Source organism: Delphinapterus leucas, chromosome 13 (assembly GCF_059928025.1).
Source record: "Delphinapterus leucas isolate spDelLeu-1000000601 "Yukka" chromosome 13, BTC_Dleu_Yukka2, whole genome shotgun sequence".
NCBI lineage: Eukaryota > Metazoa > Chordata > Mammalia > Artiodactyla > Monodontidae > Delphinapterus > Delphinapterus leucas.
The window spans coordinates 49,069,395-49,357,752 of NC_143141.1; the positions used below are offsets into that span (position 1 = coordinate 49,069,395).

Consider the following 288,358-nt stretch of genomic DNA (forward strand, 5'->3'; position numbering starts at 1 on the left):
CCTCATTATAAAGTTACTGCTTCCCCCCTTCATAATTAATAAACAATATCCAGGAAGACATTGTGAGCCTACATAAATATATGGTTCATCATGAAACTCACCCACTATTTTGGGCAACATTGGTGAGTTTCTAATTCCATTGTTTCTTTTATTTTTATTGTTGAATTTCTATTATAAGAAAGAATATTTATTTATTTATTTATTTCAGTATGAATTCACAGGATGTTATTCAATGGGTGGTTATCCATTATCACTAAAATTTTAAACCCTGTTTAGGTAAGAGTGTGAATGTCTGTAATTTCCAACCGACATCTTGTATACCTCTCATTTTACTGATGACATCCATTTGTCTAATTAACAGAGCCTCTATTGCTAGTCCAAGATAAAGATAGCTGAAGCATTTTTAGCAGCTTAATGATCCTTGCAGTATATATTCCTGAATTAGGAAAACTGAATACAGAGTATAGATTAAAGCAAACATGCATACTTAGACCACAGTGCCTATGCTGAAGAATTTAAAGTAAATTATAGAATACATAACAGTGATTAAACCTGAGAGGTCAACAGAATGAAAAGCTGGGTAATGCTAAGAGGAAACGCACCCACCTCCTCCTGGAGCTAAATGAGTATGGTTTTTTGCTCTCTGTCTGAATTCAAGCTCAGCTCAGCTCAGCTCAGCCCTTCCATCTTTTGCTCTTGGAAATCTTCCTTGCCTGCTTGGAGCTCAGACTTTCTGCTCCTGACCAAGCTGTAGGCTTAACAGCAAATGTCCTGCCCTCACTGGAGGAGGCCTGAGATGGTCCAGCACTGGACCATCTGTAACTGGGCAGGTATGTCTGTCTAATGCTCAGATTCAATTCAAAAAAGCTCATTTGCCCTATGAAAGTCACTTCCTCCAACCTAGACTTGACCCAGTAATAAAGTTGATATTTTGGCCTTTCTCCAAAGAATACCTCGTCTTATTTCTCAGTTGGCTTGGACCATGGCTGGGAAGAGGCAAAATTTATCAGAGCCCTCAACCTTCCAAGGTCCGCCCCTTCCATTTCTACTTCAAGGCAGTTAAGCAGTCTCCCCTCACTGACAACTCTCTCAGCCTTCAACACACTGAAATGTCTTCAGATGAAGAGAAACACCTCAAAGCCCACCTCATCCTCCTCACTAAATGCCAGTGCTCTGCAGGATCCACGTCTGTGCCTCATTTCTCATTCTCACCTCCTCCCAAGTTGATTTTCCATCCAGTAGCCAGAATTATGCTGCGAAATGAAACCAAATCTCTTCTCTGCTCAGAACCCTCCACGACTCCCCATCACTCTCAGAGTAAAAGCCAAAGTCCTTACCATGGCCTACTGAAATACAAACATGGTTTAGATTACAAAATGGGTGGGTTAGACTAATTGCATCTTGCCTATGGTCTAGCCCCTTGCTACCTCTCTAACCTCTTCCTCCTACCCTTCCCTTGCTCACTTCTCTCCAGCCATTCTGGCCTTGTTTTGTTGCTCTAACAAACCAGGCACATTTTGTCCTCAAAACCTCTGCCCTGGCTGTTCCCTCTTTCTAGAACAATTTTTCCTCATTTAGCTGTATGACTCATTTCCTTACCTTCTCTGATATTTACCCAAATGTCATCTTCTCAGTAAGACCATCGCTGGACTCCCTACCTAAACTGCAACCCACCCCACGCCTCCACCAAATACATACGCCTCTTTAATCTCTCTTCAGCACTTAAGAGCACCTAATATTATACATTGTATTGTTAATTGTCTGGGTGTCACCATTAAAATGTAAGATCTCTTGGGACAGGGCATACAACAGAAGAAAGAATTTGAAAGCTGGAATATAGAGAGATTATGTAGAATGCCACTGTTACGGACTAAATGTGTCCCCCTGCCCCCGCCAATTCATATGTTGAAGCCCTAGCCCCCAATATGGCTGTATTTGGAGATGAGGCCTCTAAGTAAGTATTAAAGGTGGGATCCTGATCCAACGGGATTAGTGTCCTTATAAGAAGAGACACGGGAGAGTTCCCCTCCCAACTGCTTCTCTCTGTGTACACTGACAGGTCACACGAACACACAGCGAGATGGCGGCTATCTACAGCCTAGGAAGAGAGTCCTCACCAGAAACTGAATCTGCCAGCACCTTGATCTGACTTCTAGCCTCCAAAACTATGAGAAATATACTTCTATTGTTTACTCCACCAAGTCTGCGGTATTTTGTTATGGCAGCCTGAGCAGACTAATATAGCCACATAGAGAGGTTTTGTTTTCAAGGCACACAATAAGATGGTAGAAATAAATCTAATATGTGAGTAGTTACATAAATATAAAGAGATTAAAAAACAGAGATCACCTGACTAAATTTTTAAGAATCCAGGTAAATGTTACAGGAGACATGCCTAAAACATAAAATAATAGAAAGACTAGGTGGGGGAGAGGGTCAGGGAAGAATGGAAAAATAAACATTAGCCAAATGAAATTTCTTTACTAGCCAAATGAAATAATATCAGACAAAATAAAGTTTAAGGCAAAATCATTACTAGACAGAAAGATAGTAACTACATAAAATTTCTAAACTTCGATTCATCAGGAAGATAATAAAAATTCTAATCTTGTATAGACTTAATAATGAAGCTTGAAACAACATCCCAACTCAATTTATGAAGCTCTCATAACCCTGACACCACAAACATGAAGCGACAGTATAAGAAAGGAAAATGATGCCAGGCTCACTCATGAACATGACTGTAAAAATCCTAAAGCTAATTTAGTAACCAAATATAGCTACGTAAAAACAAACAAAATAATACATCATGACTAGTTTATCTTAGGAATGCAAGTTGGGCTAGATAATATCACTGCTGTAATTCATTTTCCAACAAATTAAAGGAGAAAAAACACACATGATTATATCAATAGACAGTTCTGCCACTAACACCTGCAGGGCTTGGGGCACAAGTACAGATGGAAGTCACATATCATGAAAATGATTTTTTAAAGTTTTAAATCAGTCTAGGAAACTGATAGATAAAATATGCTTTATCCTCCTATCTTGATAAATATACCTCCATAAGGACAAAATTTTTAAATACACACAAAGCCTTGGTTTTTTATAATATCAAGAACATGCAAAAACATCCAAGATGACTAAATTTAAGTATTATTCTGTATCTGGATAGTCTTTTAATGGACTGGCTATGTTTAGATGAATAATAAAGTGAAAACATATAATTCATAAGGTATACATTTGTTCCATAAAATATATTTTTCTCATTTCTGTTTTAGTAAAATTACTAATTTTGATGTTATAATCAAGATTTTCATATAATTTGTTGATAGTAATGATCTAAGTGATTGAAAATAAAATATAATTTTATTGAAAGGATATAAAATTTGAACATATTTTCATCAAAAATATAAACTGAGATAAATGTGTAAAAATTGAAAAAGTAAAATTATTTTTATTATATTTTCTAAGAGAGCTATTTTATTTATACCCAGGACAAAAGTGTAATGTATGCTTGTGAAGACAAATTTGCAAATAAGTTTAACAGGCCTCAGGTTCTACCCCCAAATTTCCACCATACTGTAGACTATCTGTGGGTTAGATGTCATTGATTAAATATGAAATTAAGGACTAATCAAACAGTCTTTGAGGTTCCACATGCGTGCTGACCTAGCAGACACTCTTTTTCATTGTTCTGCTGAATAATGCCCCCAACAAAGATATCCACATCCTAATCCCAGAACCTAGGAATATGTTACATTCATTACACGACAGAGAGGAATTAAGGTTGCTAATGAACTGACCTTAAAACAGCGAGATTATCCTGGATTATGCAGGTGGGTGCAATGTCATCACAGGGGTCCTTAAAAATGGAAGAGAGATGTAGATGTTCATACTGTGTCGTGAGAAGGATTTGCGTCCACTGTTGCTGGCTTTGAAGATGGAGGAAGGGGCCACAAGTCAAGGAGTTCAGCTCCCCTAAAAGCTGGAAAAGGCAAGGAAACAAATTCTTCTCTAGAGCCTCCAGAAAGGCAGCCCTGCTGACACCTTGATCTCAGCCCACTGACCCTCGTGTCCAACTTCTAACTTACAGAACTCTAAGAGAATAAGATTGTACTGTTTTCAGTCTCAAGTTTATGGTAACTTGTTAAGGCATCAAAGAGAAACTCACACCGCCACTCAGTTTTTTTGTTTGTTTGTTTGTTTGTTTTTGCGGTACGCGGGCCTCTCACTGCTGTGGCCTCTCCCACTGCGGAGCACAGGCTCCAGACGCGCAGGCCCAGCGGCCATGGCTCACGGGCCCAGCCGCTCCGCGGCATGTGGGATCCTCCCGGACCGGGGCACGAACCCGTGTTCCCTCCATCGGCAGGCGGGCTCTCAACCGCTGCGCCCCCAGGGAAGCCCCTGCCACTCAGTTTTTTAAACCCATTCCTACATTGTTGGAATCCATCGCCTCTTGAGGCAGAACCCTCCCTAATAGAAAATTAGAATGCCTTTTCCTGACCTCCCTTGCAGTGAGTGAGGGCACAGAGCCATAGCCTCATGTCTACCAATTATATGCACCCGCATGGCTGCAAAAACTGTAAGCCTGGGGCCCTGGCCCTCCTGGAGATGCTGGGAGCCTTAATAAGTTCCGTTTCTTCCTAATCAGCCAGAGTTGGTATCTGTGGATTGTGACTCAGAAGCCTCAGTGAACCAGGTATGCACAGATAATTTATTCAAAAGGAAAAAGAAATTGTCGAATTCAGGAGAGGAAGTTTACCCTAGCTGGTAGTCAAAGAAACTCAAAGCAAGCTCGAGATGCTGTATTATACCTACTAAAAATAAAAACAATCGTTTTTGTGGCAAGAAGGTTACTTTTGTTTACAGCTAGTAAATAAACGGATGCATTGTTTGGAAAGCAGTAATGGGAAAATGAAGTAAAATCTGTAAACATGTTCTTAGCTTTTGACCTACCAATTCCCAATAAAATGTGGCAAAGTGTGTGGTAAGATGAAACAACTATTTGTGTATTTGTGAGAGAGATTACTGATGCAGGCTTAAAATGTGTTGGGCTGGGAATGATAAAATTTGCATTAGGACCCCAGAAGATTTTAGGGAGCAAGGGATAAAGACCCAATCTCAGTTTCCCAAAATGTAAAGTTCCTGAAGCTGTCAGGTGACCAAGGTCAAGACCCAGAGCTGGAAAGGGCAATGAATCCCCAGAGAGAACATCTCCACAAAGGTGGAGCTGACCAAGCTCTGACTTCGTTCTTCCCAACGGCAGTTCTCTGGGGCCATGAACTCCCTCCATGTAGGGCCATTTCACAGGCCATACTCCCCTTTAATCACCTGCCTGGGTACACACCTCGTAAGCCTGTCTCTAGACCCTGCCCAGCTGTCATCACTGAGGGAGCCAGGCACCCAGCACCCAGCCGGCACTCAGGCTTTTTCATTTAAACTGGAGAGAATCATTTGTATGGGATCAATAGGAATACATGTTGTAGCAAATAGCAAACAGGTGAATTTCCAGCTCACAACAATTGCCCCTATTTGAGAAGAGCCGCACCACAGAGGTGGACCTGAAGTAATGACGTGCAATGTCCTTGCAACTTAACCCTGACCTCTGGCCACCTCCAAGGGGTAAACAACTGACCTAAGCTGTATCAACTTTTTTTTTTTTATTGCGGTACGCGGGCCTCTCACCGCCGCGGCCTCTCCCGCTGCAGCGCACAGGCTCCGGACGCGCAGGCTCAGCGGCCATGGCTCACGGGCCCAGCCGCTCCCCGGCATGTGGGATCCTCCCGGACCGGGGCACGAACCCACGTCCCCTGAATTGGCAGGCGGACTCCCAACCACTGCGCCACCAGGGAAGCCCAGCTATATCAACTTTTGACACTTGAAGGGAGAGACTGAAGTTGGTTGAAGCTGTTACCTTAATGCCAGTGTCCATATACTCCCGCTGCTGAGGCCTCCGCGGACCGCGACCCATGGAGACCGCTGCCGCCATTAGGCCTCGGACTTCACGTCCTGAGTCCGGCCAGTGTGCAGCCGTGGCGAAGGGTCTGGAGCTCTGCAGGACACAGCCCTCGGCCTCTCCCTGGGCCCCCCCGGCTCACCTTCCAGCCTCGAGGCCGGAGGGCCCGGAGGGCCCCAGGGAGAAGGCCGAGACCCGCTTCCACCCGCGCTCTCTGCCGTGAGGACCGCACTGTTTGCTGAGCGTGGGCGGAGCCGCAGCCCTCAGGGTCCCGCGATAATGGCTGTGCGCCTGCGCCACCCCTGTTACACAACCAGTGGTTCTGGCACATTCAGATCCAGCTTGTGCTCCTCATTTCTCAGCAGAGACCCTCTCCCTTTCCTCTGGGGTACGTTCACACTCACACACCCACTTCCACAGAGCCCGGGCTGGCCATGCAGGATGCCAGCGAGATCCGGACCAACACCCTTTCTAGAAGCTGAAGGTAACACAGCTGAATGGGGGTGAGGCAGGGGGGCCGGGACCGTGACGGCGTCAGCTAGAACTTGTCAAAGCTTCAGGACACTCGGAGACGCTGCGGGCTTGCTTCTCCTAGCTCGGGCGGGGCTCACTGTCTTCTGTTCCCTACAGTGACAGTTCTGGTCTCAGCTATAACAACACCCCGGTGGCAAGTGTCTACTTCACAGGGTCACTGTGAGGTTAGCCGAATTAGCACGTGTGAAATGATGTGGTGGCACCCGATGCATACAGTAAGAGCTCAGCAAACTGGCCACCGGTCACAGCTGGGGCAGAAATAGCACTCCTCTTGGTTGGGCCCCAAGAGCTATGACGACAGCCCTGGGGTGGAACGCGGGCCCTCCACTTCTCCCAGCTCACATCCCAAAGATCTGAGACACGAGGGGAGGCATGTGGTGACGTTCCCACAGCCAGGCTGCTCCCCTGAGAAGCAGCTGTGGTAGAGAAATGACGGAAATGCCAAGTGTCACAATTAAAAAGATAATGTGCCGACAGGTTCATCTTTGCAAACTGTTCTGCTATGGAATTTAAATCCTCCCCCTCCTAACTGAGGAATGCCAAGGATTTCTGCCTCCCCTTCTTTTCCAAAGACCAGTGCAGCCTCTTCCACCCAGACCACTGACCCAAGCGAATGGCTTCCCCTGAACCCTGCCTCAGCATCCCAGCCTGGTCACATGGGACACCCTTGGCCTTTTGAGTCATTCATATTCTGGGTACTTCTACCTCCTGTCAGTGACGAGAGATTTTGTAAGAAATACGGTGCTGAGTGGCAAGGGAGCAGCTCCCTCATGGTGTAGGGCCCCCAGGGACAGCGTGCAGACCCTCACAGATTGTCTTTCGACCAAATGAGGTTCCAACCACCAACTCAGGCACTCGGCACTCCCCAGAGAAACAGATAATTATCACCTTCAAAGGTGAGGGCTTTACTTCAAAAGAAAAATAAATCCAGTTATTTAGCCAAGCATTTGGTTAATGCATAAATTTACAGCATCCCAACATCAGCTCCTTTCCCTGCTGAGCTGTACCAATGTCTGAAGTAACCCCCCACTGACTGCTGGAGAAGGGAACCCTGCAGATGCGAGCAAGCAGGACTAGACCCTTAGTGCCTCTTCGGACTCATTAACCGGCATCTGTTCTCTGAAGCCAGGTGCATCCCAAACAAGCACCTTGGAGGGAAAGCCCAGGGCCCTCCGTGCAGTCAGGGGGCAAGCTTGGATACATTAGCATGTGCTTTAAATGCCGGGAGCTTCAGGCCTCATTCCAAGAGGTTTTTTCTAGAACTGTTGTTCCTCCTTTTTTTTTTTTTTTTTACATATTTATTGGAGTATAATTGCTTTACAGTGGTGTGCTAGTTTCTGCTTTATAACAAACTGAATCAGTTATACATATACATATGTTCCCATATCTCTTCCCTCTTGCGTCTCCCTCCCTCCCACCCTCCCTATCCCACCCCTCCAGGCGGTCACAAAACACCGAGCTGATCTCCCTGTGCTATGCGGCTGCTTCCCACACTAGCTATCTACCTTACGTTTGGTAGTGTATATATGTCCATGCCACTCTCTCGCTTTGTCACAGCTTACCCTTCCCCCTCCCCACATCCTCAAGTCCATTCTCTAGTAGGTCTGTGTCTTTATTCCCATCTTACCCCTAGGTTCTTCATGACATTCTTTTTTATATATACAATGGAATATTACTCAGCCATAAAAAGAAACAAAATTGAGTTATTTGTAGTGAGGTGGATGGACTTAGAGTCTGTCATACAGAGTGAAGTAAGTCAGAAAGAGAAAGACAAATACCGTATGCTAACACATATATATGGAATCTAAGAAAAAAAAAAATGTTCCTCCTTTTTTAAAAGAAAAAGTAGCTTTCAGAGAAGCTCCCCCTTTTCCCAAACCCCACCCCTCTTTGGGGGCCAGCACTCTCATGGTGAGATATGCAACATTTGAGGAACCAGGAAGAAAGTGGGGGCTTTAGCACCCCGACACTCACACATAATCTCCATCAACCTCCTCCACCCCCCTCACCCAAGCCACCCCTTGAGGTTGTTATTCATTGATGTGGCTTTCTCAATCTTACGTCGTAATGGACAATGGGGGCCCATCCCACCCATGTCCACTGTAATGGCCGGTGGTTTGGATACCAGGAAGGCACCCTGGTTGCCTGAGTGATGTCTCTTGCAGTAGGTGTGGTTCAGGGATGGTGCAAAACCTAAATGAATCCTTCCAGAGTGAAACTCAGGGCTTTGTTCTATGTTTGGGGGAAGAGGAGCCCTCTCCCTCCTCCTAGACGTGAACAAGGACATGGCCTTGGAGGTGCTGGCAGTCCCCATCCCCAGGAGGGAAGCCAGGCTGAGGCCAAAACTGACCCATGGAAGAGGGTGGGGTTGACAGAATACAGAGATATCACCTGCAGTCCTGAGAAGATGGGAGAATTTCTGGAGCAGATCAACCCATGGACTGGTTCTACCCCAGGACGTTTTAGTTGTATGAGCTGACAAAGTCTGTTATTCACTGCACTGGGAAGTGGAGTTTTTGTTATTGAATTGGGAAGCACTCTAATAAGATCATCTTTGGAAAAAAAAAAACCACAGAGAGCCTCCACCTGGCAGTGGGAGCAGACTCATTCCTTCAAACCCCTTGTAAAGAAAAGATGACTCAGCCTCTGATAAAGCCCATGGTATGGAGTATAGCATACTGAAGCTCCACTAGAGCCGGCACTTAGTAGGTGCTTTGCCAAGGTGATGAGGGAATATTCGTCACTTGGCTGCACAGTAACCAGTCTGGGCTCAGAGCCCACGCTCTTCCCCAGAAGAGCAAAGGCCAGGCAAGCCAGATACAGCACTCAGATCAGGTACCCAGGAAAGCCCAGGGGAGAGATGTGACAGACGCATGGAACAGATGGCAGCAGGAAAGGGCCCGCCAGCACACCTGCAAACACAGGGGCAGACACACACTCTTCAAGGCCTTTTTAGCTGCGGCCCTGGCACCCATCCCTAGGATGGCGGCCCTGGGTGGGAGATTAAAACTTTGAGAGATTGTCTCCCTCACAAAACCAAAGCTGGAGGAACAGCAACACTGGAAATCATCCTCCGTGACAGGGAAACTCAAATGGTGACCGAATGGAGCAGATCCTGCAGGGAGAGGGCTGTAAGCCAAGGCTTCCTCAGCTCCCTGGAGAAAGGCCCAGGCTCCGGAAGGCAGGATGCCCCACCCCTGGAGAAAGGCCCTGTGGGCTTAGGGAAGAGAAAATTCCCTTTCCCTTTAAAGCAGCAGTTCCAGGAAACTCCACTAATGTTCCGCCTCCTCCATTCCCACTCCCAGACACAGTGGGTCCCCAGAGTGTGATAAACATTGGAAGGCACGAGTGGAAACTTGTGCTGGGGCCCAGATGTGGAGCCCTGCGGGATAGCTGTGTGTGGGGAGCAGGGCAGGGGGCAAAGCGGAGGGAGCCCTGCTGTGTCCCTGCCCCTCCAGCAATTAACGTGAGTTTGAAGCGAACACTGACAACCAGGGCAGCTCAGGCGACAAACCCCACGTTTGGGGATTAGAAAACTGGGGTGTTTCTGAGGATGCTGGTCTTCCAAGCTCCTCTGCAGAGCAAAGAGACAAATGAGGTGCTACCTCAGAAAAATCTGAATTCTACAAATAATTCTACCCACTGTCACCAACCCCCTAAATCACCCCAGTTCATGTGAGTCTTGTGTCGGTGGCACACCCTCAGCTTGAGTGAAAATTCCCTGAACAGCATAGGAGAGAAGCATCAGTTTCTCACGTCTTGACTCCTAATTTAAAGTAATGGGAGAGAGTAGGTCCCTCCAATTCCACTTCCTGAATCCCTCCTTTTAGAAGGAGAGCCTTTTACAAAAACATACAGAGCTCCAAACAGGATATGACATTCTTTCTCAAAGTCAGGCCAATTGGGAATTTTTTTTTTTAACGAGTTGAAAAACTTATTTTTCTAGGGTGGCCTGCATTCTTTAACCTTTGAAAAACTTTGAAGTTCACATTTATTTCTCCCTTGGGAAGTCTTTACTCAGTTATGAAAGTAACAGAAGAGCACTTCACATTAAGCGCTTGACCTAGCAAACTGGCCCAAAATAAGGAAGGTTGCTGGGGGGAGGGGGGTCGTGGAAAGATAGAGAAACTAATTAAAAAACGTATATATACACGTAAACCACACAAATGGAACGAGCTTCAGACAGCCAAAATGACTAGGGAACACCCACATATGGATCGGGGGTGAGCATTAAATATAACAATTATTTGTAGAACTAGGACTACACGAGGGTTCAGAGGGAGAGAGCAGAACTACTTGCTCAGACATTTTAGATACAATAAAACGACCTATACGTGGGGTAAAGGGGAGAACGGAGAAACCACATACAAAATGTTTTAAAAAAATTGTTCTCAGCACTCCTGGGCAAAAATTTTTATCCCAGAGAAATGAAGGTGTATGCTCACACAAAAAACCACACATAGGGCTTCCCCGGTGGCGCAGTGGTTGAGAGTCCGCCTGCCGATGCAGGGGACACGGGTTCGTGCCCCGGTCCGGGAAGATCCCACATGCCGCGGAGCGGCTGGGCCTGTGAGCCATGGCCGCTGAGCCTGCGCGTCCGGAGCCTGTGCTCTGCAACGGGAGAGGCCACAACAGTGACAGGCCCGCGTACCGCAAAAAAAAAACAAAAAAAAGCCACACATAAATGTTTACAGCAGCTCTATTTGTAACAGCCCCAAAAACTAGAAATTATCCAGATGTCCTTCAGTAAGTGAATGATTAAGCAAATGGTGGTATATCCACCCCATTTAATAGCACTCAGCAATAAAAAAAAGGTATGGATACATACAATACACACAATAACCTGGATAAATCTCCAGAGAAGTATGCCGAGTGAAAAAACGGCCAATCCTAAAAGATTACATCCTGGGTGATTCCATTTATACATCATTCTTGAAATGACAAATTTATAGCGATGGAAAACAGACTGGGGGTTGGAAGAGATTGAAGGCGGTGGGGCTGGCTACATAAAAGGGCAGCAGGAAGGATCTTTGTGGTGATGGACATGTTCTGTATCTTGAGTGTATCAAATATTCTGGATGTGACACTGTGCTATAGTTTTGCAAGATGACACCACTGGGGGAAACTGGGTAAAGGGTACCGAATTACTTCTTACAACCCCGAGTGAATCTACAATGGTCACAAAATTTAAAAGTTTAATTAAAAAAATAAAAACTGTTCTCAGCAATTATATTGGTGGTGGTATTATTGGTATTCTGAGTTGATGCATGTAATTTGGGATAAAGCACATGAGTAATTATAGGATATTCTAATTCTATGGCTCCTGTACCCTTGAAAGCCATGATCCTGAGTGAAAATGATTAGGACGTAATACAGGAAAAACCTCTACAATCCTGAATTCGAGTTATTTTTTTCTTAGCTCTATCTACTGATAGGCCTAGAAAACGCGGACCAACCCAGTAGCAACGAGCATTGCTAGCACACAAATTATCGTTTTCAAAATACCATTTTACACTAAAAGAAACCAGGTTTTCTTAGAGGAATCTCTGACTGCAGGTCCGGGGGCAAGACATGTACTGGATGAGCCTGGGACAGTGCGTCATGCCAGGTAAGGAGGAAGGGGATATCAAAAGGACTCAGAAGCCAACTTGAAGGGACGTCCACCAGCCAAAGACGGGACATCTTTAAATTTCAAAAAGGGTAATTTCATCAGTGGTCAGTGTTGGGAAGTGGGAAGTGAATGATTTCACCATGACTCTCAATGGTGAGAAAAAGTCCTGAGCTTCGGTGGATCGTTTTACCTTTTTTCTTCAATTTATGCTTTTTTGGGTTATGGATCATGCTTAGAAGGACCAGCTTAAATCATGGTGAAGACTCAGGCATTTACCCTGTCTGTCCTATATGAATTCTACCACTAGAGGGAATATTCAAATATTCCAACTAATAAATGAAGAGAATGTATCCAGAGGGAAATATCATAGCTGCCCCCCCCCATACACCACCAATCCTAAAAGTGCCAAAACGTTGGTGAGAAGATAGCCATGTGTCCACCGCTCAGCCTGATATACTCTATTTCATTGACTGAAGACCTGTAGGTTGTACAAAGAATCATCACTCTTAAGTACCGCCAAGGAAACACAACGCTGAGGCTTGGGAATTGCAGATGCATTCCAACTTGAGAGACGTTCAAATGTGACCAAAGCGGCCTTTAATCAAGAATGCCTCCTGAAAGACTTAATTTACTGCTTCTCACTTCTCAGATGCATACACAGAAAGACCAGTTTTATTACCCATCCTGTACCACTAAAAATTCAGGTAAAATAGTACACTATAGCAACAAAAATAAATGTGCACAATTCTCAAAATGTTAAGCAGTGCATGATTTTTACAGAATTCCATTATTTACCCTGACAGGACTGAAGATCACGATCTTATATGGCCTGTAACTTCCCCCTGTGAACATGTCTTCATTCGGATTTTCTAATCACATGTGCTGACATCAGCTCCTGATGACCCACCGAAGCCATTCTTCTGCGGCTGCTTCTCCTGCTGCCCATCGTCTTCCACTTTCAGGCCTCAGGCATCCTCAGCAAGGGCAGTGAAGAGAGCATGTACCACCAAAACCAGGTATCGGGGGTCTGCAAGCCTCTGGAATTACGTGCAAAATGTTCCATCCACATCTACTTTCTATGGGAATCTGGGGTTGCTGGTTAGTTTCCTTTTGAGTGTGGCCTGCCTGCCACCTGCCTGGCTTTGTCAGGTGGGCTGTAATCAATCATCATGACGATGATTATTTTTTAACATCTTTATTGGGAGTATAATTGCTTTACAATGGTGTGCTAGTTTCTGCTTTATAACAAACTGAATCAGCTATACATATACATATATCCCTATGTCTCCTCCCTCTTGCGTCTCCCTCCCACCCTCCCTATCCCACCCCTCTAGGTGGTCACAAAGCACCGAGCTGATCTCCCTGTGCTATGCGGCTGCTTCCCACTAGCTATCTATTTTACATTTGGTAGTGTATATATGTCCATGCCACTCTCTCACTTCGTCCCAGCTTACCCTTCCCCCTCCCCGTGTCCTCAAGTCCATTCTCTACGTCTGGGTCTTTACCCCTGTCCTGCCCCTAGGTTCTTCATGACCTTTTCTTTAAATTTTTTTGGTTCCATATATATGTGTTAGCATATGGTATTTGTTTTTCTCTTTCTGACTTACTACACCTCACTACAAATAACTCAATTTTGTTTCTTTTGATGGCTGAGTGATATTCCATTGTATATATGTGCCACATCTTCTTGATCCATTCATCTGTCGACGGACACTCAGGTTGCTTCCATGTCCTGGCTATTGTAAGTAAATAGAGCTGCAATGAACTTTGTGGTACATGACTCTTTTTGAATTACGGTTTTCTCAGGATATATGCCCAGTAGTGGGATTGCTGGGTCATATGTTATTTCTATTTGTAGTTTTCTAAGGAACCTCCATACTGTTCTCCATAGTGGCGGCATCAATTTACATTCCCACCAACAGTGCAAGAGGGTTCCCTTTTCTCCACACCCTCTCCAGCATTTACTGCTTGTAGATTTTTGGGTGACGGCCATTCTGACTGGTGTGAGGTGATACCTCATTGTAGTTTAATCATGATTATTTTCTAAGATGCTTTTTCTTAAGTAAACATTTTGGTCAGAGGTTCACCTGTTGAGAATTGAACAACTTGATTCCAATCCTGAGTAAGGCGAGGGCAAGGGAGCGTCATGGTGAGATAAATGGCCTTGGGTGCTTGGGGGGGTGCAGGTGGGGGTAGGGGGAATAAACAGTGAGGTCTCAGTTCACCTGAGGGCAACAGAAAGCCCTGATGCTAGTCAGCTGTGAGGCCCAGGACTGATGTCATGGTAGGCATGTCCTCTGCGGAATAAACTGCTGAAAAGTCTATAATACTGACACGCATTGCTACTTTATGTAAGAAAACGTGCAAGTGGTACGGAGCCGATACACACAGATAAACTAGGAGGAGTACAACACACGTATCTAACCCACGATCCTACGCTGGCATCAGCAAACTGGCCCACGGGCCACACCTGGCCTGTCATCTGTTTTTGTACAATCTGTGTAAAACTGATTTTTACATTTTAAATGTTTTTAAAAAATCAAAAAAGAATATGGTGTGGCACATGAAAATTATACGAAATTCAAATCTGTGTCCACACATAAGGTTTTACCGGAACACAGCCGCGCCCACTGGTTACACATCATCGATGGGTGCCTCTGTATTACACAATGGCAGAGTTTCAACAGACAGAGTACGGCCTACAGAGCCTAAAACATTTACTTATCTCTGGCCATTTACTGAAAACGTTGTCTAACCCTTGCCTCAGAGCTCAGGTTTAGCGAGCTCTCTGGTAACTTTTTTATACATGGAAGATAAAATCTGGATGTAGAGCTGCAAAACATTCCATATTTATTACTCCGTTTATTGTAACTTTCAAAGCTGGGGTACCAGACACGCACAAGAATGCAAAATAGGAACCCAGATGGACGGTCTAATGTTTCCCGTTTGCTATTTCTCACTTTGCAAATTCCCTACATGGCGTGCACGCAAGGAGAGAAAAAACAATTACCCACCGTGCTAGATTTAAAAGCATTTAATGACATAGCATATATTTAACAGATAGGGCAAAAGTCGAGAGGTACAGGTCATAACAACTGAGCACTGGGCCTGAGTGACCACCTCCCTGCTCAGGCCCAGCCTCTGGAGTTCATTCCTATCAATGCCATTTTGATTGTGCAGTAAGATGAAAATTTGTCATTACAATCGTTACAGTGACAGAGAAATGCGCACTATGTATCAAATAGCAAGGTAATGAAGCAAATTATAACACAGTGTGGCAACGCACAAGCAAGTAACCATTAGGGTAACAGGACTTTGTCCAGTAAATGCTTCAGTTCCACTTGTACACTTACCAATGATTTAAAGGGTTTATTATACATCTAGTTTTATTATACTTTGTACTAGAATTATCTCAAACATACAATATAATGTATTTCAGCAAAAAAAAAAAAAATTGAAATTGAAATTACAGATTATTTAAAACAGTATCAGTTTTCTATTCCTTCTTGGATCCCGACATTCTTAACCGTCGTCCAGGCTGATGCAGAAGAGCCGCATGTCGTGTGTTAGTAAGTGATGCCAGATACAAACGGTTTGGTCTGTAGAGTTAACAATGGAGCTGCACTGTGGCTGCAGCGAGATCATAATACACAATCTGTTTATTCCAGGTTAGACCCAGCACTTCTAATAGTCAAGACTCACGGTAACCACTGGAAGTAAATGGAAGAGAATGGTGTTGGGAAGTTGGTACATTTTGTCTGTGGTGAGCACAGGAAGTACTGTTTAAGCACCGCTGCCTTGCATACCAACAGCACTAGAGGCGGGTTATTTCCAACACAGCCTCACAAAATTGAGGAACCGTTTAAATATTGAGATCTAATCTATATAATTTCGTTAAAAAAAATCTGGTCTTCCCTCTGCACCTCAAACTTTTTTGTAACTTGGAGATAAAGTGTTTAGGTGTATTTTCCCCTTCCCACCCCCCCACCCCGAGAAATGCTCTATAAATTAAAAGAAAAAAATCAACCACATTGAGGAACATTTAGGCACAGAGAGTAATGTGTTGGTTCTGAGCTTGCATGCTGGAATTTCACTGAAAAGGTTAAGAGAAGGGCAGGAGGTGACGGAAAGGAGTTCACTTCTTTTTGCCAAAAAGGCTGAACCTCTTTTCTTTGTCTTTCTCTTTGTCCTTCTCCCGTTTGCCGGGACTGGACTCGCTGGTGATGGTGACAACGCTGGTGGGCAAGGTCTGAGCCCGGCTGGATGCTGGCGTGCTCTGGGTGCTGGCGGACACCTCGTGTTTATCGGAGGAGATGGCAGAGGAGATGGCCTGGATCCATGTGTTCATTTCCTCCTGGATGAAGGAGGGGACACAGGTGAGACTCAACTAGGAGGGACGGGCATGAGATGCTCTCGGTCCACCTGGGTGACCGTGTGAGCCTCTGTGGGCTGGAAGGCTTGGGAACGGTGTGTCTGCCTGAGAGGGGAAAGCGGTTCCCAAACGAACCTCTGCTTTGTCAGGACAGTAGTGAACATGATTGAACGCTCACCAGGAATTCGGTTTACGGTACCTGAAGGTCCTCACTCTAGTATGTGGCCCTACAAACGTGGACGAGCTGGAAAGACTGGTCTACAGTAGGGTGTCAGGTCCCACCCTAGAAGATGCTTTTTCTTTTCCTTTTTTAAACTGAAATATATTTGACGCATAACATTGTATAAATTTAACAGAAGTTGCCTTTTTCGAATTTAAAGCCCTGCATACGTGTTGTTTTCCCATCGGCTGACCCTCTCTCCTCTCAAGGAGGAGCACAGCCATGCAATGGTTGGTTAAAGGCAGTGGGGCGCAGTGGGTGCAACGGGGAGGCTCCTGATTGGGCTGCAGGATCCACACCCAGTCCTGGGACCTGCTCCCTGTGTTTCACCCACAGTTCTCCTCCGCGGACTTCAAGGGACCCTGCACTAGGTCTCCTGCCGCGGCGGGAGGGCAGTGAGATGACATTCACCGCCTCTGAGAGATACAGGAGAACTGAACACCTGCCAGCGTTCATGACCGTGGAGGCCAGAGGACAGAAGCCACCACTGGATCATTACTTATGTGAAGAACATCATAAATAAAGCTCATCGGGCCACCAACACTTGCAAACTTCTAAGTATCTGAAAAAATGAAACTTAGAAACTTACATCGTCTTTGGCTTGGAAGAGGTACTCATTGCCGTCATTTAGTCTGTAATTCGAAGGAAGAAACTCAGTCACAATATAACTTAAGGAAGAAAAAAAAAAAAATCCCCCAACTCTCATGTGGGATACAAGCAGGCCGCAGGAATCACACCAGAAATGCCCGTGGGAACTCTGCACACGTCGCCCACTGTGCCGGGGGCCTGCACAGGCCCAGCAGCCGCGCCCCGGGGCATCAAGAAGTCATACAATTGGGCCAATATGCACAGGTAACATGGGTGTTTCAATCACTGGAAGGATTCAAAAAGCTCCGAGCATGTCAACACCTGGATCTGTTGTGGCAAAGACCACTGGGGATGGCTGATCACTGCTCTAAACTGAACGCAGAAGAAAGCTCTTTAAAACCCACGGGCCCTCCTGAAATTCTGCCACTGGACTTACATCCCCCACATTAACGAACGCCAGGCTTTCTGAACTGACACCCAGAAAAGTTCTCCTAGACTTCTCTTCTTATACACCTCTCAGAACAAAAGAATCTGCCCTGGCCGGCCTATCGCTGTGACACGGAGAGGACGCTGGCTGGGAGGGCCCCTCCTTCTCTGCTGCATCGAGAGGAAGCTGGTGTTGCCGATGCAGAGGAGGTAAATGCCCTCTGCCGATATCCCGACGCTCTGAAGCTGCATCAAGGAAGTACAAAGTGGGCGTGCAGCCAGGGTGGGTGCCAGGCTGGCCGCGCCTGGTCTTACAGCGTGTAAAGCGTCCCAGGTCCCTGGGGCCTGCCTCCAGTGCCCGTCCAGGGCTCAAGGAATCACCCCATTTGAACTGCTCTCGTTTGTGGTCCTTGGCCTCGTCCAGCTGGCATGAGGCTCACGTGTAACTGAGGACCAAAGTTTGCTTTTCAAATCCCAAAGCAACAGATCAAGTTAGTATCAGACTAAGTATCGTCCTAACCACTAACATGTTTACTTTTCATGCTTTTAAAAGAAAAACGGGTTTTTCCTGCCCATTTCCAAGTACAAGCCGAACTTCAGAGCTTGGATCCACTCTGTTGGGAGTCGTATGTGTTGTACAGGGTAGAGACATTTGGAACTGAATGGTTCCAGAGGCATCTGGAACATCCGCCGGGTGAGTCAGGGGAGCACAGGGCCCCTCCCGCCCCTTCCTGTTTGTCTCCACCTGGCTCCGGGATGACTCACTTGACCCATCTCCAGATAAGTCACGAGCTAAGAACAGCATCTCCTGGGTCTGGATTAGCTGCAAAGACGGGGAAACTATTTTTCTAAGCTTCCCTTAAACTGTGAAATGTGACTAGCTCACCTTGTCTCAGGAAACACTAAGTTCCAGCTTATAAAAAGGAAAGTTCCTTTTCTTCCATGTTCAGTTGTGCCGTTAACCGGCCACAGAGCCCAGCGATCCTAACCAAGACGTGTGCCTATCCAGTTTGTCACTTTGTTGGTGATTTTTTAAACAGCAGAGGAGAGGAATCAACCGATCACAGCATCTATCTAAGAGAACCAACCCCCAGAGTGAAAATAAACACACACCCACTCTCTGGCAACGCTCACCTTAGCTTGAACACGTGTTTCTTCTTTTTGTAATCAAGGGCCACTTCACAGATGGCTTCTTTCAAACTCACAGGGACCTCGCTGTGGTAGGGAATTCCGGAAGCAGCTGTCTTTGCATCTTTGTAGAAACCCATTTCTTGGTTATTTATGACACAGTAAACATTGTGCCAGGACCTGAGTAGCAAAGAAAGGAGCTTCAAGTTTCTGCTCCACGCTCCCTTCAAGAACTAAGGGTCTGATTAACACGAAAATGATCCTCACACAACACGGCATGATCCCCTGTTAAAAAAGCCCTTCCTAAATCCTGCTAAAAATACGCAATGGGACAAAATTCCTCTGTGGACTCCCAAGACAAGACACGTACTGCTAGTGGCAGGTTTTTTGTTTTGTTTTGTTTTGGTTTTGCGGTACGCGGGCCTCTCACTGTTGTGGCCTCTCCCGTTGTGGAGCACAGGCTCCGGACGCACAGGCTCAGCGGCCACGGCTCACGGGCCCAGCCGGTCCGCGGCATGTGGGATCTTCCCGGACCGGGGCACGAACCCGTGTCCCCTGCATCGGCAGGCGGACTCTCAACCACTGCGCCACCAGGGAAGCCCTAGTGGCAGGTTTTTGAGGGCCACTTCTCACTCTGAGTTTGAAGAAAACCACAGTGCCCTCTTTCATTACATAAAGGTACTCTTGGCTCTGACGGGAAAGACTTTTTTGCTGGTGTTTGGTACACTCTTGTGGTAACAGGGTACAGGCCAAGCTCCTTACTGGAAACACGCCTGTCCTTAGGCAGCTCTTCCACCGCAGCTTCATTCTGTAATGAAGTGGCCTGGCAACGTGACAGGGAGGGGGAGACAGACCCAGGGCCACTAGCACTTACGGTACACTGGCTGAATTAGAATAAGGTAGCCTTTCCCCCCAGGGTACAGCAAACTGTCCTAATATACCGCTTTTATTAGAACAAGACACTTTACTGCCACCTGCCTGTATTAACAAATAAATCTATAATGTCCCCAATGTGGATGGCAGCTCTTAGATGGGATTCCCTTGTACAGTGTACAACCTGGACAACCGTACATGGTGGTCCCAGGCAGTTTAGTTTACTGGTTAAAGCACACAGGCTGTGGAATCAGATGAGTTTTACCCTAGCTGTGCCATTTACTAGGAAGCTACACTGAGTGAGCTTTCTTAACCTCCCAGAGCCTCAGTTTCTTCATTTGTAAAATGGAGATAATACAAGTAGGGCTACTGAGAGATAATGAATATAAAGACTGATATGGAGATAAGGTAGGGGAAATGGTGAATGTCTTAAAACATCCCACAGGAGGGAAACCACAGTGAAATCATTTCACTCTAGGGAAGACTCCCCCGCCTCAATCTAGCGATATTCCTTCTCAGGAGGAACTACTAAGGCCTCTTCTTGCTGTTCCCACACACACACGTAACTCTTCCTTCTCTCGGTGAATAAAAAAGCACTCTACTGCCACTTCCCAACGTCAGTCCCGAGAAGGATGTAACGCCCGGGAAGCTACAGAACAAATCAACCACATAAACACACACTCCCCTTTCGATCAAGAGTGGCCCACCCCCAGCTCCTAATGGGCCGACTCCCCCCCGGACCGCCTCAGCCTCTGTGCTGTTACCTGCTTGAGGCCTTCTTATTGTGGGCCTCCCACTCGTGCTTCCGATTCAGGAAGCCTTCCATCTGGGCCAAAGGCGTCTCCTGGGTCCTGGCCGGCAAGGTGGCAGCACTTTGGGCCGGGAGGGCAGTCTTGGCTTTGCGCTCGGAGGTGGGAGAGGGGATGGGGCTGGACTCTTTCGAGCTTGTCCTCTGTTCTGCAGCGCCATTGACCATTTCGCTCGTGTCCACCGTTTCTGCCATCTAGGGACAGCGGAGAGGCCATTCAGCTAACCCCGTGAGCCCCCGGGGTGACCACATACGCTCTGACTCGCACACGTGGCTGTGTATAAATGCCTGGCACAGATCGAGGCAGTACAGTAAAACCATTGCACATCCCACAAAGCCAGCTGGACACCAAGGACATTAGAAGGTGGGAATGGATTAATACCCGCCCGTTTACGGGGAAATGAGAAAAGCGAAATGCCAGGATGAGTTTTACTGCACTCTGTTCCTCTGATCAATCCATTTTCTCTAATAGAACTCAGATCATTTCCTCTTATGGTTACTTTAAAACAAAAGGACAACAGTTAACAATCACACATATTAAATATGAGAGAGTGGACGTTATACAGCAGCCACCTTACAACCAAGGACGCCACCAGAAGGGCTGGAAGTTGAAGCGAAAGGGCATTCACAAACAGATGGATAGACAACTCTATCAGAACTACACGGCATTCCCCCAAAGTCAGACAAGAAAGACCTTTGGTTTCTGAAAATGCTCTCCGGCTCTCCTCCCACCACCCCTCGACACATCGTCATAAACACATGCAGAAATTAGGACGGCAATCATGCATTTCACATCTACCATCCCCGTTAGACTTTGGAACTTAAGAGCTGGAAGGAAATGAGGCAAGTCAACGAACATCAATTTAACCACATCTGCCGAAGTTGTATCGTGAGTGGGTTGTAGTTTGTGTTAAAGGAGCTGGAAAAGCCAATCACAGTCACTCAACACCACACGGCTATTTACCCCCAAACAAAGACAGAACCAGGGCCTTCCCCATCACGTGTTGGTTGATCACGGTGCCTTGCTGCACTGAGACGAGAAAGCCCAGACAGCCAGGCTTCCAGCGGCTCTGACCCTTCAGGCTGGAGACGTCTTCGGGAGCTGTTCCTTCCCAAGCTCACTTATATTGTAACCCTCATGGCTTTTCGGCTTGGGAAATGCAGTAGGGTCTCCATTCATTATCGCTTTCAGCCTGTGTGCCATCAACTGTGTACCATGAACTGAAGCGGCCCCTGGCTGGATACACCCAGGGTGTGGGATTAGCGAGTTACTAAAGCTGGGTGTGGCTGACGCTTTAGTGGATTACAGACAACCTGCACCCTTCGTACACGGACAAACATGGAGGTGTCAACGGCACGCTCATTAGATACGTCCCCCACCTCTGCTGCCCAGAACCACGTGACAGCAAAATTAGCAGCGACAACCTCAACAGGATCAATGGGAGACTGGCCACCGCCACTTGAACATCCGATATGTCAACTCTCAGGAACTGGGATGTCTCCATTGGGCCTTATCTAAGTGGTGGGCTGGGAATCAAGTTTATACTCTGTCTATACAACCTATTACTGTCAGCAGCGGGGTTTAAGGTCAGACTAGAGGCTATGCACTTGAAGGGTGTTTGTGATTAGAACCCTTTATCCACACAGCAACGTGGAAAAAGGATTCTTAGGGTAGAATGGCATAGGGAGGAGATGCATGGTGATTATCCTGGCCTTGCAAGTGACGGCCTGTCGACCAGTGCTTATAAGGAATAGGCCACTTAAATATCTCTCTTGCCTTTCCCTTTTAAAGGAGAGACAAAGGGGAAATAGTAACCAAAAAAACAAAGCCCCCGGGTCAAAAGTAAGTGAGTGGATTTTAAGGCTGACACATCTGTTCTAGTGTGAGATTTCAGGAAACTTCTGGTTGGAAGTATGAGATCGGTCTGGAAGGCCTGTGCCAGGCATGAGTCCAGGGAGACATGGGGTTAGTGTCTATAGAAACCAGGTTAAACAAAAAAAAATTAGTGCTGCAGGTGTGACTCAAAAACTGCTAGTGACAGCAGTGACCTGGATAGAGGAACGTTTACTGGAAAAAGGCTAAAATTTATCATACTTGGTCCAACTTCAAGGTAGGTGACAGCCAGGGGAAGCCCCTTCTGGGGGAAATTCTGCAGCAAAAATTTTTTTCTTTAGAGTTAGAAGGAAAGAGAAAACCCCAAACCAGTAGGCAGAGATAATTAATGTTTATGCAAATGAATCACTAACCAAGAAAACAAGGAAAATAAAAGGAACAAAATGAATTTTAATGGACATGTGCTTAAGCATGCCAACAGACAACACGCCACTAGAGACAAACATCAAAAGCAAATCGTAGTGCTGTGACCAAACAGTGGGTACATGTGGATACACCCCTACCCCCCACCCCACGTTGCTTCTCTTTAGCGATTAGTGGCTGCGTACACCTGAGATACTTCAGTCAGGAGGTGAACGTAAATGCAACGTGACAACTAGTAGCACAAGGAACACCTGACTGGTTTTCTAAGTGCAAGAAGCAACACTATCTTCAAGTTCATTAACTTGAGTCTCTGCACCGTAACTCAGAAGAACGAAAAGAGCTTTTCTTCTTCTGATACAATCCAATTTCAATTAAAACTCTGTCTGGCAAGCTACAATTAAAAAATCTAGATAAAAATAGGCATGAGAACAAATGCCAAAAGCATCACAGCACTCCTTTCTTTCCTGTGTGCTTATGTGGCTTTGTTTTGTTTTGTTTTGTTTTTGGTCTTCTGAATACGAAAGGCATAAAATTGGGTATTAGCCCTCATGATACAAAATTTAAACATATATATATGGACACATCACATATATACATATAGATCAATGACACGTATCATTTGGAGCCAGTTAACACATGTCAGGGCTCCCTAATCACCAAAGATGAAGCAGTAGTTTCTTTTCTAAAATGAATTTTGGTGTGTTTTAAGGCAGAGACCCAATAATGGTGCATACTACTCCCAGAACGTAAGAAGCTTGGCATCTATCTATATACCCATCTACGGTCGCAAGTAGATAGATATGTACATAGAAATGAGGAAAAAACAAACAAGATGCTATATGATGTTATCCTGACAAAAGAAAAAAAAAAAGACATGCATCATGAAAAGACAAATTAGACTTAACTCATGGAGAACACATATCAAAACAGGTTTTCTGATTCCACTAACATCTAAATATGGCAAATGAGCAAGTCAATGTCTCACAAGGCTTTGATGTAATATGGACTTGGTTTGGTGAATAGAATTTCTGTTAAAACATTTTCAAATCCCTGCTGGTGGTCTGATAAATGTCATCCTAAACGACTCTTTATTAGAGAGCTTCACAAAAGGTCATAGGAAAATGAAAAATGAATCAGAAGATCCATACGAGACATACTACAGAGACGCTGAAGGACTTCTGGAGCCTGGAGGCAGGCAACAGCTCCTGGGGTGGTTCCCCCAAGTGCGTCGTTCAAGTAATCAGGGTGAACCAGAATGGCTTTTGTTCCATTTGTTTGCAAAATTTAAACAGTTTGACACCCTGAAGTCATCAACTGAACGGAGAGACGTGGAGAAGTCTGGTAGGCAGGCTTCCCCAACGGGCCGAGAAGCGCTGCCACACCTGCCACATCCCATGTTCCGGCGGTGCCGACAGTGACCCAGACAGAGGTGGTGGCGGCAGTCAGGGGGCCCCTGACTCCTGAGGCCGGCTGCGTTATCTGCTGGAAGCGAGCCTACAGTTCTCGGTTCAGGACTTGGCAGAAAAAAATACAGAGAGGACCTGGTTTGTAAAAAAGTAATCAATGATCCGAGGGTCTCAAAACTGTTCAGATTCTGCGCCTAAAGTTTAAAAAAAAAAACCTTCCCAAGTAGATTCAACCTTTTTTTTTTTTTTTTTTTATCATTTTCAATAAATGAATGTATCCTTCATGGAATGTTACACAGCTGACTCTAGGTTTTCATCTTAGTGCTGGAAGTCTCCCTCCTCAATTCCTAGTAAACTACTGCAGGTTAATAACTCTGTAAAGGGGGCTACGTATAGTGCAGGACTGCACCCTGTTAGTATAGCTGGATGTGTCATACCTGTCAGATTCTAGTTTTCTTCTTCATTTTGCTGTAATTTCATTTAATTTCAATTACTCACGTAAGGCTTTCGCTGCAAAATCTTAATAAAGTAAAAAGCTCACGATAAATAAACAAAAAATACGTATGTTGCTTTCAGGCAACTGAGCATCCATCAGTTAAAAAACTCAAAGAAACATGAATTAAACGCAAACAAATATGAAACCAAGGAAGGCTATGAAATAAGTAAAATTTTTAACACTGTGGGTGAAGTGGAAGCCAAAATGTCAAACCAACAGGATTTGGAAAGAGTGGTTCTTGACAAATGGTAGCGAACTTCACAGTCCAGACCACGGCTGGTCACTGGCTGTCCGTCTGCTATTAAAGTTTTTGTAGTTTTGGTAGGTTTGAGAGCGGTAACTAACCCGTGGAGATCCCTGTTCAGCCGGCAAACCATTCTGGGAAACTTGCTCTCCTTTTGAAGCATCCCTGTTGGGGAAGGGGGAGAAAGAAGACAGAGGAGAGAACAGGAGGAAAACGGGGAAGGAGGGAGGGGAGAGGGGAAGAAAAGAGGAGGAGAGAGAGAAGAAGACGGGGGAGAACACAAGTCAACTTCATTAGAGCCCTTCTCTCAGGAAAACATATGCAGCCCTCTTTCACATGACGTGATTTCTTTCTAAAAACTCTTTAAGTGTTTCAAATTGACTCTAGATAGAAAGAGTAAGACCACAGGCATCCCTGCCCATAAAGGTGGCATTCAGGGTTGTCATGGAGCTTGGACCCCAGCAAAATAATCAGCCTTTCAGAAATACAGAGTAATTTCTGCCCTTCGTGTCAAAGTCACCCAGAACTTTCAGAAAGCACCACCACACAGTCACTGGCCTGAAATCTGGGTAGTTCACTCCATCCATTTACTCATGTGGAAATTCTAAGTGTGTGTGTGTGTGTGTGTGTGTACACACACGTGTGCACAGCAGAGATGGTTCCTGTCGACATTCTACTCCCGCTGCCAACATTGCAGTGTGACTGTGGACAAGTCACTCTCCTCAGATGTTACCCAGGGGTGACCGTACGGAGTCTCAGTAGTCTTCAGAAGTGACTAACAGGAAGGGCACATCAGCACGGGCTTAGAAAGTGTGCTCCCTAAACCCCTCTTGTCACTGAAGCTGAGACTGAAGTGGGCGGGCTGCCCGTGACTCACCACTGCTGCTGGGACTCGGTCTCCTCGGAAACCTTCGAGCTCGGCTCAGGAGAAGGCGGCCGCCTCTTCCTCTCCTCTTCCTCTTGCTGTCTGCGCACTTCCAGTAGCTCCAGCTGAGGGAGAACACGCTGATGTGTGGCAGAACCCCAAACTCTGCCTCTTTTAAGGAGAGAGCTCCAGGCAAACCCTCCCGTCTGAGCGGTCTACGCTGGATCACGTGGGACAACCAGAAGCTCTGACATCCTAAGCAAAATCTCGTTAAGGTGACAGGAACTGCAGCTACAACCCAGAACCACAGGAAACAGAGGTCTGAGTGATGAAACAGATCCATTCTACAGGATGGCAGAAGCCCTGCGAGTTGCGTGTGCCCCTGGGATATCGGGTTTCGTTTCTAAATGAACTCTGCAGCTCTCAACTTTGCTGAGGAAGAAAGCACCTGAGCATGAGGGTCCGTGCTGGACTTCTCTTCAGAGGTCAGACCAACACCACTGAGTCAGAGCTGCAATAATTCCCACAGAGGCTTCTTGTGCTGCGGTAGGGATTCAGGTTCAGCCAAGCCTCAATAACACGTTAATAAAAGCCAGGAAATAGACTAACTGGAACTAAGCCATTTCATGAGCAATGTATGCGTGTACCCAAAGTATTCCGTTTTAACACACATGTGTACAGGTACATTTTAGATGCCCACGACTGTAGAAATCGGGAAGCACACCATAAAGAATCAGCTTTCCACCGGGAGTGCAAGTGTCTTGGGAGAGAAAACACCAGTTGAGCAAGGCCTGTTCTGAGGCCTTTACTTTGGCAGAAGAGATTATCAGGACTGGGGAGAGTTTTCAGTGGGCTAAGATCGAGCTACTAGTGCTTGACGGGAATTCTAATCCTGAAATCGGAAGAAAACTGTAAGGCTATGCTCCCTAGAAACCATGGCTTCTACGAGGTACAGGAAGAAAAGCAGATCAAAAGAGAAAAGCAAATCCCAATCGATCAATTCCCAGACAGGAAGTGACCACAGACCTAGGTGCCCAGGAAGTGGTTGAGGGGGCAGGAGCCCCGGACCATCTCCCCACGTTCTGTACCAAGAGAAACACCAACTCCAGGAAGATCCTTACTGCTTTTAAAATCAGAGCGATGACCTGAGCTCCCTAGCCTAGGAGGTGAGCAGGAAGGAGAGGCTGCCCACGGGAACCATGGCAGAGCACCCCGGCTCCCAGGGCCCACTTACTGTCGTCAGCCTTTCCAGGGCGGAGAACCTCTCGTCCCAGGTCGCTGCAGACTTTTCAAAAGCCTCGTGGCGCTTGATGAGCTTCTCCACCTCGTCCACGCTCTGGCCTATTTCTCGGCTGGACAGGTAGGGCTCCTGTCCGAGCAGCCAGGCCTCGGCCACACTGGCGTCCCTTGAGAACTGATGGACCTCCAAGACTGCACAGGGAGCCAAGAGTGAGTGTGGGGGCAGGGTGACTCGGGAGCTCAGGGAGGTGCTGCCCTCTGCTGGCAGCTGCCGGCACAACCAGCTTACAGTCTAGTCTAGATCTGCGCTGTGCCCATAAACGTCATGGGAGCCGCACGTGTACAGCTGTAACCTTCCCAGCAGCCACATTCAAAACAGGTGAAGTTGATTTCAAATGCATAATTTAGACAACCTGATATAGCTGTTATTTCAACACGTAATCAGTATAAAAATTAACTGAGTTGTGTTACATCTTTTTTTTCTTCTGTCTTTGAAACCCGACACGTATTTTATACCTGGAGCACATCTTAATTTCGACCAGCCATGTTGCAAGTTCCGAAGAGCCTCATGTGGGCCGTGGCTACTATACGGCCATGCAGGGCCAGGAGGTATGCTCTGCTCACTCAGCCCTACTTCAGTGAGGTAAGCCCCAGAGCCCTGAAGAATTCACAATTTACATATAACCAGATTACTCTGAGGGGACAGCCATTCACCAATCACCCTTTCTGGCGTGGAAGTGCCATGTTTTACTTTGGGGGGTTGAGAGGCAGGGAAGGATCTGGAAGCAGTCGGGAAAGTAGGGACAGTATGGGCTAAGGCTTCTGCTTTATTCATTCTGTTCCTCCACACGTGAGGAAACGCAGCATGACCTCCACCCACTGCAGCCGTGAGAAGGCAGGCCAGACCTCAGCTCTGCCCGCGCTGTGGCTGGCATTTTCATTATACCTTAAGCAGCAGAGGTTGGGGTCATTCAGGTAAGAAGACGACTGCGGGCAGCACTGGTGTCACCCTGGTGGCCTCCAACACGGCACAAGGAGATGCCCCCACTGCCCGAGAAACTTGTCACCTCATCAGGAATGCCCAGCATGCAACCTGGTGCCTAGCTCACAGTGGAGTGTAATCTGGGTTTTGCTGAACTGAACTGAACTGAACCTGCCCTGGGGGCTGGCAAAATTTACAGACCAAACCCTCATCCAAAGAATGATCAAATGTGGGATTTCTTTTTCAAAAGAATTGAGATGCCTCCACTAGGTCTCTTATACACCGTTCAGAAAAGGCCCCTTGGATTCTGCTTCTAGGAAGCACTCCTGGTGCCTGAGAATAAGGTTATAATATAATATAAGGACAGAGCCCGGAGCCCCGAACACAGAATGGCAAAGTACGGTAAATAATGCTTCAGTTGGGCTACCCCTGCAGTTCATACCAATCATAAATGCTCTTCCTGATACTGTATATTATGGACCCTGTGTTAGCTCACATATTCCTTTATAAAATGAGATTAAAAATAGGATCTACCTCAGAGGGTTATTGTGGGAAGTCAATAAAGAAAAACATATAAAACACTTAGAATAATGCCCGGTTCACTGCAAAATCTTTATCGTTGTAAGCTTTCGTAAGACCTAACAAGCCAACTTTCCACCTTCTTGACTCCACAGTAACAATTCTCCTTAAAGATAACTGGCGGAGAAGGGGCCCCTGTCTGCACTCTCCCAGAGGAATGCCACATCCTGTCGTCCCCATACTGTTCCTACACACTCAGACCCCACTCACAACACTGAGGCCAATCATGAGATGAAAGACAATGAATATGTCACAGGGAACTACTTAAAAATACTCATTAGCATGAAATGGTGAAACAGGATATTAAAAAAGCAGCATTCAGAAAGACTCCAAAAATCATTAAGAGATAACATCATATCAAGTCAATTAAAGCAGGTAAATAAACTGGCTTGCTTTCAGTGGGGACCCAAAAAGAACAGAGATTAGGTACATCCTTACTCAGTCTTAACCATTCCCATCGGTCTTCCCACTTGTCAATCATTTCTTTCCTCTTTTCCGTCAACTGCAGTAACTTCTCCTTGATCTGTGAGAAAAGAGGACCCCAAGGACATCTTAATAGAGTAGATCACATCCTCCTAGTCTGACCCTTGATGGGCCGCATTGCGGTACGTGGGCCTCTCACTGTTGTGGCCTCTCCCGCCGCAGAGCACAGGCTGTGGACGTGCAGGCCCCAGCGCCCACGGCCCACGGGCCCAGCCGCTCCGCAGCATGTGGGACCCTCCCGGACCGGGGCACGAACCCATGTCCGCTGCATCGGCAGGCGGACTCTCAACCGCTGCGCCACCAGGGAAGCCCAAGAAAAACACTTTTTATGTAGAGACCACCACTAAGGCAGGAAAGATCTAAGGACTGCTCAGTTTATCCGCGTACTGGGAGAAGAGAGAAGAGCATGGCGACGTTCCTTCCAGAAGGGGCTGGGAGGAAGGCCGGGCTCCACCCAAAGCTGCTCTGTCGTGAGGAGGCCAACAATGCACTGAGCCCCCTCCAGACTCCGGGGCTCCCTGTGGCGAACACACTCAAGTTAAGAGCGGGGGCCGGCGAGAGGGGCAAAGCCCTGAGCCCTCGGAGGCCTCACACTGATAACCACTCCCCCTCTGTGTCACCAGCATCCCAACTCGACTTAGCAACCATCCACTAAAGAGCAAACAGGTCTAGGGCACAGGTGACAGAGAAGGGGTGACACCTTCTAGAACTGATGGAGGAGGTGAGAAAGGACGAACCCTTGACCAGAGGCCCTCAAAAATTGTCTTCGGTGCCATGGATTGATTGGCTCTATACCTAGAGACTTGCCTGTCTTATTCCACACATACAGGGAAGAAGCAAGGAGTTCTGAAACCCAGGTAAGTGTGTGCGTACGTGTGTGTGAATGTAAGCATAGATTTCTCTGTGTGTGTGTCTATATATGCCCCCCCACACACACACACACACGCTCACAAGAGTGAGTCACTTTACATCTGAACACCAGCTGCACTCACCACAGGGGCCCCAAAGCGTAAGCGGCATCCTACCTCCTCTGATGCGTAGTGCTTCCTCGCCAGCAGCGATTTCCCAAGTTCAATGCAGGTCGTGAAACTGTCATTACGAGCATCGATTTCTGCTTTGATACCTTGATGATTATTCATTAATAGTTCAACAGAGGACACATCCCTAAAATTACACAAATAATACTTCCTTTAGGAGACCAAGCTTTTCAAACAAATGTGTAGGTTTCGAAACACGTAATTAATTTGAAGGAAACTGGCGGCACAGTATCTGGTTCACAGTCTGAGCGCAGGCTGGGTCACTGAGCTGCAGCGCAACGATGATGTAACTCAGGCACAGCTTCACAACCTAACACTGAGAATAAGGCTACTTTTATTTTTGTGTGTGCGCTGAAACAATTTTTCTAGGTGGAGACCAGAAAAACCGCTGGATCTCTGTTCAACCTTTTACTCTGAAATGCACCTCAGACTCTTCAAGAAGGTACAGAGGCAGTCACAGGTGTCCCCAGTTGTACCCCAGTGAGTTAGCTGCTGAAGGTTCAGGACATGTGTGTTTTAAAGAGCAGCAAATACTGTCTCCTTATTTAGACATGAAGACACACAGAGCAGGAACCAGCCAAGCAATCAGCGACTGGCAGAGCCGTGAGAACGTCTCATCCATCAAAACCGACTGACTGGAGAGTCCTGACCTAAGGAAACACAACTGCTTCATGTATGTAACAACCGTATTTCTTCTTTTGGAGCACAGCCCATCTCTCAGGTACGGTGAGGGCTGGAGCCGGCAGGGGTGAACAGGAGGCTGTCTATGCGCCTGCTTGTACACCCACGAGCTCCTCTTCACCGCTCTGCATGAAACGTGGCCAAAGAGAAGACACAGAACAAATGCTAAATACGAATCCCGAGACACCATTAGAGCAGACGCTGAGCGTAAGAGGCACCTTTGGTAGTATGTCTGAAAAGGGATAGAGTGGGTTTTGATCTGACAGACATAGAAAAAGAACTCAGAAAAGCCATCTCATTCCAGCAGTGAGGTAGAGCTAGTCCGGTCCCAGGTATGCGGCTGCTTTGAGGCACGAGGCCCACAGATGAGAGCACGAGGGCCTGGGTGAGCGTGGACCCAGGGGGACAGGGTCGGGGAGAAATGGGGAGGGCTCCACAGGGCTCGACTACACCGGGCCCCTCGTTCCCTGACAACCGTGTGCAGGAGACAAGTGGCTCCCCCCAAAACCCCTCCCCGCCCCCGCTCCGGCCTCGAAGCTCTGGGGTAGGGCCCAGCCGGGAGGCCGGCAGCATTACCGTGGCTTCTCCTGGGCTTCGATCTGCCGGATGACATCCTCCATCCACAGCATGAGGTCGCGCACCATGCTGAAGAAGCGGAACTTGTCCCCCGTGTCCACCAGCCGCACCCTGCGGCCCTCGCAGGCGTCCAGCAGGGCCTTCCAGGCTTCCAGGACCTCGTTCTCCCGCTTCTGGATGTCCTCGGCCTTGTCGCCCGCATAGGCGGCCTGGAGGCGGGCTGCATCCTCCTGCAGCTGTCTCACCTGTGCAGCCGCCAGGAGACGAGACGGGTCGGAGCTGGGCCTCTGCGCCACCACCCGGCCTCCCACTCCCCCTCTGCGCACCATTCTGCCTTCGCGCTGATGGGAGCCCTGGTCGGGAAAGGTCCCCGGAGGTGGCCCAGGACGTGAAGACGGCACAGAAACACACGGTGTGCACCCAGATACAGTAAAGGATAAACACCTAATCTGCTCCTGCATGGTACCGACGGTGTTTTTTTAAAATCAGGAATGAGAAACTGCCATCAAGAACTCATTTGGAAACACCTTTTCCATTAGCTATGTGAGGTTGCTGCTGAAAACAATGTACGCATCACCTGTAAGAGCTCCCACAACGGCACATTCCAACGTGAAAAACAAAAAAGCAGCATTTAACGCAGCTGAAAACGCTGATGCCAAAGAAGGGAAAACCTTAAGCAGCCAAAAACTTCAATAAAAACTCTGGAGAGCAAGAAATGCCAGTGAGCCTTATGAAAATATGCTACATGGAGATACTGTAATTTGTCATCTCCTAGTTGGCAAAAATTCAAGCTTGATGATGTATATATGCCAGTGAGCTGATTCACTGCTGATGGGACACAAGGTTACAGCTCCTGCAGAAGGCGCAGGCAGTACCCACCAAACTTATAAATGCGTGTGCCTTTTGATTTCATGATTCCACTTTGGGGAATTTATCCTACATATACGCTTGCACTTTTAGGAAATGAAATACACGTAAGGTTATTTATTGCACCAATGTCTGTAAATGCAAAAGACTGAAAATAAAGTATCTGTTCGTCCATGAGGGACTGGTTAAATTACAATGGCACATTCATACAGGAGGCTCCCATGCAGTCATGAAAAAGAATGCGGAAGGGCTCTATGTACTCATATGAGAAGTACTCCAAGAAGACGGCTATGTAGAAAAGGCAAAGCACAGAGAGTGTACATAATGTCAATACTTTCTGTGTAAAAAGGGGGAAAAAAACCAAGAAAAGGCTTTCACCCTTTTGTTGGCGGCGAGGGTGGTGGTGGAGGGCAGATACACCTTTACAAGAGAAACTAATAACCGTGGCTTATTTTGTATTCAAAAATTTCCATCTCTTATGTTTTATATAAAGTACGTACTAGTAATGCCATACTCGTGCACAACATCTAATTTAAAATATACGTGTATGGGGAGTACACACTCAATCTTCATTTACTGATCAAAGTCTGAAGACAACAGACATCCTGAATGATAGCAGCCTTCAGATGTCCGTGAGGCGAGTTATATGGAGAAACATCACGGGGGCGGGGGGGGGATGGACACTGGGGCTTGTGGGGAGGTGTACCGACCCCGATCACTCAAAAGGCTCTAGGTGGTGGTAGGTAAGGAAAACAGATTTCTGCAAGAGATGTAAAGAAGAATCAATGGGGTTTGGTTTCCCTGGTGATTTGATTTCCGTATCCTAAGAGACTTTTGGAAACATTCTTTAAATACGGCTCAGGTATTAACTCAAATCACAATAAGCAAGTTCCTAGGAAATGATTTGAAAAGCTTATCTCCTATATGACTAACCAAATCTTTCCAAACAAAAAAAGTTTCCTGGATCTCTAGCTGTTTTTAATTTGTTCTCACAACAACAAACAAGGTAGACGAGGAGAGCGAAAGCAGAAATTCCCGCTAGAATTAACTACTGCTTTGAGGAGTCACTGCAGACCATCATCAGGTTCCCTCCTGTCCACTGTTCCCGCACAGAATGGAGGATGGTGGCGGGTCAGGCTGGCATTAAGAGTAAAGCAGCCAAGGAGGAAACGCCATCGGCTTCTGGAGCCTGCACCGAGAGCCCTCCCTTCTGCTCTAACTGCAGGAGGGGCATGCATACTTTTGTGGCTGAAATGGCCTGGCCCAGCGGGTATGGTGAGGTGCAGACTATCAGGCTTGACGGAACAGATTCCTGCCCAGGATGTTCCTGGACTCTCAGTGGGCTCTCCTGCATCTCTCTGAGCCTCACAAAGTGAAGGGATTTAATGAAAAAAAAAAAAACTGAAGGAGCAACTCTACCATCTCTGCAGTCTCCTGAAGTTCTAAAAGTAAATGATTTTACAGGTGTAGAGGAAAGACCTGCTGCTAATAAGGTTTCCAGGCATTCCAGAAGTTCTCTTAAGCTTTTTAAAAACTGTAACAATACACACCGCAATCCTTAAAGCATCAGGGAACCGAAGCTTAGGAAGGAAATTAAAACTTGCAGCGATACAGCATGACAGGCTCAATTCAAGCCAGGGTCGGCCCTTCTCTGGTGGCCGTGCTCTAACTGCACGTGCATGTCAGATTGCATGGTTCAGGATCCTTACACGCTCACCTGGTGCTCCAGGACCTTACACGCAGTGAGAGCCACTGAACAGGAAGCTGACGAGCTTTGGAATGGAGAATCCGCCAGCCATGGAGGAAAGGCTGGAAACCCGCACAATGCATGGGGGGCGCTTTTAAATTCTGCCTGATGCAGACCCTCAGCCACTCCACCAATCTCTTACATATTCCCTCCACACCTTCTACCTCCAAGGATGGAAAAGGGGAAGCCACTTAACGTGAATGGAGCCCCAGCTGTGACCTACCTACCTTTGCTTTTAGAAGGGGCAAATTAAGGGGAAAACAACAGCAGTAAAGGTGGTCCTTCCTCAGAACAAACCCCAAAGCACACCAAAGAAGGCTGGCACACTAGATCAGGGGCGGGTCCACGGCAAATCTGGGCTCCCTGTTTTTATAAAGCTTTGCTGGCACACAGCCACGCCCTTCGCTTTCGGATTGTCCGTGGCTGCTTTATGCTACGATGGCGGAGATGAGTAGTTGTAACGGACTGTATGTCCCACAAAACCAAAACTCTGTACTGTCTGGGCTTCTACAGAAGAAGTCTGCCAACCCCTGCAGTAGATCACTGACGAGCTTCTAAAAGGTAAGAACAAACCTCCTGATATCCTGAAGGCTGATATGTTGAAGAAAACAGACTTCTTCTCTAAGATCTTGAAATGTAAGGGAAAAGACAGATACAATTTGTTTTTCATCGGACAGGCATAAGACTAAGCAGGAAGCTGTGCAGGAATGAGAGTGTGAATTAGTGATTACACTACAGGTCATTACTGTTACATTGTCATCACTTTGCCAGGCAGCTCTTAAACAAAGCCTTCGTGTTAACCGCTTCATAGCGGGGAGGGGAAGAGCGGGCACAGTAAAACGTTAGAGTCTCGTCTTCTCTCTTCTCCGATACATAACTCAGACTCTGGTTGATGGAAAATAATGAGGTATCATTTTGGAAATTATTCCGGAGGGATATGCCAACGTAATTCAAATTCTTGTTGAGAAGGCCTAAAACTTGTAAATGTCTGTGTATGTGTCTGGGTTGTTTATTTTAATCATAAGTACTGTTCCTCCAACAGTGTCTGCAAAATGTGGCACACTGAGAATGTTACGGACTGGTAAGCTCTCCCAGATGGAGTGTTACAACAGTGTGTGTGATACATGTGTGTGCACACGCATGTCCGTTTGATTTGGGCAGTTCTCTGAGGCATGTTTTGCGGAGCCAAGGAATGGAGAGAGATGCTCCGAGAGGCACAGAGACACTACGGAAAGAAGCCCTCCCACCACCGCTGGGCAGCGCCTCACCCACCTGAGTGCCCAGAGCCTGGATGTCGTGCTCAAACGTGGTGTGCATTCTCTGTAAGGTCTCCACTGTGTTCTGATCTCTCCCGAGCTCCTCGGGGAGTTTCTTGTGCTTGTCCTGGATGCGCCCAAAGATCTCCTTGGCATCATGGTAAAACTTGTGCAGTTCATAGGAGGCGGCGAGGATCTGCGTCCTCGTGTCGATGAGCTCCAGGAGGTCAGCCCAGGCTTCGTTGAGCCCGTCCTTCCACTCGGCGATGGTGGCGGCATCCGAGTGTCCAGAGTTGATGAGTTCATCTGCCATGTGATTGACCGTGTCCACGCGCTCCTGCCCAATGTTCCCTGTGTCCCGGGCGAATTCCCGGAATCGTTCTTGTAGCATCTGAAACAGGGGTGCGCACCAAAAAATCAGTGAGACTACTGTGAACACTTTATTTCTTGATCACACGAATGTCCTTTGGAGAGAAATGCCTGACTTAACAGATCTCAGCTCCAAAGCCTCTTTATCAATCAGGCTTCCTCCTTGCTCACTGCCGCCGAGTAAGGCCCGGGCTCCATCTCCTCTGACCGGAGGAGGACAGGGCGCAGCAGAGAAGTTCAACAACCCCCAAGTCGCCCGGTGACCAAAGTGTCAAGTTGAAACGAAACCCCGCCATCTTTGGCTCGAGTCTGGGGCGCGTTCTCTGCTCGCAGACAAGGCGCGCAAGGGGCCTTCCGCAGCCCGCGTGCGCCGCGCGGCCGCCCGGGCCCTGCCCGCGGTACTTGCCGTGACGTGCTCGTAGTCCTGCCCCAGCTCGTGCGACCCTGCGACCACCTCCCTCTCGGCGATCCACTGCTCCAGGTCGTCGACCTCCCGGTTGAGCTGGAACAGCCGGTGCCTCTCGTCCAGCTTGCCCCTCCTCTCCTCGGCCAGGTCCTTGAGGCCCGCATACAGCTTGTCCACCTTGGACTGCCGCATGCTGATGCGCTCACTGTGGGGGGGCGAGACGAGGGGGACATGTTCTTCAGGGAGCCAGTAAATGAGGGGAAATGCCAAGAGATCACGTTTTACAACATTTCTCAAAGGAAACCTCAAGTTAGCCTATTTAGCCTAAAAAATAAAACTCTGAACTTTGACCTCAAGTAATGAAGAGCCAACGTGTAACAAAACACAGTGATTGAGGACAAAGGCCATCCTGGCCGTGACGACGGAGGGAGGGGAGAGAAATCGAAAACACTGCACTGCTGGCTCCATATGTCAGGACTTCCTCTGACATTAGAAGTTAACCCAGGATCCGTTCTCAGGTGCCATGCTGTCGAAGGGACAGATAACATCCCCGTCTGCACACACCTTGACCTTCTCTGGGCTGCATGCTCTTCTCTGCCAGGAGGGCGGGCCCTGCTGCTCCCATTTCCTGGGTCCTGGGGGTGCAGCATCCATCCCCCTCCCTCCAACTTCTCCCAGAATGACAGTCTTCCAGCATGAAAGCAGTCAGACAAGGACTTCTTGATGCCTGTCCTTGGGAGATGAGGAAGGCCACTTTCCTGGGAGTCCTGATCACGAACCCCTGAAGGACACCCTGTACCAACCCAGCCACTGACCTCATCTTCAACTTGCCTCGGTTAATGCACAAAGCCGATTCTTGTCTGTCTGAGCTGTAACAGGCAGTTCCAGAGAAAGCCTAAAATGACTGCCACTGAAGTGAGCGTGTAAGCCTGGTATGTAACATTGCAGGAGTACCACACACTCCTTTTTCTTATTCCCGAGACATTCTCAAGACTCAATGTATAAGAGTTCAGAGGCGGCATCATTTTCTTCTCGGTAGCCCTTTTAATTTACAGGCCCAAGTATCCTTATCTATTGCTCTATTAAAACTAGTAATTACTTTCCTAAACTGGGTGACTTTTTAAACCCAAGGGTAGGTGCTTTTATCACCTGTATATCCATGCAAGTCAATCAGTACTTCTGACGCATGAAACCAATAATCTTCTCTCAATAGGGCTTGGCCAGCAGGAGATAATCAGCCCGCAAGAGTGAGCTCCTGTAATGCAACCGTTCACCCTTCCTGTTCAGCACAGGCCTACTGGGTCTGTTTTAAAAATGCTTCCCAAAGATCTACATTACCAGTTACTCGAACAAGAGGCCCCGACTGGGGAGGAACTGACAAGCCAGTCTCATCTTCACGGAACGGCACTCACCTTTCTGGATGGTTGTCGGCCACCAGGGCCCGGCTGGTCTTGGAGAGCTGATGCACCGTCTCCGCGTAGTCCTCCACGGCTTGTTCCAGAATCTGGTGCTTCTTCAACATGGAGACGGCGCTCTGCTCATCCTGCTTAGAGAGGGGGCCGTCACAACCACAGCCGTCCCCCAGCCCCTTGACCCAAAACCCCCCGGAAGAGGGGCCGGCTGACTGCGTGGTGTGGCAGGAGGAAGACTTGGCAGAAAGAAAAAAAGCCACAGGTGTGATATGGGCGCTGGAATATGGAGCGCTCCACGAGCTTCAATGTGGACTGGACTGTGGGAGCCTCTGAAAGACGGACATGAGGATGACGCAGGGTGACGAGGACCTGCTGAAGTATGAGGTAAAGCCCAGGCAAACCAAGTGTATCCTGGCTGGCTGAAAACCTCTCCACGGTCTAACAGATGTAGATAACAGCATCCTGGTGAGAATACTTTCAAATGCTGCTAGACTGTCTCAAGAAAAAAGCATCTAGTATATACTGTAAAAGGCAGACTTCGGCAAATTTCTATTTAAAAAAGCGGAGGGCATGACGAATCCGGTCTTAACGACAATACCGGGATTCAGACGAGAAAACTCTGCGTCGAGGGGCAAAGAGCCAGGTTCCAGCCACCGGTACGCACCACGCTGCCCCCACGACCAAGGCGACAACGAAACGTTTCACAAGGACGTCGCCCCCAGCGGTGCACAAGCTCAGGCTCTGCGTCTGAGGCTCTCCGGCGGCAGGGCTTGGGGGAGGGGGCTCGGCCTCCCTGCCTCACCTTGGCCTTCTCCTCGGACATCATGTACAGCTCCTGCTCGCTCATCCACGCCTCGGCCTCGGCCGCGTCGAAGTAGTACTGCTGGGCCTTGTGCGCCTCCTCCAGCCGCCGGTGCCGCTTCTCCGTCTCCTCGATGAGGAGGCCCCACAGCTGCTTCAGGTCGGCCAGCCTCTGCCGGATGGCCTCGGCGTTGAGGCTGCTGTCCGTGACGATGTTCTGGCTCCTCTCAAAGATGTCGTCGATGCGGGGCTGGTGGCCCTGGATCTCCTTCTGCAGGGTCTGTGGGAGCAGGGCATACACGCCGGAGGCTCGCTAAGCCGCGGCAGCTCGCTGCGTGCGCCGCGCCTCGGGGGCCGAGGAGAAGCCGCCAGCCCTCAGAGCTCCCCCGCTCACCGCCCTGCCGCGTGGCGCCGACTTACCGGGAGGAGCCAGCCCCCAGCAGACACGCTTACCTGATTTTTCTTTATTAACAGCTGCACGGTCTGGAGGTTGTGGCCGTGATCCGTGGAAGTTGCCAAAGGCATCCTCTCTCCAACCCACAACTGGAAGGAATTGTAAATAGGTGGTCAGGGGCCACTCAAAGAGAACAAATATTTGATGCAAACGAGGGCAGGAGGGGAGAGCAGGGAGGCCAGCGTGAGAGAGGACGTGTGTTCAACCCCACTGGGGGATAAACGACAAGGTCCTGCTGTGCAGCACAGTGAACCATATCCAATATCCTGTGATACAGTGTAATGGAAAAGAATACGGAAAAGGACACAGACACGTATAACTGAGTCACTCTGCCGTACAGCGGAAATCAACACACCGTTATAAACCAACTATACTTTAATGCAATTTAGAAAAAGAAAAAGAATCCCACTGGGAAGGGCGGCCTGGGGAGTCTGCCCTTCTTCTCCGATACGGGGCACGGGCCAGTCTTCCAGACCTTACTTCAGGCTCAATACTGGACTCCCCGTGAGTCCTCATTACTTGTTTTTAAAACTACGGTTCGAGGGGCATTAAACCCTTGAGTTATGTTTAGAAAACCCGACAGAAAAACAGAGTTACATTTTGTGTGGATACACAGAGCAGGGCTGGGATGGCTCAGCCCACTGACATGACCAAGGTGGGTCGGGCCCAGCAGTGAGAACACGGGCACCAGGCTGGCCAGGCAGGGAGGTACTCACGATCTCGTCCTCCACGTCCCTGTTGAACTGATGGATCTCCCTGGAGGCCAGCAGGTTCTGCTTCCTCTCGTTCAGGGGCTCCAGCAGCGCCATGAACTTGGTCTGCACGGTGAGGCGCTTGCTGTCCACCTCGTCCGTGCTCTTCCCCTCCTGGCTCAGGGCCTGCGCCTGGCTCTGGAGCTCTTCGATCTCCTTCTTCCGCACCTCCATCTGATTCTCCAGCATCTGAGGGCGAAGACAGACCCACCTTCACACCCGAGACGAGGGACACACGGAGGGTGTTGTAAAATGTTCCCTTGTGGCACTGGCCAAAATGGAAGACCCAAGAATATTCACTGATACAGTGGAGAGCCCAAGAAATGGTTCCGCATGGCCAGCGAACCAGCAATTAGCGCTCCACTTTGTCAGCTGATCTTTCCAAAAAAAATGCCTAGAAAGATTTTTTTCAACTTGGGCGCAACTGTCAAGTTTACCCAGGAACTTAGGAGGCAAATGACAGGGGAAACAAGAATTAATTATGGGGAAAGGAAAGGACAGCCTTCATCTGCCTGTTCAGAAGCCATAACGACGTTGGAAACCAGCTGAACCCCCAGGAAGGAGTCAGGTCTTCTGCTTCCAGTTCTTTTAGGCCAGAAGGACGGCCAATGTTACCATCTCCTCTTGATTTCTTCAGTCCGAAAGCTGATTATTCTTTTTTAAAACACTGGATAATGGCTAAAAACACCCTAACGGTGTATTTACATGAGGAAAACGAGCAAAAGCAGAAGCAGAGGTCTCTCACTCAGGAAAGACCACCCTGGGAAGCCCACACACTGCCGGCTTAGAGACAAGGGGCTGGCGTCTGAGAATAAACCGACTCTTTTCTCAGGTAGGGGAGGACTCGGCCACACACTACAAACCTGGCCCAGGGAGCTCCTGCCAGGTCCTGCCACCAACCTGCTTGCTCAACCTCACCAGAGCTGCTTCCTCCTCAATTCAGAGTAAATTCATTGGCCCTTAGATGGGCTTTACTGTGATGCAAAAAAAAACCCAAATTTCTTTTATTATTTATCAAGTGCCCTGAACAACTCAGGTAAACTATCACACATCTAGACGTTATACAGTCAAGTATGCAAACACAGTAACTTTCCTTCATGTAAATTGCAGACTAAATGAAATGAATATTTACTCAACTGTTAAGTGGTGATACTATCCATCAACCAAGATGATAATGAAAGAATATTTCCATGCATGGACACCCAACACTGCTACTGTGTCTTTCCAGTTGATTCTGGAAATGTCCCACGATGCTGTCAGAGCCCGCTGTGCTGGGTTAAAATCCCTTCACACACCAAGGGGATGTCTGAGAACACGGTGGGCGAGTTAAGACTATCAGGACCACGGCAGGGAAACAGCCACTTGCCTGTTGCTTTTTCAGCAGGATGTTGACACTGGTGAGGTCTTTGCCATAGTCGTCAGATTGAATCTGACTCTCCAGGCCGTGCAGCCATTTGTCCAGATCTGCACAGCTCTGGGTGAAGAGTTCAGCTCTGTTTGCGTCGAAGAGCCGCTGGGCCTTGGTCTGTGTGGTAGACTCAAGGACTTCCCACATTTTATGTAAACCTGTGAGTTTCTCCTTCACCACGGCTTCCGTCTCTGGCTTTTCTGAAATGAGCTGCATTCCTTCCTGGAAAACACACATACATGCAGTTTGCAGGAGAATAGGTGCCACTGTGAAAAACAAACCTGAGATATTTGATCTGTGAGTTTCTTATTCATTCAACACACACACACGTACGCACGCACGCACGCACAGCCTTTCCACATAGAGTTAACTGCTCAACAAAATTGACAATGGCCTGGCCTACTGTGGTTTTCACAGGCGTGGAGCACCAAGTGATTGCTGGGGCTTAGGGACACTTGATGCCAATAACCTAAAACTCCATCCCCTCCACATCACCCCCAAGAGACCGTAATACATTATTTTAACCGTTAAGAGTTTGAAACAATATAGAGTGTGAAGGAAGAGAAGGGTGGGTGGGGAATGTCACATTCATGTTCTGTTGTGCTGCACAGAACCTCCCTGTGCCAAAGCAGCACATTTTAGATTACTTAAAATACATAATATCTCTAAGTTCCATGGATCCGCTCAGTCTCTGTCACAGTCCAGCACACATAACATGATCAACAGAGTGAGGACGCCGTCCCCAGGGGCTTGCGGTCCATCAGGGGCAGCAGATGAGACACAGGACTGCTCCCGGCCGTGTCACTTCTGTATGTGGTCAGATATGACTCAAATATGCTGGAAAACGTGCTAAATACAAAGGAGCTCACTTCCACCCAGTTCGTTTACTCACCACGGCCACACCGACGGAGCCCCATCAAACACCTTTTAACTCACCTTCTCAATTTTGTCAAGCCATTCTTTGTTGGATGCGAGTTCTGCCATAAAGGCTTGATGTTTTAACCATTTACTGTGCAGATTTCTGGCTTCATCATAAGACATGTCCTGGGCTGTAAGCATCTTTTCATTGATCCAGAGAGACAGCTAGGAAAGAAAAAAGAAATCAGGAAGGTTTCAGAGACTGTAATCACAGTGACATCAGCCTTTCTTCTGCCCGGAAAGAGCCATCATGTCGTACTACACACACTCCACGTTTCCATGTCAACAGACAACCAAACGTTCACTTTACAACTCTGACCCGTCACAGCAGGTATCTCCACCGTACGGACACTGTGCCGGAGCCTTGCTCCCGACTATGTATCTAACATTAAATCCAGGAGTACAAAAGTGCTCCGAGCCAGCTTTCAAACTGCTTGGCACCCTTAACCAGCTTTTTCCCCAAAGGCCTGTGTTTAAAATTCTGCCCTAACCAGGCTAAGTCACAACCTTCTTTCTCCTTCAAAGAGCCGTGCCAGCTATACCGTGTTAAGCATGATTAAGTGTCTTCTACTCTGTTCGGTAATCCTTTTACTTTTAGTTCTTTTATTTAAAAAAACCAAAGCCCCTACTCTTTTATCCCTCCCTTTTCCTTCACAGGCCTATCTATGGGGATGCCAAAAAGCGTAAGTAACTTGCTCACTATAGGCGTAAGGCAGAAACGATGGCCTCTCAATGCTCCCTTCAGGTCTGAGTCACCTGCGCCTTTTCCTCCTCTGTCTGTAAAGAACCTTCCATTCAGACCAAGAAACACTTCACAGGACTTGATTTTGAGGCCCAACATGTCTTGCTTGGATCTGAACTCTAGGAAGCCTCTTCACAGAGCCTGCCAGCCACTGACAGACAGATCTGAGAAGCCTGGGGCAGGAGTCAGCCCAGTCTGGCTCCTGGACACACTTCTCCTGCTGGCTCTCATCCTGATTTGCCTGGCTCCTCAACTGCCTGCCTGTAGTTGGCCACACCAGGGTCCTAATTCCTACCCCATCACAGCACTAACCAGGAAGAGCTTTTGTTTGCCCAGGCGAAAGATAGGCAAACAAACGCAGGATCAGCCTGGAACCAGAAGCAAACGTCTTCAGGGGCTGTGCCCTTCCTCCTAATGTGACCACAAGGAGCCACGCTTACACCAGCTGCTGCCACAACGAATTTGCACCCAAACTGCTTCATGGTCCCATCACCAAAGGTTTAGAAATGGTGCGTAAAACCAACAGAAACGCTTACAGAATCAACAATTCCGAGGCCATTCACTTGCACCCTGGGCTGCTGCTAGGAAAGGCTTCCCCATAAAGTTGCTTCAACAATACAAAGTCTGTTCTTTGAAAACAATGTCAAGGAGGGTGATGCGGGTCATGGGAACACCCCGGCTCTGCACATGGGTGAACCCCCAGGCACCATCCCTACTTTCCTCAGGATACTCACCCACCACACAGGAGGGAGTGGGGTTGAAAGCAAAAGGTCGTGAGATCTTTGATGTCATGCTTTATTAAGGGAAAAAACCCCAGTAAATCTCATAACGCCCCTTGTAAGCAAGGAGCATAGATTTGTTACACAGCAACCGAGACACTAAATTTCCTACTTTAAAAGCATTACCTATTTTCCTTCCAGTTACCTGAGTAACTGGTAAGATCTGAAATGCTATGGCCGTTCAATCTAAGGAGAAAAGAGGTTAAAAGGAAACCAAATGGTAAAACTTCCCCCTGTACTCTGTACACACACACTAAACACAATAAAAGGCATTTATCCGACGTGCAAAGGACATTCACATATTTGCGCTATTCATAAACACCTACCCAAGAGAGATTTTTTAAAAAAGAGCTACATAAAAATCAGAGGCTTATAAACAAATCTGCTCTTTGCTGAACACATCATCCTACAGATAAAGCAGCGTGCAATGCAGCACAATGAAATGGAGCTATGGAACTTGCTAGTTTATCAGCCCTCCATCAGCATTCTGGAATCAGAACCACAGTTATTATTTGTGGGCATTTGCAAAGGTCATTTAAGAATATACTCATTCTCTGCAGAACACAGCACTGTGCAGGTTGGAAAAGGATAGGAAAAAATGCTTCGATCACTGGATTAAGCTCAAAGCAAAGCACTGAACTCGCTATCCCTGTGCCACCACGTCTAGTTATACTGTCCTCCTGGGGAAAAAAAAAAAATCAATCTCAGAAAACAGGAGGTATGGTGGGAGGGAACACAACAGAAAAGCAGTACCTTTTAAATCATTCCTTTTTCAGGATATCACATTAAAATAACGGTACAAAAATTATGATGCTCTTTGTGTCGCTATCTATAACTGGGACTAGGTGGGCCCTGCTCATTCCCACGGCACTGCTGCGATAAATTTCCCCATGCAGGAAGTGTTTCTCGGCGGGTAGCAATGATGGCAGAATTCACAACCCAGCCCCCTCTAGCCTCTAACCCACGAGGAAGGGAGCGTGACAGCGAGACAACCTGGATTCTCCAGACCTTGAACAATACCAACAGCCAGCAATGGTATTAAATCTGACCTCCGGGTGCTCTGTAAAACTCCACCAGCACAATAATAGATAGGTTTTCAAAGGCTGGGCTGGTGCACACACAAGCTCCATTCTCAGAGGTTCTGGCTTAAAAGGGGGTGTATTTTAATGAGGCTGAATGATGGAAAGTTTATAGTCAAAGAATAGTATCTCTTAATAATAATATCACCCCTTTGCTTGTACTGCTACACTGAGGGTTTTGGAGCCCCCAAACCTGACCTAAATTCCGTCACTATGCGGAAACTATATACGCCGATGTGGTACCCCCAGCAGATCCTATGGCTGTACTAACTCTTAATGAGGTTCAAGGAGAGAAAGATAAACAAGGGAGACTTGGCCGAGCAGTCACAAAGAGACCTGCGAATCATCTCTGGGACAACAAAGCCCAGTCAAAACCTTTGTGCATACTTTGAGGGGAAATCGTGCAGGGCTGAGCCCTCTGGGCGTGCCTAACAGTCACTGGTGTGGTTAAGGAGGGAACTCCTTGTAACTAAGGATGCTCATTTGGAACAAGCGTTAACAAAGATCTAAAACTCTACTATTTCCTGTGATTCAACTTGGAAGGACTATCGTTTTATCTGCTTAGTTTTCCCACACATTTCTATTTTCGAATCCACACGTATGTAAATGGAAAATGGGGGCTGGAAATTTCAACTGAGCTTCTCTCAAAGGTTCCTCCGTCCTCTCACTTCCTGCTCACTTCCTGGCATTCTTTTCCCCAAATTTAGTCCAGGTTTCACCACGCTCAGGTCAATGAATTTCATCTCAGTAACTTGTCCTTTAAGCAAGGGTATGGAATCCCACTGATTTCCCCAGCACAACACTTCCAATATGTCTTGAGGTTAAAACAAGTCACTGGTGGTGCTTCAAGGGAAACATCAAGGTACTTCAGGGACCTTCGAGCTGGGGAAGGCACAGCCCAGGCTGCAAACGTCTCCTGACAACTTTCACTCCCTCCAGTGCTGAAGGGCCACTTGGTATTCACTGCAGCACATCATGCAACTCTACGCAGCTAACCTTGGAGCCCATCACTCTTCCCTATGCCTTGTCTGGGGACGCGGATGCCTCTTTAAATGAGCCTCCTATTCAAATAGGTTATTAATGCTCAGGTGTCACCTGGAGAGGCACTCCTGTCCTCGGCCTGTCTGGCTCTAGGCAAACCCCGAGAGACCTAGGTCCATCAGTGTGGCCCTGAAAGGCAACAGACCCTAAGCCACATAGTTGAGGGGCTTTCTTCCCTTCTCAGGGTTTAGCTACTAGAGCATATTTTAAGATTCACAGTAAGACAGCAGTTCAATGGACATGAAGGATCGCTTCTGTCACCGACTCTCTGACTCAGCTGTTATTAGAGCCACATTTCTTTTAACACACAGCTATAAGTTTGCATGTGAGGGATTCGTGATGAGTCCAGTCACATTTTTAGCACATGACCTCGATCCTCTCCCCACCCCTCGAACTCCCCGTCCCCAAGGTCCCTGCAGCTTCATTTGGATATTCTTCATCCCATTTCTGCCTCCAATGGGATTTAAAGTCTAATAAACCAGAGAGGACCGGGTCTCACTGTGGTTCTCTGGCAGACAGTGAAATACGACGATGTGCTCGTAATCTCACCCATGTGAAGTCAGCTAGATGCTCTTTTCCAACTAGCTTGCAGAGAGAGTGCATCTTTCTGGCGAACTTTAGTTTCCCCAGTTTGTTTACGCATGTATCAGGGGAGCATGAAATAGTTTGAGAATCCTCAGATTAATACCACATGCTAAAACTCAAGAGTTTGAAATCAGGATTACTGCTGCTCTTGGCATATCAGACAGACACCTGAGGAGCCTGAAAGATGGATATGTCAAGGTCTTCAGTGAATAAGAAAGTCAGTTTCTATGTTCTTAAATCTTTCTTCTTACCTGGGTAGCCAACTGCAGTTCCTTTTACTTCTTTCCTTCTGTACTATTAAATGTGCGTCATTGTAAATAGTTTAAAATATAATATTAGACGCTTTTAGGTTACAGAATACTTGAGAACATCAGTGTCTTTGACGATGGAAATGTTCTAACATCTGCATTGTTCGTGTGATACGGCAGCCACGAATCACAGGTGGTTGGCTTCTGAGCACTTAAAATACAGCGAGTATGATGGAGGAACTACACTCTTAATTTCATTTGATTTAAAATGAGACAGCCGCATGTAGCTAGTGTCTACTGCACTGGACAGCACAGTTCTAGCCTACAATTTTCTAGATCGTAATAATCTGGTTACTCTAAGTGGTAGCTTGTAGGCTGGAGAACTGACACTGCCCCACCTGCAAATTATATACGCGATAAGGATTTCTGGCCTCAGTTAGTTTTATAATTCCAAGGGCTCTTATGCCAAATGCTCGGCTGCTCTCGCGAGAAGAGAGGAAAGGAGGAGTTAAAAGGAGACGCACCTCTTGACAATCTTGCAGGAATTTCTGAAGATCCCTGTTGTCCTTCAGTCTCATGAGAAGCTCACTGGCTGCCTCACGATTCTTCCTGTGTCTGTTACAAAGAAAACAAAAATAATTTTAAAAAGAGGAGGTAGGGAATCTGGAAATGCAGAATTTACAACCCAGCTTCTTTCCTGGGTCTCAATATACGCTGAAAACAGTTCACTAACAGTTCTCAATCATGTCAAGGAGACAAGATAACCCGACCCAGAGAGTTTAGCACCCTCCAAATGAGTAAGTCATGGTAAAAGAGACCATCACACCTGTCCCAGCCACACAACAGGCCAGGATGCAGGCAAAAGAGCTTCATAAATCTGGGGTTAGGGGAGAAAAACCCTGAGCATGTGCTGAGTGAGGGCCTCCATTTTAGGAACTATGTGAGAATATGAAATTGATCTTTAAGAAACTCATACCTGGGTGACAGGCCATGTACATGGCTAAGAAAATGCATAAAACCATGTAACTGGCTTAAAGGAACCTTCCCTGATGACGAGATTCTCGTCAGGAGAAAAACTCACCCAAATCAACAATAAACCAAGAATGAGAATTTTCAGACCTGTGACATCACACATCTAACTCAATCCCACTCTTCATTAACAGATAAGGCTCACCAAGGTTTTAAAGAAGTTAAAGCACAAAACCGTAACCGAAAAACTTAAAAGAACTGGAAGGAGCTGCTGAGCTTGGGGAATGACAAGGCACGTGGATGCTGGGCACAGGGCTTTCTGGCACACGCCGTGGAGGTGCCAGAGCTCCCCTGCGTGCCTCCTTTACGCGCCCAGGGGCTTCTCCACCAGACTGTGAAGAAGAGCCATGTGAATGCCGTGAGTGCCACGGAAAGGGCTACCTCCACGTGGTCCTACTGCCATGGGGCAGAGCCGTACCACACTGAGCATCGAGAAGCATCGCCATAACACAGCTCCCCCATCTTCCCAAGGAACCCAAGCGCCAGCCAGCCAAAGCGAAGGGTGCGAAGAAGGGCAAAGGAAGAGTGCAAATGGGGAGGTTTGGTTTTTCATTCCAATTCCCAAAGCGATTTCTTGCTGCAGTGCCTGGGCAAGGTCTCTCGACCAGCCCTCCCTGCCCCCATGGCAGGGAGGGAGAACACGACCTCTGATTCTCTACAACACCAAGAAAGGGCAGCTCAGGGAGCACCTCATGCCAACTGGCTTTTAAAGAACCTTCTTCAAGAGCAAGAAAGACCTTACAGTGAAGCATGTGTCACACGGGCCTGCAGTGGCTGCTGGCAACAAGGGACAGTGACAGCACTGTAGCTACCATCTTGCCTGGGGACCAAAGGGAAATGCCCTCTGTTCCTACGGGTACTGGCGACTACAGAACACAGCAATAGCATGAATGGAAATAATACCGTCAGGTATCATTGTTTATTATAATAGGTTTATACCACTTAGGCAAGATACAAGAATAGAAAAGTACTTCTCATATAATGCTAAATGAAGAGAGTTTATGCACAGCCAATGATACAAAACTCCAAGGCACAAACTGGAAAAGCAAAAACTAAAATGGCATGTGCTGAGGGTGAGATTAAAAAGTAGTAGTTTCCACCTCCCCTCCGAATTTTTAACATTGTGGCTTTTATAATAAAAAATAAAAGGCCAAAGCCCCTTCACTTCATTGCTATCCTTTCTCAAAGATCAAAAATTTAAAAAAAAATGTTTTTTAAAGATTCTTAGTGATCTCGGACTAAAGGAATTAGTCATCTAAAAATGTGGGTGGGGAAGGAATGTCAAGAAAAGTTCTTCAAGTTCCCAACCCTCAAATTCCAGTCACTATTTGTAGGGGGGGGGGTTTAAGAGAAAGACAGCAAATAAAGCAAACCTTCAGGAGGAAGGTAATTTGAGTTGGAGTTAAGTCACAAAATGCAAGAGTCCTGCCTTTAGCCAAAGGCCTTGAATATAAGTTCCTGTTCCCTTCCCCGGCGTCACACAAAAATGCTACGATGGCAAGGAGTAAACAGAGACACGGACAGTTAAACCAGGACATGCGACTTTGAAGCTCGTAGAAATAATAGGAGTAAAAATAACTTCAAACACTGGGAAAATTTACTAAGAGAGAAATACCACCGGACGGAATCTTGAATGTCTCTCTTACATAACCAAGACTCACACGTGCCCAGTGGACTTCTGCCTGGACAATTGTCCTCTTTTGGCGGGTGCATGAAGGAGGGAAAGGCCAAATGGCGATTTAAGGCCTCAGGTCCAAACAACACATGAGGACGGCCTCTGAGTGATGTGCTCTGCGGGACGAAAAACAGCTACACGGGCAGCTGAGGTGGTTGCTGCTTCAGAAGGCCCTCGAGAGAAGTGAGCACGGCTTAACTGTGCACTAGTGGTCACCAATGGTATTCACGGGAAGCGAAACTTGGGAAGGTCTTTCAAGGGGTGATCGTGGATTTAATTATAGGGAAGGACCTTCTTAAACTTGGCCGTAGCTTCCCACACTCCTAAGAGCGCTCTTTGGGGCAAGGTTAAATGTCTTGCTTTCTTTCCATCTCTCACCACCTACCCCTATAATGAGACTCAAAAGCTCCTCACCACATGAGGCAGATACTGGGCTTAACTGTGGTTCTTACGGAAAATAAAGAACCACAGGTACCTAAGTAAAGTGGGTTGGTGATTTTTAAGCTTTTTTTCCCACGTGAGATCAGGTCCGGCTTTATGAAACTGGACACTTTTCCTTTTCTCCCAGGACTGCACTGGGGCTGGAATTTCCCTCTGAGCCAGGAAGCTCACCCGTTCACACCCCCCTGAGCAGGCTTGGACAGCAGGCTCCTTTCCACCCAGTCACAAGCCCTTTAAAGGCCACTCATGCCCCACCCACATCTGTTAAAGAGTCAGCGTCTCTGTTCTGGTACTTCTTCCTCTCAACAAACTCCAGTGGTAATCAACGAGATTTCCAGAACATAAGCAGGTTATGATGATTTTGCTTTCCACAAAAATAGCTTCACGGGAGCGTCAGAATGTTTCTGGACGGGGATCAGATCCGAAGAGTTAGATATTTACTTAGCATGTGCCCTGACACCACCTGGAACTCAGATTTGTCTATTTTTTTAATAACAGACCAGTGTCCTCTAGGGTCAAGTTTCAGATCTTGAGGCCTCTGGGGATATTAAAGTGAAACCAGAATTCGGTTAACACGTGCTGAGGAAAACAAGAAAATGTAGTCCTCCTGAGGGCAGATCACCGGAAAGCCCCATCCCCCTTCCATCTCTCTTACGCTTAGAGGATAGCAGGGAATCTTCTTACCAATGCTTTTTTAACAACAGAAATCCCCAGGAGGCCTTGGAACCCCACGGGCCCAGGCTCTCAGTCAAGGACAAAAGGAAGGTTAAGCCGCACTTGAGAGCTGCTGAAGCATTCCCTCACATCCAGGAGCCTCCGGTCTTGACAGAGTCACCTGCTTCCAACAAGCCCTTGCAGCTGCAGCATCAGGGGACGGATAAACACACTGAGGAAGCTGCCAGGCAGCTGCACGCCTGCCTGAACACAAGTGTCCCCAGTGGCCCGGCCTGCCTTCAGGAAACCAGCTGTGTGCACCTAACATGGAAGAACATGGTGTATCATGTTTACAAAACAACATGAGATTTAGCATTAAGAGAAAAGAAATTCCTTCTCCTCCAGCTTAAGCCTGTCTTGCCCAATCCTTGTTTCTCACACTCATTGAAGAAGGGCTTGGTGGAGGGATTTTTTTCTTTTTCTTTTTTGTAGCTGTTTTAAAAGCAACAGATACAAAATTATAATTAATATACCTTACATCCTATTCCATAGTGCCACCCTGAGAGCATACGGTTTAGGATCCGAATCAGTGCAAAGCACAGACTGGTTAAAGGCAGGAGCCCAATCTTTACAGGGCAAGAGCAATTCCCCTCTCCACTGCACACTGTAAAACGTTCATCTGGCCCAGGGTCCCAGGAGACCCTCTCAGACATGGTAAGAAGGTAAGTAAGGAAACGCTCTCAGCAAGAAGTTCTTCCTCTTCACTGCACCTGAAGGCCGGAGAACCCTGGAGGAAGAGGCTGTTTCTCGGTGACATCAGTCTCACAACGAGCCCTTAGATCTGGCCCAGGGCTCCCTGGCACCGGGGAAGATCAGCTGCAGCAGAGGCTCGTGACTGACCCAGGTGGGCCACACCCAGAGAGAAGCAGCCAGTCCAGAACCAAGCCAGATCTGCCCAGACCTCCTACTTCAGTAATAACCAAGGCAGGGTTAAGAGGCAGGCGTGAGGGTCTAACAGAGAACACTGGGCAGGGAGAAAAATCTTTTGCAACGGCAAATAAATAAATAAATAAATATACAACAAGAGCATCTCATCTTGGAGAGGCCCTGGCAGAAAAGGAGGAAAAGCCTTTTTTCTTATTATGAAAAAGATCCTATTACAGCATCACCCAAGCCAATTTTCTAAGAAAGGCCTGATGGTGTTCACTTTTGCCTCTGCCAGGTACTCAGGACAAGCCAACTTTGCCCTTCCTCCCTGTCCCCTCCTGAAAGGCCTCAGAGGAGTCTTGTGTGGATGAAGGTGAATGTGGGCTTGGCTGGGGAAGCGTCTGGCTTTCGGGGTCCCACTGGGTGACACGCTACGTGTCACCCCTCACAGGGCAAGGCTCACACCCCACCGCTACTCAGCACTCTGGCTCTCCTAAGTCTTTGGTTAAGAATTAGTCTGGCGTCTCAGGCTTTCTTTCTTTTGTAGGTTAAATTTTGCTAGGTGCCCACGTCCTGCCCACTGGGGGAATTTATACCCACAGCCCCAAAGACGTTGGCCAGTGACTCAGATGCTTGACAGCCCCAGGGTGTATGACTCCCTTGAGAACCTCAGGACGCCTCACCTGTCATCGATAGAGTCCACCTTCTCCTGGATGCGGTCCGAACTGATGTTCCCATCGCTCACCAGCCTCCGGCCCGTCTCCACGACCGCATTGATCTTCTCCTCGTTGGCGTCCATGGTGGTCATGAAGTCCTCTTGTTTTTTAATAGCTGCTTCAGCTCCTTCCAAGGTGGTGGGCATTTCAGTATGGGCCAAAACATACTCCTTATTTAAAAAGGGAAAAACAAAATTAGAGCAGGATGAGAAATCATGAAATACAACTTGCTTTCAGAACAACAACAAAAAAGCACTCTTTCCTACATTCTGCATTTCCACGCAACATACTTTGCAACAATTGCTTCGTCACACTTATATGAAATTATCTATGGAGTCAGTTAACACAAAAAGTTGGGCGGAGGAAAAAAATCCCAGTGGAACACCGCAAGTGACTAAATTTCCCTAAGTGGTTAAATGCTCTTATTTTTTTCCCGAAGAGTGAGGGAAGTGAACAAAGGTCTGTGCATCAGCCACAAGGGTCCACTCATGTGCCCATAAGGTGAGAGCAGCAGACCGTTCAAACCCAATCTTTTGAGAAGGATTATCAACCACAATGTTGGCGACCATCCTTAGCTCTTTCTCTTTCTCTAATCACTGCCCTTGGGTCATTGGGTCAAGTCCCTGACCTTTCTAGAGCAACGAAGACAGAACCATTCAGAAAAAAAAAAGAAAGAAAGAAAGAAAGAAAGAAAAGAAAAAATCCCCTAAAATACTGGGTTGGCCAAAAAGTTCGTTTGGATTTTTCCGTAATCTTACGGAAAAACCCGAACGAACTTTTTGGCCAACCCAATACTTTTTAGATTGAATTAACACCTCTCAGAATGTCGCTAATTTAATGAACTACTATGAGGACATACGTACTATGAACACACTAAGAGGTCATCGACCGTCACTGCAGTGGAACTGTACCTGCAAGGCAAGATAGCCCCTGTGGAAATCTTCAGCTCTATCCCCTACTAGGCTGTGATGGGTTTCAGTGCCTTAGATGTCAGGAAAAAACAAATGTCTTTCCATTATTCTTCTCACTTCCCACAGGTGAGGTTTAAACCAGCAGCCCTGGCAGAAGTGCCTCCAAAGGCAGCCAGGGCCTGCTCCGACAGGAAGGAAGCCAAGGCAAGGAGGGACGTTACCTGGTTGTTCAGGAAGGCTTCGGCCTGCTTCGTGTCCCGCAGGAACTGCTGGTAGGCGTGGGACTGGGAGAGAAGGTTCTGCCTGTTCTCCCACATCTTGTGGAGCTCATTCCACCCAGTGTCCAGGGCCTGCAGCCGCTGCCGCAAGAACATGTACTGGGCGTCGGTCTGGCCCTGGGTGACCATCTCGCCCATGTCCCTCATCTTCTGGTAGTCCTCCTCATAGTTGTCGATCTCGTTTTTGATGTTCTCGTGCTGCGTGAGGAGCTTCTCAGCCTCGGTCAGGGTGTTGGGCATGTCCTCCGAGGCGATGGCCGTCTGGGTCCTGGAGAGCCAGGACTGGAAGTCGTCCAGGTCCCGCAGGAACTGCTGCAGCTTGCTGGCCTCTCCCAAGGAGGCCTCGCGGTTCTTCAGCGTGGTCTTCATCTCCTCCCACACGTCGCTGATCTCGGCCAGCCGAGACAGGATGGCCTGGGCCTGGTCGGGGTGCTCGGACTCCAGCTTCTCGGCCTCCTTCTGCAGGTCGCTCAGCTTTGCCTCGATGGCCACCAGGTCCCGCTCCATGCCGGTCAGCTTGCGCTGCAGGGCCATGACTCCTGCCAGGTCGTTGCCCAGGTCCTGGGTGGATTCAATGACCTTGGTCTTTTCCCGAATCCAGGACTTGGTTTCGTTGCACTCGAGGTGGTAGTTCTGGATGCTCAGGGCGGAGAGGAGAGCGTCCTTCTTCCGGTCCACCAGCTCCCTGAACTGACTCCACCTGTGGGTGCAGGGGCGGAGGAGAGAGCAGAGTGGGAGAGAGGCCGGAAGCTCACGGCTGGACAAGGAAATTAACAGTGACGGTCGAAGCTGCGACTCCCCCTCCAACTTTGCTTTGACTACATGCGTTTTGGAAAATCATCTCCCTCAGTATGTGGACACCTAATATCACCATTGAAACAGGTCAGAGACGCACTATAATCGGGAAAGAGCCTGACAAGAGGGGGGACTTGTCAAAGGAGCTGCAAAGTCAGCAGTGACAACACACCCGTCCCCCAAAGAGTCACTTAATTCATGTCTGCGATGCACATTTTACTCATCTCAGAGCAGCACCTAATGAACGTTTCCCACACCCAAAGGCCTCAGAACCAAGGCCAGCTTGCCACCAGGACCTACTCAAATGTATTTATCCAACAGAAAGATAAGACCAGGACAAAGGTCCACCTTGATAATCAGGACTTTCGTCCACCAATTACGTCTCAAACATGCTAAAACCCTGTTCCAGAAATCATCTTAAAGACGCAGGAAAGGTGCCGCCTTACGCCGTGATCCACCAGGCTGGGCACAGGTCTCACACCCAGGCCCTCGCTTCCCACATCAGGAGGGGCTGCCCCAAATGATGTCGCTCTCTCCGCCGCACCCCCCCCCCCCCGCCCGCCTCTTTCTCAGCGACACTTCTTGAAAAACCAGGGTGTGTCGAAAGGCAGATGCCGACGTCAGCGCCACGATGTCAGTGACCCTGTGCAGGAAATTCCTGACCGCAAGGCTCAGCAGGCGACCTCGCCATCCCGGCCTGGCTCACAGGGAGCTGGCCCGCCCCTGTCTCACGCTTACCTCGTGTTGAGCTTGTCCTGCTGGGCCTTGATCTCCTTCTCACTCGGGTGGCCGCTGTGCATCAGCTGCCGAGCGATCTGGTTCACCACCGCCACCCGGGAAGCCTGGTTGTTCATCTCTGGCTCTAGGCTCTCGAATCTGCAAAGGCAATTCAACAGGGAGGTCACCTGCTCGGTCACCTCGGCTGCGAGGGGCGGGAGGGCCAGTGTCCCCGCGGCACCCACTCACCTGTGCTGGATGACCTCCAGGTCCTCCAGCTTCTCTGGGATCTGCATGTTGTCGAGCCACTGCTCCTTCTCGTCGATCCAGAGCTCGCAGGCGCCGGCCTCGCTGAACATCTTGTACAGGGCCAGGGTGTCCTGCAGCGCCTGCTTCCGCAGCCGCGTCAGCTCGGCCACCTCCTTGTAGCGCTCCTCGATGCCCGCCAGTCGGCCCTGCACGTCGGGAGACTCGGCATGCTCCTGGGGGAGGGCGCCGGCCTGCTCGTGCAGCGAGTCGATGGTGGGCCGGTAGTTGGCGATCTCCTCTGCCACGTCCTTGTGCTTCTTGACCAGGGACTGGGTGGAGTACTCGTCGTGGCCCACGTCGTTGCTGGAGACGATCTTGAGGATGTCCAGCATCCAGGCGTCGATGTCATCGGCGTCCGCCTGGAACTGATGCAGCAGCGAGGCCTCCTCCAGGCGCTTCTTGCGGATGGCCGAGAGCTGCTCCAGGTGGGCCCACTGCTCACGAATGTAGGCGATCCGCTCCCGGATCTTCTCCGACCCGAAGTGCTCCTCGGCGATCATGTCTTCGCCCTCCTTGATGGCCTGCTCGAAGTGGCCACTGCGGCCGCTCATCTCGTCCTCGAACGCCCGGTGCTTGCTGAGCAGCCGCACGACGCTGGTGAGGTCCTTTCCATAGTCGTCGGAGGACAGGATCTTCTCCTTCTCCCGGATCCAGCCTTCCTCCTCGGCCATCTCCCAGAAGAACTTCCAGAGGCGACGGGACTCTTCCAGGCGGGCCCGGCGCTCGGCCGCCAGCTGGCAAAGCTCTTGATAACAGAACTCCATGTGGGCCACGCGGTCTCGGATCACCTGCGGGTCGCAGGGCTTGTAACCTGTTTAACGCCAAGGCGGGCACGTGGGTGTGAGAGCGGCAGCACAGGCTCCTGCGCGTTTGCAGGCAGTCGGCTACACCCCCGTTCTCCCTCCTAGATCACCAGTTTACGCTAAGTGCAGGGCCCCGTTATGGGGCTACAGAGCACCTTCTAGGACCTTGACTGGATGAGGAGGGAGAGGCAAGGATAACTGGTACCTTTTTTTTTTTTTTTTTTTTTGCCCCAAGCATTATTTTTTTTGATCACTTGGGAACGAAAAATAGCAGGTAAATTGTAAGAAAGAAGGCAGCTGCATTTAATTGTTTCTAAAACAGAACAAAACCAAATCCTTCCAAACATCCTTTAAACAAAGATATGCACAGCCAGGTGTGAAAGCCATGAGGTGTCTGAGAGACACACCAGGCTATCGGTGTGCAGAGTGTGGTCTGGCAGATTTCAGTGGCCAACATCAAGCCACTAAAAACCAAGCAGCACTCAAGTACAGAAGGAAAAGACAGGTCCATTTCAGAACGGCAAGACAGAGTTAAAAAGTAATGGAAGGCCACCCTACTGCATCTCATTATACCCACGACACGGCCCACTGGGAACCCACAATAGCAAAGTAACTTTAAAGGTCCCACTGCCACACATAACCCATCTACGTCTCTGGAGATGGACTTCTGGTGACGAGGGGGTAACGTCTGGAACGGTCTGTCTTTACCTTCCCCGTCTGTTGCAAACTTCTGGGCGGAGGCATTGACACCTCTCACCCGCTCTGCCTGGATGCCAATGTCCGCTTCAACCAGGGCGTGCTTCTGTAACAGGTCTTCCACGCCGAGCAAGTGTTTGCCATAGTCTTGAGACAATAATAGCACCTGCGCGCAAGAGGCAACAAAAAAGACATCCATGAATACAACCTTGATGTCAGCGTCTCATAATCTTTGGACGGCATGGGAGCCACCAACCAAGCTGCACCCTCCCTCCAGCCGGCCATCCTCCCCATACCTTTAGGGGAAGATGATGGCATGCAAACCAGAGCAAAACAAACCCAAAAGACTGTAGCAGGAGAGACGTTATAAACTAATGACTATCTACCTTGGAATAAGAAGTCAAACCTATACTAAAAAGTAAAGAACAGAAAAAAGAAAAAAAAAAAAAAGGAAGAGAGGAGAAACCAGTATGAAATATAAACTGAGTCTCCAAGAAGGAAGTGCCTACAATAACAACCATTCAAGAAGATAAGATAAAGGTAACAGAGCTGTTTCATGTCAAAGTTTAAAGAAGTCTCCTAGAAGTTGCTGACCCCTTAATTGGATGCTCTCCTCACCTGCGAGCTCATTGGTACACCTCTGCAATACTTACACAATTCACGGGAGAAACACCTAGTTGAAAAGCTTACAAACTACATCTCTAACCAAATAAGAACAGGGTCAGGTGACTGTCATGCTTAGGAGGTCCCGAGCAACATCTCTGGTTTAAGTTTGGACCCACTAATATTTTCTTTCATTTTTTCCATCAGCCCAATTTGGGGCTCTCATCACACATCCTCTCCAGATGGAATTTCTACTTCATTCTTACTTATGAGGAAGTCTCTGGCCCAATCGGAATTATAAAGTGCATGACGAATTCTAAAATGAAAAGCACATCTCTGCTAGATTTTATGAACATTTCTATTTTAAGAGCTCAAGGCAGACCATACGTGAGAACATCATAAACCTGGGACAATAAGAGGGGAAACTCATGGTATGAAGTGACCTTGCTCCCCCTGCCAGGAACAGCTCAAGGGGTAAGCAAAAGACAAGGGCTTACATCCCAGGAAGGAAATCCCTCGCATGAGGTCAAGGTGGAGAACACAGCATGTTGAGATAAAGGAGGCTTCACGGTACGGCCTGAAATCGGCCCTGTTCTGTCCTAGCTATGTGGCTAAAGGCCTGCCAGCTGGAGAACTGCTTGACACAGATGAGCTGTCATCAGAGGCTTGCATCAGAGGACACGGACAGGCACAGGACTACGGCACAACGGCAGGTCTCTTCCTGGGTTGGGGGGAAGCTGGGAACACCATGCCCAGAGCTGTCAGTAAAGGAAGGGGAGGCACAAATCGGCACTGGCAGCCCTCTCCAACCAGCACGCCGTCCTGTGATACACACACATATCTTGCACTTAATTCTCGCTATAACCGGACGAGGTAGATGAGGCAGGTGGTAAGTAAGCTCTCCGCTTACAGGTGAAGGAAGGAGGCTCAAGGAGATCGGGAAGCTCCGGCGCTCACCATCTGAACGCTGGCTGCCTGGTTCCCGGGATGCGCTCTGTTCACACTGCCTACTACTCTTCCGTACCACCCGCCTGGCCTCTCCCCAAAGCAGAGCCACTCACACATAGACCAACGAGGTAGCCCCAACTCTAAAAAGTTAAAACCACAGAAGACCACAACTGGATTGACCCCCTACCATGGGATATACCTAAATTAGACCTGAGTCACAGCAGCAGCAGCCCTCCAGCTATGGCATTGACCTTTGTCACAACTTCTTCTCACTTCACGTCTCATTTAACTTGTGAGCTAACAACCTTCCCGTGGGTGACATGGCCCTTCTCTGGCTATAAGTGGGCGAATCAGACCAGGGGCATGGCTGTGTGTTGGGGGGTTAGTGGGCGGGTCCCAGACGAGAGAGGCCTGACTGGATGGGCTCGGGCCTCCATGCAGGCACGTTTTACCTTCATTTCATCCATCCAGTCCATAATGTAGAGCATTTCCTGGAATATCTTCTGCAGCCCCAGGTTCATCTCGAGGCGCTGCCGCCGGGCCCTGAGCAGCTCCAGCAGGTACTCCCAGAGCCGGATGACGTTGTCCTTCCTCGCCGCGATGCGCTTGATGTCGTGGTAGTTCTCCGCTTCCAGCTCCCTGGCCACGGCCACCACGGCCTGCACGCGCTCCTCGTACGCGGCAATGTCCGTCTCAATGGCCTCATGCTTTTTCGTGGCAGCCTCGACCGCGGGAAGGTCAAATCCAAAGTTGTCCTAAGAGAAAAGGGAACGAAAAGAAAAGAAGCACAAAATTCAAAAGCCATCCAATTTGGAACAAAGAAACAGAAAACGGAGGTGGATTCCTGGGCACACCCCTTAATCTTTGAGCGGGGGGTCCCAAAGCCAAACGCCGACTCCCGAGTCCCGACCCCCGCTGGTCTCCGCCTTCCTGAGGGCCCTTAGAACTGTGCTTGGGCTCAAATGCTGTCCCCAAAGCAAACCAGCAACTTCTCACTTTACAGAGGGGTGCAGCACATAGGTAGCACCCGACTTACGAGACTGGAGCAGGAGATGGCTTTGGTTAAGCCAAGTAGAAAAGAAGCCACTTACTTATTTCACGGCCAGTCTAGCTGCCTTGAAGGCCAAAGACTGGGAGAAAGAGAGAAATTTTTAAATATGAACGGTTCACACACACTCACTGGCTCTAAACAAACTCTGTTTGAGCTACTTCCAGATCTATAAAAAGTTAGGTAAATAGAAGAGAAAATATATTAGAAATTATAAACATCCTCTTCATGGGAAGTGGGTGAGATGACTTGACAGCTGCTTCAGGATACTGGATGTTGACCAACAGCTGTCCTAGGGCCCCTGAGTATGGTCTAGGTTCTAGCGGACCCTGGGAGCAGTTTTCTTGAACACTGTTCTAGAGCAGTACCTGGGACACCAGACGCTGGTTCTCGCTCAGCCAGGTCTCCCTCATAGCTGCCTTGCGGTCAAATCTGCGGGCGAGCTGTTCCAGTTTCTCCTGTCTTATGAGCTCGTTCCGCAGGGCCAGTTCTCGCTCATGTTCCGCTTTTTCCAGTCTTTCCCAGGCCTACAGAAATGAAAGAGAACAGTTTCCTGCTACGTTCAAGGAACAATCCTAGGCTGCAGTTAACAGCCAGTGCTTCTCAAAAAGACGTGAGAACTTAAAAGGGAAATCCCATTCCCAACCTCACGGACTCTTAAGCCTTGGGGAAAAAATCATTTTCTCTCAGTTGAGCCCCATGGGAACACTCTCCCCTATTTAAATCTAAAGATCCTATGTCACATCTGGGAAACAAAAGAGTGTAGATATGGAGCAATGTAACTAAGTTACAAAGCCCTTAACTTTAACTGAGAGGAAGCAAAGTATCTTCAACTGCTCTGATGTAAAAAAGATAAATGACATCTTCTAAGAAATCCTATTATGAATCTCTCATTCACCCCACTCTGAAGTAACTTTTTTTTTTTTTTTTTGCGGTACGCGGGCCTCTCACTATTGTGGCCTCTCCCGTTGCGGAGCACAGGCTCCAGACGCACAGGCTCAGCGGCCATGGCTCACGGGCCCAGCCGCTCCGCGGCATGTGGGATCCTCCCGGATTGGGGCACGATCCCGTGTCCCCTGCATCGGCAGGTGGACTCTCAACCACTGCGCCACCAGGGAAGCCCTGAAGTCACTTATTTTTAATTCACATATCGGAGTATTTTTTTCCAAAATACTCACCAATTAATAAATTCATTCCTATGAAATACATCTTACTTCACATTAAAAAAAAATTCCACTTAAAAGAATCTAAATGTGTACAACTGACCACAGTTCTAGATTTTTCAGATGTCTGCTTGGAAATAATGCCCACCATGAAATTCTGTAATTGCAGATGTAACAGGCATGGAAACAAATTTTTTGACAGCTTCTTGACGGAAGGAGTCAAAATCCTAAGCCCTAACCTCTAGGGATTCCAGATACAGGAAATAAGGTTTTGAATTCTCCCTTCTGCAATTTAAAGATGTTTGAGCCAATTGCCTGGGACAAATGACAGGTAAACTTATTATGTATCTGAGTGACAAGGTAAACAGGCTGAACCTGGTTTGATAAAATCTAACACACACACACACACACACACACACACACACACACACACACACGCCCCCAAACCACCACAAGCAGTCCCTTGACCCTCAACACTATGTGAGCAATGACTGCCCGGTTATCAACTCAGCAGGCCAGGATCTCTTAGCAATCAAGACCCACTGATAGAACCTGAAAACCTACAGGAGGCTGGCGCCCACACAGGAGGGCAGGGACCATGAAGGAGTCCAGGTGGATCGGTTTTACCTTGTTAATGTCAGAGATGAGCTTCCCCTCCCGGGGCATGTAGACCTTCTGGTTATTGGCCCTCATCTTGCTCTGAATAGTGAAAAGCAGGACTTCCAAGTTCCCCTTCTCAGTAAATCTAAGCAGAGAAAACCAGCCATAAACATTATACTATATTCCGTTCTTTCAAAAGGAAAAATGCATCTACTTCTAGAGAAAAAAATAAAATAAAATAAAATAAAACACACTTCGTGCAGCCTCACAATTTTAAAAGGCATTTATCTCCGGTCTGACTTTCATGTGAAACGCGTGTGTGTCAGAGAAACAGCAGTGGGTTAGTTTTGGGGTACTGAAGACCTCAGTATGTGCCAAACTGTGGGGTTTTTCTTGTGGTTTGTTGTTGTTGCTGAGATTCACAGTCAGGGGCACAGAATGCTACTCTTTTGTTAATCAGCTCGAACAAGATTTAGACCCCAAGCCACGGATGATGAACTTGCTTCATTTGGGGAGCACAGCTGAATGCATTCAACAAGGATCATTTCAAACAACCACCTAGGGTCACTGTCAATGGGCTGTGGAGACCTCAGCCAGGAATTCACAACTGAGTGGAGTTTTCAGAAAAAGGAGGGATGACTCTTGTCATAATAAGCAAGAGATAAGGGCCACAATCTTTACTGGATAACTACGTATCTTTAAAATATGTGAAAAATCAGACTTCTGGGGGCAGCAAAACCTGATCTGAATGGATATGAAACTACTGTTTTCTTTAATTCACACAGTGTGAATAATTACATGTTTTGCTACAGATATGTGAGGAGGCTTGATATGAGTTAACTGCCTCAGAGCCACCTGGCATGTACCCTGTTACTTCTCTAAAATCCAGAAACGATGGAATTCTGAAATACATTAAGGCGCAAGAGCTTTGGATAAGGAACTGGGGACCTGCACCGTTTCTTGGGATTCTCACGTATCACACATACCAGTGGCACATTTCTGCTAGAAAGGGCTCACAGAGAGTATAGTTTGGAATACATCTCGGCAATACAGGCTCAGATTAAAAGGAGTAGGACAGGCCGCTGGCGAGAGGCATTCATTGAGAGATGAGACCATGCAAGTCAGAAAACAGGGGTCTGCGGCTGCATTCACCTCTCTCCCCATAAGAAGGGCAAGGCATTACACTCTGCATCTTACTTGGGCGGCTTCTCCACAGTGCGGTAGGTGTTGAAGGCCTGAAGCTGTTGTTGAACCCCAACCAGCGAGTTGGCAAATTTGCGGTTGTTCAAAATAATGATGGTTTGTTCAATCCACTCCAGAAGGTCAGAGGCAAGGGATTCATACTTTTCAATCATTTTTTCTGTTTCAATAGCATTGTCGAGCACCTGTAAACAAGAGTCAGAAAAATGGAAAAACAAGATCGTGTCCCTACGTAAGGGAGACATGGCTGCAGCCCTATGGGAGCCCGCACACACTTCAGCGCTGGCTCTGAAAACGGTTCTATGAGACTTTGGCACAAGAGTTTTTAAAACTCCAAGAACCATGTGCTAATAAGCACTCAGACCGTGGCTATCATTTGTGAGCAATGACAGCTTAACTCAACTGTAGTTGGTTCTGTAACCTCCCAACCCCCAGGCAAGGGTTTCAGATCCTGTATGACTCCTGATGCCTCAGCTCCGAAATTCCTAGAGGAACAAAAAGGGCTCTATTTTGCTTGGTCCTGTCCCATGAACGCCCACGGATTTTCTATTCCATTGCACTGCACTGAGAAGACAATGTCATCTGATCTGCGGTGTTCTGAAACATATGGCAGGGGAACGTCAGCCAAACAAAAAAATTTAAAAAGCGTGACACTGATGAGGCCTTTCCAAGCGTGGTAAGTAGGACTTCCACGTCCATGACATCAGGCAACTCAATCAGATTTTCAATACCCAATTTTCTGGCAAGGTTGAGGGGAGGGGTGTTTCCGGGTCTGAGATCCCCCTGAAATCCCTTCCTGAGTATTTTAGCCACCCACCACTCCTGCCTCCTGTTACTCTTTGGGATCGAGAGGCTGCTGCCCACTTCCCCGCCGTGTGGAGAACCTGCCACGAACTCCCAGTAGCTAAACGTCTGAGTGCATGGTGGCGGCACATCAAGATGTGAACCTTAATTATGTCTCACAACTTACAAAAGTGGTGTGAGCTCACCTTTCCAATTCGTTTTCCTTCAACAGCCAAGGCCTTCATCTTTGAGAAGTAGTGGTAATAAGTCACCACATAAGTGATAATGGACTTCTCATCGGGGTGGTCCACACTGATATCTGCAACCCAGAGAAGATTCTGTTCAGTACTCTGCTCACGGCACCGCCAACCAGGCAGCAGGAACAACCTGGAACAGCTGCTCAGCACTGCACAGGCCCGTATCTTCATTTTTTGGGCTTGAGAGTTCTGCCATCGATGTGTTAATTATAAAGTTAACTAACAGGGATGAAATCACCTCCCTGGCTCTTTTATTATATGAACATTCATAAGTGCCTTCTACTGCAATAAGAACATAAAAGTCTTTTTTTCTTTTAACATCTTTATTGAAGTATAATTGCTTTACAGTGGTGTGTTACTTGCTGCTGTATAACAAAGTGAATCAGCTATACATATACATATATCCCCATATCTCCTCCCTCTTGCGTCTCCCTCCCACCCTCCCTATCCCACCCCTCTAGGTGGACACAAAGCACCGAGCTGATCTCCCTGTGCTATGTGGCTGCTTCCCACTAGCTATCTATTCTACATTGGGTAGTGTATATATGTCCATGCCACTCTCTCACTTCATCCCAGCTTGCCCTTCCCCCTCCCCATGTCCTCAAGTCCATTCTCTACATCTGCGTCTTTATTCCTGTCCTGCCCCTAGGTTCATCAGAACCACTTTTTTTTTTTTTTAGATTCCATATATATGTGTTAGCATACGGTATCTGTTTTTCTCTTTCGGACTTACTTCACTCTGTATGACAGAAGGACATAAAAGTCTTAATAGACATGATCCTTTCTCTAGAGGACCCCAGGCCACCGAGATGACAAAATATATACAAAACTACTAAGCAGAAATGAAGAACATAGTAAGAATTGAGTCAGATATCTCACTGATGTGGCTACCACCCAGACACACCACATCCACCTCCCTGCCTCCCCGACCCCTAAGCTGGTCTGTGTTTCTCTGTGGTCCTTATTTCTGCCAGTGGCACCAGAATCTTTCCCGGCCACTAAGTCCATGGACATCTTTATCTCCTTGTTACCCATATATCCGGTTAGTCACCGGGTCTGAGACCTGATGATTCTATTTATGGAATCCTTATTGTCACTCTCGGGTCCAGCTCTCACGGTCACATAACCAGACCTGAAGCAATGGCTTCCTCACTGGGTCTCCCTGCTACTCGATTCACTTTACACACCTTGCCTAGCTGATCTTCCAGAAGCACAGCTGTGAAGCACAGCTTCCTCCCAAGCCCAAATTACTCAGAAGTGCCCTGCAGTCTGAAAAATAAAGTATAGACCCCAAAGGCCTCTACAATTTGCCCTAACTTTCTTTCCCTCCCTCCCTTCCTTCCATCTATCCATCGAATATTTATCACACTTCCTCTAAGTGCCAAGTGCCACTCTAGACATTTCTCATTCTATAGCCTACTGGTTCTTCTAAGGCACTATAGATCTAAACCAAACTGGACTATTTACCACCCCTCAATTCCCAATATTCCTTCCAGTTACAGCCTCCCTTTGTCTGAAAGGGCCTTCCCCAGCACATCACCTGCTCCTTACCCTTCCAGGTCCAGCTCAGAAGCCACCACTCCAACACAGCCATTTCCGATCCCTACAGCTGGAATGACTGTCTCCTCTGTTCCCTAAAGGGCTTTGTTTATCGTTTGCTTTCTGCCAGGTCCTATGATTTACTCATGCACATTTCATTAGTCTTACAAGACTGAGTTTCCAAGGCAGGAACCCAGCCTTGGGAAGCCCTGTGCCACCGTGCCTCCCCACCTCCTAACGCGCTGTCTATATACAGGGTGGGTGGTCAATAAATATTTATCGAGGGAGGGAGCAAATGAATGAAGGTGGTCAGTCTTCAGGGTATGGCAATGTTGAGGGAAGTACTCAACTCGGGATAGACGGAGGAGAGAGCACACAGATGGCTCTTTGTTGACGTATGGGGCTCTTTTCTCAATGTGCCTCTGCACGCGCGCCTTCACTTCTATCCTTCCTGGCAGCCCTGTGTGAGGCAGGTTGTTTCTCTTGTTTGAAAGACTTGACTACCAGGGCACAGGGCGGGAAAGCTCCCCGCCCAGAGTCACTGAGGCAGCTGATGGCAGAGGGGGCCGCAGCTACTGTTCCCACCCCAGGGCCCCTGTGGCCAACTCCTGTGTCTGTTTGGCCCCATCAAAGTGGGCCCCGTGGATACAGAATTGCAGGAAGGCCAGGAAGAAAATGCCATCCCTGTATGCAATTTCATAAACATAAAATGTCGACATAACTGGGAAGGAGTGAGCAAGCAAAACCTTTTCTAACTTGCTTACAATTTTATTGTAACTGATGCTCTCTGGGGCACCGGACAACTAATGGCAGCTAAGGACAACTAATTATCAAGATCAAACCCACAGAATAAGTGACACCGACTGCTTCTTTTAGCTCCTTGTCTTCGAATGATCTGGGGAACATCTATCCCCTTTTCGTAGTGGGTGGTGATTAGAAAGATTAACTAATGAGCAACTTATTAAATTTCTTTTTGTCATAGTGGTTAAAAAAAAAAAAGAAGATTCTTTATCTAAGCACAAAGAGCTCGGGCTCAGGGAGGATGCCTTTCCAGAGTAAGGCAGGGGTTAAGCACAAAGATTTATCACAGTCCAAGGAATTTTAGTTTCGTGTTTATACTGAGAAATCGTTGAATGGGCTAGCACAAAGATAACTTTATCTCGGCTTCCTGTAGTGAAACTATCAGTGCCCCTGATGCACTGGAAAATAGCAAGACGCCTGCCTGGTAGCCTCCTGACCTCGATCTGCCCTTGGGGAGTTCAACTTCCTGTTCTATATTTATAAGAACTTTAAACTTTCACTCACATACAGTTTTTTCTCTCTACTATCTGCTAACAGCTGAGAGGGTCTAAAAAGCTCCAGCCCTACAAACAAATCCTCTTAGGTCTTCAATGCTTTCTCGACATCAGAAAACGTTCCTGTGATAGCTCATGCTAAGATGAAGCCTACAGTTAGGATTTTGGTAAGCAAGGGATTTACAACCTATGGGACTGTCCCACACAGGTCTGCTCCACGTCACCTGCAGTCAGTCTGCAAGGTCCTGCTGCAGGGATCCGCAGAGCAGAGAGGTTGGTTCCGTGCAGCGACTGGGCCGCCAAGCAGCCAGCCACGAGGAGGGACTGCGCGTGCTACTCCTTCTGCCACCCACACGTTCCGGGTGCACCTTCCTCATTGAAGCTCTTCGTGCTCAGGAACAAACACCGCACAGTCTCCTGAGGAGGCCCCTGCCCCTATCTCTACCCAGGCCAGACCACGCTCTTGCCACCGTGGGATGAACGTCAGTCAACAAGCATGTATGGAGAGCCTAAGGCAGGTTCGCTTCCTTGAGCACAGAGGCTAAGAGGCTTCAATGACTCCCCAGTGCCTGCTGAATAACCTCTAAAGACCGTAACCTGTTGGGCCCCCACCCACCTTTCCAGTTGTATGTTTCCCAACAACACGCTAACACCACTCCCAATAAACTGTTAGTCCCCAGTCACACCTTCCTCTTTCGCAGTTCCTTTGCTCACACGGATCCCTCTGCCTGCCACGCCCTCTCCTCTGGCACGTGTTTAAATCATACTCATCTCTCAAGGCCTTTTCAGATGTAATCCTTTACACAAATCCTCAAGTAACTCCCACACCAAAATTAAACTCCTCTTCCTTAGATAATTCCCAAAGCACACTGTACAAATTAAACAAACTGACACAAAGCAGATTTTATATTTACTCCTCAGTGCTAGAGATGCCGAAGGTCCCACCTTTGACCCCTGGAGTCCTTACCTTCGGGGTCCAACAGTTTAGTGAGGCCGAGGTGCTGCTCTGCAAGGTTAAATGCATTCTGCAGATTGTAGTGTGCATTGGATTTCTTTAGCTTGTCAAAATCTATCAGGTCAGGCCTGTGTAGAACAACAGTGGAACAAAGATTTATCACAGTGGCTTGAAACCGTGGCTTGAAAACACACCGTGTGACCAGTGGGACTCGATTACTACTCCAAAAGTGTCCACTTGGCAGAGTAAAAGCCTACAATATTAGTTAATCATCAAACAATGAAAGCCGATTTTTTAATAAACAACCTCAAAGTTTATGAAGAAAATGGGTTAAGTTGTTTCTCTGGTTTGGGAGGATTTACACATTCTCTCTCACCTTCCTCACGGGGAAGGCAGGAATTTCCACCGTGATGCAACAGCGAGGGCAACGGACATGAGGACTGAAAGTCACCCAGATCTGCTACACAAGGATGTCAACATTCCACCCCCAAATTGTTAGCATGACCTCTAAGGACTCACCGGTGTTTGTGTATCAGTGCATTGAAGGCCATGCCGTCCCTCCAGCTAGTGGTGAAATTGTGAATGTTGACGTTGGGGTACCTAACAAACACGAGGCACAAGACAAGAGCGACACAATCATCAAACAAAGGTCTGTGCTTTTGCTAAACACAGTGTTTAAAAAAAAAAAAAAGTCTGTAGGCACTGCGAAAATTTCGGGCGGTGAGTATCAAATAAGGACAATCAAATCGAAGCTAAGATCCGCCTCAACTTCTCCATGTTGGAAAATAAGAATAAAACACATGCCCACATGGCTTTTCTTTCTCGGTAATCCGATCTGTGATCTGCGTCCTCGACTGAAAACACCAGGCTTACTGAGAAAAAAGTGACCACAACTAGATGCCTCTGAGGCCTCCTTGCTTCACTGGCTTTCCACGCCCCCAGCACAGCTATCAGAACCCTGCAGACACCAAGACCCGAGTTCACACGGCACTCCAGGCGAGGAAGTACCTGGGATTACCTGTTCAAACACTCAGCTCTCCTTCTTCCTTATCCCTCGGAACTGGATGAAGCTTTGTAAATCTAGTACCTCCCTGAAACACTTCCCTATGTTTGAAACTTACCCGCAGTCAATCAGCTACTCTACACCACATTGATTATTAATAACTTTCTACCTGTGGTTGATTAAAAGTTCATTCCTAACCTGATCCCCTTACTAAGCCTTACACTCTTCATGGTTTCCATAGTTACCACTGACTGATCACGTCCATTACAGTTACAGCTGTCCTCCAAGTAGTCCTGACTTGGTGCAAAATTAACCTGGTACAAAACCAATTCTCAGTACCTAGGAGCTCCGACAGTTTCAGTGAGCAATAAGCCAGATGCAATTCTCTAAAAAATATCTTGACTGAAATTTCAATGAAAGAATAAAAGAGAGGGAAACTGAGATAATGTACAAAGACCACCCACCCTTAAGTTTACTGCACAGAGCTTCCCAAAGCAACAGAAATTGAAGAGAGGAGAAAACCCACAACTTTTTACAAGTATCATGGATGAGATTCTTAAACATGGTTTCAGGGTTTTCAAATTCAAGATTAACTTCTCTCTGGAACTTCCTTCATAAGCAGAGGGAAACTGACTGTGCAAATGACAGGTCCAGGATAGAAATCAACTCCTGTTCTGAGAGCTAGCTGAATCGCCAGTGCATCAACTGCTTGCGAGTCAACAAGACGTCTCAGTGAAGTGGTGGAAAAGATACTCGTCAACACCTTGTAAGTGATGACTCTGGTAGAACGTAGTCCTGGGAGAAGCAGCCCCTAACCCCCTGAGCCTGTGCTCACCCAGCTGTCTTCATCTGGCACCACAACAGCAATGCATCCTTGGCAGATTTCTTCTCTTTGTTGTCTTCAGTTTCCACGCTGATATCCTGGATCTAAGATTTACAAAGGAATATTAGACCAATAGGTGCGTTAGCTTCCTAATGAGAGCCACAGAAGAACAGGTCTGCATATACATAAAGAGTAAACTTTAGACCAACACCTAGCCCTGCTGACTGCCTACTCCAAGGGTCAATGAGAACTGCTTTCTGAAGCCAGGGTTCACTTCTTAGAAACACCAACCAGAACTAGGTTCTCTACTTTGCACAAAGATAAGACTGAAGTGAAGACTAGTTACCTGCCTGACTTCCAAGAACCGATTAGGGGTCATTTCTACCCCCAACATAGCCCGTCCTCTCCAACTACAAGCTAGAACGGGGGTTCATACGGTACGCCTTGAACCTCAGCAGACTCTAGAAAAATGCCGTTTGTTTTCTCACAACCAAAGATTTTTTTTACACCAGGGTGAGTGAGTCCTTCGTTGATGAGGACAGTGCGTGCACCATTTCCTGAAAACGGACCCAAACCCTCAGAGAAAGAGTGCCCTTAAACGCTGTGCTTCCATGGTCTGAATGCTTGTCTCCCACACCCGCACCAATTCTTATGCTGAAATCCTAAGCCCCACAGGTGATGGTGTTAAGAGGTAGGGCCTTTGGGAGATGCTTAAGTTATGAGGGTAGAGCCCTCATAAATGGGATTTGTGCCTTATAAAAAGAGGCTCCAGAGAGATCCCTAGCGCCTTCTACCATGTGAGGACTCAATGAGAAGTATGCAACCCGGAAGAGGGCCCTCACCTGACCATGCTAGCACCCTGATCTCAGACTTACAGCCTCCAGAACCGTAAGCAATAAATTTCTACTGTATGGAAGCCACCCAATCCGTGGTACTTTGTTTTAGCAGCCTGAATGGACTAAGAGAGCCTGTATTCATCAGCTTCTCAGGCCGCTGATTCTCAACAGGACACACAGCCTCGTCTGCTGGCACCAAAGTCAGACTCTCTGGGTCCGAATCCAGGCTCCCCCACCTATCGCGTGTCCTTGGGCGAGTTCCTCGGCTTCCCCTCTGAGGGGTGGCTATCTCGTGCTGTACACTTGAACAAATGCAAAGTACGAAGGGCTGGGCTCTTAGTAAGGATCCATACATGTCAGCTCTTTGGATCACGGGCTGCCTACCAGTTATGTGATTTTAAACAAATGCTCTAAATACCGCTTTACCTTTAGTTCCTTGATTATGATGATAAAATGTGGGATGGAGCCAGGGGAAAGGGTGTTGGCCTCTCTTTCAGCTCTAACCATTCCAAGCTTCCCTGTCCTGGCCCCTGTCAAAGGTCTTTCCATTTAATCTAGAAAAACGTCCCAGAATTCTTTTTAAGAGAAAGTGGTAGGAGGAGGATAAAATACATACATGTAAGATTAAAAAGTCAGAAACTTTCAACTAGGAAAAACACCTAGAAATTGAAATAATTACACTTCTAAAAAAAATTCTCCATTTTTAACTGTTGTAAGTGAAGTCTGAGCTTGCATAAACTCCAAAGAGTGTGTAAGAATAGCCTTCGCTCAAGGAGTAAGACACAGACTCACCAGGAAAGGCAGGTGGAATTTTACACATTAACCCCCATCAGCTTTCCTATGCCTCAGTGTGAAGGGAATCTGTTTCCAGACTTGTTCTTTCAGAAACAATATCTACCCTTCTGAAATGAAGACAGCTCCCTATGTGGACCAGGCAAACTCGACGACTTTCATTCCAGTTTCTCACACCATCTTTTACTCTCTTTTAAGGGAAAGCGGCATAAAACCTGTCATCATTGGTATTTAATGCACACCTGCTACACATATCAGGGCAGGCCACGTCTTGGGGACTCTGGACACACACACACACATGAAATGTAAGACAAGGTTGCACATTCAGGAGCTGGGGGGCGGTGGGGAGAGAGATCTTTGTAGATACATGGGATGCTTCACAGAGGACGCAGAATGTGAGCTGCGCCTTGGCCGGTGCAGAATCAATACATGTTTGTGGAGCGGGGGATGATTTGATAAAACTGCTGTGGGAGGCGGGGTCATGTCAGACACCAACACTGCAGGCCACGCAGTGACATCAGCCTCAAAGGAAAGGGAGAAACTACGTATCAGCATTTACAGGTTCAAGCACAGAAAAAGGCAAGCTGGCAGGAAGCTAATTAGTCAATGATGCAACCCAATTCATGCCGAGAATCCTGGAAAGGGCTGTGTGTGCCAGCTCCCCGTCATGGGCACAAGACCCGCTGTCAAGAGAGGCCACTGTCAGGACGCCCTTCCACGCTCTGATTACTACAGGCCAAAGGCAAGAGAAACAGGACTTTTTACTCTACAGAACTGAGGCGATGCTCCAGGAGAGTCCTGTTGGCCTAAGGCCCAGAGCAATAGTTAGTGAACGCAACGGTATTCACTCTGTTTTCAAATAATTCAGGAACTAAATGACAGAAACCTGCAGAAGGGTTCTGTTTGCAAAATAAAGTCACTGATTGTTGCAATTAAATCTCCACTAACGATGTCACTCACCTTCACAGTGGTGCCCAGCCTCAGACCTATTTAATTAGAAGCGCTGGAGCTGGGACTAGAGAAACTGAATGAGTAAACGGCTTTCCCAAGGCAGGTCCAGGCTTAGGAACCCCCCATGCAGGGAGTGTCTCTGTACAGCTCTGGTTTGGTCCCCTACCCCCTCCCTCCTCCCACATACCCACCCAGACCACTAAACTAGAGCTGCCCGATCCCGAGGGGAGCAGAAGGAAAACGATTGGTTAGAGGTTGATTTCAGCGTTTTAGTAAGAATACAAAGAGAGCTATAATTTGATTTCTGACATGGCCCTTTGTTGGTGAGATTTTTATTTACCTAGGGAAAAAAAAAAATCAATCAAACTTCATCAAAGGGGCTTAACAGGAAGGGAAGATACAGAGAACACAGCCACGGTGGAGACAGGACTGTTCGGACTTTTGTTTGCAGAGTAACCTGACGCTATGGTAAGAAGTGTTTCCTGAATTTCAGATTTTAACTGAAAAGCAGGAGCACGAAGCAACAGCCTGGAGAAAGAACCAGGAATCAGGCCGGAGGTGCTTCACAGACAAGAAAGGCTGCGCTCTCTTCCAAGGGGTCGGAAGCACGCGCAGCAGCCCTGACTGGCTGTGTGATCCCTGGCAAGGCTCCTCCCTTCCCTCATAAAGTGAAGGAACTGGACAAAATGACCTTGAGTGGACCTTCTGGCTTAGAGTATTTCTATACTTAGAACCTTGCGCTCGGGTATAACAAACCCATAAAATCGTCACCAAGTCAAATAAGCATAAGGCTTTTTTGCACATCCCCCCTGAAAACTGCTTCCTCACATCCGAAGGAGAAGGAGAAGGTGAAAACAGAGCCCACACATGTGTCATGCTAAGCAGCTTCGCCTAAAGATGCTCTATGATGCATGCCACAACCTGGCGAAGTTCAGACAGCCCGGTGGTAGGAACCTAGCATCGACCGCATGCTTACACCTCTGCTCCTGAGAGCTGGGCAGCAGACACCAGATGTTTACAGTAGGTGTCGGTGAAGTGGTGGGCCGAGACGCAGCCCCGGAAACCCTCTTATTTGTCAGGAGAGTCAAGATTTTCAGGGGCTGGCAGAACTGAAGGAGGATATGGTTAGCTGCCACATGCCTACAGGGCAGCCAAAGGTGACCCGCCGCTCTGCACACCTGACTCTGAGACGACATTTCAACCTGCTCTTCCTGGTCCCTCTGGAATGGGGAGGCCAGTTTCACAGGGATGCTCACACCCAGGAGGGAGGCCGAATCGCCGGGCCAAGTCCCTTACCTGGAAGCGCAGGATGATGGTCCAGATAAGGCCGAGGGTCAGCCGGTGGTTCCCATCCACGATGTCGTGGGACCCCATGTTCTCAAGATGGACTCTCTGCTCCTTCAGGAACTGAAGGGCCTTGTCCACGTTCTCCAGACAGTGGATGCGCATTCGTCCCTTGGTGGGTTTAGGCTAAAACAGATGAGCAGAAGGTGGAAACAGATCACCCAAGAGGGCAGAAACCAGCTCAGAACTACAGCCCAGAAAGCGCACACGTGCCCATTCATGCAGCGCTTTCCGACCCATACCAAAACGTTAAAAAAAAACGTGCTCATTCAGTCCAAGGACAGAGTTTACCTAACAGCCTTAGAAAAGTTTACTTAAGGGATGGTAACCGATCACTCTTCAGAGGTTTTTGTTTAATCACGGAAGTGACACAATTTACAAATGAGCACAGAAGCTGGAAGCTTAGAGAAAAAGGAACCCAATTTTCATAAAGAATTTCAGAGCTACTACTGCCACCCATATAATTTTTGCAGATGCACAGCGAAACACCTCTGAGGATTTTCTAGCTGCTTTAAACGTAAAAACAGGCTTGCCACCTGCTGGTTCGGGTTGTTTCCCAAGGTTGGCTCAAAATGAAAAAGGGGGGACACTCCACCAAATCCGCAGAATTTTCAAGTGCTGGTTTTGTGAGGATGATGGAGGGGGGTTGAGTAAAAGGGTGTGACTTACTGGAAAGAAAGGATAAAGTAAGAAAAATGTGAGAGTAGTCTAATTTGACTACCTCAAATGTCTATTCCTTTTAATCAGTTATATCTAAATCAAAAAAAGGCGTTTTCAAGGTGAGCATTTTAAATAAACAAAGCAATAGGTAAAGATACACACACACACACTCGAAATTTTCAACGGGTCTCTATCATCTCCTGTGTCAAGAACAAGCTCATGCCTCCATCGCCCGCCTCCATCCTTCCCACCCTCCTCGCTATCGCCCGTTACTCCCCCTTCTAGCTGAGGGTGCACCTCAGGCTGATCTCATTACTCCACAAAGCTGCCACCAGGTTGCCCACATCCCCCTGGCCAGAAGATGAACCTGGCCTGGCTGCCATCCTACCTCCTCAGCCAACTCACTGTAACCCACCCACCTTTCAAGGTTCAGGTTAAGGCACATCTTTCCTTCTAGGAGTCATTTCCAACCATTCCAGTTCTCACAGGTCTCCCCTTCACCCCCAAACCTATACATCTGTGGTCTCTGTCTGGACCACAGAGTTCAGGAACTAATCACATATCTTATATTTTTGCTGTTATTTCGTATGTGTTGTTCTTATTACTTCCAACTTGACTACTGGCTTGAGAGCAGGGATAATGCTTTATACTCCTGCTGTATTCTCGGTGGCCTCTGGTTCGGTTCAGAGCCCAAGGCCTACATGGAGTGACCTGAACGCCCACAGATGGACTGGGCAGCGGTGTGTGCTATGAGCCGGCCTCACAGAGGAGAGGCAGCCAGGTGCGCAGCAACCTGAGCACACGCAGGTGTGGGCGGCAGCCAGTCCTACGGTAAGGTCTTGCCTGCTTCCCACTTTACCCTCTGTAGCTGAGATCCTCAGTTAAGTGCTAGATGGAAAACATTTAAAGAGAAGATAACTTGGCTAACAAGTGACCACTTTAAGTACCCAGTCTCAGATTACATTATTTTTTTTCTTGACTTTCTCTTCTACAAGAAAGGACTGGCAAGCATACAAGAATGTGCCTTGACCCCGAGGAAATAAGATTATGGCCAGAGGCCTTACCACAAGTGGCAGATTATTTCAAATAATAGCAATGGAGAAAGAAATGTCTCTAAAAGTCAAGCTTTTCACGCTCCAGTCGGCCCTCCGTACCCGCGGCAAGTCCTGGAACCAATCCCTCTTCGGGCATCAAGGGAAGTCTGCACTATAAGAGTTTACTTACAACCTCCCCCACCACCCCCACCCCCCCACCACCCCGCAAAAAGGCATCGTCTCTCAGAAACGTCACAACTAATACATTTCAGGTATGTCAGAAATGCTAGGATTTGTTATTCATGTTAGGTCAAGTGATAACATTACATCAAAATCAAGCAATATGGCGAGGTAAGAAAAAGGCCAGATATTTAAAAGAGAAAGCGGCGGACTCCATCGAAGATTCCGTGAGCGACTGTGTAGATACAGTCTGAGGCCGACACTGGAGCCCCCTTCTTCCAAGGCGCGCCCAGCACCCTCCTCCCATGGGTCCCCTCCTAACAGGGGAGTTGGTCCTGATGGAGGCGGGTGTGCCCAGAGCCCTCGGGGGAGAAGTCCCCAGACTCGGCACCTGGTTCTCGCGGGCCAGCTTTCGGTTCTCATTTTCTCTGGATCGGCGGTCATTTCTTGAGGTTGACAAAGTGACCACCCACAGCGGTTCCTTCTTCTTGTGTCCAGGTGGCTCCTGCTGAAACTCTGTTCAGAGTCGAGGGGTGGGGATTAACTGCCTCTAAGGAAGCATGTGAATTCTGGGGCAGGGGCTCCTGACGTTTCTCATTGCTCTACAGAGGCTTCTTCCTCTCGTCTCTTTAATGCCTGTGCCCTGACCAGCGAGCCTGTGACCAAACAGTGTGTGTCAGGCACCATACGCCCAGGACCGCAGAGCAACAGGGATGGAAGCGTTCTCCTAATGGCAGCAGGTATCTGCGAGGCCAGAAAAGGTTATGTCCTAACTGAGTGTGAGAGGAACAGTGTGGATGGAATTTAGAATTGGTGAAGTTAATTCAAGTACCAGGACCCACAAAAGAGAGGCCACCCCAGTGGCTCGGCCCACGTCACAAACCTAAGTCAGACTGCCCTTGAGGGAAACAGCTGTCAAGGAGCCCCAACACACACCCATCACAGTCCTCCAGCTCACCGCGCCCCAGAAAACAGGACCCGCTCGCCTCCTAAGGAAACCTCCAACCTCCTAGCCAGTCACGCCCTGTTCCCGCGCTGCCCCTTTTCTAACCTCTCACCCCCAATCCCTAGGGAAGCATGCTCCACCACTTGTGAGGCACTGCACGCCTCTGTCCACGGACTGTGTCCCCTTGAATAAAGGACATCAAACTCTTTACTAAATTGTTTAGTTCTGTCATCGGACAGAAAGGCCTGAGCAACAGGAGAACAAGGAATAGGTTGGGGGCTGCCAGGACCTTCCCAGGTTGCAGCACGCATAACTCTACAGTTGGTCCTCGTAGACTTTATCTTGAAAAACTCAACTTCAAACGCACGTGAGACACCGCTCAAGCCTCTGTTCTCTCGTTACAAAATCCCAGCTGACTGTGTGTTCGTTTCCACGTGAGTATGGGGTGCAAGGGTGTGGGAGGGGGAGGGCTGTGAGAGGGGTCCAAACGCTGTCCTGCAGGCTGGAAAAGCCCAACGCCACGTGGCAGGGGCGCCGTGCTGATGCTGACTGGCCATGCCAGGTGGGATCTGAGGATGGTTCACCCCAGACCTGGACACAACGTAAGTCCCCTCCAGCACCAGCCATCAGAAACACTAGTGCATGGGAACACAAAGGAAGGAACTAAAATAAAAACGGCAGAGAAACATCTCTGGGTAAATGATCAGACTTCTCAAATGGTTAAAAAACAAACCTCACCAATTTCCAAAAGTCAGAGGAAATGGCCAACTTTCAGGAGACCCCCTCACCCCCACTTGGGTTTTTTTTGCAATTCTCCCAAAAATCAAACCAAGATTTGGGGGGATGATACTCTGCTCTTCTCCCCCTAAAGTTTTTTTAAATTTTCCTACTGCTCCTGGCCTTTATATCTTTGAAAACATAAAACGTGAACAAACTGGACCTCTGTATATACTTTTGTTGGGCAATTCAGTGTAGAAGATGATGTTAATGTTAAAATGCCCACATTTAAGTTACAATTTCCCCACTTTCTAGCAAATCAGTGCCTTACTTCTCAAATGTCTGTTTATCCATAACATGGGGATAATATGAATAATTATCTCAAAGGGCCGCTACATAAATGAAATGGTGAACTAATGATTATGGTGTTCTCAAACCCACAAAGTGTGTCTACCAACAGGGGTGCCTCAAGGATTTTCCTCCCAACGATTCTACTTAAAAGAGGGGGCTCCGCCTCTCCATGCCACTTGGGCTTCAAACTGTTTAGAAATCACACACCTCTCTGTTAGACAACAGGAAATGTTCAGGGTCTAGATAGAACTCTCCCACTGAGAGGCAGAGAAGTTGGTATACGTCAGCTGACAGGCAAATTTAATACCAGAAGGGAATGTGCCCCCAAATAATGGTAATGATATTACTCTTCTAATCCTGACACCCCAAATTAAACTCTGGACAGAAATAAAAGGAAAAGGTGGTAGAGAAAACTTATGACTGGCTGGTGCCTGGAGGGAGGGGAGATCGGACGAGAGAGCGGAGAGGATGTGAAAACACCCAAACCTCAACACTTAAGGCCTCTATACACAGTAAGACCTCCATGACTCAGGCTGGAAAGCATGATTTACAGAGATATTTCAAATATTACTGTTATGCTGTGCAGCTAGTAATTCAAACTAGGCTAAATGTTGTGCAGTGAAAGTTGCGTCACTGCCTCACTATACCTCTCTCTCTGTTTTTCAAACACTTTCCCACACTTCATCTCAATTGAAGCTCACTCATCTTCGGCGGCATATTAACCCCTTTTTAAGCCAAAAGGATAAGCCAGACGTGGCGTGATTAGATGATGTACGGGCAGCACAAGGAGGGGGAGTAAGAATCAAGACTAAAACTCAAGAATACCAACTCCTGGAACTCATGTTGTATCTGCTTCAGAGAGGGCTTCCGAAGTGTTTTAACGCACGGTACCTCGGCAAGTTTAGGGGGCAATCACTACAGGGAATTTATTTTAGAAGGGTTAATGACTGCACAGAACTATATACACTGAAACACACTGGGTCATATAAACGGCAAAACTCCCAAGATCTAAAAATTCTTAGCTGCCATTTCCTGTGCCACTATGTTAACCTGTTAGGTGGTTTACATTTAATCCTCACACTAACACCGCACAGCAATAATTATTATAATTCTTGTCATTTTGCAGATGAGAACATGCCGGTTTAGAGGGGTGAGGTGATGGCGCACGGCTGGCTGGTGTGCGGTGAGCCGGGATTCCAGAGCGCGTCCTCTTCCTGCTACACCGGGAACCGAGGGCAGTACACACACGTCTACGTGAAAGGAAATTACGAGGCTGGGTTCCCATCTGGCAGACAGTTTTCCCTTTTTTTTAAAAGAGCTATTTTTATTTTACTCAACTTCCATCTTCTCAAGAGGAAGAAGAGATAACAATGGAGAGAACTGAACACAGTGCAACTGGGGGAGGGGTGCATCGCTCAGGGATAAACACAAGCCACGCCCCAAGAGTGGCTCGCTCTGCCAAGAAAAGGAACCTTCCCTGTCTCCTCTCCATGAACTATTGTCAAGTTCCTAGTGCCGCACAGGTCCGTTCCCATGGTAACATGCGCTTTTCTGTCCTCTGGGTCCTTTCTGATGGGGCAGTTTGAGATGCCACTTAGGAGGCAAAGATCAATACCAGACTCGTGTGCAACTCAAGCAAGGGGGGGCTCTGCAGGCGTGGGCTCCTCTGAGGAAATGCCAATTTTTACGGATCCTCCTTCAAATCAATCTAACAAGTGTCCCTGCTCTTCCGCACCAGGGCCTGTGTTTTGCGGGTGCTTATCCTGTTTCCCCTTCCCAAGGTCCCTTCTAGTCCCAAATCTTTATCAACCACAGCTCTAACCCATCTGGGCCTTACTCCAGACCCATCTTCTTTCCAACTCCAAAGGAGGAGTGGGAATTACAGGGCTAACTAACCAGCCTCCAGAAACTGACAATATAATCCTGACTGCTTATTAGAGCAGCTAGTCCAAGCCCTGCCCCTGAGAAGCGGTGTGGTCCTGGGCAAATTCGCCAAGTGGGCCCAAGGCCCTTAGAAAGGAAGGAGGGAGCTGGATGCTGCCCCCACCCCCACCCCCCCATGGCTCTGCCCCGACTGTCACTCAGCCTGGAGTCTGGATCGATTACACGCTGTGGGGCATCAGCATTTGCAGAACTGTGGAGTACTCACGATGGCAGGCTTTTTGTCAGAGTCTAGAGATGGAAAAGAAAAAGCAAATGTTTCCTGGAGCCATTTTTAGCCTCCTTGAATAGAAGAGGAAGACATAAGGGAGGATTCCTGGCAGGGTATTTTGGGGGGACCCTGGGGAGCTGGGCCACTCTTCTACCCTGGTAAGCCCCACTCCTTCTGATTTTCTTCATGGGTATCCAAAGCCACCCTGAAGCCACCTGGAGCAACAGCTCTCCAAGGGTTGCAGGGTAGACAGAACACCAATCCTGGGAATTGGGAGAGGCCGATTGCCACATGCCAGCTGGATGGCCTTGATGGCCTACAGGACCTATGAAATAAAGGGATCTAACTTAGTGGCCACTAAAGTCCCTTCCAGCTATGAAATACAACCTATGTGTTGGAGGGTGAAAGACTCACTAGCATGCAAGGTGAATTCTAAAGTGCCTCCTGATCTCTCGTTTAGGTGAAGAAGAAATAGAGAAAAGACACTACTGGTCTCAGTATATCAGAGCAATGGATACTTGCTTATATTTTTGCCTTTTAATCAAAAATCAGTGTTTGCTACACACACACACACACACACACACACACACACACACACACACACGCCTCTACTTAATACAGAGGGTAGGATGGGACAGGAATTTGGGATTTGGGGATAGGAACTCCAAAATCTCCTCTGATACAACAGCCAAACTCATTTCACATTATGTCCCCAAACACCTCCCTACACATCACACTTTGAGGTTTAAGAATAGTATAAATGATTCCTGCCCAATTAAAATTAAACAGGAAACAACATACTTTGTTCCATTAATTCCTGCCCGTCTCCTTCCTGGTTGGGACCCACCCCCAAGGAGAATCTTCTCCTTTAGCAGGGCTCAATGAGAAAGGAGGGGACCAACAGACAGGAGAGTAGGCTGCAGTCCAAGTTATATTCCTCAGTAGTGATACTGGCCTTGGGCGAGGCCCTGGTCACTCACTGCCTGTTTCTCCTATAAAGCGTACGTTGTCCCCTTGATTAGACTGTGAGAACTAAACACATTATGCGTGTGACAGAAAACACTAAAAGTGACTGACCATCATCACTCCTTCCAAAAACAAACTCCAATTCAGCCAGGATGCTTTCCCTACACCTGTTCCCTCCTGCCACTCCTCCCCAAGCGCTCTCTTCACTCTTCCTCACGGCTGACACGCGGTCCCTCCTTGACACCCCATCCAGAAGGCCCGTTTCCCCTTCTGAACTCTAGGGCTTTGGGGCCATTCATTCAGTACTTTATCACATGGTATTACTATTACCTGTTACTATTAATTCACTTTTAGTATTTGTGCAACTAGACCTGAATTTAACAGGGGCATTCTTCTGTGTCTGGTTGTTTAGAACAAAAGCAAATTCTCCCACACAAGAGACATTACAAACAACAGGAAGGTTCTGTGGCCAGTCCATAAAACCCCGTTTCTACAACAATACATGCCAGCATGTTCTCCTAACAAAGGCTCTATGTAAAACGCACTCAGGGTAGTTCAACGTAGGATTTACTTAAGGCTTAGCAAATCTCATGGTAAATCTATCTTCTCCACCTAGCTCAGCCTGTTTTGGAATTAACGGTGGTAAAAAAAAAATAAATAAAAATTAAAAACAAAATCCTCTTTTTGTTGCACTGTCTTCTTTGAGACTGATTAACAGAATAAGACGACAGAATATCAGGAAAACATTAAGCAACCCAAAATCAGTGATACCTGCTATTGGAAATGGCAGGGGCTGGGGGGAGGGCAGAAATGTTCAGAAAACCTTGTCCTCGCGGTCAGAGGCGAGGGCTCGGTCTGGCAGGAGCAAGGCAGGAAACTGTCTTATTCAGAACCATCCTTCATGCTGAGGCCCACGGAGGGAAGGGGGCAGGTACTGGCCAACTTCGAACCTGGATGAGGAGCCGTGGGCTGCACTTCACCCCCGAAGTCCAGAGGCCCTACTCCCTCCAAATGTCAGTGGGTTGCGCAGGACAAACCTTTCTTTACCCCTCAAGTCCCGTTTCTCATCTGGCCCTGGGACCTAGGACCAATGACAAAGTGACCAGCACAGTGACTGCTTTTACCTGGTCAGTTGCTGTTGTAAAGGGTAGTCTATATTCTTTCTTCTTCTTTTTTTTTTTTGCAGTATGCGGGCCTCTCACTGTTGTGGCCTCTCCCATTGCGGAGCACAGGCTCCGGACGCGCAGGATCAGTGGGCATGGCTCACATGCCCAGCCGCTCCGCGGCATGTGGGATCTCCCCGGACCGGGGCACGAACCCGTGTCCCCTGCATCGGCAGGCGGACTCTCAACCACTGCGTCACCAGGGAAGCCCCCGGTCTATATTCTTTATGGAACTTTAAAGCAAGACATTTATGAACTTGTAGTACATGGTAATTTCAGAGTAACACATTGGAAAGGAAAGGTTTTCTTTGTTATCAACCCAATCCCGATTAGCAGCAGCTTCCGGGTTCAGCCAAAGAGTTTCCTCACTGCTCCAGGATCTGACATACCTTGCGGCAAAGAGAGCGACAACTTCCGGACACAGATCCCGCCCAAGTCAGGACCAGACGTGAGGATTCCTGCCCTCTCATGTTCCCCAGTACATTGGAATCAAGTGCCTTGATAACCCAAAATGCCTACCCAAAACCTGCTCAAATCTAACTCAAATTTTATTAAGCCGAAATGCAGGGTGGGGTTAGGGTGGAACGCTCTGGATCATTAAGCTAATGTATTTCTTTGAACTTCACTCAGTAAAAATAAGACAAATTTCCCCCTCTGTAAAGAGGGATGAGCTGGCTCCAAGAATCTATTAATAAAATAAATTTAGATACTGCAGTCCCTCAAACATTTATCTACTACCTACTGTCAAGCTGGTGGTAAATGCTGGCGCTGAAATGCCGATGGAGACATGGCTCCAGATGGAGTGCAAATGTTTATGTGACCCAGGGCTTTGGATCACTGGTGCAGAAAGCCCAGAGCTGACTGAACGTTATCTGATGACACAACCGTTTAGCTGTGGACATTAATTTACCCAGGCCTGGAAGCTCTAGCAACCTCATTTGTTTTGGAATCTGAAGATGCAAGAATCCTTTGGGGCAAGCCCTCATGGATGGATGTCCTCTCCTGCACGGAGGGTCTCTTAACGTTGAGTCCCTGGCAGCCTCTGCAGCCAACAGCAGAGCGTGGTCTGTGTCCCTTCCAGAAGGCTCCATGAACCAAATAAACCACGGGGCCAAAGAGGCCGAAAATCTCCAGTACAAATGAACAAGAGCTGTAGCTCATTCTATCTATGGTATCCTTACTTTTGGAATAAGAAAGATTAATCAGACTGCCCAAACTATAGTCACAAGTTGGCTGTGAGGAAAGGATAATAAAAGAAGTAAAGGCTCTTGGGGTTTTACAAAGTGGTTAAGTCATGGCTAAACACAGCTTCTGCCACTGACTGCCTGAGAGGATGGAGATGGCAGCCCTCTCATGTTTCTCCATCTCTACTCTCCCAGGCCTCTGGGTCACTGCAAAAAAAAAAAAAAAAAATATATATATATATATATATACATATAGACCGCTGGCAGCAAATAAACAGAGGAGTGGGAGGTATCTGCAAACAACCAAGAATTATGCTTTGCTGGTTGCTTTTTTTCTCCCTAATGTTTTTGCTGCCTTTTCCAGAATAAAGGGCAAAGGGTCTGATCCCGTTTATTATGTGGACATTATCAAGGACACAATCTCCTTGGTATGAAAGAATTACGGACCTTCCAGGGTGAACAATTTACTCCCCACAGCCCTGAAGACGGGACCCTGTTGGGACAAAAATTAATGTTCAAACTAATTTCTAGTTTCAGGTGACCTTTAATGATTTTTTTTTTATCTACTTTCAAAACATCATTCAAAAAAAAAATCAACAGACAATCATACTAGGTTAAACATTAAAAGGGAAAAAAATGTGGGGCGGTTGAGAAAGTCTGGTTACCAAAATTGTATTTAAAGATGAATATCACAATAATTTTGGCCTAGACTCACGTCAAAAAACAAACCAAAATGACCGGCCCTCCCCATGTGGACCCACTGCTCCCACTTCCACCTTACAAACCGCCTTCAGGGAAGCATCACAGTCATGGAGGCAGAAGCCTCCTTTGTTTATCCAGTGTGTCTAGCTTGACCCACAACCTCTCAAGAAAACGAGGCAACAAAACGTGCACGCTCAGGGAACAAAGAGCACGTGGACAAAAGGCACTGAGGATGAGACGGGGCTTCACTGTCTCTTAGAGGAGGCTGTTCTTGAACGGAGGGGCAGGGAAAGGGAAACCTGACTGTTCTTACCCGGGTTCAAAGGGGCCATTCTGTCTGTGGGCTAATGACAGGACAGGGTACAACTGCAGCCCCTTGCCTGTGGTCAGAGGTGTGTGGGTCGGTCTGCATGCAGACCCACCGCGGTTGTCAAGTTACAGGGTGGAGCTCGAGTTAAAAGTAAGGCTTTCTGGCAGCCCTGCCAACCACCAGCATCATGTTTTCCTGGTGATGTCATTGCAGATGTGGGCTCGATCCCTGGGCGTCAGCCTGCCTTTGGCTGGGCCCCCACCAGCACCTATGGAACTGCCTGTGCTCTGGCAGAAGACAGCACCCATTTCCACACCAAGGCGAGACAAAACCTGTTGGGTCAGTTACAATGACTGGTTTAAGATTCCTCAGTTTAAGGTCCATAGACAAAAGTCACATCAGAGACAGCCACGGCAGCTCTGGGAAACAGAATGGGGAGAACAGTTTCACTGGAGGCTGACAACTCCCGTGCCCAAAAAGGCTCGGAGGAATTCATCAAAGCTCCAAGTTTCCAAGGAGACACAGCACCAGCCCCCTCCCTCCACCCTCAAAACAAAAAGTATGCACGGAAGAAACCAAAAATACACCAGGGACCACTGAAGTCAGTTCCTGCCACCTTAAAACAGCAGCTCAGATTTTCCAGAGAATCAGTAAGACACAAATTTAAAATTATTCCGTGATCTCAAGGGATACAGGTACACCCTGGAGCTAGCACCCAAGGCTGGCCCTTAAATTTCCAGCACCGTGCCCTGTTCAACAGGGGACACCAGCCAAGATCTTTCCGACCAAAGGTAGTGACCTTGCAAATAACCAGAATGAAGCCGCTTCATTACATACAGTTCAGGAAAATCACCCAGACTCAGAATGTCACCCTGGAGCTTCCCCCAGCGTACTCATCTCACTTATCAAGAGTCTCCTCCTCAAAAATATCAACCATTAACTGCAGAAATCAACAGGAGACAGGTCCACAAGTGATTTTTCAAGAAAACATTTTCCCGCCTACAGCGCCCCACACTTCACATCCCCTCTTACCAGTCTCTCTCCGGAGAGGACCTCCAGCAGCTTGATGAGCATCCGTCCATCCCGGAGGTCAGTGTACAGGTCTGTGATCCGGCAGGACACCCGGGCGAGGTGGGAGTTGACCCACTTGGTGAAGGTCTTCTTCTGCACGGCTTCACGTTCATCTGCAAGCAGAGGAGAGCTCGCTTTACCACCAACCACAGCCTGGGCAGTGGTGGGTGTGTGCCAGCAGGGGCATGAGACCCTGGCCAAAGGAAGAAGAGCAGAAGTCAACTGTGTAATGAGCCTTAGCTCCTCTAAAGCACGGTCAACAACTCGCGAACAGAGGAACCATACAATCCCTGAACACTGGAGCCCCTAAGCATAACCACCAGCAGAGCCTCCTTTGCTCACACTCATCTCATTTCCTCCCACCTCTGCTGAAGAGGCAACACGACGGAGAAGGTCACGGTGGGGTCCTTTGCAGCCCTGCCCGATAGTATAATACTTGACTGGTAAAGTTTCTAACGTGGGTGTCAGCTATTATTCCTCCCCAGTGTGGGGGACGCACACAGTACACAGAAGGACCTGGGGCAGAAGAGCTCAGGAGACAGCCAGAAATTGCTTCCCTCAGGTACAAAGGATCAGGCAACACCTGACGAGATAAATTCACTCATGACCTTGATCTGCTGAGTGGGATGTTCAGTGAACAGCAGAGAAAATGGTGGGCAGCGTAGCAGAGTACAAGGAGACCTGGCCAGGCACCGGGAGAGCAGGGCCTGGGCCCGAGGTTGAGGTTTCGTCAAAAACGTGCTGAGACACTGGGCTCAGTATCCCCTTCCGTAAAGTGAGTGGACGACTATCATCTCCAAACTTCAACCGTTCCTTGAAAAGGCAACTGCTGGTTTATGGTCCAACGTGGGGTAGTTGCACGTCTAAATCATCCAGGAAACAGTATTAAGTTTTCCAAGCCTCAGTGATCAAGTTCTGTCCAATTCAAAGCACAAAACTCTAGACACACGTGCCTAGAACCGGCCCTTCACATTTCATACAAATAGGCTTCCCATCTTCTTGCCTCTGCAGAATGTTCTAAATGCAGGCTGTTGAAGGTCTTCGACAGGGATCCACCGAATGTGCCCTGGACCCACCGACTCACACTCCCTGACTGTCCTCTACTGAGCTACCCTTCGGTCACATACTCACCCCACTTCCAGTTCCATCAGCATAAATCTGTCCTAAAAAGGACCCAAGACTTCCTCCTTTCAGCGTTAGGCCCAAACCCACCAAGATGTTTATGCGCCAATCTACAAAAAAGGGAGCAGACTCCAACAACTTTTTGTGTATTTCAGCATCACTGAGGGACAGCTAAAAAGCCACCCTTGCTGATGGGGCACGAACTTGGTGGCCTGGGTGTACTGGGTTCCCAGGCTGGCCAGGGTATCCTGGGAATGTCTGCCTGGAAGGCTCTGCTGAGGCCTCCACCCACCACAGGGAGGGAATGAGGCAGAGGCAACAAGAGATGAGCCTTTACTGCTGCCAACCTGGCAGGTGAGGCCACCGGGCCACCTGCCAAGACAGCTGCCCACCTTCGAAGCCAGCAGCTCCTCCTGGCCCAGCCTTCCCCCGAGGGAACAGCCCGCCAGAGGGAAAGAGGGCCTTGCCTCGCAACAAAGGCCAACTGAAAGCAAGGGATCAGAAAGGGCAGGATAGGGGGAACAAGGAAAAAGGCAGTGAGGGGCACAGCGCAGACTGAAAAATGACCTGCACCAATAACATCATGATCGGTCGCAGAGAAAAGATCCCATGCATTATTCATCACACAATCATCATGATGGACAGTAACTTTATGACAGCGACACAGAAGCTGTATTTTTTGGCCGAAGGTTGGCTGTTTTGAAAGAGCAGGTCCAGAGCAGAGTACACAGACACATGAAGCCTCTCCTAGGGACATGTCACAGATGGCAAGTAACTCGAGGTTCAGGTGCATTTAGGGTCAACTAATTTTTTTCTAAATTATAATATCTTTTATGTGCTACACAGTTGGAAATGTCTCTAATAAAGCCCTTGATGGGTATCCTAGGTTGTTATTACAGGGTCTGGGGCTCCAAATCACTACCACACCCAGCCTATCACCGGAACAAGGTCAAAATGAAAACCTGCTTGGATTAAGTTATTTCTAAATAAACAAGTACCAGATGTGTCCCCAGTCAACTGTCACTGCTTCGGGTGAATCTCACATTACAGCAACAGCCCCGGCTTCTTTCAGGTTCTGAATTAACAGGTTCCTTTACGAGGAGATTCGAGGATCTCCTCCTAAAGACAGTGCGCTCCCACAGCACCCTGTCCTGAAGAGCTGGAGGCTAACTCCAACCCTCCTCCCCATGAAGACGCAAGCAAACAAAGAGGTTACGGGGCGGAGCAGAGGGAACTGAGTGGAAATAGGACAGGCTGAGGATCTGTGAGGGGACGGCTCCCCAAGGCTGCTGGGGTCCTCAGAACCTCCTGGAAGAAGGGAGGAAAGAACAGAAGGAAGAGAAGTTCAAAACTAAACTTAAACAAGGAATGAGAGCTTGCTCTCCTGCTCTGCCCAGCTCTCTACTCTGCCCCCGGCCTCAGGAGCAGGCTCCAGGTAGCGTGAGCATGCTAGAAAAATCACGGAGGGCTCAAGTTCCTCGGGCTTACTGGAAAAGGCATGGAAGATTCCATCCAGGGACTGGACCAGAATCAACACCCTTACGACACACAAGGGGCAGGAAACGGGCTCAGCCGAGAGACACAAAGCCCAGCCAACTCAACGTGTCCTCTTACAATGGAGCACTTGGTGAACAACAAACACTTTTGAAACCGGAAGGAGGGAAAGGGAGGGAAAAAACCTACCCAGCGGGCCAGCTGAGGATGAGGCTGCCTGCCCTTGGGGACTCTGTCCTTTGTTCCACCCTTCCTGGGAAGGCGCAGTGACATCACCCCTGCACTCCCAACCCAGTGAGGCCAGGCCAGACGCCTGCCCGAGGAGCTGGAGGCCCCTGACGCAGACAATGGAAGACAGTCCAGAGGCATGCTCCCAACTTCAAGCTGCTGTCACTGTGCCCGAGCTACGTGAGGAGGTGGTGGGAGCAGCTGCGGGAAGAGCACCCACCTCTAGTTCTACAAGTGTGAGCAGCTCTGGGAGCCCTTACAAGCTCCACGTGATCCGGTTATTTAGACCAGTGGTTCCCAACTGGGGGCAATTCTGCTCCCCAGGGGACACTGGGCAATGTCTGGAGACATTTTTGATTGATTGTCACAAGTGGGGGGCAGGTGCCCCTGGCACATAGTGGGTAGATGCCAGGGATGCTGCTAAACACCCGACAGAGCAAAGGGCGGCCCCTACAACAAAGGGTTATCCAGCCCCAAATGTCAGCAGTGCCTGCGCTGGGTTGGGAAACCCTGGTTGAGACATTCTGGGCTTATACCAACTGGAGTTGACATCAGGACGCCCGAGTGGGGGTACTGTTCATTCATTACTCCCTACGCCTGCATCAAAGGCTTTTTGATCCGGATGGTGTGCTAGTGGGCTGACGGCAGCAGAAAACTCCCTGCCCTCAGGCCCACTCAATTCCACAAAGAGCTGGCTCCTTCCTTGCAAGGCAGAAGGACAACCGCAGGGGTGGGCTCAGTGTGACACGGGCGTTTCTGTCCCCCGTGCCATCTCTGTCCTCCTTTTCCCTTTCAGGGCCTTGTAGTGCTGTTAATCAAGCCAAAGCATGCCCGCATCTCCCCGAGAATTCACCTGGATGAGTCTGATGCTGTGGCAGGTTCCCACCCGTCTCTGCCCCAAACTCAGCAGTGGTGCCTCCAAGGAACAGGGACCCCACAGCTGCTCCCTGCGCGCAACCTTCAGCTGTACTTGCCCCTCTCCCCCACATGATACTTATGTGGAGGGACTCACCTAAACCTTGCTCTGGCGTTCAATGCGAGGACGTCGAAGCGCCCGGCGTGTTGTAAGTCTCATACCTTGGTTCCCTCTCCCTTTCCCCAGCAAAGCAGCCCTTTCAACAACTCAGACTGTTCAAGAAACTTACGAGGGATCATGGAATCATATCATCTCAGGGTGGAACAAGGCTTTACAAGTCATCGGAATCAACTTTCTTTCAAAAGCAAAACCTCCCTTCTACTGGACCAGCTATTTTAAAATTCCAAAAAAAGGAGGGGGGGAACTGTGTGTGTACACAGCAGGAGGCTAATAGTTGTATAGAAAGAAAACGACTTGTTCTTCCTTATTAAAATAATCATAGCACACACAGCGTACTTGCTACGTCCCTGGTACTGCTCCGTGTGCTTTACACTCCTAACTACTCCATTAGTTAGGCTCTGTTAACTCTCCAGGGCAGGCTAGCTCCAAAGCCCAGGTTCTCAGTCACTATGCAATAATGTCTCTACCACAACATTAAAAAAAAAAAAAAGTTTCAATGACACAACATATAGAATCACCCGTAATCTCACCATCCTAACCCAAGTCTTTATTTCGTGAAAGGGCCCACTCCATCACTGGGTAGCTCCAATTGTTGGGACGCTGTCTCCATCGAGACGAGATCTGGCTCTGTGGCCTGCCGAGGAAGCTTGCTCCACCTTTGAAGCTACAGAGAATAGGTCTCCTCACTCCTCCACGTAAAGGCCTTCAGGCGTGAACACTCCTCACCGACCCCTCTTTGCACGACTGTCACAATGTGGTGGGCAGCGTGGAATCCAAGATGGTACCTGAAGACACAGCCACCGCTTGGGGGCCTACTGATACAAGCCTACCTACCGCACACCTAACCGATACAAGCCAGGACTTGCGGCAGCCGTAGCAGCAGCAGTCCGGAGGCAACAAAAGTGGGGAACCACGTGAGGAAAGGGCAAAAAGAACCCAGCAGCCCTCTGTGGGAGGGAGCCTGGGGAGGCAGTCTGTGTGTCAGTGCAGGGGTGGTAGTCAGGAAGGGCTCTTAAAGCAGCTCTCAAAAATAAGTTTGCCAGAACCACAATTTCTACCAGAATGTCCGTGGAACCCCAAGAACCTAGGAACCAGAGCGGTTCCAAGTGTGAAGATCCAGCCAATGAAGTCTTCTTAGCTCCACAGCCTCAGACATGAACTAGCCAACCACCTGGTCAACGAGGACCACCGGGAAGCAAACAAGAAACCCAGCCTTGAATGGGTGACAACATCTGCGTTGGCTTCTCCTTGGAAGGACTGAATTATAAATGGCTTTCTATTATGGTGCTCCTTCCCGAAAACAGAATTTTACAAGATGATGTGCCTGCAATGCACCATCATGCATCTGAAGAGCAACTTACACTTTCTCAAAGCTCACTAGATCTGCACACCAACCCCATCAGGGAGGTGGGACACCAGTGCGACCTCCAGCAGAGCCCAAGGCTTAGTGAGCAGTGACACTGGGAGTGCTGGCTGGATGTCTTTGGGTGTTGTTCTGTCTCTTCCACTGTTTAGGTTAAGCAGGATTAGGATCCTTTCCTCTGAGTATCTAGACTCACTGCCTTTTGTTTGTGACACATAACTTGAAATTTTCAGAAGACGTCTTACAGAAAGAGGAGGAGATATTCAGAACAGAGAACCGTACTTGCTTAGTGTCAACCAAAGGGCTGTGAATATCCTCTCCATCCTCCCCTTCTAGAAGCACATAATCAACTTCCTTTCTTTTTAGGGAATGACTATGATCAATATTGGAAGGCTGGAACACTTCAAAACTTCCTTACTCTGGAGAATTGGCTGTAACTGGAAAAATGAACATTGTGTTAGCATGAGTTAAGCTACAGGATATAGAAATAGCACTGATGAACAGAAGGGCATTGTGTTATGGAAATGATTGTACAGTATCTTTCTGCAACACCCTCTGTACAGAATGCTAAACATAACCACATTCACCATATGCCACAGCTCCAGCTATGGAAAGGGACGGGGGCCAGGGATGAAGAAAGGCCTGAAGGCATGTAACCATCTCTGGATGGAAAATAAGGGAAATACAGAAACGGGAACTGACCAATGACCCCATTTATTATTCCCTCAAAGACTGAATTTATACCTGGCGGAAGAGAGCAAATCTCTCTTCTACTTTTCAAACAGTCTGAACCTGCTGACATAACCCAATAATGTTTTCTATCAGGATCTTCCTCAATTGTGCTAAGGTAAATGGCCTATCTTAAGTAAGGGCTGGCAATCCCTTACTTTTTTATCCACATAAACACATAGCTAAATTAGGTACAGAGTTGGGTTCATAGAAGGAAAGGAGGTACAAGGATGGAAGCGGAAAAGACATCAAAAGGAGATGACAAAGCAAGTGTCTCATGAACACATCCCCACAAGTGGCTTTTTAAATCAACAATATTCCAACATTTTACAGAGTGCATGCTGCATGCAGAACTCTCTATGTAAGACAAGCTCTCCTGCACTCAATGAACTAGAAGTCTAGCTGGGGAAACTTTCTACATGGAAAGTTAAAGAAATAACAAAAGATATTACAAAGCAGTACAGGATTAGGTGCCAAGAGAATGATTTCAACAATGTATTTTTGGGTGTTTGGAAGAAAAAACTCACTACAATTAGGATGGTTTCAGGTCCCGTCCTCCAACAGTTACTAAAATCCCCGGCCTTGTGCCTTTCCCATTCTTACTCTGCTTAAACATCACTGCCATAAGTCGTCTTCCCCCAAACAGTGGTTTTTCAAAGTTATACCACTGAACCAATACCTTCAAAGGACCCCAGCCATCTACAAGAGGGTCCAAATCTGAGCCTGGTGTTCAAGGTTCCTCAGCAGCCTCCTCCAGGGCACCTGCTTCGTCTGGGATCTTCCCTGACACCCACCCACCTCTGTGTTCCAATCCAACCCAACAGATCTTCTTATTCATCGTGTTCTCAACTCTCACCTTGCACATTCCTTCTTCCCACCTTTGCTTACACCATTCTCCTAACCTGGAACGTACTGTACTTGCTCTTCTTTCGCCCTTCTTTTAAGACCCAGGCCAAGAGTTGTTCTTCCAAGAGGATTTCACTTGGTGGAATGAGGTCTCTGTCCCTCTAATCTTTTTATTATGTATCCTGTGTCCTATCTCCTCAGCTAGCCTGTAACCGCCTCCAATTCTATATCCATTTAGGGCCTCAGCATGTGCCTGGGGACTGTGGGGCGGGGGGCGGGTGCACAACACAACACACGTTTGTTGAATGAATAAACAAACCTCCAGTGCCCAACAAACAGGCTCTCAATAAGTCTTGCTGCTGATGGTGGCCCCCACTGTTAACGCAGAAAGACATTTTCCAAATCACAGAGACAGGCCCTAAGCAGTTAAATGTTATCACTGCATGTCACTAAAAACTTTTAACACCTGAACTGTAATTGTTCTTCAGAGTCTGATAAATGATAAAAATGCAATTTTGTGGTACTGTCTTTCAGATTCAACGGGGTCCAAAGCTAACCTGAAAAGTTTCACAAAATTTTGTTTGTTTTTATTTTGTTTTGGGGGCAATTGCCACCACATGCCCATACAGTAAGAGTGAAGCTGCAAAACATATGAGGGTGTAATTATAACATGATTTTAACATGACCCAAACAAGCCAATAGTCACAAGACTTAATTTATTCTAATTTTAACAATTTATCCATTAAAGCTCAATTCTTGAGTTGTTAAAAAAAAAAGAATTCTAATTCAAAACAAAAGAATACAGTAGGGTGGAGTCCCCATATGTGCCTTGGCTTGAAAAAATAAATACATCATTTCCCAAGAGCAACATGCAAAACACACAGAACAGGAAACCGGAAACAGGCAACTGGCTGTACTGATAATAGAGAATCAAACTGTTATCCTAAGGCAGCAAAAGGAAGGAAACTAATCTTTTGACTGAAGGCCCTGTGACGGATTAGTCTGGGGGCCTTTAATTTATGTTTGCTGATTTGTATATAAATAGAACTTGAGTTGAAATACTTTTCCTAACAGTTTAGCCAGCTTCATGGACAAAACACATGTAAACATCTGTTCTAAATGCATGTGTAGCAAGTATGCAATTCTCTGCTAGTACTTAACACTCTGATGTGCAGACTATAAAACAACCATGAACTCCCTGTAACCCGGCACCCACGGCTTACGTCAGCTGAGCAGGCCCGGCTCACAGCTTCCAGAGGGTCTTTCTTCTGAGCAGCACAGCCCCTGCTTTGCCAGTGTGGAAACCAAGGCACTGCATGGGGAAGCTCTGGAGGAGAGCCTGCAGTGATGAACTGAGAAAGCAAGCCACATTCCAGGGCCCCCCGCCGCCCCTGCCATGGTTATCTCCTCAAGGTCATGAACCACCAACGCTGAGGCCGTGGAGGGGGTGTAGGTAACGACGGGGGCCAGCTCCCAAAGCACATGGAAGAGCAACAGCACTGAGCCCTCTGCGATGAGAATGAGGCTGAAGGAAGTAGCGCACAATGCCAAGACCAGGAGGGGAGACTAAGTGCCTTGAAACACAGAGTCAGGACCTCAGGAAGAAATATTCAGAAACCGCCCGCTCCATTTGCCTGAAAATGGGTGGCATGCTTCAAAATGCCTTCACAGACAGGAAACCATGCCATGAGCCCGCTGCCCTGCTACTCTCCACCGCTGTGGCACAGGCCAGCAGGAACCAGCCTGAAACCGCAGCCAAGGAGAATCAGGAGGACGAAGGATGATGTCAGTCCTCCTCTGCTCCTACGCACTGGTGGAGGCCGTCAGTTCTAACTAGACAAGGCCCAGAAAGGTTCTAGGGATTCTCCTGAGGGCGTACAGCCAGCAAAGGCCCACCCAGGAGCCGAACCCTGAAGGATCCCGAAGCTCCTACGCACATCCCATCCCACAGTGCCTGAGGAATACAGGATGTCACCTCCCCACACAGCACAAAAATCACAGCCATCCATCTCAGCCCAGTTTCTTCATGACTGAAATTTAAAACAGGCATCAGCAAACTCAGGCGTTATAGTCTGTTTCTGGGGGCTAGGGGGTTCTTCCTTCTTTTGAGGGTCGGGGAGGGGCATCAGCGGAGCATGAGGAGATAAGATAGAGAGCCCCACGTGGCCTGCAGAGCCTAACACAGTTACCACCTGGCCCTTTACAGAAAAAGTTTGTCAAGTCCTGGCTTAAAACATAATGTCATTGGTCCCACATCCTATTTCTTAGCTTCCATTTTCAAGGACATGAGGCCAGGGTGACGTGCTATAGCCACATGCGCTTTTTTTTCTTTTAAGTTATTTCACTAGGACGTTGCCCACATGTCAGGTCAGTAGGGGCACGGGGTGGTGTGGGGGACAGCTCAGGGCCCTCTCAGCTGAGGGGTATTTATCTGGTTACCAGACACAACAGGATTAACAGCGCTACCCCAGCTGTCAGGAGGGACAAAGCATGATGAGCACCACAGGCTCCTGCAACTCAAGGCCACACCTTCTCTTCCCTTTCAAAGGATGAGGGAGAGCCAGGAGGCCGGAGACCAGATTCCCCACCCGCCTCTCCAGGTACACAAGCTTCAGGTCCTCAATTCTTACCCTGAAGGACATTTTATTCGCCACCACCTCTCCTCCCCAGTCCTCCCTGGAACGAAGACTGCGAACTATTAAGTCAAGGTAGACTGAGGGTAATTTGTCATATCCTCAAAAGATGGAAAAGGCTTGGCCCTAAACAGATACCATATCCTTAATTATTAAACTTATATGGCAGAATGCTCACATTAATACAGACTAGGACAGGATTTTTTAAGGGGCAACAAATATAATAGGTACACTAAAGGTAAGACTTTATGAAAGTACTTTAATTGTTAACATATGAAGGTGTGTGTCTGTGTGGTATTACTTTTTCTAAGCAACAACTAAAAAAGCAGTAAATAATATATTCTAAACCAGACCATTATGTGGCACACAAATTCACTGGTAAAGACAAAATCCTGTATTTCATTTTCAAGGGCTTAAAGGTAGGTTTTTATTATAGGAGCCTTGGGATTAAGTGCAGGTGGTGAGGTGAGAGAGAAGTTTACTATGCCTCTTTTTTCGTGCAATGAACAAAAAAGGGAGCCATTCTGTTCTGTGGACTGTATGTAGTTGGTCTAAACCAGTATATTAAAAATCAAAGAGTGTGTGCCCTGGCCCTTGTTTATGATTCTTCTATCTTTTCCAGTTTTCCAGAATTCTTAAGGTCAACAGTGCAGGGAGGAAAACAGAACTCTCTTTCATACACTAGAGTCACATTACTGTCAGACACTCAAGATACAAGAGGACACTTACTACTCAATGTTTTCAAAGAGGCTGAGGCGGCCAACAAGATGACTGCACCAACGGCAGCCACTCAGGACAGCTCCTGATAACTCTCCTGTATAATGAGGCTGTCCAAATTAACTGTAATTCACTGAGTCCAAAAAGCTCAGATCCAAGGGACTCTTTTTTTAAACTAGAAAGACACACAAACAAGAAGGGAGGAGTAGTCAAAGACCTAAAAGTCACCCTAAAGCTGTCTGCTTTTCATGGATAGTATAGTGTTTACTAAAATAATCATTTCTGAATGAATGGATTATGGAAGCGCCTATGTAAGAAAATCTAAGATATCATGGAAGTCCTCCAAATAAGGCTATGTGTGTAAATTTAATCTACAAAGGACTGGCATTTTGGAACAAAGAAAGCCACGGTGATGCCCAGTTATCACTTGGATCTATATAACGATGACAAGGTTCCACTTAATGAGAAGAGAAATTATATTTAAAAACAAACGAAACAAAAGAATTTTAAAACTGGCTTCTGCCCTAGAGAGCATTACAAATTAGTCACCTAAACCCCTTCTTGCCAATAACCATGATGCACCACAAAAACTATGAGGGTTGAAATGGCAGAATAAATTAGGTAAGACTGTCTCTCAGTTTCAGTGCCAAACTCCAAAATTAAATAAGCCCAAGCTTTCATGTGTGTTTGGGAGAAAGGTGTCCAAACTCCACTTGGATTTCAGAAATAACTAGTAGTTGTGCCAAGATGAAAATACAAAATGCACAATGTTATAAAGATGAGCTGCCCTCTGGACTGAACTAAATAATTTTAGAGCTTAGCACTACTTTCTAAATGATATCACAATGCACCAAACCAAAATTTCACTTCTCACGATGCATATCCTTCATCCAAGAAGTAATTACTGAATGATAAATTCGGTCCCAATCCTCGATTATACATGTAACTCAGCCAACTACTTCACTGGAAATTGATTCCATACAGAAGAGCAAATGGTCTACACACTAGTATTTGACATTCAGCCACACAGGTCTACTGTCCTTTTCTTCATCTTGGATCAATCTATCAACCAATGAGCAACGATTTATTGAGTAAATGGTATGAAGGCATTGGAAAGAGCACCTAAAAGCATTAAGAGTTCTTACCTTACGGTGATCATTTCATAATATACCCAAATGTCAAATCATTATGTAGTACACCCAAAACTAACAATGCTGTACATCAACTGCATTTCAGTTGTAAAAAGTTCATCAGCAATTTTCAATTCCTTGAAAATTCACAGCAGTAGATAATTGATACCCATACTCAACTACTGTTTAGTTATTTTTAAGGTGTCAAAATGAAGAGAAAGTTATCACTCAGAGCATCAAATACGCAACAATTCTGCTAACTTCCTCTGTGGCTTTCCTCAACCCCACACATAGAACAAATGGTTTCTTACACAGCCAAACGGCACAGTTTTGGCGGGCAGATTCTGTAAGTACACAATGTACAGTACCTTGTTTTAATAAAGGAGGACAGAAAAACTGGAGGAGGAAATGACCTCAGAGTCAACCCCTGTAATGATCTAGTCAACAGGTGGGTGGCCCCGAAGGAGCCCTCACACTAATCAAAGGAGGGCAGGACAGTTAACGGTTGATACTAGTTTTTTTTTTTTATTTTAAATCAGTACCTATTTCTCATTGATGGGAACCCTCATCAAAGATTTAAGCATAGCTTTACAGAAGCTAATGCACAAGGTGTGCCCTGTATCACACTGAATCTTCCTAGCTTACAGCTGGTCATCTACCTTAATTTAATTTTTTCAAGTGAAAAAGCAAAAAGGGGGCGTAAATGGGGAGATCAGTTTTTCTGCTGTTCTGTTTGATTTAGAAACTTAAACCTGCTGCACAGTGCCGCTTAATTTAAACGTAAGTGTCTTCCCACAGAACCTTTATAATGTCCCAAAGCACAAACCCCCCCGTGCAGGCCCCCATCCCCACTAACCAGGCATTAACTCTCACTCCACAAAACTGGGAGCTTTCAACAGGTGTGCGGAACTTGGCTGCTGCAGGGTTTTTTTTGTTTTTTTTTTTTTAAGGTTTTGTGGGGTTTTTTTGATGTGGACCATTTTTAAGCTCTTTATTGAATTTGTTACAATACTGCTTCTGTTTTATGTTTTGGTTTTTTGGCCCTGAGGCATGTGGGATCTCAGCTCCCCGACCAGGGACCAAACCCGTACCCCCCGGCATTGGAAGGCAAAGTCTTAACCACTGGGCTGCCAGGGAAGTCCCTGGCTGCTGTAGTTTTGCCCGTCTGTAAGGAAATGGGCCTGTCACAGGGTAAGTATTACTCCTATTACCTGGACGTGGCCTGGGAAGCCTACTGCTATAGCTGATTTGTTCTTTGGGACATTTTATTGCTTCATAAAGTCCTTGGCAGTTCCTCCTTAACAGCCTCTATAAAGATAATAATCTTGGAACTGAGCGGGAAGGGCTGGAGGCCCAGAGAGGTTCCTTTAGGGTGTCTGACAGCAGAAGTTCCACTTCCAGGACTAGGTGAAAGTAGGTGAAAATAAACTCTGTTCCTTGAATTTGAAAAACAAATATTGTCTGAAGACACAGAGAAATGGACACACTAGTATGTAGCCGGTGGGAGGGTAAGTGGGCAATATCAAAATTATTAAAATGCATTTTCTCCACCTACCAATCACACCTTAGATACTTTCTAGAAATACTTTCACATAAAGATGTACAGGATATGAAGGGAGATTGGTTCAAGATGGAGGAGTAGAGGGACATGCACTCATTCCCTCTTGCGAGAGCACCAGAATCACAACTAACTGCTGAACAATCCTCGAGGGGAAGACACTGGAACTCACCAAAAAAGATACCCCTCATCCAAAGACAAAGGAGAAGCCACAATGAGACGGTAGGAGGGGCGCAATCACAATAAAATCAAATCCCTTAACTGCTGGGTGGGTGACTCACAAACTGGAGAACACTTATACCACAGAAGTCCACCCACTGCAGTGAAGGTTCTGAGCCCCAGGTCAGGCTTCCAGGCCTGGGGGGTCTGGCAACGGGAGGAGGAATTCCCAGAGAATCGGACTTGGAAGACTAGCGGGATTTGATTGCAGGGCTTCAACAGGACTGGGGGAAGCAGAGACCTCACTCTTGGAGGGCACACACAAGGCAGTGTGAGCATCAGAGCCCAGGGGAAAGGAGCAGTGACCCCATAGGAGACTGGGCAAGACCTACCTGCTGGTGTTAGAGGGTCTCCTGTGGAGGCGGGAATCGGCTGTGGCTCACCGTGGGGATGGGAACACTGGCAGCAGAAGTTCTGGGAAGTGCTCCTTGGTGTGAGACCTCCCGGAGTCCACCACCAGCCCCACTAAAGAGCCTGTAGCCTCCAGTGCTGGGTCGCCCCAGGCCAAACAACAAAGAGGGAGGCAATGCAACCCCACCCATCAGCAGACAAGCGGATTAAAGTTTTACTGAGTACTGCGCACCAGAGCAACACCTAGCTCTACCCACCACCATTCCCTCCCATCAGGAAACTTGCACAAGCCTCTCAGACAGCCTCATCCACCAGAGGCCAGAGAGCAGAAGCAAGAAGAATGACAATCCTGCAGCCTGTATAACAAAAACCACGTTCACAGAAAGAAAGACAAAATGCAAAGGCAGAGGACTATGTACCAGATGAAGGAACCAGATAAAACCCCAGAAAAACAACTAAATGAAGCGGAGATAAGCAACCTTCCAGAAAAGGAATTCAGAATAACGATGGTGAAGATGATCCAGGACCTCGGAAAAAGAACGCAGGCAAAGATCGAGAAGATTCAAGAAATGTTTAACAAAGACCTAGAAGAATTAAAGAAAAAACAACTAAAAGAATTAAAGAACAAACAAACAGAGATGAACAATACAATAACTGAAATGAAAAATACATTAGAAGGAATCAATAGCAGAATAAAGGAGGCAAAAGAACAGATAAGTGACCTGGAAGACAGAATGGGGGAATTCACTGCCACAGAACAGAATAAAGAGACAAGAAATGAAGACAGCCTAAGAGGTCTCTGGGAAAACATTAAACGTAACAACATTCGCATCATAGGGGTCCCAGAAGGAGAAGACAGAGAAAAAGGACCCGAGAAAATATTTGAAGAGATTATGAAGTGATTATAGCCAAAAACTTCCCTAACATGGGAAAGGAAATAGCCACCCAAGTCCAGGAAGCGCAGAGAGTCCCAGGCAGGATAAACCCAAGCAGAAACACACCAAGACACATAGTAATCAAACTGACAAAAATTAAAGACAAAGAAAGCTTATTAAAAGCAACAAGGGAAAAACAACAAATAACATACAAGGGAAGTCCCATAATGTTAACGGCTGATTTCTCAGCAGAAACTTTACAAGCCAGAAGGGAGTGGCACGATATATTTCAAGTTATGAAAGGGAAGAACCTACAACCAAGATTACTCTACCTGGCAAGGATCTCATTCAGATTCGATGGAGAAAGCAAAAGCTTTATAGACAAGCAAAAGCTAAGGGAATTCAGCACCACCAAACCAGCTCTACAACAAATGCTAAAGGAACTTCTCCAAGTGGGAAACACAAGAGAAGAGAAGGACGTACGAAAACAAACCCATAACAATTAAGAAAATGGTAACAGGAACACACATATCGATAATTACCTTAAACGTGAATGGACTAAATGCTCCAACCAAAAGACACAGGCTTGCTGAATGGATACAAGAACAAGACCCATATATATGCTGTCCACAAGAGACCCATGTCAGACCTAGGGACGCGTACAGACTGAAAGTGAGGGGATGGAAAAAGATATTCCATGCAAATGGAAATCAAAAGAAAGCTGGAACAGCAATACTTATATAAGATAAAATAAACGCTAAAATAAAGAATGTTACAAGAGACAAGGAAGGACACTGCATAATGATCAAGGGATCAATCCAAGAAGAAGATATAACAATTATAAATATATATGCACCCTACACAGGAGCACCTCGATACATAAGGTAAATGCTAACAGCAATAAAAGAGGAAACCGACACAATAATAGCGCAGAACTTTAACACCTCACTTACACCGATGGACAGATCACCCAGAAAGAAAATTAATAAGGAAACACAAGCTTTAAATGACAAAATAGACCAGCTAGATTTAATTGATATTTATAGGACATTCCATCCAAAAACAGCAGATTACACTTTCTTCTCAAGTGCGCATGGAACATTCTCCAGGATAGATCACATCTTGGGTCACAAACCAAGCCTCAGTAAATTTAAGAAAACTGAAATCATATAAAGCATCTTCTTCGACCACAACGCTATGAGATTAGAAATCAATTACAGTGGGGGAAAAACATAAAAAACACAAACACATAGAGGCTAAACAATACATTACTATATAATCAAGAGATCACTAGGGATCAAAGAGAAATCAAAAAATACCTAGAGACCAATGCCAACGAAAACATGACGATCCAAAATCTATGGGATGCAGCAAAAGCAGTTCTAAGAGGGAAGTTTATAGCAATACAATCCTCCCTCAAGAAACAAGAAAAATCTCAAATAAACAATCTAACCTTACACCTAAAGGAACTAGAGAAAGAAGAAAAAACAAAACCCAAAGTTAGCAGAAGGAAAGAAATCATAAAGATCAGAGCAGAAATAAATGAAATAGAAACAAAAAAAAACAACAGCAAAGATCAATAAAACTAAAAGCTTGTTCTCGGAGAAGATAAACAAAATTGATAAACCTTTAGCCAGACTCATCAAGAAAAAGAGCGAGAGGACTCAAATCAGTAAAATTAGAAATGAAAAAGGAGAAGTTACAATGGACACCTCAGAAATACAAAGCATCATAAGAGACTACTACAAGCAACTCGTATGCCAATAAAATGGACAATCTGGAAGAAATCCATAAATTCTTAGAAAGGTATAACCTTCCAAGACTGGACCAGGAAGAAACAGAAAATATGAACAGACCAATCACAAGTCGTGAAATTGAAACTGTGATTAAAAATCTTCCAACAAACTAGAGTCCAGGACCAGAGGGCTTCACAGGTGAATTCTATCACACATTTAGAGAAGAGTTAACACCCATTCTTCTCAAACTTTTCCAAAAAATTGCAGAGGAAGGAACACTCCCAAACTCATTCTATGAGGCCACCATCACCGTGATACCAAAACCAGACAAAGATACTACAAAAAAAAAGAAAATTACAGACCAATATCACTGACAAATATAGATGCAAAAATCCTCAACAAAATAGTAGCAAACAGAATCCAACAACACATTAAAAGGATCATACACCACGATCAAGTGGGATTTATCCTAGGGATGCAAGGATTCTTCAGTATACACAAATCAGTCAATGGGATACACCATATTAACAAACTGAAGAATAAAAAGCATATGATCATCTCAACAGATGCAGAAAAAGCTTTTGACAAAATTCAACAGCCATTTATGATAAAAACTCTCCAGAAACTGGGTATCGAGGGAAACTACCTCAACATAATAAAGGCCATATACGACAAACCCACAGCAAACATCATTCTCAATGGTGAAAAACTGAAAGCATCTCCCCTAAGATCAGAAACAAGACAAGGATGTCCACTCTCGCCACTATTATTCAACATAGTTTTGGAAGTCCTAGCCATGGCAATCAGAGAGGAAAAAGAAATAAAAGGAACACAAATTGGAAGAGAAGAAGTAAAACTGTCACCGTTTGCAGATGACATGATACTATACATAGAGAATCCTAAAGATGCCACCAGAAAACTACTAGAGCTAATCAGTGAATCTGGTAAAGTTGCAGAGTACAAAATTAACGCACAGAAATCTCTTACATTCCTATACACTAACAATGAAAGATCAGAAAGAGAAGTTAAGGAAACAATCCCATTTACCACTGCAACAAAAAGAATAAAATACCTAGGAATAAACCTACCCAAGGAAGTAAAAGACCTGTACTCAGAAAACTATAAGACACTGACGAAAGAAATCAAAGGTGACACAAGCAGATGGAGAGATATTCTTGGACTGGAAGAATCAATATGGAGAAAATGACTATACTACCCAAAGCAATCTACGGATTCAGTGCAATCCCTATCAAATCACCAATGGCATTCTTTACAGAACTAGAACAAAAAAATCTTAAAATCTGTATGGAGACACAAAAGACCCTGAATAGCCAAAGCAATCTTGAGGGAAAAAAACAGAGCTGGAGGAATCACACTCCCAGACTTCAGGCTATACTACAAAGCTGCAGTAATCAAGACAATATGGTACTGGCACAAAAACAGAAATATAGATCAATGGAATAGTGCAGGAAGCCCAGAGATAAACCCACGCGCCTATGGTCAACTAATCTATGACAAAGGAGGCAAGGATATACAATGGAGAAAAGACAGTCTCTTCAACAAGTGGTGCTGGGAAAACTGGACAGCTACATGTAAAAGAATGAAATTAGAACACTCCCTAACACCTTCCTTACACAAAAAATAAACTCCAAATGGATTAAAGACCTAAATGTAAGACCAGACACTATAAAACTCTTAGAGGAAAATATAGGAAAAACACTCTTTGACATAAATCACAGGAAGATCTTTTTTGACCCACCTCCTAGAGTAATGGAAGTAAAAACAAAAATAAACAAATGGGACCTAATGAAACTTAAAAGCTTTTGCACAGCAAAGGACACCATGAGCAAGACAAAAAGACAATGCTCAGAATGGGAGAAAATATTTGCAAACAAATCAATGGACAAAGGATTAATCTCCAAAATATATAAACAGCTCATGCAGCTCAATATTAAAAAAACAAACAACCCCATCAAAAAATGGGCAGAAGACCTAAACAGACATTTCTCCAAAGAAGACATACAGATGGCCAAGAGGCACATGAAAAGCTGCTCAAGATCACTCATTATTGGAGAAATGCAAATCAAAACTACAATGAGGTATCACCTCACACCAGTCAGAATGGGCATCATCAGAAAATCTATAAACAACAAATGCTGGAGAGGGTGTGGACAAAAGGGGACCCTCTTGCACTGTGGTGGGAATGTAAATTGATACAACCACTATGGAGAACAGTATGGTGGTTCCTTAAAAAACTAAAAATAGAATTACCATATGACCCAGCAATCCCACTACTGGGCATATACCCAGAGAAAACTGTAATTCAAAAAGACGCATGCACCCCAATGTCCATTGCAGCACTGTTTACGATACCTAGGTCATGGAAGCAACCTAAATGCCCACCGACAGACAAATGGATAAAGAAGATGTGGTACATATATACAACGGAATATTCCTCAGCCATAAAAAGGAATGAAATTGTGTCATTTATAGAGACATGGATGGACCTAGAGACTGTCATACAGAGTGAAGTAAGTCAGAAAGAAAAAAACAAATATCGGGGCTTCCCCGGTGGCTCAGTGGTTGAGACTCCGCCTGCCGATGCAGGGGACACGGGTTCGTGCCCCGGTCCGGGAAGATCCCACATGCCACGGAGAGGCTGGGCCCGTGAGCTATGGCCACTGAGCCTGCGCGTCCAGAGCCTGTGCTTCGCAACGGGATAGGCCACAACAGTGAGAGGCCCGTATACCGCAAAAAAACACAAATATCGTATATTAACGCATATACGTGGAATCTAGAAAAATGGTACAGATGGACCAGGTTGCACGGCAGAAGTAGAGACACAGATGTTGAGAGCAGGTGTGCGGACACCAGGGGGGGAGGGCGGGGGGGTGGTGGTGGGATGAATTAGGAGATTGGGATTGACATATATATACTAATATGTATAAAATGGATAACTAATGAGAATCTGCTATATAAAAAATAAAATAAAATCCAAGGGAAAAAAAACCAATGAGGTATCACCTGAAAAAGTAAAAAAAATTTTTTAAAAATTGAATTATAACTCACATTCAATAAAATGCACCAAATCTTTAAAAAAAAAATGTACGGAATATGAAGTGCAGATTTTTAAAATAATTGTAAAAAATGGATAGCAAAAACAACATAAAAAGACTGGAAATGAGCAAATATTATTAATATACTGATTTATTAAAATATGATGCATTCAGGCACTTCTCTGGCAGTCCAGTGGTTAAGACTCCACGCTTCCACTGCAGGGGGCACAGGTTTGATCCCGGGTCAGGGAACTAAGATCCCGCATGCTATGCAGAGCAGCAGGAAAAAAAAAAAAAAAAAAAAAAAAGATGCATTCATATGAAAGAACAGTGTGTACACTCTAAAAAGAGTAAGGGAAATGAATAAAGAGTTACTTACAGAATAATGTGTGTATATATATATATATATATATATAGTATGATCCTATGAATATTTATTTAAATGTAAGTAATCACATAAAAAAGTACAGGAGGCTACTTTCCAAACTATAAACTCTAATTGTCCCAAGGGAGTAGGAGCAGAGGCAGAAGGCATTTCCGCTTCTGTATTTCTGCACTGTTTACTGTTTTTTTTTTCTTTAATGAGCACATACCATTTTTTAAATATGTAAAGGGCATTTCTATTTGAAGGGAAAACACACAATTCATTTTTATTTGATAAGAGAACTAAGGTTCACCAGTGGGTCTGAGATTGATGAGCACGAATAAAAAGGGCACTCACTGGAGGAAAACAAAGTCTCCCAGGGCACCACAAGAGGTCATATGTGAAATGCTGTCTTCAATGAGTACTCTAAAATAAATAAAATGTCACCCTGAATTTTCATGTCTTTCTTCCGGAGAATACTAAATCAGTATTTAACCTTATATAACACTTATAAGCAAAATAAGGCAAACGACTATTAATACTTCCTTTCAATACATGTGGAACTGAGGATATTAATACAAAAATAAGTGACAATCACTGAAGAAACACTGAGGTCTAGGGAAGCAGTTTTCAAACCAGATTCCTGGAGGTCAGGCTCCAAGTACCACCTTCTCACCTGTACTTTGGTCAGAAACACTTCATTTTACACCCTTTATTTACTGGAATCCCACCTCAGATTTAATCTAGGGGAAAAAAAAATTCCATTTATAAAAAATGTTTGTAAAATCACTGTACTAAGCGATGGGAAATAAAGAGAGATGCTGAAGCAGTTTACAGTTTAATGACGCGCCACCCTCGACGACAGGTAATTATATTGCGTGGTAATGAGGAACAAGCCAAGCACAGAGGGATCGACCAAGCGGAGGTGAGTCAAGCGGTCAAAGCTTCACAGCTGAGATTTGACTCAAGAAGACATCATGGATCAGCAGCAAGGAGAGGATCAGAGCCTACTGGGGTTGGTCCACCAGTACTCCAGCTACACAAAGTGGCAAGTTCCACGGACGGGATCCTGAATCATGGGGAATTCCAGCGTCATCTCCCATACCCACCCGCATACTTAAGAGTTTATGGAGTGGGCTTCCCTGGTGGCGCAGTGGTTAAGAATCCACCTGCTAATGCAGGGGACACGGGTTAGAGCCCTGGTCCAGGAAGATCCCACATGCCACGGAGCAACTAAGCCCATGTGTCACAACTACTGAGCCTGCGCTCTAGAGCCCGCGAGCCACAACTAATGAAGCCCGCGTGCCTCAAGCCCGTGCTCCTCAACAAGAGAAGCCACCGCAATGAGAAGCCCGAGCACCGCAACGAGGAGTAGCCCCCGCTCACCGCAACTAGAGAAAGCCCGCGCGCAGCAACAAAGACCCAACGCAGCCAAAAATAAATTAATTTTAAAAAAAAAGAGTTTATGAAGCACTTACTAGAAGGGGACAACACCCTTCTAAGCACTTCACCCAAACTTATTTAATTCCCACAACTTGCGCTGTGCAGCAGGCACTCTTGCCGTCACACGTATCTTGCCTAAGAGTAAACCGTAAGGCTCCAAGATGTTCTGTGGCTTGCCATGGCCACAAGGCAAGCGCGGCCCCAGAAATCTAACCCAAGGTCTGACGCCACAGCCCCTACTGCTCCAAACAGAATTCTACACTGGCACGGACCTTGCGGTGCAACTGATATGAAACGGGGCTCAAGCCTGAACAGGGAGCACGTGGAACTAAGTCTCTTAGTTCCAAGCACGTTAATTCCTGACAATTCCAAAACCAAGAGTTTTACTTATAATTCATTGATAGCAGAAGGCCTCATCAGAAAGCCCTCCAGCTTTTCAACCGTTCTTTCAATTCCATCAGGGTCTCTCTTCAAGTCCCATCGAGGGAGGTGCTCCTCTCCCCTGCCTCACACTGGGGAGAAGTGTAATTCACCTTGCTCCCAGTCACCACCAATCCAAACCCAAGATCAACACTTTCCTTCTCAGACATCACCTTTATCCACAGCATAGAAATGTCCATGACTCTCTCCTATCCTGACCCCCGTTTAAATTATTTTTTAGACTCTGGAACCATTGAGGCAATAAAACTAGCTTTGTAATTGTTTTACCATCATGTATTTTAACGAACAGATGAGATCATTTAAGACTGTACCTGTTTATAAAAAATCATCAATATCAATTGAAAACTTTGAACAAGCCTAGGTTATACACAGCCAGGCTGCCAGGTGTGTTCTTCTTTTACCTTGGTTTCCAGAGCCACCCCATCCTTGGCCCTGATAATTACAGGCACTCCATGTACCAAACCACAGAGCAGCGCCTCTGCAGCCAGGGGTGAGTGAAATGCCTGTTGTCTGGCATGGGGAAAAATCTTCATTCAGATTTGAAAGTAAGTAGAGCAATTAATTAATAAAATATACATATATAGCTTGGGGTAATTAGCAGCAGCACCAAAAATGTTTAGCTGAGTGTCCCCTTTTTATCTTGAGGCAGTTCCAATAGACAGATGATGCTCAGGATTAATGAAGTGTAATGAGACCTGCAGCAGCTGGCTAATTAGTCAGTGAAGAGGAAGCAGTAATGACAAGGGAAAAAGGGTTTTATTCTTGTTATGAGCTCAGGCCTTGGACAGTTCTCCTAGACTGTGGGGCTGTGCCCCCAGGAAAATTCCTGAAAAGCCTCCAAGTGGTCCCAGGGCAAATAAAATTTTTTTTAAAAAACGCAAAGAAACCAAAGCATGAACGCTGGCTTCCAGCTGAGCAGGAGTAACTGTGGGGGCGCAGAGGCTGTGGCAGCTCAGTGCCAGCACGGTTCCCTGGGGAGCAACACCAAATTCTGTCGGCATCAAAGGATGACCACATCCTGGGCAAGCTGGACAGTCACCATCTTGTGTCTCACTGAAGACCTTACTGAGAATTCTCAGCTCTGAGCATCCCTTCCTCCCCAGTACTAAGAATATTTAGAAGGTTATTAATTATGAAGGAGAAGCACTTAATGACAAAGGACAACTCTTTTTGTTCTACATCCTGCACTTGGATCATCATTTAAGAGCTGCACGGGAGGAACCCAAATTCTTTCAGAATTAACTAGTTACTGGCAGCAAATTTCTCATTCTGTCAAGAAACCGTGAGGGAGGGAAGTTTGTCTGTTCAAAGAGAAATCTGACGATACTGGGATTATAATCTCTCCCCTCCACACAAACACACCAATAAGCAGCTGATGGCAATAATATTGATCTTCCCAACTGACAAGGCCTGTGCTTCAAATTGCTTTCCCAATAATGTGGATGAATCTGCTCTGTACGTATTCAAGAAACAGGCTGTGAAGAGCCAGTGTAGGCCTTAAAAGTGAAAAGTGCCCGGCCAAAGTGGGCCAGAAGCCTCCAGATGTTGCCGGTTTTCTAAAAGTTTCAGGTGCCTTTTAGTTCCACACAAAGTTCTACCTTTAACCTCCACCACTCAGCACACCAGCAAGAGACAAAAATCTACTCCTTATGTAACAATAAAGTCACCCCAGAGTAACCTTCATACGCTGGGTTTTCACTTCAAAGAAAAGAAGCCTTGCAGCCATCATTGCCATGAAGAGGATATTCTAGGGGGAAGCCTGCAATTTTTTCAGCATTAGCTTCCTTTCCCCTTGGGCCAGAGGCTGTCAGAACCAGCCTGGAAACCACTTTCATATATGGCCGTCGCGTAAATGAAAATATTCCACTGTTAATTATTGACATGAAGAAGGTCACACAGGCTTGTCCTAGCGACACCAGAGAGCAGGTCTCGCCAGCAGCTTTTACTCCGGCCCGGAAAGAAGAAAGAAACTCTCATTCGTTCAGCAGAGCTTTGGGTTTATAACCTGTTTCCAAACTAAATACAGTTAAACTACTTGAGGCTATTTACTTTTCCAGTTTTAGGAGCTCTGTCACATTGTACTTTCTCAAAAGCTCTAACACACAATACAGTCATTAAGTCTTCATGCAGTGGCCAGAACTGGTGCCGATATTCTCATCAATCCTCCCAGACTGACACTCTATCTACACCCAAAGGTCAACAGTCAGGAGTTAGAGAGACTCACAAAGGTGCGTTTCAGAACCCCATACAGCAGATACGTGTTCCCAATTCAAAAGCAGAGTCGGGCAACAGCCCTCAACTCCCCTGATGTGACCCAGCCAGTGAGGATCTGCTCCATCCAGAGTGTTGGTATTAAGAGAGCAGTAGTTTCCTGTCTACCGTGCTGTTCCTACTGTAAAGAGAAACAGCAACCCTCCTTGGGTGCTACAGACCCTCCGTGTGAAACGTGAAAGATGGCGGGTTAGGTGTTTTTAGAAACTCCGGTTTGTGATAATATGATATGGTTTACCCATACAGCATATAATATCACAAACACACTGGCTGTCATCTCCACAGAATCAATCTCAAAAAATGGTAACTGATAATCCTGTATTCTCTCCCTCTGGGTGACATTCTTATACCTGTGAGGCACCCCATGCTGAATGGAAGCTATGATAATTCATTCTGACTGCATGCTTGCTTCTGACTGCAAGCTCCTTCTACATTTTAAGTACACTGCAGCTCAAAGAGAAGGTGAAAGAGATCAGTCGAACTATAAAAATCATAAAAAAAGCTTTACTCTCAAAAGAGATCAAAATGGGAGTCTACAACATACACACTCACCATGCAGGAAGGTTCTTCTACAGCACCCTCAACAGAAAATTTCTTGGGGAAAACACGTAGCAGTGACATGGCACCTTTCAGTCTAATGTCACACCTTCCCAAGAAAGATGAAAGACATTCACATTTCTCTAGATAGAGGCGCCCAGGAAGAGAACAAACCTAGAGTTCACCAACCCAACGATCCCATGACGAGTCCTGTGATGCCAGACTCTGACGCAGGAGAATTATCATCACACACACAACACACACACATGCACACAAAACCATCAGGAGACAGTTGCCTAAGCCAAATTAAATCATTTCTCGAACGAGATGGGATATAAACAAACATAAATTACTTGCTTCTCTTACGCCAAATTCACAACACAATAGATGGCAAACAAAATCAAGCTTGTGATTTTTAGGGTATAACAAGTAAGGATGAACAGGTGCCCCTCTTAAAACCTATTTTTCTATCTATCTGCCATGGGTAAACTCAAAACGTGGCCTGGAAAAAAATTTGAATAGCAGCTGGAAGTCTTCACATATTCTTGGCAGCAGCCGGACCAGGAACACGGATTATCTACTTTATTCACACGTTGGAAATCACAGAACAAAAGGCAACTTGGCCTAAATACAGCAGCAAATGCTCCAGCAGCTGAAAATGTTTAAAGTCAAGAAAAATCAGCAAATTCCAACAATGTGAACTTGGAACGTGGGTTTGGGCCCAACTCCATGCTCCTAGGTAACGCCATCGCTGTTGAAAATTGCTCCAGGGTTGCCTTCTGTATAGCCTGTACCAAGGAGTCAAGATCAGACTTCTAACTCCAAAATTCTACTTCAGGGCTGGTCCCCTTCATTCCACATTCTCAAAGTTCCTTTACAGATAATTTTATATACTAGCAAGATACCGGGCAAATACAAACAAAAACACCACTACCAAAACCAAAATATCTAAACAAAAAACTCAATACTGCGAAAACAGAAATGGTGAGTTTATGATTCGGTGACAAATAACTTGTACCACTGGGGAAAAAAATCAGAGTCTGCACTGTCAGTTCAGCCCCTTATTCTGCCAGAATTGCCAAAGTAAACTACCATCAAAGAAAAGGAAACAAAGCCTTCCAAGATTAAACAAGGCTTGAATTTTACATCGCATCTACCATGCTGCCCCTCACCATCGCTGCCAATTAAGAGCAAAGGTCAACAAATCCATTACAGCTGGAATAGGACCAGGAATTTCCACTTCTCGGCAATGGCTTTCACCAAACCAAGGTTTCCCAGGTCCTCACAAAATGCTAATCCAAGATCTACATACACCCAGGCCTCCACCATCCTGTGGGAAATACTCTTGAGAGGCAGCACAGCAAAGTGGTTAAGGATTCAGAGTCCAGAAGCAGCCTGCCTGGGTTGGGATCCAAGACTCTACCACTTACTAGCTATGTGTTCTTGGGCAAAGCATCCCTTGTACCTCAGTTTCCTCACCTCCACAATGGAAATAATTCTTATTTCACAGGGATGCTGTGAGGAGCATTAGAACAGCACTGGCCCAGGGTTAAGTATCAAGAAGCTTTAGCTGTATTACTATTACAGCCACTACCACTTCTAGGCTAGAGTTTAAGGAGGGACCTACTTTCCTTCTCCGTTTGCATGAGGACATGCTTCTCTTTTGCTTTCCCTCTCCTTGCTAGCCTGTTAGTTCCACCGCAGGACTGGTTCTGTGAGCCCAGGGAACAGAGGAGCCATTTTTTTTTTTTTTTAGCAGTGGGCATCTACCCAACAGAATCTCACAGAAGCGTTTGGTGAAATGAAAGTTACCAAAGATGGCCAGTAGTACCCTCCATGCATTTATTTGAAGAGGTCCTTAAATCTGCAACCAATGATGATCTAACAACCCTTCATAACAGGTAACAGAAGTGATATACAAGTTGCTTGTGCAAGGTCATTTCACCAACGTCAGCTGCTAAGCACCTGATTCCCTGTACCTATGCCAACACTAGCTGAATGCCGGCTAACAGAAACCCCAACTAATAATAATAAGCGTTAATAATTGAAATGGAAGGGAAAAAATATACATCATATCCTAGCCAAAGTCTAGCCGTTCCCCCAGCGTCCCTCACGGTTCTGCAGCCCCCTCTGGTCATATCCCATCCCCACCCCCAGGCACCCACCATCTCATTACCTAATCCTGGTCACACTTAAAAGTTGCAGCTCAAATGTCAACTCCTCCAAAAAGCCTCTCTCACATCCCACAACCCAGGAATGTTATGTGCATGTCTTAGAACGCCTGCCACTTTCTACCTAGTATTCTCTCTTAGAATGTAACTTCAGACAGTGGCTGCCTGTTACACCTCTGTGTTTCTGATGTGCTTATTAGCATTGCAACTTGCTCACCTGTGCTTGTTGAACGACTGCATGGGTGGACACATTTGATGGCTCCTTTAGAGATCTTAGAGCTATGAAGGTATTCTAAAAACATACCCTGCCTTCACCCACAGCACTTATTCTTCATTACTGAGGAGGTGCAGGCTATTCTAGTCCAACAGCCAATATGAACTGGGAAATCAACTACAGCATATTATAAGCAACTGACTTCCAGATTTTTTGACAGCTGAGTTTTTAAAAATTTATTTTATTTATTTTTGGTTGCGTTGAGTCTGCATTGCTGCGCATGGGCTTTCTCTAGTTTCAGCAAGCGGGGGCTACTCTTCGTTGTGGTGCGCGGGCTTCTCATTGTGCTGGCTTGTCTTGTTGCGGAGCACGGGCTCTAGGCATGCGGGCTTCAGTAGTTGTGGCGCACGGGCTCAGTAGTTGAGGCTCACGGGCTCTAGAGCACAGGCTCAGTAGTTGTGGTGCATGGGCTTAGCTGCTCCACGGCATGTGGGATCTTCCCGGACCGTGGCTCGAACCCATGTCCCCTGCACTGGCAGGTAGGTGGATTCTTAACCACTGCGCCACCAGGGAAGTCCCTCGATAGTTGAGTTTTGAAGACAAGTTCTAGATAACAATATTTATCACCAAAGTGAAGAAACTAGAACCAACAGTGAAGAAATTGGGCCTACGTACACCTCCCATCAACGCTGTAGCTTTAAGTCATTACTTGAGCCATGGAAGCAGCAGAAATAAGAGACAGATCTGGGTGATGACAGGAATTAACACAGACCATCACCGTACCCACCTTTCCCTCTAACTCTGCTGCCATAACCTAAACTGAAGCAGATTCTGGAGGCTGCCCTAAGCACCCACCCAAACATGTTTCTTTTGTGCTACAGGTTAATTTCTGTCTCACCCAGGATAAAGGAAAAAAGACAAGGTTTTCATGACGGCCTAAGCAGAGGTGTGTTGGGACCCAGTTTTCCAAATGTAGGTAAGCACATTTTCCCTCTCCTTTTGGTTCAGAGGCTTGAGGGCAGGTTCAAATGAGTCGTTGGTACCTAGAAGCCGAGCAGTCTGGCTGTCACTGAGTCACCACCACATCACTGCATCAAGAGATGCTCGGGGCTTCCCTGGTGGCACAGTGGCTGAGAGTCCGCCTGCCGATGCAGGGAACACGGGTTCGTGCCCCGGTCCGAGAAGATCCCACATGCCGCGGAGCGGCTGGGCCCGTGAGCCACGGCTGCTGAGCCTGCGCGTCCAGAGCCTGTGCTCCACAACGGGAGAGGCCACAGCAGTGAGAGGCCCGCGTACAGCAAAAAAAAAAAGAGATGCTTGGCTGCAGGTATTTCATATCTCCAACAATTTGGGATCCAGCGCCCTCACAGTATTAGCAGTGGATCTATATCCATGTCTGTTAACTACGTTCAAAAGGATCCTGATATGCCAAGGCTCAAAATCACCTGAATTTAGGCTATTACATGGCTCAACATCCCCCAAATAGCCTAACTGCATTTACCAAACACTGTATCTACATGTGGGTGAACGTCTGCTCTGTCCTTTAAGATATGCAGATACGTTACCCATCCCCACAATATTATGCCCCTTGCAATATCAAAGATAAGCAAATAAGCAGATTGCATTGTTTTTAATGGAAGGATTTACTCAGCAATACCAACAGTCTTATCAGAAAGTGACACGTGAGAAACCTATTGGTGAGCCTTCCATTTTCAAGCCGTGTATTCAATTTGTTGCTAGGTTAGATGGTACACTTTTTTTTTTTAATTAATTAACATTTATTTTTGGCTGTGTTGGGTTTTTGTTGCTGCACACGGGCTTTCTCTAGTTGTGGCGAGTGGGATCCACTCTTCCTTGTGGTGCACGGGCTTCTCATTGCGGTGGCTTCTCTTTGTTGTGGAGCACGGGCTCTAGGCGCGCAGGCTCAGTCAGTAGTTGTGGCTCACGGGCTTAGTTGCTCCGCGGCATGTGGGATCTTCCTAGACCAGGGCTTGAACCTGTGTCCTCTGCATTGCCAGGCAGACTCTTAACCACTGCATCACCAGGGAAGTCCCTAGATGGTACACTTTTAAACACCTGTGAATTTGGCTAGATGTCAAATAAAAATAATTAAATACACGTTTTAAACAAAATTTAAAACAAAAATTAAAATCAACGCCATCCACACATGTGCTGACAGACACGTACACTATATGCCTTGCTATGTGCCTCCACCTATTTAGAAAAAGCACATGCTCTAAGTTCAAAGAAGTGTTGAAAAAGGCCCCTCCCTGCTGCAGAGTTTCACAAAGTCACCCAGTTTGTCACATGCTGGCTAAGAACCTTGCCACCTTACTTCACCTTTCTGATCCTCAGGTTTCTCAATCCACAGAGCAGACGTTATACCACCTACCTCACAGGGCTACTGAGTGGATAAATCATATGTAGGTGAAGGTACCTGACTTATACCTAGAGCTCAGGCTGGAAAGCCCACAAAAACTTTTTTAAAAGTTACGCTCAGGGCAAGAGAAAGCAGCTTGTGGTTTCACTTTTACACACAGGCATCAGTAGCTTCATGAGCAGTGTGGTGGAAAGGGTGTGACCTGCAATTCCAAACCAGACCGCATTGATCCGGCCCTCACAGCACCGCCCCCCCCCCCCCCCCCCCCCGGGCTTACCGCGTGGTGACACAAGCATGACCTACCCTGAACACAGGGCAGGCAGCGACTCCAGCAGGGCCGGCTACCAGCAACCGAGGGGCTTTCTGACCCTGGGGGAGAAGAGCTGACCTCCAGAGGGAGGAGGAAGGAAACCACATCATAAATCTCACCCCCAGAGAGGAGGACGCTTTCTGAGGAGCTAGGGCTGAGGCAGATGCTTCAAAGCAGACAAGACACTGCGCAGGCTGCTGCTAGCAGATGTGGTCCAACTGCTCCCTCCACACCCAGCCACACCTAGGTCCTCCCAGGAAGATAAGCATCTAGGAGAGGCAGAGTGGAGTAGGGCTCGGTGAACACACAGCCAGGCGCGACTGCCAGGCCCGGCCCACCGCTTACCAGCCGCCTGCCACTGAGCAAGTTGCTTCATCTCTCCAAGGCTTAGTTTCCTCGTCTGTAAACAGATCTGTGCCCATCTCTAGCATTCTCCCGAGTATGCAGTGAGGTAATGCATCTAATAAATGGCACAGAGTCGGGTAGTGAAGAATAAATGTTGGCTATTGTTATTGAAAGGTCTCTGCTTCCTTCCTCAGTGAACACCATACCAGCTGAGTGTACCTGAGCACAAGGACAGCCTCGCCATTTGTTTCCCCAACAAAAACTTCTTAGAATCGATCATGAATTTGTATTTTTCATAGGGCTTTCACGAATTATGATGTAACCGACTGTCACCGCAAACCAGGAAGAGAGGCGAGGGCCGGCGTTCTTCACTGTGCAGGTGTATAAAACAGCCCCCCGCCTCATATATACCCATCCAAATCCTATTACAAAAACTGTTTTCCTGTGTCTCGATTTGTTTGTGAGCTTCTTGAGGCAGGAAAAGAAACTGTATCCCAGTGCCTAGCAAAGAGCTACAGACAGAGGCCCTCCGTCAGGCAGAATGTTCAACAGGGGTTGAGTAACACCATTCATTATTCCAATCATCAGGGCTCCTACTCCAATAGGAGTTTTGTTGGTGGGTTTTTAAGGCAGGGAACCTTAGAAGATGAGTTACAGTGTGAATTCCCACTGGGGGAGGGGGAACAAAGACAGAAGGTCCCAAATCAACTGCTGCATCACAGAATGACCTGGGCCTCGCTTTACTCTCCCAAAAAAGCACTGAGCAGAAGAGCGGCTCCTGATCAAACAAAGAGGGAGCCAGGACCCAGGACGCAATTTCTGTGTGCAGACAATTATGAGCTCGTAGGAAAACGAGGTAAGAGAGGTCATTTCAGAATCCCTGGATGACAATGGCTGAGATGAACATCTGGGTCCGCCCTCCCATCTGACCCCCCAGCACGCCAGGGGCAAACCCTCACAGAGACAGCCAGCGCCAGATCTGGCCCAGCTCTAGTGCCCCTCGCTCAACTCCAACCCTCTCCCTTCCCCAAAAGCCATCAGAATTTACTACCCTGATAAACAGTGCATGTGGTTCTGTGGCCAAGAACTCCTAGTCAAGTCCAGCTACAGTCAAGCCCACTGCGGAATGAGTATGACTTTAAAAAACTGTTTCCTTGTGTTTCAAGTGAAAAAATAACCTCCCGTCTCAAAACTGAAATCATATACATTTGCAGAGGAAACCCAAAGATTTTTTTAAAGCTGGGGAGGGGGGGGCGGGCGGGGCGGGGCGGGTGTTGGGGTTGGAGACTGTAAGGCACTGAGGGCTGGTAAGTAGTAGTTCTTGGGCCAAAATTAGTTTTCTCCATGGCTGTTTCTTCAGTTTAAAAGACCAAGCTTGCACATTTAGCTGGTATCTAAACTTCTGAGGCTGTGCCTTTATTTGCTCAGAGTATCATTAACTGCCTGGCTTCCAGAAAAGCATTACTCATGAGGCATCACCCTGAGTAAAGGCACATTCACATTAGAGAAATCTCATTCATTTTATTCACAGCCACACAATATAAAGCTCTGAATGGCCACCACACCTAGAAGAATGGATTGCAGTTTCACGGGGTACACGTTTACCTCTTTTGCTATGTCCTAGTGTCACCCTTAAACTTTTCTCCTGGTCCAACTACTCTTGCCCACCCACTCAAAGGAAAAAGAAAAGCAACAAAAATGAAGAGACAACCCGGTGCCTAATTGACTTCCAAGGACCGGTTCCTCTCTCTGCAAGTACCGTAATGCCGTGGGCTCCCCTCTCCTCTCCTTTCCACCAAAGTGAAGTCAATTCCCCAGTGCCCTGTAGGGTACAGGGACTACATGAGGGAGGTCCCTAGGGTCCTATCAAAATTTCATGTTATCAAAAAAGGAGACAGACTCAGATAAGCTCTTCCTGAAGTTATAGTTTAGCCACATCATAGAGCCAAAATCATTATCATGAGTGATTCATTCTTTCATTCAGCACATTATTTACCATGTGGCTGGTGAGGCCACCTCTTCTCAGGGAATGAGAGTCAACAGGGAAGAAGAGGCGCTAAGTCACCTTAAAACAACTCTGTATGTGTTACTACTGCCTTCACTACTTTACTCATTCATTCATACACTCCTTTATTTATGAGACATTTATTTATGTGCCAAGCACTAGGAAGGAATGCAGGGGTGAACTAACACATACAGACATCATCTCCGTCCTCTACACACAGTAACAGGTGCTTTCATATATAATTAGAGTGACCTAGCGCCCAGCTTGCCTGGTACTCTAAGAGAGATTCTCTCTCTCCTAGAATCTGGGAGATTCCCTGGATGTGGGACAACCAGTGCTAAACTGGGGAAGTCTCTGTCAAACCAGGATGAGTTGGTCACCCTATTTATACAATATACGAATTTAAGCTTCCCAACCACCCCCCAAGGGCTATTTATTCTTCCCAGTTTGTACAGATGAAGAAAATGGGGCTCAGTGAGGTCAATGGTGGAGCCAGGATTTGAATGCTGGCTTATATGAATCCACAGCCCATGAACTTTCCACCACCGTTGAGTTTCTAAAATGAGAGATAAAATATCCTAATTCTGAATACAGCCCTTCTCACGACCGCCTGCTGCTTCCCTGCTCCCCTGGTCACTGCCACCCACTCTCCACCACAAACCCTGTGCAGCTGGGATTTCATCTGCTTGGCAGTTGTTCGCAGATAATACACAATCTCCCTCTACCACTGCAAGACTGAGTTTTTTTGATAGCAAGTCGTTTAAACCTCTGTGGGAATACATGTCTTCCTCAATAGAAATCAGGGCACCGTTTTCAAGCACCAGAAACACACTATGCACTAGACTTGTATTCACCTCTCAACTACTATACAATCAAGCTAGCAATCTACAGAAACTCACTGGCATTTAACAGTTCAAACAGACTAGGCAGATTTTCAAAGGCTCTATCCACTTTAAACCAGACCTTCAAAGTTTCTCTTTAAAAAACAAACCTAATTCAAAATGCCAAGGCCACATTCCAAGGGATAACCACCATTTGCTTGTCAGTGTGGCCAAAATAATGTCTATGGTTTGTATAAGGATTTCAGGCAACACACACACACACACACACACACACACACACACACCACTCCTGCAACTAGTCGTGCTTAAACCCACAGCTCTCACTTCAAAATTCCAACACAACTGCACTCTCAGCGGGGGGATAAAATTCACCCAAATAATGACACAGCCTATGTAATCTCCTTGCCACCAGAGAAGAACAGAGCCTCCGGGCGTTTTATGTTTTGCTCACATTCTTCATGAATGGAGCGTGCCTCAGTGATCCTCAGATTAACTCTCCACCTGCATCATTTAAGCATTAAAAAAAGACTTTAAGGCCAGATCGTTCACAAGGCCTTTGTGAGACCGAATATAGGCCAGCCTGTGTCTCCATGCTACCGTGTGTGATTACTGGATTTGCTACTCAAAGGTCCTGTGCCTCTTGAAAACAAGGTTGGGGGAGAGAGAGAGAGAGAAAGGCTAAGAGAGGCCTTTCAAAAGCAAACACAGTAGAGGCATTCTACAGAGGGCAGCTAATGTGAGTCTGGCTACAGTAGTCTCTTCTGAGGACGTGCTGGACGCTGTGGCTGCAGCACTAAGTGCTCCGCACGCTTTTTGTGAACTTGGGAGAGGCACCACCACTGTGTCCTCAACCAACATCAAAAGTCACCAGGCTCAAGTGACTGCTGCCAACCCTGTGTACTTTCTAAAGGGCAACATAAAAGGGGGTGTTTTCGGCTGGGTGCATTTTCAGGCAAACTCAACGCTCTTCTACACATGCTGAAGGAAGCCACACCCAGAACAGGTTTCGGGGGCGGGGGCGCGGTTGAGGCATTCAACTCAAGTTCAAAAGACTTGCCGCCGCAGGGTACTGCTTTGCCTTTTAACCAGGACCTGTAATAATAAAGGCTGCTGTTGACTACTGAGGGCCCACCGTGCGCCGGAACAATTTCCACGGAGAATCTCGCTTACTCTTCCAACAATCTTATTACACAGAAGTTGTATTACCCCCATCCCACAGAAGAGACAGCAGGTTCAGGTTGGTAAATAAATTGCCCGGATCTGGAAAGCCATTTGACAAGAGGCACAGAAAATAACCACATGTGAAATGTTTGTCATATAACGTTAAGTGAAAAATAAAAACAACATGCCAAGACAAAACTGAATCTATATAATGACTATAACACTGTTAAACTGTATATAAACAAGAACTATCAGAGAGTTAAGATTTGTGGGGACTGCGGGATTTTACATGAATTATTCTTTCATTTTTATTTATTCTGGAGATGACCTGATACGGCTGTGAAATAATAAATATAAAAAATGTTGGAGTAATACAAAGAACAGCTAGAAATTTAATTCTTGTCCATTAATAACCTTCAACCTTGCCTTTGAAAGAACACCATCTGAATACTACTGCTTTCATTACCCACACCCCTTCCCCTGTCAGAAAGGTTCTGGACTGATGCCAGTCAGAACAGAAGTCACTTATCTCCCCACCCCTTTTCTTTCTTCTAAGGGGCAAAAAATTCTGGCCAACAAGTTTCAGCAGGTGCTTTTTCTCCCCTACCTAATCAATAACCAGTAATTTTAAAGCTTCACCTGCAGACTCACAGGAAATGAGCGCTTATCAAGTAACAGATACTTAATGTATTTCAAATCCAGCTTTAACACCAAAACCTGAAGGCACTTGCTGGGTAAGTTTGATACATATGAAACCGGACTAAAGTCTAACCAACTGCAAGAACACCAACATTCATTTAATTAGGATCATTTTAGTAAGATGGAGTGTGGGGAGGAGGGGATATTTTTGCTTTAAAAAATAGTTTAAAAGTATATCAAAGGTTTAAGTCATGAAGCAAGTATGGACTTAATAAGCCTCTACTTCCCAGGACACCATGTTGAAATTCTGGAAGAACTTAAGAGAAAGTAGCCCAGACTATTTTTGTAATTCTCCATTAATACCAAATGGATAGATGAAAAGAAACTGTGTTTTTTTAACTTCACAAATTTCTAGAACTGCAGGATTAGCAAGTAAAAGAATCCTAGCCAAACTCTACAAAGATTTATAAAGCTAGGAATTAACCAAACATGCTTTAAAGCCCTGTAATCTCCTAGGGTAACGCTAAACTTTCTTTAACTATTATTCATTTGGATACTATATTATTTTTACAGTTAAAATGATCCAGTTTACTTAACACACACACACACACACACACACACACACACACACACACACACACACACACCCCTCCTTCCTTTAAAGCAGACTCTATATGAAACACAAACGTTAAACCTCAGAAAGGTCAGAGCCTCTTTAGGACTATTTCCTTCTCGGCTCGAGGGGTAGGGGAGCAGGCAGAGATTATTTCCAAGGCAGCACTTCTTAGACTTGTCTGTGCATACAAACCACTTGGGGATCTGGCTAAAAGGAAGTTATGACTTAGTGGGTTCGGGGCGAGCCTGAGATTCTGCATTTCTAACAAACTCCCAGGTCATCTACAGACCACACTGAGTAATAAGCTTCTAAGTACCTTGCAGTTCCGAATTCAAGGAGCTTATGCTGTTTCTGTTTTTCATCACAACAAATGCGACAGCCTCCTAAGTGGTCTCCTGCCTCTTCTCTTGACCAGCACCCACCTTCCAAAACAATCATTATACTCAGGAACAAGACTGGCCTTTCCTTAAGGAGAAAAAAATCAGAACAAGTCACTCCCATACTTAAAATCCTTCAGTAGCCTCCCACTGCCTTCCCAACTCCTTAACTTGATTTACAGGACTGTGCATCCTCTGGCCTTTGCTTACTCTCTCTTGTAGTACCCCTCCTACCAACACTTCCTCACTCTGGACTCTAAGCTCCGGCCACCCTGGCCCTGCTTCAATTCCCCTACCTGGGTCCCCACCTGGAACAAGTTTATTTCTCCACTTGCTTCTACTCATCAGTCAGCTCGGCAGCATAGCGGAGCCACGCTTCCTCATACACTTCCTAACCAGAGGACAGCCTGCTTACTGAAAAGCAGGCGACCAATAAATACGTGTTAATAAACAAAGAGGACAAGAAAGCATGTCCTATACTGCTTAAAGCACTTTTATCATTTTATTTCTTAGGAGTCTTCTTGCTTTAAAATAGCCTAGATTGGTAACCAACTACTGAGCTTTTGAATGCCAAGTCCTTTGCACCCATGATATACAAACAACTGCCAGATTTTTAAGCAAGCCAATCAAGCAAAGAATACTGAAGTCAGAGAAAGGCTTTACGACGCCCCCATCATTTATTTCCCCCTGTCATTAGTTTTTCATGGCTAGGGCTTCTAAGAGTTGATAGAAACTTGGCAGGCAGAAGGGAGAAAAGGCACTAAGATCTAAAAATGGCTGGGATCTACCTGGCGTATTTTTGATAATATGCACAAGTATGATTCCAGTAGGAACCGATGAATGGCTGTGAAGCTCTCGTTCACTGGAAACTTGAAGCTCTGACAGATGACTGGCCCCATTTGGCAGTCAGGAGTTGGCTGAGGCCTGCAGATGTTAAATGGCTCCTCTAGTTTAGCAGGGTAGAGCTCATTCCTGACTGGCTAAATACCTTTTCCACTACTACACAATTTTGTTCTAAAACATACTTTTCCCTAACTCTTCATTCTTCAGTAAGAAATCAGATACAATATCTGCTCCTACCTGGGAGCAATTCATGCAATCTGTCCTTCCCAAATCCTCCCACCCCCAAACTGCAAAGAGGGTACAAACGATCCAATAAGGGAGCGTTTCTCAAACTTGAGTGTACATCACAGTCACCAGGCATGCTAGTTAAAAACCTATGACTAGGCCTCACCCGGAGAGTTTCTGATTCAGTAGGTCAGAAGCAGAGCCCGAGAATTTACACTTAGAGCAAGTTCCCAGGTCAGGATGCTGCTACTGGTCTAGGAACCTCATTCTGAGAACCACTGAAACAAAGTATTCCATAATACTACTTCATTCATTTACTCCTTAATAAATACTTAGTGACTTCTATGGGTAAGCCAGGCTGTATGAGACTTTTGTCTTTATGCTCCCAGACTTTGTGAAATGTAAGGAAAGCAGAGAGGCAGATACTCAAACTCTAACCAAAGGCAGGATGTGAAAATCACAGGAGATTGACCAAGGGCTTAAACTTTAAATCTTAAAGGAAAAGAATCCAAGCAGAGATTCTGATCACCTCTCCCTTGAATTAAGTGGCATCTGAACTGAACCTCAAAAAAAAAAAAAAAAAAAAAAGATCCTGACACAAGAAATAATTCCCAGGGGGAAGAAACCAGGAGAGCAGGAAAATGCAGGGTAGGTTTAGGGACTCATGAGTACCTTGCAGTAAGGAATAGCAGGAGCTGGAGGTGGGCAGGTCAGCTGGAGTCAAATCCCAAGTTTTTGCAGGGAGATCTCTTATCAGAGCCTGCATTTACGGAGGCTGGGGCAGCTGCATGCGGGGGAGGGGGCATTAGGAAACCACGGAGAGAGACTAACACAGAGGAGGCAGCAGTGGGGCTGTGAACAGACCCCTTTCTAGGCCCAAGGCATGAGAAGAGATGAAAATTGGGAACACAATCATCTAGAAAGCTTCCTCAGTAGCCAGGACGGTTTAGAGTCCCATTCTTTCACTACCGTAAGTGGCATCTTTTCCTCAAACGGAGTAACTATCTCCCTTCTCTTCTTCCTAACTGGTCTCCAAGAGTCCTTTTTACAGTCATCCCAGTCAAACATTGGACTTAAGCTAAAAGAATCAGTGTTCCCTTGACTGTCGGTGTTCCTAGACCACCAAAAACTGAGGGCACCACATGTCCAGAAATCTGAGCAGTTCTGCGCTCGTTAATTTTCCATGCCGCCAGAATGTATTCATGATATCTGGGTAATGGGTATTATGGCTCACACCTAACCTACACTTTGTGGTCCTATAGGAGAAGATCAAGTTTGGAGTCAGAAAACCTGGATTCTGGAGAGGTAGCCTCATACTGGTTGATCTTAATCCAATGATCTATTTCTTTATAAAAAGGAAGAGAATACTCCACAGGATTATTATTAGTACTAAGGAAATGCCCACTTATTTAGAACCTACTGAGTACTGGCTCCCACGCTGGGTACTCTGAATAATCTCATGTAGTTAATTAAGCAAGATGGTACGTATTCAAGTTAAGTGTTATAAATATTAATAATAATAATTAATAGTAGTACATCACTCAAAAAAGATTCTAATTCACAAATCTGCTTGGAAGTTCTAAATTTTGAGCTGAAACTGTGGTAAACTGGTGAAAAGAGTTTTTTTTTTAATTGGTGACGTATCCCACAAAGTTATCTGCGCTTAGAAAAATCTATAGTATCATAGTACAGCATTGGCAGGTATCCAGACCAGAACCCAGAAAATGTTCTTATAAATCTTGGCCACCCCAAGAAAACCAGGGTTATCATTTGTCACCAACTCTTTTGACTGCCACAGTGGGAAATATTTGAAGGCTATTACTTTATATCTAAGAACTTAAAGTTTTCTTCATGACAAGCAGGTGTAAACCCAGCAATCTTCTCTCTCTGTGGTTTAGGAAATTACACAAGGCAAACATCTAGGTACCATAACAAACTGGAAAGTTCTTTTTAAACACTTAAGAATGCATTTTTCCCATGAACTGTGGGTATAAAACCAGCAAAATTCTTTCCCTAACAGTTTAGAAATCAAAACCAAAAAAATGAAGAAATTCAAGGAGGCAACCCTGAGAGAGCACGTAATAAACTTGAGTGTAACACATTCCCACAGCCTGCAAATCTTTAGTCTCCTTCTATGTCCCAATGAAGACAGGTGACTCCATGATTCCAGAACTGAGCCAGAACAGCTAAGAGAAAGCACCTTCTCCAGAAACACCAGGTGCTGGATGTCAGGGTCAGGCTGCAAAGAAGGCAGAGAAAGTTCTTGTTGGTGTATTTCAACTAGATTCTGTCTTCATTATAACTCCACTGCCAGAACTGATAGAATCAGTGCTGTGAGGGGGCAGGTAGGAAGAAGAGAGAAGCAGGTTGGGGCTGGCATTTCACAAGGTCACCTTCTCTCTCTTTTTTGCAGAAATAAAATAATATTAATATCTAGAAGTCTTGGAGGAGAAAGTTCGAGAACAACAATGTTCAGCCTGAGCTCAACACAGTGCCTGGGACCTGAAACAAGCTATTTGACTCTCTACCTTTTCATCTTTAAAACCTCGGTTGGTGGGGGGGGCAATATAGGGGCAAGGGATTAAGAGGTACAAACTACTATATGTAAAATAAGCTACAAGGATGTACTGTAAAACACAGGAAATAAGCCAATATTTTATAGTAGTTATAAATGGAGTATAACCTTTGAAACTGTGAATCACTATATTGTACACCTGTAACATATATTGTACATCAATTATACTTCAATTAAAAAAAAATCTAAGTGTGCTATGACCACAAGATGAGATATAGACAAAGCTCCCACTAACACGTTTGGTGCATGGTGAGCACTCCATGAAATCTTTTTCCCACTACCCAACGGAGGAGACAAGGAGAAGCTTTCTGGAATAATGGAATGTAAGCACAGTCTTAAAAAAAACTGTTGGGGGCTTCCCTGGTGGCGCAGTGGTTGAGAGTCTGCCTGCCGATGCAGGGGACACGGGTTCGTGCCCCGGTCCGGGAAGATCCCACATGCCGCGGAGCGGCTGGGCCCGTGAGCCATGGCCGCTGAGCCTGCACGTCGGGAGCCTGTGCTCCGCAACGGGAGAGGCCACAACAGTGAGAGGCCCGCGTACCGCAAAAAAAAAAAAAATTGTAGGAAGGATTTCTATTGGTGAAATGGAAGGGCAGAGCCTTTGAGGCATGAGGTAGACAATGAAGGAAAAACGCAGGGCTGGGTTTCATGAGGAGCTGCAGGCCTGCCCACCTGGAAGATTTATTTGGTTGGAACGTAAAGAGCTGGAATAGGAATTTCGTGTCTGGGGCCATTTGGGGGAGGGTCCTGAATGCCAGGCTAAGGAGCCTGGAATTTAATTTACGCAAGAGGCAGGCGCAACAGCCTCTGAGTAGAGGAGGGGCAGGAGTACCGTCTGATAAGGGGTGGAGCTGGCTGAGGTGAAACTGGAGAAAAGGTATCATCATGAACTTCTCTGTTACTACAAGCACATTTTTAAAAAACATGTGAGGTTGAGTTTTGTTGTGTTTCAGCAGTCCTCTCTTATTTAAAAAAGAAAAACAAAACAACAAATCTAACTGTGTAAGATACACGAACAGATTCTGAGGAAGGTGGTAACTTAATCTTGCAGGTGAAATTCGAAAGAGATCTCGAGCGCGAAGTGGATATGCCTGTCAGGTGTGTGCCTGTCAGGTGTGTGCTGGGCGTCAGTGGTTAATGTCTGGAGCCATCAGAGGTGGAAGGTCCTACCTCTTACACCAGGAGCATCAGTGTGAAAGACATCACGCTGCACCTCGGCCCCTTAAGCCCCTCAAGCCCCTCAGTGAGGTTTTGTTTCTAATCACACTTATTTACTTACTGATAAATCTCTATAAACTATTTTATCTAAAAGACCAGACTCACTTTAACATTGTATTTCCCTTAGCTAGAACATTAAAACTCCGCCCCCTCCTGAGATTTTTAGGATCCAGGGTGAAAATATTTGAAACCAAGAAAACTGCAGAAATATCTCCTACAAAATCACAGCACTCTCAGACTCTAAGGTGTGGACGCTAAACAAATACGTTCATATTAGAGGCACTAAAAAAAAAATCGATACAGATTCAGAGGTGTCGTTTGCCAGTATTGGGTTGTAAGTACTAGGAAGGATTAAAAAGAGAAAAAAGGCAGCTTAGTAGGCATGTACGAAATTAAATCAGCAGACAGAATCTATATGTTATCAAAGATGTGATGACTGGAAGCACTACAAATACTAAACAGTAAGTAACAAATACCGGACGGGGGTCGGGGGTAGGTGGGGATGGGAAAAGGTTTTATCAAAAATATTCCTCAAGTTTTTAAAAATGCAATCAATTCCATGTGTAACTAAGGATGATGCCAACTGTTTGTAATTCTCCTGGGATCCACCATACTTGAGAGTTAATTCACCCTGGCTCAGTTCCCCAACACGGGTGGTTTTCTGTTATAGAAGAAATACCAACACTAAACTTGTGCAACTTCTAAACCGCAATATTTAGAAATAAGAAAGTTATCTGCAACTAAATTAGGGGACAAAGGTCATTCAAAAGAATCACCACACAAAATGTGGAGCTCACCCCTTTTGAAGGAATTTCCTTGGGAAACACGAGGTAAAATATCAAAGGCACGCGGTGATTTTTTTTTAATTTAAATTTTACTTTTCCAGAGAGGACAGTTTAAGACGTTTCCTGTGTGTAAGCTCCACCCTCCTCAGTGAGCAGTTTTACAACCGTCCTCAAACCTTTCAGAGTAACAGCCTTTTGTTATGGGTGGGCCTGTGGGCACACTGCTCCCCACACCTTCTGGTATTTTCTCCTTGGTTTTCATTTCTTCTGAGACTACAGGAGGGGGCTGACTGGACCTCAGTAATAGGTTTTCAGATCAAGGATCCTCCTTGGTGCTTTCTCCTTGGCAGTATGATACAATGAAGTGAGGAGCCTGGGTCATTTGAAGAAGAGGTGCATTCTGAATTCTCAGAACCTCAAACCTCAAACTGTGGGCCTTTGACCACACACCCAGAAGATAATGGACACACCCCACTCCTCTATTTACCATCTTCAAGTCCCCACCCCGCCACCAGCTCTGGCCCCTGCTAAGTTTTCCAAAAAAGCAAATTCTACCTTCGAAGAGCTCAAGAGGGATGAAGCAAAGACACACAACCATTCCCTAGAGAGAATGGAGCTTCCTCTTAGCTAACTGCCCGAGGAATGCAGCACAGCCTAGCAAATGTTTAAAATCATGTCCTGTTCTGCCTCTTGTTTTCCAGAAAAGTGTCATTACTGTCAACTATTTCACAAGACAAATAAACCTGTGAATGAAATATAGCCTCCCCGTCTCCCCAGTGAAAACATTCTAAGACTGAGCTGCTTCCTTCCTTCCTCCTCCTCCTCCCAGGATCCACATTTGCGGCACCAAGAAGAGTTAAAATAAGAAACATACACCGTCTGCAAAGGCTACTTTTTCACAGCACTAGAATCATTCCCAGCCTATTACCGATTCCAGGGGCTTCCTAACGGAAGGAGTTCTGTTTTCAGTTACAAATCCTTTTTCATGTATAAGCTCCAAGACACCACCGGCCAGGCTTGCTGGCTGGGCAGGGACAGCCAAGGGAAGGGGGCTGCAGGGGCCACTTCGGCCGCAGGCTGCAGGCCCATCACCCCACACACTGCTCTCCATAAAAATATTAGATTCGTTCAACTGTTTGAGATTAATATAGACTCCAAGAAACCTGTAATTGATCCAACTAATCTAACCCAATAGCACTGGAATGACAATAACTGGTTTTCATTATAAATTACATAGCTCACTAAATTGATGGCAAGGCTCTATCCCAACACAATACATCAAAAGGGTTAAAACTAAGCTTCAGAATCAAAACTGTAATTTACCCAAGGCTTAGGAACAAAAAGACCACTCCCTCCTTCCCTTTGCTATTGTTCTACAGGGTGTCCAGCAGTGCACTTTACACCTTTAGGCTTCCCAGAGGTAAAAGGCTGGGTGCTGGGAGACGGAGGCGACCCGGAATCAAATACTTGCATACTAATAGGTCTATTATCATTGATCTACTAAAATGCAAAGACAGCTAAAAAGAAAGAAATTGTGTGTGCAGTGGGCAGCAGATACCTGACAACCAAGAGAGCCCAAGGGAAACTGGAGATAGAGACTCCAAATGGTGGCTTTTCTGGAGTGAAGAGTGAGAAACTGTCTCCTTTAAGTAGTGAATGGGGTGCTCGCAGCCAACCAGAGGCTTTGGGGCCGGGCGCGCGGCCGCCGGTCTTCATTAGGGTCACGTACCATATGGCACAAACAAACCCTCAGAACCACTGGAGGCAGCACGGCCCCCGGGCAGGCCCGGCCTTTGAGACGGGAGTTTACCTTGTAGCTGCTTGAATCTCCCTTCCAGCTGGTTGTAGTTGTAAGGCACCTGCCCCGTGTAAGCCGGCGACAGCGGCCCGGAGATGCTAGCCGTCCTCTGCAATTCCATTATGCCCAGCGTAACGCCCCGGCGGGCTGCACGGTGGAAATCCCGCTCCAGCCCCCTCCTACCCCCATCCAACACGCAGCAGCTTCCGCAACGCTTGGCTCCCGGCCCCGGCTAAAAGGGCTGGACCTTAGGCAAGCCCCATCCCGGTGTGAAAGTCCAGCAGGCAGATCTGATAGGAAGTTGGCCGCAGGAGAGTCCACCTTAGCCCGGCCACTCACGCATCTAATTCCTTGTGGTTTTCCTTCCTTTTGTGGCCCTTGGCTCTAGGCTTGAAATAAATTACCGAGGAGGGGCGGGAGGGCGGAGGGAGGGAGGCGCAAGTCCTACTTAAAATTTTTTAAAAATATGGCCAATCCTAAACACGCCTCGGTCGCCGAGCCCGGGAGCTCGCGGGCACAGCGCACACACCTCCTCCCGGCTGCCCTTGGCGGCCGCCGGTTTGTAATTTAATCAGGAGCCACTCGCCGTGCGCTGGGCGGTGATGTCACCTTATTAGCATAACTGCATTGTAGAGGAAACGCAGGCTGTACCACAAGGGGCGCGGGGGAGGCCGGCCGGCCGCGGCCCCCACCCACCGGCCGCCGCGGGGCCGCCGACCCCCGGGTCGGGCCCAGGACGCGCCTGCCGCGGTGGTACCTTCCCAAACAAAGCTGCTGGAATTACAATCTTTTGTTGAGAGCCTCACGTAACGGAAAAGTCTCCGATTACTATCTCATGAAAAGGAGGCGGCCCGGTAGGGTAAGGCGCCCCGCAGGTCCCCGGCCGGGGCGGCTCCTCCACTATTTAGCTTCAGGAGCTCACGCAGCCATGCGGGCCGCGCACCTGGGCGCTCAGCGTCCTCACCGCGCGGGCACCGACCACGCGGAGGCGGCCCGGCCGTGCCAGCGGGTCAAAGTAAAAGTCCCCCTGGGCGTTGGGCAAGGCCACAGCGAGGGGGGCGGGGGGGAGCGTGTAAGTTCAGGCTCACGTAAGGATATTCTCAGCCGACCTGCAGCTGCCAGTACGAGACGTTAAGCGGAGGTTTTCCGGGATAACACCGGCCCTATAACAGTAACTCAATGCAAGCTTTACGGGAGCACCGACTTGCAAGGCATTGTGGGAGAAAGGTACACAGGTAAACACCTCCAGGATCCCTGACCTGGATGACTTCAGGAACCAATGAGGAGATAAAAGAAATCACCCTGAAATCCTCCTGTGATTTGTAAAACAAAGCCTTTAAACTTATGAGTTCTTCAAAAATTTAAAACTCTCCTCCCTAACTTCTCCCACCAGTCTCAACCAAAAACAAAATCCTCTACATAGACAATAACAGTGATCAAAATGTGTTCTTGGGAAATAACTGACCCTAGTTACCCACCCATCCCCTTTCTCAGTAACTACAGGCAGACAACAAATTACAAATTTAGCGTTTCAAGTGTGTAGCCTTGCAGCCATACTCACTGAAGAAGGTAATTTCATTCCTAAGGGATTCCAATCTGCCCTGAAGAGATGGGCCTCCACCACAGGTTTACTTTAGTCCCCAGGGCACTTGTAATTCAAGCAACTGCATCCTGTTCAGGGCTAAAGTTAAAACAAACTCAGAGTCTAGCTAACTGCTCAACTCGGAACAACCCCATTCCTTCCATCCACACCGCTGGGTTTTTAATGCATCCAGTGTCAACCTTGAGCTTTCTAAAGCCAGGCCCAGGATTCGAAGATATTTCTCCACATCCAAGATGTAGTAAAGCACTTTCTAAAGCCCCTCTACTGCAATTCAAAACACGGACAGCAAGGTGGCAAAATGCAGGGTCTTGGAAGAAGCACTTGACTAGGATTCCCAAGACCTGGGTTTCTAGTCCTGGCCAAGCCTCTTAATCACTTACGACCTTAGAAGAAACCCCGGATTCTTTCTAAACCTCTGCTGTCAGACAGGGATAATTCATGCCTACCTACAAGATTACTGAGGGGATGATGTGAAAATGCCCTAAAAATGGTCATACTATTCAAAATTAGAAGTATGTTTTGCAAAATGCACCTCTTCTTGATTTTTCCCCCACGTATCACATCAAGGCTACAAAGAGGAGAATGGAGAATTTTCTCATTTGAGATCTTTTTAACGGGCCCCTCTTCACTATTAAATATACTGGTGATATGGTAAGTCTCTAAGTGTCTAGCTATGGGCACACAAAATGAGACTGCAAAGTGCTTGACAATTTACAACACATTTTTAATCTTTAAGCCACTGAGTGAACAGAGTATGAGTCACCACTCTTAGTCTCCCTCTCAGTTCCCTCTGGTACAGGGAAGTAGGTAAAATAAGCTTTCTAATTCACCAGGTTACATGCAATGTGATGGAGGGAGAGGCTGGGGCTCGTGTAGCCACGTTGGATACTCAAGAGCACACTTAGAACAAGCCAGGTGAAGTGGACACATGTAAATATTAGAAAGAAAGGTTTTGAGGCTAGGAAAGGGTTTAATAACCCCACAGGGGCAGGGGGTGAGACGTGGGAATGCTGTGTTGTGATGGGGCCAGGGAAGAAGAGGACCCAACCCTAATGGCTCACGTGACCAACCTCCACCTCAGCAGCGGGAGGAGGTAAAGGACGGCCAGAGCGCTCATGCTTTATTCCACGCAGTATTTCCTGGATGCCAACTGTACGCAGGGCACACTGCCTGGTGTTTTGGAGGAGTCAAAGATAACTGGGAGAGATGGTAGCCAAAGGAGATGGGACAGATACGCCAATAGTCCAAAACCAGAACAGAGTGAGGAGTAGGTAGGGGAGCTGCACAGGAAGGCAGGAAGAACCACCCCAGGAGGGAGTGGCATTTGACCAGACCTTGAAGCACAGGTAGACTATCAACAGTCTGAGATGAGGGGGAAGCTCTTCTCCTCGTTGGGGGAAAGTAGCCCAAATAAAGGCACCAACTGGACTGTCGGGAGAACAGCACCAGCGGGTGCTACCGTTTGACTGAAACGTAAGGAACTAGGGTCGGGCGGGAGGAAAGCCAAGAGAGGCAGGCTTGGAACCACTGGAGATTTTAGAGCCAGAGGAGGACGGGTTCTGGGTTGGGCTCTAGGGACGATTAATCTGGCAGTGGTAGATTAGAATGGGTTGAAAGGAGAGAGACATTAAAGGCAGCAAGGTGGTCACTGCAGTTGTCCAGGTCAAAGGGCTAGTCAGGGTACGGCAATAGGAGCAGAAAGGAATGGGATGATGCAAGAGTTAATCCATAGGACTTTGGTAACCAATTCAAGTCCTGTGGGACTTCAAAGTCTTTGGGAGGTTCAAAGGCTAGGGGTGAGCTTCAGACTCTGGGGTTTTTAGAGCCGGCTGTAGGGTACAGGGGGGGAATGAACATTTTCTTCCAGACAAGCTGCAACTCCACAGGGTGACATGTCCAGAAGCAGTCAGGGACGTGGAAACAGAGCTCAAGGCTGAAGATACAGCCCGTGCACAGACTGAGAGTTGAGACTGCAGTGGGCTGAAGCCTAGGAAGGGATGTAGGAGGCAAGCGGCCGAGCAGAGAGCCCTGGGGAAGGCCAGCATCTGGGAGGAAGGAGAAACAACAGTGGAGACACCAAGGGATTCATAGAATGAAAGTTCAAGAGAGGGGAGAGATAGTCAAGGAGGGAAGGTGGTAGCCGGATGGCAGCACGTGCTGCAGAAAGAACAGGGAACAGAGAACAATCAGAGAACAGGTGATCCAGTGTGTGAATTAGGAGGTCACGGGGATAATACAAGCTCAAGTGATGTCACAGGGAGTTGGAGAATGAGAAAACAGAAGATGGAGGACAAGAAGGTAGAGGTGGTGAAGGCCAGATGAGGGAAGGGAGCTACAGGACCAGGGAAGGGTTCTTGGGGCGGGCCGAGCCGGCATGTCCTCCGCGCACAGGCTTCAGCCCTGAGGTGGCACGGGCAGGAAAAGGCCGGTGGGCAATGGCTCACCGGTGTGGCTGGCACAGGCAGCCTCAGCCAAGAGGAGGCCCACTAACCTTCAGAGGCAGGCGGGCAAGGACAGAGACGTGCTGAGGAGGAAAGGAGGAATTTAAAGGAGCTTGCCCAGCTCTAACTCAATAAAGCAAGAGGCCAGGGGTCCGAGTCAGTTTTATTTCTAGTGATCTGAGAAAGAGAATCCTGAAGACACCTATGACAGAAACACGCAGCGTGTGAATGGGAACATTAATGCGGGGGGCGGGGCTCAGAATGCTCAACACTCAAGCTTCCCCCAGAAACAGACCCTGCCATGTCGGATATCAACACACGTGGCCAACCCTGCTAAGTGGCTGTGCTTGCCTTCAAGCTGCATCAAGATTCCAAGGCGTGAGAATTCCCTGGCAATCCAGTGGGCAGGACTTGGTGCTCTCACTAACAAGGGCGCCGGGTTCAATCCCTGGTCAGGGAACTAAGATTCCACAAGCCGCACGACACAGTCCCCAAAAAATAGAAAATGATTCCAAGGTGTAATGAAAGATGGCCACGACGGACTGGTCAAGTCAGCTATGGGACTGAAGCAACTGAAGCCCAAGTAACATGTATCTGCTGTCCTTGTGATGCCAGAAAGGTAAAGCCAGGTTGCTATGGTTATCTGTAGACAGCACAAATCAGAAGTGCTGTGGTGTGGTGGAAAGACTCAAGACCACAGTCAGGTTCTCAGGCTCACCCCAACTCCTGAGGGCCACCAAGGAGCTAAGTAACTGCACAGGTGCCTTACCTCCCTGGGCCTTGCAATCCTCCCCCACAAATCAAACAGGTTGGAATTTATGGTCATAAAAACTCCTTCTGGTTCTAAATGTATGAGTGATTTGAGTTCATCTCCACATAAACTGAATGGCCACAATAACAACATCACATTATTACAGCACCCTGTAGCTTTCATATACATTTTCTCAAGTGAGGTAGGTATTGTGTCCATTTTGCAGACAAGGCAACAGAGGTTCAGAGAGATACAGTGTCTTGCCCAGGGCCGCATAGCTGCTGCGGCAGAGACACACCTGGACGGCAGACCTACCGGTCTAGCGATGTTTCTCCTACGTACTCAGAGTATACTATCAGCTTACTAATGGTGTCTACGCTTTTCAGAAAAACCCTAAGACTCGATAAATGGTATCAAGGTAAACCTAAAACCCAAGCAAGCCTCCACACGAACCTAGACAACACTGAGTTTGGGTCAGGATCAGGCACGTTCTCTGCTGGTTCACACAGAAGTTGCTACGTGGAGGGTTCCCTTGTTGTGAATGGGTTTTGTCTGGTCTTGTCTTATTCCTTTTGTCATACTTGGTGGACCTGTAACTAAGATTCTGTATGATTTAGCATGTAGCACGTGAAGGGGAACACTAAGGGAGTGAGATTAAACCTCTGTTTGTTCCAAGAGGCTTTATGTAGTCTGGGAGGTCAAAAGAAAAAAAGATTGCTTTTCCTGCATTACAGCAAGCTTGAAAGGGTAAACCGTGGGGTGTTCATTTCCTGAACATCTGAACATTAGCAAGACTGAAATGTCTGGGAGAGGGTGGCCAAAATGCTAAGATGCGATGGGATTTGTACACATTCAAGGACTTGACAAGCCAACCCAAAGAGCTGGGAAGGAAGTGGTAGGAACAGGGAGTGAAACAACAAGGTTTCACATACAAACTATCTTGCCAAATTCTCTGCCGCTTTCTACTGCTGTTTCCACATCTGCCTTTCGTGTTCATCGTGGTCAAATCCCTTGACAGTTGGACGACCACAGCCAATTTCTCCTGAGCCTTTCTTTATAGGAAACCAAAATACTACTACTAAAATAATCCTCTTCCACCCATGTGGCCAAATAGACAAGCGGGCTCCAAACCATACTGCTGCGTTCATGCTCCCTGCAGCTGAAACTTATACTATCTTTCTGTCTCGTCTCCCCAGTTTTCCTTGTCTTCCCTCTCTGGCCCACCCATTCCCTCCTCCAGGAGCCTCCTGCCCACCTCCCCCAGTCTTGAACCTTAAATGTGATCATTCTCCTTCTACTTCTACTATACATAATGCCTGGAGAGCCTCCCACCCGATAACTGCCTAGTTACTGCTGGCCTTACTCCCCAAAGCCTGCCTCAGGATGCATCTTCTCTTAGAACCCATCCCTTTTTCAATGGAAACGGCCCCATTTACCAGAAAACCCAACCAACCAGCCAAGCATACAACCACGAAATCCAGCCAAAACCAGAAAACAAGAAATTCCCTGAAACCTCCTTTTCCCACCCCAAAGAACAATTTTCACAATGTCCCACTGGCAGACACATCTGTGACACTGGCATTTCTGTGCCTGCCAAGCTCTCCAGAATGTCTCCGTTCTCAGGGCCTACGGCCTGGGTGGCTGGAAGCAGTCGGCAGCACTTCCCCTCCCCTCACAACCCACAGGACTCCTAGATCAGGGCTGAGACCACCCCCATATTTTCCCCTAGAGCACTGCCCACTGAGTGTCTGGGTCAGGGTTTGGAAATGCAAAGCTAGAGGAGGAAAGGTGGTTACAAAACAGACTTGGAATCTAGGAAGCTGGCTCTGCCACTTTCTAGAAAACTTTGTGATTCTGAGCCTGAAACACTGGCCCAGTAATGCGACCAACCTCAAAGATTTTTTCTATAATTGACTTAAATGTTTAGAAAGATCTTAGCACCATCATAGCAGCTATGATTACTAGTCTTTAAACTTCTCGTAGAGGAAATCTCAAAAACGAATTCTGCCCCACCTCTTCCCCAAGGAGGCTACCAGCTGGAGGGTGTTATAGGTTCCACGTGGAACCACTGTCCTCAGGCTGGGAGCCCCTTTGGATTTTGGGACAAGGACAGTTCGGAATAGCAAGACCAGTCCTCCACCTGGGAAGTACTCACAAACCCCATTCCCTCTCTGTAACTCACCCCATTATGCACTGGGAAAGGCAAATTCAAAATCGTATTTTATAGTCATAAAAGTAGTAATATCTCAGAGATAGCAAGAACACAATACTCACTATGAAACAAGTTATAAAAGGCCTATGTTTTTAGAGAGGCCAATGTTTGTTTGAGGTGGGGCTATCAGATTTGATACTTTGGGACTCAGAGTAAGTAGAACAAAGATTAAAGGGAAGGCTAAAGGTATTTTCCATCCACAATTGCTATCTCTGTGCCTTGGAGGATATGGATGGATGGATGGTTGGACAAATGGATCTCTCTCTCTTTACACACACACACACACACACACACACACACACACACACACTCACCCCTACCACAAAATCATATAGTTTTATGGCTGAAATACGGGGGCAAATCTAATTTTTATTCATATCCTTTTCCTGTTTCTTGTTCCACTGGTCACAGCAGAACTGAATACAAAACACTGACATCTCTGCTGAGAAGGAGAAAAAATGGCAAGTTACACTCACTAACAAGCACCCAAGGTCCCGGGGGAAGGAAGGAATGCAGTTTATTGAATCTTCTACCCCAGCCAAACCTTATCCTGCATTCTTATCTCATCTGTTATCTGCACATGCAAAGCTTCCCCGCAGAGGCAAAAGAAATGCTCCAGTCCAGAGGCCCCACCTTTGGCAAACAGGTGTTGCTATGCCTGTGAATATATAACACCAGCCACAGCCAAGACTGGGCTCCTCCACACAGGTAGAATGGTTCAAAGGAAAGAACATCTGAGGAATGCAGTTGGGGCCAGGTCTGCTCTTGCCCAGGAGTTTTGATTCTGCTCCCCACCTCCAACTTGGAGGGAAAAGGCTGACACACACAGGTATTCAGAGCCATCGGGCCAGCGTTTTACAAAGGGGCAGATGGAACAGTGACAAGACGCTGTTTCCTGGTAGCACGGCTCATGGGAAAGACATGGGAAAAGAGGAAATACAAATCTATTCTTTGTGAAAATAGGCCTTTGGACCCTGCCCACAGGTATCCACACCCAGGTTATCTTTTCCAGGGGCTTAACACAGACTGGCTGTAATGAGAAAGGGTGAAAAGAGCCAGGTTGAACAGGTACCTGGAGAGGAAAGGAAGAAAAGGGAGTGAGGGATGCAAACCTCATCATCAAGACACAGGCCCCGCTGCTCCTGGTTTGCACAGAGCAAAAGCCAACCCACCCAACAAGTTCTCAGCCCTACCGTGTTCTCAGCTCAGGCCATCTGAGGGACCCACAGCGTCATAAGAGGTGATTTCTTCTCTGCAGGCACTTTCGGCCCAGAGGAGGAAACAGGACACACAAACGCACACAGGCATGTACACACAAATGCAAAGATGTGGTAACGCATGACAAGTGAGGTTAGTGAGAGCTGGTGTGAGTACCACTCTGAATGGATCAACAACAGCATTCTTCTCCTTGGCTGAGAAAAAAACAGAGCAGAGTGGGGTTCCTTCCACCCGGATGCTCTCTGTTGCCATACCATCCTATCTGCACTTTTAATGCGGCTTCTCACCAAATCCCTGACAACACGTGCCATGCTAACATGAGTGTGTAGCTTACTGCACTTATTAATTGCGCGTGGGGGACGTGATTTCTCACTCTGAAAAACAGGCCCCGATTACCCAGCTGCAGGGCCATGGAACAGTGCACGCAGCCCCGGCATGTTAAAGCGTGAAATATTTTAAGGGTGCAGTCATTTCTTCATCCTCTGCACCTGAGCCTCTGCTGATCCCTCAATGATATAGCACAGCCTCCTTCCCACAGGGCTTGGCCAGGCAGCCACTCGTTGGGTACAGGCCCTGAATAATTCATGGTCAGCCCAGTCACTCAGGAGCGCCGAGGCCCGCCAGCTGCCATTAACTGGGAGACAGCCTCCAGGCTTACAGTAGGAGAATGAAATACTATCAACGGCCTCAGAGACCTTCTTTACAGAACCTGACAATCCTTCCCCGTTTTCTTTTTCTCCCCATTTGAAACCAGGTACTTTCCCACCAGATCAAAGTGTGAATGACTTTTACTCTAAGAAGGACAGGTCCCAAGTACAGATGGGGAGGGGAGAAAGTGACGTCCTCAAGTGAGCAGTTGGTCAGGATGTCAGTCCCCCACTCAGCATGCTGAGACGACGCAGGTGAAGGGCCAGACACTGTGCCTGACGCCAGACACATGCTCAATAAATGTCAGTCCTCGTCCCCTCCTCCTTCCTGTCTCTCTGCCCCAGCCAAACTGATCCCCACCACCTGTCTCGGGCTTTCTCATCTCCACACCTCTGCTCGTGAAGCTCCCCTCTCCTCTCCCTCTCCGGCTAGAGTCCACCCATCCTTCAGGCCCAGCTCAAAACTTCCCTCCTCAAGGAAGGCTTCCCAGATTATCCCAGCTGGAATGATTGCTCCTTTTCAGAAACCCTATACCCATACTGTCAGCCCCGCATCGTCTGGCACCTTTTGTGTGCTGCCTTGGAGTACTGCTTATCTCTTCTTGGGCACCAGTCTTATCTATCTAATTAAAATAATGGAGAATGCACCCCTTACAGACTCAAGAGAAGTGAAAAGTGGACTCCAGTCTCAGCTTCTGACACTGACTGGCCTTGCTGACCCAGAGCCCGGCCCTTGGCTTCTCAAAATGCTCTCCCTAAAAACGAAGAGATCTAAAATAGAAAACCTCCAGGGTCCTCTGGATATAATGCTCTTGGAAATACATCATGATCTGTTTTAGGGCAGATGCAAGTCTTACATAACCTTCACTCCACACCTAGCCCAGTATCCTCTAAGTAGAAACTGTCAGAACTGTTCAAAAGCGACTTAGGCATTTCAGAAGCCTGCACACTGAACAGAAGCCTGAACAGAGCAAGGGCTCTGTGAGGTAGCTGACACCATATGGTAAACCGCAGGGCCTGTTCCACCTTATGTAACACCCCCCACCAATACCTTAATCCTTCACAAGGAGATGAGAGCTAGAACTCTGAACACGTGTCAAGAAGATCCTTTTAAAACTTCACCCACCTGAGCCAGCCATCTCATTTACAGAGAAAGAGAATGAAGCACAGAGCGGCATGCCCACAGACACAGAGTAAGTTACTGCACACCAGCAGTCAGAAAGCAGGCCTTCTGAATTCCTGCTGCCTCTTTCATTTCCAGGGAAAACCTGAAGGTATCGCGGGCTGAGGACAAAGGCAGTGGCATGCATTTCTTGAGCCCTTCGGTCAGTGAAGCGGGCCCAGGGCTTGAAATCAGAGAAAGGGCATCCTCATCCCCTCTCCCGCCTCCCTTCCAGGATCCAACACCAAGTTGGAGCCGACAGGCTTGTACTAAGTGGCAGATGACCCATATCTTTCTGTGTGTTCTCTGACATCCAACTTGTACCAGCTGAGAGACAAGGAGGCCCCAGACTGTGGTACTGGCCCCTTTGATCTCACCCTCCCAGCCCAGCAGAGACCCAAACACACAGTCAGCCCCAAACAAACTGAATCCCAAGGTCTGTTGTTCAAACACCCCCTTTCTCTTGGTTTTCTTCACTGGATTTTTCTCTATTATTCTTTTTTTTGGCTGCATTGCGTCTTCGTTGCTGTGCACGGGCTTCTCATTGCAGTGGCTTCACTTGTTGCAGAGCACGGGCTCTAGGTGTGTGGGCTTCAGTAGCTGCAGCACGTGGGCTCAGTAGTTGCGGCGCACAGGCTCAATAGCTGTGGCTCACGGGCTCTAGAGCGCAGGCTCAGTAGTCATGGTGCATGGGCTTAGTTGCTCCACAGCATGTGGGATCTTCCCCAGACCAGGGATCGAACCTGTGTCCCCTGCATTGGCAGACAGATTCTTAACCACTGTGCCACCAGGGCAGTCCTCTATTATTCTTATGATGTTCAGAGGGAATAGTTTACTCAGGAGGCACACATCTGATGTATGAATCTATTCATTATAACTAGCACTTTAACGACAGGTAAAGAATGAAGTGAGAGGGCTTCCCTGGTGGCGCAGTGGTTGAGAGTCTGCCTGACGATGCAGGGGACACGGGTTCGTGCCCCGGTCCGGGGAGATCCCACATGCCGCGGAGCGGCTGGGCCCATGAGCCATGGCCGCTGAGCCTGCGCTCCACAACGGGAGAGGCCACAACAGTGAGAGGCCCGTGTTCCGCAAAAAAAAAAAAAAGAATGGAGAGAAGAGAGAGACTAAGCGCTTTTCTAAAACTTGCCATGCTCACCTATAACCACCTCTCCACTCACCTTTTTATTACCATTTCTATCACCCTTTTAAATTACCATCCACCAGGAAAACCACGAATTGTGACCGCGATGGTAGCTTTTTCCTCTACATCTTATCTTAATAACAATAAAAGTTTCAGTAAAGGATGGGGAGAAATTGGAACCCTTGTGCACCGTTGGTGGGAATGTAAAATGGTGAAGCTGCTGTGAAAAACAGTATGATGGTTTCTCAAAGAATTAAAAATAGAATTACATATGATCCAGCAACCCCAGTTCTGGGCTTATCCAAAAGAACTGAAAGCAGAATCTCAGAGACATATTTGCACACCCATGTTCACTGCAGCATTATTCACAAGAGCCAAGAGGTGGAAGTAATCCTAATGTCTACAAATGAATGAATGGATAAAGAAAATGTGGTACACACATACAATGGGATACTATTCAGCCTTAAAAAAGAAGGAAATCCTGTCACATGCTTCAAGATGGATGAACCTTGAGGACATTCTGCTAAGTCATTATGAGGACATGATGAAATAAGCCGGTCATAAAATGACGGGTACTGTATGATTCCACTTACGCGAGGTATCTAGTAGTCAAACTCAAGGAAACAGAAAGTAGAATGGAGGTTGCCAGGAGCTGGGGGAGGGGGAATTGGGGAGTTGTTGTTTAATGGGTATTGAGCTTCAGTTTTGCAAGATGAAAAAGTTCTAGAGATTTGCTACGTAACAATGTCGATATAGTTAACACTGTTGAACTGTACACTTAAAAATGGTTAACATGGTAAATTTTATGTTATGTGTTTTTTTACCACAATTAAAAATAAAGTTAAATGGAATTTAAAAGCTTTGGTACTGACTCTGTGGGAATCCACTACTGGGTATGGGAAGAAAAGCTGATCTTAGGCCATGTTATGCATCTATGACTCCAAACTCAAACAAGACATTCTCAAATGCTATCAACCAACACACTGATCCCTCCAAGTCCTCTCTTCAACTCTTAAGGGAAACAAAAAACTGTATTGGAATCCTGCCAACTCTCATTTTTACAACAAAAGTTCAAATAAAGTACTTATTGACTCCAAATTGCCTCCAAGCCTCGCGTCTGTGTACAGAGTGCTGTAGAGTAACCTCCATGTACTGCAGTTACCCCTAGGGTCAGGCCTTCTGATCTCTGCAAGTCCACCCTTCATGAAATTGTTCAAAAACTGTTTCTTCAGTCAGCCTCTTTGAGACTCAATCCCCAAAACACAAATCTGTAGTAGTAGTTTTTGGTCGTTTAGGAAGAGTCAGTAGCAACACATCATAGTGAAGCAGGCATGCACACATCTATACAATTTGGATGCGGATGTGGTGTGTGCGTCCACGAGCAGGCGCACATGTGCACAGGATCACGTTGGCCGATATTAACAGAGGAGTTTTCTGTACTCCTAAGGTTCTGTGATACTGCATCAACTCTCATGAAATATTCAGACTTGCTGATATCCTCTTAATGTGTACACACAGTTTTCTGTTAATAATTTTAGTGTAATGAGGGCTCATGAAGCAACAGATCACAGTTCTTACTGATCAAAGCGTCCTTCTATCCTGCCTATGTAAGATTATGGAAAGGCAAATGGCAAAAATCATTACACAGGAGAAGGGCCTGCAATTTGAAGCAATTATAATCAAAGTCTTGTTAACACTCTACAAGAGCCTGCATTTCTGACTCATCAAACATAAAAAGTTTACAAAAAATTAACAAGAGACCAGGACTTGAGTCAGAGTCACATGGCATTTATCATTTCCTGGAGAAGGACAAAGTTTGCTATCATCCCTAAACACAGTTTGCATCTCACTGTGTACACAGAAACCACTGGGAAAAGAGGCCAAAAACTCACCTTGGTAACCACAGGAAGGCAGCCTGCTAACTCCTCAGGAGCCCACACACACTCTTGGAGGCCTATGGGACCTTAGAATACCTAACCATCCCGTCCCTCGTCCCTCATTTTTCAAATGAAAGTGAAGCTGAGAGAGGCTGCATGATTTCTCTAAAGTCTCAACCAGCCAAGCCCAGCAGCACCTCGATCGATCTCCTGACTGCAGAAACAATACTGACAACAGCCTCCCAGCTGAAGCCCTTTTGTCAATGCCGTGAAAAGCTTTGGGACCTAAAAAAAGTTTTCCCTAGAATATAATGCCCATCTTTAATGCCTGGCTTTTCTCTAACAGTAGAAGAGCAATGCAATAGTAGGCACGTTAAATAAAGTGCCCAGGTATCCCAGGATACCTTCACTTATTTAACTTCATCCTTCCTTAAATATAAACATACCCCTTTTCTAAAAATGTTTTTCAAGTTGTTTCTACAACCTACCAACAGTCATATCTAGGATATATTTTATACCTCCATGCCTTATAAGGTAATTCATACCACCATAACTTTTTAGTATACTATTTAACACAGATTGTTTGACCTTTTTTAAAAATAAGTCACATAGGCCTCCCTTTTTAAACTGGTCACATTTCTCTTGCGCGTGACAATCAGAAAAAAGAACTCTGTAAAATATCTGATTCTTGATTCAGCTGTCCTGTTAAAACATAGGTAACGTTTGGCTCTATGAGGAAAGGTTTTAAAATAAGCTCAATCACCACTGATGTCATAAAATGAGTATTCATTACTTAAAAAAAAAAAACTCTAAAAACTTTGCTCTAATTTCTGTTCCTCCAGCAGTTCTAATCTTCTAAGTTTATGCAAGGTATCTCAGAGTCTTACTCATAATTCTCTGATATGGAGTAACTGTAGGAAGAGGTACAAGATTTTTTTTTCATGAATTAAAAGGCATTCAGATACCTACAAATACTTAGGCGAAGGAGGGCAATTTACAAGAGAGTTAGAGAAGATAGGTCAAAGATAGGCATCAGAGGCTTTCAATTACCTCCCTGGAACGTAGGGGCCTCTGATTTATATTACTACTAAAGTAGGAAGGCTGGGGCAAATAACAACCTAATTCAGAAAATCTCAGACTGAAATCTGTGAAATGGGGGCTAATGCCCCCTACTGAAGACTGCTCTGAATATTTAAGTAATATTTTTATAATCTTCCCCAAGATGAAAATGATACACAAATTTTAAGTATTACAAATAATCCCCCTGAAAATCTAGCAATATTTCTTCTTTATTATTCCTTGATACCAAACTACAGCTGTCTCAACAAGAAGGAAAGAGCACCAAACCTAATAACCCCCATGAAGGATCAACCCTCTCCCAGCAAGTGCCGGCCTACTCGACTTGGTTGTTCTACGCTGAGCTCGCCCCGCCCCCTCCAAGCAACACAGGTCTCCCACTCCCATCTCCATCACTCCCTCCCTCCAATCTTGGTTATTTGCAGGGAAAAAAAACAAATAAATTTCTCAACCTCCACTCCAAGAAAAGTTTTTAAATGTTTTTATGGAACTTTTCCCCTAAATCATTCTCTCAATGAATGTTTAGGGTTCTGCTCATTTTAATGTGCACTGAGTACAAACCCAAAACAGGAAAATGCAGCAAGAGAAGATGCAAATGCGAAGAACATATTAGGGTTTTTTTTTAGTTAAAAAGGAGGCTTTTCCGATGCTTTTCCTACTCCCCAGAAGGCGGCCTGGAATCACAAATGCCCTCTAAACACCACAGCAAACAAAGCCACAGGTCGGCACTATCTTTAGGCCATCAGACAGGCATCCTTTGAATGTTCTTGCTTTCCCACCTTGACTTCTGATCTTCCAACCATGTATTAATGTAGCATTTCTTAATATGGAAGGCCTCCTTGCAGGAGGAGAGAGAAGACCTCTCTTCAGAAGATTTATCTTCCTAGTGCAATGTTATAATTAGCACCTCCCACGCATGCCTACCTTGTGCAGACGCTGAGCTAGGCAGCTTCCACATTAAAGTTCTCGCAACAATCCCACAGGGAGGATATTATGATTCTCATCCTATAGAAGTAACTTTGCCCCACTACCTTACAGCTAGTAAGTAGCAGAGCAGGGATTTAATCTCAGACCCCAGGCCTCGAAAGCCACTCTTCCTTTATCAGCATCAGCCCTGTGACGGATGGTCCTGGATGCCTGAATCGAAGCCTAGGAACAGCCGGGTGCTCAGGTCCTAGGAGGACCCGCACATGGGCATGCGGAGAGGCAGACGAGCGAGCTCGGGGCCCATGTGTTTTCCAAAGGCTGGGGAGAATATAGGCAAATGCAAGCTAAGGAAAACGTGGCATAATCCTGAAAACTAGAGGCCACGTGATAGCGCAAAAACAAAAACAAAATACTGAACAGTGGCCTGCCTTGCACATTTGTGACCAAAATACCCCATACAGCTCTCAAGATACCCCAAGCATCTGGAACCCAGAAGAAAAAACGTAGCATGAGGTTTCATATAACCAAAGCCTTCCTTTCCCATCCCCTCCACAGCCCACTGGAGAGCAAGTCCTAGGGATTCTGATTAACAGCTTAAGTCTTTGCTCTCTCAAACCCTTGGCGACTGCCCCAGTTTCAGGGCCTCCTACTCATCTCCTCCAGACAAACAGGACAGTCTCCCCAAATGGCTTCCCTCTATCTAGCTTTCCTCCTAGGCCTTCCTCCATGGTGTCCCCAGAGGCCTCCTGCTGACACCCAAGTGCCATCCTGCCAAATGGTTCTGAGATTAAGTCACCAGAAGGCTCAGAACCCCTGGGGGTAAAAATCCAGGTGAGGCCACTCTGTTTCATCCAGAGTGGCTCCAAGTTTGCCATTTTACATATTGAGGTAGCAAATACAAGTCTACTTAAAAATAAAAATTCTCCCAAACTCAATGTTGAAAACCACAGGCTAAATATAAGGATAAAGACAACTCCTTGGCAGGGCATTCGAGGCCCTCCTCATGCACTTCTAGGGTTCTCCCTCTAGTTCCTTCTGCACTTCTGTATGGCTCCCCAAGACAGCCGGGCACTGTCGTGCCATTCTGGGCACCACCTGTTCAGCCTGTAACTCCCTTCCATCTACTGACATTGCCTCTCCTCTGCTAGAACTGAAAATCTTTTCTGCTGGCCACAAGCCTGTTTTCACTTCATAACCTATCTCTATACAGTTGACCCTTGAACAACGTGGGTTTGAACTGTGCAGGTCCACTTCTATGTGTATTTTTTTCAACAGTAGATACTACACTACAGTGTTACATGATCCACGGTTGGTTGAATCCAGCAGTTGCAAAACCACACATACAGAGGAACCATGATACAGAGGGCTAACTGCAAAGTTATACAGTACTCGGATTTCTCACTGACACAGAGGGTCGGCATCACTAACCCTCACATTGTTCAAGGGTCAACTGCATTTCTAATGTTAATCACAGTGCCTGGTATATAGTAGGTGCTCAATAAAGATTTCATTTATTCATTCACTCACTAATAAATGAATGAAACAAAAACATCAAATAATCACTCTAACAATCATGATTCATAAATCATGATTCTCTTAAAAACAGAGACCACTTAGATGTTCTTTCAAATGGACCTGTTATCACAGGGTTTTCCAACACTGTTGGTTATAAACTCTAATTAGCGGATCAATACTAGCATTTAAAAAAAAATAGAACAAAAAATATCAGAGCATCTCATGAAATACACGTAAACACTAGTTTGTGAAACTGGAATGTGGGTGCACACACACACACACATACCCCCATACAGACAGTTCCTTACAATGGTTCAACTCGATTTTGCAAAAGCAATACACGTTCAGTAGAAACCATACTTTGAATTGTGAATTTTGATCTTTTCCTGGGCTAGCAATATGCTGTATGATACTGTCTCGTGATGCTGGGCAGCAGCTCTAGTCAACCAGGCGGTCACAGGGGTGAATAACCAATACACTTAGAACCATTCTCATTTTCACTTTTAGTACAGCATAAACAATACATTACATGAGATGGACAACACTTCATTATAAAATAGGCTTTGTTAGATTCAGGCTAATGGAAGTGTTCTGAGCACGTTTAAGGTAGGCAAGGCTAAGCTGTGGTGTTCAGTTGGTTAGGTGTATTAAATGCATTTTTTTGGACTTAACGACATTTTCAACTTGCTGATGGGTTTATCAGGACATAACCTTATTGTAAGTCAATGAAGATCTGGACATAAATTTATGTGTGTACTAGATTGCCATGTAAACTATATTTCTTACTGATATTTTGCTCAAATTTCTTTCTTTCAAAATCTTAAGTCAGTTATAGATTAGATCAACGTGATTACTCTAAAGTTCTCCAATCAGTTTAAAAAACATAGAAACTTCATCCTTCATGATAAAATTCAGTTCAGATAATAACGGTGTTGGGTGTGCCAATTAAAATGGCTCCCTGAATGTGAGGGAATCAAAAAGAAAAAAGAAAAACCTACATGTGGGCACACCTGAAGATTACAGCTGATTAAATGCACAAAGAAAGCACAAGCACACCTGTTAATTCAGTGTCAGGGGTTTTGGGTTTCAAATTAGTATCAAGTGCCTTCTCCAGCCTTGCCTCCTCTCCATCCCATAATTCGCAGGGCAGTCTTAAATACCTCTCCATTATTTACAAGCATCCCTACTAATACCAGCCTTCCCTCAAATGCATGGAGACAGCTCCACGGACCGTGCGTTTAGGGGCTCAGGGCAAAAGCAAGAGGTACACACTGATCCTCTGCAGGACGACCAGTTCCAGGTACAAAACTTTGTATTTTCACAGTAGAGACACACAAAGGGCTAAAAGATGTGGTCTGTAAACTTATTTCTCCAACATCAGTATATAACACAGCTTCAGGACTATCAATCCATGGAACTGTCAAACCCACATCCTGGCTAGAGAAAAGGTAAAAACTGACCACGGGCCCAACCTGGATAAATGACAGGCCGCTAGCCCCATGGATTCAGAAAGTTACTAGATTGTTTCTGTTGTTGTTAGCCACAGAAGAAAAGGCTTAAATTATACATCAGTGAAAACAACCATCGTGACAACAGCCCTCAAGTCCACTTGGAGCCTGGTCTAGGGGACAGGTGAGGGAAACAGATTTGGCTGTTGAAGCAAAATGGAAATATTCTAGGAACCATGTACTACAATGATAGCAATTCCTTCTCTGTCGTGTGTGGCCACCATATTCGCCAAATTCCCTATGTCCTTAAAGTCACAATACAGTATTCCAGGAGGAAAACTGTGGCCAGCATTTACAAATTTGTGATGAACCCTTAAATTATCAAACTCCAACTTCCGGCACCCACTGGAGGCTAATGTGACACATAGGAGAACACAGGCAAACTGTAGGCCCACCCAGGAGTGACTGCCTCTTTAGAGATGCCCCCCCCCATTGAGCACCTCTAGTATCCCAGAAACATGGAAGGCAAAGAGACAACGAGAGAAGAGGTCCAGAAACACTGCAGTGACACGAAAGAGGAGAAGACAAATCAAGAAATCTTTAGCTTTAGCTCTTCTGGCCAAAAAGCAATAAAACCCTAGGGGCAGACATGTGCAGCACAAAAGGGGGCAGGTGCCACCCTGAGAGCATCGTGGAAGGATGTCTGACCCACTGTAGAATGGTCTGTACCAGCTTCCAAACAATGCCCCAAACTTCCAAAAACCTCTCTTCAGGTGACAATGCAGTATGGAGATCGGCTCCTGCCAAGGACGAAAATCTAAGACAGTCCCCTCTTTGGTGGGGAAAAGACTAAACTCCAGATTCTAACAATCAACTGGTCCTGCTACTGTTTATAATAATTTTACATGGAAAATATCCCAAAAGATATACATCAAACTTTTAAAAGGAATTATCTTTAGGGGTGGAGACAGGTTTGGGGAAGGGGAAACATTCACTGTCTACTTCCGTAGTGTTTGGACTTTTCTTTCTTTCTTTTTTTTTTTAACAATTTATGCATTGTAACATACAATATACAATGCAAGACATTATTTTATAATATATTTTAATGTAAAATTCTTAAATACGTAGAACTAATTTTTCAATGGTATTACAGAAATTAGGGAGAAATTTTCCCCAAATGAAGTGATACTTAGTAGCTCTGATCATGAATCAGTTCTTCAGTCTGACAAGTAAAAGTACATAATCGCATTCTGACTTATGTGAGGAATGCCGAAAGAAAACATTACTCGTTGTCACTGGCTTTGAGGACTTTAGCAGTCAGCCAGAGAGACAAAGTATGGATACATCCACCTTGAGCACACATACAAAATTAATAAGGCTCAGGCTGGAGCCAGTGGAGAGGGCTTGGGTTTGCTGAAGACTTACAGGGTGATCCAAAGGGTAACATGCAAGGCAGGGAGGGTCCAGGGACCTGGCAAATGGCCCAGCATCTCCCTGACTTCAGTCCTTCCTTACGATGCCTACGGACACAATGATGTGGCTGATAAAGCAATTTCACATCCATGTTCAAGAAATCAAAGGAGTCTGCAGAAATTTAAACCTATGTGACAAAATTTTTATCAGCCTCGCCCAGGAACATGTGCCCATCACCCAATTATGTCACTACCTTAGGGTTCTGAAAATTCACAGGTGTGCAAGAAAGAGATTAAAACTTCCCTTGAAAATTACCTAATGAGACTCTAGAAGAGATAAGAATTGTGGAAAATGGACATCTCTATCAACCAGAAAATGAAGAGACCAAGATTCAGGTTTGGGGGAAGTGTCACAACACTTTTGTGTAATACTGTCACATGCACTGACTGTTTTATACATACAGTCTATTTTCCCAAAATAGATTACATGTCAGTAAGGAACATGCTAACACTGTACTTACGTCACTCTACTGCTAAAATATCTGGAATGACATTCTATTACTGGGCACCTGTCATACTCTAAGAATGTGCTGGTCCTTGAGGCCCCAGAAGAAAGAATGGGATAGACTCTTTCCAAGTCACTAAATCACCAAGCAAATTCACAAATTAACTTAGGTACAGACTGAACAGCTTATTCTAGTAAGACATATTCTAAAGACTGACACGCTAATGTTCATTTCTCTTTGTTTACTTCTTCCAAGATCTTAAAGGAAGCTGTAAGGTTATTGGTTGCTTTGTTTTAAGGAACCTATTAGTCAGTGGTGATGGTCATCTTGCCATTTTTATAAAACAGTGTTCCCTCTGAATCAAGGACATCAATCTCTCTGAAAACATGCCATGAACATTTACTGTTATGTACTGCCATCTGCCCAACACCCACTCCCTTTTCCAGGAGGACCTCCATGCGGTTCCAGGGAGAGCTACTGTGTTCTTACATGCCTCTACACCCTACACCACAGTGCACCGGTTCAGGAGTCACCCCGTGACCAAAGCCTCAAAAATTACATCCTCCTTAGCAAACAGCCCCAACGTTTCCAACTGGAACTAGAAAAATGGGACAAGTGGTGGATAGCAAAGTCCAGGGGCACATGGCAACCACACCTCCTGCTACCTGGAAGACCACCTGCAGGGGCAGAGACAGAAGCTAAAATCAAGAGATTGAGAGACGGAAAGCCTTAATTTCTGTTGTTCCGAGGCCTGTCTGCACTTTGCCTTTCCTTCAGACTGGCTGCTTAGCTCTTCCCTTGATCACACAAGACATACCAATATCTTTCCCCAAAAGTCCTAATATAAAATACCTTCCCCCACCACACCACAATTCTGCATTAGAAATGCCAACCATAGCCTCCGACTGCCAGCCAAATCCCCTCTAATCCGTGGATGAATGCAGCCAGTATGTTTTAGACATATGACTTCCTGCTCTTCACCAATGTTCTGGGTAACTCTTTTAAAGGTAATCATTCGTAAGTAACCAGTGGGTCATGACCTGGTATAAAAATATTATCCAGGGGCTTCCCTGGTGGCGCAGTGGTTGAGAGTCTGCCTGCCGATGCAGGGGACACGGGTTCGTGCCCCGGTCCGGGAAGATCCCACATGCCGCGGAGCGGCTGGGCCCGTGAGCCATGGCCGCTGAGCCTGCACGTCCGGAGCCTGTGCTCCGCAACGGGAGAGGCCACAGCAGTGAGAGGCCCACGTACCGAAAAAAAAAAAACATTATCCGGGCCAATCAGAGCCCCAACTCCATACTCAACCTCACAGAGATCTGAACCAGAGAAGGCCGGGATTTTGAGTCGTTTAGCAGTGACGTCAGAAAAGAAAGATGGGCAGGAGGTAGAGTTGGAACCACGACATACCAAAGCCATCAGTGAGCTGAGTTATGATGAGCAGATACCAGCACTATGCAGGGGGCTCCCACCACGAGGTACCCGCCCCACCTGAAAGATGAAGATCACCTCCAGCCCTACAGCAGCCTCCGTCACTAATGGATTCCTGGGGCTCATGCACCTGAAACTTTGCAGTAACCTCCCCACCCCCACTCCACCACACACTATCTTTAGTCAGACACTCAAGTGAATCCCTGTTCCTGAAAACCAGAAAGGACTAACCCCTTAGACTAATGCAGAATTCTTTCCAGAGAAGCCAATCAGCAGACACAAGCCACCTTGTTTCCTTCTTACCCAGAACCCTCCCACTGGGTTACTATTTATGTGATCGTGTCAAAACTACCGACAAATACGCAGTTTAATAATCAAAGCCACCTTCTTTAATCAACTTGGTGTCAAACATCAAAACATAATTTAAGAAGCTATTTAACATCTACCCAGCATCAATTTTCTCTACAAATTAGAAAATTAAATTGAATGTTACTGCCGCAGATGGTGGTTAAATAAAAACCTTAGCTATATGAATTGCCATTGTTAATATAAAACCTACTTCATGACACTTTTAGCTTGTTCTCATTGTGGGACATGTCTTTAAAGGGGACAGGACTTTACAAATGCCCTGTATGTAAATGATGTATTTTCTTTTTACCTTCTTATATTTTCTTCTTTACCTGCTCACAGGTCCACTTTGATAGAAAACTGGCAAAAGAGTTAAACGGTATAAGTGAATTTAACAGATGGAACAAAGTTGACCATGTGAGATGACCGAACACCCGCCAGGAGGCTTATCTGATGACCACATCCAGGTAAATGAAGAAGTACTTAACTCTACAGTACTTTCAGATGCCTACGAGGTATTTGCCATCTATTCCCAGGCAACTGCCAGCTAAAATCATAGCATTATGCTGTCAGCAACTTTCACAGAATTTTTTCTGTTCTTCCTCACTAATCTACCACTATTACTCACATAAGAGAACAGAGGGAAAAATCAGAGAGGTACTGATAACATGCTATACAACACAGATGAACCTTGAAAATGTTTTGCTAAGTAAAAGAAACCAGTCACAAACGGCCACATGTTGTATGATTCCATTTAGATAAAATGTCCAGAATAGACAAATCCATAGTCAGAAACTAGATTAGTGGCTGCCTGGAGCTGGGGAGGAGTGAAAATGGGAAGCGACTGCTAATATGTATGCGACTTCTCTGGGGGGTGATAAAAATGTTCTGGGATTAGTGGTGATAGTTGCACAACTCTGTGAGTACACTAAAAATCACTGAATTGTACACTTCTCAGGGGTGAATTTTATGGTATGTAAATAATATCTCAAGAAAGCTGATATTTAAAAGACAGACAGATGGCGGCGGGTGGAGGGTGCACATATGCAGAGAGGGCCAGGAAAAGTAGAAGAGAGGAGAAAAATCATGAATTTTTCCTCTTTTGCTTACCTAGGCAGTCTCCAACAAAAGACAGGTCACATTCCCTAAGTTCAATCACAAATCAAGCATAAAGTATATGGGATTTTCCCCTAGAAATGGTGACTGGAGCTCCTCAAAAGTCAGGGACTGACTTAAGGAAAATATTCTGGTGGGGTGAGAAGTTAAGACAAAGGCTAAGGTGCAGTAAGAGATGAGTAAAGGGATGAGGATTGAGAAGTTCTCTGACCAAAGGAATGAAACTTGAAAGAGACTGAAGGGCAGGAATGGGGGCTGGGTTAGGAAGAGGAATGGTGTGTGGTTAAGAGGTTTGATGAAGGAGAGGAATAGTAGGCTGTTTCTCCCAGCCAGGATCATTCATCTCAGCTGCTATGGAGTTTCAGCCATTGCTGAGATGAGAAGAAAATCTGAAGAATATAAGGCACAGGAGCGGAAATCCAAGCTGATTTCAAAAGTCAGGAGGGCGTCATCTACAGCAGTAAGAAGAAACAGAGGGGAGGGAAATCTGAGGAAGCTCTACCCAAAAAAGAAAGAAAAGATTCCTGCAGTCCTACAGTCAGGAAACTACTGAAGCCTTATGTATATAGAAAATAAATTGAGGGTATAATCCAGGACTACCTGTAATGACCTAAACAGACCTTCTCTTCACTAGCCCGCATGAACCTCTTTGATATGAAATGCTCCTTCAGATTCAGATTTCACAACTAATGGGTGGTGTATTTAGTGGCACTAGGGACCATGCCTGTTCTCACAAATAATCCCAAATAATGCATAATTTAGGCAAACAGCCTCAAGAGTGGATGCGGAAAAAGATGGGGTAGCTATTAAATCTGTTAATCCTAACTATAAAAATCCACTCCATCATGCAAGAAGCCTTTCCCTTGGGGCATAAAAGTGTTCCATCTGAACAGGGTGATGAGTATGCACATAAGAAAAGCTCTAGCTTAAAATTTTCAAGGAACGAATCCAAGCTCAAGGTGGTGTATCATCTTGAGAAGCCAAAAGCACTTTCTGTTTTAGTGAAAGGCCTCTTCTGTTTTGCTGCAGTGGAAACAGAAGCAGCCATGCCAAGGTTCAGGCTCCACTCTCTCTCTCTCCAAGTTCCAATGTTCTTTACATTACTTGACCCGTCCTCTTAAAATGACTTAGTTTTTTCCCTCTTGCGATCAATCCTCCTCTAAATTACTACAGCACTACTTTCTTGGCACTTGCATACAAGTTTAGTTTGTGTTTCATGTAAATAGGTTTTATCTTCCTAATTAGATCATTCCAGACCATGTTTTATAGATCTCTTTGCATGTTCAATAGCAAGGTGGCACCATACTTCCACTAGAAGGAAGTAAAATATTTTACATGTATTTGTTTGTGTATTCAGTCTTGGCAGGGGGGATTGATTGTGAATTAACAGTCGTATTCTGGGAAGTTTCTAAGTAAAACCACCGTAGCACAGGGGATCTTAAAAAATATGAAGCCAATATCTAAACCACCTAATTAAAAATTCATGATTTTAGGTAGAAAAGACAATAAGACATCTCTCAAAAAAGGGAAACTAAAACATCTTTTACAGTTTTAAAATAAGTTTCCACCATATATGCACAGGTCTATTTGGGGGTTAAGTAAATAATTTAAGTATATAACCTTAATGACAGCTTGAAATTTGCAGTCAACTGGCAGAAAGTAGATGGCAAGTTCTGCTTTAATTCTCAGTGTATGGAATCCAAGTCTTTTCCTCCTGAGAAAAACCCTGTGCCTGAATTTTTTTATCTATAACTTTTGAAGAGTCCTCACTAATTTTAATTAGCACTAGAGAGCTAATTTAGGCCCCCAAGAAATGTTCTGCCCTCCTGGGGACTACAAATTAAAAGGCCCAAACAACTCTAGGGGCTGGGGTTAGATGGGGGAACCTCCATCACCTCCTGCAGGAAGACGCACCCAGACAGGGGCTATAATGAGGGCAGGGATTACAGCAAGAATGTGTTCCTCCTGCCACGAGACAGCTCTCTACTCAGTTCAGGCAGAACATTAAGCCTTCTTAGGTGCTGAGATATCAAAACATAACTGTGACCTACTTACTGGAGGGAAAGGGCGGACGAATATTTTAAAGGAGAGATGAAAAGTTGATTTTCACTTTGGTGAGAATACTCAAGGATAATAAGATTTGAATATTAAGTGAGAGCACTTTAGACCATGTCACAGGAAAGTGTTTCTCAAAGAGTACGGTATGCATTAAAAAGGCAGATTACTGTGCTCCCTCCCACTGAAGTGAATCTCAATTTTTTTGAGGGAGCGTGGACACCCTGGAATATGCATGTTTACACAAGTCCGCTACTGAGTCTTCTGCATCCAAAAATAGTGTGCGAGCTCAAGAACAACGCCAAAGTTTTCAGCGGAAACAGCAGTGTGGATGTTGTGGAGGACCTTTGTTGCTACTTTGCATCCATTTAATAAAAGTTTAGAAGTGGAAGGCACACACACATATGTAAAGAGTGATTATTTTAAAAATAATGATTCGGGCTTCCCTGGTGGCGCAGTGGTTGAGAGTCCGCCTGCCAATGCAGGGAACGCAGGTTCGTGCCCCGGTCTGGGAGGATCCCATATGCCGCAGAGCGGCTAGGCCCGTGAGCCATGGCCGCTGAGCCTGCGTGTCCGGAGCCTGTGCTCCGCAACGGGAGAGGCCACAACAGTGAGAGGCCTGCGTACCGCAAAAAAAAAAAAAAAAAAAAAAAAATAATGATTCAATTGATGGGTTATTCCTCATCAGAATTTAAATTCACATTTAGCCAACTGGCCAACTGCTCATGGCTTCACAACTATACTCGAGATCAAATTCGTGATAGGGATTTTAAAGCCCACATTTGTTCAGCAGGATCTATAAAGTTTTCACCAATAAAAGCATCTACGTGAAGGCACTAGAGATGCACTGTCCAAACCCGCAGCCACTGGCCACGTGGGACTAAAAGTGACCATGTGAAACATGGGAAATAAAATATATACTGGATTTCAAAGACTTAGTATAAAAAATGTACAGTATCTCATTTATAATAAGTTTTTTACACTGATTACACGTTGATACAATATTTTGGATTGTCTGATTAAGTGAAATATCTTACTTAGAACATTTAAAATCACATGTGGCTAGTAGTATATTTCTTTCAGACAGCACTGATCTGGACATTTAAAGTACATCACTGCTTTAGCTGGTTAAATGCTCCACCAAAATTCTTGGTCACTCAAATAAATACTTACGTTTAAAGGGAATCTGGCTTACACATACAGCCACTAATATGCGTTATTTACTCTATCCATGTAATGTAAAAGATACAATTAGGTGCTTTCACCTCATTTTCCTATGTTTCTCAGCTGTTCTTAATTCCCCATAACCACATAAACTCAAGGTCAATTTCTTTTCCCATGTCCGTACCTTAGCAGAAAGGCTCTCCTGCAAAATTTTATCTCATAAATGCTGATAAGTGACAACTCCCAAAGTAATCTTGTTTTTAATTTCTGTCATTTTTTTAAAATGTTCATTCATACACAGGCTTTCTCCTACTACTTCTCTATGCCATTATTTTGGGAGAAAAATTAATCAAAACTTTTGAATGTGATATTAGATGTTAAGATGTTTTTATGTTGTTTTTTTTCTTAATTACAAAACTGTTCATATTTATTTCAGGAAAAAGTTCAAATACAAATAAGAAATAAGTTACTCAGAAAGAAACATGGAATATTTTGGTACATAGCCTCCTAATTTTTTAAATTCACTATTTATGAGTGCTGATATAAAGATATTAATTTTAATTACTTTATCAATATTTTCAAGCTAAATGTTGCACTTTTAAAAAGACTACTTTTCCTACTTCCCCTAATTTGTGTTGATTCCACAAAATATAACCCTAAACCATAAACACCCATCACTTGTAAAAAGAAAATGTTTAGCTTTTACCTTTCTTTAAAAGATTAAAGGGTTTCTTTAATATGTAAGTTTCAGGTTTACAGCAATAGAATTCCTCATCTGTATACACTATGAAGTGATCACCAGCACAATTCTACTTACCATCCATTCACATACAGTCGACCCCCTTCACCCCTTTCACCCATACCCACCCCGCTTTCCCTGTGGTAACCACTAATACGATCTCTGTATCTTTGAGTTTGGTTTCGGTTTGTTTGTTCATTTGTTTTGTTTCTAGATGAAATGGCCTCAGACACCCAAGGAAGTAGACCAGATGACCATCGATACTCTACACCAGTCTCAAAATGGGATTCCCCAGACCAGCCACATCAGCATCACCTGGGAACCTGTCAGAAACATAAATTATCAAGTACCATCTCGGACTTAACTGAATCAGAAACTCTGGCGGTGGGCCCACAATCTGTGCTGTGATTCTGAAGACCACTCAAATTCTAAAACCACAGTTCTAGACGGTGCTGGTCTGATCTGTTGCTCCCGCTATCAGCTCATAAGGTTTCTTAGAGAGCTCAGAGACTTTTCTGTCCCACAGAGCTGGGAAGTCAGATAATAAAGCAAGATAATTTCTTCCATGAACAGGTGGTTTTCCTGGTATTTTCTGGATTCACTAAAAGCAATTCTTTTTTTGTTTTTCTTTTCTTTTTTTTTTTCCCCCACATTATTTATCCTGGAGGCAGCATGTTTTCTTTTCAGTAACTTCTCGTGGTTACTCATGGCTTCTTCAAGCCACAGGATGCATTTCTGAGCCTTCTAAAGATCTTTTTAACATGTTTGCATTACCCATCATCAATTCTCTACACCAGTGAGCTTTGAATCATTTTGCATTTTACTGAATACAAAAAAAATAGTAGCGTATACACTTTGGAGTCAGTCTGCCTTCAGTCACTTATCAGCGGTGTGACCGTGGGCAAGCTACTTAATCTCTTTGTGCCTCAGCTGCCTCATCTATACATTGTAGATGACAATAATCTCTCTCATAGTTGTTATGGGATTAACTGTTAATATATGCAATGCATTTAAAACAGTGCCTGACACACTATAAGTATGCTTACTATTATTAGCATCTGTTCAAGGACCTGGATAACACAGAGGGAAAGACATCTTAGGAAGTGTAAGGACAACTGATTAATCCTAAGGACAGCTGGGGATCTCCTCTGGAACTAGAGAAAAGAACAAAGCAAGGAACTGCTCTGCAGTTTGCGAGTAAAATTCTTAAAAGGGCGATACTACAGCTGACCCTTGAACAACACAGGGGTGAGGGACACCAATCCTCCACACAGTTCAAACCCCCGTTGTTTAAGGGTCAACTGTACCTGGTAGTCTGGAACCAGAAAGTAAATGACTCATGATCAAAGATAACTGGCCACTAATATCATATTGGTCTAACAGCTCAAATGAAACCTCAAGAAAATGAGGTAAGACATTAAAGTACAAATCGATCCACTAGCACGAGACAAGATCATGGTTTCCATAAGGTTCCATGTTAATGAATAAGCTAGAAACTAAAGCTCTAATTCTAGAGTGACTATCTGGTTAATCATTTATGCCCTTGAATCACGCAAGCTCGAGAAAGACCTACAAATCACCACCACTCAACAAACAAATTATCCTAAGGCAGCCGAACAATTTTTCCATAGCATTTAGTTGCCTGAACCCTCAACATCCATTTCCCTCTTCCTCCTTCCTGTTATATTCTAAAGTTTCTAGCCAAGCTGTTTGGGTGGGACTGACCCCTCGCCACTCCCAACCCCGCAATTCCCTGCACCCCAAGATGCATTCCGATTAGCTGATGTCAATCAGCATATCCTCTTCTGACTCCAGTGGAGAGAGGTTCTGAGAGAGGCACGTGACCCAAGCACAGTCAAGCCAGTGAGACTGATTCCACGGCCATAGTGGAAGTACAGTACTGGGCAAGCAGAGGTGCTCTTTTCTACTGGATGTCCTTACAAACAGATCTGGGACCCGGGGCAGCCATCCTGGGACTCCAGGGACCCAAGAGCCTACCTGAGAATGAAGTCCACACCAGCAAGGAAAGCCAAAAAGTGGAAAGAAACTGGATCCTGGTCATACCATCTAAGCCCAGAAGCAAATCTGGCTTAAATGCTAAATTTGTCTACTATTCTCTGTCACGTCTCTTTGTCATTTAAACCACTTTGGGTTAGGTTTCCTTTTGCTTACAATCAAGAGAACTCCAAATGACACATGCCTCATAAACAGATTACACTGTAAAGGTAACAAAAAAGTCAGCTATCTTCACAATTAACAGGAAACTCACTTGTTTAAGTCATGACTTTTGTTTACTTGTCATAATTAAAGATATTAGGAAAAAATACATAAACCCACTTTTCTCATTTGGAAATCATTTTATTTGGGGTCTCAAAGTACAGAGGCAAGATTTTGAATAAACTCCACATTGGCCCCTTGGTTTACACATATTCAATACTGCTGAGCTTTCATTGTGACTGAACCCCCTTCCTGATTTTCAGGGCAATTCCACCCCATCTAGGGCCCTGGTAAAAGTGTGCCCTAAGTATTCAACAGCAACAAGGGAGTGAGAAATCATGAAGTAAGGGATGTGTGCCTGTTAACTTTATCAGTGGCAGACTTACCTGTTATAGCATTAAATGTGCCCTCACCAGATTAAGCTATTGCTTTTCAGATCCAAAACCTTTGCACGTGATACTAACTAACCTTGGTCACTCAAAGCAAGTGCTATAACAGGTCAAGTTAATTTATATATCACAGGCCCTAAGTAAACAGGTTAATTTGTATACAGTTGACCCTTGAACAACAAGCGTTTGAACTGTGCAGGTACACTTACACTTACATTTACACATTTTCAATAAATATACAGATGTAGAGTAAATGTATTTTCCCTTCCTTATGATTTTCTTAATAACGTTTTCTTTTCTCCAGCTTACTTTACAGTAAGAATACAGTATATCATATATATAACTTACAAATTATGTGTTAATCGACTGTTTATGTTATGGATAAGGCTTCAGGTCAACAGTGGGCTATTAGTAGCTAAGTTCTGGAGGAGTCAAATACATGGATTTTTGACCGTGCAGTAGGTTGGTGCCCCTAACCCCCATGTTGTTCCAGGGTCAAACTGTATTTTTGTGTCTAAGGTATAGTATACTTCAATACGCTGAAATGTAAGATGTGTTAAAAATAAAAGATTTCTGACAAGCCTAGGGCATCTCTTTCTGAATGGCTATAAAAACCACCCTGGGCTCTGAATCATTTGGGCTGTGGGACTGACAGTCCCCCAGATAGGAAACTGGCCACCTTATGAAACAGTCAGCTTGCTCTGGTGGGACGTGTTCAAGTAGAGCTGAGCTGATCTTGAGAGGGGGACAGGGTGGATGATTTCAAAGGGACCTGTAAGACATCCCAGGCCTCTGTGACGGGACATAAGGGCACCCTACCTGCCAGAGCCTTGATGCGGGACCGCTCAAAGAGCCGCGCGGAGCTGTTCTCGTTGTCCCAGTCATCCACGTCCCAGCGGTTGTTGACATCGCTGTACTGCTGTTGGATCTCGATGTTGTCGTAGTCTGTGGCTACTGTGGTCGTCATCCTGGACCGCCTCAGCTGCTTCTCCACATCAGCTCCTTCTCAGAGGTCTGTGAGAAACAGAAGGGAAACCCTAGTCAGGAGTCTAAGCTGTCGATCCCCACAAAACCTACTGGGGAAAGGTGAGCAGAAGGTAACACAACTCCTACGTGCTGAGAGCAGGTCTCTGGAGTCAATCGAAGCTGGTTGGGAACTTCAGCACTGCCTCGTAACATGTGTGTGACCTTGGCCAAGGCACGTGACACCTCTGAGCCTCCGTTTCCGCAGACATGAAGGAGGGAAGATACTCTACAGGTTGTTGAGAAGACTGAATGAGATGACGGATACCCAACAAAGGGTGGGTTTCTTCCTCCTTTCTAAAGTTTAAACTTTGCAATTTTAAAGTTTTATTAGAGCTGGATGAATACCTACCTTGGGTAGGTATTCTGAACGAACAAATCTGTTTCTATTGTGTGTCACAATAAACTATAATCTCTTAGCTTCTCCTAGAAATTCATATAATGTGATGTAAGAGAACTAACAGATCATTTTATCTAAACATATCATTTACATATTAGAAAACTGATGCCTAAGATTAAATGACATAGTAAATATACAGCAGCAAGGACAGTACTAGTGTTTAACAGATACCAAAAAATGACTGAAATTATGTATATGACTGTGTTATTACAAATTCTACTACCCACCCCAATACCCACGTCTCAGGGACCCACCAGGGCCACAATGTTTTACAGGGATAAATGGGAAACAAGAACTTCAGCCTCAACGTTTGGCCCACTGCCATCTTTATCACAGTGCCCTCAGAGAATTAAGAGAGATACATTTAGCTTTAAATATATAGCTTCTCCCCTCAATACAGCTATTATTCATTCATGGAACCAAAATGTTCTGGGGACCTAGTACATGCTCAGCACTGTTCCAGATGCTGGGTTAACGGTAAACAAGATAAGGACCTGGCTCTAGTGAAGCTTACATCCTACTAGGAAGAGCTGGACCAAAAAAGCACATAAGAAAAGACAAGATAGTTGAAAAGAAAATAAAATGAAACTGGAGTGATGTGACACAGAGTGAGTAATCAGTCATACTGTCTTATAAACTTCAAAGCTGCTAAGAGACTAGACTTAATCATCCTCACCACAAAAAAGAAATGATAATTATGTGAAATGACAGAGGTGTTAGCTAACGCTACAGTAGTAATCATACCGCAATATATAAACATATCAAATCAACATACCTTACACCTTAAAACTTACAAAGTATTGTGTGTCTGTTATATCTTAATTTAAAAGTAAAAGAGAGAAGGGCTTCCCTGGTGGCGCAGTGGTTGAGAGTCCGCCTGCCGATGCAGGGGACACGGGTTCGTGCCCCAGTCCGGGAAGATCCCACATGCCGCGGAGCGGCTGGGCCCGTGAGCCATGGCCACTGAGCCTGCGCATCCGGAGCCTGTGCTCCACAACAGGAGAGGCCACAACAGTGAGAGGCACGTGTACCGCAAAAAAAAAAAAAAAAAAGTAAAAGAGAGAAAAGGAATGAATGGCTCTTTTAGAGCTGGTGGTCAGGGAAGGTCTGAGTCGGTATTTAAATGAGCTCTCAATGGTCTTTTTTTTTTTTTTTTTTTTTTTCTCTCAATGGTCTTGTCACACCCAGATCAAGAGGAATGACATTCCTGGCAAAGGAAACTACTCATGTAAAGGCCCTAAGGTGAGAACAGCAGGGCTTGTTGGAGGAACGAAGAGCTCAGTGGGGCCCAAGTCTGGTAGGCAGGGAGAGATACAAGGAGATGAGGTTGGAAAGGTAGGTGGAGCCAGTCCACAAAGGGCTGTTAACCTAAGTGTGAGGGAAGCCAGGGCAGGATTTTAACCTAATAACTGACATCACTGGATGTATGTTTTTAAAAGATCAATCCTGGTGCTGTGTGAAAAACAGATTCTAGGAGGCAAGGATATGTGCTTAATTCCTACGGGTGTGGTTAACTTCCTGCACATTTTATATACAAGCCTATCTAAGTAAATTAAAAAGAGGAGGAGGAAGAAAGATGCACCCCCCCCCACTTAGTTGTAGGAAGATATCCCAAGGGAAAAGATGTTTGTCATCTCCCCCTCCCACCCCTTTCCACAGGCCCCATCTTAAGACTCAAAAATTAATTATAAGATTTTGTACCTGGATGCTCGTTTCGTGGAAACCTCATTCATTCAGCGTGCCCCAAGAATGCACGCACAGACCAGAGTTAGCAAGCCTAATCACTGGAGCTCATGCACTAATCAAACCAGACACCACCCGGCAACCACAAATGGACCACTCGAGCTCACATTTTTCCCCATACATGGCACCAAACAAAGAAAATAAACAAAGCCACATATGCAGAAAAGAAACATTCCTCTTATTGTGCTTCAAAAGGCAGCTTTTTCTCAAGTTCTAGCACAGAACCATACAAGGCACACGCAACCAGGGGTCCGTGGACAATAAATTAAGCTGAAACAAATGAACTGCACCTCAAGTAGTGTAGTAATTGGGGGCAAAAGCACAGACCTGCCCCCTCTTTTGTCATTAGCTGTTTTCTCACAAGATATCCAAGAATATCCCCAACACATCCTCCGTGTCCCCCTCACAACTGAATCACCATCTGTAAGTCAGAGTCACCCACCTCTGCTCAAACAGAAACATCTCGGATGGGAGTAAAATCCTGGATTCCCATCAGGCAGACATTATCAAGGTCAAAAATATAAATTTATCAAAAAAAAATATATAAATTTATCAGTAGATCAATTTTAACACCTCCATTAGCAACATACTGAAAAGATTTCATAAAAACACGAAAAAGTTCAGACACCTAAGCCAGTAAATATATTCTACAGAAGGATCTTACAGTTGGCTTTTAGCATTCAGAGTCATAACCCCTCCAAAAAAAAGAAAATCAATATTGTTATGTACCATTTGACCTTGGAGATGGTTAAGTTTTATGACTCTATTAAAACCAAAGACTTCTACAAAATTCAGCCTTGGAGGATGCCATCTCTAGGGGGAAAAAACGTGAGAGTGCTATTAACTCCAAAATGTTTAACCCAACCCAAGGTGAAATCGAAACACCACATACCTCTCTCCAGATTCGTCCTGGCTATTTGGTGCCACCTGCTGACCAATGAGGACAAGCCACACCGAGGCCTCCAGCGCAGCAACCAACCTGTGCTCCAGCTCCTGTCACCCGACTCCAGAGTCAGCCCAACTACATCCCATGAATCTCTCCCTACCACTGACTTATCCAAAAATTTCTCGACAAGCAAACACTGAGTCCTTGATTTAAGTTTAAAATAAGTCATTCAGAGAATGTCAGCACATGTTTCCTAAGTATTCTTCTTTAATAACGCCATCGTTCCTCAAAACAAAGGGGTGACTGGGGAGCAAAAGTTCCTACGAGTCTGTATACAAAAGAAATACCGACTACAAGTTACTCTTTTTATTCGACTGTTTCACTCGAGCGTCTAAGAACTTGGTTATCAGGGGCATTTTTGTCTTCAACGTGCTCTGTCCTAAGGCAATATCCTCACCAAACAGTAGAGTTTGCATAATGATAGAATATATATTTTTTTAATTTTCAGGGATATGTCAAAGCAAAAAAATCCCACATCCCCACCAGGGCCATAGTGGAACGGTGCTTCCAGATATTCAGCAACAACAACGCAGGAACCTGAAGGTGAAGGAACGGTCGGAGTCAAGGCAAGAGCATGGACGAGAGCGTGGCCATGGCACAGGGATCCCAGAAAGCCCAGCAAGCTACTACCATCATTATCCCCTAACCCACTTCAACAAAGGATGGTGCCAGCTGCGGGGGCAGCTTACATCACACCTACAGGTGTCCCCAGGCGGTTATCTATAAAGGGCTAGATCTTCCCAAGGTGCTAGCTATCAGCCATGTGTCCCAAGGGCCAGTGAAGCAATCTGTACTTCGATGGCTGTGGGAAGATTAGGAGGAGACAAGAGAGGAGGGCTGGCCATCTTGGAACTGGGCCTGGTGGTGGGGCTGCCATTAGGAAAGCTTGAGAGAACTACGTAAGGGTGGTGGGAGGTAAGACAATCTCCGCTCCACAGAAGGGCTCTCACTGTCCCAGCTGGCTCGGTGCGGCCCGAATTCTGACTTGATCACCAGGGCAGGAACCCATTAAATAACCCTTGAGTGAATACAAATCACTAATATCCCAGATGTGATATGAATAATACTCACGTCTTCTGTGGCCAGACATTGGGAAGATGATTAAAACTGCTTCCCTGCTCTTCTCTATCCTAACTCTGCGTGTGTGTGTGCGTGTGTGCGCACGCACGCGCGTATAAAAATAAGGAGTACGTAAAAAAGCCAAGCCCCCTCCACAAATTACTCTTCTCTAATCCTCTGCCCTCTCTAATTCCTATGAACTGTAATTCTCCAAAAATAACAAAGACATTCCAAAAGCTTTATCATTTTCTGCTTCATTAAGAAGACAATTTTATTTCTTCAAACTGACAGACAAAGACAGAAATAGATGAGGAAGCTACTATCATAGACCCAAAGAGGCAAAGAGGTTCCTCCAGCTCTGGCACATGCTACCACAAGGTCATAACCATCGGGAAAAAAACTGGAGCTTCACCGCTCCCAGCTTTAGGAGTTATTATTGACAGTTCTCTTCATTGACTAAAATTCTGAAAGTCAACACCTGGCCAAGTCCAGAGGGAAAACACTTGATCTGTTTATTTTCCAAGGTACCGTATCTGTTTTCCCTGTCACATGGCTATTAGATCAACACACAGGGTTTTGTTCTTTATAGTTTATCTCAGGCTTCCTTCCACTGCCCTCTTCCGTCTGCCTGGATGATGTTACCCACTACCCTATGCTGACAACCACTCCCTGGACAGCTAAGGGCAGCGTCTCCTAAGGATCAACAAGTCCGTGTCTACAACTAAACTCCTAATTCCTCCCTCCAAACCTTGTTTTCCCTCTGTCACTCCCTCACTGAACAGCACCCTCATTTCTCCCACTGACCTCAGCTAGAAACCTTGCGGTCATCCTTCATTTCTCTCTCTCCTCCCATATTCAGGCCCCAAGGTTGCCTGCACCTCCTGAAAATCTCATAAATCAGCTCAAGCAATACTTTCTTATTCCAGTGCCTCACCTCTCATTTTAATCCGCAACCCTACATTGCCGCCAGAGGGACCTTTCTAAAATGTAATTCTAATCACTTTATTCCCATGACTAAAATCCACCAATGCCCACGCCTTCAGAATAATAAACCCCCATGCCTTCGGAATAATGCCCAGAACCCTTTGAAGAGAAATGAGAGCCTTCATGAGGGGCCTGCCCAGCTCTCCAGCCTGGTTTCAATATTCTTGTCTTTAACTCTTGTAGCTCCTGAAGGAAAAGTCATGTTCCGGTCTCACCTCCAAAACTACTACCTAGAACAGCTCCCTCCTATTCCAACAAATCCTAGCTGATGTATCACCTCATCCAAGAAGCCACCCCTGACCCCTCCACCACCACCACTACCACCACCTAGTCTGAGTCAGATGACCCACATATGTCCTCCCTCCTTATATACCTCTGCCCCATCACTTATCATCATAAGAGGACACAGGCTCTTAAGGTCATGTCCCCATCATACTGTGTTTATATTTCTCAACTCCTAGCAAGGTGCCTGGAAACATTAAGTGCTTGTTAATTATTTATGGACTGGTTGAGAGGGTGGGAGACTGGATGGAGGATGGGAAGGTGAGGCCACAGGAGCAATGACAATTCAAGCTGCCACAGGGGTACGGTCTCCATCAGTCATAAAGCCCAGAACACATACCCTTTTAAGTTCCACAGATCTGCTGGGCTCTCTGCCTTCCATTTCAAGGCAGTCACATTTTTAGACTAGGCTGCTAATGAACACGAACTTATATTTAATAAGGTACTTCTCTACGTACTTATTAAAATGTATGTTTTCCTTTTTAATTTAGTTTTTACCCATGAAAGTAATTTATTTTTTGTCCAAACTAGAGAACAAAGCAACAAAGAGAAAATAAATGGAATTTTCACTGGCGCTACACACGTGCACAAACACACACTTCGTTAATACCCAATATTAATTAAAGGCTCAAATAAATTAAAGAAAAAGGTGACAACATTTGCCAACCCTTCTTAAGGAGGAAAACCATATGCCAACAATTACTTCGACAGAATTCACAAACCCAAATGTTCTGCAGACGCTTAAAAACCCTCCCACTTCACTGATAAAAAAAAAAAACTTGAAAAAGCATACACTGGACTGCTGGTGTGCCACCTTAAAAAAGAAGAAAAAACAACAAAAAAGATCCTGTTCAGGGACTCTGGAGAGACCAAACTATGTCTGAGAGTTTCCAGGAAGGGACCCTCTGAGAGTTCTGCCTCAATCCTCTCAACTCTTCAGTAGCCAGAAAGCAAGAGAGTCACACCCCGCTTACAGTTTGCCACCGAGGCATTCTGCAGCACGTGTAAGTGGCCAATAAAGAGGAGTCTCTGCAAGAAACCACATCTAGAACCACTGTGATGAATAAATCTGGCTAACCGACCGTTACTCAGGTTCACGGACCCAGTTCCATAAAAAGGCTCAAGTCAGGGCTTCCCTGGTGGCGCAGTGGTTGAGAGTCCGCCTGCCGATGCAGGGGACACGGGTTCGTGCCCCGGTCGGGGAAGATCCCACATGCCACAGAGCGGCTGGGCCCGTGAGCCATGGCCGCTGAGCCTGCGCGTCCGAAGCCTGTGCTCCGCAACGGGAGAGGTCACAACAGTGAGAGGCCCACATACCGCAAAAAAAAAAAAAAAAAAAAAAAAAAAGGGCTCAAGAGCCTAACCTAAACACTCAAAGTTCTCTGCTCACAAACACCAGGACACACAGAAAAAGTTCTAGTGTGAGAGAGCTGACAACGTAAGAAAAACTCACACGCATACAAAGTCCTTTAGAAAAGTTTCCTTTAGAAAAGTTTATCATTCACTTTTACAATTATCTAGTTTACTTGGAGCTTTACAGGAACACATCTACCGTACAAAGAGCATTATATGGCTGCATAAACCAGCCAAAATTCATAGACTCAGACCATTTTGCGAGGGAACGGTACTCAGAGACTTGTTTAAAATGAAACCTCGTTAATAAAAGTGGTCTTCAAATACTCTATATTCATACTAACTTTTGTCTGTTTTATTTATCAGTGACAGAGTATGTTAAAATCTACCACTATGTGGTTTTAACAGATTTCCCTTGTAACGCCCTGGATACATGCAAAATCATAATTATTTTGTCTTCTTGGTGGGTTGTTAACATGAACTATTCTATTTCCTCCATATTCATATATTAATTCTATTTTTATTGATAGCAATATTTGCCTGTCCCTCCCCACCCCCTTTCTGTTCTTTAAACCTTCTAGAGTCATTTTGTCTTAGGTATGTCTCTTATTTTTTAATTCAATCCAAGAGTCTGTCATTTAGTGGGCAAATATAACCCATGTACATTTATTAGGATTACTGCTATATTTGAAGTTTCAACCAACTTACCTTGCTTTCTATCTTAACAAAATGTGGAAACTGGGGCGTGAAGATTTAAACAACTGGATCAAGTCATACAGCTATGAACCCAACACCTATAATAACTTTATCACCACTGAATCCAGAGCCGTAAGAACTTGTCTAATCTTTAAAATGCAGACAGTTGACGAGTCTAACAACCAAAGAAAACTCTAGTACTATTAAAAATAACTTCATTTTTTTGCTGGCTTACTTTAAGCCAAGCATGGTGCTTTACTCGCTTTTTCAGTCTTCCCCAGCAACCTTTTGAGGTAGATACTATTATTGCCTACTATTATTGCCTACAATGAATAAACTAAGGCTTTGCCCATGGTGGCACAGCAAGGAAATGAGGAAGCCAGGAGGGTTTGAAACAAGTGTGTATGACTCCATGAATGAATAAAGAGCTTCTGCTTTGAGGAACAACCCTTTAACAGCGGTCCATATCAGAAAATTGTCTAATGGACTCAAGGTTCTTAAATAAATAATATATTAGCCTCCTTCAAAGCCTAATTACTAGGTAGGGCACAACCCACCCAGCCAGGTATCCTAGCTCATGTATTCTCAATGGGGGCAATACTGGTCCCAAAGGATGAAAATTCATTTGGGCATTGGGGCAAAAAAACTTTCTTTTATGTAAGCACAGATACAGTATATCTGTAGTATTAAAATTTCATGGGTATTAAAATTTCAAACTGTCTAAAAGACTTCTGGTGGAGGAAAAGAATAGTGGAAAACAGGTTAAGAAACACTGTCCAAGCTAAAGGAAAGATGTGTACCACCTTTAGGTAAATTAAGACTTGAAGGCAGGCCTTAGAAGACAGAAACATGAAGAGCACATTTCCCTGTACTAAAGAACTGGAATTTCATACACCATGGGTCCCATTTATCATGCCTCTGATATAAAAATTCACATTAGGCTACTCCTCCCTAGCACTAACGTATGTACTTCAGGGAAGCAGTGATGATTTAGCCATCTTCTGCCTACAACACTCAAAGACTAAAGCACTCATTACAAGCCTGCTGCTACCGACTGAATGTTTGTGTCTCCCTCCCCCATAAAATTCACATGTTAATTCCTAACGCCCAATGTGCCAGCACTTGGAGTTGGCACTTTCGGGAGGTGATTAGATCATGAGGGCAGAGCCCTCATGAATGGAATTATAAGAGAAACCCCAGAGTGTAACCTCACCCCTTCCATCATGTGAGGACACAGCAGGATGACGGCAGTCTATGAACCAGGCCCTCACCAGACACCAAATCTTCCAGCACCTTGTTCGTGGACTTTCCAGCCTCTAGAACTATGAGAAATAAATGTTGTTTATATGCCACCCAGTCTATGATGTTTTGTAACAGCAGTTCACACAGACTAAGACACCTTCATTCCCAATATTCAGAAGTAACCTCTTTCCTACCCAGATCAAAGATGCCACTGGAAGACCAGTTCTAATTTTATGAATAAAGTTGTAGGGACAAATTTTATTTTTTTTAACATGGGCAGGTTAAACCAGGTTCTACTACTTGCAGTAGCAAAATTACCCTAACTATAAAGAAAATTACTTATTTTAAAAGATTCACTATCAGAAAATACACTGACTATAATTCGTTTTATTTTAAAACAATCTGTTTAAAAGATTACATCAGGGTGGCTTAAGAACTTACCATTATACAGTATGACCAAGAATACATTTCTTCTACAAGGAAAAGTAGAACGTAGGGGGAATAAAAAGGCATCTCCCTGACCCTCTACTTTACAGAGTGAACTGCACAATGAACAGTAAAATTATAAACAGATTTATTATTTGAGTGCCTTAAACAAAAGAAAAATTCTTAATATATTGCATAGACATTTATCCTTATGTACTATTTGTACTTGAAAATTTTAAACAAAGTACTTTATTTATTTTCTGTGCCTACATATGATACTATCTAGATTCTAAATATAAATTTGTAAGCCCTAAAATTTTTTAACACTAGCTTTATTTCGAAAATAGATCAAGAAAGTAAGGTCAGCTTTTCCAGTACTTATCTATAAGCCTCAAAATCACCTAATTTGAACCAAACAAAAACGTTTAAAAATAATTCCTATTAAAATACAAGGCTTTGTCATATACTTCGCAGTTAAAGGCTATCCTTGCTTTTGTTCTATTAACAGAGAAAAGCAATTAAAAGTGAAATCATTAACTCAATGCAGACCTAACACCATGGTCTTATGGCCAGCGTGGGGTTTCTGAGCTGCTATAAATCACCACTTTGGTCTTCCCTATACTGCCAGAATAGTTTTAAATTACATTAGGGTGTAGGTCTAATGTTACTGCTGCCAAAACGCCAGTCCTGACTTTCAGTGAGTTTGGCACTTCATGGCCTTACTCTTTGGGAAATTTTATAAGGCCTGAGTGCCTGAACAACAGAGGAGCAATAACATGCTATCTGGAAGCAGACTTTTACTCCTAGAACAGCCCAGTGCCTAAATTCTCTGCAAATCTTATCAAGCGAAAATGCGTATCACAATTTCCTGGAATAATGATCACATGACAGAAATATGTAAAACCACAATGAAAAGCAACACTACAGGAAATGATGAACGAGGCACACACGCTAAGCTCCATGAGGGCCAGGATCCTCTCTGTCCTGCTCATCTTTATATCCCCAGCACCAGCACTTAAGCCACCGCAGATGCTCAAAAACAATCGTGAAAGAAAATGGCAGGTGGCAGGGGCAGTGTCACCAACAGAGCATTCTAATGCGGAAGCACAATGCTTCTTTCTGCGTAAATAATAATGTGTCCTGGATCAGGATAAACTGTAATTGTTATGTAAGGGGCAACAGTCTCCTCACCCAGATTCATTTAGCAAAGGATAAATTTTTATAAGCAATTTATTTTCAACCAACAAAATATGAAGGGTCAAATTTGGATAGGAATGGAATAATCACGAATTTCACAATCTCATTTGGGATAAACAAACATACTTATTTTAATATGTCATATTTTGAGAATCATTCTCCTTTGGAAAATGACTTAAATCCTAGGCTTGTCTAATAATAGCCAAATTTCCAAAGGTCTAAATATTATTAGTTAAATTGTCTCAAAGAGCAGTTCAAACAACCTCACTGCTTGGATTTACACGTCAGCAGCTAGCCTTCCCCCTCTGCATGGTTGGCAAATGATTCCCAAACTATTTAGAAATCTGTAACCTTTCAAATAAACAAAATGAGTGAAGGTTGGCCTATGATACTTGAAAACGAGAAATGACATCAATCCCAGAAAAAACATTCAAATAATTACCATTTTAACATGATCAAACATGATCAAATTACTAAAATTTGTTTAAACCCATCAATTTGAAAAAAAAAAAGGGTTTTTTTTCTTAAAAAAAAAAAACCACTGTTAACAACATATACAAACCGAAATCCATTAGAATTCCACACATTACTTTTTAAAAACCTGACTACATAGGTGCTCGGTATGAAGCTTGGTAACAAAGGTCAGTTAAGGCAAATGTGGAGATTCACTTTGCCTTTCAATAATATTTAAACACTGCCATGCAAGAAAAATGAGCCACAGTGGTTAAAATACTGCCGTAAGTTTAGAATCACAGAGGAGCTCTCTGATACAGAACTATGAGCATACATTCACCATAGGTGACCAGACACAAGCACACACATCCACCACAGGGCCAGGCCATAATCCAACCCTGCCCAGCAGCCCAGCACTCCAAGCTTGGAAGAAAGGCAAAGGATCGAGCACGGCCTTTCCAAAGCTACAGGGGCAGGGGCCCGCGATTCAAATTTGCTGGGCTCCCCCTCTATTGCTCAAATTACTTCAAAATGAAAATGAGGTCTTAGCTGTCAAAGTCCTCAATCAGGTTCAAGAGCAAAGGAACAACGACGATATACTGTGCAGCACAGGGAATTACAGCCATTATCTTATAATAACCTAAAATGGAGTATAATCTGCAAAAATACTGAATCACTATGCTACACACCTGAAACTAACATAATATTGTAAATTAACTATACTTGAATAAAAATAAATAATTTTTTAAATTAAAAAAAAAGGGAGAGAGCGCGAGAGCAAAGGAAACCAGCAACCTTCCTTGTCTCCGCAACGGGAGGATATAGGCTTTAAAGAACAAGAACCAGAACACCCAGACTGCTCTGACTTTCCTTCTTTAAAAGCTCCCTCGTGATGTGATTTTGGAAACTGTATTTTTGAAGTCCTTGCCTGACCAAAATCAAGCCTGCATTTTCATCTCCTTGAAATATGTTATTAATAAACTAGTTTTCTACTTCCCAAAATATCTACAACGTAACACGTACTTTGTTTTTCCTTCCTCCAAACACTTTCAAAGAAGTTAGCTGTTTCTTTTGTCAGACTCAGCAAGAGTGAAGAATGAACAGGACAGTGGGGCAATTTAGAGAACTGGAGGGAATCAAATTATGTTAGCATCCCATGATTCTGTACAGAGAGAAAATCAAGGGGTGGGCACCCCAGCAGTGGCTGGATTTTTAGTGGTGTCTGAGTGAACCCTAAAGCTGTCTTTCGTGCCATTAAATGCCAATTCCAACCCAAAAAGTATCAATTAGGAAGGCTTTCTATTCTCATTAGCAGTTGAGCTGCTCTCTCTCAATAATTTGTGAGTTTTAAAGATAGGGACAACAGATAAACAAGAAACAGGTCAGCCTAAACATTACTTTCTCCAGGAAGGCTCTTCTGAAGCTCCCAGCCCAGGGCCTCCTGCTATATGCTATTGTTGCAATCTTTTCTCGTGGCATGTACCGAGAGTGTTTAAAAAGTTACCTGTGTAATTGCTAACTGACTATCTCACTTTATATACCATACTCTCCATGAATTATTAGGTATTTCTTTTTCAGCAATATATCCCTAGGTATAATGCCTAGCACATGGCAGGCAATAGGTAAACATTTAATGAATAAACTTTATACTCAACAATTTTAATCTTCCAAGGGTATGATAGGCACTTTCCCTACCAAAGCAGCTGTATCAAGAAGAAAAATTTTCCAGTTTATCCAATGGTAAGTTTGTTCACATTAAAGCTAGAAACAGTAAAAATCAAACAAACAAAACTGAAATAAGCCCCTAAATGATAATGGATTATCTATATCTTAATTTTTCTACTCTACTTACCACCTTAGAATTTTTGATTTCCCATAGTCACCAAAGTAAAAACTTCAAATGGCAACCTCAAATTTCTATCTAAATTACAGAGGCTGATTTCCCAAATCAAATCTTTATTGCTGGCTGAACAGCCATACTCAAAGGGTGCTGACTTGAAGATTAAAGAGTGGTGGGACAAATTCATAACCCAGGGCCCAAGCTAGTCAACACCTTCCTTACGATCTCAGAAAGCACACTGAGTACCCACGGAGGGCCCTGGGACAAGAAGAGACTAAGAATACATCAAGTCCTACATTTAGAATTTTCAAGTACCCAAGGTTAGAAGTCGTGAAAACTGACAGCAGTGCAAAGAAAATGTGGTCAGCTCAACACAAAGCACCAGCAGAAGGTAGTGCAATTGTTAGACATGAAGTAACCACCCATGGTACTGAGCAACTCGAGTGTGTCCAGAAGTGGGCAGCCAGGCTGTAAGACACCTGGGAGTCCCGGCCAGGACTTAGGACCCTCTGGGGAAAAAAGTCTTAAAGAGACACCAGACAACTATCTTTAAGTAGCTTTAGGAGCCCTCATGTCGGCACTGGCACAGACTCCTTGGCAGGCAGTGAGCAACAAATTCGTAGTAACTCAGGGTTAGAAGGAGCTTTCTGAACAACTAGAGCTGTCCAAAAATGCAGAGGGCTGGCCCGAGAGTAAGCAAGTTCACCAGCACCACCAGAGGCTCACCCTGGGTGGGAAAGTATCATTTGACAGGGCAGCCACAGTAGGACAGAGCACTGGGTGCGAAGCTGGGCTTCAGGAATTCCAAGATCCCTTCCAACGAACAGGCCTCTGTGATTTGGTTAACCAGAAAATGTTCACCGTTCTTCTGATCAGCACACTGTAGTAATACTACAGTACTCACAACTTGGTTCCCAAGGTATGCACACCACACTCTCTTCCATGGGGCTGACGATACTCCAAAAGAAGGGTTTTTTTTCTATTTTTAACTGAATATCTATTACTTTAATTACAACCATTCTTTGTTGGGGTGTTTTCGTATTAAGAGAACATTTGCATTCTCTTTAAAACAAAAGTACTCTTCTGCAAACATTTATAAACATTTACATTGGGTTTCACAACCCCACTGAAAAAAATGGGCAAAAAGTTTTGAAAACAGCTTTTACATTTTGGTGAAAATATTAATTTTAAGTGTACCACTGGAAATATTTATTATCAAAACAATTATTCTATTAGGTAAGTTTATACTTTTTAATATAAGGTAGCAAATAAAACATCTGTTTATTAAAAAACTTTTCATTGGAAAACACTGACTATGCTGATGTGACATATTTTTGAGGGCATATTACTGAGCCTGGGGTTTTGTCCTTCACAAAAAGTAGAGACATTCCTGCTATCTAAATAGATGTGAAAATGTAAAAAGTTTTTAATCTAAGAAAGTCATAGAATATCAGAATATAAAACAGTTTGTGCTTCACAAGTGTTCTGTACCTCTCTTTGCTTCTTCAGTTTGGGGAGAAGGGGACTGCATTTCAAGTTTCCCTAAGAAATTTCTCTGTGGGGCTTCGCTGGTGGCGCAGTGGTTGAGAGTCCGCCTGCCGATGCAGGGGACACGGGTTCGTGCCCCGGTCCGGGAAGATCCCACATGCCGCGGAGCGGCTGGGCCCATGAGCCATGGCCGCTGAGCCTGCGTGTCCAGAGCCTGTGCTCCGCAACGGGAGAGGCCACAACAGTGAGAGGCCCGCGTACCACCAAAAAAAAAAAAAAAAAAAAAAAGAAAGAAATTTCTCTGTGATTCTCCTGATCAGATTTTTGCTCTAACAGAGGGGACTGGACCACATCAGTCCCACCTAGTGCACTTAAAGGTCAATGCTCACATATCCAGCATCAGTCATTTTACAGTGTAGTCCTGGCATAACATAAGAAGATGAGTTGGTGACAAACCAAATCAAATAAACAAGGTACCACACTGGCTGCAGAATTTGTTTTATTATGGCTATTTTAAATGCAGTTCCCAGAAGTGTGCTTATCTCGCTCACTTTCTATAGGCAGATCATGGTATCACCAAAACACGTCTGCAAAAAGTGAACTGATACATTTGGAAGCATCAAGAAAATACAGGAAAGCCATTCTTTGTAACCACACTCAGCGATGGGATGATGAAGAGTCAGGCATTTAGCAGTTTCTCAGCCAGAAGTTGGTTGGTGTTGCCTTATGGCAATGGGCCTATGCTTTCTGTATTGATGTGCTGCTCAGAAAGAACTGATTGATCCGTTTCAAAGACTAGAAAGAGAAGGCCTGTTTGTAAGACCAGTGATGAGAGCATGGATCAAAACGGTGACCTATAAGGATGGTCATTTTCAGGCTTATGGAGACACTTCTTGCCTTGGATCCTTTTAAATCCCTCAGATTCTCCAAGGGAGGGAGGAGGGAGCCGGTGTCAAAGAGATTTCTCTAAAATGCATCTTGCCCCACAATGGCCTGTAGAAGGATGACAGGAAGGGTTTTGCTCTGACTGCAAAAGCCCTAAGCAGGTGAGCAAAAAAACCCCTCACACTGTGCCTAGTGTTCCAAGAAGAGGAAGGCAGCCGTTGGCTTACACCGTGTGCTGAAAAGCCTGGCCAAGTTCCTGCGAGATCATTCTCATATCTCCAGATGGAAAGAAATCGAGTAAACTACATCAGAATGGAGACTCCAGTCTTGGGGGCAGGTTGAGACTGTATGACCAGGGTCCCAAAATGTCTTTTTTTCCTTTTTTCTTCTTCTTTTTTTTTAATTAATAGGCTCAGTAGAGTAAGCTCCACACAGGAAAAGGATTTTTTTTTTTTTTTAACTTAGGGATCGCTACTAGAAGACTAAGAACGTACCCAGTTGTTAAAACCCCTCTTAGTGTAAAATCCAGAATGACTGCCGTGCCGGAAAGGACTCCAGCTACGCAGGCCGGGAGGATCAGCTCTCTTTCCTCGTGACCACAGAGGGAACCGCAGGGGTGTCAAGCGCGCTCCTCTGAGGTGAGGTGGCTGCTGTGTTACCCCAGGAGTCTGTGCAGGGCTCCCGGCTGGCTCTGAATGAGGGACAGCCCCTCCTCATCCCCACTGCTCACCACTCACACACTCTCCGGCAACCTCCCTCTAGAAGTTCCAGAAAGTTCCTGCTAACCAGTCCAACAGGCTTTCCAAGCGAGGGATGAGGAGCCCCCTCCCCCTTGCTTTCAGTGTACATTCCAAACAGAAGAAGAAGGAAAAAAAGGCCAGCAAAGCCAGCGCTTGCCCTTGGTTTCGCATTGAGATAAATTTTTCATTAACACATCTCTGACGGACTTCAGGCTAAACCCGTTAATCTTTACATCCAGAACCGTGGGCAGGAAAAGGCGGCAGGGAGCTGTCACCCATGCATACACATGCAGGCCTCAAGACGCATTCTCTGAAGTGAATATTTATCTGACTTCCTCTACACGGCAGGCAGCCTCTTCCATCTCTGCTGTGCCTCTGTTGCCAGAAATAGCGATGTCAGGAGCAGCCTTCTCTGATGGAAACCAGCTCCTCCCAGAGCAGCGGGTAAGCAGGTAAAGCCAGACCACTCTGTCAGCCTGACCATCCCGCAGGGCTCAGTTCATGCCCTCTGCCCACCGCGGCCCACATTCCTCAGGTCCTTGTTACCGGCTCCCGACAAGAGTAACAAACCTTCGCCATCAGCTTCCAGATGAGAGCAGGGGTGAGGCCTTTGGGGCCAGAAAGCAGAAAATCACCAGCCTCCCCATCACGGCCACAGTCTCCCCCTTGCGGGTGGCGATGGAGGGTCATTTCAGAGACCAGTGAGTATTTTAGATAAAGGATGAGCGAATTCTCTGATTGACATCCTGAGAAGAAAAACACGAACATTTTTCTTTTCTTCGTTTCTCCGAGTTTCACATTTGGAAACAGATGCTGTCATATTACAAGAATAAACGGCAGGTCTGGAAATGAACCAAAGCCCTTTAATCCAGTCTTGCTTTACAATGCAAATGTTTCTCTACCAAACGCTCCAAAATATGCTAATCATCACCTGCAGCACAAATTTCCAGGGAGCTATAAACACTTACCAAAATTCCTTCCAACTGTTCTCAAGGAAAGTGTCTGTGCACATAAATTGCGCCACGTCCTGGCTTCCTCTCCTCTCACAACTCCCCAGGCCCCCTGCTTTGTGATCTCCTCTCCTAGAGGCTTCTTCCCCCAGGTGGAGTGCGCCACAGGTGCCCAGTGCGAGGAGAGGGGGTGAGCTGGGTTATCACCCTCAGTACCACTGTCCAGTGCGCACCCACCTGCCCAAGCAGGAAGCAGCGGAAGTACAGGTAAGGAAGGCATCGTAGGCCAAGCCTCGGACATAAGAAGGGCTGGAAATGACCAATGCAGAGTGCACCCGGTCCAGCCCCTCTTTTTGGATAACACATACCTGCACCTTGCTCTCCAGCTAAGTTAGCACTTAATTGGCTTAAGTTATCCCTAATAGACAAACATAGCATTAGTAATTGTCAGTTACACCAAACACTGTGCCTAATTAATATATACTGCTCCCTAAAAGGGGAGAAGGAAGCCTCTAAGAGATGCAGGAGGGGACCAGCTGTTCAAAAGGCTCTTTGGTGATAAAAGGCAAGTGGTCTGGAAGCTGCCATCTCATTTAGCTAATTACAAACCTATTTGTTTCCGGGGGGGAGAAAAAAAATAAAAAAAAAAAGGAGCACCTGAGGCAGTTTATCTCCCCTGTCACTGAGGAATGTAGATAGCTCTAGTGGGAAAACAGAGGGTGGTTTCTACCTGGGTGAAAGGAGTGGGGACCTCAACGCTCCATCCTGTGCACTGGGTCCTGCTCCCTGCAGCCTCCTGGCCTGACTCCGTCCACAGGCCTCTGGGGAGAAGATCACCAGAGATCTGCACTCATAGCCTCTGATATCCCTTCCAGAGAACGATGACCCCACATTCAGCTCAGTCCCAGGGGAGGCCTTGGAACAAGTCACCGAGAGGCTCGGGGCCTCAGTTTCCTCGTCTGTAAAGAGAGAGGACTGGAGCGGAACAGCGGTTCCCAGCCCTGGGTACCCATCACCATCACTTTTGGCGAGTCTGTGATTTAATTAGGGTCAGGTGTGGGTGGGCCGCAGGATCTGTAAAAGGGTTGAGAACAACTGAACAGCTAGAGCCCTTGCTACCTAACAAAACAAACCTTTCCTAAGCCCCCAAATCAGTGAAATCATCTGCACCCCTCCCCCTGAAGGGTGATGGACGGGGATGAAAAAAGTGAGCTCATCACCGAGTAGGGCCAACCTGGCCCTGAAAATGCTTGATGAGCACTGAGGCTGCAGCCTACCTGAAGGATCTCGAAGTTTCCAGTCAGCTCTAAAATCTGGGCAACATACTTGGAATTTAGATTTTCTTCCCTCTGCTGTCTGAAACGTGAGTCTCACAATAAACTTATCTTAAAAGAAAATGTTGCGGTTGTTTTAAATACGTCTTCGGCTAACAAATGAGACTGCCTGCCATTGTTTTTTTGGTTTTCTTCTTTAAACAAAGAATGAAAAACTACTTAAGCATTCGTTCATTCCCTCACTTTCAGTTGATTATAGGCCACAGAAGAAAACATAAAACAAGTCCTAAGAAATGAACAATTAACATAACAAAAAGTGAAAAGAATTATAATACCAAGATGCCAAAAATATTGCTTACATTTCAATTACTATTTGCACTTTCATCTGGAAAACATATCCTCCGTTGGAAAGTACCCAGTATAACAGCTGCACTGCTTTTTCAACTTTCACAAACACTCTAAAAGTTGGCCAGAACTCTGGGTTGGCCGACATCCAGGGTTTTATTATTACGTACTATTAGTTAATAGTGAGAAATGTGGGCTAAGGAAGGGAGAAAGCGAAGTAACAACAGGGTCTTCACAATCGTGTGCAGATGTGAAAGTTTCTGAAGCTTTATCTGCCAGAAAATGCCTCCTATATCACTTCTATTACCTGTAGCCTTTATTAATTTAATTAGGTAATTACAAATGTTATGTTTTTAGGGCATCGTTTAGAGACTTAACGTTAAACAATTTTTCGTATGTCAGTGGCTGGTCCATGCTGACATTTTAGTATTTTTCGTATGTAAAGCAAACTGGTCAATCTTCTCCCCTTCTCGCTCTTTTTAGCAAGTGTGGAAAGCAAATCAACAGGCCAACAACCAGTCCCCTTCCTTCATTATATCCATTTCTTGTCAAATCAATTATGGCTCAAAAGCCTCTCACTTTTAGTACTTCATAAACTTTGGGGCTTACATTATTTTCTTTAAATGTTCATATAAACCAAATGGAGTGGTATGGTCCAGTACAGACTTTTCAATCTCGCAAACCTCTAAAAGGCAAAAAAAAATTGGAGGGACCAACATGGGTTTCTAACTTTTATTAAGTAAGGAGTAAAAATTAAAACAAACACGAAAAACTACGATCCGATACCTCCACTATTGTATAAAGAAGACTCAAAATAGGAGGAGGATCATCATCATAATCTGAGAATTGAAAGATCAATCCTTTGCAGAAGAGAACAAATGGTGATTTTACATCAAGGCTTCTAAAGTGGGCAGGGAGCGCCCCAGGACACACCTGGCTCCACAGGTGCAAAGGGAAGCGTGAGTCAGTAGCCAGACGATGAAAGCTGAAACCAGCTAGCTGACCAGGAACAGGCACAAAGCTTCTCCAGGCTTCTGCATCTATACCTGGATATTTACCCTACTTCTGAATTACGTTCCTGTTCTAAAGTCCCATAACCACTAGGTGAGAACACTCTGCTACTCTGTTACCTATTTTATTAGGATGAGGGATAAGAACCAAGTCTCTTATGCCCCACGATGTGTATCTCCAGCGCAGCACTGGGCACAAAGTCAGGGCTCAATAAATATTTACTGAATAAACGACTTTTCTGATCTCCACAGTGTTGAAGGGCTTTCAGAAAAATGCTTCCTGAGAGAAAATATAACATGGATCTGGCTTTAATTTTTAGTTTTATGGATGTATGTACATTTGCATTATTTAACAAACACACAGCTCTATGTGCCAGGCCTCAGAGCTTTACAAATACTAACTCATTTAATCCTCAAAATATCCTTTTCGTGGTAGCCACTCTTATCTTTCTCATTTCATAGATGAGAAAATCGTGACACAGAGTGGTTAAGGAATTGCCTAAGGTCAGAAAGGTAAAGTTAGTGGAGTTGGGATTTGAAACCAAGTGGTCTGGTTTCTGAGTGTATCCTGCGCTGTCTAATAATGGTTGCCACGAGTCACATGAGGCTACTTAAATTCAAATGAATGAAAATTAAATAAAAATTAAATATCAGCCCTCCAATGTACTAGCCATGGGCACTCAGAAGCCACATACAGATCAGGACGACAGTACTGAAAAACGAAGATGGGGAACAATTCCACCATGGCAGAAAGCCCCACTGGAAGCACGGCAATGCTCAACTGCTGCCTCTCCATCTGGCTGTGGCTCCAGACCCTGCACTCCCATCTCCATGCTGTGCCCCCAACCTAATAAAACATAACACAAAGGGGCTTTCCAACTGGGACTCTCTAACGCCCATTCTTTAAGCAGAAGTATAGAAAAACAAGTCAACAGCAGCTTGGTTCTTGATAAACATCCTCAACAAGAAAGCTTGGCTTGGTTTTTTCCTTTGTTAGGTTCTATTCTTCTCCTGACAGAATGTCTGCAGAAATGGTCTCTGGCTGTTAGGTCACTGGTGCACACTTGCACCTGTCCTGCTGTGAAGGGCAGAAACCCTGATTTATGGATTTTTTAAGTAGAGTTCAGCCAGAGGGTAGCCCTTCCCGAAATTCAGCTCCCAAAATATTTGCGGACATTCTTTCAAAATGCAGAAAGCACAGCACAAAAGGTTCTTTCTGTAACACGGAAACAAAGTTTTTGGTATCAATGCAGCCTTTAAATTCTCTGTCTCAGAGGAGGATTCAGGGTGAGCTGCCACTGAGGGGTGGGATGGGGGTGGGTGTTGCAATTTCTGCAACTCTTAAAATAGCTACACCTTTGAGAAAAGGCAGTTGTGAAAGTTTAATTGCCTAAGAAGGGTAACACATCAAGTCATTGTTCAACATAACATCTGAATCCAAAAGAACTTGAGGGGAAATGAGACACAGGACAGCTAAACTTTGGTAGGAAAAAAAGTCAAGCCCCAGAACTGAGTGCAAGGAAAATAAAGAAGTAAAGAGGAAAACTCTTTGGGTGGAGTATCAAGGGAAAAAGAACGAAAGTAGGAAGACTGGAAAAACAAAATTAATTCATAGTTCTGCTGTGGCTGGACTTCCCAGTTGTAAAATTCTATTTCTGCGTTTGTTAAATGAAGTCAATAAAAGATCTATAACAAAACATACTCATTCCTTCTCTCCCTCTTCTGATCAAGGCATTTTTATGATGCTTACTTTCAGAGAACCCCAGAGGTTCCCCACAGAAACCCTAGGGGTTCCTTGACCAGACACGCATCGTATGGGTCAACAGATGACAAGAGTCTCTGGCAGTAAACAGAGGCGGGAGCCGAGTATGCTGGCTTCCTGCTGGGGGGCTGAATACCTATAACCAGGAGCTCAGACTGTGGACAGAGGTTGGATCTTCATGTTCCGCGCTGTATGTTTCTCCCCGTTTACACCTGGCCCTCCGCACCCATGAGTGCATCCACGAATACGGAGGGCCGCCTGTACTATGCCATTTTATATAAGGGACTTGAGCATCTGCAGATTTTTGTATGGGGTAGGAGAGTGTTCCTGGAACCAACGCCCTCCGGATACCGAGAGATGAGAATACAATTTCCCGAACAACTATTTCCATAACCGTATGCCCAAATCATTGTCCGCAATTGCTGCTGAGCACTGCTGTACATTATGGATGTACCGTAACTTTATTTAACCGAGTCCCTACTATAAGATACATAATTGTTCACTATTCTCAATAATATTTTCATGAATGTGGTAGCATCATTGTAACCTTGTCCATTATTTTGTTAGGGTAAATTTCTAGATCAGAAACTTACTGCCCTACAAAAATGGTTCCTCCCACCAGCACTGCAGGAGAAGGCCTGTTTCCCCTCCACCATGATCACGCCAAGTAGGTTAAGATCACTACAAAAAAAAGAGATATCTCTAAAGTGACATCTCACTGTTATTTTAATTGCACACCTTTGCTTACTAGTGATGTGACCTTCAATATGTTTTCATAATCTAAATTGATCGCTTATTTGGGCAAATTACTAACCTCTCTGTGCTTCAGTTTATTTATCTGTAAAACAGGAATAATAATTGAACCTATATCTCATAGCATTGTTTTGAGAATTAAATGAGTTAATGCATGTAAAATGCTTAAAACAATTCATGGAACATTCAAAAAAGTTTATTATTATTATTATTTATACTTTTTAACTTATTTCTGGTAAGGAAGAAATCTTCCTTTGAAACAATAAAGTTCACCTTGGTGGTTACTTTTTCTGAACAGCACAGATGAAATTATTATCACTGGGTAACAAAGAACCACTGTATGTACCCACGTGTAATTCTATAGAAGTAGACCTCCGTCTCCTTCATTTAGTTATAATATCCACTAGACCAAGACTATTTTTCTGTAATATAAACAAAAGTACATTTGAATTAACTTTTAATAAGTTGTACATTCTTGGATTTACTTTTAATAAAATTCTGATTTTTCCAGAATTTTAAAAATTTTATAACAAAATTTTATAACAACAAAGAAATCCCAAAACAGAGCTTAGTTAAATAAATCACGATATATATATATAATATGCAGACTCTCAAACATCAGTAAAAACAATGATATTTTATATGTACATGTAAAACAGGATGATGCTCAGATGAAATAACAGGTAACAAAATAAGCATATGACAATTCTATTTCTGTTTGAAAACATACTTTTATCTGGAATAATACATATACCAAAATGTTAAAAGTAGTTATTAGCACTGTGTGGTGGTATTAAAGGCCATTTAAATTTTCTTATTTTCTAAAGAAAACCATGTTTCCCTTAGTTTCTACAAAGAACACTTTATTTTTGAAATGATAAATTTTAAGTATTAGTACAGGTGGGATTCCAATGCGGTGTGCAGTTTCTTGGACAGAGCAGAGCTGTCCGGCAAGACAAGTCCCTCTTGGATAACAAGGTTCTCTCCAGCAGGAACATTCTGTGGACAGACTGGGGAGTGGAGTCTCATCAGGGCTCCTTGAGCTCCGAAACTGAGATTGCCACCTCCCCACATCCTCCTGGACATGGGCAAAGGGCCCGAGCTGATTTTGTCTTTCTCCTGCTTACCACCCACCAATGATGCCCCAAGGCTTTCAAAACAAAGCTTCAAACTATCTGATAAGCACACAAGGCCCCTGCTTTTCCCCAGTGTCATCCCAAACCCACACACCCTTAGTTCCAGGCAGCTCAACGCTGTCGCAGTTCCCAGACTCTGCACACACACTGAGTGTAAACCCTAGTTTACACTCAGCTCAACCTCATCTCCTGCAGTGGGGGCTTCACGGTACCCCTGGCCCCATATCTAGACAGCATTCTGCACATTGGACCACGATCGTTGGCCCATTCCTGCCCACCTTCTTGACTGTGAGTGGATTGGGTAGGTTACAGCAGAGTGGTGGAGCCAGTAGACAAGTGGAGAGAGGGCTCCTTGAGGGAGAGTTGCCATGTAATAACTATAATGAAGTGCACATATATAAATTACACAATTTGATAAGTTTCGATATATGTATACCCCTGTGAAACCATCACCACCATCAAGAAAATGAGCATATCCATCACTCCAAAGAGTTTCCTCACGCCCCTCTGTAGTCCACTCCTCTTGGCCCACATCAACTTATCGCCATCGCTGACCCCCAGACAACCACAGATTTGCTTTCTGTCAGTATAGATTAGTTTGTAACTTCTATATACATGGAATCACTCAGTATGAACTCTCTTTCTGTCTGACTTCTTCACTCAGCGTGATTAGTTTGAGATTCACCCATGTTGCTGCATATAACAATAGCTAATTCTTTTTTCATTGCTGAGTAGTATTCAATTGTATGGATACAACTCAGTTTATGTATCCATTTACCTGTGATGGACATCTGAGCTGTTTACAGTTTAGGGCTACCACAAATAGGTCTGCTGTGAACATTTGTGTCCAAGTTGCTGTGTGGATATGTGCTTTCATTTCTCTTGGGTAAATGCCTAGGAACACCTGGGTCATATCATAGGTCATATGGTAATTCTTTTTAAGAAACTGAACCATGGGACATTCTAATAAAATTTAAAAAAAAAACAAAAAACAATGAGCAGACAAGTACCCAAATGCACCAGGGGAATATCCTTTTTAAAGAAACATAAGAAATCCTTTTATAAGGGATGAGTCATTTTACAGTGTGAATAATCATTCTCTGTGACTTTTAAAATTCAATCTTCACATACCAAGTTTTTTTAACATCAAATGAGTCATGCCTATATTAATTACAGTTACATAAAAATTTGTACTCCCTCCACTGCCCAATTCCCCTACGGTGAGCCTTGTTCTTTTCAGGATTTGGACGGCACCACTTAACTGCTTCTCTCTCTGGCATTCTCTACAGTGGTGTTGTGAGAAAGAGCATGATGTTGTGATTATATCAGTCTTGAAGAAGGATCCTTTCTTTGTATGTGCTCCAAGAAAAGACAGTAACCCGCTCATGTGACTTCGGGGGAGTTATATTCACTTTCCGTGTCTTTTGATAGCCACCCTATCAGCACCCGAAATTAGAGGTGAGATTGAAAAGGCCTTCTGTTTAAGAGGTCTATTCAGCAGTAAATATGACATGGGCTGAAAAAAGAAAGCAATTCTACATGGAAATATTCTATCTTGACACTTAGGCTGGGACCCTCACCTCCAACTTAAACCTATTTAAATTCAGAACACATAAAAGCATACAGTTTACAGAATATGAGTAATCTGGAACATCGGGGAGATTATGAGAAAAGTGCTCTTTGGTTCTGTCTAAACTTCAAAGGATTGGGTTTTCTGGTAAATACCGTATTCAATATTCTTGTAGATGCGTTAAACTGCACATGATTTTCTAAACATACTTTTAAAAGAATCTGTGTATAAAAGCATAAAAGAGCTAAACAGAGTCTGACAGCTTTTACTATTTCTATTAACTTTTCTGCTCTAGTTTATACAAGCCAATAAATCTCATTCTTATTCCACATGAAAAGAAAGGAAATCTACCCAGTAGTCAATTACATTTCTACTGTAGGCTAGGAGTATCTTTGCTTGAGACATAAGACACATGTCCATGTGTCCTCAGCTTGAAGACCACTGTGATTTACATAAATGTTCCAGAAGCAAACCTTTTAAGTAACAAAAACCAAATCCCATATAAAATGTTACCAGCCTAAGTCTGAAGACATCTGCCACAGGAGTCAGTCAGCCAACACAAGGCAGTTAAGTAAGACACCTGCAAGGAGGTCATTGGAAGGCACAGCCTTAGAAACAGGTGTTAAATGAAACTCCTTAGATCCAGCAGCTCCCCTCTTAGAAATCTACGGGAAAAGGTGACTTCGGATAAAAATTTGAATTCAATAATGCTCTCATCATTGTACTTTTTATAGCAGCAAAAATACTGAAGACAACTTAAATGCCCAGTAATAAGGGACTATATGGGTACTTTACACAGCCACAAAAAAAGTTTTCAAAAAACATTTTTAACATGAATACAACACATAATGTAACAAAGTGAGGACAATTATATTAAAAAGTGTAATGTAAGGACGTGAGTGTATGTGTGTGTGCAACTGCAAATAAGCAAGACCAGGAAGAAGTATATCAAAATGTTAACAAGAGTTACCCTGGGATTACAGGACTGTATTACTCTCATAATCAGGAGTTACTTTCTTTAAGGGCCTATAAACAAAGGCTAATAGGAAAATCTGGATTTAGACAAGAGAAAAAAAAGAAGTAAATTACATAAAAGTGATTCTTCAAACCACAGACGTTTCAGAAAGATTAATTTAAATGATGCATATGGTTAGAAGGCCCTTAAAATACAATGTTCAAAATTTTACTTCACATACAACTCTTCAGGAATATACTGACTCCAAAAAATTATTCTTACATAATATGACCAGTAATTTCTGACCAGTCCTTCACCATGAATGCTGACTACCAAAACAGTTCAAATCGTAATATCCAGTGGGTAATGAAAAATTTTTTCTACCAAATTGTAATCAAAAGAGAACACATTTGAAAATTATACAGTCCTGTTAATAACGTTGGCAAATCTTCAACCTCTGAATATGGATTTGGAGACTCTTCACAATATATGACTATGTGGGAGAAAAAGTAAATCCTCACAGTGGTGGACCATGATGCCCTAGGATGCAGTGTTTCCTGTCAGTCGGTTTTATTATTAGCAATTTCTCTGGATCCCCCCAAAATTATGAACTATAAACTTGACTTTGGTTATAGCGTTTCTTGACTTAATTATTGCTTACTGTGCCATCACTATGCCCTACTGAAATTCACTCTCTTCCATACTGGAGCTCAAGTGAGCTTTGAAAAACACACAAACTCTCCTAAAATCTTTCACCACTCTCCCCCCTTCATCTTTTGGGTAAGACTTCCTTTGAAGGGGTACACGCCGTTACGCCTTGTTTCATTTCCCTTCATCCTCAACATGCTCCCTCTGTTCTGGCCATAACAGAACGCTTCCCCCAAAGCACACCATCTTGTTCTCTCTCCCTGGCTTTGTACCGGTTGTTCACTCTACTTGGGACACTCCCACTCCCTAATCTTTCCAGCTAACACCATTCATTCTTCAAGAGTCATCTCAGGCATCATCCTTCTTCAGAAAGGTGTTCCTATCCCCTTGCAACCATCATCTATCTACCTGCCCACAGTTTACAGTAATTGTGACAAGGACTTGTCACTGGTTCCCTGTTTCCTCCTCTGAACGCTAGCCCAGCGAGGGCAGAACTGTCTCATTTCTGTGCCCTGGTGCCCGCAGAGAGCTCAGCAATGGGAAGCACTCGACATTCCAACTGAAGCTCCACACCCATCGATGCTAGTGAGGCAGTGGTCCTACTTATTAGTCCAATAAAACACATCCGCTACTCAGGGGAAACCCAGACATGGTCATTCATCAAAGTATCCAGTTATTTTAAAATAACTTATTCTTAATCCAAAATTTCTGGAGAAACTGCCTTTTGAGAGAATGCTCTTTTCACCATTTCAGTGTTGATTTCAAGATTGTTCAAATGTCCTATTTTCCCTTTTTGGTGGACCCTTCCTGAACTTAGGACCCTACCTAAAGCATTACCAGAAAAGACCCTTTAAATACTTCCAGAATTAAAAAGATCTGTTTATAAAATCTCCAGAAAGCTGTTTTCTATCCTCTGCATCATCAACCCAGCAAAATTAAACAGACTTGGGGTGGCTCTGCGAGATCAGCATGAATGATTAAGGCTCAGGTGCTCTCCTATTCCTATGGAAACACACAGCTAGGATTAAAAATATTTTAGGCTCAAAGAACAGATCACAGGTCCTCTCCTTGATCCAGAAAAATCCAACTAATTAAAAATCACAGTGAAAAGATCATTTCAAAGAACATTCTCTATAAATAACCCAGATATATACTCAGTAATATTTTGCAAAACATTCCCAATTAGGGATTTCTGTATGCATGCTCTTTGCAAAAGCTCTTAATCATCTGAAACTGATCAGCTCTCAAGTCAGAACTGTGATTTTAAAAATGAGTAACTTAGATCTGTACAGTGCCATGTATTTTTCAAAGTGCTTTCAATTACATCACTTTATTTGATCGCATTTTCAGCACTCACTTCTCATGTCAAATCCAAGGATTAAAAGTTCTTTTTCTAAATTTTCTAAATCTAGAAAATTGGATTGTTATTTTAACATCTGGTGTTGAAGATGTAAAAGAGTAACAAATGATGTAAAGATGTAAGAGTAACAATTCTCTTAATTGTTAACAGTGGAATTAAATATTGTACACAACTGTGTTTGTTCAGTGCTTAGTCTCTTTACAAAATGAGTCCTCTGTAAGATTAATAGCTTCATTAAAGTTGAAAGTAGGAAAATAATTCATGGGAAAGTGTGAAAAATTCTGTTATTTTTTCCCTATACAAAATGTACCATCTGGAGTTATTCTGCAGCCAAAAATACATCAGGAGATAGGACTTTTTTTTTTTTAATGGTGAGAGGAAGAAAGAAACTGTAAATCACAAAGAAGCCACTAGGATGAGACAACACACAACACTGAAATCTGAGAAAAGAGGTCCCACAGATCACCCTCAAAGCTCACACAAGCTAGTGTGACCACGCAGGACCTGTGACATGCCACCCTTTAAAATGAAGCAAAAAAAAAAAAAAAAAAAGGACTCTGGGAATGAAATGGGAGAAGTCAACAGAGCCAAAATTAAAAAATAAAATGATGTCAATTTCAGAAAGAAGACTAAAGAGTGAGGTAGACATCGCATCTGTCTAAGGTGAAACCAGAGAGTCACTGATTCTCGAGGGGAGTGGGGAGGTGTGGACGACTTAGGCAGGTCCCTGGTCTAGTCCTCCTCTGGCTACCTTTAACGGTACCTCCCTAGTCCTCAGTTCTCATCTGAAAACTGAAGCAAGTAGTTCTCAAACTTGGCTACTCACCAAAATCACCCAGGAATTTTAAATACAGATTCCTGGACCCCGTGCCTAGAAATTCTAATCCAACAGGGATGTGATGTGGCTGGAACCTGTAATTCTAAAAATGTCCCTCAGGTGGTTCTGATGTACATGTCTGGAAACCACCAAACAAGATGATCTCTAAAGTACCACCTCATCCTTTTCATTGCAATTTAACCTCACCGTCGAGAACCCAGGTCTATTTATTTCTAGAGGATTTCTCTGTGTACTATACTAAAAACTGAAAGCTTATGGTATTTCAGAACACAGATTTTCAATGGTTGGAGGGTACGTTTTCTACTCACCCTTTAAAATTCAATTCTATAAAGACCTCCGAAATCCACAAAGAGAGGACCAGCTGCACTCAAGTTACCAGGATTGCTCCCTACTACACAAGATATTGATGAGTCAATGCTTGCTTTCATATTATTCTCCTTAGCATTTCTTTTTGGCCTTTCCAATCTTCCATTTTCCTGCTTTTTAAAACAAGTTAACATTTCCTATCTAGATCTCTGAGCTTGAGAAAAGAGAATATACAAAATCAGGCAAAATAAAAGTGTTCAACGTAATTCAATAAAGACGGGTATTAACAAAATGTATAAAATTTATTAACAATAGGAAGAAAAGAAAATATGCCTCTTCTCCAACAGTCAAAAGCAGAGTGGATACATGCACCACAATGTTCACTGCAGTACCATCTGCAATAGCGAAGACATGGAAGCAACCTAAATGTCCACCGATGGAGGAAGGGATAAAGATGATGTGGTATATACTACACACACACACACACACACACACACACACACACACAATGGAATGTTACTCAGCCATAAAAAAGAATGAAAACATGCCATTTGCAGCAACATGGATGGACCTAGAGATTATCATAAAAAGTGACGTAAGCCAAAGACAAATATCATATGATATCACTTATATGTGGAATATACTAAAAAAACGATACAAATGAACTTATGTACAAAACAGGAACAGACACAGAAAACAAACTTACGCTAATCAAATAGGAATGGGTGAGGAGGGATAAATTAGGATTTGGGGATTAAAATATGCACACTACTATATACAAAACAGATAACCAACAAGGATAGCACAGGGATACTGTATAGCACAAGGAACTAAAATCAATATTTTGTAATAACCTATAAGGGAAAAAAACCTGAAAAGAATATATACATAATATATATGTACATATATGTGTAACTGAATCACTTTGCCATACATCTGAAACTAACACAACACTGTAAATCAACTATACTTCTATAAAAATTAAAAATTTTTTTAAATTAAAAATATTAGGGAATTCCTTGGTGGTCCAGTGCTTAGGGCTCTGTGCTTCCACTGCTGGGAGCCTGGGTTCGATCCCTGGTTGGGGAACTAAGATCCTGCAAGCTGCACTGTGCAGCCAAAAAAATTAATTTTTTAAAATAACAAAATAAAATATTACCCCCCCCCCAAAAAAAAGCAGACTGGAAGTGATGCGGGGAGGTCCTGATCACCTACTCCTCAGGGCAAAGCAGGCAGTGCTGCGTGATTATTATTTGTCAGTACAGATATTTAGATACTACCCTGTTGAGAACACTTACTGGCCAAAAGGGTACCAAAATGAGAAAATGAGGCCTGCAACAGGCATTTACACTTCACCCGATTTAACAGCAGACAATGACAAAATAGGAAAAACCTCAAGTGACTCACAGACCCTGTTAAGCTGCTGGGACACACACACCCCTGGACCACTTGCATGCTTTTGATTCACGCACTGTCAGAGCTCTTCCCGCGCTCTCCTTGTGCCCATGAACACTTCACATTTTCTTTTTGGTGGGCTCAGAGAAACCAATGGAAATCTGTTCCTGGGGAGGTGCTAATGCCCAGTGAAATGCGAGAGAGGGGGTTCAGCCTGGAGGGTACAGACTCCAGTGCCAGCCTCATGACAGCCTCTCCACCTGCGGGTTTCTTACTCCTGCAGAGGACCTGCCTGAGGGGAGTGTCCTTTGGAAAATCCACATCCTTTAGCGTACTTCATTTTTCCTCTATCCTTCCTCTTTTCCATGACCCTACCCAACTTGGCTGCCTACGTGAGATGTCTGAATAAAAATGATTTAGGGGCTTCCCTGATGGCGCAGTGGTTGAGAATCTGCCTGCCAATGCAGGGGACACGGATTCGAGCCCTGGTCTGGAAGGATCCCACATGCCACGGAGCAACTAGGCCCGTGATCCACAACTACTGAGCCCGCGCGTCTGGAGCCTGTGCTCCGCAACAAGAAAGGCCCACGCACCGTGATGAAGAGTGGCCCCCGCTTGCCGCAACTAGAGAAAGCCCTCACACAGAAATGAAAACCCAACACAGCAAAAATAAATTAATTAATTAATAAACTCCTACCCCCAACATCTTCTTTAAAAAAAAAAAAAAAAAAGATTTTGTTTGTTCCCATCCTCTCAACCCTATCTGCTCAACGCCCCAAGAACATAGGGGCCTACATGGAACTTTATTTCACTAGAAATATGTACCAGCACCATCCTTCTCTCCCACACACTAGAGATGAGCCAGGAGAGGCAAATGACTGAGGCAGGTGTCTCTTCAACAGAAGGGACAGAATCTGCTCTACCTAGTTTCATCCCAAATCTCATGCTTCAGTCCCCAAAAGGGCATTCCTCAGCTCTGCAAGAATAAAGCTTAATTCTCCCTTCGCTGGCCCTGGACTCCCGGGGTTCACATTCTCCTGCCCTCAGAGTTTACCACACCCCCTTCAGGCTGGCCTGCTTTAAACGGGGCCTTTCAACAAGATGCGACACCTAATCCATCGCACCAGCTGCGGCAGAGCTTCTGGTGCCAAAAGACCATTGACAAAGAGGCTGCTAAAAATGTATGTGGCAATTTGGTACTGGCAAGTCCCATTGGATTAGCTCTATTCCAAGCCTGTCCTTCCTGTGTCAGACCTCTCAAATGTTCACGGCTCCCCACCCTGTTCTGTGGACATCCTACAGTCAGCCTAGATGTAGGCTGTCCACCAGAACTTTCTGCCATGTTGCAAACATTCTGTATCTGCAAAATCCAATACAGTAGCCATGAGTCTTATGTGAGAACTGAGTATTCGAAATGTGGCTGGTGTCACTGAGGATCTCAGGTTTTAGTTTTCCTTAATTAATTTCAATATTAGTAGCCACATGGGGCTCCTAGCTTCCCTACCGAACAGCACAGGCTACAGCCATAGTTCTGAGTACACCAAAGGATAACGTGCAAACTTGGTTAGAATCACCTGGGGAGCTCTTCAAAGTCTCAGTGCCCATTTGGTACCCCAGATAATTAAACCAAATTCTCTGGGGGTGGGACCCATGTATCTGCATTTTTTAAATCTCCTCAAGTGCTGCCAAGATAGAGAATCACTGCTCTAAAAGGTGAAAATTTCCACCATGAATAAATAGCCAATCCTCATCCAAGCAGACACCTCCAAGTACTAAGCCATTTAAACAACTAGGCCAAATATTCCACCCACCAGGCAAATCAATTCTACAACACTGTGATAAACCTCAGGCTTCTGACAGCCTGAGGAGCAATTCATGTCCAAAGGCAAAGGGCCACCAAAGGAAGCAATGAGGAGACAAGGAGACCCCTCAGAAAGGAAAGGAAGAGCTTTTTGAAATAAGTATCGGCACCCAAAGCCTGGCTAGCATGAGCCCTTACATAGAAATGAGTTATTTTCTGGAAAGCCACCAGTTAACGACAAAATACCCCTCAAAATCAGATACTCTGAACAAACAGCTCTAACCGGATTTTTTCCTTTGGCTAATCCACTCACACACTATCTGTGCCTCAGAGTAAGCTCTCACCACGCCCATTTTTCTTCAAAGGATAATCTGAAACCTGTGCTTTTTCAACTGGGTACATTAAACTTCTTAAATGGCAGCAATTAAAAAGCCAGCATTGGTCCAAAACCCGCTCTCTCTGGCTCACTCTTCTCCAGCAGGCACAATGGCAACCTTCACTTGCCATTACTAATTTCCCCAAGTGTATCATTAACGGGGTGAAGCTTTTTCTCCAAGACTTGGCTCAACCGAGGCATCATACCCAGAGTGTAAGAAATGCAAACAGACACTCAGGTTTCCGTGGCCTCTAATCTTCCAATCAGCATTTCCCAAAGGCATGCAGTGCCGTTCAGGCTGAATGCTGACAGAGTTCCAAGACTGAGGCAAAAACTTCACCAGCATTTTCTAAGCAGCACTACTGAAAGTCAAAAACAGGAAGAAGAGATTTTAATGGGAAGAGTATGTGAAGGTCACTCTTAATGACAGTAAAAGCTGTTGCCTCTACGTTGACAAGTGAAATATAAATCATCCAAAATTCAATCCTCTTCCCCAAATTATTACCAAAGTAATTCAATCTCAAACCAAGAACTCCCCGAGTCAGCCAAGACTTCAATAAGTCACCTTAACCAATAGACTCCCGTTCAGAGAGAAAGAGCTGGCTTGAGTCCATCCACCCTCACAGACCAAAAGTTCTCGTGGAGCAAATGTAAGCTCTGCTGCTGTGGCAACTGAAGACTGAAGCCCATTTTGTGTTGGCCTTAGTGGGTACCCAGGAGCAGCTACACAGTAACAACTTCTCAACTGTCCATTGCAATGGTGGATAAAAAGCATGGACTTTTTAACAGGTAACACAGTACTTACAACAGGAACTGGACTGTACTTTTGTATATACATCTGAATGTGGGTTATAGGATAAAAAGTCTCTTTCGACTATATAACTGAATCGCCAGATAAATACAAGATGCCAAGTTAAAGCTGAATGTCAGATAAACAAACTTTTAGCAAAAGTACATGCCAAATACTGCATGAGACATACTTCCACTAAAAAAGGTATGCTAAATTTCAGATTAAGTATCTGAAATTCAAATTTAATGGAGTATCCTGGTTTCTTTGTTCTTCCTAAATCTGGCAACCCTCCATTTCAGTATGCTAGGAAAATCCAATTTGAGAGAGGCAAGGAAGAAGTCTAGCAACCACCCAACCATTCCTGTATCTCAAGGTCAACTGTGAAAACTCTTCCCTCTAGTGTGGCTACTAATTAGCCACCATCTGATAAACAACAGCCCCAATGCCCATCCTTCTCTGGACCACAGATGCTAATTACATAACTCAGTGCCAGGGGTAAAGGGCTCAGATAAAGCAAGTAATTAAGCATGAGAAGGTACCCTAAACAGAAGTCATTAGTAAATGCTATTATTTATTCAATAAAATTAAAAGCAAAATTTGCTATGGAGAAACAATATGAAGACAACAGACAGTAAACTGAATATATAAGGGGTTATTATGTGAACTAAGCATCCTAAATAGTATTTTTTAAAAGAGTTAACTCTATTGAACAGTTACTATGCGCCAAACGACATTCCAAACACTTTACATGTTTCATTGCACTTAATCCTAATCCCCTAAGAAGTGAGTACTACCATCATGCCCATTTTACAACGAGAAGAAACTGAGACACAGCGATTAGGTAATCTGATAAGACTAGGGGGACCATATTTCCTGGTTTGCCTCGGACAGTCCCAGTTTATGCCTGTTGTCCTGGTACAATTATTAAAAGCACCCCCTTTCATCACGCTCATGAATTACCCAGTTTGGATGATAAATTACATGGTCACCTACCAAGGACCCACAGTCAATAACTAGCAGAGGCAGGGTTCCATCCAGGTAGTGTGGTTCCAGAAACAGAAGACAGTCACTGAAACATACTCCCTCCCAAGTCCTACATTCCAGGAAGAGGATTCCAAAAGGAGATGAGATTAACCTTTTTACTAGACATCCTGCAGGGTTACAAATCAAAGTGGGTTGAAGGCAGGGGGTAGGTGAGGGTCATGTTTTTCAGAACTGTCCTTTATCTCCCTTTAAATCATTGATAATACACAGCACAAATCATCTGTGAGCAGAGAGAATTCCTCAGCCAACCTATATCCACATCACTGGATCTAAAAATTTTTAAACTTACTCGACTAATCAGAGTAATATTTAACTAGATCCTTTTCTATTTTGGAATGACCTTCATCTTCCTTCAGCCTGCTCTGGGCAGCCAGGGCTTGGTTGTTGCTATTTATATTAAAACAAAGGTGCGGATGCTGTATGTGCTGGTTTTTAGTTCCATACACAATGAGCTTTCCTTCTTTCCCTATAATAAAAACCTCTCTCCGTTTTAAAAAAAATCTTTGGCAAAACACTATTTTCCCAATAAATGTTTCCCAATAAACATTAATGCTAGTTTGACAGCAATGAAGACAGAGAACATGAGCATTAACTTGTAGGCTCTCCTCATATACATAATTATGAAATGCATCACAAGTGGTCCAAGAAGTAAGATGCCTCTCAAGGTTCACCACAAGGAAATGGTCACAAGCAGGCTAAGTGTTCCCACATATCTGCAAATGCTTCAGAAGAAATTGTCACCCACTTAACATGGTAATTTCAGCCCTTAACACTTGAGGCTGTGTGACTTTACCTGGTCTCTCTTAGCTTATCTCCTCCTTATACGATGGAGTGGACGGACTAAGGTCTACAGGGTCCTGCCTGGCCCTGAAACTTCCAATTCTACATCCTCCCTACACTCCTCCTGACCATGCACTGCAGCCTACAATGTGAAAACTCGGCTCCCCCACAAACCCTCCTAACATCTGGCTTCTCAGCTGGTTGGTCCACAAGGGTGGTCCACAAAAGGACACCACTACAGGTCCCCAAAGGTGAGGAAATCAATGCTCCTCTCTCAAAAGCAGACTTACACCAAAGCTACCTTTACTGAAAGCCAACACAAGCATCTGAGGTGGTCGAACACCTGAAAGACCTTTGAAAGACAACAGTCCTGTGACCTGGCCCAGAAGCAGCCCTGCAGTGAACAGTGATATCCTCATGTCTGTCATACTCCTTGATACATTAAGTTTGACTCCTGTCATCCCCAGGCCATGTGAAAAATGTTTTTTACTATTTATTTTTGTTATGGGTCATGAATGCTTCTTCTACAATGACACTAAAATCAACAAAAAGGACAAAACTAGGAACCATGGCTCCAAAGAAGGTTTTTTCCTGCCTCAAATCCTCACAAGTCACCTTCACAAGGCAAGTTTACTGCTGGTCAGGTCCTGATTATAAAAGCAGTGGGAAAGGGGCGGGATTGGGGCTGCTGATTTAACTGATAGTTTAAAAGTATGTTTCCTGTCACGTAACAGCAATGGCCCTTCACATCTTTTCGCTCACAAAGGAAAAAAACAAAACAGAAAATGAAAACTGAATTCTCAGCCTGGATTTCACATGATTTTTCACAGAAACTGAAGTCATCACTTAACAAAAAAAGCCGTAAGCTCAAAGGTCTGGGAGTTAGTCATGATAAAGTTCTACTCATGCATAGTTATGAAACAGGAGAAGCACTTTACCTTCTCACCTAAAGCTTTACTGCATGAAGTTTACAGCCTCATTTCAGTGAAAACTTCCATATTGAGATTTGTTACATATGCAGGCATAAATCCCTGGCAACAAACATCACGTTTAAATCCAAAGCCTTCTGGCAGAGAAATAAGTAATACCTCTTGACAAAAGTTGTCCCTCTGCTCCTTATCAGAGCCCTCATTTCAGTAACGTCAAAACTTCTAGAAAATTTGTTATGGAAGGTCAGAGAGAATCAAGAAAAATGCAGAAACCAATAAACAATTATATGTGTTTGGGCCATCTGCTCAAACCAATTTAGTCTTTTATCACCACAAAGATGTGCAGTCCTGGTTTGTTTACCTCTCTCTTTTCAGTGGTTAGTTAAGAACACAAAAGCAACTAAATGAAGACAAAATCCCATGGATTCAACACAGGCATGTAACCAATGACTAAAATTTTAAAACAACATTGCCTGCAATTTGATTCATAATCGCAGAAACCAGACTCTTCAAATAATCAATTCTTCTAGCAAACAATAAAAACAAAGCTTCTTCCCAGCATATGTAATAATTAAAACGTGATTCTAATAGTTTTGCTTTGTAGAACAGTCTAGACTAGGGCATCCCAAAGCATATTCTATGAAACCCTGGCCTAAGAGAGGCTATGAAAAAAAAAAAAAGAATTCCAAAGTCAGCTAAATTTGGGAAACAACATACATCACCCTCCCCTCTACAATGCCTATCGGCTTATAAAGGCTCTGAGAAGTCCCTCACTAAAGAGACCTATTACATTTTACTTCACCTAGCATTCTTTTAAATAACACATGTTAACATACTGCAAAACTAGTACTTCAAAAAACTTGAGAAGAAATGCCAAGTTAGACCATATTACTTATACCATCATCTACGTTTGGTCAGAAACTTCTAATGCTCATAATAGCCAGTCTCTTCTCTTTCCGGTCACATGGGTAGATTACACTTGCCTGCTCCCCGCTGCAGCTGGGCAAGGTCGTGTGACTAGTTCTGGCCGCTGACTTATATCAGCCAGAGTTCCTAAGGGAGAAAAACATGGGGGAGAGCCCCCTGCCATCCTATGATGGACATAAAATATGAATGAGGAATGCACTTCTGTGGGTTTAAGCCACTGAGATTTTGGAGATGTTTGTTACTGCAGCACCAGCTTAACCTGCTTGATATGCTATGGAGGTAAATTTTCTTAAATAAATCAATACAAATTGACTAAAGTGACAATATAAATTGAAGTGACAAAATAAATGTAGAGATAGAAATATTTGAAGGACGGGGAGATGGATAGTAGAATAAGCATACAACAAGAATGCATCTTTAAGAAGGCCACTTTGGTCTACAGAATCTTAAAGATCTAGAGATGAGTGAGCTAAAACTAAAATGCCATGGTATCGACTATTTGAAGTGGCGAAGTTTAGCCTGTTTGCAGTTTAGTTTGTTGGCACGGGTGGACAGCGAGGGTAGCAACAACACTTACCGAGTGCCTATAATGTGCCAGACCCTGAGAAACAAAGTGTACAGATTGCTGCTTTTAATCTTGACACCGTGATAGTTGGTAGATGATAACTGTTGGCATCATCTTCCTTTCACATGAGAAAACCAAAATTCTGTTACATAATTTGTGTAAGATCATACCACTAATAAACAGCTTTCATATAACTATACCTGTCTACGTTCTTTTTATTACACCATTAGTCTGAATTAGTAGAAACACCTGAACTATGAAATTTTTTAAAAAATAGTTTGGAGTGTCATTACTCTAATGCACTTTGTAAGAATGTGAAAGCATTGTAGAATCAAAAGGGGGCAAACTTTGGCCAGATGGAAGACCCGGAGCTTTTAAAGAATAAACAGGATGTTCTTATAATTAACATACTAATTGCTTGCAAAGGATAATATTCACTTTTCCAAAAAAAGTTTATCTTTTCAAATTATAAAAGTAAGACATACTGATTGTAGAACACTGGAAAATACAAAAAAGCATGGAGACAAAAATAAAAATCACAAGTAATCCTACCACTCTCTCCCAAAATTAATATTTGGAATATTTTCTTATCTCTTTTTCTTTGTTTTTGTACATAGTTGAGATCATACCATTTATATAATCCTGTGTTCTGCTTTTTTCCCCTTATATTAAAAACTTTTCTATGTTATTAGGTTTTCAATAATAATAATATTTTTATCAGCATAATAATAACTAATAGTTATATATTTGCCAGGTATTAGACTAATCACTTTACTTACATTAACATATTTAATCCCAACAATAACTCTCTAAGGCCTGTTTCACAATTGTGCCCATCTTACAGATGAGGAAACTGAGACAGAGTAGCGTTAATGACTTGCCCAAGGTCACAAAGTGAATCCATGGGAGAGTCGGGATCCAGACCCAGGCAGCCCCTGGGTGAGCACTCTTAACCACTATATTGTACTGCCTCCGTAATATTCCTTCCTCTAACCTACCAACGATGGACATTTGGGTTATTACCAATTTTTTTTCTGTTATAATAATAATGTTAACAATAGACATCTTTATAGGCATCTGAGGCAATATTTTATCTAAACCTATTCAGACAGCAAAACTCTTACCATTTTAACAAGTTCAATTTATTTTCAGCTAGCTGACAACAGCTGTAGAAACATCTAAGACAGCTAGCATTTCATAAACCAACTCACTGCTCCGCCTACCCCTGGTATGAACTTCCATGCGGTCCTGACCAGTCCACCCCACTGCCATCTGCAGCAGATTTCTGTAACGTTTCCATCTGCCTTCACCCGGCACAAAGAGCCAATTAAAACCCTGGGTCTGTTCTGTGTGTCCCCCAACATATATAAGCAAATTCCGTAAATTTTTATGTCTGGAATATTTTAAATGCTAACCTTATTTGTTCCTAGTCTTATAAGCTTGTGGCAATACAAGGCATACAAACAGAGGTACTATGCTGTATGCATGTATAAAATTAAAATGAATGATTTTCTAATTTAGACAATAATCCAGAAAAGGGATATTCAAATATTTTACTTTTTGCCTGCTTTTCACCGCTTACACTGAATGACTGAACTCTCTTGCAAGATTAAAAGAATGGTCTGAGATGAAAATAACCCCAAATCAAGTTTCACAGGCAGATCAGATAATGGTGTGTTAAGTAAAAAGGGAACTGGTAGGTGGCTCTGGCTCACAGTTCACACCTTCTGAATTCAACTTACCAACATGGCTATCCAAGAGTATGTTTTAAAAAACAGGGAATGTGTAAAAGAAGGGAAAGGCAGAAGCGTAATTTTAAAAGTTTAGGAAATCATAAAGAAATTTTCCAATACATCAACCATACCACATAGAGAAGTCATTTGCCATTTAAGAATGAAAAAGATCAATACTTCTGAGAAGCTAAGTATCTCCACATTTTCTACAAAATATTTTTCATGTTGTAAAAAAAAAAACAAAATGTTTTTTACAGATTCTGAAAACACACCTAGAAAAGTAACCTTAACTTTACTGGCCAAAGACCTAATAATTATAAACTATAAATCTCTGTATGAGGCACTTACATAGAGCCAGAAATAATGTTTCCATACAAGGAGAAGCCCTCTGAAACGTATGTTAAGATACAAAAAGTGGCAAAGCAAAATTCAAAATATTATAGATCTGCAGACAGCAAAACAAAAGAAACAAAGCCATTTGCGGGGCACTCTAAAAAGCTATAAAGTTATTGCAATTAGTCCAAGTCCAAACTTCTAACAGACTTTAAATTAGAGGATAATTAAGATATCTGTTAATACCAACTTTCAGAAAATTCTTACTAGGAACTTGGTTTGTATATAAGCGCTTTAAGATAAAGGTTCACTCACTGTTTTCCTGTTATAGTTAACATCTAAATCCTCTGTTCTTATTTGAGTTCCACTCAGTAATCCAAATACTGCATTTTTAAAGATTTCATCTTCACAGAACCCAAACTCTTTGGATTATCCCCACAGGCAGCCCCTGCCTCCACCCAGCCACCCAACCCACCAACCCCACCGGCGCTGTTCATGTCCCCATCAGGCTCCCAGCGCCCCACACGGGACTCCTCCTAAAGACTGCACAGCCCTGCCCCCCCACCTTGTTTCTACCATGCTGACTTAAAAAAAACAAGCCTTGCAATTAAAAACAATTTTGAAAGACCACAGTCAGGAAGTAAACCAATTACACACAAGAATCAAGTACTGCTGACAAATGGCCAATGACACGAAGTCAAAAAGTGAGTAAGCAAAGAAAAAAATAAGATTTTGCATGACAGTAACCAAATGCCTTTTATTCTACTTCTACAATGTTTGGGCATCCAACCATCAATAATTCATATACAAATGACAGTCAGATATATAAAATATAGGACTTTTTTTTTTTAAAACCTTCAGGGCCCCAATTTTCATTCAAACCACAAAGACTGCATATTTTGCAGTGAGTGGAGTAGGTGGGGCAGGGGAACCTCCACATGAAGTCTGGGAGAACGCGTTACTCATTAGTCCAGGTAAAACCATGCAAGATTTGATGTTACACAGAAGTGTTTTCCTCCATATAGTCACAAGATTTAAGATTACTGGAACAAAAAGATAAATAAATAAAAATAAACCTTGCTAAAGAGGAAAGCCACCACCTCTATTCCAATTCTTTGCTCAAGTGAAATGACAAGTTTCAAGATATTTTGTTAAACTGTAGCTATTTTAAGGCAGGACAAAGCTGCATCAGTGCCTGTCACACAGCTTGCTCCCAATCTCTTGGCAGTTCTCCAACACATTCTAATTTTTTTATGCACAGCCTTGCTGGAATCTCACCCCACTTATCTCTAAAGACACACTAAGTAAGATGTTGCCACATTACACAACCAACCTGCCATTTATTCCCATCCGTTCACTTTGAACAATGTCTGACTAAAAAAAAAAAAATCAGAGCACCATCTGTGTGGATGCAGCTTAATCCAAATGATCCAATTCACATGGGTCCCCAAAACAAGTATCAGAATACCGTTCAAACTGGGAGGAAATGCTGTGTGTCAGTGCCCAGAGAAAGGCTGAATACTCACCAACCAAGGAAGGAGAACTGATACAGAGGGGAAAAAAACAAGATCAAATCCCAACTACAGATGCTAGACCCTAGTCATGCAGCCACTGCCTACATTTTGAGGCAGATTATTTATCAGGGTGTATTTTAAAGGATAATCTCAGGATTTAATGAGTCCCATTACCTCCGTGAAAAGAACGATTTAACATAGCATTACGTCCTCTAAGTCAATGTACTCTCTAATTGTTAATATTTGGCCAAAAAAAAAAAGTCCTCTTCAAAAACAAACTGGAATGGTTAACCACATGCTGTTACATTCCATTCTTGCTAAAAAAATATATTTAATTAGCACATTTGCGCCTCATGGTCTGCACAGCTGCACAACATTCCAGTGATGGGCCAGCTATCGATACACTCTTTACATTAAAAAACTACTGACTTCAAAAGTTGAGAGGACTGAGAAGCAGTTCTCAAGCATGAGCCACTAAAGATATATTTATTTCATGTGAACAAGTTTCCTTTAACAAGGGTATAGTCCAAAGGAAAATATATTATAATTAAGAATAAAATATTCATGCAAACATACACTAACAAAATCATTCTTCAGAACTGGAAACATATATATATATTTATATATATCAATATATATAAAATTCAACCAACAGACAAGAACAGTCTTCCTCAGGAACAAGACAATAAATTAGCCTGCTGTCTAAACTTTCACCCTTTCTGAATCAAAGATTTTTAGAACTAGGATGAAAGCTGATGTTCTTAATGTCAGGAACACATACTTAAAAAGCAAAACAAGCCTTTCAAAATGAGAAATCATCCTGATTATCAGGGAAATTCAGGAATTCTTCTGGCAGTGGGTGTTGATTTAAAAACAAACAGACCAAAAAACGCCCCCCCAAGACAAAAAAACCTACCTTAAAGAATAAAACACAAAGCGTGCACGGGTTTCTCTTCTGCTCAAATGGCACACAAATGTCTCTGCTCCAGGATCAGGGTGCTTCTTCGACTCCGCCCCAGGAGATAAGTCAGGTATTTAAGGACAGCTGGCTGCACAGAGTTGTCAGCCTCGCTGTGAGAAGGACCAGGCCCCTTTCAGAGAAGTTACCCGACTGATACCTCTAACCACTCGCCTCCTAAAATAGAGACAGGTGTGCTCATCCAGTCAAAGGTCCAGATAAGGCTACGTTCAAGCCTCCTGCTCTTCCTGACCTGGGGCACCGGGACCAGACTCTGGGCACTGCCTCAGCTCAGTGCCTCCCCCGGTGCCAAGACTCAACGTTTGCAGCTGCCTGTAGGTCAAGCTGAGATCCCTCCCTACTCCAGGCTTCAGTCAGCCCAGGCACATTAACCATCAAACATTTCCCTTGATGGGTTTTGGCCACCCTCAAAGAGAATGACTCCCACCAGGTTGGGAGTTTCTGAACAATCCCTCATTTGGAGAGAGGAAGTCCACATAGTGTACCTGAGCTCCATCACCCAGCCCTGCTCCATCCATCACCCAGCCCAGCTCCATCCATCACCCAGCCCAGCTCCATCCATCACCAGGCCCAGCTCAGATTTCCCCTCTAAACTGTGCAAGAAGCCACCACTGGCCTTAGTGTTTAAACCTGGGAAGAAGGTCATTTGCCATTTTTCCTTGTGGCCAACCAACCCAAGTGAGACCAGTAACAACCACAAAGTACCTCACAGAAATTGCTGGCAAGGGCTTTCTTTCTCTTCCAACGAAAGGGTATTTCTCCCCTCTTGCCACTCCCTCTTTCCCTCAACACATGAAGAAACCATTTTAGCACCTTCTTCAGGAAGAGGCCAACTATACTAGAATTAAGGCAACAAAGAAGTGCCAGCAAGTCACCTGCATCACATCCAACCATCTGAGGTCCCATGGCTTAAGAAACTGGTTTGCATAATCAAACATGTATATTGCTTTTTCTCCTTGAAATAGATCCCGGATCCGAAGACACAATTTTAAAGAGTTCAGCTGATACAAATACTCTAGGAAAGCTGAGCTATACTGTATGCTTTCAACAATTACAACCAAACCCAGCCCAGTAAAATTTATTACATTTAAAACCAAGATTATAATAACCACATCCATTCCATTTGCAACACTTTATAGGGTAGCTGGTTCCAAAGACTCTGAAATCTGAAGACAAAAGTAAAATCAGATGTTGTCCGAAGCATACGGAGATGTCTCTCAAGGGAATTAATGCAACTCTGATGGGAATTCCTCTCAAAACAAATAGAAAGCACACATTATCTAATGATAGCTTAATTTCTGGTAATTTTCCACTATAAAACAATTTTTTTAAGGAAGAGAAGTATCTACAATAAGCAAATTTGGGGTTCTCTCAATCTTTGCCTTTTCCTTAACACCCCGCCACTGAAACAACTCAGGGAAACCGACAGTATCCATAAGCCACAGTTTTAAATATGGCCAGTAGTAATAAGATATTATGTTCCGTCATGCTACATGTACCAAATGGAAGGGTGATAAACATCGAGGGATTATTCAGACTGTGAAAACTTTACATCTTTAGCTTGAGATTTGAGGACTGACCCTTATTCATGAGACGAACAAATATGTACAGAGGGAAAAAAGGTTTAAAAGACAAACACCAAAATGATAACTGCATGTCTCTGGAGTCACTGAATGGGGTCAGTGACTTTAATTTTCTTCTTTGTGTTCATTTTTATTTTCCATATGCTCTACAATATTTATTATTTTGGTAATAAATATTATTTTGAAATTGTTACATTATGATGATTTTATGCTAATTTATACCTTTTTGAAAGTATATATTCTACATAAACTATTCAGAAAAAACCTAACATACTGTATATAGTAGCAGACACTGTCAAAAATTCAGGGATTCCAAAAGGTGAAGAATATGAACATTTTAACTTTTAAGATGATTGTTCTCCCTATAAAAGCACTCCTATGCTACAGGTTAAAAAATACAATGGAAAATGTTTGAACATCACAGAGAAAAATAATAAGTATTGTCTTGGGGAACAACCTAGGTTTTTCTTCCCCTTTAAATAAGATAAAAGGGGGGGAGAAGCCCTAGACCGTGATAAAAATATGCATTATCCCACCCCAAAGACTCTGTACAGCTGGTGAAGAACATTCCGGAAAAATGTGTAGCCCTTGAACATTTAGATTTGGCCTTGAAGCACACACACCAGGACAAAAATTATCCCTGAAACAGCCATCCAAGAGGGTAGGGAAACAAGAAATTTCATCCAGAACCAAAGGCAGTAGCCATTTGAGGCTGGTCTCCGCCCGGATGATGCTTCTGTCAGGCTCCCTTGTGGCCCAGTTTCTACATCTTTTCCCACACTCCACGGAAATGGCAAGGCTCTAACAAACTGCACATTTAAATGAGGAATGGAAAAATCTTTTCAAAACTTCGGCGTTCTTTACACCTTCAGTACTATTAATGCTGCCTTTCTGAAAGCCCCGGCAGAAAAAAAACTGAACAGCAGAGGGTATATTTAGCTGATTAATCATTTCACTCATTAGTTTTTATCCAGCTAAAATGACGTTTGTTATGGTGAGTGTTAGGATATTTTTAATAAAGATCAAAAGTTTATTGGGAAGTATTTTCAAAAAATTTGGAATATATGGAGAGATGAAATTAGAACTCCTCCACAATCCCATCACCCAGAGATAAACCACTGTTAGGCTAATGAACTTACTAAGCAGAGACATATTTAATTATACAAATTAAACACTGAACATATATATTTCAAAAGAATAAATTCTATTTATATGTCATTCTAAATTTCATCCTATTTCATCTGTTGAGTAAACAATTCGTAGTTATATTCTCATACAGATTTTACTGCCTGAGTAACAGCTTCAAGTTTATATGTTAAAGATCAGAACCAGCAAGGAGCTGTCAAATGGCTCTTTAGAGTTCACTAAGAATCGAATTATGATGCCTATATACAAGGGCCAATTTTAAAGCAATCTTGACGTTATAACATCTTACTTTCATATCTCAAAGCACACTTCACCTGAACCCCTTCTCAATCAACCATTTAAAGTTCATGGCAGAAAAAATACAAAATTCCTGAAAGTAAATTAGTTCATTTTTATAAGCTACATTTTACAAAGTACCAATACAGTTGAGGACGTGGACCATAAAACAGAAAGTACTATTTCCTCTCAAACATTTCCCTCACCGGCTAAGGACAAAGTGACTCATTCCTGGGATTCACCTTCCTTCAAAATACTATCTCTATAAAATTCCCCACTTAAAAAGTCTTAAAATAGCCCTTTGTCTCCCTTCATGGTGGAGCTTTCTCAATCACACACATCTCTCTTTCTCATTTATGTGATAGATAAAATAGATATCATTATATGCATACATAAATGTCATATATAACATATAAGAATTTTTCATAAGAAATTAAAATTCATTCCTCCCACTCTTAGCCTGAATATTCCCAAATGCTGAGAAACCATTAATTGGAAGTAATCTAAATCTGGAGTCATTTTCATTTTAAAATTTTCACTCAGAATTTTTTTTTTAACATCTTCATTGGAGTATAATTGCTTTACAATGGTGTGTTAGTTTCTGCTTTATAACAAAGTGAATCAGTTATACATATACATATGTTCCCATATCTCTTCCCTCTTGCGTCTCCCTCCCTCCCACCCTCCCTATCCCACCCCTCTAGGTGGTCACAAAGCACCGAGCTGATCTCCCTGTGCTATGCGGCTGCTTCCCACTAGCTATCTATTTTACATTTGGTAGTGTATATATGTCCATGCCACTCTCTAACTTCATCCCAGCTTACCCTTCCTGCTCTCCGTGTCCTCAAGTCCATTCTCTACATCTGAGTCTTTATTCCTGTCCTGCCCCTAGGTTCTTTAGAACCTTTTTTTTTTTTTTTAGATTCCATATATATGTGTTAGCATACGGTATTTCACTTGTAATTTTATCTACATTTCTGACCAATACCAATGAAACCTGATGGTCTAATGGTTACAAAATTAGTTCCAGCAGCAGTGTTTGGGCTTCTACAAGTGAGAACTAATATGTCACAGAATTCCACTGCTCTCATCACACAAGTGTGCAGTTTGGAAACAATAAAGAAACCTGTTCTTCCCCACTCTTTAAGCTGACCCAGATTAGTGGTGTCAAGCTATCATTCCATTACATCTGAATGCTCTACCCCTCTCAGATCCACACCCTTCAGAAGGTGACTTACAGATGCTGATGTTTTCCCACTGCTCTAGATAAGTGCAGAGGACAGATATGACAACCCTTGGGAATCTTAAACCATCCCCTAACGATAATCTACAATTGGCCAGGCTTACTTTTTTCATTTCTTTTTTTAAAACTAAATGGTTGATTGCTTTTTTTATTACTTAAAAAATGGTCCTCATAGTAGTCTATTATATTATTTACTGTACTCTTCTCTATTTGTAAAATATTTCAAAACTCCAAATGAGAAACATTAAGTCATAGGAATTTCCTTTCATATAAGAAAGGAAATCACCCATCAACCCACCATCCAAAGCAAACCATTAATATTTTAATGTATTTCCTTCCAGTCTTTAATATAACAAAACTGGAGTTATACCATATTGTACAGCTTTGCATACAGATATTTCCACTGAATATTATATTGTTAGCATTTTCCCTTTTCAGTAATACTCTAACCGTTATTTTAAGCAGTACATTGAATTCCATACTATGCCTGTGCCATAATTTATTTGACTATGCCACGTTTGCTTTTCCACTATTAATATTGCTAAGAAAATCCCTGCCTAAAAGTCTGTCCTTACTTTTAATTCTTTCTTTAGATTACAGAACTACAAGGGGAATTTCAGCCCAAAAGGCATAAACATTTAAGTTTTCTGTTATATATACAGGACCCCCTGTTTTCCACTCAGTTTGTATTAATCCAAATATTCTCCCAACAGGTGATGCAGAGGCCCAAACTCACAGCATCCCAGAGAGCATTACCTACCAATTTAAGTGGAAAGTTAATCTAATTGTTTTAGTTCTTATTTCATATTACTGGTGGGTTTGAACAATTGAATACGGTTATTGGCTTCTATGGTATCTTCTTTTACAAACTGTTCCTATCCTTTCCCTAAGCACTAGGATTTGGGCGTTTTCTCATTTATTAAAAATAAGTATTAATCATGTTTGCTTTTCCTACTAATTAGACATAGGGACAAGTTTAATATAGACTTAGCATTATTTATCTGCATGATGGTATTGTTTACTGGAATGTATCTTTTCTGAATAAATCAAATTATTTGAAAGGAAGCATAAAAGTGAGACAAACTAAGCAAAAATTCCACGTTTTACGATAGTTAAAACGTATTGTGATGGCACTGGATTATCCCACTTAGCTTTCATAATCCTTTGTGACAGAAACTGTCATACCACCATTTTGCAGATGAAGATACTGAGGCTCACAGAGAGGTCAACGCAGCTTGCCCAAGGTCAATGAGCCAGTGCATGGAGCGACAAGGTGGAGTAATTCCAGAGCCTAAGGCTCGGGACTCCTGCACCCAACAGCCTCTCCTCAGCCACCCTAGTCCTGACCTGTCTCCTTCAACTTCGTGAGCATTATCTCCACGAAGGGTTCTGCCAGAACCTCAAATTCAACATGTTTAAACACAAAACTGATTCTCTTCCCAACCAGATATCCACTCTTCCCCTTAACCTGTCTACTTCCGTCATCATGGTGACAACCATGCTCTTTGTCGTTATTCGAACCTGAACCCTTTATTTTAGCTCCTCATCCACTCAGGACCACTCCCATCCAGTCACCCTGCAAACTGTCAGCAAAGGATTGGGTCTTCACCACCTTTCTCCCATCTCTCCCCTCCTCCTCATTCTCTCAGCCTCCACCATCACTTGCTCCCTTAATCTCTGGACCTTCACCATCACCTCTTTACTGTCTCCTTGCTTCTAGTTTCTTCCTGTTCCACTGTGTTTTGAACAACTGCCGAAGCGTTGTGTTACTCAAATACCACCACAGAATTTTAGGTGTACGGGATCTTGAAACCTAAGATCCGATCAGTTGGCAGTTCCTGACTCAAACACTGTATTGAGGGTGTTCCTGGGGCCCCATCTCAGCTCTGCAGAAAGAGTGCCCTGATTGATTTTCTATGCCTCCAGGGACACAGGGAGTGGTGCCCATGTGCCAGGTTTTAACCCCCACTAGGGTTTCATCTAAGTTTTTCATTTGATAAATTTAGATCTGAGACCAGAAAGATTAATGGCTTGCTGAAGTCACACACCTGGTCAGTAAAAGATCTTTATCTTCCGTGTACATATAGAGTATATTCTATACATTAGGAGTATAAAGTCCTTGGATTCAGGAGCTAATTCTTATTCAGCTTTAAGCCAGCCCACACCACCATCATCCTAACCCAATGACAAGCCTTGGCTACAGGAGGTACCCAATAGTTATTTACTACATTAAAAACCATATTGCAAAGTAATCTTAGAGTAGCAGCAAAGGAATAACATTCATATAAATGTTCCTTGGTAAAAGAACTATAATTACACTACTTTCAAGAACAGGAAAATGAACTGACAAAGGGTCTCCACTAAGTGGTCTTGAGCAGCCTCTGTTAATCAATATAAAAATTCCACTGGTAACACAGAATTTTTAAAAATAAAAGAATAACAGCTCTTTTGACATAAAAATGTTAAGGTAGTTTTAAGAAAGCACTCCAAGAGGGGTCAGTGGCTTGTACAGCTTGGGCAGTCCAAAGAGAAAGGAATGGAACTGTTATCCGCTGAACGCCTACTATGTGCCTAGCACTGTACACTGCTATCTCACAACTGTATGAGGAAGTATTATTATTTCAACTTTACTGATGAGGAAATCATGATTCCAAGAGCAATGAACTAACCCAAGGACCTAGATGTGACCACATCGCTGGTATACAATAGCATTAGGATTTGAGCCCAGATCTGTTTGACTCTAAAACCCAAGCTCTTTCCAAACCAAGGAAAAATTTCCTGCAACAACATAATCATCCTTACAGACCTTAAAGGACAAAAACTTGATTATGACTCTACTGAAATTACGAGTGACTGTTGATCAAAATAAATCACAAAGAGTTTTAAAAAAAAAAACACAAACTGGGAGGTAGTTTTTGCAACACATATAATCCACAAGGGATTATTAGGCAATCTACATTAAATCAATCAATAAGAAAAATATCTAAAAGACATACAGACAAAAGACTAAACAAGGACTTAACAGAAGAGGGAACCCAAAAGGTCAATACTATAAATATATACTTAATCTCAATAATCAGGGAAATTGCAAATAAAAAGCACAATGAGATAACATTTCACAAATATGACTGGACAACATTTTGAAGTTTGGCAAGGTTGTGGAAAAACTATAACATCTGTACACTTCTAGTAGGAATATAATCAATACAATCTCTTTGGCATTATCTATAAGGTTTGGCATTATCTAGTATGGTTGATGATGCATATACCCTATGAGCCAGCAAATTTCATTCCTGAGAGAGAGAAAAACAAATAATATGTTTGTGTGCATGTATCCCCACATACATAATAAGAGACATGTAGAAGACCCATTCATAGCAGCCCTTTTATAATAGCAAAAGAAAAACAAAAAACTAAAATCAATCCAAATCTCCATCTACAGTAGAAAGAATAAATAAGCCATGGTGGAATACTACACAGCAGTGAAAATGAATGAACTACAGCAACAAAATGAATGAGTCTCAGGAATATGTTAATCTGAAAGGACAAGTCACAGAAAAATACGTAAAGTGTAATTTCATTTATATAAAGTTCTGAAACATATAAAATAAATAAGAATTTTTAAGAGGATAGCCCATAAAGAAGAGCAAGGGAATGATAAACACAAAATTCAGGACCGTGGTTGCTTCAGATGGGATGACAGAGGGGCACAGAGGAGACTCTGAATGTATAATAGGCTCTTCTTCTTGAACTAAGTGGTGGCTGCCTGAGTGTTCATTGGTTTGTGATTCTGTAACATACCTTTTATGAGCATTGTTTTGTATACACAAATCACTTAATAAAAAACAACTTTAAGGGAAAAAAAGGGACCAGAAGGTCAGGATATTGAATACACCGGGAAAAATAGCTGACGACAGAGAACAAGACGCCAGAGGAGAGCAGAGGTAGTAGAGGGGACCCTATGGTCAGGGGTTTAGCTTCCTGGACTCCAGTTCTGCTATCTGAAAACTAATGCCTTCTTCTGGGGGTGGGGGAGGGAGATTGTTTTTTCAACTTTAGAGGTGTTTTAGCAAAGAACATAAAAAAATGATTAATCTAAATAAACACAGTAAATAAAGCTCTTCCACCTAAAGCTTATAGAACTTTAAATTAAATATTTATTTAATATTTCTGTATTAAATAACTTACAATGCACGCATCAATTTCTTAGTGATGTAAGGGGAAAAAATATGCTGATACTTCCGCAAAAGGCAAAAGATACTAGTAAGAACATTTTGATATGGAGGTCTTTTAGCTGAAAGAGTACAGCAGTTTCTCAGTTTAATGTCCATACAGACCACTTAGGAGTCATGTTAAAATGCAAATTTTGATTGGAAAGGACTGAGCCTCTAAGAATTTACATATACAACAAGCTCCCACTTGGTAAGTGATCCTGTCCTGATGTTGCTGGTCCACGAACCTCACCTCACTATGGTAGCAAGAGACATCATGAAAATGCCTTCTCTGGTGATGTTTAAAAATAGAAATATGAGAGTATCTAATTGAGACCGTTTCATTTTCCCCCAAAGTAGAGATTGATGACGTTATTCCTACACTATAAAAACTTGGATACAGGACACTTGTTATCAGAAAAAAATCAAGAGTACTAAACTAGGTCTTTTGCAAAGAAAAGGTGCTTTGAGAAACAGCAAAGACTGAAAACTTACAAGAGAACTCCAGGAGAGGTTTTACTCACCTGCACAGACCTAGAGAAATAGCTTTTCCAGCAGGGGGATTAGCCCTTTCCTTATGGAAGAAGGGTTTACATTCCCAAAAGTCTCAAAGGAAGAAACCAGGACTACTATAAAGATATTCACAAAACATTAATTAAGGCCTGATTATCATGCAGATGTTGGTGGGGGGGGCCCCACATAATTAAAGGAGCATCCCATCACTGCATGTAAAAAATATATATGTTGGGCTTTAAAATTCTCTCTAAGAATATGCTGTTAAAACGAAAAGCTTATTATCTCAACAAAAACCACACCGAATAATTTCCACACATCAGGCCTATATTTGTTTAGAAGTAGTAAAATCCTCCCATCTCAAAATAGTACTTCTACATGTAAAGTCATACTTTCATACAGCAAGACAAAATAACCACTCACATACTCTTCCAAGGAAACTCTGCCAATGCCAAGTCTCTGCTAAGGATGTGTCACTAGTAGAGTGAGGTCTTGTCGCTTGCTCCTGCAACATCACAGACAGTTGTTACTACTCTCATCTGAGAGATGCTCTTTACCGAAAGCCTGCACATCAGAAGACATCCAAGTGACAGCAGTTTCTGCACTGCCCCAGTACTTCTCATTCATTCTCTCTGATGAAAGTTTTGGTCCATCCAGAGAAAACAGAGTTACAAAGAGCTTAACCTAACAGAATTCTGCACCTGGTAAGTCAGAACAGCTAAACCTCCTGTGACATCAACACAGGGTATTTTCTTACAACACAGTAAATCCAAAATGTCTAGATAATCCATGGAAGGAATACTCCCAAACATCAGAATGCAACATGATTTTATACAACCAGCACAAAGGTTTAGCCCAAATCTAAAAAATTCTACATTTTAATGGCCCTCTATTACTGAAAATAATGCACATAAACCACACACTCTGCAGCCAATTCTATCCTGCAGAGCCACATAAAATCAAATGCCACTAACTTGGGCTCATTAGAGATTTAAAAAATAAAAGCAGACACACCTTGCTTTGAAACACTGATCTTCCCTTCCAGTTAACATACTGAAATCCCCTTTTTCACCTATACATTCTAGAAGAGCCTGGGGTGAAATCTGAAATGTATCCCATTTACCATCCCACATTGAACTGTAGAAGTGGCTAGAAGGGAAATTCCTTGGGTACTACCCCAGACTAAATAGATGAGGATGTTGGAACATCTCCTTCTGACCAGATACCAGCTACACAGGCCCTGGTGGTCTGCCCTTCACAATCCCCTCCCCAGCCACATCTTCAAAATGTATGTATATAAAAACTACACATACATATAAACAAACAAATGCAGTCAGTTACCACCACAATCCCATTATTCATGACTGGAGACTTAACTTGGCTATCAAAGCCAATCTGAATACCAATTTACCATCAACCATGACACATTTACCAAATAATCCTTAATAAAGAGTCCGAATATGTAATTGTATTCTATTACAGAAAACGCAAACGATGAAAACAAAGCAAATACAGGTTAAAGAAATCATTTACCAGCCATCAAAAACATATATAAGTTCTTTTTAAAACAATTTACTGAATGTTAATATTTTTTAAAATGTCTCAGGGACATATGAACTAAAATATATCAATGGTTTCATTTCAAAAAATGGTTTCCTACAGGAAAAATTCATACTCTTAGTATTGATCAAAGACAGAAGTACCGTAATGTTGTAGCTGTAAAGCACCAAATAATAAACATCAACTTTGACATATGATGAAATAGATGGAGAGTTGGGCTGTGGTTTACGGATTACGGGTGAAAAGACGCTGCGACTCCCAATACAGACTGCACCACTGCCTCCGCACACCACTGGGCCCGGTCCTCCCGCCAGCCCCTCCCTACGGCTCAGGTCCCTCGGTCGGAGATCAGATTCCGGTCCGCAGCCGCAGGCCGACTCCCTCTGCCCGCATTAGCACTGCAGGACACCCCTTCATCCCAGCAGGGCCCAACAGACTAGGCAGGAGGGGGTTACCCAAAGAGAAGACTCCCCCCCCTCACAACTAGGTGACCTGATCCTCCCGACGCCACATCCAGCTGAAGCTGCATGACAAGGTAGGAGCAGCTCCGGGTCTCGGCCAAGGGCAGCCCTGGGCCTGGGTGGGGCCCGGCGGGGGCCGCAGGCGCCGAGTGGCCTTGCCAAGCCCCGCCAGCGAGAACCAGGGGAGGCTGCGATACTGCTGCATTGTGCTGCATCACGGCGAGGGCACCGTGAGCCATCCATCTTGCCAAAAAAATCACATCCCCGTCCAGATAAACCCCACCGAATCCATTTTTCTCCTTCGCCGAAGCACCCCCATACTCGCCCTCTCCTCACTTACTATCTGGCCCAGCTTTTGACTGGAAAAATAACGGACACGGTTTGTGTACCGATGCCCACAACACTCCCCCCTCCCCATCTGACGGCAGGCACTTGGCATCTTTCCTATCACAAAAACAAAGGGAAGGCTCCCCCCCAAAAAGAGGGCCGCGGGCGTGGTGTGAGGGCTGATGACCAGAGGGGCTTCCAGCCCACTTCCCCAAAGGCAAGCCCGGAGGGTCCCCGCGCTGGCACAAACCTGTTGAAGAGAGGGTGGCAGGAGCTGAAGGGCGGGCGCAGCGGCGGCTCCGCGACCCGAGGCGGCTCCCGCCCAGCCCTGGGAGAGCGGGGACGGCAGGGAGGGCGGAGGGCGGGCGCGAGGATGGACGGGGGTGGGGGCGCCGGGACGCCGCCTCCGTTTCAGCTGCAGCGCGGCGCAGCCGGGACCACGCCTGGCCGCATCCCCCGTACCGTTACGCGCAGAGCCCGGCCCTGTCAACACCGCCCCCGCTCGCCACCAGCCGGGGCTAGAGAGAGGGCACCCGAAAATACACCCTCCCGTCTGCCCACTTCGCAACCACCCCCGCGCCGGGGGCCGCTGCGCCCGGCTGGAGGGAGGAGGCGGCGGAGGCGGGGAAGGAATCGGCCCCAATGCGTCCAGGGATGAGGCTGGGCGGCCGCGGTGCGCACGGCTGCTCTGCGACCGCCTCACTGCGGAGCCCACCGCCCGCCGCCCCCCGCCCCGCACAGCCCGCGTACTCAGAAGCCACTGGAGACCCGGCTCCCCGCGCCGCCACTGCCCGGGCTCTACAGCTTCCCCGCCCCCACCCCGCTCCCCGGGCGCAGGGCAACGGCGGGACAGCCGCGTCCTCCCGGCCTGGGCCCGCGCCCCTCCTCCCGCCGCCCAGGAGCCAGCCCGGGAGACAGCCCCAGTGAGTTGGCATCTTCCTGCCTCAGGCCCCCAACCTACCTCCCGCGGATAGGGGGGTGGGGGCGCCGGGTTCCCGTCCTCCTCCCGCTCCTCGGCGGCCGGGCGGGTGGGCCGGGAGGCGACTCCGCGGGGCTGTCCGCGGCTGGGGCCGGGGCTCACAGGACGGGACCGGTGGGCGCTGCTGCGCGGGGCTGCGCGCTCGCTCCGGGCGGAGAGGCGGCAGAGGGAGGGACTGGAGGAATCCGCAGCCTGCTCGGCAACAGCTGCACTGATTCCGGGGGTTGGGCGGGAGCGCGGGGCGGGGGGAGGAGGGGAGGGAGCTGCAGGGAGGGGGCGAGGGGCGGGGAGAGGGAGCGCGCGGACGCGGGCAGGCGCCGGGTGCGCGCACACGCGCGCGCGCAAACACGCTCTCTCCCGCACACCCTCCTCCAATCTGCCGCGCTCCTCCCTCCTCGGTTTCCCACTCCCGCCAGCCCTCCGCGCTCGCCGTGAGTCCCGCAGCCGCCCACCCGGCGCCTGCTCCGCGCGCGACCCGAACCTCGGGCGCGTCCACGCTTTCCCCGCGGAGCCTCTGCCCTGGCCCAGCGCCGACCTTGTCCCCTGCCGCGGGGACTGGCCGGGGCTGGCCTGGGCAGGGTGGGCACCGCCGCCGCGCAGTCCGAGCCAAGGGACAATGGGGGCTTTGTCCCCACGGCCGGCAAGGGCCAATTTCATGTTTAATTTGAGGCTAATTCGATTATCGCCATGGAAAAGGGCAGCCTAATTTTCTACGTGACTCGTGCAGCCTCCTTTTGCCCCCGATGTTTGCGTTTGGAACGCAATGGAGAGAGCATGTTGAGGGAGGCTTTGGAGAGTCGTTTGGTGGTTTAGTTTTAGTTCTAGGTGGTGATGCCTTATAGGTTCTGCCCAGCCTGATGAAGACCGGTGGTGACCTCTCCATGGGAAACCTGGGCGATGGAGGGAAGGCGGTTGTTCCTCGGCGAAGTCAAGATTTTCCTCCTTTATGAGTGATTTTTCACCCTTTCCCTCGGGGTAGCTGGTAATAGGCCCTACAAGTGGTTCGCGCAACTCTTGCCTCTCTCGCCCTAACGCCGGCTCACTTTAGCCTGATTCGGGTGCCCTTCCCGAGCCACTCCTAGGAAGTGGGGACGCGATGGCCTGAGGGCTTGAGTTCTCCCCCTACCCATGTACCGTGAGATGGACACGGGACGTTTCCTGGAGACTTGGCAAGTGCTAGAGCCGATTCTCAACCAGCTTGCCTACCCTGGCAATACCCGAAGCTATGTAGAAATTCTGGAACTGCCACTGTTGAGGAGAAAAGATGGTGTCATCACCAGGACCACGAATAGAAACGCTCTTTTAAACAGCCTGGAGAAACTGACTTTCTCCGTGCTCTGTAAGTGCCCAAAGCGGCACTGTAAGCCTTCAGAGGGAAGAGGGGCCTTCTCCGTTGTTAAAAAAAAAAAAAAAGCCCTAAGGCTTTTCTCCTAAAGATCTGACCCTCAATACCTGAATAAAAATTTTTTCAAAAAATAAATAATGATGATAATAGACAGTCAAATAGCTAGGATCGTGCTTATGTCTCAAATCAGTAGACACGATGGATTTATATTTTTGTATGTATTTTTCATGAATAGTTTAAAATAAAATTAAACAAAATCGTCTCTGCAAAGTGAAGATGATTCTTCCTTTTAGGTTTTTGCCATCAGTTTGAATGTTTGACCAAAGTTTATATTTGATCTATATGAAAAAAAATTGAGGAAGGCAAATGATTTAACATTTTTCTCACAAGGTTGATCAACACAGCCTGGTGAACTCTCGAAAGGCAGGGTTCTCTGTTCACTGCTAGTACATAGCAGGCATTTAAAAGGTACTCAAAAAATATTTGTTGAACAGAATCAACATGTATGTGGCTGCCCTTGTTAGGTAATGCCGGAAACCCACTAGAAATAAAAGTTGTTTCCCTTTCACTTATTTTGTGCCAGAGCCCCCAACACCTCCCCACCTACAGTGTTAATGAAATACCAAAGAAAACAATGGCAGTACTGAGAAATGCCTGTTTAAATTCTTTCAATGTTATTCTGAAATTGTGACTCTTAACTGCTTCCTTTATCACAGATAACAGTACTGGAATAAATCTGCATTTGATGCATGAGTCACCTCCCCTACCCCATTCCACTCCCACTTAGTTTTAAAATTTTCCTTCAAAAAGGAAAGCCACACATAACTTTAGCAAGATACTTTAGTAAAGTGGCAGTAAGTATTCCAAACATGTGAAAGACAAGGATTCAGAGTTTCACTATAAATACCTGACTAGCAATTTCAAATTCTTACCTTTTGGTGGGGGAGCAGGGGGCCGGGGGAAGCATCACCCAGGAGACCCCAGTGTATCACTGACCAAGAAAAATTAACAAGTCAAAAAAAAAGTCTAAATCTGGAGAGATTATTGGAGAAGACACATATCTCTGTGGAAAGAAAGAATCTAGAAAAAGAAAAAACTTTAGGCAATAATGATGGTAACTCAAAAGGATTATTCCCAAATATCTCAGAAGCAACTTTGCTGAAGTTTATCCTCACATTAGAATCAAGGTTGATTTAAAGGAACGTTAAACTCCTTGGTTTCCTGTCTATAACATTCTACTCTCCATTTTTAAAACCATGTGAGTATATATGGCTTTGTCTCCCATAGAAATAATACTTTATTACAAAATTTTAGAGATATAAATAGTTATTTTAACTTTCCATTTAAAATTTAGGAGAAAATCTTGTCAACATGCATTAGTCACTATAGACTGTTATGATAACACCATAGACTGTGTTACGATAACACCTAGTTCCCAAATCTCAGTATAATATGCATTTTCCAAATCAACAAAAACTAATTTGTTGCTTATACAAAGTCAACTGTGGTTCCAAGAGACTCTCCGGGGAACCTGTCTTCCAAGTGTCAGCTCAACATTCCAGAATACTTTAATACTATGGTACCTTCATGTCAATGGGTACTCCCACAATATCCATTGCAAGGGAAGAATGTAATGGAGGGTTAAGTATCAGCAACTAAATACTTCTGCCCAGAAATGACACAAGGTTTCCTCCACTCACATTTCATTTGCCAAAGCAAGTCATGTGGCTACACTTGAAATCAGATATGAATGAGCAATAGTGTTGTCTGCCACTACCTGTTTGATTTAGAAAAGAGAAAATGGTACTTTAACTATTTCCTTGGTTATATTAACACAATTAATACCCATATACATACAAACTATTATGTATAAAATAAGCTAAGGATATATTGTAGAACGTGGGGAATATAGCCAATATTTTATAATAACTAAAATAATAATTCAGATTATAAATGCTAAGTTATGTATATTTTACCACAATAAAAATTAAGAAAAAAAAAGAAAGTCCATCTTTTATTATAATAATAGTACTCTAAAATTTTTAAATCAGGACACATTTTGAAAACTTGAATAACTTTTTTCATTTCTAATATTCTTAAACCTGACTTCCTTTTAACCTTGAACTAGTCTGGGAAGTCTCCTCATATTAGAAATGTTCCATTTGGTGATTTACACGTATTAATTTTGCACTGGGGACACCTAAAGACTTACATGTTTAAACTGTCATTACCATGAATGAATACTTTTTGAGCACCAATAACACACTTACTGCTGAATAAAATAATTCATTCTTTCAATTATTCAAGAAATATGTATGCCTTAATCTGTTCTAGGCTCTGAAATAGAGCAGTGGGCAAAACAGTAAAAAATCACTGCCTTCATGAATCTTCCATTGTAGTAGGGGGTACGGTCAATCAATAAGCAAGTAAAACATATGTATGATGATCAATCTGACTATATGGTAATGTAAATATTTAGAAATAATATTTGTAACATGGTCAGAATAGTCTCAGCTTTCTATAAAGTTTCTTCAAATTTTTCTGTTAACAATAATAATGATCATAAGTAGCAACTATAAAATGCTTAACAGTTTTTAAAGTGCTTTAGCAAATGCCATACTATCTTGTCCTTTTGTCAGTTCTGTGAGGTAGATATCAACCCCATTTTACAAATGAGAAAACTGAGACATGGGTAGGTTGAGTTGTCCAATTTTACACAGCTACTAAGTGCCAATGATATCTACTTGGAAGCTAGTATATCAGAGCTGTATGCCTGGGCATTGCATATTAATTATTAAAAAGTAATTCTCTTTGCAAGATGAAAAAAAGTTTTAGGGATGGGTGGTGGTGATGGTTGCACAACAGTGTGACTGAACTAATGCCATTGAACTGTACATTTTAAAATGGTTAAAATGGTAAATATTATGTATATGTTACCACAGGTTTTTTAAAGTTCTTAAAGTAATTCTGAATGTAAACCTCTGGAATAGTAGAGTAGACGTTCTCTTAATGATTCTTCACTTAGCCCACTTGTTGGATGACACTGTTCACTCGCTCTGTGTTGTAAGCACACTGATGTCTAAGGCACAACAAACATACTCTGCTGGTAGACTATACTCTTCTACGTCTGTGTATTTCAGCTCCTACCAGTTGTGTTATATATTTACCAAGGCAGATGTGTTTGTCCCCAAATTTGTTTATGCCAGTTATACTTATTATACCTAATAATTATGCTTATTATAATTAAGCATTACATACACCAATTAAATATGAGTATTTTTGAAATGTCTCAAGAAAGGCTAAAAATATTGCCATCAAATTACGCATGGTCAAGCTAACAGTAAAAAATTAGAAAGGGTGGAAATTATAAAAACCTTGAAAAATTAGGAGATAGGTTGCTTTGCAGGTGTCTCTAAGTTCTTAATCAACTTAAAAGAAGACAAAAATGTGTATCAAATAGCTGTGGCTTTTGCAAAAGAGAAGTGACCTTTCACTCAGTAAACATGTTCAGAGAAACACTTTGTTTTTCAACAGATTAACAGGTGAATATAAATTTATGTTTCAAGTAAAACAAAACTCTGTCTTTTTCCAGATATATAGCTATAATTTTATTTTTCTTTTGAAATGTGCTCCAAGGATTAGGCAATGAATCATTAGATATGACACCAAAAACATGAACAACAACAACAAAAATAGACAAATTGGACTTCATCAAAATTTAAAACTTTTGTCCATCAAAAGACAGTATCAAGAAAGTGAAAAAATATACAGAATAGGAGAAAATATTTGCAAATCATACATCTGATAAGGGTCTAGTATTCAGAATATATAAAGAGCTCATAACTCAACAACAAAAAGACAACCCCATTCAAAAATAGGCAAAAGAGTTGAATAGAATTTTCTCCAAAGAAGATATTCAAGTGATCAACAAACACGTGAAAATATGTTCAATATCATTAGTCATTAGGGAAATGCAACCCACTAGGGTAGCTTTAATTAAAAAAAAAAAAAGTAAAACAAGAAAATGGAAGAGATCAGATTTGTGGTTACCAGAGATGTTGGGGGTAGAGGGGAGGGTGGACAACATAGTCAAGAGGTACAAATTTCCAGTTATAAGATAAATAATGTACAACACAAAGACAACAGTTAACACTGCTTTATGATATATGTGAAAGTTGCTGAGACAGTAAATCCTAAGAGTTCTTATCATAAGGAAAAAAATTGTTTTTCTTTTATTTTGTATCTATAGGAGATGATGGATGTTAACTAAACTTGTAATCATTTCACAATAAATGTAAGTCAAATCATTATGCTGTATACCTTAAACCTATACAGTGCTGTATGTCAATTATATGTCAACAAAACTGGGGGAACAGCAGAAAATAACTAGTATTGGCAAGAATGTGGAGGAATTGGAATCCTCAAGCACTGTTGGTGGGAATACAAAGTGGTACAGCTGCTGTGGAAAACAGTTTGGCAGTCCTTCAAAAAGTTAAATAGAAGAACTGAAAACAGGTACTCAAAACACGTGCACAAATGTTCATAGTAGCACTCTTCACAATAGCCAAAAGGCGGAAACAACGCAAATGTCCATCCATTGATGGATAAACAAACTGTGATAGGTATATACAATGGAATACTACTCAGCCATGAAAGGAACGAAGCACTGATACATTCTACAATGTATTAGTACATTGTACACTTAGCATATGTACACAGCATAATGTGAAAAAAGCCAAACACAAAAGTCACATATTGTATGATTCCATTTATATGAAGTATCCAGAATGGGTAGATCCATAGAGATAGAAAACAGATTGTGGTTGCCAGGGGCTGGAGTGAGGGGCTGGGTGAGAATGGGGTATAACTGCTTAATGAGTATGGGGTTTTATTTTGGAGCCATGAAAATGTTTAGATAGAGGCGGTAATTGCATAACATATTGAATATATTAAATACCACTGAAATGGTTGCTTTAAAATGGATAACTTTATGTTATGTGAATTTCATCTCAATTTTAAAAATGCAACTCAAGATTGAAAATCTTTTTTTTATTAGTTCGTCATTTAACATCATTTTTTCATAACCAACCAACCACTTGTCACATCAGGTAAACGGACTTTTGCATGTTCTTTAAAACTTTCCAGGACTTCCCTGGTGGTCCAATGGTAAAGAATCCGCCTTTCAATGCAGGGGACTCGGGTTCAATCCCTGTTCAGGGAACTAAGATCCCACATGCCGTGAGGCAACTAAGCCCGTGCGCCACAACTACTGAGATTGCGAGCCTCAATGAGAGAGCCCACGTGCCGCAAACTACAGAGCCCATGTGTCCTGGAGCCCGCACTCCACAACTAGAGAGAAGCCCCAGCGCCTCAATGAAGAGACTGTGCACCGCAACGAAAGACCCCTTGTGCCTCAGTAAAGATCCCGTGTGCCGTAACTAAGACCGAGTGCAGCCAAAAAAATAAAGAAAATAAAGTTAAAAAAAAAAAAAACTTTCCTACATGCTCCTCTTGCGAAAGGGTTTATCACAATTTACCTCTCAGATATAAGCTAATTATTCCACTTGCATATTTTCAGGCAGCTTGATTCTCATTATTCCACTACAGAAATATAAAAGTGATCTGAGTTCTTATTGTTGAAACCAAAGTAGAAATTTTTAAAAAGAATTTTCTGGAATCTCCCTTTAGTAAGTAGCAGTTGAGAATGAGGAGGGGAAAAGCTCAGAGTGTGATGGCTCTCCATATAACAACGTGTACTTTTCTTCATTGTCCCAACCTGCATTATCCAATACAGTAGGCACCAGGCCACATCTGGTAGTGAGCAGTTGAAATGTGGCTGGAGTGACAGAAAACCTGAATTTTTAATTTTAATTAACAAATTTTAAAATTGATCTTGGTTTAGTTATTAGACAACTTTTAAGTATGTTTAGAACAACTTGGGTATTTGAAACTACTTGTTCTAACTAAATTTTATGAACTCTATATGCACACCAAATTCAAAGACTTAGTTTAGAAAAAAAGAATGTGAAATACCTCAATTTGTAAAATGTCAATTATACATTGCAATGATATTATCTTGGGTATAATGGATTAAATAAAACATTTTAAAAATTATTTTCACCATTTCTATTTTATTTTTTTCAAGTAAAACTATTGCAAAATTTTTAAATTATGTATGAGGCTCACCTTACAATTCTATTGGACAACCCTGTTTCTGATATTGTCAATGGGGACCTCAGTCATTGGCATTCTGACTATTTAGGTTTGGGAAAACAGAAGAAAAGCACCTAGAATTTGGAAAATGCCACAAAGCAAGAACTCCAAAGTGAGGTCATTTCCACCCCCCAGGCTTCCCATAGTGCCTCCATCACAATGGCCTCGGTATCTGTGGACAGCAAGCCAGATGCTTTTTGAGAGCAGAAGGCAGGCATGGCTAATGTTTTCATGACTGGTATCTTTCTTTTGGAAGTCCAAAGATGACCTTGGCAATGACATCTTGCCATTGCCTCAAGATAAACCACCCACCCACCCCAATTTGACATACTTTGCTGGCCTATGTAAAGGATTCCAGAAGTGGGCTAGATTCATGCCTAGAATTCATTCAAGAAATTGCAAAAATTCATAGGCTGATGGGTGAGGAACAAAGAGAAACAGAGAGAAAAACCACTCCCTCACAGAGGTCGGAGAAGTTTAACATGTAGCTGGTCTGAAGGGAAACTCTTCTGTCTGGATTGAGTGATTGGATCTTGTCCTCTAATCATACTTCTGACATTGCGGTTTCCTCTTTTCCCATCCTCTGTCCTCAGATACTGAGTGGGTGGGGATGTGTGGTCACAGCCAAAACTTTACACCTCATTCTCAGAGGATGACAAAAACACTAAGACTATTTGAACATTTGCCATAGAGGCAATGAAATTCTGTCCTTGCTTGCTTCTCATGGTTTGCAGGCTGGTCTCTTCTCTTGGGTTCTTTCTTTTACACACAGGTTAGAGGAAGCAAGTGTTCAATTTTAATAATAAGCCTTTATTTAAGACTGAAATGTGGGCCCTTAAAGACTCACAAAAATGAGGAAATATTTGCTAAATTTCAGTTAATAAGCATTTTCCCCAAATGAGATGCAATGTATAATAATTTTTGGTTATTGTTTTGATATTATTATTTTTACTACATATATATGTAGGCACTCTAAGTGCTTTACATGTATTTATTTAATCCTCACTGCTAATCTATGTGGTATGTACCATAATTATCACCATTTTATTGATGAGGAAACTGAGGCAAAGAGATTGGGTCAGTTGCCTGAGGTCTTACAGGTCTTGAATTCTGATGAAAACAGAATTCAAACTCAGGTCCATCTGACACCAAAGCTGTTTCCAAAAGTTTGAAAAGGGAAATAGGATTTTAGTCATTTTACTACAAGCTTTAAAAGCAAACATAATGACTCGAGATGTGGTCAAAGGCACCCTTTTTTTTTAAAACTGACATAGTTTTAATAAAACTTTAAAAAGATACTTTTCAGGGCTGTAAGGATGTGTCTAAGTTTGAAAAAAATTTAAGCACCTGGATTCTTATATGCTTATGTTTCAAAGTTCACCTAACTTGAAAGTCATCTGCTCCTTAATAAGTGCTGCCAATATGGAATAAGAAAAAATACTTTAAACAGAAAATCCCCCTGTGTTTGGTGAACAGAGCAGTATTGTTTGTTTTTCGAAAGGGACAGGAGATGGGGGTAGAGGTGGGAGTGTTTGTTTTTATGAAGTTTGCTTTGAAAATCTCTTCTGAGGCCTTCCCAGGAGCAGCTGAGTGGGAGTGCTGGGGTTTGATACAATACCTGCTGGGTAAGTATGGGCCTGTCTCAGCTGCAAGTAATTTACACTCTCAGGATTCTCTCCAAAGAGGACCTTAGACCAAGGCAAGCTGAGAAAATCATATATTGGATTTCTAATTGCTACAGGGCTCTGGTAGGAACAAAAATATTTTTAGGTCTGAGTTTCTTAAGGCAGTGGGCTAACTGAATCTGAGAAGAACTGGGGATTTTACCCATTTGGTGGGAAGATTTATGCTATCTGAGGGGTAGATTCTAGGGAAGGCTGGGAAAATTATCCGAATGCATTCTCTGAATTGTGTCTTAGCTGTTGGCAATGTAGGTGCTAATCAGAGCCTTCTCCAGTCGTTCTTCTGTTAATTTGCCCTCCAAGAGGATCTGAGAATTTGCTAGGCTGCCCCTGCCCTCCTCCTCAACTGAATTCTCCCAGATCCTCCAGAAAGAATAGGATGCTGATGCTGTAGTTGGGGGCCTTTCACACAATCACTGGCCACATCCCAGACAGGTGGAGGCCTCTGGTTTCTGAGCACCTGTATCAGGTGGTATGAACTGGAGAATCAATGTGGCTGGCTTGAGAAGAAAACTCCAGGAATATCTCAACTGCCAAAGTTTCACCTTTCCAATGACAATATTGCCACAGGGATTCATACCCCAGTACAAAGCTGCAGCAATCAATTAGTAAATCATTCCTTAGTTCTTCCCTAGCCTCACTGAAAACTGAAAATCAACAAGATAAATATATGTTTTTGTTTAAAAATACTGTCACCATCAGAGGTTTCTCTTCTAACTTTAGCTTTTTCTTTGTGTAGGCAATACATTCACATTCTTAAATAATCAAAATGGTATTGAAAGGTATGCATTGAAATTCTCACTCTCACCCTGTCCCCACTCACCTCATGGCCCCACCTCCATTCCCCATAGGTAACCACTTTTTAAATTTCTATGTGCTCTAACGGGGCACCTCTCTAAAAGAGATACCTGTCTAGTGTCTCTTTAGGCATGTATAAACAAAATCAAATGCATAGTTTTATTACTTCTCTCCCTTTATTATACAACACGTAGCATACTACAAACACTGTTCTGTATCTTGCCTTTTTTTTCACTTAATGCATCCTAAAGCTTTCTCCTTCTCAGAACATGGTAAGCTTCCTTATTCTATGTTGTTGTTGTTGTTACAGCTGCTTACTATTCCATTATATGCCACACTTTATTTATTTGGATTGTTCAGTCTTTTGCTTTTAAAAACAATGCAATCAAGGGTTTGTGACCAGATATTTCTGGATCAAACTTTGTTCCTCTATTCACTGGAAATCCCACAGGCATGTATATGGCAGTCCAAGGAGTGTACACTAGACTTACAGAAGGTTAGAGATAGAAGAGGCTTCAGATCTCATCTAATCCAACCCGCTGTTTTAAGAAAGAGGAAACCAAATCTCAATGAAGTGACTTACCCAAGATTATAGAGTGGTTGGTCTGGGACCAGAGCCCAGGTTTCCTGGTTCCCAGCCTGAAGTTTTCCCTGCTCGATCACACTGCTGGGTGCTGCATATGTGTGTGTGTGTGTGTGTGTGTGTGTGTGTGTGTGTGTGCGTGTGTGTGTGTATTGCTCCTCCAGGAGTATAAAACTCATTGGATACAAAGTTGAACATGATAAGAGCCAGGAGAGAGCTACAACGCCCTGAGGGGATTCCTTCAAAGAGGAAGATACCGGGCTTCCCTGGTGGCGCAGTGGTTGAGAGTCCGCCTGCCGATGCAGGGGACACGGGTTCGTGCCCTGGTCCGGGAAGATCCCACATGCCGCGGAGCGGCTGGGCCCGTGAGCCATGGCCGCTGAGCCTGCGCGTCCGGAGCCTGTGCTCCGCAACGGGAGAGGAGAGGCCACAACAGTGAGAGGCCCGCGTACTGCAAAAAAAATAAATAAATAAAAGAGGAAGATACCAGGTTAGGGGAAATCTGGAAAGCCTTCATCAAGAAGGTAACATTCATGGTTGGGCCTGGAATAATACATAGGATTTTACCAAGTTGAACAGGTGAAGAAGGACACTCCAGGTGAAGAGGTCAGCAAGAGCAAAGACATGGACATGGGAAAGCATCAGGTATCTTTGTGTAGCCAAGAGCCAAGTGTGTCTGGAGTATAGTGTATGATTAGAAAATAAAACTCCTAGTAGCTTTAATGAGATGATTGAGCACTTACCTTATGCCAGATGTTATTCTGAGTGCTTTATCAATATTAACCTTTAATCTTCACAACCCTATGAAGCAGTTACCATTATTAGCCCCATTTTCCAGGTGGGAACACTTGGGCACAGAGAAGGTAGGTAACTGGGCTTAAGTCCCACAGCTAGTAAGTTTACATTCTAGAGAGTCTGGCTTTAAAAGAGCGTTAGCACTTCTCCCTGTTACTGGGAGATGAGACTGGAAAAAGAAAGTGGTCACATTAGAAAGGATGTTGGAACACTTGGTGCGACACAGAAATATTTATACTACCATGGATTGCGAAGGGAAGGAGGCAAGTCTTTACTGAGTACATACTATGTCTTCAAAATATGATGAGAGATAGATTTATTTTCTTTTTTTAATTAAATTTTTTATTAATTTAAAAAAAGGTAAGATCATAGGGAGCCAGCAATGCTACAGAAACATAGGGTTAGAGGCCTACCTAGAGAAAGACCCTGGTATTGGCAGAGACATATTGAGGCACTGTGTGTTTAAAGTCTGAGATCTAAAGAGAAAGAGTAAACTAGCCAGGGGTCACCCTCCCAGTCCCTGCTTGACATCTGCTTCAGTTCATTCCAGGAGGAAAGAGAAGGGCAGGGAGGTAGGCAGCATCTCAGCAAAGCCAGCTTCAGCTTTGGTCATCTCACCTACCGACCATATTTAAGGAGTTCCAGGTTAAGAGTTTAAAAGCATATGGCACCTAGGCTGTCATTCAGGAGAAGGGATCACATTCCAAGTCCAAGAAAACTCCTCCCTCAGATCTGAGAGTGTTCAGGGCTTCAGCTGAGCTCCTCTGGCTAACGAGTAGTCACTTGGTCAGTCCTGCTGCCTTGATCCCATCTCCAGGAGGGGCTACAGCCAGAGGGAGAAGAGGGAGTCCAGCGCCCAAGCCTTTTGAGGCACTATTAGATAGGGAAAAGAGGGGCCCTGGGGTCACTGATTCTAGGAGGGAAACTGGTAGGGGCAGCATGTCTTCTGGGCTGGACAGAGTGAAGCTTGGACATACAGCAGAACCATTCCTATTGGAGCTACAAGCCCCTAGAATTGCTCCACAGCCTGTCTTGCTCTCCCTTGAATCTGATCTGCTCCTGTACTGCACCTGTCATGGCCAGTCCATCTCCAACCCCCATCTCCCTAGAGCCAATGTGAGTCAGGTGGACAAAATTCATTGGTTCCCCAATCACGGCCCGGTCAAGCCACCTCCTCTTCTTCTTCAGCTGGGGGTTCCCTACCATGCAGCAGCCCAGTTTGTGCCAAAATTCACTCATCCCCTGCTGGTTACAGTTTCACTCTGCCTGAGGCCCCAGAGGGCTCTTACTCTGGTGCCCTGACCGCCCACTCCTCACTCCCCTCAGGTGTAACAGCATCCTAGGTTTACTCAGCTGGACACATATAGAGAAAGTAGAGTCTCTGGAGCCCTTAGCTGAGCAGTGAAGGTCAGCATCTCAGACCCTGAGAGACTAGCAAGGTCAGAGAGTGGGGTGGGCAGGCAGGACCAAGATGATGTCTTCCACAGACTCGGAACCCTGCTCTACTCCGGCATTGAGGTGACCGGCGGCAGCTGGTGGGGGGGGTGTCCCGCTTGGGGCCCACCAGTGTGGGTTTTTCAGGCTCGCTCCTTGGCGGGGTGGTGAAGCCAAGGGCCGGCTGGCAGAGCTAGATTTCTTTTCTACATAATTCAGATGAGGAAACCAGGACTCTGAGAGGGTAAGTGACTTACCCAAATTCTCAAAGCTGTCAAGTGGCAGAGAAAGCCTTTGAGGACCTGTGTCTGAGCTAGTGTTCTTGCTTATCTAAATGTAGCCCACAGAATGCATGGCCTAGAGGGGAATGGAGTTCCGTGGTGAAGCTGGCTTGGGAAATGCTCAGATAATCCAAAACAGACCTGAATTTAATTGCAGATTTTCTCAGACTTTAATAGACTACCATGCTTCATAAGGTGGACGTCTCACATTTCCAAAGCTAGTTGTACCACGATACCCTCCTTTCCCACCACCCCCAAGCCCTTTGTTCAAGTCACATTCAGTGGAGAGAGTGCTGGGAGGATACTAGTTTGGGAAAGCCTACATAGACCATACTGGAGAAAGGAAGGAAAGGTGTGTTTCCTGATCACCTGGGTGTGTGGCCACTCTTTACAAATACAAACAAAGGGCACTTGAATCTTACTTCCTGAGAACTACACAGAAAAGGCGTTATCTAAACTTCCACATCTCAGAAAGCTGGTGTGTTTTGTTTTTTGTTTTTGTCTTTGTTTAATTTTTGATCCCTAAAACAAATAAATTGTCTTTGTCTGTTTTAGGGATCAGAATGGAAAAACCTGATTTGATTTCTATGGTAGAATCTCCCAATTCCTAGTCCAGTTCTTTCATACCCTAAGGTTAAGATGTTGGGATGTCAAAACCCAAAAATATATGTAGGTCATGCTTGATTGGATTATGCCTGTGAACTTAATTTATATTTAGCTGGTGGTTTAATATATAATCCAGTGTTGCTATCATATCACTATAAAAGACAGCATGTCCAAAAAAGAATACCTTTACCCTCTCCCTTCCAAAAATCGTCATAAAGTGTAAAACTTATATCCAGCATGACTGGACCAAGTAAAACCTTAGGCATTAAGAAAGGATTCTGGGGCTTCCCTGGTGGTGCAGTGGTTAAGAATCTGCCTGCCAATGCAGGTGACACAGGTTCAATCCCTGCCCCAGGAAGATCCCACATACCGCAGAGCAACTAAGCCCGTGACCCACAGCTACTGAGCCCACGTGCCACAACTACTGAAGAGCCAGAGCTCCACAACAAGAGAAGCCACCCCAATGAAGAGTAGCCCCTGCTCGCCACAGCTAGAGAAAGCCCGCGTGCAGCAACGAAGACCCAACGCAGCCAAAAAATTAAATAAATTTTAAAAAAAGAAAGGATTCTGTAAATCTTAAACACTGTGTGAAAATAATATTCTTTGACTGGCTACAAATTCTGCCTGTCAAAGGACTTTTCTCAGGCAGTTTTTATTACATTTGGTAAGTTGGGTGGAACTTCCTTTTCAACTCTGGTAGTATTTTAAGAATTTGGGGGAGGATTATTGGAATGACCAGAAATGCTATTGGTGGTGGTTTTAATTACTCAATAAGATGACCTAATTTTAAGAATGAAAGGGCTACTTAATAACACTTGTTTTTATTTAGAGCGCCGGTGTGTGGGTGAAGCCTCCAAATTTTGCAAAAACTTCTACAATCACTTGTAGTGTTATTTCATAGTCTGGGGAATGTTCGGTAGTGATCCCTTTTAAGCAGATTGGAAAATAGAATAGGAACATTGAGGATAATGCTAATTGCAACAAAATACAGATCCATCCCTCAACTAATTAATTACCAATATAAATATCTTCTTTCTTTTGGACACCATATAACGTGTACTTACGCAATGGAATGTTTCTCAAGTATAGGAAATTGGGATCCCCAGCCCCCAAGAAACATGCCTGCCTTGTGAAAAGCTCCTCGTCTTAGGAATCATGGGAATTGGAATTCAGTCCAATTCTGGTGACTTCTCAGTTTATGGAGGTGGGTAGGAATTCTGTTTTCAAGATCTTGGGTGAAAGGAAACTTGCAATGGGCATCCTGAATTGTAACCTTGGCACCCCCCTCCCTGTGAGCTCAGACAAATGGCTTCATCTCTTGTGCCTGTTTTTTTTTTTTTTTAATCTCCCAATTTCTATTCTCGTTCTTTTGTATCCAGAGGTACATGTCATCTGAAGCCTTATGCACTTTGCATAGTAAATCAGGAACAAATCCAGGAGGGAGAATGAGACAGAGAGACAATTACCTGGTTAGTAGCACTAAGTTTCTGCATAAATTTTGTGCTAGGCTTGATGAACCTATGGTAATGTATGATGTTTCATGTGCTGCACTGTGTCTTACACATTTATATATTTTCTCCTGGCCCTTGGGAAACTGAAGTCTCTGTGGAACATTCCATGAATGATCATCAGCGTTACATTCTACTAAAATAACTGGGACCTATTTATAAACCACGGGAAATTGTTGTTGCTCAGGATACAGTCTGAATAAGTAATTTAGAAAATGGAAAACACTGTCAGTCATCCATATGTTTTCTCTATCTACTATTTTCCAAACTGGCCTTGAGTGTTCCTATCCCTATACCTTTGCTCATGCTGTTCTCAAAGCTAAGAATACCCTCCCCACTTTTCCAAATCCTCTTCTCCTTTAAGGTTCAACTCAAATGCCACTTTTTTGGGTAGAAATTTCCGTAGCTTTTTGACATGGCCCCTCACCGCCATAACCCAGGGATCTCTCTTTCCTTGCAATTGTGATTCACTTCTAGCCCCTAACACTTAGCACTTAAGTGCTCCCCTATTGTTCTCTCCTTTTTTAAAAAATAAATTTATATATTTATTGATTGATTTTTGGCTACGTTGGGTCTTCATTGCTGCATGTGGGCTTTCTCTAGTTGCGGCGAGCGGGGGCTACTCCTGGTTGCGGTGCACGGGCTTCTCACTGTGGTGGCTTCTCTTGTTGCAGAGCACAGGTTCTAGGCGTGCGGGCTTCAGTAGTTATGGCACTCAGTCTCAGTAGTTGTGGCACTCGGGCTCAGTAGTTGTGGCTCGTGGGCTTAGTTGCTCTGCAGCATGTGGGATCTTCCTGGACCAGGGCTCGAACCATGTCCCCTGCACTGGCAGGCGGATTCTTAACCACTGTGCCACCAGGGAAGTCCTGTTCTCTCCTTTTTGCCATTAGATAAAACTGGGATTTTCAGAGAGACTGTAAACTTCTTGAGAAGAGGGTCCTACATGAATAACCAAGAAAGCATCTAACACAGAGGTGAGAACACGGACAGCACTCAGTGCTGTTGGTATAAGGTGGTGGTTTTCAAGTGATCTAAAGCCAAGTGAAAGAAAATCACAGAAATCCTATGTGCAAAATAAAGGTTGACCTACTGTGGTAGAAGTTGTGGTAAAGGTAGGTACACTGGCATCCTGTCAGCTGGACCCTACTCTCTACCCTCTTCTGAGCAGGCCCTGGAGCACCCTCAGGGCGCAGGCTCCCTTTGTCCCCTGCCCTGCTGGTGCCCTATGTCCTCAGGCTTCCATGCTGGGAACCTCACCTTCCCTAGAACCCAAGGTTCCTCCGTTCCATTCTCTCCAGGCTTAAGCATGAATGTCTATTAGCTGAGCTGTTAAAATGTTTCATTAGCTGAGTGTGTGCTAATATTACGCACCCTCTCCAAAACAAGTGCATTCTCACAGTTTTTCTAAACAGAACACCTTGGCCTGGCCCATGGATCCCCAACCAGTCAGTTGGAGAACTCGGTGTAGCTGATCATGGTGCAGTCCCTGCGGCCATATTCCCCCCTTCCTACTGCTCCAGCAAATTCCAGTAGAAATGCCTGCAGGATTGAAATTCTGGGGTTTCTTTCAACTCAAACTTCCTGGGCTTCCCTGGTGGCGCAGTGGTTGAGAGTCCGCCTGCCGATGCAGGGGACACGGGTTTGTGCCCCGGTCCGGGAAGATCCCACGTGCTGCGGAGCAGCTGGGCCCGTGAGCCATGGCCGCTGAGCCTGCACGTCCGGAGCCTGTGCTCCGCAACGGGAGAAGCCAGAGTGAGAGGCCCGCCTACTGCAAAAAAAAACAACAACAACAACAACAAACTTCCTGTCAACATAAACACACTCTTCCCCATAAGCAAACATTTCCTTGTTCCTTCATACTCCCAGTTAATTGCAAGGAAACAGAGTAAACAAATTTTTTGATGGAACTTTGGATGGCACAAGACACATCCCATTCAGAGCAGTAGGAACAGAATGCAAAGTGGCTGTACCATCCACTCTTTGACCCTGGCATCACTCCAGCCCATCCCACCTCAGCACTGCATGGACTCCTCCAAGACTGACCTTGGCTGCCTGCTATCTTGGGCTTCATGCTTGCATTCTGGCTCCTCCCTTGATTAGATTACTGGGGCAACAATGCGTTTATCCTTGACTTTACATCCTGCTGACCTCCTTTTACGTGGGGATCCACTTTTCACTCCAGACCCTAATGCAGGCCCTGGTGCTCTTACTATTGTTCACTGACCAGTGGCTCTTCTGGGTCCACAAGATCCTGGTTGCTTCAAGACACCAGGCCCTGACAGCCACAAATGGTGAGCTGTATCTGCCAGCTAGAATCTGGGACCATTTTCCAAGAGACCTTGCCTGGCTCTAAACTGTCTGTCCTACGAGCCCATTTCCATTCAGTCCCAAACTGAGCAACCCCAGTCTCAGTAGCCTCCTGACTTGACATCGTATGTGTTCTTCCAGCTATTTGACTTGGGCTTCCCTCTGCAAACATTAGCCTTGTTCACCGTTGTGCTCTGTGTCCTCTAGAGCCCTTTGCCAGCCCCACCCCCAGTACCTGCCCCACTACAAGAAGTCACACTCTCACTGTCACCACTATAGGACATTCCACTGGTCCCTGAGGAATCAGCATGAACCAGTCAGAGAAATCATTTTACAAACAGGGGGTTTTGATTTCCTTAAATTCACCGTGTAGGGCAGGAGTTATCCTCAGAAGGAAATATAAAATAGGGGATATAAATCTGGACTCCTGGTCAAGAAGGAGGTACAGAACTTTTATAAAGGATAAATGATTTACTGTCTCTCCTACCATTCTACCACATGGGGTGAGGCCAGCTGGGAATGTTGTGAGGGAGATGTTTATCAGGAGGATAGTAAAGGACTTAGGACTCTTGTTATCTACCTTCCATAAGCAGGCATTTTTCTCTTTTGTATTTCTTAGGGAGAAAAAAAGTGTCAGCTTGAACTCCTCGTGCTTTTTTTTTTTGCGGTACGCGGGCCTCTCACTGTTGTGGCCTCTCCCGTCGCAGAGCACAGGCTCCGGACTCGCAGTCTCAGCGGCCATGGCTCACGGGCCCAGCCGCTCCACGGCATGTGGGATCTTCCCGGACCGGGGCACGAACCTGCGTCCCCTGCATCGGCAGGTGGACTCTCAACCACTACGCCACCAGGGAATACCCCCTCGTGGTTTTTAAAAAATTTTTAATTAATTAATTTATTTTTGGCTGCATTGGATCTTTGCAAAGATCTTTCTCTAGTTGTGGTGAGCAGGGGCTACTCTTCATTGAGGTGTGTGGGCTTCTCATTGCAGTGGCTTCTCATGTTGCAGAGCTCAGGCTCTAGGCGAGTGGGCTTCAGTAGTTGTGGCACTGGGGTCAGTAGTTGTGGTTCGCGGGCTCTAGAGTGCAGGCTCAGTAGTTGTGACACAGAGGCTTAGTTGCTCCGCGGCATGTGGGATCTTCCCAGACCAGGGATCGAACCCCTGTCCCCTGCATTGGCAGGCGGATTCTCAACCACCGCACTACCAGTGATGTCCCCCTCATGTTTTCTTATGTAATAAAAAAGTCAAGCAAATGGCATGTCTTTGTTCGACCTGGACTCACAGCCTGCCTGCATTATCACAAGTGCTAAGAGGTGGAGCCTCTGTGTGCCTTGAGGATTATCATGCATTTTTTTTTCCAAGTGTTAAGCCTTTTTCCATGCAGAAGGGGCCCATCTCAGGGCAGGCCATTATGATGCGTAGTCCCTTGTTGATGTTTCAGCTAGTGTTAAATAAGTCTTTAGGGTTTTATTGTAAGGGTACTAAATTTGAAGTCAAGATTTCCAAAACCAGTTTTCCTTTTAACTGACTATGGGTACATTATAGCCCAACGGGGTCCCTTTTGCTCATCTGTAAAATCATGAGGGTTGAGCCCATGCAACCTGAAAGAAACCCTCCAGCTCTGAAATTCCCCAACTTCATAATAAATCCTAGTTGGCATCTAGGCACTAATTGAAAATCTATAAACCAAAGATACTCTAGAATTGAATCTCTTGGTATCCCTCAGCAATAATAGTAATAATTAGGGTTTTAGCTACAATAAGAAGTCATCTTCCTTTTTTATGAGGTAATATATCCATGGGACCACCTAGCATCGATAGGCCATCAATACATTTCAGTTAAAGAGGCATTTCCTATATTAATATTTCCCAAAATATAATTCTAGAAATCCTATTCTTTCACCTAGATTCACCAAGGCAATTGCGTCCTACAAGGTCCTTTATAATGTTTTTTATGTGTGCAGGATCCAAAGATCACACATTGCTAGTTATTAGTTCTCTTTAGTTATTCTTAATCTAGAACAGTCTCTTCCCATTTTTCATAACATTGATAAATTTGAGGAGTCTGGGTTGATTGTACTGTAGAATATTATATAATCTGAATTTACGGGATTGTTTCCTCATGTTGAGATTCAGATCTAATATGTTTGTCAGAAAAATGACTTCAGTGATGTTCATACTGTTATTTTTTAAAACTATTTTTTATTTTACCTTTAATATGTGATCAAATATTACAGAAATACATAGAGAGAAATGGAAGGTTCTCCAAAATGTCACCCCCAGAAATAACTGGTATTTACATTTTAGTATATATGCCATCAGATTTTTTTCATTTGCATATAACAAAAATGGAACCATTTTCTATATCACTTTTGTAACTTGCTGTTTTCACTTGTTGCCGTATCTTGGAACACTTTCTGTGTGAGTACATATAGACCTACCTCATTTTTTTAGTGGTTTGTTTCCAGTTTCTGGCTATTAGGAACTATGCTGCAATCATGATCTATGTAAATTTGCCTTTGTGTGCTTATGTGTTTCTGGTTACCTTCCGGAGTAAAATTCCTGGATCAACTTTGGTATTACAAACTTGCCACCACAAAAACATTACATCAATCAATACATTCACCAACAATGTGTGAGAGTGACTGTTTCCTCACATCTTATCCTGGTGTTACTACTCTTTTTAATCTTTGCCAACTGGAAGTGAAAATCGCTATCTCATCATCATTTGAATTTTTAAACTATGAGCGAAGTTGAGTATATTTCTGTATGTCTATTTCCTGTTTTTGTTCCTTTTTCTGAGCTCTCTGTATATATCCTTTGCCTATTTTCCTACAGGATTATCCTTTACTTATTGATTTCTAAGACTCATTTTTATGCTAAAGAAATTAACCATTTATTTTTTGTACTTGTAATTATTATTTTGTCCAGCTAATTAGAGCACCTAAGTAACATCCTGTGAAATGTGCTCCAAAGAATCTGCCTAACTTAGGAAGAAGTCATGTTTAGATCCTCCTCTTCGAACTTTCCATATAGGGAAAAGAGCCAGAACACCTGCTTGACTTAAATCTCTAGTGTGAATAAAATATATGTATTCATACATATACATACACTGTATGTATAATTTGAAAGTGGTTGTTTTAAAAGATGTTTTCTCTGTGGTCATTTTCTTTCAAAAAAATAAACCACATTAAGATTCTTGAAAATTGGGCTGTGGTGGGTTATAAGGTAGAAGCAGAAATTGTTCTGAGGCTGGAAATAGGCTGTAGATTATTAAACCCAGTGTCTACAGGTGGCCAAATCTCCCCTCTCCCCCTCCGCAATGACTGGACATAGTGTGGAACCCATCACTCTGGAAGGTCTCAGGAAGCTCTGACAAGAAGAGCATCTTCGGAAGGTAGACTCTGTCCACTTAATTTTCTCCCACCTTGAGCTGCTGGGTTTGGTTGCGTGGTGGCCCGCTAGCAGCCTGCAGATCGCGCTGTTAGGTGTACTGCAGGCCTAAGTTCACTCTTTAGAAATCTTTCCAAACAGAAAGGAATTGTGGGCCAAAGTTTCGTTGTTTTTGTTTTGCCTTTCCTATCCCAACCAAGTTGGATTCCTTTTCTCACAATTTGGACCATGTCCTTGCATTTCCTATGAATAAGATTGTCAGCTTCAGAGACGTCTATATTTGGTGATAGGGAATTACGTTCAGCAGTTTTACAACGTTCTCCCTAATCATCTCTCCTGGTCCCTGGATGTGCTGGCTCTGTGCCCAGTACAAAAATGAAAGATTAGTTAACTGGATGCACTAGGTACATGGCCGCCAGCTGCATTTAGGACGCATGATTAACTCTCTTACTTCTCCTAAGTGCTGCCCACACTGCTCTACCCTAAAAGTAATGCAGTTCTTTCTTGTTCAATACTATTGACTCCTCTAGAGAAAGAAACAGAGAGAAAAAAGTCTCTAACTTTTGATAGCTCAGAGCTGGATCTGTCAGCAATCTGAAATACATTCAGTCTCTGATAATAAAACATTTTCGTATGTCGCTCAGAGGGAGTTAGAAGACATTACCGCCGAATTTGATTTCACATATGTGAAATCATGAGGTTCATGAGGGCAAAAGTAAGATGTCAACACCCAGCCCCCAAAACAGCCACGAAATAGGAAATAAACACATACAGCCAAGAAATAGGAAATAAGGAAACAAGCATACTTTCTGAGTGATAAACTCTGAAATCAACACTTAATAGCACTGGGCAGAGATATGTAAAATCTCCTTAAAGGGGCAGAAATCAATCATCTAGCCTATGCCTTTAAGGCTTGACTGCTGTCCACTCAAGCATAAACGCGTATTTAAAGAAAAAAACGCACATTATTTGTAAAAGAAAACATAGAAATGTTACATGGCAGCTTTTTGGGTTGTTGTATAATATGGATATATTAATTTTGTCTCGTCACTGCTATTCTTTCCATCTGTCTTTCTTCCCATGGGAGATACTCACTGGAATAAAAATATTTTTCCCTATATATTTTTTTACTTGCTAACATAGTGGATCTGCTTGAGAGCTGTTATTAAACACACTCATCTGACTTGGTTGGGATAGAGCCACCAATACCTTCTGAATTTAAGCTACAGCTGAAATATTTTGATAAGAAAAACAGGAAATTGCTCTACAAATAAACCAAGGTACACTCAGGATTGAATCAAAACTTTTCCTTCATGGGAAATAACCTAGCGATATCTCTGTTTTCTTTTGAACGGAAAAGAGCTGGCACAGTATATGGCTTGTTGTACCACTGTTAAATTCGTTCAGATTAGGTCTTATGGGTGAAACATACTGACGATCGTATCCTTTGGGTGGGCTCCTCAGCAGCTGTCCAATGAACTAGGCTTCATAAGCAGAACACTGAGAAAAATATTTCTGCTGCTTCATGGACACACCCGTAACACACTCATACAATGGTCTCCCCATGCCCTGGACTTACACACACTCTGTAGTACACAGCGAACAGTTAGCATTCAAAAATTATACATGTTGATTTGATGTACCACAAGGATATTCCTCCTAGCTAGTCATCTGTCAGGGATATGTATCTCCTAAAAACTTTTAATTGCTAGAGATTTTGACTGAATTTTGACAATCAGATTTGAGGGTCCCCTACCACCTCACCAGTTAGAAGAAAGAAAAACAAACAAAACAAAACTACTGCACTCCTCAGCCTTCTGATTTGAGTGATTGTGCCGTGATGACTTAATTTGCTTTGCATACTTTGCGGAGGAATTTAAATAGCTCAGATGCTTAACTCTTGAAAAAGTGGTTACTAGTCACATCACACATAGCAACTACTTCCTTTAAGAAATGTCACATGGATGTTTATAATTTATTGCTGGGCTTGTTCAGCATAGCATACAGATCAACTTACATATTTACATTCAGCATCAAATAGGATTTTAAAGGCACTGCTCAAGCCAATCAAAGTAGGCACCCTTACTGGCAACCCCAAGGCTCTGCTTTTCCTCACTCTAGCATTTTTCTAGATGTTAAAATAATCCCATGCCTATGATGTAGGAGTGCATATATGTGGTCAGAACCACAAAACACAAGTAAAAGTTGGCACAGGCACCATTCCATGAGTGTCCGTAGCACGCAAAGCTGTTGACCATAGGAGAAGGGAACTCCAAAGCAAAGGCTTCGCTGGAAACCACGGCCACGTGGATTTAGTGGTCACTGTTCATAGGCCCTGGGGAATAGTTGTATGACTGGCCCCAAACCACAGTGATGTCAGTGACCTTGTGGAGTTGATCCCTAATATCATACCTAAAAGCACAGGTAGCAAATTGTCTCGGCTGAGTAAATGGATCCTGAGATGAGAAGGACTTTGGAATAGGCCTACGGTTCCCGGGACTACCATCCTGATAAAACCCTCTCTAACTGCTAAATGCTGTCTGAAATTGCCTTATTTCTTTGGCTTAGGGCTTTGATACGCCTTTTTAAAATGAAAATATTTGAGAGAGGTATAATACTGTATGCTGTTCTTAATTACCCGTGTCTTAATATGAATAAGGAATAGCATGTTCCTAAGATAAAGTATCCACAGAGCTTGGAGATGTAGAAAGAACCTGCCTGCAATGAACCCTTGGGTAAAGGATGCTCCTGAAGGTGGGGAGCTAAGGGCTTGATGCCTGATGTTTTGCTAATGGCCTCCCTCGGAACCCTCGTAAGTTTCATTCCCATGGCGAGCACTGGTGTCTAAGCTGCCTGCTGGTGACCCCGTACAAAGCTGCAGCAAACCGAGTGAGCTGCCTGGGTCTTGAGCAGAAAGAAGAACTGCTGCTCCACAGAGGCAGTGTTGTGTAGCAGAAAGAAATGCGACTTGTGGATCGCAAACCCTTTTGTAGCTTTCTGTGGCTTCTTCCTATATGATCAAGTCTCCTCCTATGGAACATCAGCCCACCCTAGATATTTACAAAATTAACATTTCAAGTTAATTCCCAAACCCAGCCCAGCCCTGAGAGCCTGCCAGTGCACAGGGCTGCAGAAACCCTTCCACAGCAAGGAATGGCAATCAGTGGATCTCAAGAGAAGGGCCAATGCCCCATCTGCATTCTTCACTCGTTGCCACCATCGTGTCTCTGCCCAGAGATTTAAGATTTATTTTGCACCTTTCTGAGTGAATCTCAAAGCCCTTTACAGGCAAGAATAAGGGTTATCCCAGGACAGGACTCTTAGTCTGTATTCATCAGATTATACTTGGCCAAAGCAACAGTCGCAGTTGGAAGCAGGAACAGCCTTCATGTTTCCTAAGAAGTCTGGTAGGGATTTTGAAATCACAGGTTGAGTCTGGAGTATGAGACAAGTCTCAAAGTAACTAAAATATGTGGCAGGGGTGTGTTTCACTGTGACCTACACATAGCATATGCTGTTTCCTTTAATCCAATTGGCCAGGTGGTGATAGTGGGCAGTGGATAATAATAACAACAGCAACAACTAACATTTACATAGCATTTACTATGCACCAGACACTGTTCTAAGACTTGCACATGCATTAACTGATAACATCCTATAAGACAGGTACTATTTGTATCCTCCCACTTGACAGATGAAAAAACTGAGGCACAGAGAGTTTAAGTAACTTGCAAAGGGCATATAACAATAATTGAATTAATTACATTTTAAATTCTCAAAATAACTACTACTGATATTACCTTCATTTTGCAGAGAAGGAAGTTGAGGCTCAGAGGCAAGTAATGTATCGAAGGTCACACAGTGTTGAAGTGGTGGCATGGCCCACCCCTAACATTTGGGGGAGCTGGAGCAAGAGTACAGAGACCCATATTCCAAGGCAAAACTTTTACATCAAGCTCAAGTTAAACAAAATGTGCTCTCTTCCGTTGTTTTGAAGAATATACCTTCAAAACAACCTGGAAGACCAGATTCAAATTTAGAATTTTCAGACTTCTTGGTCTGAGCCAGAAGAGGTGTGGCACAGAGAGTCATACCCCAGTCCCTGGCCCAGTACCCTTCTCTTCTCACCCCTGAAACTCACATCCAGAAACTCTAGTGTGCATGACCTACTCCTGTCCATACTCTCTACAAACAGCTGCCCTAAGCCACCCTGAAACCTAGGGTATGCATACCCCGGGGAGGACACACCTGGGAGTGGCCTGCACAGGTCCTGGAAGCAGGCTCAGGGCTACTGACAGGGGAATTCTGGTGTCTTATTATGGTCTGGGGGAGGGATATGGGCTCTGGTGGGCATGTTTTTTGACCTGGTTTTTTTTTGTTTTGTTTTTGCGGTACGCAGGCCTCTCACTGTTGTGTCCTCTCCCGTTGCGGAGCACAGGCTCCGGACGCGCAGGCTCAGCGGCCATGGCTCACGGGCCCAGCCGCTCCGCGGCATGTGGGATCTTCCCGGACCAGGGCACGAACCCGTGTCCTCTGCATCGGCAGGCGGACTCTCAACCACTGCGCCACCAGGGAAGCCCTGACCTGGTTTTTGACCTTCACTCCATGGGGTGGAGCACACCTTGAAGAGGGCCGCAGTGGGACCCTCTGGAGCTCATGGCCCAGGGCAGAGGGCCCAGTTGCCTGGCTCTGAGAGTGGCATTGGTCACAGTACCAGGGCTTCAAACATGTCTGCCCGACTCCAATGTCCTTGCCCTACTCAACCACCATTAATGTCACCCCTCTGCCTCTGACCCCAATTTGGAAATTGAAGCTGAAGAGGAATGCTGTGGGAAGGAAGGAACCCTAAGAGTAGGGGGCACAGAGATTTCCCCTCACCCACTCTCACACTTTCCCTTTTCCACTGGGTCCTGCCTCTAGCAGCTGGCCAGGCTGCATAAACACGGCCCAGAGCAAATCCAAATCCTGACCACACCCTTCCTTGTTTACGAACACAAAGCAGGGAAAGAAAGAATAGGCACTGCCTCGAAAATGTTTCTTTTAAAAAATCTGTTAATTCTCTCTAACCCTGGAAGATAACACTTCTGAAAAAATAATTTACCTAGAGAAAGCCCTTTTTCTTTCTTCAGACTTTAGCACAGCCAAAAGGCCTGCCTAGCCAGTCCCTCTACTGCAGTTACTTCCTGGCACCTGGCATGGGCTATTTACAGGGTTTTAGGAAGGAGCCTGTCAATCTGTCCAGGCTTCTAAATTTAGTTTCCATACATAAAAGCAATTTCCTGTGTTGGTTATCATAATTAAAATTTTCCACAGGCTTAATTTTGTATTGTTGACACTCGAATATCATCATTCATGGTGTCTTGCTGCCTTTTCAAAGAACCACTTTAACACCCTGACACACCAGCAGCTTGCAAGCCCCGGCACTCAGAGCTGAAACTCCAGTGGGCAATGCCCGTGGATTTGGATTGCTGCAGGGCATTCCCACTCATCCGAGGGCTGGGCTCATTAGCACCCTCTCTCCTTTTCCAAAGGCACTGGGGGAGTGAAGACAGACCTGCCCAAATACCAGAGCCCTTGTGTCGTAGTCCTGGACTCAGAAATCCACCCAAAGCAACATGAACAAAACATGGTGTTTTGTCATAAAGAGCAGGCCAGACTTGACAGGGAATGTATCAGATCTTTCCAAAGGATTGGAAACAGAATTATGAAAGGCACCAGTAACTGATCTTTCTTCTTGCCAACCCCTATGCCGCCACGATAGTTTATTGTATCTCTTCTTTCTCCCTGCAATCCACTTTTCTCTGCTTCTCCACTCCTCTGCACCCCAAATAGCTGGGCAGGCAGCACTGCATGTCCTCTGGTTTGGAGCTCTGGTTTAACTGCAGCTCGATTCCAAATCCAGAGCATCTGATTGGTCCAGCCTGAGTCAGGCGCCCATGTCTGGTCTAGTTGGCTGTGGCTAAAGAGGATGGATAGATTCTGGGACAGTACAAATAAACCTGCAGGTCACATCCTCGGGGTGGAGTGGGTGAGAAGTCCTCATGAAGAGGGGGTGGGCAAATGCTCTAAAGTAGTGGCCCCCAACCTTTTGGGCACCAGGGACTGGTTTCGTGGAAGACAATTTTTCTACGGATGGTGGGTGGGGTGGGGGGATGGTTTGGGGATGATTCAAGTGCATTACACTTATTGTGCACTTTATTTCTATTATTATTACATTGTAATATATAATGAAATAATTATACAACTCACCATAATGCAGAATCACAGGGAGCCCTGAGCTTGTTTTCCTGCAACTAGATGGTCCCATCTGGGGGTGACGGGAGACAGTGACACCCGAAGTGTGTTGCTTATGTCCAGTCTACTCCGTAATCTCGTTTTGGTTGCTGTCACTGCAGAAAACCATGCTTCACAAAGATAGGATGCTGGAAATGGAAGCAGGCTTTTCGGTGCTTTTGTGGCAATCTCAGGCTATTCCACCTTGACTTTAATCCAGAACGTATGGAGATTTGAAGTTGTCTCAAACATAGTTTTAAGGCCACTGTCATTTGTGATCTCAAGCAGTTGATCCTCTTCTAGCATGGACAAAGTCGACTCACCTGGCTTATTCACGAACAGGCCGTGGATCCATTCCTTCCCCCGTCTGGGGGTCTTTTGTGGTTGGGTAGTAATGCTCAAACTCTTTTGAAAGCTGAGACTCTTTTGAAAGCAAAACTTCTGCTAATGTTTGAAACATGTCAAAAATCCCAATGTTCACTCGTCGCCCCCATAATTCCAGTTTGGCTTTGAATGCAGCCACTTTATCTGCCGACTTGAACACAGTTGTCATTCTCCCCTGAAGTGACAGATTGAGTTCGCTGAGCAGGTTGAATATGTCACACAAGTAAGCAAGTTTTGCGGCCCTTCCTGTGTTACTGAAATGTGCTGTCAGTGGTGACTGTTTTTCTAAAAGAAATCTCTAGAGCGGCTCTCGTAACTCAAAAACCCTGGCCAGTGATCTACCTTTAGAAAGCCATCTCACGTCTGTGTATGAGAGAAGACGTGTGTGCTCTGGGTCCATCTCCTCACAGAGCTGCACGAACAGATGTGAGTTAAGGGCATCTACTTCAATGTGGTTCATTATATCAATCACATCCCGCAAAACGTTATTAAGTTCAGGTGACGCTTATCGGCTAGCCAGCATTTCTCTATGGATGACACAGTGCGTAGACTCACATTCAGAAACGACCTCTTTGACCTGAGTAGTGAAACCAGAAAGCCATCCAGTCATGGCAGCTGCTCCATCCGTGCATATACCGACACAAAATGACAAATTCAGTTTTCCTGATATGTAATCATCCAAAGACTTGAATAGTTCTGCAGCTGTGGTGTTGGTTGACAACAAAAGTGCACATAACATATCCTCATGCACGTCCTCCTGAAAAATATATCACACAAACACAAGCATTTTTGCCTTGCTGTCAACATCGGTAGGCTCGTCAACCTGGATTGTGTACCACGGTGACTCATTAATCCTCTCTAATAATTGTGCCTCAATATCCTCTGCTATTTCATCAATTCATGCAGTTACGGTGCTAGCTGAAAGAGGAACACGTGCCACCTTTTGAACTGCAGCCTCTCCTAAAAGTTCATGACAAATGTTCTTAGCAGCAGGCAGGATCAACTCTTCACCCATAGTAAAGGGCTTCTTAGCTTTAGCAATGTGGTTGGCCACTAAGAATGATGATCTCAGTGCAGACACATTTGATGAAGTGGTGGCCTTCAATAATTGCTTCTGTTCTTTGTGTTTACATTTTTTTTTCTTTTGCAGAACTCCAGAGGCTTGTCTTTTAATGCAGGGTGCTTTGTCTCCACGTGGCAAAGCAGTTTTGAAGGTTTCGTGGTTTCATTGGATAACCGCTAGCCACATGCTATACAAAGTGGGTTTGGAGGATGTGAATCACCTGTTGCAATGAACCTGTAATTTAAGTAGGACTCTTGGTATTTTCTTTTAAATGCAGCCTTTTTTTGTTGGCAGCCTTAGAATCTTCTGCTGCCTCATCATTGGGTCTATCCTCCTTTTCAAAGAAGCTCTCCAGTGACATTTGTTTTTTACTCATTTTGGCTAGGGTTAGCATGTGGGCTTACCAAAACTGTGACTGAGGCAAGTGTGCAGTGCAGAAAAGAGGCAAAGATGGAAGTGGTAAATAAAATAATGGGCGGGCCACTCGCAGACTAAAATAAGTGTCGGATTCTGACTTAATGCCTGCTACCAGATGCAGCTGTACAATTGAAGTACATCAACTCACTTGCCACTATAAAGTCTGCCACCAGATGCAGCTTAATTGTCAGTTGCCACTCACGGATAGGGTTTTGGTATGAGTCTGCAAGCAATTGGTCTCTGTGCAGTCAAACCTCTCTGCTAATGATAATCTGTATTTGCAGCCGCTCCCCAGCGCTAGCATCACTGCCTCAGCTCCACCTCAGACCATCAGGCACTAGATTCTCATAAGGAGCGCGCAACCTAGATCCCTCGCATGTGCAGTTCACAGCAAGGTTTGCGCTCCGATGAGAATCTAATGCTGCTGCAGATCTGACAGGCGGTGGAGCTCAGGCGGTAATGAGAACGGTGGGAGCAGCTGTAAATACAGATGAAGCTTCACTCGCTCGCCCACTGCTCACCTCCTGCTGGGCAGCCCGTTTCCTAACAGGCCACGGACTGGTAGTGGTCCGTGGCCCAGGGGATAGGGACCCCTGTTCCAAAGGTAGGCATAGATTCACGACCCAGATTGTACACATATTTAAAATAGTTAGACTACTACCTTAGCTTTAGCAACTACCTTTGCCTTAACATTTTTGGATGATAAGCAGTTTGAGGTCAGGTTTCGCATCTGTGCTTGTTCTGTTGCACGTTGTGTACCCTTATTTACCATGAATCATCATCATGGCAATATCCTCGTCATCCCACCTTTCATCATTAATACCTTTTCTGGCTTTCTATTATGGAGCCGTATCTCTCACCCAAACTCGAAGTAGGAAGAAACATTGTTGAGAATTCAATATGATGACTGCTTAGCATTTTGCCTGGTATAAGCCTACTTGAAACTTGCACAGAAAATGACTATTGTCAACTTGGTTCATTTTTTGGGCCCCCAGCCAAATCACAGCTTTTGCTGCATTTACTTGACTTGTCTAATATGTAAAACAATAGCCTATTCTACACTCTAAAATATCATAAACGTCTCAGTCCATAAATCCCAGACTGGGATATCTGAGGAATTTTTGGCAGGTTCACCAAGAAACATGGCCAATCTAGATGTCAGAAGAATTTCTTGAGTTTCAAGTGAACCAAGAGCAATAACACTTCACCCATATTCCAGAGGAATGCAATCATTTTGTACAGTTGGATAGTCTTTAGGGAATGGGCAATATTACTATTACATATTTTAAGAAATGTGTATTTGCTTTTCCTGACATTAATGTTCAGGAGGAACAAAACACTCATTGCAAACTAAATTTTGGGTAAGGTATAATCTGTGCTGCCAAATTAGTTTCTCTCTCTCTCTTTTTTTTTTTTTTTTGTTAGAATGACTAAAGAAAAATTCTGTGCCAAAATCAAGATGCAAGCTGAATTTCATTAATCCCTTTATTAATTCATTTGCTGTTCATTGGGTATGTACTATGTGCTGGACACTACGTTAGATGATGCAAAAGCAGGGGTAAAGGATACAGTCCTTGTCCTTATCACACTCGCGGTCCAGCAGTGAAAACAGATGTATCAACTGAAAATAGTGTGATATACTAAGGGTATAAATACAATACATAGACTGTTAGAGGAGGACAGAGCAGGGACTCCTAACTCAGCCTGGGTTGAGTGGGGTGAGGAGAAACTTCCTGATGGAGAATGAGGTCTGAGCAGACTTTTACAGTTGAGAAAGATATTAAGCAGGTAGATGAAGTGAGGAGGGTATGCAGGCAGGGGAAGAGCGTGAAAAGAGCAAAAGAGCATGATGCATTGTGGGTATTGGTGATGGCTCGTTTTGGCTGGAGTTTAGGCCAGGAGTAGTACAGATAGGGCTGGAGAGTTTGGCTTGGGAATAGGTCACAAAGGACTTTAGGCCAGGCTAAATTATTGAAACTTTATTCTGGGTTGATATGGAGTCTTCAGAATATTTCTTTTTTAAGAAAAATTTTTATTGAAGTATAAAATATATGCAGGAATGTGCACATATGATAAGTGTTCAGCCGGATGAATTTTTATGACCTGATCATAGCTGTGTAGCTAGAAACTAGGTTATAATGTAACCAAAACCCCTGAAGACCCCCTCTTGTTCCCTTCCAGTCACTACTTCCCTCTCCAAGGGGGACCACTGGCCTGACTTCTAACATGATAGATTTGTTTTGCCTGTTTTGAACATTATTTAAGTGGAATTGTAAAACAGGTAGTCTTCTGTGTCTTCTACCAGCCAGCACTATGTTTCTGAGCACCGTCTATTCTGTCTTATGGAGATGTGGCTCATTCAATCTCACTGTTGTACAATATCCCATTGTATGAATTTGCCATAATTTATTTATCCTTTCTATTATGTATTAACATTTGAGTTCTTCCCAGTTTGAGGCTATAATGAATACTGCTGCTGTGAATATTCTTGAACCTGTCTTTTGGTAAGTATATGTGTACATTTCCACTGGCTAAAATACCCAGGTGTGGAATCTCTGGGTCATAAGCTGAGTATATATTCAGCTTGATTGGATTCTGCCAGTTTTACAAAGTGATTGGACTAATTTAAAACCCCAGCAGCAGTGTATAAGAGTACCAGCTGTTCCAGTTTCCAACAATTGATATTGTTCCTTTTCATTTTAGCCGTTCCAGTTTGTATGTGTGTGTGTGTGTGTGTGTGTGGGTGGGTGGGTGTGTACGTAATTGTTATGGACTGAATTTTGCCTCACCCTCAAATTCATATGCTGAAGCCCTAATGCCCCATTCTGACTGTATTTGGAGTTAGAAACTCTACAGAGGTAATTAAGGTTAAATTGGGTCATAAGAGTGGGGCCCTAATCTATAATAGGAGTAGTGTCCATATAAGAAGAGGAAGAGACACCAGAGACCTCTCTCTTTCTCTGCACACACACACACACACACACACACACACACACACACAGGAAAAGCCATGTGAAGACACAGTGAGAAGGCAGCTGACTGCAAGACAAGAACAGAGCCCTCATAAGAAACAAACACTGCTGGAACCTTGATCTTGAACTTCCAGTCTCCTGAACTGGGAGGAAGCAAATGTCTGTTGTTGAAGCCACCCAGTCTGTGGTATCTTGTTACGGCAGGGCAAGCTGACTAATAGAGTTGTGGAATCACATTCCAGTTTTAATTTGTGTGTTATTCCTCATAGACTTTTAAATAAGAGAGGGAAGTTATCAGATTTGTACTTTAGCTGCAGGACTAGAAATAAGGAAACTAATCAGAAAGCTAAAGGAATAATCTAGGCAAGAGTTTAAGAAAGCCTGAACAAATTCAGGGCCAGTGGGTTGGATAGGAGGGGTTAGGTTAATAAGTGAGAAAGAGGTGGAATTGGCAGATCAATGGGGAGTAAAGAGAGGGAGGTGCCAATTTAGCATTTCGTCTGAGAGGCGCTGGAGTCAGACTATGTGAACTCAAACACTGACCCCATCATTTACTAGCTGTGTGATCTTGAGTTTCACATTTTACCATACTAAATAAACTTCTATTACTTCAACTATAAATTAAAGGATTAATAAAAATAATAACTTCCTTCTAGAGTTACTGTGAGGACTAAAGGAGATAATGAAAAGTACCTATTTTGAAAAAAATTAATATAAATCCCAAATATATTTGATTTAGCCTTGATTAAAGTTGAAACCAGAGGCTACAATTTCTTTATTATTAAAATGTATTTGTTTATTATTATTAAACTTGCAAGAATGAGGACATTTTTAAAAAGTCTGAGCACTTATTTTCCATTATTTTCTTTGTGAATACATATAGTTGTGCAATACATATAAATTTTGCATCCTATTCTAAATGTAATATTTTAGCAAATATGAAAATGTACTTTATTGAAGATGACAACAAGATTACATCTTTCAGCTTTACTTGCCCATATTTAGCTGATGAAAAGTATAGGTGAAAATACCCAGAAAGTCTTTAAAGCTATAGTTAGTCCAGTCCAGGACAAGGAATTAGTAAATCAAAAGTACCATTAAATGACAAGTGTTGTGTTTTGATTTAATCCTTATGAAATAATTTGACTAAACGTACGTGTATCCTATATCATATCATAAAGTTGAGATTTTCTGGGGCTTCCCTGGTGGTGCAGTGGTTGAGAGTCCGCCTGCCGATGCAGGGGACACGGGTTCGTGCCCCAGTCCGGGAAGATCCCACATACCGCGGAGCGGCTAGGCCCGTGAGCCATGGCCACTGAGCTTGTGTGTCCGGAGCCTGTGCTCCGCAATGGGAGAAAAAAAAAAAAAAAGTTGAAATTTTCTTTTATAAATAAAATGAAAGTTTATTTTAATGAATAACTTTGAACACAATGCAGGATTTGTCTTTTCCTTGACATTAGCTCAGAGCAAGGTATGTGCTAGGCACTCAGTAAACCTTGGCTGCCATCATCACCACCTCCACCAGCAGCACATTATCATTATGGAGGTATTTGGGATTACTTCTGTGGTAGATTGCAAAAATCACTGCACTTCTCCATCACTCTGCGTATACACACCACTTACAATTTGACTTTGCAGCTTCTTCAATCAAGAGCTGGTGTGTATTTCTCCATCCATCGAGCTTGGGCTGGCTTTGTGACTTCTGGCCAACAGAATATAATGAAAGTGATAGTGTATTCATTCCCATCTTAGTCTTCCAGAAGTCTTGAATGGTTTCTGCTTTCTTTCTTGGAACTCTGCCCCTCTGCCACGTGAATAAACCTAGGCTAACTTGGTGGAGGGTGAGAGACCATATGTGCCCAGTTAGCCCAGTTGTCCCACCTGAGGCTCAGACATGAAGAGCGCCCAGCCAGGATCAGCTGAGTCTGGCTCAGGTCAGCAGAAATGCCCAGCTGACCCATAGACTTGTGAGCAATAAAAAATGACTGTTATATTAAGCCACTATTTGGGGGTGATTTGTTAGGCAGCAGTAAATAACTGATACAACTTCCAAACAGAGACATAGACTGGAGGAGAGAATATAGGAGGGAAAGCCCATCTGAAGGTGGGAGACCTCTGTTTCAGATATATGGAGTTTAATATAACTAAGAGACATAGCGTAGAGGTGTTGAGAAGTACAGTCTGATCTGGAGGCAAAGATTTAAGAGAATTCAGTATTAGGTGGAAGCAGATGCCCCAGAAATGAGTTTCATTTTCCAGGAAGAGAGAAAAAAGATCTGAGGAAAGAAACCTGGGGAAAATCAACACTTAAGGGATGGGTAGAGGAAGAAGAATGTGAGAAGGAACAACCAGGGATGTAAGAAGAAAGCCAGAAGAGAGTGGTATAATGGAAGAAAGCATGAGAGTTTAGCCCTAATTTTTTTTCAATTTTTTAAAATTGAGGTAACATTGATTTATAACATTATATGTTTCACATGTACAACACTATATTTCTACTTCCGAAATACACACCAGCTCTTGATTGAAGAAGCTGCAAAGTCAAATTGTAAGTGATGTGTATACTCTACAATGTGCTCACCACCAAAAATTTCATTTCCATCTGTCACCATACAGTTGATCCCCTTTACCCTCCCACTCACCACCCCTTCCGCTCTGGTAACCACTACTCTGTTCTCTGTATCTTCATGTTTGTTTTTGTTTGGTTTGATTTGTTCATTTATTTTGTTTTCTTTGTTTGTTTTTTATATTCCACATGAGTGAAATCCCATAGTATTTGTCTTTCTCCAACTGACTTATTTCGCTTAGCATAATACCCTTAAGGTCCATCCATGTTGTTGCAAATGGCAAGATTTCATCTTTTTATGGCATATGTATATACTCCACATCTTTATCCATTCATGTGTTGATGGGCACTTAGGTTGCTTCTGTATCTTGGCTGTTGTAAATAATGCTGCAATGAACATAGGGCTGCATGTATCTTTTCATATTAGTGTCTTGCGTTCTTTGGATAAATATCCAGAAGTGAGATCGCTGGATCATATGGTAGCTCTATTTTTAAGTTTTTGAGAATCTCCATGCTATTTTCGATAGTGGCTGTACCAATGTGCATTCCCACCAACAATAAAAAGCATGAGAATTTAAAACCACATTATTAAGATAAAAAAAGAGGTAGGGAAAAGATTCAAAGCATCCTCCCATACCTAGCTGACTCTGTGTATTGGAGGTAAGAAGAGGGGAGAATGAGCTGAACCTAGAAAGATCATGAAGGATCTCATATACCATCCCGAGGGGTCTGGATTTCATCCTGAAGGATTTTTAGCAAAGGAGTGACTTGAACAAGTTTTTGTTTGAAGATCACTCTGTAGCAATGTGGTAGGTGGGCTGGTTGCAGGAAGCAAGGCAGAAACTGGGGAGACTAGTTGGGAGGCTCTCAGAGAAATCACATGAGAAAGGATGAAGGCCTGAATTGAAGGAGTGACTGTAAGCATGAAAAGAAAAAAATGGATTCAAGAAAATGTGGGTGATGGCACTGACAGTGCTGTGTGACTGATTATCCAGGGTAGGTCAGGTAATACAGAATGACTCCTCGTACTCAGGCTTAGGCATTGGGGTAAATGGTCTGATTTAGATGGAAATAAATGTAATCCAGATGGAATACCCTGGGCCCACTAGCCTGTGACTATGACAGAAAGTGATTCTTCCCTAGTCTATCTAAATTCTTAAGCACAGAGCCTGCACTGGAACTACTTGCTGGAAACCAGTTCCTGTCAGTGTCTGGTTTGTTAATTCTGACTGTATCTTAGAGCGCCTGCGTCTCCGTTGAGTTACAGAGCAAGTTCCTCGGGTTCTTCCCCTCTAACCTAATCTTGCTGCTTCATTGCTGCTGCTACTGTTAATGTCATTCTGAGATCCCTGCTCTTGGGGATCAGATGACTTATGGGTATTGCTGCCTATGGACCCCCATTCCAGCCTCGGAAATGGGATGTGCCCTCTAGGGACTAACCAGGTCCACATTTGCTGCCTCAGTTTGGCATCTGCAGAGCTGCTTCCCACCCCCCACTCTAACCCCCACCCTTTCTTTCTCTTTTGGCCTTGCTTTTCCAGCCGCCCCGTTGCTGCTAGATCAGAAACTTGGTGTTACCATTCACTGCCTCCATGTGATAGAAGCAGTTACTCTGCTAGTAGAACGACTCTAGGCTCCTCTGTATCTGAGGTTCAGTCTCATTTGGTCTTAGGCCCTAGATCTTTCTCTCCTCTTCCTGTTTAGAGCATTCTTCCCCCCCCCCCCCCCCGCCCCACAATTTCTGTCCCAGGAGAAACCACATCACAGGACGATGGAGCAGAAATATCCATTTTCTGCTGGGGAAAACTCTATATCCACCCACCAGCTTGTGGTCTTATTCTATTGCTCAGAAGATACATTCACACAATAGTTCAAGGTTAGGATATTTCCCACAGGCGGGGTAGATCACTCTTATCCATGGTTACCGTAAGAAACTGGGAATACAGGAAAAGGTATATGGGGAGATCATGTGTCCATTTTGCCTTTGATGATGTTGAGAAGATATGACATTCAAGTAGATTTGAGTTTGGTGCAAACAGAGAGAGAGAGAGAGAGAGAGAGAGGTAGGGAGGGAGAGGGAGAGGGAGAGAGGGAGGAGGGATTTCAGCCTGTAGGTGGTAGTAGCAGTGGTGGGTGCACTGGTGTGCTGGCGTGGGCTCATACAGCTGGTAAGGGCTGATTTTGTGCATCAATTCCCAACTCCACAAGGATTGGTAGCTTGAAATCAACAGTGGTGAGAACATTACACCACAGAAATCAGCAAGCACTACAAATCTGGGCTTTTTAATCCCCCTGGAAGAGCTGTTTGTTAACATTTACCACACACTTTTTGTGGGCTGAGGGTGAAATCATCCAAAGAAGGCAAATACAGTAAGAGGAAAAGTTCTGAGGAGTGCTAAGGAAGTAACATTTAGGGAGTGGGCAGAGAAAGACAAGTTGTAAAATAGAACAAGAAGAAGCATCCAGGATGCAGCAAAAATGTGCTATAGGGGAGAGTTTACAAAATAACCCTGTGGGATATATGTCTCAAGATATCCAAAAACAAGATCAGCGACCAAAGGATGGATGGCTATTCTTATTTTTTAAAGCTATTTTAAGCAACCAAAAGGATTGCTTCATGGTCAAGCCAGTCAGTGTTAAGGTTGCCGAAATAATTAGCCAAGCAATTATTTTAATCTAGTTATCTTGGTCACTTCAAATAACTGAATGATATCACCAGTTTATTCTTGGGCAACAGACCTATTCAAACTTTGTGTCCAATCACACTGAGTTATAAATATCGAATCATATTATTTTGGAACTAGAAACTTAAAGATCATCAACACCCTAATTATCCAGCCAAGGAAATGAAAGTGCAGAGAAGGTAAGTGACCACCACCAACACACAGCTGGCGGCCGGAAGGTCTCGCGACACCTCCTCTCTCCTGCCATCCCCACCTCCCCACAGAGACTCTCCCTGTGAGTGAAAGACTAACCTGAGTTCAGCTGAGATGAATCTTGAAGCAAAAAACGATAGGAGTCTTTGCAAACTTTTTATTAATATTCAAATAAATCAGCGTCCCTGGGTCTATTCTCTTCTGCTTGGGAATATATCTCCAACAGTATGCAGGATTTCAGCCCATGAAGGGCTCTGACTGCCATAACCAAGAGAAACCGGATGGTCTGGGAGCCATTTTGCTTTCAAGATGGTTCCAGGATGAGCGTGTTGGGTGGACATTCTCTGGTCCAGGAAACTTGGTACCAAGTTTGTCCAGAGTACCAGTAAAAGGCTTGCCTGCTTGTTGCATCAAAAGGTAAGATTTTTTTTTTTTTTTTTTTTTTTTTTGCGGTACGCAGGCCTCTCACCGCTGCGGCCTCTCCCGTTGCGGAGCACAGGCTCCGGACGCGCAGGCTCAGCGGCCATGGCTCACGGGCCCAGCCGCTCCGCGGCATGTGGGATCTTCCCGGACCGGGGCACGAACCCGTGTCCCCTGCATCGGCAGGCGGAGTCTCAACCACTGCGTCACCAGGGAAGCCCAAAAAGGTAAGATTTTGAATTTGATTCTAAATTACAAATGTAGTGTAGTGCTTATTTAAAATATGACAATTTCTACTAGAACTAAGTAGGAAGAATAGCTTTGGTTTTACTGGGAATTTGAATCTATCTACTAGTATTATTTTCCACGTAATCTCTTCAGGGGACCTGTGGTTCACAGTATCAACTTACTGAACAGCCTCTTTTCCTGACTGGTTCAGAAGCTCAGAAGACACCCCTACAGCTTAGAGAGTGTGTGGGAGAAAATTTTACTCCTTTCCCTCATCAGAGGGGGTGGGGAGACAGCTGCTAATTGAGTTTTCCTACTTCTTGACTTGAGTGGATTATGTGGCTGCCCCCTGCAGAGCTAGAGTTCCAAATTGGAACCTTTATTCCTCTTATTATTGGTTCCTCTTATTATTGTTGTTTATCTAGAGAGCCAGACACCGAGTCCCTGTTTATTGCCCTCCAGGAGCCCTTAGGTCACTGAAATGACCAGAGCACTTTGTCCTTGTTGTTATTTACTTATATGGATGACTACAGTCACCCAATGCTCCCCCTGAGCCCTGAATTATTAATTTCTTAAAGTGGCATCTAATGGGTGGTGACGCATGTCTCAGCCACCCCTGCTTCTTTCACATACAGGCTGGCTGATGCCTCCTCTGCCCAGATCTTTCTCTCCTCCCTTTACAATTTGTTTCTACTCACTGTCACTTGTGTTCTGCGTATTCTCTGCGAGCAGATTTTTCTCTTTTCATATGAAGTAAGTCATCTGAGGAAATTATTCACATTTCCATTTTCAAAATATATTCCCCTTCTCATGTGGGTGTTATTCCTGAAGAAATCGGCTCAGCAGTCACTGTGAATAACCCTTGATGTCATCCACCTCACGTGGTTTTGTTTCTTAGTTTCCTCAAGAGACTACACATTTTTTTCAGTTGTCTCTGTTATGTGTACCTTTTAATCTTATTCTTTTAAAAAATATTTATTTTTAAAACAATTTATAGTAAAATGAAAGGAAATTCTATTTTGTATTTTATGTAATGTAACCATGATACGAGATATGTTGGTCATTATTTTCAGTAGGTACTACCGATCTTTTTTACATAATACAACTCTATTGAATATCCACCACCAGTTTCTTCCTTAGTGCATTATACATACACATGCACACTCACACACCCATGCACGCAAGCACAAGTATTCATTTATTTATTTCAGATATCTTACCTTTTTTTGTATGCCTGGCCTTATCATTGGTTAATGTATGAGAAAAATTCTAAGTAACATTTCAAAGTCAAGTTTCTGAGGACACGTGTGCATTACAATACCCTAGAAGAGAATATTTATCAGAGAGCTTTACTTGGCCATAGACATGTTGAGAAGTACAGACTTTGGAAACTTCCCAGTGATTGCCCATTGACCTTGAACTGTCATTTAAGTCGATGGTTTCTCACAGTGTCAGTGGTGACACTTCCAAAGGACCATAGAGCAATGAGAGAAATAAAGTCAATATAGGAAGTTTACATCAAACCAAGTTTATTCAGTTTGAAAAAACTGTGAAATTTACATCTTTTCTACTTTTTGGAAATTAAATGTTCTTTGTTTTATGACGGTGATGGTGACAGTAGGTGATAACTTTTCCCCTTAGTATTTTTACTTGGCAAAATAAAAATAAAATGATTGTTCTATGTCAACCTCTTAGTTTTTCTGGACATTTAGGAATTATTGGAATCTCAAAGTCTGGAAGGTCAACAATTCACTTCCTTGTGTTCTTCTATTTGCTCACCCCTCCTCCCCCCACCCCTCCAAACCCCTACACACATCCTCTGTTCTCCTCACCATCCCAACGGCATTTGCTAACCCTGAGTCAATTTAGAAATTCAAGGTCATGCCTGCACTGGTACCTTCTTCCTTCCCAGTCATCATGCATGCTTCTTGTGATAATTACTCTTGGGTTATACAGGAAAACAGACCTCCAGAGATGCATTTGTGCATGTATGTACACATTCAATAACAATTTGCTGAGCGCCTAGGTGTTGATGGAATAGCAGAGACTAAGACATATGGTCCCAGCTCCTGCGAGGCTCATTTTCTGTTGGGGTGGGGGGCAGAACTGTGGGGTGGGGGTGACAGGAAACAGGTGAACACTTAAGTAATAGAATTCCATATAGTGATAAATATGAGGTTATGGAGCAGTTTCCAGGTTATCTCCAAGACTGGTGGTGCTGGGGAAGGGAGAGGCTGCTTCAGATGGGGGCTCAGGGGCAGCTCCATGAAGGAAGTAATGTTTGGACAAGATCTGAATGACAGTGAGGGGACTTCCATGAAATGACTGGGCAAAGAGTGTTCCAGGCCCAGGGAAGAGCTTGTGCAAAGGCCCTAACCTGGAATTTGTTCTTTTAGGGGACAGAATCAAAACTCTGTTCTGAACATATTAATTTTAAGTTGATCATTGGCATCGGATGGGGATTTCACATATGCAACAGGATGTATTAGTTCGAAGTTCAGGCAAGAGGTTGAGGCTGTAGATAACACTTGGGGAGCGTCAGTCTGTGGATGACTTTTAAATCAGGCGGGGATGAGAAGACAGGGCCAAGGAAGGAATGACTCTTGTGTGAGTTGACATTGAGGAATTAAGGGTGAACAATCAGGAGACTGAGAAGAAACAGCTAGAGAGATAGGAGAAAATCCAGGAAAATTTGGAGACAAAAGAGTTGCACAAGTGAGCGGCCAACTGTGCCAAAATGCTGTGTTGGTAGAATTTTTAAAATACCAAAACCCCTCTTCATTTATATAATTTTAATAAACCCCCAGTTGTAGTAAATGTACAGAGAGCTCCTTTCACTTGATTCAGGCACTGCTTCATTTAAATTAACCCTGGTTCCACAATCACCTGCCTACTGTTCTGCCCCGCTTGCTGCTTCTGCCTCCCAGAATGTCCTGCTGGATTCTGAGCACCATGCTAGGTTTGGTTGCTTTCCACATTAAGGGCATTACAGCAAGTTCAGTCCACTGGAACAGGGATCACTATTAATTATCCCCTAATTCTGATAGCTTACTTTCCTCTCATGCTGAGAAAAGAGAATATAAAAATTTCAGAGATGCTGAGTGCTCACATTCCAAGATAGATTCAACCCAGTCTCCCTCTACCTAATCAATATAGATTAAGTTTATTTTGCATAGAATAGTTTTGATTTCCCATTAACTAGGTTAGTGACCTATTGGATTCCCCACCTCATCCCTTTTCTAGACCATTGCTGTCTTTACAGAGGGTTCGTTTCCCCTACGTGTTTGAAAAATATTTAGAGAAGCAGAACATTTTCAAAGCATCTCCACGTGATGTTTCTCCCATTCCTCTCTGAGTGATGGCTGTGTAGATAGCTGGGAAACTGCTGAAGCCTAAGAGAAGAGGAGGCCTTATATTCTTTTTTTTTTTTTTTTTTTTTTTGTGGTACGCAGACCTCTCACTGTTGTGGCCTCTCCCGTTGCGGAGCACAGGCTCTGAACGAGCAGGCTCAGTGGCCATGGCTCACGGGCCCAGCTGCTCTGCGGCGTGTGGGATCTTCCCGGACCGGGGCAGGCAGACTCTCAACCACTGCGCCACCAGGGAAGCCCTGGCCTTATGTTCTTTATTGTTATTGTTCTATTTTCGTATATCATTTGCGCAAAGGCGTAAGGTAGAATAAAAAATATGGGACTGGAATTTGAGAAATCCAATTTCTGTTCCTAACTCTGGGCAACTTGAAATCTCTTTGAGTTTCAGAGTTCCTCAGGTAAATGGGGCAGGCCTATCTGTACTAGCTAATATGTTACAATATAAAAGGGTAAAATCATATCTCTCTGGCAAATATAATATGAATACATGTCAAAGATTTTATTTATTGAGGGGAACATCAAGATGTTAAAACTGGCCCAAAGAGCATTAGAGATGTGTGTATATACAATTCAATTAAAGAAAAATAAGATTGCCAAGTTAAATACAAAACTGGTTAATGTCCCACAGGACAATAGACTGTAAGCTTTGTGCTTATCTGTTATATTAAACAGAAATTATTTGCATCTTCACCAGACAAAAAGTTTCAAGTTAGCCTCTGCACAGTAGAAAATCAGTCCCATTACTGCACTGAAAGAAGGCCCAGTAATCTTCTCTGCCTATTTTCAAATATCAGATAATTTCTCTGACAAACGTGTATAACAATAATACTTGGCTAGGGGCTTCCCTTCCCTGGTGGCGTAGTGGTTGAGAGTCCCCCTGCCGATGCAGGGGACACGGGTTCGTGCCCCGGTCCGGGAAGATCCCATATGCCGCAGAGCGGCTGGGCCTGTGAGCCATGGCCACTGAGCCTGCGCGTCCGGAGCCTGTGCTCCGCAACGGGAGAGGCCACAACAGTGAGAGGCCCGCGTACCACAAAAAAAAAAAAAAAAAACCTTGGCTAGCGTTTCTTAAGCACTGACACTGCTGAGCAACACTTGACATGTATTATCTCTTTGGATTTGGAGGCTCACCACAACCCTATGAGATAGACACTTTTATTATTCCATATGATAGGAGAGAAGATTGAGGCACAGAATGGTTAATTAATCAGCCTATGGTCACACAGCTCACAAGTTTCAGGGATGACAATCAAACTGAGATCTTATTCCAAAAATAGGTCTTATGCCTATTATAATTGTTATTATTATGTTAAGGGTCAAAAGGAGTAATAAATGTGAAAGTGTTTTAAAGATTCTGAATTTGCTGTAAAATGAAAAGGATTATTGTTAAATCAAGATTACTATTAAAGAATAGGCAGTAAGAGTTATTGCCAGCCCAGTGCAGAGGGAGACGTATTAATTATGGAAAAAGTCTGTTGTCCCGGGAATGCCTCTGAGACTTTATCTTAAATCTGTTCCCTTGAATTGAATAGATTTTACTAGCCTACTCTTTCCTTCCTCCTGTTTTTTGAGGGTGGATTTTATTGAGAGGGTTTCTTAGCTCATTTCTTATTACGTGCATGGAGAGGTATCTACTCTGAAACCTTTCCTCACTTCTCTTTGTGTTTTCTTTTCTCAGCCTAGTGGAGTGGAAAGAACAATGTCTCAGAACTGGATTAGACCTGAGTCTGAATTCCAGCATCAGTGTAAGACTTTGGGCAAATTACTTAGCCCATCTTGTCGCAGAGCCTGTCCAATTGCACTGAAATCTCTTGGAGGAGAGGGCTATTGCTCATCCAACATACAGGAGAGGGTACCGAAGAATTTGAAATTTCAGGTCCTCATTAGTGAAAGAGCAGTGTCAGCATTCTACCTCGGAGGTGATTTTGAGAAGTGATATCTAATAGGACATCAGAAATGTTAGTTCCGTTCTTCCCATCTTCTCTCCAGCGAAGTCTCATTCATTTGCCATTCTTCTCTCCTCCTGTCCCCTCCATATTTCTGCTCCCTCCCCTCCATTCCCTTCCTCTCCCCTCCTGTCCATCTGTCCCCTTCCCTCGTTTCCTTTCTCCTCTCATCCCCACCTGTTCCCTTCCCCCCCTCCTTTTGTTCCCTCCCTCCCTTCCTCCCCTCCCCTCCCTTCCCTTCTGTCCTTCCCCATCCCCTCTTGTCCCCTTCCCCTCCATCACCTCCTGAACTTCCCCTCCCTTCCGTAGGTCCCCTCCTCTCTTGTTTCTTGCCCCCTACTCTCCTTCCCCTCCCCATTTTTTCTCTCACAAGGCCCTGAGACTAGACATCTCCTAAACAATGAGACCTGCTTCTTACCTTACTAATTTAGAGAAACTATGGAATTTCCATTTAGTGGCAAGTGCTGGGGCCTCTTTCTATTCCAACCCTCACTTTATCAGTGAGGGAACCAAGAGCAGAGAGGTTAATCCCAAACCCACCTGACTCCTGGTCAGTGCTCCTCCTAACACATCACCAGGCTGCCTCTGTGTTTGCACTTGCAACACAATGTTTTAGTTCATCCCCATCTTCACTTCATAGTTATCAGGAGGCCGGGAGAAATGGGGTGATAAATTATTACTGTTATTTGTTTGTGAAGAGTAAGGTCTTCTAACCCCTGAGAGCACTAAAGAAAATGTGCTGTGGTGACAAAAAAGTCAAACTTCACCATCAAATGTGCAGTATCCTCTTTAACTGGTCAGGAAAACACGGCAAACACAAATTGCAAGGAAACTCACCTGCGGTCATTTCCATAGAGAACTAGAGCTTTTACAGTCAATGTCCCCAAGAAAGGAATAAAACAGTGTCCTGCAGTAGATAAGGCTGGAGAAGAGAGTTAATCAACTTGGTGAAGGCAGCCAGAGGCCAAGTCACCACGTGAACCACGCCTCCTGCAAGCGTCATAGTAGAAAAGTGAAAATTCACCCCCAGGTTTCCTTTGCGTGTGTTAGCCCAGGATGGCGTGCTTCCTGCCTTGCCCTCATTTTCTCCTCACACTGGATTTCACTGGTCCTGCTCTCTCGGCTCTCGATATATAAGAGGGAAGCTGCGGGGTGGGGGCCAAGACAGTGCTCACCTCAGGGAGGTGGGCCTCAAGTTAGCATGACTTTGAGAGCCTCACAGAGCAAGTTACCTGTTCTGTAGCAGAGTCTCCAGTTTCACTTGAGTCTATGCTGAATTCCCTTGTGTTCTCTCTGAGCCTTTAATGGGTGGTGTTTACTTGAATTCAGTCAGCTACACTCTGGGGAGGGCCAGTAGCTACGCTGGGGCCAGAGCATCCAATAGGTGTTGCCCCCACCTACCCAGGCCTGGGGAGGACAGCAGAGGTTTGGGAGGCTTCTCAAAGGGCAAGGTGTGAGGAATAGGCAAGTTTACAGACACACGAGGTAGGTTAGTGGTCGCCGAAGTCTGGGAGGAATGAGGAGTAACTGCTAATGCGTTCCTTTTTTCAGGTGATGAAAATGTTCTGGAATTAGGGGTGATTTTTGCACAACTTCGTGAATATATTATTAAAAGCACTGGCTTGTATGCTTTGAGTGAATTTTATAGCATGTGAATTATATTTCAGTTAAAAAAAATTGAGGGAAAAAGGGAGAAAGGGGAATTTTGGAGCAATGCTCAGGGTTGTTAAGGTCAGCTGCTCTTCCTCCAGGTATCCTGCCCGCATATCATAAATGTTTTTAAGTGTCATATTCTGTTTTTTTTAATTAATTAATTAATTTATTTATTGGCTGATTTGGGTCTTTGTTGCCGCCTGCAGGCTTGCGGCGAGTGGGGGCTACTCTTCATTACGGTGCGTGGGCTTCTTTTGTTATGGAGCACCGGCTCTAGGCACAGGCTTCAGTAGTTGTGACACGTGGGCTCAGTAGTTGTGGCACATGGGCTTAGTTGCTCCACGGCATGTGCGATCTTCCCACACCAGGACTCGAACCCATGTCCCCTGCACTGGCAGGCGGATTCTTAACCACTGCACCACCAGGGAAGTATACATTTTTCATAATTTTCATTCTTATGGTGGAATAATGGTCCACTGTGTATCATAATACATAAAGAGGTATTTCCAATGTTGGTGATTTAAGAATGTTCCAGTTTTTTGCTATTATAGATGTCAAACAACAGCAATAAAATTCTTTTTCCACTCTGCCACAAATCTTGGTTTTCCACAAGCTTCCTCCTGGAATCCCTGTTCCCACAGTACCGGACACTCATTGTCCCTGTTTTAATAACTCTCTGTGCCTCTTCAACTACAGTTTCACCTTGTCCCCTTCGTAAGCCTCCTGTCAACCTGCCTGCTCTCGGCTCACCTACCCACCCCCCCATCATAAAAGTCGAACTCATCTGACTGTATCTGTGGTTTTCTTGCTGAACTTACTGAACAATTGTGTAATGCGTTTATTTACCTACATGACTCCTTTGCCAGACTGTGAGGCCCCTGAGGTCAGATACAGTGTCTTACTAATTTCTGAGTCCCTGTTACCCCTGCTTGGCCAGTGGAAGGTGTAAAATATATGCTAATTGCATTTAATTGAAACGGCCAAGGCTCTGAAGAATGGTGCTGTGTCTCTTTGTTCTGTCAAATTATTCTCCTTAGTGCTAATTACAAAAACTGGAATTACTGGGTCAAAAGGCATGAATGCTTCTCCATGTTGCCTAGTGCTTTCTCAAAGGCAGTACTAGTTTGCCGTGCCACCTGAAATGAATGAGTGTGCCAATATCACTGTCACCTTGCCAGCCCCTCATTTTTTAAAATGCTAATTTAGTAGGTGTCAAATGACATTTCAAGGTTGCTTTAATTTGCATTTCTTTGATTACTACCAGGGCCAAACATTTTCTCAGGTGTTTATTTACTGTTTCTTTTTCTCCTTGGGGGAATTATTGCATCATGTTCTTTGCCCATTCATCTATCAGAGTGAAGAAATACAGCTAATAAATTTAAATAAGCTCCTTTTATATTTTATTTATGACCCAATAGTCTGTAACATATGATATAGATTGTTTTCATATTCTGTTTTTGTTTTTTATGTTTTTACTATTTTTTATTGTATAGAAGTTTAAAATTTATATGTGAATTTATCTTTTTCTTTCTTTACCATTCCTCATAAAGTTTTAAGGAAAAAAGTTCTTCCTCACAGGTTTGCCAATCTTTATTGAAATGAACTTTAGGTTGTAGATCTGGGACTTGCCTACCTACTTGTTGATCTAATCTCACCTGTGCCAGTTAGGCTGGGTTTGATTGCAGGTAGAAGAAAACTCAAGCCCAAACTGCCCTACACAAGAGAGGCTCACAACACTGAGGTTAGTTCGGCAGCTCTACCAGGTAACGAAGGGTTTAATCTCTTTTTAGCTCTTCACTCTGCTGAGCCACATAGCCTTCCTGCTGAGGCTGGTGGTCCTTGTAGTGATCAGAGGGCCAACAGTAATGATTAAGCCTATGCACTTCCTTAGTTATGTCCATTAAAGATACTGTTTCTTTTCTAGACCTTCCCGCATTTCTCCCCTTCTCTTTTCCTCAACCTCTTTTTTCAGTCTTATTGGCTAAGCTTAGGTCCTCGCTCGCCCCTGAACCAACTGTGGCAAGGTCGGGTGGGCGGGGATGAAATTACGCTATTTAGCTTAGACTTGAGTGGGGGTTTGGAATTGTTCCCCCCAAGGCTTGTGGGCTTCATGTAGGAGGTACAAGTATCCCTCCACTCCAATTTCTACCACCAAATTAGAGCAGTTACCAAGGATTGAACAACTGATGTTGAGAAGGCAACCATACGTCCACCACACTTTATAAATTTATTTATTTTATTTATTTATTTTTGGCTGCATTGGGTCTCAGCCGCTGCGTGCGGGCTTCCTCCAGTTGCTGCGAGCAGATGCGGGCTTCTCATTGCGGCGGCCTCTCCCGCTGCAGAGCACGGGCTCCGGGCATGCGGGCCTCAGCAGTTGTGGCACACGGACTCAGTAGTTGTGGCTCACGGGCTCCAGAGCGCAGGCTCAGCAGCCGCGGCGCACAGGCCCAGTTGCTCCATGGCAGGTGGGATCTTCCCAGACCAGGGCCCGAACCCGCGTCCCCTGCATTGGCAGGCGGACTCCCAACCACTGTGCCACCAGGGAAGCCCCGTCCACCACACCTTAGATGTTACTTTTCCCAGGGCTCCTGAACGGCTTTCCTAAGTCCAAGTTCCAAGACCGTCTTTGTGATCCTCTAACACAGGGGATTATACCACAGTAGATCTGCCTGTTTACTTGTGGGACCAGAAAAAAAGAATGTATTTGTAACCCCCTGGCCATCTTATAAGGAAGTTTATCTTGCTAATGAGAGGACCTTTATTTGGTACCTGAGATGTAAGACAAATAGTCTGCATAAGGAAGGAAGAGCCATAGAATGGCCTACAGGGTGACCCTGGGCCAGGGGCCTGTCCCTGGGCTGGGAGCCTGGGGTAGAGTAGGGTTGGGTGAGGAGGTTAAGGATTGAGCTGGTGGGAAAAACAAAGAGTTTATGGGGGGACTTATGGATAGAAATTACGTGTTTTGAAGTGTAAATTCCTTCCCCTTTGCATTCTTCAGTAAAACATCCTTTTCTTCCTTGCCTAATAGAATAGATTTATTTTAGGAGGACGAAGAGAAGGGCAGAGATTTGCATTCACGGTGGCAGAGCAAGAATGGGGGTGGGCATTGGGACATGATGACACTGGGTTTCACCTGACTGTATTCCTCCCTATGCTCCATGTCCTGTGAGGACAGGACCAGGTCTGTCTTGTTCACTTCCTTGCCTAGCTCAGAGCCTGGTACACAGTAGCTTAGTTAGTATTTGTTAATGAATGAATAAGCTTGCTAAAATCAGAGAAACCTTTGTCAGATCCCAAGTCTGCAACTTTCTGATCTGTGGAATGGGAAAAATGAGAATCACCTTGTAACCTTGTTGTGAAATTTAAGTCTATTTTAATAAATGGCAACCGTGATTATTAGCTCTTCCCAAATTCTACCAGCTAACCTACAAATACTAATAGTAACAACTGTTAACATCTGTTGAACATTTTCTTTCAGCAAGACCCTTTAGTAAGCACTTTACATGTGTTATCTCCTTTAATGTTAATCCTTTCAACCACCTTGTAATTATCCATATGTCATCTCTTCCTCCAGAACTTTCCACATGCCCAATATCTCTCGTCACTCACAGGCACCAAAATCTAAATAGGCAGAGAAGGAATCCTTTGCTGGTCTGTTATTTGCTATCCACTCTAGAGATGCTCAGCTCTGTTGTTCTAACAAGACTGGACAGAATGTAACTGGCAGTTTACCTGTAATAGTGAAATGTGGTGGATTCACGGTTGTTGTAGCAACAGAGACCCCACGACCTCAGAGGCAGGCAGAGGCTGAGCCTGAGGTCACTAGCCATGGGGAAAGTCGAGGTTGGATTTGTGAGCACCAGGAATCAGTGGGCTTTATTTTCTGACAGGGTCTATTCCTGGAACAGCTGAAAATTCTGAGGGCTAAATTCAGACTCCTGGATGAGACTCAAAGATTGCCTGGTGAGAAGGCGAAGGGAGAAAGGGACTTTGTTCTTGTTCATATAGGTCCTCTGGGCCTGTTAACATTTGAGGATGTTAGTTTTCTCATTTCTAGAATAGGAATAGTAATATCTGATTCCTCATCCCTCATAGGAGTGTTTACGTGTTAAATGGAGTGATATTCAGAATTTCTCTACAGAAAAATGCTACAGAGACACAAATTCTTTCAATAACTAAACATATATGAGCTTCATGCGTACTCTGAAAAACTGAGGGAACGATAATAAGATTAATTTCTCTCTGAGTTTCAGATCTGTGTTATGCACTGAAATCTCCATAATAATACACTGACAATTCTACATGCATATATTGAATATAATATTTTAAAATGTACTCATGATCATGGATCCTCTTAGATGCAGTCATGTGCTTCTTTCTGTTCTTAACTTCTTAGATTTCTGTCTTTTCAGAAAATATCAAGTGATCAATCTGACAATATTGTAACACTATCATATGAGGTCGCTTGCTTTACAAGTCAAAGGGATTGCGCAAAGCTTAAAGCAGCTGGTAAAGAAGTGAGGTAACAAGAAAAGCTGCCTTTCAGGATTTCAAATCTTTTAGACTAAAATAACTCCATTGTGCTGAAGTGTTTTAATCAAAGGCAGTAGAAGATTTTAATTAAGAGTGATAATGATGATGCTAATGACTGTTGGTAAGTTTCAGTGGTTAAAAAGAACAAGCTTCAGTTACCTGAGAGAGAGTCCCTGGAATGGAATGTTCAGCTCTCTAATGGTGAACTTTACTCTAATTCTCAAGGATTTGCCATTTGGAGACCTGTGTTCTGGTCTGAGTCTTGCCACAAATTTGGTAGGTGACCTTGAGAAAGTCACCTAATCTTGCTGGATCTCTGTTTTCTTATCTATCAAGTGAAGAGGATGGAGTAATTAATCCATACGCTCCTTTCAGCTGTAAGGCATTGTGATTACTTTCAATCATTTCCAGAAAACATAGTGTTTATCTTTGGAACACTGTTAAGCAACAGCCTGAAATTAGAGCTAAACATTAAATGAGACTCACTAGGGTTACAATAAGAGCTCACGCTGACATTGTTGAGTAATTACAATGTGCCAGACCTGTGCCTCATGCTTTGCATTTATTGCCCATTTAATCCTCTCAGAATAACCTCAGATATACCCGAGCATTCATCTCCAACAGGGAATTACAACAACTTGTGGAACTTCCAGCTACCAGCTTGACTGGTCCTTACGTAAAGACAGATCCAAATCCTGCCGATGTCACTTTGGAAGCATCCACGGAGAGATCGTTGCTGGGATTGCTTGACATGCTTTTGATCCACCTTGGTCATGTGGAAGATTACCAAGCGCCAGAGCATAAGTGCAGATCAATGCTTAGTCTTCATCTTACTAGACTTTTTGGTAGCATTTGGCATGGTTAATTGAAACAGTTCTTGAAACAATGTCTTCATCTGGCTTCCAGGACCCTGAACCCACCTGGTTCTCATCCCACATCTCTGGCTACTCCTTAGTGACCTTGGCCGGATCCTCTTCAACTTCCCAGTCCCCACTTGACAAAGAGCTGCTTCTCTTCTCCACCTGTAATCACTGCCTTGGTGATCCCATCCAGGCTCTTAGCTTTAAAGATCACCTATACCTGATGCTTCTAAAATTAAACCTCCAATCCCGATTTCTGCCCTGGACACCAAATAAATATATTCAATGGCCAACTCAGCATCTTTACTTGAATACCTAATCTCAAACTTAAGAGAGCTGAACTTCTGATTTTCTCCTCTAAAACCAGCCCTTTCCCCAGTGTTCCAAAATGCAGTACAAAGGACTACAGATTCACCTAGCCAAGAATCTAGAAGTCACACTGGGTTCCTCCTTTTCTCTCACAGGCCACATTTACTCCATCAGCAAATTCTGGCAACTCCATCCTGAAAAACTCCAGAATCTGACAGCTCTTCACTAGCTCCATCGCCTCCACCTCGGTCCAAACCCCTAGACTATTGCGATAAGTCTCAGGTTTCACTCTTGCCCTCACCATCCCCCACCCCCAATCTAGTCTCCAGACAACAAGGTGTGGTTCCTTTAAAATGTAACTCTTTGCAAACCCAGCTACTTTTCTCATACTGGGAACACAATCTCAGATTCTTACCTTGGCCTATGAAAGCCTCCGGGATGTGGCTTCTGGGTTTCTCTCCAGCCACATCTCTTAACACTTTCTCCCTCACTTTACCCACCAGCCACACTGAACTTGTTCTTTTTTTGAACACTTCGAGTATGCTCAGGTCTTAGGACCTCTTTACTTTCTGTTTTCTCAGTCTGGAAAACCATTCGCTCAGATACTTGCATATCTTATTTCCTCCTTTCATCCAGGTCCTATTCAAACGTCACCTCATCAGAGATGTCTTCTTGGACCTGCTACATGAGAGAGGACCCCTCTTCTCCCAGACACTCTCTATACCCTTATCCTTCTTTTCTTTGTGACAGTTAATCTTCCTCTGTGGTTAGGGACTTTGTCTACTGTGTTTAATGCTGCATCCCAGTGCTTACCACAATGCTTGGTACATAGTGGGTGCTCAATAAATATTTGTGGAATGAATGACCATTATAATTACAAAGGCATGTTTTAGGATGTGAATAGACAAATTCACTCAAGAACAGTTAACAGTAAGAAGACACCTTGGCAGTAATCACAGATACAATCTGCTCTTTTTTCCACTGTCTAAAGGTCTGGTCTGTCTCCTGCTTTGCTTCAGGGGCTCATGAGAAGCAGCTGTCCCTAAGCCCTTGTTTTAGCTTCCTGACTGCTCAGTTGGCATGCTGCTCCAGACTCCAGTCTCTGTGGACTCCCCAAGCTTTGGCTGTATATCCATCTGTGTATGCTTGTCTTAGGTTCTCCATGTTCCGACGACCTGTTTGGACCCTTTTCTTTACTAACACACCTATGCCAGTACTATCAAAGTTCAACTCGTTAAAAGTAAAATAATATATTGTAATTGCTTTAGACTCATTATCAAAGTAATACCTATTCAATATATGTATATATAATTAGAAGAAAACAAGGCAGAAAATAAAAATCAGACAAAATCTCCCTCACATGCTTTTCTGAAAGATTCAAAAGATTATTAGCATTTTGGTTTAACTTAGCTCTGCATAAGAAACTATCTGGCCCCAACTGTAGTCATATAAGATCCTCCCTGGCTGATTTAGTCCTCTGGTCTCCTTGCCAGGACAAAGGAAAATAATGGAAATAAAATATAATGCAACATTTTATAGTTGGTGAATCAGCAAACAAGCAGACAAACGAACAAAAAAGCATCTAAATAACGATGGCACCATGCTAGTGAGGTTGTGATGAAATTTGCATATATATATATGATTAGTAGTAGTTTAAACTGCAACTGTCATTCTGATTGTATGAGATTATGACAATATTTTAAAAGTTATAAAAATATTCATAGTTTTTTTGAGGTACAATTGACATATACCATTAGTTTCTTGTGTACAACATAGTAATTCTGTACTTGTATGTACTGCAGAATAATCACCACAGTAAGTCTAGTTAACGTCTGTTTCCACACATAGTTAAAATTTTTTCTTCATGTGATGAGCACTTTTAAGATCTACTCTCTTAGCAACTTTCAAATTTGCACTACAGTGTTATTAACTATAGTCACCATGCTGTACCTTACATCCCTATGACTTCATAGTTTTTTTTTGCACTTAATCTACTTGCACAGGAAACTTCCACACACAAAGATGTTATTGTAGTATAATCTATTTTAGCCAAAAAATGGAAAATCAACTGAGTTCCCTAATAATAGGGAAATGGTTAATTAAATTGTGATATATAAATCTTAATAAAAATTATTTTTACATTAAAAGTTATAATTATGAAAAATATATAGAAAAAATAGGAAAATAATTATGATGTGATGTTAAGTGAAAAAATATAAAATTAATTTGTAAATAGGTAAAAAGTGTTTATGAATATGGACTATGGACAGTGAATAGAAAACAATACACAAAAAAGAAATCTTTGTAATGGGGTGGAATTACGGGTGATTTTTTTTCTTTTTTCACAGTACTGTTTGAATATATTCACTGTTATTATTGTTTTGATTTTTTTTTGTTACAAAAGGACACAGAGAGAAAATAAAAATATGGAATTGGTGATCTCTAAACGTTTATATCTGTGGTAGATATTCATGGCCTACTCAGCAGATCTTCCCAATGCCCTTCCACTTTGCCTGTCTCCTACGCACAAGGTTGAAAATGCCATATTGGATTTCCCCGCCCCCTTTGCAGCCAGTGTTTGCCATGTGACCCATTCCTGGCCAGTGAAATCCAATAGCAAGCCTGTTGGGGTGCTGTTGTGAAGTTTCCTCCTTGATAAAGAAGTGAGACCCATAAAGAAAATCCTTTTTGCCTTTGTCTTTTTGCTCTGTCTTTTTGCTTGTGAGGACTGATTCTGGAAGCTGTGGCAGCCATTTTGAGTCATCACCAACTCTTTGAGGAGGGCGGAGTTGGATGATAGAAGAAGCCTTAGTACATGATGTTGTTTACAACGTCACCGAGTCACTGGACAAACTCCAGGACAGACTGTCTCAAGACTTTTTGATAACTAAACAGTAAATGTCCTTGTGGTTTGCACCACTATTAGGTTTTCTGTTACTTGAAGCTCAGTGCATTCTAACTGATGCAGCCAGACAAAAATAAAACTTATTGGAGCTTCCCTGGTGGCACAGTGGTTAAGAATCCACCTGCCAATGCAGGGGAAACAGGTTCAATCCGTGGTCTGGGAAGATCCCACATGCTGCAGAGCAGCTAAGCCCATGCGCCACAACTACTGAGCCTGCACTCTAGATCCCGCGAGCCACAACTACTGAGGCTGCGTACTACAACTACTGAAGCCTGCGTGCCTAGAGCCTGTGCTCCGCAGCAAGGGAAGCCACCGCAATGAGAAGCCCGTGCACCGCAATGAAGAGTAGCCCCCGCTTGCTGTAACTAGAGAAAGCCCACGTTCAGCAACGAGGACCCAATACAGCTAAAAATAAATAAAATAAATTCATAAACAAAACAAAACAAAAAAACCCAAAACTTATTGGCACACAAGACCTATCTAATGTATAGAAACCACAAAGTGACAGGAAACATCACAACAAATATACAGATTAATTTGAAAAGTGTTTTACAGAAGAAAGTGAAAAACCAATAACCCAATAAGAATTTATTTGTTGCAAGGCTCCTTGGATCTGTTAATATTTCCTGGTAGAAAAAAATATTACTTTATATTTCTGACTAAAATAAAACAAGCATCCAGACACTTCTGGCTTGTAATCTTTTTCAAGTTTGTATGTGTCAGGAAGCAGCCTATGAGGGTATGATATGGTGGTGGTTTTTCTCCCTCTCTATATCCTCCGACCTCTTTGACTAGCATAGAATGCTACTCAATTGTGTAAGATGGAGCTCCCTGGGATTTGAGGATATACCATCTAGGGGATGAGATATGATTTCTCTGTTGATCTAGTATCAGGAATCTCTTCGACTCAGCCTCTGTCTCTACTCAATACAAATCTGGTTTTGAAGATAATAAGTTTCAGGGTTGGCTGAGAAAGGAATTGATTGTCTAAAAGCTGGAGACATTGGTGACAGAATAGCTTGTTATAAGTGGACTCTTTATTAGAAACACATTTCTAACTTATATTTTCTTTTTATAATTTTTTTTCTATTTTTTCTAAATGGTAGATGACTTAGCAAGTTAACTGACCTTTAGATTAAACAAAAAAGCTGGGAGAATGGACTCTGTGATTATTGTCAGTGAGGTGGTGGCTTGGTATAGGCAGTGAGAGTGGAATTTAAATAGCACATGGGTGATAAGAGTGAAGAAATTGGCTCTGCCCCACAGTGTATTTAAATGAGGATTGGGTAGGGGTGAAATGGCCATAACATGTTTCATCCCTGTGGTCTCCGGTGTTGGTTTGGGTGCTATGGCTGGCTGAGCCGTAGGGGGGAAGCGTGAGGAGCCTCCTTCCTCCTTTACTGCTTCACAGAATTCCTTCCTGAAGAAGCTGCCTGGGGAAACAGAGTTGCTATCAGTTCAGACCACAATTATCTGCAAGTAACAGAAAACCCATCTCAGAGTGTCTTATACAAATGCCTTTCTATTTTGATTTTGTTTTCCCACATAACAAGAAACCCAGAAGTAGTCTGATGCTTGTTTAGCTCAGCTGATCAAAGTACCACCAGGCACCTAGTCTCTTTCTATGTATCTGTTGCACCATGCTTAATGCGCCAGTTTTCATCCTCATCCTTGACTCTTCGTGATTGCAAGATGGCTATAAATCCATCATTTCCAATCCAAGGAAGATGGGAGTGGGAGGAGAGGATACTACTACCTATATGTATTTTTAAAATATGAAATATTTCACAGAAAAATTTAGGAGACTTCTGTTAATGTCATTGGTCCAAATTGTGTCACATGGCCACCCCTTGATGCAAAGGGGCTGGGGAAGAAAATAGTTATCTTGCTACATTGCCAACCTGAGCAAGATTGGGATTCTGTTAGCAAGATGCTGCCACTGAAGTATAAAAAGTATGGATATATTCTCTCCTGCTTTGCTAAAGATTGTTGGGTTCCTTGACAGCTCCAGAAGCCATGGTGGAACCTGGTAGGAGACAGCAGCAGAGCTCAGGGAGGGCAGCAATGTCCAAGTGGAGGAACTTCCCCAGAACAACATCTTGATCTCTCTCCCCAACCCTTACTCCATTTTCTGTATGAGAGGAGTAATGATTTCTCTGATGGGGGATTTTGGTGGCAGGAACTGGGCATGCTCAGCTCATTCCTTTCCTCCCTCCCACTCCCTTGGGGTCTCCTGACTCATCTGTTCCTGATCATGCAGGAAGCTTAGTGGACAGCCCTTGACCCTGTGCTTGAGGATGGAGGTTATCCAGCTGTGCCTGTGACCGGGGCAGCATGGAATAAGCCTACTGTTGCACAACTCAGCTGTGTCCTCTAACTTAGCCTTTCTCAGTTACAAAGCTGATAATTTTGATTGTTATTGTTCTGACAGCTCTGTCTAACTCTTAATTTTTATTGAACTCCGATGGGTAAAGATAGGTAGTATGTATGAACATCCTAATATCCCTAAATGCATGAACCCCTGTGTATCCTCAGCCTGGTATGGCCGGAGGACACTCAAATTTCTAATGATCCACACTGTAAACTTGACTATGGAAGATAGCATCAAAAGCTGTAGTCTCCTTTGTTTGGGTAATGTTTGACTTCCATTTATGACCTTTTTCCTGCCAGGATCATGTAGTTGAACATGTATATGCCCAGCTGGACTGATTTTAGTCTTTTTTTTTCAACATCATAAACAATTTTATTTAATTTATTTTTTATTGAAGTATAGTTCACTTACAATATTATATTAGTTTCAGGTATACAGCATAGTGATTCAGTATTTTTGCAGATTAGACTCCATTATAGGTTGTTACAAGATACTGTCTATAGTTCCCTGTGCTCTACAGTATATCCTTGTTACTTATCTGTTTTGTACATAGTAGTTTGTATCTGTTAATCCCATACTCCTAATTTCTCCCTCCCCACTTCCCTCTCCCCTTTGGTAACCACAAGTGGGTTTTCTGTATCTTTGAGTCTGTTCCTGTTTTGCATATAATTCATTTGCATTATTTTTTAGATTCCGCATGTAAGTGATATCATACAGCATTTGTCTTCTCTTTCTGACTTACTTCGCTAAACATAATATGATTTTAATCTTTTTGCTTGAACTTGTACAAAATGAATCCAGCATAATTTAGGTAAGGTATAAAGATGATTAAGGCAGTAAAGCCACCCCCAAATTACTTCAAGGATGGATATTTGGAGTTAACAAAAAAATAAGTCTTCATTCTTGAATTGAGTGAAAAACAAACTCCAGGAGGAAAGAAAACAGATTTCTGAAAATATCTTTTCCTTCCCTTCATAAAAAGAACATTGGCAAGCAGCTGTGTTTGGAAACTGCTCTTATTCATCTAGATTTGGGATTAGTTAAGATCCTGTACAAGTTATGACCCATATACTTAAGCAGATCCAAAAGAAACTCTCATGTTTATAAAAAAAGAAAAAAAAAGGCATTATATTTAAGAAAGTTCAGCCATGGGAACAATACTGAGAGTTTCCTAAAGTGTTTTCCAGATCCCACCAGCTCTCTGTGCATAAACATGCGTATAACCAAAATGTATTTTTGTGGCTTTGGGGCAAGTCTCATAATTTAAAACATATCCTTTAAAATCAACAGACCCACCCATGTAGAAGAGTCAAATAAATTCTCACGGCTTGGCTACCCAAGAAGATTACTTTTTTCCCTAAGAAGTCCTCTTCTTAACACATCCTGTAATGTGGGGAGGCTGACTGGGCAGATCAGAAGACCTCAGGGTGCCCTGAACTGCCCAGCCTCAGTGGAAGATTGGCAGCAGGACACTCCCAAAGGTGAAGATTATACCCTGGCCACTCAGTGCTCCACTTACCCATCCTGGGGTTGTTCATGTCAGAGAACCTAAAGTAAAACTGCTGACAAAAACCTTAAAATGCTCTGAGTACTAGAATGGAAGCTGATGGCACTGTTGGTTCAAATTCCAGGTGTTTGACCCAAATAGAAATGTTTAAGTGTGACTGGGGATTTCCCATCCAGGTGAGGCTAAGGGACAGGTAACCTTGTCCTTAAGAGCTGTAGTCTGAGTCCTCTTTCCTTTATTCGCCAAAATACACCCAAGCAAGTAAAGTTAGTGTATACATCAAGGTTTTATCAGAGAAGCACAACAACTAGGGGTGACATAATAATAAGGGATTCATTTTAGGGATTTGACTTTATTCAGTTGTGGAAGCTGGTTAAAATGTCTCTGTGAGGCTTTACTTCGGGGCTACTAGAACTTGAAGTTCGGGAAGGAAATAGGGGTGTGAAGTAAGGGAAGCACAGACACACTGGAACATGTGAGCGTGAGGCAGAAACCATGAGAATGGCTGGACCTCGAATTGGACTCTCAACTACCTACAAGGCTCCAACTCTAGGATACAGGGGACCTGCAGGATAGGTTGGTACCTCTCTCCCACAAAGAAGCGTGGACCTGGCCCTGGAGTCAGAGAAGTTGAACCAGGAGACTTAGTGGGATCTGGAGGAGCTGTGGGCCAGGCTGCTGCCCCACACCAACCAGTGGAACCAGCAAATCCGCGATGACACCTGTGAGGGGCGTCCACACCCCACACCAGCATCAACCTGCTGAGCACAGAAAGAATATGGCTGCTTCATTCCTGCCTTCTGAATCACAAACAAAATTTCTCCTCTGACCCAAGCCAGCTGTGTAAGGAGGAGAATTCTGGGAAATGTAGTCCAAGCTTAGCTAAATTGACACAATACACATTCACCACAAAGAAGAAAAAGGCAGCTGGGTAGACTATAAAAATATTAGCATCTCGCTTGTGTTTCTGAATGGAACACTGAAGGTGCTTTACAGTCAAGTAGCCAGATCAATTAATTGATGGTGGGAAAATGTGAGCATTTTCACATCACATGATAAAAGGAGTCTGAGATGGAGCATATAAAAACTAAAAGCCCAGCATGAGTTTTTTGAAATATAAAAAGATATAGAGAAAATTAATAGACACCTTGAATAGAATAAGAGTGCTAAAGGCATATGAACTGCCCCAGGGGAAAAAGAAGTTTCCTTGAGGGGCCAGAGCAATAAGAGCTGCAGCTGAAAGGACACTTAGGTCTTCACTGACTTCTTTCTGAGTGAGGAGCAGGGATGTGCAGGACAGAAAACCAAGGAGTTCCTCTGCTTTAAAGCTCCTGCTGAAGGAAAGTTCCCTATTGATAAGCAGTCCTGGGTCAGTTCTCAATATCTCTAGAGAAGGTGCCTCTGCTGAATCATCCTAAGGGGTCAGGGGAAGTAATACACCATGATATGTGGCCTGCCAGTATTAGCAACTTGGGGGTCCCAATGGTGGGTTTATGATTGGGTTCCTGGAATTTTTGTCTGCCTCTCTCTCTCTCTCACACACACACATTTTTCAACCCCATGATTTTCTCTAATGGGAAACTACAGCCTTGAGTCACATCCAGCCACTCGTGCAAAGAGATGTGGCAGTTCTTTAAAACCATCACTGTGATCACTGCTAATGACAGACATTCTGAAATGTTTTAGAGACATTTGGAAGATGTATATTTAGCTAGAGAGGCTTATGTTATTTGTAACTGTCACTTTTTCTATATATCATTAGGCTGTGCATCCTGCTAACTGCATACATACAATCACCCTCAAGTGCACTTACCCTTTACCTGCCCACGTTGTAAGTATTCGAGATCCATACGCTCTTCTCGTCTGAGATGACTATGATTCATCCTCTCCTCCCTGAACTGCACACCAGGTTGCTCCTCACAACTTGAACAGAAAGCCAGAGAGCATTATATCTGATAATATTTTAAGGGGAGGAGAATGTTAACTAACATGAATGACATAAAATGTAAATAATGACTACACATTTGAAAGGGAAATTAATGTCTTGAAAATTTAAACTAAGAGGAAAAAAATAAAGAAATACATGTTTTAATTGGTAAAAAGGACTCTTGTTGACCCTATAAAGACACAAAATCTCTCCCTGGATATCGTGCATTACCTTCAGAATGGTTTTTTTTGTTTTTGTTTTTTTGCGGTTCGTGGGCCTCTCACCGTTGCAGCCTCTGCCGTTGTGGAGCACAGGCTCCAGACGCGCAGGCTCAGCGGCCATGGCTCACGGGCCCAGCCGCTCCGCGGCATGTGGGATCCTCCCGGACCGGGGCATGAACCCATGTCCCCTGCATCGGCAGGCGGACTCTCAACCACTGCGCCACCAGGGAAGACCCAGAATGTTATTTTTAATGTTTGATAGAAGCTAGGCCTCTACACTTATAAGGTGTAAGTGCAACTTATACTGACTGTGAGTTCTGTAACTTCTGACCCCTGTGAACTGGAAACATCTTTTGAGCACAGAACATGTATTGATTATGGAACATCCCAGTTACAGAAAAAATATTGAAATAACATTAATATATGGATTGCAGTGCTTAACCAAAGTATTCCATGGATTATTTCAGGATCTATATAGTTGAAATCAATTTCTACCCAGAGACACATATAGTGACCCTTCTAAGGTTTAAAAGTTTTGACACTAAAAATAGAATTTTAAATAAGATCTCATAAGAAACAGAGCCTTAACTGCTTAAGGTCTCTAAATTGAAAGGGATTAAAATGTGGTGCATTTCATCCAAAATGGAAGGTCCCTGACAAGGTCCACAGAGCCAGAAGACCTGCCGTTTGGTATGCACGGCCCTCTCTTTAAGGACAGCTTCCTTTCAGGAGTCGAATGCTCACAGCCCCCGTGGTATGGAGGAGCCTAAAACACAGGTCAGCTTCAGAAAGAATCACTACCCAAAGGCTTCATTAAAGTAAGTCAGTGGATAGGGGGACAGGTAAAGGCTGTAGGGAGCGGACATGGTCAGATGAGGGGATTACCCTTTCTCCAGAGGTAACTTGCTGGTGAACTTCCTTCTTAAAAAATTTTTTTTTTATTAGAACAGGCACGTCTTCCTTCCCCTCCACTCTTGTCCTTCTTCCCTACAACCAAACAACAAAAAAGCCATTGGAGGGCTTCCCTGGTGGCGCAGTGGTTGAGAGTCCGCCTGCTGATGCAGGGGACACGGGTTCGTGCCCCGGTCTGGGAAGATCCTACATGCCGCGGAGCAGCTGGGCCCGTGAGCCATGGCCGCTGGGCCTGCGCGTCTGGAGCCTGTGCTCCGCAACAGGAGAGGCCACAACGGTGAGAGGCCCGCGTACTGCAAAAAAAAAAAAAAAAAGCTATTGGAATGAAGGCTTTGAACACTTCCTCTCTCCCCGTTAGACATTACCACCTGGATGGATGAGGCCCATTGTTCTTCCCCTCTTTTCCTAACTCCTCACTGAAAAAACATTGATACAGGTGCTGATAAGTTATTCATGAGGCTTCAATGGCCAGTCCTTAGTTTAACAGATTAGAACAGACTCCTCTCAGGGTAAAAGCAAGGCCTTTTCTGAGTTTGAGAGGGACTCAGCCTCTTTCTGGCAGCTACACTGAATCAGGAAAGGCTTGATGCCTCTGTGGGCTTGGATGGCCGTGGAGCCCGGAAAATCCATGCATGTATAGCCGGTATTCTCCAGCAATCTGCTCTCTGAGCTACCCTTGGCCTTGAAGGGCTTGACTGAAGACCCTGGACTATTCCTGTGGCTGCCTTAGAGATGGTGGGAATAAAACATTCCCGCCACCCCAGAGGGTTTCCTGGGGGCACCTGTTTCTCATTGGCTTAGGCACCATATGGATTCTTGGTGGCCCTGAAATTACCAGAGGCCTCTAGTTTCAGAGAGATTCACAACAAAACAGTGTGACGCCAGCAGCCCCCATCCCTAACAGAGGACCACTAGCCACAGAAGCACGTTTCTTCAGCTTCCCCGTCCCTCTCAAAAGCCCCCAACAAGTAAGCTAGAGCCTGAGAAGCAAGGGCCTGGCAGTGTCAGAGCCAAGTCCTATCCCCCAGGCCCAATACGTACACATACACACACACAAACACACACACACTCCAAGCCTACCATGGGGAAGGAGAGAAGAACTTTGAATCCCTTATGAGATTAGTTTGGACAAATTTTAATAACTAAAAGTGACCTGAGAGATACCAAATCTGCCTACAATGACACTAAGTGATGGAAAGGACGGTTTGACAGGACACAGTTGAAAGCAATGATAGAAGTATGTATAAAGCCACTTTCTTATATATCCTTCTTCAGTTTAAGGCTCTTCAAATAAACTGGTTACCTAAAACGTTCAGCACATGGTTTCTGTAAATTTTATGTGTAGAAATAAAACAACACCACGCAGAGAAAAAGAAACAGGCAAGAAGTTTCAACTTTTTCTAGTTTTCTCATCTGAGGTTGTCTCACCTGTCCATAAAAAGGACAGCTTGGCAGCCTGGGGTCTCAGAGCACTGTGCAGGGGGTCATGGACCCGGGGGCCTTGGCTCCAGCAGTGGCACAGCTGCAGGCTCTGCGAAGCCCCACTGCTTCTCTAGTCTCGGTTCCCTTGTCCGTCCGATGCTCCGCAGCACTGGTGCCTCAGCTGCTCCCAATACCCCCTCAACTTGCTCATCAATAACTCATAACCTGATCTTTGTAGGGACCAGGATATTTGAAACACATCACACGTAGGTTAAATACAAGTCAATTTCCCCTCATAAAACACCAATTATGTAAGTAAGGAGGGTCCTTCGCTCCAAGGTTTGTGAGTCCCTCTAGAAGTCAGATTAAATCTCTCCCACGTTCCAAAGTGGAGTTACTGAAGGGACATTGATGATGCAGCAAGAGCCTGGTGGGGTGACTATGGAATGGGCCACCTGGGAGCCCTGAATTCTCTGTCCCCACCAGCAAATGGGTCCTGGCAGCCAGCTGCAGGTTGCTTACCACAGCTGTTTTGCCATCTCATAAAGGAAGAGAGAGTAAATACACCAAAACTCCTATTGAAGGAGATACTCATGGCTTCTTTATCTTCCCCTTAGAAAGTCTTTTAAAAGTTAATTATTAGAAGAAAAATAATAAGAAAAAAAATTTAAGTTAATGATTATATATTTCAAATGTATAATAAGATAGAAATAAAACTATAACAGCACACATTTACCTATACCCAGGTTTTTGAATTAACATTTGGCCACATTTGCTTCAAATTAAAAAACAACAATAAGAAAAGGCAGGCAGGAAGGGAGGCAGGAAGAAGGGAGGGAGGGAGAGAAGGAAGGAAGGAAGAGAAGGGAAACATCTTAGTGGCAGTTGAAATGCTTTGCCAATCTCAAGCGAGGAGATATTACCTCTCCCCAAAGATAATAACTGCTTTTTTTTTTTGCGGTACGCGGGCCTCTCACTGTTGCGGCCTCTCCCGTTGCGGAGCACAGGCTCCGGACCCGCAGGCTCAGCGGCCATGGCTCACGGACCCAGCCACTCCGTGGCATGTGGGATCTTCCCGGACCAGGGCACGAACCCGTGTCCGCTGCATCAGCAGGCGGACTCTCAACTACTGTGCCACCAGGGAAGTCCCCAAAGGTAATAACTTTTCTTATTTATTATTGTTCATGCACATTTTTCCTGCTCATGCTTTTATACTTTCTACATATTTGTTCATGAGTAGATATATTATTGTTTCTGTGTTTTAATGTTTTACATAAAGGGTATCACACTGAAAATTACTTTGTGTAGCTTGTACTTTCCACTCAACATTACTTTTTAGATTAATCTGTGTTGGAATACGTAAATGTTATTTACTCATTGTAACTGGGTATACTCTTTCATCGTATAGTGCTGAAACCACAGCTGTCTCTTCCACTCTTGGAGGGTATTAACCCTCCCAACCTATTCACATTACAAAGAATGCTGCAATGGACACCTTATGCTGTATCTCCTTCTGCATCTGTCTGAGCAGCAAATACCTGAAAGGGAAATTGATTTCTTGGAGGGTATGAGCATCTTCTACATTGTTATTTAGCAGATATTGAAAAACTGCTCTTCTAAGTTGTGCAGATTTACACCCCAACAAGTAATATAGCAGAGTTCTTGTTCCTCATCATGCCTGCTAACCTTTGGTATTACCAAACGTTTGCATTTTAGTCATTCTGGTAAGTGTAAAGTGGTATCGATCTCATTTGTTATTATCATTGGCATTTCCCTGATTACTAATGAGATTGAAGATCTTTTCATATATTTATTAGTTTTTCAAGGCTCCTCTTTTATTAGCTGTGTATACCCGTTGCTCACTTTTCCATTGGGCTGTTGCCTTTTTCTTATTGATTTGTATTTCCTTCTATTTTGAGATACGAATCCTTTCTTCATCGAAAATATGAGTTGCAAATATGTTGTGCTTATTTTGCTTCTTGCTGGTGGATGTGGCTGTCCGTCTTGTTGTAGTGGTAACAACTCAGACTTGGGTTTGGATGTGGGGATGGAGAGCAGGAGTTAGCTTTTCACCTGGCTTTGGTTTTTGGCTGTTCAGGTGTGTGCCACAGCATTCTTCACTAGCCCCAGCCCAGCTCACTGCAGTGCTGCAGTGAGATTTGGGGCCCAAGCTGCTGGTAAAGGGTTACTTGGTTTGTATTTATCTCTGTGTACCTCATAGGAAGGGGAGCGTTGTTTAGAAGAGCTTAGGATCCCAATGATCCTACACCTGTTTTTCATGGCTTCCTGCACATTCAAATCACCTGGGGAGGTTCTAAAAATAATATAGATAACCTGGCCTTACCACAGAACAATTAAATCAGAATTTCTGAGGGTAGATTCCAGGAATCTATGTTTAAAAACTCTCCATGTGATTCTAACGTGCAGCCAGGGTGCTGAACCATGGCCTTGGACAAATATCTTCACCACGTCCCATGAGTATTTCCAACACTTTGAAGTTAAAATCAAGACACCTGCCCTCATTAAGAATTATTAATTAGCTATGCGGAGAGGAGTTCTCTATGCAGATATGGAATAACTATTAACACTTTTTTTTTTTTTTTTTTGCGGTACGCGGGCCTCTCACTGTTGCAGCCTCTCCCGTTACGGAGCACAGGCTCCGGACGCGCAGGCTCAGCGGCCATTGTTCACGGGCCCAGCTGCTCCGCGGCATGTGGGATCTTCCCGGACCGGGGCACAAACCCGCGTCCCCTGCATCGGCAGGTGGACTCTCAAACACTGCGCCACCGGGGAAGCCCCAACACAGGCATTTTTAAAAGGCCTGAGAGACCGATTATTATGTGATCCAACGAAGCTTCCAAATCACATGCAGTGTCAAGGTCAGCGAGCTAGCGGGGTCTGTATTCTCACTCCCCGCCCCCTCCATTATTTGATGTTTGTTTTGGTCTTCTTGAAAGACAAAGATGCTCAGTCTGTAACATTTTTGCAGCTGAAAAGGTGGTCCCTGGAGCCTGAAGCCTTCATTTTATTCTGAGGTTTGCAATCGTGACCCCGAAGGATTTACAGTGTTTTTCTGTCCTGATTGCTACCTTCTGTATTTTCCAGTTGATCCCTCGACTCAAAATCCTCTCCACTATGTTGTGCTATGTTTTGGTTCCACAAAGGATTCTTTGGCTCTGACCACTTGAGATCCCATTCTCCAGGGCACCTGTGAACTTCCCTCAGCTGCAAAGCCTTTTTGAAGGTCAGGCCAAGATGCCTTCTGCAGACATCACAGGGGAGAAGGAAGGCTCTTGGGAGATGCTGGGTCTAAGTGGACAAACTTTTCCAGATTTGCCTTTTAGGCCTTTGCATTCCTCTTTCCAGGGAAGAGGGATGAGATTTTCTTTTTGCATTGCCAGACTGTTCAAATGCAAACCCAGGGCTCCTTGGGGTAACTGGACTGTTTTGAAAAGGACACATGCCTAAACTCTTGAAAGGAAATATCTGCTGAAAGGAACTACTAGGTACTCTCTCTGTACCATTAGAAACTCCTGGATCAATTATGGGAGGCCTACATGTCACACTGTCCCCTCCACCCACCTCCCAGGTCTGCTGGCTTATGGTCCATTCTTCACTATTCCTCCCTCAACAGCATTAATTTAAAATTTCTTTTTTTTTGAATTTTATTTTATTTTTTTATACAGCAGGTTCTTACTAGTTATCCATTTTATACATATTAGTGTATATATGTCAATCCCGATCTCCCAATTCATCCCACCACCACCCCACTCCACCCCCGCCACTTCCCCCCTTGGTGTCCATATGTTTATTCTCTACATGTGTGTCTCTATTTCTGCCCTGCAAACTGGTTCATCTGTACCATTTTTCTAGGTTCCGCATATATGTGTTAATATACGATATTTGTTTTGCTCTTTCTGACTTCACTCTGTATGATAGTCTCTATATCCACCCATGTCTCTACAAATGACCCAATTTCGTTCCTTTTCATGGCTGAGTAATATTCCATTGTATATATGTGCTACATCTTCTTTATCCGTTAGTCTCAGCTACGCTATTGAGCCTCTTTCCATGCTGGGAGCGTTTTCCTTTACCTTGTGTTCCACTTCATCTCTTAATTCTTTTCTTAACTTAAAAAAAATGTCATTCTTTATCTCATGCTAATTGTTTGCTTTGAGACTTGGGTTTCCTTCAAAAGCTCTTTCTTGTACTCCTTTCGGAAGGCTTATCCCACTCTAACCATTGGTGTTATCTCGGAAGGATGGATCTAGAAGGGGACAACAAGATTTTTCACTGTTTCTTCATAAAACTTTCTTATCTCTACTTTCTTAAAATGGGCACATGTTGCTTCAGCAATTAAAAATATTTAAAAAATAAATTCAGTCACAAATAAAACTTTAAAAAGTGCATCCTTTGTTGGAATTTATGCAACCCCATGATATGTACATTTTATGATAAATGTACATGTACATATAAACATGTTCATGTTTATAAAGCACTTAGGACACCTCTGAGCACACAGTAAATAAACAAAAACAAATACGTGTGCCACCATTTAACAAAACAAAGGGTTTGCATTAAATCTGTGAGTGAAAGGAAATTCTGAGTTAGGGGTGAAAATACAGTGCTTAGCCCAGTGTGGAGCCTGTCGTGCTGCTGATGGATACATTCTCATGTTTTCTTTGTTCTCGTTTGAGAAACTGGAATGAGTTAAAAGTCAAGGAGCATGCTGAGGTTTAACTCATTCCATAGTTCCAAAGTGACACAAGCCATGATTTAAAGCCAGACAGCCTGCCCAGGTTTTTAGTTCTTAGTGGAAGTTATCTGTCTTTGATTGATTACACGGGACTGGGGGTTCTGAACACCTATCGTGACTGACCCAGAGGGCTGAATGCAGCCAGACAGATGGTTTGCTGCATTCCCCATATTTTTTCTGGTTCCAGTCAAAATGCTTGGATTTGAGTAGCTATGAGGTTGATCCAGGACTGCTTGGCTCATCCTGGACCCAGCATCCACTGCTGTGGCCCCAAACGATCTAGGCTACTTCCAGGCCAGACCAGGACATCCTGAACTTTGAGAATGACAGTAGGCTTTGGACCCTGACCAGAGCTTTGGTCGTGTACAGAACTAGAGTTGGGCTCCAAGCTAAGATCCATTGGGGGTGGGAGGCAGGGTTAATCAGAAGCAGTAACAGGCGAGGTGATCCGAGACAGAGAGAATCCTACTCAGACTCCTGCCCAGCAGGGAGGTCAGGCTGGACCTGCCCTGCCCTCAGCTTGGTGGGCTCACCCAACTCTGGGTCAGCTATTGTTTTGACCCAGTTGAATTGGTGTCGCTGCTGCTCTTCTATCTTAAAGTTTTCCTTAAAGGTAACCAAAAATAGGATAAAATTGTATTTGCAATATATATTTTGCAAATAGATTTTTTCTGATCTTAATACCTTTTAGCTGCATTTCTTTTTTATTATAAAAAATTCCTGAATTGTAAATAGACAAAAAAACTATATTAAGTGGTTACTTGGGTTGGAAATGGTGCTCTTGCTAAATTAACAAAAAAAGTGTAACTTGCTTTTATTGGAATGAGAAATGCTACAGGGACTTGTGAAAAAGTACAGGGTCTTCTTTTGTGTTCTTAGGCACAAATTCAAAGAATTCAATTGTTCATGGATCAATAATGCTACAACTATTACGACTTCTGAGAGAATTCATCCTGCTGGGGTTTCTTTAAGGGAGAATATTTTTATGAGGCTTACTTTTTTTTTTTTTGTGGTACGCGGGCCTCTCACTGTTGTGGCCTTTCCCGTTGCGGAGCACAGGCTCCGCACACACAGGCTCAGCGGCCATGGCTCACGGGCCCAGCCACTCCGCGGCATGTGGGATCTTCCCGGACCGGGGCACGAACCCGTGTCCCCTGCATCGGCAGGCGGACTCTCAACCACTGCGCCACGCATAGGGAAGCCCCTATGAGCCTTACTTTGATGGGCGAGAAATAAGTGTGGATTTATGATTGCTTAGGGAGGCATAGTTCAGGAACTTTCCTAATGACTCCATTCAGAGTGAGGAGACAAGTCCAGCCCCTGGGACCACACGGTCATGTCCTTCTGGCTATTCTAGCTGCGGAGGGCAGTCCAGGAGCACCGCCTGTACAACTGGTTAGGGTGGGGACCAGTCAGAAATACAAAGCGAAAGTACCAGAAGCTCCTGCCATCCATGTCCCAGGCTTAAATTCTTACTTGGCTTGTTCAGCCTATTTTAGCCTCCCTGAATTGGTGCCCTTTGAGGATCTGGCTTTTCTAAAGGAATAGGAGTTTATTTTTAATGACTGCAAGACAAAATCAGTTGTGCTGGAAATAATCGTATGTACGTTTAATATATGAGATATTTAAGCATGTCAGTTTCATTCTCATTTCATTTCAGTTCTTCAAAGACATATCTTGGCCAAAATATTGATTGTAATATTTTGACATGGCCTGGGTACTTCTAGATTTTATTAAGAACAGATGCACTCCTAGTTGGAGTGTGATTTCCCTTATAAGCTGTGTCTACCTGATAGCATAGCAGAGATTCAACAAATATTTGTTAAATAAATGAATAAAGAACAAAGGATAGATTCAGTTCTGTTCTGAAGAATTTATCAAGTGGCTTGTATGTGCATTTACTGAGTGCCTTTATCAGACACAAACAGCTGCCCCTAACTCTGGTCAGTCTCAACCTCACACTTGGTGTGTCATCCAAACAGGAGATCACCATCCTCCCCACCCCAATCTAATCAGTTATTCTGTGAGCACAACGTTAGGGTGAATTTCTACATATTAAACAGTGGAGTCATCATTCCTATATCAGGGTTTCTCAACCTGGGCACGATTGACATATTGGACCAGATGGTTCTCAGTTGTGAGGACTGTCCAGAGCACTGTGGGATATTAGCAGCCTCCCTGGCCTCTATCCACCAGCTGCCGGTAGGACACACTTCCCTAGTTACGACAACAAAAACTGTTTCTAGATTGCCAAATGTCCTCTGGGGAAAAATCACGCTGAGTTGGAAACCATGAATCTGTATAAAAGAGTAATATATATTTATGCCACCTTAAGCAATACTAAAATGACAGAAAACCCCAATAACCACTTTTTGTTGTTGTTTTTCAGTGAAGGTGTTCTGTAACGTTCTGCTGCAAGAAACACACACTGAAGGGACTTTTGTCTGAGAAGCAAGGCTTCTGTTTATGGGAATAATAAGTGTTGTTTTCGGGCAGAGGCTTGTGGTTATAAAACTTACGCGAAAGCCTATTTGACTTCTTTTGAAACAAAGTAATAAAAAAATGAAGACCCAAAAGGTCATAATCCTAACTCTGATGAACTCTAACAGTAATAAAATAAATAATTAATACAATAAAGAAAGGAATACCAGAAGGTAAGAATAGAAAACAAGTATCTCCCTCTTTCTGTTCCCCTCTCCCTTTCTCTTCCCAGAGCCCACCACTTTCAAGATTTTTCATTTCAGGAAAAAAAAAAAAAGTTTATAGTAGGAAAATTTAAGCTTTGCTTTGGGAGAATTGGAATAGACAAAAGTTTCAACTAGTAGTGGAAACGGGGGGGTGACTTGAAGCTAAAGCCACTTCCGAACAAATCAGAAAGGAAGGCCTGGGCTTTGCTTTCATTAAAAGAGTTTGAGACTATTTATTACTTACCCTCCCTAGGAATGGATAGTCTTCTTTTTCTCATGGTGCACTGGCTGCAGAGTTTGGAAATTCAGCTGGTTTTAGTTTAAATCTGATCAAGTCTTCTCTCAGAGAGCGAGCTAGCTGAGATGGGATTGTTGGCGAAGGGCTCTGTCCCGTCTTTGTCAAGGCTGACCTGCTGTGGCAGTGCCAGGGGCTCATTTACTGCCTTTTTCCTCAGTACACAGGGCGCCCACTCTTCCACTGCACTATCGGGTTGTTCTGGAGAGAACAATCCGGACTTTGTCCTGCTGCTGAGGTCCGTGAATGGACACGGGTTTCTGGTGAAATGGGGGCCCAGCTGTTCAGTAGTTCCTGTCCTCTCCTTAAGACGTGCCTGTGGATTTCAGCCACTTTCCTTAATGAGTCTGCTCTTCAGAAAAGTCCTGAATGTCTTTGATGTCCTGAGCACTTGTGGCTCTTTATCTGAAAATGTAGACATTACGAAGAATTTCTTATCATTTTCTAAAGCATACTTTTCATCCAGTGAATGAATCTCTTTATGTGTCCCAGCCACTAACACCCTGAAGTTCAGAGGCATACAAGCAAAAAGAGACATTTGTATGAGGGACAAAATATTTCAGGACAACAGAATTTTTTATTATTTGTGAACTTTCATGACATTTCCCCTCTTAACATATTACCAATTTTTTATTGACTTACTCATGCAGCTGCAGACATTAACTAAGCAACAACAGTATGCAAGAGACTTTGTTGGGCACAGTGTGAGATCCAGGCGTCCCTGGGAGGGAGATCAGAGTGGCTAAGAGTTCAAATTTGGCAATCCGAACACTTGTCCGCTTTGCCCTTCTGGGCTATGTGATCTTCAGCAAGTCACTTAGCCTCTCCCAGCCTCAGAGTCCACATCTGAAAAATCAGAATAATAACAGAATCTACTTTATAGGGCTATTGTGAGAATTAGTTGAGATATGCTGGCAAAGCACATACTACCAAGCATAAGCATCTTCTCATTGCTCATTTGATGTTCATTTAAAAAAGAAAGCAATTTGTAGACCAGAATGGAAAAAAGACATTTATGCTCATAATTATATCATAGGTGGTAAAGAACCACACATGCTAGGAGAAGTAGAAAGGAGGGTGTATCCGCAGAATAAGTAATGCTAGCTATTGTAACACACAAGCCCCAAGCCTGTGGTTTAACATGGTAGGGATGACTTTTGAATTTACCTCTCCTCCAGGTGACTCAGGGATCCTTGCTCCTTCCATCTTGTAGCCTTCTAGAGCTTCAGTATCATTCACTTCAAAGTATGTAGGAAAAAGGACAAAGAAAGTAGGAAGGTGAGTAGGAAAAAGGAGGATGTGTGTGTGAAATACTGCTTGGGATGTTTTGTAGCTAGGCTTGTCTATTAGTTATCTATTGTTGTGTGACAAATTGCTCCAAACTTAAACAGCTTAAAACAACTCATAATCTCATTGGTCAGGAATTCTAGAGCAGCTTACCTGGGTGGTTCTAGCTTTGGGTCTCTCATGAGGCTGCAGTCAAGATTTGGCTGGGCTGCAGTCATCAGAAGACCTGAATGAGGTTGGAGGAACCTGTTCCGAGACAGCTCACTCACATGGCTGTTGGCAGAAGGTCTCAGTTCCTTGCCATGTGGACCTTTCCATTGGGCTGTCAGAGTGTTCTTACAACATGGCAGCTGGCTTCCCCCAGAGCCAGGGATCTGAGAGAGAACAAAAAGGAAGCCCTAATGCTTGTTATGATCTAGTCACAGGAGTCTCATGTTGCCATTTTTGCTGTATTTGTTCACTAAAAGAGAATCACTCAGTCCAACCCACACTCAAGGGGAGAGGAATTAAGCTCCAGTTCTTGAAAGGAGGAGTATTGAAGAATTTGTGGACCAAATATATATAGAGCACAGAGCTCCTGAAACCCTTGGAATTTCCTAAGTGATGAGAGCAGAGAAAAGTGAAAGGAGTGTCTTTTGTTATTTATAAGAAGCCCCTTTGAACCACACCTGAGCTTATTTTAATTTTTAATGTGGTGTTTTTTTGAAAGCCACTAAGAATGAGGGGTTGGTTGCCAGGGGAACCAACTTTCAGCCCCATTCCTTACAACCTCCAGTTAAGGGAGAAGGGCTAGAGGTTGCGTTAATCACCAATCACGCCTATATGATAGAAGCCTCCATAAAAGTCCCTAAAGTATGGGGTTCAGAGAGCTTCCTGATTGGTGAACACATCCATGTACTAGGAGGGTGGTACTGCCCAACTCCATGGGGACAGAAACTCTTATGCTTGGGACCCTTCCAGACCTTGCTCTATGTATCTCTTGATCTGTCTATTCATCTATTTCATTTATAATATAATAAACTGGTAAATGTAAGTAAGTGTTTCCCTGAGTTCTGTGAACCATTCTAGCAAATTATCAAACCCGAGGAGGGGGTCATGAGAACCCCAGTTTATAGCCAGTCCATCAGAAGTGCAGGTGATAAATGGGGACGTGCAGTTGGTATCTGAAGTAAGAGGGCAGTTTGTGGGACTGAATGCTAACTCCAGGTGGATGGTGTCAGAACTGGTCAAATTGCACGATGCCCAGCTGTGTTGGAGAATTGGTTGGTGTGGGGATAAAACCCACACACATGGTCACAGACGTGAGTAAAGTAGAGGAAAACAAGTTTTCTAATTCTAAACAAGCTTCTGTTTCCTTCTTTGCTCCTCAATAGTTGTGTATCTTCAGGCAATTTACTTAGTCCCTTTCAGTCTCAGTTTCTTCATCTGTATAATGGGAACAATTATATCGCTTTGAACGGGTATTAGGCGGATTTGAGAAAACATGCATAAAATATTTAGGGCAGCAAACGGTAGCTCCAAGGATCAATGGGGCCTCTTTATGGTGAAGGAAGAAACAGGCTGAGAGAGTTTTTAACAACTTGCTCAAAATAACATAGGAAATTATTGGGTTGGCCAAAAAGTTAATTCGGGTTCTTCCGTGAAGATGTTATGGAAAAACTCAAATGAAATTTTTGGCCAACCCAATAGTTAGGAAATGGATTAGAAACTCACATTAGAACCTCACAGGGGCTTCCCTGGTGGTGCAGTGGTCAAGAATCCATCAGCCAATACAGGGGACATGGGTTCAAGCCCCGGGGAGATCCCATATGCCGTGGAACAACTAAGCCCGTGAGCCACAACTACTGAGCTGGCGCTCTAAAGCCTCTGAGCCACAACTACTGAAGCCCACGTGCCTAGAGCCCGTGCTCTGCAACGAGAAGCCACCACAATGAGAAGCCCATGCACTGCAACAAAGACTAGCCCCCGCTCGCCACAACTAGAGAAAACCTGTGCACAGCAACGAAGACCCAACACAGCCACAAATAGATAAATATAAAGAACCTCACATGAACAAAGGCATAGAGGTCAGAAATATCACCTGGGCCTGGACCAGAGGTGGCAGAGGAGGGTTTGGGCAGAGCAGGGTGGGGCAATAGCAGCCCTTGAAAGCAGGAGAGGAGCTTGAGATCGAAGCGCCTTAATTCTCGGGCAGCGTGGTGGTTTATGCAAAGGTATTCTGAGATTTGGTTGCAAATAGGTGAATGATTAATACAATAGACTTTGAATCAGGACTAGGAATACGGTCATTCAGCCACCATGCTCAGTGGAGAAAGATCTACTAAAAAGCACCCGAGGATTTTCATCGTTCTCAATCTGTAGTCAGGGAAACAAGGAGACTAAAAAAGATATCACCAAAGAAACACTGTTTTGAAAATATCTATAAGGGAAAGAGGGGAACCAGCTACGTATTCTGTGCCCGCATTCCCATGGCAGCACACGTCTATAGGGGTGATTACACCCAGAGGCATGGGCATAATCGTGTTGGGGGGGGCAGGTGTGGACGACCCACACCTAGTTCACATGATGTTGCAGTTGGGAGGGAGGGTATAAGAACATGGTCCCATGTAGTATCCACAGGTGGATGAGGACTCCCCAGGGGCTTTCTTTTTCTTCTGAAAACCCCCAAATTTACACTCAAGCCCACACTTCTTTTCTGAGCTCCAGATCTAAATCCGACCTGCTTAGCAGACATTTTTATTTGGATGTCACACAGACACCTCAAACTTCACATCCAAATCCAAAATCATGATGAAGAACATTTTCCTTCTTAAACTGATTTTTTTGATTTTTATTTTTTATTGAAGTATAGTTGATTTACAATGTTGTATTAATTACTGCTGTGCAGCAAAGTGATTCAGTTATACATATATATACACTCATTTTTAATATTCTTTTCCATTATGGTTTATCATAGGATATTGAATATAGTTCCCTGTGCTATACAGTAGGACCTTGTTGTTTATCCATTCTATATATAATAGCTTACATCTGCTAATCCCAACCTCCCACTCCACCCCTCTCCCAGCCACCTTCCCCTTGGCAACCACGAGGCTGTTCTCTAAGTCTGTGATTCTCTTTCTGTTTCATAAATAGGTTCATTTGTGTCATATTTTAGATTCCACATGTAAGTGATATCATATGATATTTGTTTTTCTCTTACTGACTTCACTTAGTATGATAATCTCTAGTTGCATCCTTGTTGCTGCAAATGGCATGATTTCGTTCTTTTTTATGGCTGAGTTTAAACCGATTTTTAATCGAATCTTCAGCATCTTAGTAAATGACACCACATCCATTCAGGTGTTCACTCTAAAAACCTGGACATTGTTTATGTTCCTCCTTCTGCTTCACCAAGTCCTGTGTTCTCATACCCTGGATGGAAGCAGCAGTCCTTTTATAACCTAATCTCAGAGGTGACATACCATCCCTTCTGCTCTGTTCGATTTGTTAGAAGTGAGTCATTAAACCCAGACCACATTCAGGGAGAGGGGATTCCACATTTGGGGGCCATCTCAGAGGCTGCCCACAATATCCACCACTGTTGGAGCAGGCTTGGTGGCGACTGCTCTGATCCTTCTGCGGTGCTCCACGCCCTGTCAAGGTCTTCTCTCCTCACATCTGCAAGGCCTAGTGGAATCCTGCTTCTTTTGGATTCCAGTGCTTGGCAGGCCTAACAATGACCTGCTGAACTGAATTGAATTGTACTCTCTAAGCCATGGTCAGGATGTATAAACAGTGCTGATGGTTGGGACTAAACTGAGGAGCTTTTTGAGCTTTATCTCTTATGGCAAATGAGCTGTGGAGTAGCATCTCAGAGGTCATTTTGGGTCAATATAGGAAATAGCTGGACTCTGGGATCTTGAATGTGTGCATATGGAAGGTGTCCTGGGTGGGGGTGGGGTAGGCAGTGTGTTGTCATGGAAGGAACTGATGACATGGGGTCAGATGGACTTTGGAATCCAGCCTTAGTACTAACTCACTGTGGGGCCTTTGGCAGTTTGTCTCATCAGTACATTAGTGTCTGAGATTCATCACCAAAAGAAATGCTAAAATCTACCTTTAGTGGTGTTGCGAGAATCAAAGGAAGCATCTGGCATGTGCGAGACAGCACATTTATTTCCCTTCCCTCTCTTCTCTTGTCAATAAGAGAGTCTCAAACTTTAGAGTAACATACGAGCCACCTGGGAGATGCAGGCCTTGCCTTACCGGCAAGAATCTGAGCCAGGAGCCTGCAAACAGGACCCAGAAATCAGCATATTTAAATAGGGCCACAGGTGATCTGATGAGTTGATTGGACAACCACACATTGAAAAACATTGTCCTGGAGGACATTGAACTAGAGAAGAAAATAGAAGTCAAAGGATAAGATCTCAGATGAATAGCAGGGGTCTTTTTCTGGCTGTTTTATTATCCAGGTGGATGAGGAGGGGTTGTTAGGAGCAGCCAGACTACTTTCCAGAGATGTCGGTCACAGTGGCCTGAGGCCAGTAAACCACATTTATAACAAAAGCCTGCTTTTTCAGATGAATCAATGTAATCTTCTTGTGTAAGGCCAAGGAAACTGAGGGCCATGGAAATTGTGCTTTACCCAAATCCATAGATGTTCATTCATTTGTTGCTTGATTGGTTCATGTATTCATTCATGAAATGAATTGCCTGTTACACGAAGCTTACATAAAAGTACAGTACGTGTTCTCTGCACTCAAAAACAGATGTTAAATGTAACAATTTGAATCTCTACAAAGGATAACAGTACAGAATGCGAGGAAAGTATAAACTGGGCAGTAGAAGTAACAAGTTCTATAGCTGCAGGAATACAGGAGATGTGGGTCCAAAAAGGTTTACTGGAGCCCTTGGCAACCAGGTTGGGACTTGAAAAGGGGGTTTGATTTGAATAGACAGAGCAGAAGGAGGGCATTCCAGCTTTCTCCTTTCATTGAGTACCTGTTTTTTGTGTATTGTTTTTTGAGTTATCGCATATCCTTTAGTCTGTTTTTAGACGTGTTACTACATTTTGTTGTTATTCAAACTTTATTGTTAATTATAATCTATTCTATTTTGGGGGAAAGCTGGGCACTCCTTTATTTCTTCCTTCTAGACAATTTTTTTGGTAATTTTACCTGCATATTTTCCCAAGTACATTTTAGAATGAATTTCTGATGTTCTAAAAAAAAAATCCATTAGCATGTATAAAGCATCTGATGTGATCAATTAATTAAGGAAGAATTAAAATTGCTCTAATACATAGTTTTCCTGTTTAAAAACTTTTTAAACTGCTTTCAGGCTTGGCTAGGTGCAGGCCTAGCCTGCTGGATAAGCGTGTGCAGCCACAAAGCATGTGAGGCTGAGATTTTTCTCAAGAATGAGTCGCACTGTTTATTCAACCTTGGTGACCCAGAGGAATATTATCACCACAAAGCCAGGAGAGTTCTATCTCTAGAACTTTCTGCCCCACAATGACAACCCTAATTTACAGGATTAGACTACGGACTGTTACCAGGCACCAGAATGATAAAGTGTGTCTCCCAGCCTGATTCTCAAATCAGGTAAAAAGAAAAAGAGAGCCAAGTTCAGCCTGTGTCCTGAGGCTGCCTGGCTCTGCAGGTCTCCCTAAAGTGCTCTGGTCAATTACCCGGGTATCCGTGGAGACGCTTGTTAAAGAGAAAAAGGACTGACATGTATTTAGCTCCTGTTATGTGCCAAGTGTTTTACAAATGTCAGTCTTTAAACCTCACAGCTGCTCTGTGTTTAGGTATACTCTCTACCTCCTTTTCCTCTTTCTTCTTCCAACAATCCCATAGGTAATACATATTATTAAATTAAGAGTTAAAGGTTAATTAAATTGCACATTGGCACAGAGCAGTCACTGATCTATTTGACTCCAATGTCTATGCCTTTCTTCATCTACTGCACTTTTCAGCCCCAACACCAAGCCCAAGAAGGCACAAATACAGACACACATCAGTGTACAAACACCTGTCTACATATAAACAGACATATGTGTTGTCCAAAACACTGGGAGATCTGAGCTGTCATTAAGGAAATAATGACTGAGTTTTCCAGGAGAAAGAATATGCATAAAATCTTGCAATGTGGTGGTCTCAGGAGTGCGCTGGAGCCTTCTTGTACTGGCTTGCAAGCGTCGGTTGTTAAATTTTCAGGAATTTTGTGAGCTTGTTGTTAAGCCCAGCCATTATTAGAAATATATTTATATAAACTTACAATTAAATAAATTTTATTAAAACAAATGTCATTCTTACAACTCAGTGCTTCCTAATATTTTTTT

The 288,358-nt window shown here is 44.3% G+C and overlaps 1 protein-coding gene and 1 pseudogene across 7 annotated transcripts; both read right to left on the bottom strand.

Moving 5' to 3' along the window:
* Positions 1 to 15,123: 15,123 nt before the first annotated feature.
* SPTBN1 (spectrin beta, non-erythrocytic 1) lies at positions 15,124 to 211,125 on the bottom strand. 7 transcript variants are annotated; one of them, XM_022597341.3, is made up of 36 exons: positions 210,913 to 211,125; positions 156,621 to 156,815; positions 83,717 to 83,868; positions 72,272 to 72,445; positions 68,409 to 68,500; positions 67,090 to 67,170; positions 66,583 to 66,698; positions 62,731 to 62,843; positions 61,739 to 61,926; positions 60,569 to 60,686; positions 59,147 to 59,305; positions 58,183 to 58,485; positions 56,192 to 56,345; positions 54,621 to 55,491; positions 54,393 to 54,530; positions 52,803 to 53,559; positions 51,638 to 51,840; positions 46,753 to 46,843; positions 41,773 to 41,919; positions 40,795 to 41,058; positions 39,393 to 39,617; positions 38,676 to 38,765; positions 38,224 to 38,502; positions 37,422 to 37,552; positions 36,010 to 36,214; positions 35,251 to 35,625; positions 31,365 to 31,609; positions 30,096 to 30,234; positions 29,026 to 29,110; positions 27,022 to 27,218; positions 25,800 to 25,912; positions 25,024 to 25,087; positions 20,476 to 20,714; positions 18,845 to 19,018; positions 17,286 to 17,328; positions 15,124 to 16,458 (listed from the first exon to the last, which is right to left on the bottom strand). In XM_022597341.3, the coding sequence occupies exons 2-36, from the start codon at positions 156,766 to 156,768 to the stop codon at positions 16,240 to 16,242; spliced, it is 7,092 nt and encodes a 2,363-aa protein (XP_022453049.1). In that variant the 5' UTR covers positions 156,769 to 156,815; positions 210,913 to 211,125; the 3' UTR covers positions 15,124 to 16,239. The 7 variants fall into 7 exon arrangements, with proteins under 7 accessions (XP_022453049.1, XP_022453051.1, XP_022453050.1 ...); XM_022597343.3 differs by lacking the exon at positions 210,913 to 211,125 and adding an exon at positions 210,202 to 210,300; XM_022597342.3 differs by lacking the exon at positions 210,913 to 211,125 and adding an exon at positions 208,027 to 208,302.
* Positions 211,126 to 223,271: 12,146 nt separating this feature from the next.
* LOC111186492 (CDC42 small effector protein 1 pseudogene) lies at positions 223,272 to 223,656 on the bottom strand (annotated as a pseudogene).
* Between the last annotated feature and the right edge of the window lie 64,702 nt (positions 223,657 to 288,358).

What these genes read in the sequence shown, in the direction of transcription:
- SPTBN1 (XM_022597341.3), bottom strand. Translation starts at nt 156,768, where the DNA reads ATGACGACCACAGTAGCCACAGACTACGACAACATCGAGATCCAACAG. An exon ending in CCATCATCCTGCGCTTCCAG is followed by an intron (nt 68,501 to 72,271) that starts GTAAGGGACTTG and finishes TGTAAATCTTAG; the next exon opens with ATCCAGGATATCAGCGTGGA. An exon ending in CTGAACAGGGATCTCCACGG is followed by an intron (nt 20,715 to 25,023) that starts GTTAGTTACCGC and finishes CGCTGTCCCTAG; the next exon opens with ATGGCAGAAACGGTGGACAC.